General features: G+C 40.5%; 6 protein-coding genes across 19 annotated transcripts; 2 read left to right on the top strand and 4 right to left on the bottom strand.

The window, feature by feature from the left end:
- Window positions 1-25,738: 25,738 nt before the first annotated feature.
- usp18 (ubiquitin specific peptidase 18) lies at window positions 25,739-33,507 on the bottom strand. 3 transcript variants are annotated; one of them, XM_034289952.1, is made up of 11 exons: window positions 33,485-33,507; window positions 32,545-32,618; window positions 32,118-32,214; window positions 31,856-31,992; window positions 31,078-31,157; window positions 30,732-30,866; window positions 30,504-30,599; window positions 30,233-30,400; window positions 27,907-28,035; window positions 26,459-26,502; window positions 25,739-26,358 (listed from the first exon to the last, which is right to left on the bottom strand). In XM_034289952.1, the coding sequence occupies exons 2-11, from the start codon at window positions 32,606-32,608 to the stop codon at window positions 26,298-26,300; spliced, it is 1,011 nt and encodes a 336-aa protein (XP_034145843.1). In that variant the 5' UTR covers window positions 32,609-32,618; window positions 33,485-33,507; the 3' UTR covers window positions 25,739-26,297. The 3 variants fall into 3 exon arrangements, with proteins under 3 accessions (XP_034145843.1, XP_019898173.2, XP_019898172.2); XM_020042614.2 differs by lacking the exon at window positions 33,485-33,507 and adding an exon at window positions 33,410-33,428; XM_020042613.3 differs by lacking the exon at window positions 33,485-33,507 and adding an exon at window positions 32,803-33,326.
- A 498-nt stretch (window positions 33,508-34,005) lies between these two features.
- si:ch73-252i11.1 (WWE and TCCD_inducible_PARP_like domain-containing protein) lies at window positions 34,006-47,813 on the bottom strand. Of its 4 annotated transcripts, none has more exons than XM_010887097.4 (13): window positions 47,249-47,813; window positions 46,827-46,962; window positions 43,262-43,532; window positions 42,938-43,063; window positions 40,224-40,274; window positions 39,997-40,123; window positions 39,141-39,306; window positions 38,713-38,833; window positions 37,857-37,953; window positions 37,598-37,682; window positions 36,457-36,587; window positions 35,236-35,387; window positions 34,006-34,828 (listed from the first exon to the last, which is right to left on the bottom strand). In XM_010887097.4, the coding sequence occupies exons 1-13, from the start codon at window positions 47,518-47,520 to the stop codon at window positions 34,317-34,319; spliced, it is 2,247 nt and encodes a 748-aa protein (XP_010885399.2). In that variant the 5' UTR covers window positions 47,521-47,813; the 3' UTR covers window positions 34,006-34,316. The 4 variants fall into 4 exon arrangements, with proteins under 4 accessions (XP_010885399.2, XP_010885400.2, XP_010885401.2 ...); XM_010887098.4 differs by having other exon boundaries at window positions 39,141-39,303; XM_010887099.3 differs by lacking the exon at window positions 47,249-47,813 and adding an exon at window positions 44,463-44,519 and having other exon boundaries at window positions 46,827-46,887.
- Window positions 47,814-52,389: 4,576 nt separating this feature from the next.
- Window positions 52,390-54,502, bottom strand: LOC105020237 (poly [ADP-ribose] polymerase 12-like). Of its 2 annotated transcripts, none has more exon segments than NM_001303820.1 (3): window positions 52,390-53,164; window positions 53,628-53,763; window positions 54,178-54,502. In NM_001303820.1, coding segments are annotated over 3 exon segments (759 nt in total). In that variant the 5' UTR covers window positions 54,438-54,502; the 3' UTR covers window positions 52,390-52,801.
- Window positions 54,503-55,885: 1,383 nt separating this feature from the next.
- etv6 (ETS variant transcription factor 6) lies at window positions 55,886-80,784 on the top strand. Of its 4 annotated transcripts, none has more exons than XM_029116971.2 (8): window positions 55,886-56,004; window positions 60,956-61,085; window positions 72,412-72,576; window positions 74,415-74,549; window positions 79,068-79,667; window positions 79,808-79,950; window positions 80,054-80,154; window positions 80,255-80,784. In XM_029116971.2, exons 2-8 carry the CDS (start codon window positions 61,049-61,051, stop codon window positions 80,355-80,357), a joined length of 1,284 nt encoding a protein of 427 aa, XP_028972804.2. In that variant the 5' UTR covers window positions 55,886-56,004; window positions 60,956-61,048; the 3' UTR covers window positions 80,358-80,784. The 4 variants fall into 4 exon arrangements, with proteins under 4 accessions (XP_028972804.2, XP_028972805.2, XP_028972803.2 ...); XM_029116972.2 differs by having other exon boundaries at window positions 60,953-61,085; XM_029116970.2 differs by lacking the exon at window positions 55,886-56,004 and adding an exon at window positions 56,346-56,676.
- A 2,877-nt stretch (window positions 80,785-83,661) lies between these two features.
- tafa2 (TAFA chemokine like family member 2) lies at window positions 83,662-143,269 on the top strand. Its single transcript, XM_010887090.4, has 6 exons — window positions 83,662-84,225; window positions 123,232-123,332; window positions 129,606-129,758; window positions 131,972-132,096; window positions 132,991-133,047; window positions 141,284-143,269. Exons 2-5 carry the CDS (start codon window positions 123,233-123,235, stop codon window positions 133,018-133,020), a joined length of 408 nt encoding a protein of 135 aa, XP_010885392.2. The 5' UTR covers window positions 83,662-84,225; window position 123,232; the 3' UTR covers window positions 133,021-133,047; window positions 141,284-143,269.
- Window positions 143,270-243,802: 100,533 nt separating this feature from the next.
- LOC105020234 (monocarboxylate transporter 2) lies at window positions 243,803-267,735 on the bottom strand. 5 transcript variants are annotated; one of them, XM_010887083.5, is made up of 7 exons: window positions 267,485-267,735; window positions 256,620-256,762; window positions 256,022-256,094; window positions 254,848-255,099; window positions 249,154-249,297; window positions 247,823-248,629; window positions 243,803-247,322 (listed from the first exon to the last, which is right to left on the bottom strand). In XM_010887083.5, the coding sequence occupies exons 4-7, from the start codon at window positions 255,062-255,064 to the stop codon at window positions 247,057-247,059; spliced, it is 1,434 nt and encodes a 477-aa protein (XP_010885385.1). In that variant the 5' UTR covers window positions 255,065-255,099; window positions 256,022-256,094; window positions 256,620-256,762; window positions 267,485-267,735; the 3' UTR covers window positions 243,803-247,056. The 5 variants fall into 5 exon arrangements, with proteins under 5 accessions (XP_010885385.1, XP_010885384.1, XP_010885389.1 ...); XM_010887082.5 differs by lacking the exon at window positions 256,620-256,762; XM_010887087.4 differs by lacking the exons at window positions 256,620-256,762; window positions 267,485-267,735 and adding an exon at window positions 264,685-264,774.
- Window positions 267,736-268,093: the final 358 nt, after the last annotated feature.

Below are 268,093 nucleotides of genomic sequence, written 5' to 3'. Positions count from 1 at the left end.
TACCTTGTAGGCCTTCAATAATAGTATAGTGACAACCATGATTTTACAGTCAATTCAACCTTTTTTATTTAAAACTTTTTAAGGCACTGCTTCATGGCATCTCCCTGCTGACTCGAGACAGTCGATGTCGAGATATGCTTCCTCCGAAGCACATCAGATGCAGTTATGGTTCTTATCGCTCACTCAACCAAGAAGTCTTGACTATAATTATTTCACAGTGAAAGGAAGGCACTATCTGCCCACAATGCAATAGACATTGAAAAGACGTTTAAAAAATCCATCCATCCATCTTCTTCCGCTTATCCGGGGCCGGGTCGCGGGGGCAGCAGTCTAAGCAGAGATGCCCAGACTTCCCTCTCCCTAGACACTTCCTCTAGCTGTTCCGGGGGGACACCGAGGTGTTCCCAGGCCAGCCGGGAGACAGTCCCTCCAGCGTGTCCTAGGTTTTCCCCGGGGTCTCCTCCCGGTGGGACGGGCCCCGGAACACCTTCCCAGGAAGGCGTTCAGGAGGCATCCGGAACAGATGCCCAAGCCACCTCAGCTGACCCCTCTCGATGTGGAGGAGCAGCGGCTCTACTCTGAGCTCCTCCCGGGTGACCAAGCTTCTCACCCTATCTCTAAGGGATCGCCCAGCCACCCTGCGGAGAAAGGGTGCCTGTATCCGGCCGCCTGTATCCGGGATCTTGTCCTTTCAGTCATGACCCAAAGCTCATGACCATAGGTGAGAGAAGGAACGTAGATTGACCGATAAATTGAGAGCTTCGCCTTGCGGCTCATCTCTCTCTTCACCACGACAGACCGATACATCGACCACATTACTGCAGAAGCTGCACCGATCCGTCTGTCAATCTCCCGTTCCATCCTTCCCTCACTCGTGAACAAGACCCCTAGATACTTAAACTCCTCCACTTGAGGCAAGAACTCTCCAACAACCTGAAGTGAGCAAGCCACCCTTTTCCGACTGAGGACCATGGCCTCGGATTTGGAGGTACTGATTTTCATCCCAAACACTTCACACTTGGCTGCAAACCGTCCCAGTGCATGCTGAAGGTCCTGGATTGAAGGGTCCAACACAACAACATCATCCGCAAAGAGTAGAGACGGAATCGTGTGGTCCCCAAACCTGACACCCTCCGGCCCCTGGCTGCGCCTAGAAATTCTGTCAATAAAAATTACGAACAGAACCGGCGACAAAGGGCAGCCCTGCCGGAGTCCAACATGCACTGGGAACAAGTCTGACTTTCTGCCGGCAATGCAGACCAAGCTCCTGCTTCAGTCTTACAGGGACCTGACAGCCCTTAGCAAAGGACCCAGGACCCCATACTCCCGAAGCACCCTGCACAGGATGCCGTGAGGGACACGGTCGAATGCCTTCTCCAAATCCACAAAACACATGTGGATTGGTTGGGCAAACTCCCATGAACCCTCCATCACCCTGTAGAGGGTATAGAGCTGGTCCAGTGTTCCACGGCCCGGACGAAAACCACACTGTTCCTCCTGAATCCAAGGTTCTACTATCGGCCGTATTCTCCTCTCCAGTACCCTGGCATAGACTTTCCCGGGGAGGCTGAGAAGTGTGATCCCCCTGTAGTTGGAACACACCCTCCGGTCCCCCTTCTTAAAAAGAGGGACCACCACCCCAGTCTGCCATTCCAGAGGCACTGTCCCTGACCGCCACGCGATGCTCCAGAGGCATGTCAACATAGACAGCCCCACAACATCCAGAGAGTTGAGGTACTCAGGGCGGATCTCATCCACCCCGGTGCCTTGCCGCCAAGGAGTTTCTTGACTACCTCAGTGACTTCATCCTGGGTGATGGACGAGTCCACCTCTGAGCTCTCAGCCTCTGCTTCCTCAATGGAAGACGTGACGGCGGGATTGAGGAGATCCTTGAAGTACTCCTTCCACCGCCTGACGACATCCCCAGTTGAGGTCAACAGCTGCCCACCTCCACTGTAAACAGCGTTGGTAGGGCACTGTTTCCCTCTCCTGAGGCGCCGGACGGTTTGCCAGAATCTCTTCGAGGCCAGACGATAGTCCTTCTCCATGGCCTCACCAAACTCCTCCCAGGCCCGAGTTTTTGCCTCCACAACCACCCGGGCTGCAGTATGCTTGGCCTGCCGGTACCCGTCAGCTGCCTCAGGAGTCCTACAAGCCAACCAGGCCTGATAGGACTCCTTCTTCAGCTTGACGGCATCCCTTACTTCCAGTGTCCACCACCGGGTTCGGGGATTGCCGCCTCGACAGGCATCGGAGACCTTACGGCCACAGCTCCGAGCGGCTGCTTCGACAATGGAGGTGGAGAACATGGTCCACTCAGACTCAATATCTCCAGCCTCCCTCGGGATCCAGTCGAAGCTCTGCCGGAGGTGGGAGTTAAAGATCTCTCTGACAGGAGACTCGGCCAGACGTTCCCAGCAGACCCTTACAGTACACTTGGGTCTGCCGAGTCTGTCCAGCTTCCTCCCCCGCCATCGGATCCAACTCATCACCAGGTGGTGATCGGTTGACAGCTCCGCCCCTCTCTTTACCCGAGTGTCCAAGACATACGGCCGCAGGTCAGATGAAACGACAACAAAGTCGATCATCGACCTACGGCCTAGGGTGTCCTGGCGCCACGTGCACTGATGGACACCCTTATGCTTGAACATGGTGTTCGTTATGGACAAACTGTGACTAGCACAGAAGTCCAATAACTGAACACCGCTCGGGTTCAGATCAGGGGGGCCGTTCCTCCCAATCACGGCCCTCCAGGTGTCACTGTCGTCGCCTACGTGGGTCTTGAAGTCCCCCAGTAGAACGATGGAGTCCCCAGTCGGGGCACTTTCCAGCACCCCTCCCAGAGACTCCAAGAAGGTTGGGTACTCTGCACTGCCGTTCGGCCCGTAGGCACAAACAACAGTGAGAGACCTATCCCCGACCGTAGGCGCAGGGAAACGACCCTCTTGTTCACCGGGGTAAACTCCAACACATGGCGGCAGAGCTGGGGAGCTATAAGCAAACCCACACCAGCCCGCCGCCTCTCACCATGGGCAACTCCAGAGTGGTGAAGAGTCCATCCTCTCAAGGAGTGTGGTTCCAGAGCCCAAGCCGTGCGTAGATGTGATCCCGACTACCTCTAGTCGAAACCTCTCAACCTCACGCACAATCTCAGGCTCCTTCCCCGCCACATCCTAGAACTAGTTTCCGTGTCCAGGGATCGGGTTGTCGAGGCCCCCGCCTTCGACTGCCGCCCGAACCTCTACGCACTGACCCCTTATGGTCCCTCCCGCAGGTGGTGAACCCACGGGAAGGCGGCCCCACTTTGCTCCTTCGGACTGAGCCTGGCCGGACCCCGTGGGGAAAGGCCCAGCCACCAGGCACTCGCATACGAGCCCCAACAGTCCTCTAAATGTTTACTATAAAAAGGGTTTTTGCACCGCTCTTAGTCTGACCCATCGCCCAGGACCTGTTTGCCTTGGGAGACCCTACCAGGGGCATATAGCCCCAGACAACATAGCTCCTAGGGTCACTCGGGTACTCAAACCCCTCCACCACGTTAAGGTGGCAGTTCATGGAGGAGCATTTAAAAAATATCTTTCAAAATATTTAACTCCGTGGTTGGTCTTCTACCTCGATCGTGTTGACAAGTGCCCAAGCAGCAAGGAGTCATTAGAATGCGAGAAGGCGATGCAACTATAATGGATTACTAAACCCCAAACCCAAGCGACGCGTGCAAATTACACTGCCATTTTTGGGACACCTGGACTAACCGCTGAGCAGGATTCAACCCCTAGTCTCACTGTGAAGCAGTGACTTTACTGCTACTGCATTCAGGGGCCACATTTTAACCATCTTATTGATCCGACGATTTGATATAACTTCTGAATAGTGACAAACCATCTTCTTTCCAAACATGAATGGTGCAGCCCGTTCTGACCATGTGGACATTCCCTATGAAGTCAATTCAACCTTGACCTATATCTCTTGAAATGTGTATCCTAGAAACAAGATTTAAAAAATATGATTTCTCTATGACTCTCAGAGTAGCAGCACACCTGGTCTGAAGTTGAGTGGAACAGTTAATGATTATGAGCTACAATGTCTGACAAATGTATGACTATTTACATTCAGCAAACATTTGGCTCTAAGCTTTGAAGAGTTTATCAACCCAAGGATAAAAAGCATCTGAAAGAGGACAATCTCAGCAGCAAGTAGAGAATGGAACTGCAAAATTGACCCAGAACATAAGGTATCTTGTTCATTGCATTTGAAGTCGTAATTCATCTATTTGCTCATCAAGAGATTAGAATCTTGCAAAATAACTTGCAAACTTTTCCTATGTTCATGCACCAGCTCAACGTTTAGGACAATAACCTTTACGGTCCCAGGAGGAACAAAAAAAAAAACAGTTCAAAAAGCAACATTTTGCTGGGATAACTAGACACATTGTCTCTTTCACAATCATGACCCAAAAGCTGAATGAGATATGAAGTTTCATTGAGAAAAAAAAAACTCCAGCCACTTCTGATGGGTTGTTGTGGGAACGGAATGCACAAAGAGAGAGGGTGAATTCTCCCCACGGGAATGCCAAGGTTAGTCATGTTAGTTGTACTTCAAAGGGGACAAGCTAAAGGATTCTGTTTGGATTCCACTTTCACATCAAGCTGATGTGCAATTATTAGTCCCATGAGGGACATGTTGATGACCTCTCAACTCAGTTTGCATGATGGGGCTCTCAGATTTAGACCACATGGGACCCTGACTGCCACCCTCATACCAGGCAGCTATAATCTGGCCCTTAGGTGAAACTGAGGTGTCAGACAGATAAAGCTCCCTTTGCTCAGCACTGCTGTGTGCATGTGTCTAATGATAACACGTGTCAGCCACTATCACACACTCCAGGTCGCACAGAGGTAACAGAGACCGGCCAGAGCCCTGGGAAAACGTGGAGGAGCGTGAAATCACCTTGATCCAAAGATTCCTGCTGCATACCAGCTCACTGAACCCATTAGAGCAGGGGCTCCGAGACACCGGCCCCCAGATTGGAGCACAGGACGACACCAGAGTCAGAGGGAAAGACACATAGAAATAATAAGTGGTGGGCTGGACGATGATGCACAACATTTCAGCAATCCCTGAAATTGGTCTAAAGGTCGACATGATCTCATGCACATTGGATAGAAGGAAATCTCAGTTCCACAAGCAAGACATTTTAGTATATAAATACGGCAATAATGCGCCACATGCCTGGACAGAAAGAAATCAGGTCCCCTATGATGAACCAGTAAGGGGCACACAGCCTCTTTTGGTTGATTTGCAGCAGAGAAAAGCATTCCTGGTTGGGATGCTTGTGTGCGAAATGTCAGTGCTGAGAACCTCTGTCAGAATGGTACTGGACACAAGTCACTGTCCATCCGATACCGTTACACATCACCTGAACATGACTTGATGTAATAAAACCTTCTGCGGTTAAACGCAACGTCTTTTAAGTCAGGTAAATGTCAATCTGCTGGTATAAAGCATGTCCACAACACACTGAAGAGATTCATCTGAGTGAGGACATCTGTTAAAGACAAGCGGCACTGAATCGTTCTGAAAACTTTAAACATGTGAGCTAAAAACAAGAGTGACACGGGATATGAACGTTTGTTTTTGTTCATTTTCCTTTGCTTTGTGTGGAATTTGTTCAATACAGCCTGTTTGCATGCATGTGTGCACATATACAGGCATCCATGAAAAAACATACTGTACGGTACAGTATATTTATGTAGCATGGACTGTAGAATGGACTACACCAGTCTTGTGGTTAGGAGCATGTGACTTGGGGGTCTGTTGAGTTGGGCGATCTTGGGTAGATACCACGCCTCCTGACGCCAGCAAACCTAGAAACCATCTCTGATGATTATTATCATTGGTCCTGAAGGTTCGGAGTTTGACAACAAGAAAGTGACCTTTAATCTCTGTTATGGCTTTCACATGTCCTTCTGGTTTTCTGTCATTGCTCTAATAATTGCATTACAAATGTCGGATTTTGGACAAAATAAGCACAGCTTCAGTTTGTGAATGGGTTTAACACAGTCAATAGGTTAATGTCCACTTACCTACATTTGTATTTGAACAGTGAAGCTTTTAGTTTGTCTGTTTACATCATTTTGGATTTGAGATAATCATTGCATTATATGAGGTCATAGTGCAAAATGTAAACTTTTATTAGAGGGTCTTTTCACCCATAATGTATTATATCATTATAGAGTCACTTATTTTGTAAGTAAGAATATATATTTGTAATTGATTCTTGATTAATGTGGATAGTACCATACTTTTAATTAATAAAGAATGCATTGAATAATGATGAGTCAATAACAAATTGGGTCCAAATATGGGTCAATAAAATCAATATCATTTATGCGTCTGATGACAAAGCCAGACAGTGTTAGGGGGTCGTTTTTTCAATGAGATATTACATCATTCTGTTTTATTGAATAGGTAAAATAAAAGACACTTGCAGAATGAAACTTGCTGAAATATTTACACAATGTTTGAAAATACCTTTAATTAGCAGTTTTTATTGTAAATGTTTGCAATTGCAAAAGACCATCTCTGTCAGTGACAACCAAATAAATAGATAGGGGAGTGTATGTGTCAAGTAGGAATTGTCTTTAAGAAACTCTTGTTCCTTCTACAGATTTTCTGCATAGCAAAGTGAACCTATGAAAAAGCCAGTGAATCAGTGAGTTAAGAGGAAGGAAATGTCAGTCTCTCATGGCTCAGAAAAGAGACCATATAGAGCAAAAGTCATGTGTGTTGCCCTGACTCTGTAAAACAAGTTATCCCTTTCAAGTTGACTGCTATGTAGAGGTTTGATGGAAGATGATAAACCTACTGAAGAAGAAAACCTAGACAGGCACATAGCAGTATTCTCTCCAGACCTCCAGTTAAGAGATGTACTCCAGGGTCATTTTTTCAGCCACTAGAAATGGATGCTCACGAGCCAAAATGGCTATCCTTTTTCTGTTAACTGTATTGTCCATTTCAAATTATATTTTATATGATATTTTTCTATCCATATACATTCCATTCATGCAATATGATTTGCAAAAGATCCCATAGTTAATATATAGTAAACAACAATCAAACATTCAAATATAAAGCTCTCATTTAAACCCAACGTTTTTCGGAGACAATAAGTACTTTTGACTTAAACGCAGGTGTTTCTTCTTGACTTTAGACCTGGGTCAATGCCTCTATCCCCCATTTCACCCTCTTATTAACAACTCACGACGACATCCAACAGCTTGCATCTCTCACTTCAAACCAGCATCTCTTTGAGAACATAGGCCTACTTTGTTCCTTACATACACTCAGAAGTGAAGCAAAGAGAGAGGGAGCAATAAAAGAAGGGAGCACAAAGGGGAAGTCTGGATTAAGTCATGAGCAGCTAGCGACATAGGTTGGATTTTTACAGGGTGAGATCACATCCTCTCCTCAGAACAGAGAACAAAACTCATCCTCGAATGTCTGTCCAGAGGAACATTCTGACGCGCCTTAGACAGGGCCCATGTCTTTGTATGTACGTTTCTATGTAACACTGCAGTGTGATGTATGAGAAAGTGACGTTGTTCAGGTGAACTGATTCTGCATTATGTAACCAACTAGGCCCCCTGTAGAGCTCCAACTGCGGGATCGGCGGTCAGTTCCCCTCTCCTGTCCTGCTTACATCACAGACATTTCAAAGCATCGAAGAAGAGAAGCTCTCAGCCAATTGCCCTGTAGGCCAGCGGTCACCAGTGGATCAGTTCACTGGGATCAAAGATTAAGGAAAGGATGGACACAAACAAACAAAGAATTCCGGTGAGAGAGCGCCTGGCCTCGGAAGGTGCTTTCTGAATGGGAAGGATGCCGCATATCTGGAGACCGCTGATTGGTTGTTCTGGGCTGGGAGTTCTTGCAACCACCAGCTTCCTCTTTAAAAGCCTGAAAGACAAGAGTGACAATTCATCAGGGACAGGATATCCAACAGGAAGACGTGCCTCCGGGGCAGATAGACTAACAGAGCAGCTGGTCATTTGTCACAATATGAGTTCTGTCCAAATTAAAAATTGCTGTTGTTTAGTAGCCTGTCAGAAAATGGTGGGGTTATCAGAGACAATGTTAATTGATATGTTTATTTGAAGAGATCCTATAAATGCACATATTCAGGTGATCCCATTGCTACTATTTTTATATGCGCACGGTTTGGAGATAATTGAATTCATCATACCATTGTTAGCTTATAATAATTCCTGGAAGTCTACAGGTGGTGGCCAGCTCTTCTCAAAAGAAGGGAAACAAACATTTTAACTACTCTGAAACTGAGTGGTTGGCCATTCATAGTTTTACACAGCTATAATATCAAGCATCACACATGTATTTAGGAGATTCTATCCATTTCTTGATTCTATATCCTGAACAAAGATGCACAGAGACGCAATGTTGTATCGGACGCAACATGGCAACATTGAGCGCACATGCAGTGTTGTTGAGACAGACACAACATAGAATTCTTAATGCATCTCACAGACTCCAGCTATCCCAATTCTTTAAGATTTTCTATCTCGGTTTGAAACTGTTTTATAGGATTCTTACTTTTATGTTTTAATATTGGACTTCTACTAATATGAAATTATTATAGGAACCAATCCTTTTAAGGACCATTTCCCTTACAGGATTTTCCTAGGAAACAGGAATCCAATTGGATGGTTCCAAACCATAAAAAAAACTTAAAGGATGTTTTGACTAGGGATAGCCCCTACCACTTCCATTGTTTCACTAGCAGCGAATGCCAATGTAGGATGAAAGGTAAATAAATAAAAAACTATACAAATATTTAGTCTATTTGGTAAATCACTATTTGTCAATTAAATGTAGTTGCAATGATTCTTCTTATTTCTGTTAAACCAGAACTAAAGTCTTGCATAATTAGTCAGATACTTGAGTAAGTTCTGGGTTCATACGTAAGAGATTCTGATTTAAAAAAACATGTCTAATTGCATTTTGGTAAAGTGAGGGCAGGACTGGGCCCAGGAGGGGTTTGGCGAGGGGCCCCGGCTGCCACCCCTGAAGGGGTGTGAGGACGAGTCACTGCTGCCACCACTGGAGTGGTTTGAAGGGCAGCCTCCCTGCCGCCCCTGCTCCTGATCCTTACCCTGCTCTGGCGCCCTGTCCTGCCTCAGGGGAGGAGCCTCTCCCTGTCCCGGCTCCCCGTGCCTTGGGTGTGGATCGTCCGGTTCCGATGGCATAGTCTCTACCGCCAGACTGTGACAGGTAAGAGTTCATTGAAACATTTCAATGATTGTTGTTTTTTCTCTCCAGAGAGAAGGGAGGAAATTGGGCCCTAGCTCAAATGGCTTGAAAAAGGGTTTTAAGAACTGCTATAGGATGATGATCCGACTACTTATAATTGGCTGGCAGGGAAGGCCAGACTGCTGGGGGTAGGCCGGGCATGGCCCCGGGGCTTCAATTTCTGTTATGTTAAGGAATGGTGGGCCTCTTCTGCTTACACCAGTCACAAGGAGACTTCTGTGGGAGGTTTAGCTATCCCAGTTCATGTCTGAATTCATTTTATGGGTCTTATTGGTTGATTAGATTGTGAGTGGACACAAGATGAGAGCGCTGCCCTGTACCCACTGAACATTATGATGTCATCCTGCCACCCAAATTAGAAATTGCCTCCCGTCCCAATACAAAGAATTTTGCCAGCCAGGCCTGGGTGCAAATCTTTTGAAATGCTTTTTCTGTGCTTAGTGGAGTTTGCCTGGTTGACGGAAGGCAAAAGTACCAAGTGCAAACCCAGTTTCCATAACACTACAGGCTAGTGAAGCAAACTCTCTAAGAGTATTTATTGTGTAATTGCTGAGGTTTAAGCAATTCAAATACAGAAGAGGAAAATGGGCATTGGGCCAGTTGCAGAAATGTCAGAATCAGAATTGCAAAAGTACATTTAGAGAACATTAAAGTTGCTGCTAATAGTAAACATACAGAAACAGAGTACACAAGACTACAGAAAATCTACTTAAGGCAACACAAAGTTATAAAAAATATGTTAAATTGGAGCATATGGGATGAAGGAGTATGACTGGATCCTTTACATGAATTTACGGTTGATGTGTACATTTACATATTAACAGTTCCAACTAGATTATATCTATCTAGTTTATGGAAGATGCACAGATTTTTGGAATAGTTTGGTGGGGTCTTGATGGAGCAAGATCAATCCTGGTGATGTAATCACTGGTTTTAAATCTGGAAGTCGCTTAACCCTAATTGCTCATTAATATTGCTCTGGATAATACTGTCTGCAAAATGACTGAAATGTAAGTTGAATGTAAAAGAAAAAGCCACCCATATTTGTGAGGTTTGCCTGACTGATAATCAATTTACATCTTGGCAGTAGACAGTCTCAAAGCCCACTCTCACGGTGATGTTGTACTCAAGCATTTCCTCCAACAAGATTGCATAATCTTACATTCCAATTAGTGCATTAAAGATCCAAAGCAAACATCAGAAATTCCCCCATTATCGCGTTATCTGGAGGAAATGCCATGATCCAAATTAGAGTGGTGATGTTTGGTGACTCCTTCTGCTCCCCTTACCCCCCCCCCCCCATCCCCCCCCCCCCCCCACCCCCCCCCCCCCCCCCGTCTCGGGCACACAGCCTGACTTTGATCCTGTTGGCTCTCCTGGCCAGGAGGAGGAGAATGATGTGACCTCGGTGTGTCCAGTACTGCAGGGTGGTCTCTCTGTGATTGTTGTACCGTCAGGCTACTCAGTCAGGGCTCTGTGCCCACCAGGGCTCTCCTCCCTCGGAGGGTTTTCAAATACTGCTGATTTCACACCAAAATCATGTCATCTCAAAACCGTAAAATATGACACTCAAACATACATAAGGAACCAGCCCAGTATAGAGTGACCCATCCTGTGGAGAAATGTTTTTCTTCTTCCCTGCTTCTTCTCCAAATTACACTGAATAATGTTTGCGTTCTCCTATATTTCACTGCATACTGTACATCCATTCACAATTAGGATAACGCATTGCTTTATATAGAGGCCTTTTTTTCTGGCATCTGAAATCCTGGTCAACAGGCTGAATCTTTATTTAGCAACCTAGAGCAATAAGCACTTTCTTCACAGTGAAAACCAGTTGAAATCAAATTCTGGAGATCATCCAAGCATTAACTGAATAGGAAATGACACTGGTGTTTTGTCAGTGTATTGTACATAAGAGCCCCCGCTGAATAACTCAAATTATTATATGACACATATTAGCCTAATTTCACACATATGAGAAGAAAAACAATCTAAGTAAAGCTTTCCTACAAGGACTATTCAGTTCATCCTACTGGGCAGATATCGCCCAGAAAGACTTGTGCATCCCTCCTCCCTGAGGTCAAACGAGAGGAAGTCATCAATTCTTCCCACCGAAGCTCTGGGAAGAAAGGCCAGAGTCTTTTCCGCCTTTAAAAGTTATTATTCCAGTGACAGGACTAGAAGCCGGCCGCACCAGTCGGTCCACTTGTGTGAGAAGAGAGATGGCCAGGTTCACAGTGCTGCGGAGGCTAGGACTACCACTTCCCAGGACCGAGGCCACATCCCTGGGGATCACTCATCCAGTTCTGTCCCCTTACACTCCAGATCCTCAGTGTCCTTTGTAATGGGAAAACGGACCATCAGGCCATCCCACTGACCTATATTATGCACTGTTGGAAGTTCCATATCTATTTAATCCATCAGACATACAGCGCATTCAGATCATTGTGACCTTTTCATTTGAGACCAATCAAATGTTAAACAAGCAAAGATTCTTGTTTACTTAAAACAGAATATCTCAACAATTTTGTGTCGGACTCAAGCCATGTAAGTATATCACACTACTTGCTTCCTGGGGCTCATGAATGTGGCTGCGTTAATAACTCAGCCCAGCAGTTCAGCAGTGAGTGTTGGAATTCGGGGGATGGCAGGTTGCCTAGCAGTTAGAGCACCTGACCAGTAAACGAAAGGGAGCTTGATGGCATCCCCAAGCCGGAAAAGACAAAAAATCAGCTGTCCTGTCCCTAAGCTAGGCAGTTAACCCTAAATGCTCCCATGATTCCATGGGTCCTGCGGAGAGAGGGGCAAATTCGAGGGTGGGCTAAGGACTGTCCGGGGTCGATGGGAGGAGTGTTGGACAAGGTAGCCTTGTCTATTCACACTTTAGCGGGGACTTGTGGTGGGTCAGGCACCTGCAAGCTTAATCTCGGTTGTTATCTGGAGAATTTTCTCTCATCTACAGGTTACAGTAAATACTTCCTGGTTGAGCTATCTGTTTGGAAGACACGCAGTGATGCCCGTAGTGTAATTATATATGTGGAATGTCAAAGTAAAAAAGGCTCTTCAACTCTCGGTGTGGCCAGTTTTCTAGGAAAAACAGAGAAAGGGGCTGGGTTTTGTTTGGAATTGGATGACCTTGGGTTTCTGTGTTGCTGACCTAAAACAGGATGTAGATTCCCACTGTCACTGAGGAAATGAACGCTAAGGGAAGCTCTCTTTACGGTTCGCACTGGTAGACATATACTCCCAGGGAGAAGGAGCTCATTCAATGGAGGAAAGAAAATGTAATGACTGAGGACTTATTGTATTCTATCTGGAACTATGAACGTAATTGAGCAACTGAAGAAAAACATTAGGCAGTGAAACCAAACAAAATATAATGGAACTTTCTCATTCCATTCTCATTGAATTGATATATTGGTAGAGACCAAACTTTGTCAGGAATCTCTGCGATGCAATGTGGGAAGACTCATTATACATGCGGAGCGGTTTCAAGACATGACAGGGCTTTGAGGGTGCGTCTCTTTTCTACACACAGCTCGCTCAGAGATCACTGCTAATGTCTGTGTGACTGAATGTGTTTGCATTTTGGAGCTTTGGGGTTTAGATTGTGTCACTAAGCCCAAGTACTTCTGACTAGAATGACTATTTAGAGCCAGTGGAGATGACCGATTCCCATAAACACAGAGAACGCCCTCGACAATATGACCCGTACTGTCTTTGAGTGCACAAATTAAATCTGTGTCACTATGATGCTTGCATAGTGAGTGTCGCTTCCTCCTGATTCCCCAAACCCTCAAGCTCAAACCCAGGTGCTCTGCTTAGAGAGCCAAGGCGTGTCATCCTGCTTTCTGTGCTTAAACTGAAAATCAGACTGCAGACATGTACACTTTTGGGGCATTGTATTAAACAAACCAAACACTCAAACAGAATTGAAAATAGACTAATAAAATCTCTTTAACTCTGTCATACAAGCAAGGGGAGGAAGGTGATGACTCAATACACCCACCGGTTCTCCGGCGGTCATGCAAGCAGATCAAACAGTGGACAAACAGGCTCTGAGAGTCTACACTGTGACTTTCTTGCACTGTGACTTATTGGGTTATTAAGAGAAGAAAAACAACAGAGGTATCACTAGCCAGCAACAGCTGTGTCTGCTTCCTCAAGAGAGTGGTCCACGTATGGGAAACATGATACTGGCCTTTCCACTGTTTGTCAGCTAACCACAAGAACCAACATGACAGTTGGCAAATGATTATTTCAATATACATGAACTTAGAATAGCTATTGCCTGACATTATACATCAGGAACAATTCAAATCAAGGGGAGAGACACTGTCATTCAGTCAGAGGCACTTAATGTATGTCTTTGCATGTAACTGATAAGGTTTTTGTGTAAATTCTGAGGAAAGAGGAGTGATAAAACATTCCCTTGTGCTACAATCATTTTCTCCCTCATGCACTCTTGCTGCCTTGACAGCTAGCTCATCAGTTACGAAAGGATGTGCTGGAAAATGATGCATGGCAGTGAGATTCCATGGAAGAAAAGAAGCTTCAGCAGTGTTGTAAACTTATGTTCTCACAGTCAATAGGCTGTGTCATGAGATCACCTGCACAAGCTGCACTTCCTGTGGCAAGATGAATTGGCCATGTCAAAATGCTTAGTCATCAGAGAAACCCAAGTACACCAACAAAAGCAAAACTAGCAAGCCTTTTGCAACACAGTCCCCGGACAAGAAAATTATTCTCAGGCACCCGCTAATACAAAGTATCAGTATTTTTATATTAAGTCTTATTGCATCACTTCAACGGAACACTAAAATGATTTAATTATTGTGGCTTCATGATACATTCAATACTTATTGCAACAGCCACTCAGGGTGTAGCTCAGTCATAAAACATAAAGTGGTTCACGCCTTTAGTGAGTGGTGCATCTGGCAACGGCTACTAAATTTGCATGCTCCGCTCCTCGCCCACAGTCGCTGGGTTGCACTGGTCTTGACAGGAACAGTGAAGCTCACTTCTCACCACCTACGAGCTACAAGCGGTGCCAAGGCATTGACCTTCATTTACCACTCGGACTAGATTGCGTGATATAAACATAGGAGGCCAGCCCCACCAAACAGCCTGGCGAGTGGGCGTCAGACAGACGTGCTGCCGACCCGCTGGGCTCTCTGCCATCGCTAACTTATACTATCCCTCACATTACCGTGGCAGCGAACGTGTTCTCACAATTGTACTTCTTCAGATAACAATATCGATGTGGGGGCGGCTTATGCAACACTTCGCCTCTGATGTTGTCACCTTCGACAACCACATTGTAGGAAACATGCTGGGATGACGGTGCAGCTCTCTACAAACAAACAGCATGCATTGCAAGATCGAGGCAGACTTTGGCAATGAATCATCCTTGCCGTCCTGTTGATGGCTTACCAGTGTAAGGCCAAAAGCATGCTTTCATCGAGAAATGTATTGTAGCCAGTTTACCTCAGTTCAGTTCACCACATCAAATGGCTAGTTACAGAGCGAATGAGATTATCAGTAACCACAGGTTATTGTGCCACTACCATCATCTGGATCCCCATAACATAGATCTAATCTCATTTCTAGATGTGTGGCCTTCTAACCATTACCAAACGTGCTAAGGCTCAGAATAAGAGTGAATGAATGCCTCAGGGACCCATATCATGAACAGTTATAAAGACATGCTCCCTACACGCCATTGAAACTTTTGCAGAGTCATTGAAATGTGGATAAGGAGGTTTGATTTTAATATCCTATACCATTGTCGGCCCATTGGGCAGAAATCTGCTGCGCCCGACACGTGCAGAGCTACAATAGAACTTTAATGGAAAATTCTGTGGGACGCTGCGCTCATTGACATAAGCCTGGGTCTACATCAGCTTCCAAAAACACATGAAAATACTTTCTGCCATGTCATAACATCCAGAATAGGCACAGCTCTATCCCCTTCAATGTTGACAACAGCACTGCATTGTGAAGCAGATCAAACGGCTTGGCTGGCCTGGGGCACATTATCCCATTTCATTTTGGGTTAAGGCCCTTCATTCATTTCTGACATTTCCAGTCGGATCAACCCCCTCTCGGAGGCCTCTTGGCTCCTGCTCTCTCTGCCGAGGCCCCAGTCAATTCAGTCACTTTGGAAAAAGTCGGCAGTGCATCTGACTTGCATTGCCTAGCTCCAGCGTGTGTGTTCCGTTTGGCCCTGGTCGCTGGAGGAGGAGAGCACGCCAACTACCAGCAAATGGTCTCTCCCTCTCTCTTTGAGATGAACATTATGTCATACCCCGGTCTGCTATAACAGGCTGCAGATGAGAGGGGGTTTGGACTAAAGAGGGGCTGGGTCTCAAGCCAAATGAATTTGCTTCATACAGGCAAAGCAAAGGAGCTAAAGACTTAATACAATGAGTAGTAGAATGTAAAACAAAGGCCAATGGTAGAATTTAGTGAACCAGCAGTAGGAGAAAACGTGGCAGACTAGATGGGTTTTAATGTCATAGCTTTGAGACAGCAGAAAAAGACAGGTCTCCCAAATGGTGCTTCAGGTCTAATGGACCACACCCCTAAGACATGTCTAGAAGACAGTCTAGATGAGAGAAGAAAACCTGAGTGATAGTGTGTGCTCCCCTGGCCTCTTCAAGGACTCCAGAGGACTTTCCTTTTGTATGGAAAACCACACACAGTAACAGTGTCCTCAGATATCAAAGGAAGGATGAATTATTGCAACGCACGCCACTCAAGTGATGGCTGCTTTTGGTATCATCTCAGGGGAAATGTGCAGCCACATCAGAGGCAGTACCCCACCTCACCAAATGGACCCCTTCCTCTTTTTGTTTTCCCATGTGGTTCTTCCAGAACTCTTTGCAACCACACACTCCACATACAATCTCTACTAATACAATACACCCTATATAGATTCTCCAAGACAAGAAAAGGTGCCAGATCAGATCACCTTTAACAATTTCTGGGGGACAAATCAAGAGATTACGTTCAATGTTTCCAGGTGACATCAGACGAAGTCCCATGTCTCTGTTGATCCTTAGTGAACAAGCTTCTGTAGACACAGACACCGGGACACTCTTATGGGGGCTGAGTGACTTAAAAATATGTGGCTTCATGGTCTGTGGAGGACATGACAATACATTTAAACACATTTGACAAGAAAATGACATCAAAATTTATTTTCATGAGCATCTGGGCTCATTTTCTGTTGTGGGAGAGCAGAGAATAGCTTGTTGTTAGAAATTCCTCTCTAAATCTTCACAGGCCACAACCCAGATTCAGCTCAGAGGAGGTTTACAAGGTTGAGTAAGGTGAGATCAGACCTCAAGAAAACCACCGATATGAAAGAATACTATTGCATATGCACTAAATACTGTAGTATTACTGCTGTATACTATCTGCTATACACTGTTGTGTGGTTGTATGCAGTGTTTTCACTATGAACATGTTTGTGGACCATGGCTTAGATACACCCATGGTCACCTTGATCATGGAGATGATGTTCTGCAGAGCCACTCGTTTATGGGTAAATTAGAGGGCTGATGGCAGACACCTGGGGGGCCTCGGTTGAGAGTCAGTAAAGAGGGGGTGTTGTTGCCAATCCTCACAGCCTGAGGTCTGTCCATCAGAATGTCTAATATACAATTCAACAGCATTGTGTCCAGTCCCAATGCTCTGAGCTAAGTAGCATGTTAGGAAGGAACAGTAGTGTTGAATGCTGAATAGGAGCATGTTAGGAGGGAACAGTAGTGTTGAATGCTGAATTGGAGCATGTTAGGAGGGAACAGTAGTGTTGAATGCTGAATAGGAGCATGTTAGGAGGGAACAGTAGTGTTGAATGCTGAATTGGAGCATGTTAGGAGGGAACAGTAGTGTTGAATGATGAGTTGGAGCATTTTAGGAGGGAACAGTAGTGTTGAATGATGAATTGGAGCATGTTATGAGGGAACAGTAGTGTTGAATGATGAATAGGCAAATTCCATGGTCCAGTGGTCCTTGTAATCTGCTTTGAAGTGGGCCATGGCGAGCAGTTTTGAGTGGCAAAACAGTTTTGAGTGGCAGTAGTCATTAAGACATGTTACTGGACACCTAACCTCACTATCCGACATACACTGGACACCTAGCCTTACTATAAGAAAGACACTGGACACCTAGCCTCAATATCCAACAGACACTGGACACCTAGCCTTACTATAAGAAAGACACTGGACACCTAGCCTCACTATCCAACAGACACTGGACACCTAGCCTCACTATCCGACAGACACTGGACACCTAGCCTCACTATCCGACAGACACTGGACACCTAGCCTCAATATCCAACAGACACTGGACACCTAGCCTCAATATCCAACAGACACTGGACACCTAGCCTTACTATAAGACAGACACTGGACACCTAGCCTCACTATAAGACAGACACTGGACACCTAGCCTCACTACCAGACACTGGACACCTAGCCTCACTACCAGACACTGGACACCTAGCCTCTTTGACTTGTAGAAGAAATCTATTGGGAATCAAGTCTTCAACAAAGCCCACTCTAATGTTTTCTCTCGACAGGCTGGCTGGCTAAGTAAATGTTTACTTCAATGCTAGGTAAAGATTGTGTTTTTGTAGCTCAGTTGTGGACCGATCTGGTAATTGTGGCAACTCGCATGCTAGTCCGCAAGCAGGGCAGTGCTCCTAGGTTCAGTAAAAAATGTCTATAACGACAACTCAAAACCAATCCTAAAGCCCTAAAAAATGTTCCTGGACTGTAACAGTACCGTTAACAGCAGGCATGTTAGGTTCATTGACTAATATTTCTGAAGCCAAATCCTGATTCCACTATCAAATGTAACTGAATGACTCTATGCCACGGCTACATGGCTCAGCTTCTGGAGTAGCGATCCAGTTCTGTGAATAGGGAGCTGTAGCTATTAAACTGACAACTGAGTGTTGTGTTCTACAGAATACTACAAAATGATATTATAATCACAACATACAGTTGTGCTCAAACGTTTGCATACCCTTGAAGAACTGGCAATATATGTACCATTTGTAAAGAATACATGAGTGAGCAGGCAAAACGCATGTCTTTTATTTCTTTTGGGATTCATATTCAACTGTTGGTTATAACAGAATGGCACAATCATAAAACATAGCATGGCAACAAAGAAAAAAAATGTGTATACTGTGTATTTCCCCCTTTAGCATCAATGACAGTGTGCAGTCTTTTGTAATAGTTGTCTATGAGGCCCAGAATTCTTACAGGTGGTATAGCTGCCCATTCATCTTGGCAAAATGCCTCCAGGTCAGGCAACGTTTTTGGTCGTCTTGCATGAACCGCACGTTTGAGATCTCTCCAGAGTGGCTCGATGATATTAAGGTCAGGAGACTATGATGGCCACTCCAGAACCTTCACCTTTTTCTGCTGTAACCATGGGAAGGCTTGACCTTGTGCTTAGGAACATTGTCGTGCTGAAAAGTCCAAGAGCGTCCCATGCGCAGCTTTCGTGCAGAAGAATGCTAAATGTCTGCCAGTATTTTCTGATAACATCCTGCATTCATCTTGTCATCAATTTTCACAAGATTCCCCGTGGCTTTAGAGCTCACACACCCCCAAAACATCTGTGAGCCACCACCATGCTTCACAGATGGGATGGTATTCTGTTCACTACACCCCTCTCCAAACATAGCACTTAAGGTTGTGACCATAAAGCTCTATTTTGGTCTTGTCATTCCAAATTACAGTGTAACAGAAGCTGTGAGGTGTTGTCGGGCATATTCTAACCAGGCTTTTTTGTGGTATTGGCGCAGTAAAGGCAACTCTGGCAACTCAACCACGCAGCTCATTTTTGTTCAAGTATCGTTGTATTGTGCTCCTTGAAACAACCACACCATCTTTTTCCAGAGCAGCCTGTACTTCTCCTGAGATTACCTGTGGGTTTTTCTTTGTATCCCGAACAATTCTTCTGGCAGTTCTTCTGGCCGCTCCCCATGGCCCAGTATATAGCCTATTCTGTTCATCCACACGAGAGCTAACAAACTCGTTGACTATTTATACACAGACACTAATTGCAATTTAAAAAGCCACAGGTGTGGGTAGCTCACCTTTAATTACCATTTCCACCTGTGTGTGTCGCCTTGTGTGGCCAAGCATTCAAGGGTATGTAAACTTTTGATCAGGGCCATTTGGGTGATTTCTGTTATCATTATTATTTAAAAAGGAGCCAAACAACTATGTGACAATAAATGGCTTCATATGATCAGTATCCTTAAATAAAAGACAGATTTTATGCATGATCAGTATTGCATGATAATATTTTCAAAATCAATGCCAAAATGTCACAATTTCTGCCAGGATATGCAAACTTATGAGCACAACTGTAATCAATGGATGCTACAGTGTGCTTTATAGTATTATATAGTATATTACAATATTCTATAATAAGCACTCATGATGAGGGTTATTAAAGTGTGTAGTACAGTGTATTACAGTATACTAGAAAATTATAAAGTCCTACACATAAACAAAAGATACTACAGTATGGTATTCTACAGTATATTTCACTTTATTAAAAGTTGTCAGTTCTCCCTGAGCCCTGCCTTACCAGCAATGTTACACTTTCAACTTCAGCGAACATCTGCAAACACAACTACAAAGGATGATCTGAAACAATAGTCTACGCCTAAATGTGAAAAAAAGAACTGTGCTATTATGTAGCTGCTGGCCCCTTGCTCTCTATTGACCTCCACCCTGTAAGTCTGCAAGGCTGTGTGTGTCATAGTAACTGGTGAGCTATGCCATGGTTCACATTCCACTGCCTTCCATCTCCTGTCCTGCCCACATTTTCCCAATGAGAGTCTGCCTTTGTTTTCACATTTTTCCTCCAGATCCCTGCAACTTTCCCATGGCAGGAATGTGGACAGGTTGCCAACACCAACTACCTGGCATTATAGGGTCTTTGTCCGGAAATAGGAGCGGCAGAAGACGAGTACAGGACAAAGAGGTTTGACAGCTGATACCTGAGCTTGAAAGAGCCTCACAATCCTCAGCAAATGAAAAGTACATACGGCCTGGATCAATCTTTAAATATGGGAAAGGGGCATCGGCAGAGAAAGACAAGAAAAAAAAATGTGAGCAGGACATTTTCACTTTGAGACCCTCCACCCACACTTTCCGCCTGCACAAATCATTAACTTTCTACTGATGAGAAAACAGATTGTACCCATAGCACTCCAACAGTACAAGTATGCGTCCAAATTGCACCATATTCCCTTTATACTGTACTCATTTTAACCAGAGTCCCAAAGGGAACAGGCTACTTTGGGACACAACCGAAACGTGTCAGGGGCAGCAACAACAGGGTCTAAAACCCTGTGTTTGGAGTGATAAGGCAACCATTAAGTTAATTAAATTAATGTTCCTGCGTGCGGACAATACAGTGAGAATCGCCGAAGGATGCCAGAATGAGAAACCTACATTGAGTGTATATATCTATTCGAGGTGGTTTTAATATGCATGAAGATACACCCCCTAAACATATCCAGTAATCCCCACACAAACAGTCATTGGCTGATGTACTACGTAAAGTGATGTTAGGGCAGCATACAACTCTTCTGTTAGCACATTAAAGCAATTCCATTAGAGATGGAACAAGAGTCATTAGAGACACAGTAACAAATTGGAAGAAAGCAAGAACCTCTAAGTAGACTTGAAATGCCAGCCAAAATGAAAAGCCATGTGTGGGAATTATTAGATGCCAGTATACATGTTGGAGCAGGAGAATGGAAGCTTAACAACGGCATGCACAGGCAAAGCCAACTATCAGCTACCCTGTGTGAAGCCAACAGAGAGAGGACAGTTTCCCACCTGTAATCTGAGTCGGCCTATCTCACATACTGAGACTGATCCCTGATCTGGCCTGCAATCCCAGCCTGTCAACCATTAAAGATAGCGCACTAACAGAAGGGTAATGACAGAACTAAAATGAAAAGATAGAGACATCATACAATGTAAAGCATTAGCCATGTTGTGCTTTGTGTTCATTTTGACATTTCAACAGTATTATATAGTTTTAATGAATCTTTTCACGTTATTAAAAGGCAAATTCCTTTTGAAAATGCACTTACATTTTGTAAAATGTCACATAGTTCTGTGTATTTGGAAGGAAAAAACGTTTACAAAGAGTTTCGAGTTGTAGGACCTTGAAGTAAACCCTAAATCCCATTGATACAAATAGAAGTCATGCAGCAGACATTTGCCTTCACCTCATGTTTGTTATTATTTACATCCTTACTTCTCCATGGTCACCAGTGGACTGCAACCTCAATACAGAGTGCAACAGAATCGTTTCCTCGCTGAAACCCCATTAAATAACCACAGGACAGGCAACAGATCAAAATCTTGAGCTAGCGATTTAATGCTAGATAGGTTGACAATTATTAAAGTACAGGAGGAGTAGGCCTAGTTATGTTGGGGCTGGGTGGATGAAAGAGATGATGGTCGTTTTCACTGGACAAAATATGGATGAGCATGGATGTCATGTTAAATTAGGTTAAATCTGTAGTGAAGGAAACTAAACACCCACCACCACTGACAAGGATATAGTTACTGTTAAATCCTTAATAGCCCTATTTCCAAACCCAATGCTATCAAATGTCATTGTCCTCCAGTGTTTCAACATGTTAACTGCAAAAAAGGAAACAAAAACAAGATGGACATGTTTGTGAATGGAATCCCCTGCATAACAGCCATAGAGTATGTTTCTGCAGTAAATATTGCTCAAGAGGAAGGAAGGCTGGATGGATGATACCACTGTAATACACTTCTTTCACAGCTACTGAGCCATTTCTTAATGGAAGCCATGTTCGGATGTGACACTGCCATTTTGGCAAGACAGAGAATAATGGGTTTGGTTGGGATATGTCGTAAAGATTCACTTACATTCCCAAGGAGCCCTATCTGAGCTTCTGAAATTCAACATAAACAATCCACACAGATGGAACTCTGTAAAGGGTATTCAAATAGACCAAATCCTATTCCTATCCTATTTTATCCCAGAATCATCACTGTCATACAGTCACCTAGTAACTGATACACACATAAATAAGACCAAAATGTACAAACAAACCTTGCCAAGTACAAGAATATCAGATAATTAATTCCTAATACAGGAACTAATACCCACTGTAAATCCTCCAGAAACAACAATGGTTTACAAAGTGCCTTCCATAAGGTGTCGGAAGGGTAATGACAGCACAATGGACAGAAGACAGACTGGGAGGATCAACAAAATGGGTACAGACGCATAGCGTGTGCCACACATTGTATCAATAGGAGATCATGTGACAGCTCTGTTGACTTAAGTTAAGCAATGAAGCAACGTAACATGGTGATGGGGGTGGGTGTTTTTCTTTATGGCAGGTGTTCCCCACCAAGTGAAAATTCTGGCACAAGCCAGCAGTCCCGTATTCATAAAGACACATTCATGCGATGACACCTGGTTAGTGTTGGATTTATTGTAACTGGCCATCAATAATTAATGAAGAAGCATAAAAGAGAGAATGATACTGAGAGGAAAACAAAGGTTCATCATCTTACCCCAGGTTCAGAATTACTTTTGGACGCATTGTTCTATGACATTTGGACCCCATACTTAAATTCAATACTATTATTTTGACTATAAAAGTTGCAGTTTTCAAATATTAGCACACCTCTGTCCTATGTACAGTCTATGTATGATTAAATAGGGCTCTGTCATCTCGGTCTACATTGGTCATACATTCAAGAGAGGGAGGATAAAGAGATAGAAATGATACAGGTACGCATGCATAAGTAATGCACATGACGACTGTTCCGTACACACTATGCGCTGTACACCTCTTTTTTTTCATTCTTCTGACTGCCTCTTACAGTTTCAGCTAATGAAGGCCGTGCCTGTGCTGCTAAATGGTACAGGGATGACTAGGCACGGCCCCCGTGTAGAAATGTTCCACTTCGACAGTGAGAAGCAAGCTGCAGGCACGCAGGCATAACTGCAAAAGGCCCACAGTCTCTTTGCTGAGGTAGTAGGAACAGTTTGCTTTAACTATGTGTGATATTCCCCAGACAGACGGCCTTTACCAAGGGTAGTTGTACCTCGACAGTATGTTTTTGGAGGAATAGGCGGTATGGGGATAATATACTTCTTTCACCCGTTTCGGACTGCACAATCAACTGCTACGACGAGAGAAATTAGAAAGTAGGCAAATTACCAATCAGTTAATTTGAAAGAAGAAAATAGAGCAGAGTGGAATAGAAAAGAGGACTATAGAATAAACAAATGTTTAAATACATGTCATTTTCAATCACGGTATTAGTATTGAGAGTCTGTGGAGCAAGCTCACTTAAATAACTGGAAACATGATACCATACATTGTCAGCGGATGGCTGGAAAAACTCTCTTTTTAATGTTCAACATTATATTGGTAGTGAAACCGAAACAAACCTGACTACCGGTAAATAACCACTTGTGGCAATTGTTCTGAAACAAGGTGAATCACATGTTTCCAATCCATGTCAGATATTCTAAATACATTACCTTCTGGGGTTTCTCCCCAGGTACAGAAAACTTCAACTCAGCTCTTCAAGCCACACAGTGGTTTCAGAATGTGTGTGCTCCCCAGTGTTGTGGAATGTATGTGGAACCCATGGAATATAATCATCTCAGCCAAAATATGGTAATCACATTGCAGATTTTGGAAAAAACTAAATTATCACCTTTTGCCTTCCAATATGGTGTGAGTGTGATCATTTTGGACACTGAGTGTTTGGTGTGGTTTCCACATTAAAAACATCGAACCATGCTCCCCAGGCAAAAAGCACAACTTGATACTTGACCAACCAGCACTGGGTAACAAAGGCTGGTGGGTAACATTGTACATAGCACTATATTGGATCACTCTCTTCCTCCAGCCCACACAGTTTAGTTGTGTTATCTTATTTTGATTTTTTCCTTGACTAGCGGAAGTGTACCAAAGTGGGTGATATGGTTCGGTCAAGCAATATTGAAGCGCCATTCCGGTCAGCCTGTCAACTTGGGGACCGTGCCTACAGAATAAGCTCCTCCCCCTTTGTGCTCAGGCAGTACAGATGTTCACCTTATCTTGTACAAATAGTTTATGAGAGGATACTGACACCAGAGGATACTGACGCCTCTTTGTAACCGTTATTGTCATACAGTATTGCAATGAGTAAATTATATAGACACAGTTAATCAAGCAATGTTGGATAATGTACTATACTATACTGTACATGACCATAGCAATATACCACGATCGGCATCACTTCTACAATGAGGTTACTTTCGCATTCATGTCACCGCTCCTGCAACTACTGCACGAAACAAGGCCAACACTATATATGTATCTCTCTCTACAAATGCGGTAAGAAAGTGGAAAACCATAAGACAAGATTCTGTGAAACATGTCCTTGTACGGTGACATGTGTTGGATAACACACATTGGAGAACTCAGGGCTACAGGGGCCCTGCTCTGAGGCATTTTCCCATGTAAAATATGAGTCTCAAAGGTTTTTTTTTTTTTTTTTTTTTTTTAATCTAATACTTCTGATAGGTATTAAGGAGCCAAGGTGTCTGTCGCCGATTAGGACCGAATGGCCATGCTGGGTGTTAGATCTGCCTATGACTGCCCTGAGCTCAGTTGTGGGAAATGTTGGTCTTGTCTGGCCCATGTGGACCTCTGAGACCGTATTAGGGTGCTACATAATGAAAGTTATGTATATAACAACAGCTGTGTTAGCTTTTGGATCACTCCGATACTCTTCTACATTCACAGAGTATAAGCAGTGCTGTAATAGAAACACACAATTCTCAGGCATCTGACCTCTCAGGCAGCTCCATACTGCCATCTAACGAGACACCTGTCACGCATCTCTCCTAGACACCTCTATCAAGAATAGGTAACTAATGTGGCCGGTAAGAGGAATTATTGCGCTAGGTTAGGAAAAGGGCTAGGGCTAAGATTAGCTAAACTATTTAAAAGAAGTATAACACATCTAGTAACTGAGAGATGAGGTTCCTGTAGGTGGCAGTATAGAGGAGTCTGAGAGATGAGGTGCCTGTAGGTGGCAGTATAGAGGAGTCTGAGAGATGAGGTGCCCGTAGGTGGCAGTATAGAGGAGTCTGAGAGATGAGGTGCCTGTAGGTGGCAGTATAGAGGAGTCTGAGAGATGAGGTGCCTGGGAGATGAAGTCTCCATCTGGACCCCTCCATATCCTTTCTGTAGAGGGTTGTATTTTCTATTTTAAAAGAAATACTTTCCAACAGTCCTCATTGAAATGTGATCTTGTTTGCGGTGGAGCGTTTTAGAATAATACCCAAAACACATTGCAAGTGCCTTTTTACCCATAATATTTTTATTTTTGTAATTTAGTGTCCTGAACAACTGAATCAAATAACCACAGGTTACAGTAATAGCATGAAAATTGTTTTGACGCAATGGAACAAATAGTCCTCAGTGACAATTTTTTTTTACAACAAAGCATGCTACAGAAAGAAAAGGCAAAGGGTTAGATAGGTACCTAACCCATGAAGTACAATGCTATAACTATTTAAGGCTAAGGAAACTGTAACTTTAACTAATCCTGCAAAATACGTGGTAGAGACAGAGGGATGTGTCTTTGTCTCCCCCTTTTGGCTAATCTCAGCAACGTCTTATGAATTGCAATTTAAACTACGCAAGATAAAATAGATCTCAGAAATACATACAGACCACATCATAAATACTCAATAAATATATAACCCATATCCCATAATTAAACAGTTAAAACCATACATATAACTGAATTTGCTACATGAAGATAACCCCTCCAACAGTTCATTCACACAGCAGTCCGTGTCCACTGTGCTGGATCCTTGACTACGGCATCCAGTCTCTACTCTTCATTCGTTCAGCTCTATTAGCCTGAGGAGCAGTCCTTCAGGGTACGTCTGTAGAGCAACATATACGCCGTGCCATCTCTGTCAAGAAAAATAAACTAAATCCATCAATTGATTCAATTTACCACCGGAATAACAATTCTACAGAGAAGTAATTTAACAATTTGTATTGGATCTGTACCTTTGACTTCCTCCATAAGCATTCTGCACTTCCGCCCAGCTAACCTGTGTTGGTGTAAATGTTGTGTCACTTCAATAAAAAATGAAAGGTACAGCTGCGACCAAAAGTATTGCCACTCTTGCACTTAATAATGCATAATTTCTTGCAAAACACTGTTATAATCATTCCGCATCCACATGTGTTTCTTTGGTTTGCATTTCCATAAAAAAGATCTAAATAATTTACTAAATCTTAGCTAATTCCACAAAGAAATCCTAAAATGGCACAGACAATATGATTGACCCCTAAAGTAAAGTAGTTAGAAATAATTTGATTGAAAGCCAGGAATCTTTTTTTACTTTGGACTGTGTAGAGTTGCAGGTGGCTGCAACATGAAAATTGCTCACTCATACAATCTGGACAGAGAATGTAAAATGGACAACCCCAAGGCTACAAATCCATCTCCAGGGACTTTGATGTTCCTGTTTCCACTGTATGTACTGTTATTAAGAAGGGCCACTTGTGGCCTCCCCGGACAAGGCCGCAAGGGAAAACCTGATGAAAGATTGCAGCAAAGGATTGTTCAAATGATGGAGAAAGAACCTCAGTTAACTGCTACATAGATTCAGAGGTAGAACAGTTCCAACTCGCCCAATCTGTCGCCAACCTAATGAAATAAAGTGCTGTATGGAAGGTGACCTACTGCTGAGAGACACAAAAGGACAGACAGCAATTTACCACAACACCTGAATATACCACAATCCATCTTGGACTATATCCTTTGGACAGATGAACCAAAAGACAGAGATTTTTGGTCACACCGTCTCCATGTTTACAGAAACCTAAATAAAGCCTTCAAAGAATAGAACACCGTCCCCACAATGTTGAGGACATTCAGTGATGTTTTCGGGTTATTTTGCTGCCTGTGGCACTGGGTATCTAGAACATGTGCATAGCATAAAAAAAATCTGGAGAATATCAAGTCAGTTTGGAGTGAAATGATGAACCCAGTGTAAGAAACCTGTGTCTCTGTCAACGGGTCCGCCATGGGCCTTCCAGCAGGACAATGAAACTATACACACCTAAAAAGGCCCCAAGAAATGGTTCAAGACAAAATGCTGGACTGTTCTGAAGTGGACAGTAATGAGCCCATATCTAAATCCAATTGAAAACATGTGGAGCAAACAGCAAATCTTTGGAGAACTGGAGCAGTTTGCAAAAGAACAGTGGGCCAAACTGCCTGGAAGCTCAATCACAGATATAGGAATTGCATGATTGCAATTATTTTCTCCAAAGGCTACATATTCAGTTCTGATTCAAAAACAACAGTTATATTAACAGGGAAATATTTGAGGCAAATAATTTGGTAAATTTTAACTACATTTGAGTTATATGAAGAAAGTTCAAGATTGCCAATACTTCAGGCCATGACGGTATGTTCTGTATTATACAAACATGGTTACTCCCACCTGTTTTATATAATCATCATTTGCGTAGTACCAGCTCGTATCCTTCTGACGGATGTAGGCTGTGTAGTGTCCACATAGGGCACAACCAGAGTGCACTATGACTGCATACAAATTGTACTGGCTGTCACTCTGAAAGAAGAAACAATTACAGTTTGATCTTTCATAACAGTGTTGCAATTTCACTCCAACTTTGTGTGATACAAAATAAAAGTCTATTAGATTAGATTCAACTGTGTCATTGAACAGTGAAAGTGCAGTACAACGAAATGCAGTTTGTGTCTAACCAGAAGTGCAAATAGAGTGCAGAATAATTTATATATACTTTAAAGTATTAAGTATATGTATAAACAAGTGGAATGTATAGATGTGCAATTAATGCAAATGCATTACATATGGCAACTCTAAATGTGCAGTGGAAATTTTACAAATTTACAGAAAATGTACAGGTATTAAGTATAATGTATGTACAAGTGAGATAAATAGTTGTGTCAATTCTCAATGGCATTCTGAATTTGCAATCGAGGCAAACTGTAATATGGTAGCATCTGCAACTGAAATGCAAGGATACAGCAATGAGGTTCCCGAGGTAGACACGTGTATGTAGCAATTGAAAATGCAAGTACAGTGGCAGTTCTAAATGCGCAATGTGCAATGACGGCAGGTTTAAGCTTGCAAGTCGGCATGTGCAAATGAAATACAGGAATAGCAGCAATGACACGTGAAATTAAAAATGTTATCAGACTTGTAAGGCAGTGACAGAGTCCAGCAGTACAAATGGTGAGCATAGTTAATGATGGGAAGTTACCAAGTTCAGCAAGGTTACAGCAGATGGAGAAAAAAAAATGGTTCCTGAGCCTGCGGGTGTGAGAACAGAGAGACCTGTACCGCCTGCCTGATGGGAGGAGGCCAAACATCTTGTGGCATGTGTGTGAAGGGTCCCTGGTGATGCCCTGTGCAGACAACGCTTGCGCTGGAGGTCTACAATGGCTGGGAGCTGGGGACCCGTGATGTGCTGGGCGGTTTTCGCCACCCATTGCAGGGCCTTCCGGTCGGCTGTGGAGCAACCACCAAACCACACTGTGGCGCAGTTAGGTCATCCATAGGTCATGAAGTGCGTTGACCAGCCTAGAGAGGATGACTGTGTTAAATGCTGAGCTGAAGTCTAAGAACAGCATTTTCACATAGGTGTTGGTTTTGTCCAGGTGGGTCAGGGCAGGGTGTAAAGCTGCGGAGACGGCGTCCTCTGTAGACCTGTTTGACCAGTAGGCAAACTGGTAGGGATCCAGTTTTGAGGGTAGGCAGGACTTAAGGTGGGCCAGAACAAGTCTTTCGAAGCACTTCATGATCGTGGGGGAGAGTGCGACAGGTCGAAGGACATTCAGGCTAGACGCAGACAACTGCTTCAGCACCGGCACAATGGTTGCAGTCTTGAAGCAAGTGGGGACCACCGCCTGGGCCAGTGACAAGTTGAAAATGTCAGTGAAGACCTCTGCCAGCTCCCCAGCACATGCTCTGAGCACACGCCCGGGGGACGCCATCAGGACCAGCAGCCTTGCGTGCATTCACCCTGCTCAGTGCAGAGGACACTTGTGCAGTGGATAGGCTGAGGGGGGACGTCCAGGGGGGTTCAGCTTTAAGGGCTGGCTCTTTGCAGTCCCTGTCGAGGCAAGCGTAGAACCTTTTTAACTTTTTATCAGTGATGGAGAGATCGCTGGCTGTGGGGGTGGGGTCATTTGGCCGGTAGTCTGTGATGGCTTGGATGCCCTGTCACACACATTGAGGATCAAGGTTGTTGTTTAAATGCCCCTCGACCGGCAGTTTTGTGGTCATTTTTAGCCATCTTGAAGCCTCTTTTCAGTTTGGCCCTGGATGAGCTTTAGGTCACTGCATCACCAGATCTGAACACAGTGTCAAGTGCCTTTAGCGGTTGTTGGACCTCACTGTTCATGCAAGGCTTCTGGTTGTGGGGAAGGTCTACTATGGGTGGTAACGACGTTGGCGCAGGTGTTAATGTAGGTGTTAATGGAATAGGAACAATGAGAGGTGGTCAGACTGACTCAGTTGGGGGAGGGGAATGGCTTTGTAGACCTCTGGAATTATTATGTTCACCTGGTCCAGTGTATTGTCTCCTCTGGTGGGGCAGGAGACATTTTGATGGAATTGGGGAAAAACTGTTTTCAGATTTGAGTGATAGAAATTGCCTGCTAGAGTAAAGGCACCATCCGGCTGGGAAGTTTGCTGTAGGCCCATTATGTAGGCCCATGTGTTAGTTTTAATATGCATAATGTTGTGTATTCCAAGAAACAGATGGTATACATATGCCTACCTGGTGTACATAACTTTTTGAGAGTACCTCTGCTGTCAGAATGCCTGAAATGTTCAGGGTTTCTGGGAAAGATACTTGGCTGTGTAGTTTCTTTGTAAAACCTCCGGAGTTACGGACTCTTTTCAGGTGAAGACATAGGACCGGTGGCAGGGAGATGAGTTTAAAGCCCTGCACGAAAAGGGACAAAATGAAGTAATTCAGTGAATAGGAAAACCACAACAGAAATAAAACCATGTAACAATGTAAGTTGAGTTAGCAAAAAAGAACTAACATGTTTGGATGGCGTTTTCTCTCCACACCTCTCACAGTAGCATTCATCCTTGCCCCTCAACTCCTGCAGCTCAAAAAATAACCTTACACAGTCCTCCTGAAAAACAACTGAATATGTAAGACATAGAGACTCAATAAACCTTAAAGAAAACATCTTCAGGCTTTCAAATGGGTGATATAACATTCTGTTCCTTTGACCAGAAAACAATTAAAACAAAGGAATACTCACCAAAGAGTTCTGTGTCTCTCTTATGGTTAGAGGGAGGCAGAGAAAAAAGCTGGTCCCAGAGTAAATGTTGCTACATTTTGTACACTGGAGGTACGTCTCCACATCAACCTTATACAGGCACTGTATCTTTTGGGCCTAGAAATAGAGAACACAGAGAAAATATCTCATCATCTGTCAAACCATAAATGATCGACTTATGTCTTTAAAATGACCTTTCATCATCTCTCAAAAGATAAATTACAGTGTAATCATCTCTGAAAACGTAGAGCTAGACTTCTGTATATTGTTGGTGACCCTGTTATATTTTAGTTGATTTAATACAATGCCATGTAAATATAGTGCATACCAAAGTCTTGTCGTGCATCTGTTGTTGGATGAAGTTAAGAATAGAGAGGAATACCTCAACTGCATCCTGCTGAATATGGACTGAGAAACACTTGTACCTCAGTGAAAGTTGAAAACAATATTATACTTCTTATAACATACACATTTACACCCATGCTGCAGTGGTATCTGTGCACCACCGTCAACCAAGTCATTTCATTTAATATAGGTTTTCTGGGTGAGGAACAATCTAAAATCAGGTGGAAAATGTTTTAAATTCTCCTTTGTTATACAGTACCAGTCCAAAGTTTGGAAACACCTAGTCATTCAAAGCTATTTCTTTATTTCTACCATTTCACACATTGGTGATTACCTCAGGAAGCTGGTTGAGAGAATGCAAAGTGTGTGCAAAGCTGTCATTAAGGCAAAAGGTGTCAACTTTGAAGAATCTAAAACACAGATTATTTTGATTTGTCTGGTAATACACACTGACTAGCAAACACACACACACTCACACACCTGTCGACATACAAATCTGCATTGTACAAGTACTGTAGTAGTCATAGTTTTTTCAGTGTAAAGCCATAGTCCTGTACATACTGCACTGTTATTAGTCTGTTTCTTCAAGTAAAGTTTAAGTTCACAATTCTCTGACTTCCTACTATTGAGTTGTGATTGATGCTCAGAAGCAAACACATCCAAACAAATCTAACAACCTAAGAAGAAAAAAAAGATTATTTTAGCTGTGTACTATATTGACCAATGGCATTCTAGTGACAGGTAAGAACAACAGTACATACGGCTGATCTCATGCCTGTTCAGGCAGTGCAGGAAGTCCCAATGGTGAGTTCCATGGCCACTAAAGTCTCGCATGGTCACTAATGTCTTTCTCAGCTGCAGAGGGACACTTCCATTTTCCTTGTCAACTGGATTCCACCTAAGAACATAACATTCCCTGCACTCAATGTGTTTCCAGAAGCAGCCAGTTGGCTCACTAATAATGTCTTAATGTTGTATATTGATTACTAGTAACAAAGGATTGTAACCTGCCATCTGGCTTACCTGTCTAGTAGGTCTACCATTTCCCAGGTAGCGGAGAAGGACTGTAGCAGTGCATTCACACAGCAAGACAGGCCATAATTCCTTAATCCAACCAGGCCTGTGGGCAGTTAGGGTGTGCTTTCATCAACAATTAATTATACTTGAATCGGATTTTGACAGACTTTTTTTTAACAGAGCATTTTTGCAAATACTCCAAAACAAAATAGGCCATATTTTAGGCCATAGATGGTCTGATCACATGATTTTGTCAATAGGTCAATATGTAGAAATACAGTGTTAAGGGTTTCATTAACTTTCTCCCACTGTATTGTGGAGTAATATTGCTTAGGATTCTGTAGTGGCCAGTGTTGTTACACATTGGGTATTAAATACGTCAGGTGAACAGATTAAAATAACGAGCCCATTGGCTTATTTCAAGTAGATTTACCTTGTGTCCCACTCCTGAAACGCAAAATACAGCAGCGGATCCTTGACAAACTGCTTCCTTCCATCAGTGCTCTCCTGTAGGCACATCAATACGGATTTAAGAAGTCCTTTGAGTGAAACACAATCAGTAACTATTGTAATGACTGCAACAACACAACTGGAAAAACACAAAGGCTACATTCTTGGGTAGACTATATTGTGAATCCCAAACACACGCTGCATATAACGTATGGATTTCGAGCAAATCAACTTCACTTACTTCATCGATTTCATTGAATATCCACAAGCTACCGAAACCTGACACGAATGACTTTATGGCAACTTCACTTTCACTTTCGATTTCTGTCAAGCCTTATGTAAAAATGAAACTAAGTAAGCGACGCAAATATTTTTTAGGCTGAATGTATTTTTATGTTTCTGCACAGTCCTCAAATTTTCACTGTCCTCAAATGAATTTGATATGTCCCCACCAAACGCAGTCATTGGCAAAATAGGAAAATCATTCACATAAAATAAATGTAGGGCCGGTGTTGCGGTAAGTGGTGTCCGGATGGTGATATTTCCAGATACGACGTAGAATCCTTGGGCAGGAATGATCGTGTATGTGACGATCGATTCCTGTTGAAAATGCCGCAAACGTAAATAAATCGTTCAAATGTTCATTTTGGCATTCTTATTTGTGTCATGATCTCGGATACAGTGGTTGTGGTAGAGTGCAGTGCGCACAAATTAACTTGTGATAAAACACTTGCATCTACCATCGGTCATGTTTCATATACATATCCTTTCATTTACACCTACAAAAATCAAATCCTCAACATAGGCAACACAACAGGTGTGGTGTAATAAACACAAACTCAGTTTACCCATGTTAACACGGTGCACAAAGTAGTGATGCACAATTAGTGATGGTAATTTCCTCGAATGGCCATGCTACTTACCATCCGGGGGTTTGACTTTGCTCCTTGCTCAACAACGGTTTTTACTAAGTTGCGCCACTATCTTCAATCATCCATATTTTTTACGTAAAATATTCTTAGTTGCACTACATTCTTGATAGCCCATCATGGGAGTTTTTATTTCATAGCCCTAATGGGAGGATTAAAAAAACTATTATTCATAAAAGTCCCGGACTGCATCTTTAACTAAACAGCTGCAGTTAGTACAACCAAAACTCTTTTACTCACCCTGGATCTAAGATAGAATGTACATCTGTAAATAGGTACCTAATAGGTGTGTTCTGTGAATTGTTGTATTTTGGATATTCTCATATCCCATCATATTACATCCATTTAATACAAATGTCTGTCAGCTTTAAGTCGACTGTGTATTCTGACCTTATAGGTTTTCTTGCAGCACCATTACAACAAGTAACGTGAATAAAGGTGAATCTGCCACAGAAACGTTTGCATAACTTTTCTGCGTTACTCCAGCCAGGAAACGCTTTACACAATTTGGAAATTAACTGATTTATTTATGTAGCTTCCAAATATTTCAACATTTTAAAACTTGAAATAAAACATATGCATTTTTGAGTGTGCACAGAGTTTAATAAAGTGTTTCTGAAAATGTCTCAAAATATGCACAAAATTAAAAAATCCCCTACTTGATGAACATTAAACAGATGCACATTAACATATACTGTAAATGTACAATATCAAATTCAAAAGCTTAGACAGAATTCAACAGTGCAATTAAAGTGATCATAGTAAAGTCCATTCCAAGATTGCCTTTTTTTAAAGACATGGTGGTCAATATACCTAAAAGTCTGCTTCAGCTTATGACACAGGAGTTGTCAGGTTTAGGTGCTGGGGTAGGTGGGGGTGTTTGCCAAAATGCTGGTGTTGGCCTAGGTGCTGGTGTTGGCCTAGGTGCTGGGGTAGGTGGTGGTGTTTGCCAAAATGCTGGTGTTGGCCTAGGTGCTGGTGTTGGCCTAGGTGCTGGTGCAGGTCTCGGTGCTGGTGCTGATGCAGCCACTGATGCAGCCGCTGAAGAATAGTATGGCTGGTAGACTTGCACCAATGAGACATCTTCACTATAATGGATAAGGTACTCTGGGTACACCTGGTGCTTCTCAAATACCACAAAGATGGAGGGGTTTCTGACGTCATCCACACAGCTGTCGTAGAAGATGGTATCCCCTCCATCTTTTGAGGGGGGCCGGAGGTAACTGGAGTGTCCTTTGGTGTAATCTCCAACCAACACACGGCAGACAAACATGGACCTCCTATCTGATTGGCCAGTGTAGCTGTGGGAGTACTTGGCATCCCTGGCAAAATAACTACCTGAAATTGATGTTAGAGGGATTAAGGAGAGTTCAGTTACATACAGTCGTAATAGAAGTGGAAAAAGTAAGTACACCCACTGCAAATGTGTTCTTAAAAAAAACATATCTGGACACGATAGGTTTGAGCTTTTGGACTATATGTTTTCAATTGCTCTCTAGTCCTGAGACTGAGATGGCCACTGTAAAATTGTAAGATTTTGTGGTCCCGCAACCACTTCTGTGTTGATTTTGATAAATCTTTGGGATCAGTGAATGGTCCATCTACACTCATCTCTGTATTTTCAAGTATTGTAGAATTGTAGTGCTCTTTCAGCAAAAAACTCTGTAACAACGTTCCTGTCCAGTGAAGTACAAAATGCCTTGAAAAAGGCAGAAAAAAAATCATAATAGCATGAGCCAGCTCACCTTTCCCATAGGCGGTTCCGTTAAGACCACAGATCCGCCAGTCAAAGTTGTTAAGGCATATGGCATCGAGGTATTTGGAGTCAGTGCCGTGAAAAAGCTGTTTCTCTATCACATTCTGTCCTCTGCTGTTCTTTTTCATGAGATCCGTTTGCCTAGCAATCACAAAAATAAAATGGACAACAGCGCAGACCTGAGTTCAAATATTATTTGAAGTATTTAAATGTTTCAATATATATCAAAACTAGTATTTACTTAAAATGCACAGCTTGTTCTATCTGTTCCCACAGATGCTGTATTTGTTTGAGGCATGAAGACCGTGGACACCACAAAGGCCTCAGTGGACCAGGATTTGACTGACGTGGCAATATTTTCCACACCTCAATTGTCCAGTGTTAGCTTCTCCTTGTTTTTAGCTGATATGAGTGGAACCTGTTATTGTGATCTGTTGCAATACCCCACAGACGTAATGAGTGGAAAGGCATCTCCTGCCCCCTCAACCACATCCATTCCTCGTATCTTCAGACCAACACTGGAGGTGCTCTCCCATTCCTAACTTCTGTCATCAATGAGTCCCGGATCTCTGTCTCTGTCCCCTCTGACTTCAAGATGGCCAGGGATACAGCCTTCCTCTAGAAGCCAGCACTTGACACCGCTGACACCAAAATTGACAGACCAGTCTCCTTTTTATCTTAACTGTCCAAAACATTTGTTATCGCTAACCTTCTCTATCAACCTAACCAGTCAGGTTTTATGAAAGGTCACTCAACCAATGTCCCCTGTGTCAGTCTCTTTACACTGCCCAAGCTAACTGCCTCGTCTCTTATCTCATCCAAACCTGAACATCCAGATATAAGCTCTTCATTATGTACAATAATGATGGATCCCACTTCTCCCTGAAGCTAGCTAACCGGGGCTGGGTGTGTCTCTTCTCCTGTCCCTTTTTAAATTCCCCCTCTTCCCTCATGTACCCTGTTGGTCATTGTTTTTCATGTTCTGTGAGAGGTTCACTATAGCTAGTTCATGTTTTCATGAATTCAAAGTGTTATAATCAAGTGTATTTTTGTTTGTTAGATTATATATGGGACAGAAAGTTAAGAGAGAATGTTTGTTCAATGTGCAACTATTGTGGGAGCAGGACAGAAGCATGTATTGTGTATTCTATACCAATCAATAAGTGAAGTAATAATTAGCTGAAATTGTATGAAATCTTAAAGAACATACCACTGAAAAACTTCCCAAAGTGCTTTGTTTTGAATCCGTTCGATTTGGTGGATCTTGAAGCCCCTCATAGTGTCACAGAAAAGCCGTTTAATGTCCATAAACTCCAATGACACGCATGGAAGTTTGACTTTCTGATAGAGATGAGAGAGAGGGACATAGTCATTATACAACCAAAGCCGAACATTTTGTATTTTTATGTTTACAGGGACAGTGCACATTAATCAACATTTCAGTGAAAGTGACGGTTTTAGCCAGCCGGGCAGGTTATTAAAAACAACTAAAATAACAATTCAGACAAACATTGAGTACATGCCGAGCAATATATTACAAGCAACATGTAGCATGCAGACAGAGCAATTGCACAAGAAGCAACAAAGCACATAAAAACAACAGTGTTTACACACCTCTCAAGCTACTGACAACATGGAAAGCAGCAATACACAGCTAGGGATTATGTTCACAAGTCAGACTGGCCTTAATGTCAGGTTTGTTGTGAAGGTGTGATAGGTGGTGCAGTTGTGTGTGTCTGATAGCAGTGTGTTCCAGACATGGGAGCTCTAACAGAGACAGCAGATTGACTAAAGATGTGTTTCCTTAATGGAACTATACAGTCACCTCTCAAGGCCGACCTTGTGGATCTGCTGCCATGGGTTTGGATTTTATGTTTAACAAAAGAACTAAATGAAGAGGAAGCCAGGTCATTTAGGATCTTGGCTAAAAGACATACATCCGTGTATTGCACAAGATTTCCCCAACTCAGTTTTGCTATATCTACAGTCAAAGTATTTTGTATAAATCGGAAATTAGCTAGGTTGAATTTAGTTATTTGAGTTACCTTTTTCACCTGCTTTTTAAAAGAATGTTTGGAATCAAGTATGATGCCAAGGTACATAAAATCAGATACCATCTGGAGCTTCTCCCCTGACACATTGACATCTGGCTCTGCAGCATCAGTTGCCCTCTTTGTGAAGAACATACAGAATTTTTTTTTCCCACATTGAGATGCAAATATGAGTCACTGAGCCACTTTTAACCAGGACCATCACAGCAGTGAGTTCCTGTGCAGCAATGTATTTGCAGATTAGAGTCTCCCCCACAGGAAACAAAATAAACAAATAGACAAATAATATTTCTGCAATACCTTGTACCCTGTTTCAGGAATCTGTGCCTTGTCCCAGCGTTCTGGTAAAGCTCTGAAATTTTGGCGAATGTAGGGTGCCTTTTTGCTAAAATTTAAACAATTAAAAAAAACATTTGGTAGTCGAGTACACAAATAATATTTTACAGTCAGTCCTTTTATAAGAGAGTAGACTAACTGCCTAGTCGTGGAATGAACTATGCTCAGGAGTAATTTCAAAAGCAAGTTGATCTATATGAAAACATGAACATATTCCTATCACCTGGTTTTGATAGTTTGTGCATCACTTGAAGACACAAACTCAGGCCGTCTTCTTACAACCTTCTTGGTGCCGTACTGCTGGTTTGTTTGAATCATATCTGAAATGGAGCAAAGCTGTTGTAACTCTAGAGTTTGTTGTAATACAAAACTGGAAAAAGCTTTGGGTTTCATGTGACAATTGACAAGGCACCTTGGAGCTGTCATTATAATTGTACATCTACTGACTTAAGTCGCTAAGAATCCGTAAATCACCAGACATAATTGTCTTCTCCAAACCTGCTCAGCTGTGTTTGTGTGTATTTGTACAATGCAACAGTGAGGAAAAAACTGTCAAGTGTAGGGACTTTAAACAAACTTTTTGGTCCACAGCTACAGCATTGTAGTATACAGTGCCTTTTGGGGGCCCTAAGCAAAATTTGTTTTGGGGGGCCCCTGTCCCCTAGTGGTCTGGGGCTCACTAGCAGTCTGGCTGCTCATGTAGCCCATGCCTAGGACTGGCCCTGGTAGTATAGAAAAAAAACACTCATATATTACTAGCCAAAATATATTTTCTCAAATACACCATTAAACACATAATGATTCCCTGTGCTGTGTAATGTTTGTTAGAATATAAATGTATTACCGATAAGAGGTATCGGTAATGCTTGTCTGAATATGTCGTTTGATATACACTAGAGATGCTATGATTGCATGGATACACAGATGAGACCTCTTCTTTTTATCCAAGGAAAAAAGTACTTTACAGCAGCAAATTTATATTCACCTAATTAGATACAGAATTATGTTGCATTTAATGAAACTTGTTTGGTCTACCTAGTTTTAAGGCCGCTTGTGATATTTCTTGGATGTGTGTTCACCTGGGAAACTAAGTTTGTAGTTCTGAGATCCCGCGTTGAACTCCACTACTGCCTGGTTATCTTCCTGGAAACTCTGCTCAAGGTCTTCACTGGTGACAGTGGCTGATCTGTGTCCACCATTCTTTATGACAAGACAAATTATTAACCTGTTTTAGATTTGAAGACTGACTGGAATTTTCTATATTTCACCATAACCACTTCTAAATTAATTCCTGCATAATCGGCACACCAAATTGGTACATTATATAACAAAATATCATACAAATTACACAGACATGACTGGCCACAACATATCACACATAATGAGAAGTATACAATTGGAAGTATGTAGTACCTGTTTTGGCTCATTAGCACCCCTTTTACAGCTACTTACAGAAATTACAGAGCAACTCCAGAGCGCATTTTTAATACTATTTGTTGTCACTCACAGCTGATGCATATGGAATCCACATTCCATACTCGTCCTCCCAAAACCAGGTCCACTTTGTGGTTAGGATAAAGGTAGGCTGAAGCACAGAGGAGACCGTGGATAGACGTCGGACTTTGTTTGAGCCACAGGTCATTGTATCGAAACACACAGGCTGGACCCGACTGCTGAGAATGAAAAAAAAAAAATATCACCAATCCCACGTGGCTGTATATTACGCTTACGAGAAGCGCAAGGCATTAAAGGGACATTTCATTTTAAGGGACATTTCTTTTTACTTAGGTAATTTCTAATCACTTATTTACGTTTCCATTAATATGGTATTAACATGTCATATGTGTCAACAAAATTGTGAATTCCTCACACAATACAAACATTCATGTTTTGTTCCTGTCTTTCACTAGTAAAAACAGTCCATCTACACTTTGGTCTGTGTCCAGAATCCATAGCAATGTCTAGCTCTGCTTGTAATGAGGACTGTGGAATCAACAGAAGCTGTAATTGTTTCTCAATCAAGAATCTCCTGATAATCTCTAAAAACTAGCAGAACGACCAGATCTACTCTACCTGACCTTTGCGTGATTAAGCAATTGGCACAACACCATTGGCAAGAAAACTTCTACAAATAATGACAGTTCATTTTTAGATCAGACAACAGGCAAAAAGAATCAATGATGTCAAAAAAGAAAGTCACGGTGCATCAAAACCTAAGTCTGGAATAGCTACATCACTCATAATTACGTAGCAGGGACCCTGAAAAAACACCCCTAACAGTACGTTATGGAGGACCTGCTCTTTAATTCCTTATATTAGCAGCCATTAATAAAAATAAATTACATCTTTAACAAAGAGCACACCTGTATGTCTTTGCAGGGTTGCAGTAGTCCTTCTCAATCTCCTCGTTGTCTTTAAGAGCTGTCCAGATTTGTCCCACCCTCTCTTCCCATTGGTAGGGCATGGTACAGTGGACTTTAAAGCACTTATCTAATGTAAGAATAAAGAATATGATAAAGGGTTTAAGTTTTATGTTTTAGATAACTATTGATGGTTTCAAATGGTATACTTTCCAAAAAAGCTTTCTTACCACCATGTTTGCAACTGCCCTTGATGAAGTACATGCATATCTCAGTTTTTTCTGAAAAAGAGAAACCAAAATGTAATTTACCATGCAAATAAGAACAGCATTCTAATAGCTTGAGTATGTGTGTATGTGTATAATGTGTATATCATTGGATCTTTATCACCAGCTTATAACCATGTACTTACACAGCTGAGCATCTGAAATGGGGACTTTCACAGGCAGACTAATTTTCACTTTCGTGGCTTACAGATTTTCCTCCCATACATTTTTTTTTATATTTTGATGTGTCAAAACACTTGGCGATGGATGACTGAATGCATTATGAGAATGTGTGCCAGCTCATATCATATAAAGATCTTATACTGCAGAATGTCTCTGAAACACATTTTCATTTTCCCACTATACACTGAATTCACAGGGGCTAAATATTGAAATAGCTTTGTCTGACCAATTTTGTACACAGTTAAAAAAAACCGTTCTCTTTTCACTGAAAAGCAGATGATTTTAATACATTTTTCATTTTAATTTGCCTTTTCTACCATCCTCCAGGGATCACCGGGTAAACAACATTTTCACAAGACTAAGCACAACAATTGATGCTGTGGCTCCATTGAAAATAAGGGTAATTAAAAACAGAAACCTCCTTGGAGGAATGAAGAAACAAATACTTTTAAAAAGAAACTGTAGAAAGGCTGAACGGACAATGGAGAAAGTCTAAACTACAAGTCTCCCGTGACATTTTGAAGGAAAACATCACTATATATATAATAATGCAATTAAGAAAGCTAGATAATAATGCAAGGTTTATTTTTTCAACAACTGACAGTCTTGTACATCCGGTTCCTCTAATCTGGTGCCTCCACTCCTGACCTTATGCCCATCTCTAAATGGGAGGAGTTTGCTAGCTATTTCAATGGAAAGATCCAGTGAGCCATCACCTTAAGCAGAATACCAGATAAGGCTGACATTCTATCTTTAGTTTCTCTGATAGGACTCTTTTGTCCTAGTTGACATAGAGACGCTAGATAAGGTGGTGTCAAACCTCAAGTCACCTACGTGTTCTCTTGACCCTATTACCACATCCTCATCTTAAAAAATGTATAAATGAACAGCATAGATGAGGACATCCTAACAATTATCAACTATTCTCTTTTTCCAGGCACTTTTCTTACTGCTCTTAAAACTGACTTTAGTAAAATCGCTAACCTTGACCAGACTCTAACCTACCAACTACAGACCAGACTCTAACCTACTTTTTTTTCTGGAGAAGCCTGTTGTAATACAGTTGAATGATCATCTGAATGCCTGTTCTGTGCTTGAAAAATTCCAGTCTGTTTTCCGCACACAACATATTACAGACACAGCACTCGAGTTGCAAACAACCTCAGGATAAACATGGACAGTAAAAAGATGTCTACTCTCGTACCACTGGACCTAAGTGACACCACAATTCACAAAATTCTTCTAGACAGGCTTCAAAATGGGGTTGGACTATCTGGTTTTGTTTTAAACTGGTTTTTGACGTACCTCACTGGCAGAATTTTTTGTATTGCCCTTGGAGACCACAGATCAGAGACAATTAAGATTACATGTGGAGTTCCACAAGGTTCGATTTTGGGTCCTATACTGTTCAACCTTCCACTTGGTACCATAATTAGAAAGCATGGTATTCATTTTCCCAGCTATGCTGATGACACACAACTTTACATCTCTGTGTCCCCTGATGACTTCAGCCCCATTGACACATTGATTAAATGCATCGAAGACATTAACTTATAGATGGCAATTAAACAAGGAAAAAAACTGAGGTTTTGATATCTTGTGATTTTAGGCTGTGACCTGAACTTTAAGGACCATGTTAGACACGAAAACATATTTTTACCATTCAAGGAACAAAGCAAAGGTCAGTCTGTTTCTCTTCCAGGCAAACACTGAGAGACTGATTCATACATTTATCACCAGCAGACTCCAATATTGCAACTCACCACTGTCTGGCCTAACCCAAAGTGTATTGGCAAACTGCAACCAATACCAAACAGAGAGCACACATAACACCCATTTTAAAGACTCTTCATTGGCTACCTGTGAATTTTAGAATTGATTACAAAATGTCCCTATTGATTTTTAAAGCACTACATGGCCTTGCACCTAAATACTTGTCCGACATGGTTTTTATATACGTGCCCGGTTGGTCATCTGGTACTGGTCTTTTGGTTGTCCCAAGGGTCAGAACCCACACTTTTGGTGAAGGCTCTTTCAGCCACTATGGACCTGTCCTTTGGAACAGCTTGCCAGTTTATCTAAGGGACACAGATACTATTGACATTTTTAAAAAAGGTCTTAAGACCTGCCTTTTTAGCCTGGCATTCTAAAAGATTTTCTTCAACTTTCTTCAAATGTTCTTCAACTCTTAATATTAATATAATGTAGTCATTCATCCTCTTTGTTTTTAACGCTTATTTAGTTTTTTTTTTCATTTATATCTCTACTGTAAGTCAAACATTTTATCAAAGCATTATTAACTGTTTATATTCTGACTTACCTGTTAAGCACCTTGAAATGCATTTTGTAAGAAATGTGCAACATAAATGTTTGATGGATAAGGCATCATGTTAAATAGGGTTGATGTCCCATTCATATGTTATTCGAAAAAAATCCCTATTTAAACATGCACACTGATGCTCACACCACTGTACTTAATGCAGTATTGCCATTACCTGGACCAGATCTGTTGAACCCCTGGCTTGTGTTTGGAGTGGCAGCAGCCTGAGCAGCAGCGTCATGGTCAGACTCTTGTTGGCGTACGCCCCTGGGTCTATTCACACCATCTACATCATGACTACCTACAAAATATTTGGAAACTAGGTTTAGGTTCTATAGTATATAGCATTCAAGTAATAATTCATTCTGTGTTGTATTGGGCTCCTGAGGAAGTCGAGAACCTGCTCCATGACATGCTGACAGTGTTGGCATTACAGTGACTACTCTCTGGAACTCTGTAAGATTGGTTACTTGCATTAGCGATTACCAAATATCCTTACCTCTTGGTATTTGTCGCTTTTTTTGCTTGGTATGGCCTTGCTTTTGCAACCATTCAATGTTCATGTACACAGACTTCAGGGAGCAAATGAGCCTGCTTGGCACCCCTTTATCCTGCAGGGTTTTAAGTGGATGGGGCTCGTAGAAATCATGACATTTGGAGCAGTTGCAGCTTCTACTGAGAAAATTCTCACAGATATGGAGCCTCTTGCAGGTCTCTCCATCTACACATTTTCCATACTCTCCTGCACCATTGTTGTAGTTGTGGCACACCTAGCAGAGGGAAAATACTTGTGGGAGGATTGTATAAGGGAGGAAGGCAGCTACACTGTCACACACACAAATGACCATGCACTCACACAGAAAATAACAGTATCCTGGGAAAACTTTATTCATATGTGTAGACTATGGCACAGGTTTGGAGTAACAAAGCGTATCTCACAATTGTTAAATGTAATGAGGACTTGTGTAAAGCGTTTAAGCAATTTCATTATTGATGGCTTAATAAACCATGAGGAAGCAGTGAACTGGGTGGGACATCCCACTTATTTGGCTGGTCCCTCCTAATGATCCTGGAATCTTGTAATCAAGTGAGGTCAGTCAATAAAAAATAAATGCTACTCTTCAAGAAAAAAAAAGTAGTTCTTCAAAATGAAGATGGCCCAAGGGCTCTCACAGACAGCATGAAACAGATACACAGATGCCATGTCTATCCAAGTTGATACCTGGCACGACAGTACCATGCATTGCTGATAGTCAATATTATAGTTAATTAGAAAAAGATCATACATATATTTTTTTTTTGAAGGAGGCAAGTTCAGATAGACATTGTATAAGATTTTGTAAGTGTGTAACATTTTCCATTCTTCGCACCAAAACATGGTGTAGAGATAGAATATAAAATATTTTTATTCTATTGAGCATTTAAAAGTCTATCGAATTTGTTAGCGCATATTAGCATCTGGTAGCTTAATGTTAGCTTCTCAGTTGACTATCTAAAACAAGGCAGATGGTGAGCTCACAGGCTGTAAAATAGTGCAACAAATATTATTTTGTTTACAACAAGCTCCTCCACCTTTCATTTTTGAACTCACACCGCACATCCATGTATGTAAATATAAACTTATTTATGAAATATTACATGTATATATTGTAAAAAGTATTATTATAAAGTTGCCTAACATTTTTTTAGCTCCTTGTTACCTTTGTTGAGCCATCCGCTTCAATGTAAAAAGTCATAGTCTGGTCTTCTTGTTAGAGCTATAGTGGGTAAATGTACTGTAATTAGCTAATACATCAAATACAGGAGACACATTTCTGTGATCATATTAATCGGGGGGGGGGGGGGGGGCTTACAGCGGGGAGAACAAGTATTTGATACACTGCCGATTTTGTAGGTTTTCCAACTTACTAAGCATGTAGAAGTTTGTAATTTTTATCATAGGTACACTTCAACTGTGAGTGACGGAATCTAAAAAGAAAATCACATTGTATGATTTTTAAGTAATTAATTTGCATTTTATTGCATGACATAAGTATTTGATACATCGGAAAAGCAGAACTTAATATTTGGTACAGAAAATTGACATTTGCAATTACAGAGATCATACGTTTCCTGTAGTTCTTGACCAGGTTTGCACACGCTGCAGCAGGGATTTTGGCCCACTCCTCCAAACAGACTTTTTCCAGATCCTTCAGGTTTTCGGCGGCTGTCGCTGGGCAATACCGACTGGGTAGCTCACTCCAAAGATTTTCTATTGGGTTCAGGTCTGGAGACTGGCTAGGCCACTCCAGGACCTTGAGATGCTTCTTACGGAGCCACTCCTTAGTTGCCCTGGCTGTGTGTTTCGAGTAGTTGTCATGCTGGAAGACCCAGCCACAACCCATCTTCAACGCTCTTACTGAGGGAAGGAGGTTGTTGGCCAAGATATCGTGATACATGGCCCCATCCATCCTCCCCTCAATACAGTCGCCCTGTCCCCTTTTGCAGAAAAGAATCCCCAAAGAATGATGTTTCCACCTTCATGCTTCACGGTTGGGATGGTGTTCTTGGGTTTGTACTCATCCTTCTTCTTCCTCCAAACACAACGAGTGGAGTTTAGACCAAAAAGCTCTATTTTTGTCTCATCAGACCACATGACCTTCTCCCATTCCTCCTCTGGATCAACTTCAGACACGCCTGGACATGCGTTGGCTTGACCAGGGGGACCTTGAGTGCGCTGCAGGATTTGAATCCATGACAGTGTAGTGTGTTACTAATGGTTTTCTTTGAGACTGTGGTCCCAGCTCTCTTCAGGTAATTGACCAGGTCCTGCCATGTAGTATTGTAGTATTTTCTAATAATTGCGCCAACAGTTGTTGCCTTCTCACCAAGCTGCTTGCCTATTGTCCGGTAGCCCATCCCAGCCTTGTGCAGGTATACAATTTTATCCCTGATGTCCTTACACAGCTCTCTGGTCTTGGCCATTATGGAGAGGTTGGAGTCTGTTTGATTGAGTGTGTGGACAGGTGTCTTTTATACAGGTAACAAGTTCAAACAGGTGCAGTTAATACAGGTAATGAGTGGAGAACAGGAGGGCTTCTTAAAGAAAAACTAACAGGTCTGTGAGAGCCGGAATTCTTACTGGTTGGTAGGTGATCAAATACTTATGTCATGCAATAAAATGCAAATTAATTATAAAAAAATCATACAATGTGATTTTCTGGATTTTTAGATTCTGTCTCTCACAGTTGAAGTGTACCTATGATAAAAATTACAGCCCTCTACATGCTTTGTAAGTAGGAAAACCTGCAAAATCGGCAGTGTATCAAATACTTGTTCTCCCCACTGTACCTGCTTCTAATAAGTGGGGGCACATATTATTCTATACCCCCCTGCTCTTACACCCTTCACAGTTTCCATATATTAATAATATCTCTGGAATGAGGTTTGGATGTTCAACAAAGACGTATGTTGGGAAAACTGAAAGTGAACCTTGTGTTTTATTTTATTACATTGTAATACTGTGTATTTATAAAAACAAATAAGACATTGAGAAACAGTGTAATAATTCACATTGACTGACTATTGGTACTTGGTAATTGTATAATAACACGATATAATTATTTAATATATTATAAAAGTAGTCAACTTTCTTCCCGAAATAAGTTAGACTACAACTTTTACCCTGTCCGTTCCATTCTTCTGTTCAAGAGGAATTATCAGTCTTTTTCCCTATGGAGGGAGAAGTTTGTCTTTTCTATTGAGCCCACAGTTTTCCATATTTTTATAATATCTCTGGAATGAGGTTTGGATCTACAGCAAAAACGACTGTTAAGAAAAGGTAATGTACGTTTTGAATTGTATTTTTATTTTACTACTAAATTACTAAATTCCTGTGAAAACTGTGTATGTATACAAAACAAATAATATCAAAGGTACTATATGTTTTTAATAAAAACTCGTTAATAGTTTAATGAATAAAAGTAGACACACTTTTAGACAGTATATACACACTTTTAGACACCTTTCTCCTGTTATACAGGAATCATACACAGTTCCAATCGGAGAACCTGTAGCACACTTACTGGTGGTAAGAGGAAGTTGTCGTTCTGAAGAAGCAGAGTACATAGCTCAGCTCTGTTCAGTTCCTCCAGTCCATGTTCATTTAAGATTTTTCTGTTACCCACGGAGGTCAAATCATGGCTGAAGCGACATCCTCTTCTGTAGTGAATAAAAAATAGTACTTTAATGACCTTTAGTACAACGAAGAAGCATTTCAACAACAATAGCGTGTAACGATGACGTGTACCAATGCAATGCGTCATTGCACGCGTAACTAACAACTAAAGTTGGCAAAAATAGGCTATGGCTAGTAAAGCAAATACGTCCCAAAAGTTCCCCAGAGACCTTTTGACTATTAACAAGTTCTAGGCCTACACTAAAATCAGCAAACCAATTGTAAAAACAGTAACATAAAACTGGAAAGCAGTGAAGTTAGTGTACATGCCTTCTCTGAACAAACGGGCACTCTCCAAGGAGAAATCGTTTACAAAAATGTAAATTCCTGCATCCATGGCAATCTTGGGACCTGCAGAGTCGAACATCCGTCTTAGCGACAACTCTTTGCTCTCCGTTAAAATCAACTAAACAAAACATATCATGATTCAAAATCACGTCTTGCACAGACACGTTCATGTCATAGTAAAAATTGTTTTCTAGTTCACTGATATTCATCGACCCATTATTGGCGCAAATACGTTTTATAATGGTTGATTCCATAATTTCTAACGCGCTGACAACCAACGTTAAACCATTCCCATTATTTTAGCAAATGCGACGAGGAAATTCTGAGCGCCTGGGTCAGCTGGGCTGACGTTATTTCAGGTGAATCGAAAACGAAACTGTAGCCTCACTAGCGCTCTCCAACTAAAACAAATAAGGCGTTCAAATCAAACAATAAAATTGCAAGATCTTGCAAATGTTTTTAAATGCCGTATGTAGACTGGCATTGATCTTGAAAATGTTTTTAAATGCAGTATGTAGACTGGCATTGAAAAAGGCCAAGACATAAGTCTTCTGACCAATATTAAAAAAGAACTTCTGGGTCACAAAGAAGTGGAATATTTCAGAATAAAAGTCGCCGACGTATTAGGACAATACATAAAATGTTATTTATTATTTACTGGCACAAGGACAGGATTTTTAGCGCAGGGCCTGACTTTTTGACATTACTTTTGACAAATACACGTTTTGGTAAACGTTGGAAACCGAATCACATTAGTGACATATGCCGTTCATTTGTCTCCTTCATTTCCTCAAATTTTACACTCAAAAACGACGATTTGCACATAAGATGGACACGTATTCTACAAAGATTGTACACCCATAAGCCATAACATTATGACCACCTGCCTAATATTGTGTGGGTCCCCCTTTTGCCGCCATAACAGCCCTGCCCCATCAAGTATTCGACTCCACTAGACCTCTGAAAGTGTGCTGTGGTATCTGGCACCAAGATGTTAGCAGTCCTGTAAGTTGCGAGGTGGGGCCTCCATGGATCGGACCTGTTTGTCCAGCACATCCCAAAGATGTTCAATTGGATTGAGATCTGGGGAATTTGGAGGCCAAATCAAGACCTTGAACTCATTGTTGTGTTCCTCAAAACATTCCTGAACCATTTTTGCTTTGTGGCAGGGCGCACTACCTTGCTGAAAGAGACCAATGCTATCAGGGAATACCGTTGCCATGAAAGGGTGCAGATGGACTGCAACAATGCTTAGGTAGATGGTATAGGTCTCATGAATGGCAGGACCCAAGGATTCCCGCAGAACATGCTTTCTTCTCATAGTGCATCCTGGTGCCATGTGTTCTACAGGTAATCGACACACACGCACCTGGCCATCCACGCGATGTAAAAGGAAGCATTATTCATCAGACCAGGCCACCCTCCATTGCTCTGTGGTCCAGTTCTGATGCTCACATGCCCATTGTAAGCGCTTTCGGCAGTACAGGGGTCAGCATGGGCACCCTGACTGGTCTGCGGCTACGCAGCCCCATAAGCAAAAAAATGCGATGTACTATGTGTTCTGACACCTTTCTATCAGTACCAGTATTAACTTTTTCAGCAATTTAAGCTACAGTAGCTGGTCTGTTAGATCGGACCACACGGGCCAGCCTTCATTCCCCACGTACATCAATTAGCCTTGATTGCCCATGTCGGTTCACCACAGGTACTGACCACTGCAGACCGGGAACACCCCACAAGTGCTGCCGTTTTGGAGATTCTCTGGCCCAGTCATCTAGCCATCACAATTTGTCCCTTGTCAAAGTGGCTCAGATCCTTATGCTTGCCCATTTTTCCTGCTTCTAACACATCAACTTTGAGGATAGAATGTTCACTTGCTGCCTTACACTCACCTAAAGGATTATTAGGAACACCATACTAATACTGTGTTTGACCCCCTTTCGCCTTCAGAACAGCCTTAATTCTACGTGGTATTGATTCAACAAGGTGCTGAAAGCATTCCTTAGAAATGTTGGCCCATATTGATAGGATAGCATCTTGCAGTTGATGGAGATTTGTGGGATGCACATCCATGGCACAAAGCTCCCGTTCCACCACATCCCAAAGGTGCTCTATTGGGTTGAGATCTGGTGACTGTGGGGGCCATTTCAGTACAGTGAACTCATTGTCATGTTCAAGAAACCAATTTGAAGTGATTCGAGCTTTGTGACATGGTGCATTATCCTGCTGGAAGTAGCCATCAGAGGATGGGTACATGATGGTCATAAAGGGATGGACATGGTCAGAAACAATGCTCAGGTAGGCTGTGGCATTTAAACGATTCCCAATTGGCACTAAGGGGCCTAAAGTGTGCCAAGAAAACATCCCCCACACCAGTACACCACCACCACTAGCCTGCACAGTGGTAACAAGGCATGATGGATCCATGTTCTCATTCTGTTTACGCCAAATTCTGACTCTACCATCTGAATGTCTCAACAGAAATCGAGACTCATCAGACCAGGCAACATTCTTCCAGTCTTCAACTGTCCAATTTTGGTGAGCTCATGCAAATTGTAGCCTCTTTTTCCTTTTTGTAATGGAGATGAGTGGTACCCGGTGGGGTCTTCTGCTGTTGTAGCCCATCCGCCTCAAGGTTGTGCGTGTTGTGGCTTCACAAATGCTTTGCTGCATACCTCGGTTGTAACGAGTGGTTATTTCAGTCAAAGTTGCTCTTCTATCAGCTTGAATCAGTCGGCCCATTCTCCTCTGACCTCTAGCATCAACAAGGCATTTTCGCCCACAGGACTGCCGCATACTGGATGTTTTTCCCTTTTCACACCATTCTTTGTAAACCCTAGAAATGGTTGTGCGTGAAAATCCCAGTAACTGAGCAGATTGTGAAATACTCAGACCGGCCCGTCTGGCACCAACAACCATGCCACGCTCAAAATTGCTTAAATCACCTTTCGTTCCCATTCTGACATTCAGTTTGGAGTTCAGGAGATTGTCTTGATCAGGACCACACCCCTAAATGCATTGAAGCAACTGCTATGTGATTGGTTGATTAGATAATTGCATTAATGAGAAATTGAACAGGTGTTCCTAATAATCTTTTAGGTGAGTGTATATATCCCACCCACTGACAGGTGCCACGATAATGAGATTATCAATGTTATTCACTTCGCTTGTCAGTGGTCATAATGTTATGGCTGATCGAGGTATATCCGCACAGCAGAATCAATACATACACTCCATAGCAATAGTATGTGTACACCCTACCACCACACCTATTTGAACTTGCCACTCTTCTGGGGTGGCTTTCCGCAAGATTTTCAGCCAAAAGAGAATTTGTGAGGTCAGGCACTGATGTTGGATGAGAAGGCCTGGTTTACAATCGCTGTTCCAATTCATCCCAAACCTGTTCAGTGGGGTTGAGGTCAGGACTCTGTGGGGGCCACTCGAGTTCCTCCACAACAACCTCGTCGAACCATGTCTTCATGGACCCTGCTTTGTGCACAGGGGCACAGTCAAGCTGCATCAGGAAAGGCAACAAAGGTATGTTATTTTTATTTCTCGAAGATTACTTTCTATAATTTATTATCTATGAATATAGCATCTTCCTAAATTGCATATAATTTATGTTAGGATTTTATTTCATGTTCATTGGTCCCTGCCTTGCTGCTTCAGACTGCGTTCTGTAGTAGTAGGCCATAGGCTAAGCGTGAATGTGGGGCTAGCCCCTCTCTCACAATGCAATGTACATTGTACGTGTTCAAGTTGACGGTGCATACAGGCGCTGTATTGAGCAGCATAACAAACACGTGAAGGAAAACAGGTGGTACGTTCTAAGTCGGATCATAACATGTATTAAACTGTGTGGAAAATGTGAAACCACACTGCGAGGGCACGACGAGTTGGTGGACTCCCTGAATCCTGGAATATTCAGATGCCTTTTTCAGGACTATGAGTGAGGGCGATTCGAGACTTCAGAGGCACCCTCAGCCCATCTTCAAAGGGACATCTAGCACTGTACAAAACGAACTGTTAGACTGTATGTATGAAGTGTACAGGGAGGAGATTGTTGCCATACAGGCAGATGACACAACTGACGTCTCCTGTAAATCACAAATGGTGGTTGTATTGCAATTCTGACTCTACCTGACAATAGAGTGACAGAGAGGTTTTTGGGGTTTGTGGAAGTCAAAGTGTCAGAGAGGAACTTTTCCACCTTGAAGAGGGTAAAAACCTTTAATACCATGGGACAGCCGCGACTCAATGCATTGGCCATGTTGTCCATCGAAAGCCAGCTGATTCAGCAGCAACATGACTTCATTCCCAAAGTCATTGAAAAGTTTGCCCAGAGGAAGAAGCGCCATGCCACCTTTCTCTTCAAGTGAGCCCTCAGCCTTGGTGAGTGAAAGCATATTTTATCATCCTGCTTTTGTGGTGCTGGTTCATGCATTGGTCATATTTTTGTGCTGGATCGATTGATATAGATGGTGATGAGTGTCAGTGTGTCCATGCCTATCTATTAAGGTTGTTATCATAGAATGGATCTGTATCCCTAAAAAGTTGTCTTTCCGCTTTGTTGTGGCCTTCAGTGGTGTTGAGCTCACTGCTGTTCACGTATGGCCCTGCAGGCACATTGGTGCTGAGCTTGGTTGCATTCCTAATTTAGGTTTGTAAATGTGACAAGTGGTAATTTTACATGTGTGTGAGAGAGAAGGAGAGCAATTACACAAGAAGTTCTCTCTCTCCAGTATGTGTACTACAACACCTGGTAGAAGCAAGCTGCTCTGTAGTTAAAAGTGTTTTGTGGAGCCACGCTGTTTGTTGATGTGTTAAATAAACACATCAGTAGCAAGAGGGAGTTTTGTAGCTTTACTGGTATGTATCCTATATTTTGAAATGGTTTGTGCCCCACAAAATGTTTACATATAAAAATGCCACTGGTGATGTGTGATTCATCACTCTACAGCCGTGTTTCTCAACCCTGCATCCCGCCCTGCACGTTTGAGATCTCTCCTCTGCCCAAACATACCCGATGTAGCTCATCAAGGACTTGATAATGAGCTGATCATTTGAATAAGGTGTAACAAACATGTTATTAAAAGCAAGGAAGAAATATTAGTCTTAAGAGGCCGGGGTTAGGTCTATATTTATTGAACTTGCAAAGTTAGATTATTTTTCAGTTAGATGCAAATGCATGTGTCAACAAGCTTTCCTTCAAATTATGGATTGAAATATGTGATAATAAAATTGTACTACAGGTTCCCAAACATATTAAAGGTCTAGTACAATCAATACTAGACTGCCTATAACTGATACACTATAAATGTCCACATTGAAAATTTGTGAAAAATATGATAATGCCCCTTTAGGGCAAGAGCTATGTGGAAACAGGTGAGTTTACCAAAATACTATACAACAAAAGTTTTTTGTTTTTTATTCAGACAGCATTTCAGCCCCCAAAGAATTGTAAAACATAGACAGACTGCAATAACTTGGTTAAATATTATTCTAGAAGAAAACCAGTTAAGAACCATTGACTCATTACTTATTCAACATGCCAAAAGTGTTGCCATTACACTGACTACTCTCTGGGACTCTGTTCGACTGGTTACGTGTATAAGCGATTGCATTAACTTGAGCTTTTGCCTGCTTGCCCTGTTTTGCACGGTCTTGCTTTTGCAACCATTCAGCATTCATGTACACAGACTTCAGGGAGCCAATTAGCTTTACGGGAACACCTCTGTCTTGCAAGGATTGAAATGGGTGGGGTTCAAAGAAATCATGACATCTGGGACAGTTGCAGTTGTCCCTGAGGTATGTCTCGCAGATATGAAGCCTCTTGCATTTCTCACGTTCTTCACATTTTCCATACTCTCCCACATCATTGTTATAGTCATGGCACACCTAGCAGAGGGAAGATATTTGTATAAGGGTCAACACACATAAGCGCACACACAGGCATGCACAAAATCTTCATTATCATGGGAAAAGGAGTTAAAATCCCTGCACAATATGTTGAAGGTTTGGAGAAACACATTTTAATATAGTATCTCATGACTGCTACACATAATGCCTTGCAGGCCATTTACTGAACATGTTGGCGGTGATGAAACAACAAAGGACCATTTATTTTCAATAAAGGGAAGCAAAGTTTTATGGGACGGGATGAGCCATGAGTAATACACTTGAATAATAAAATGTACTTCAAAATGGAGATGGCTTAAAAGGCACAGCCAATGCTCCCACAGAAGCTATGAGACAGTAACAGGGATCCCAAGTCAATACCTAGCACCATCATGCTTTTGCTGTTAGTTAATAGAACCGTTACCTAGACAGAGCATACTTGAGCATAAGGCAGAATACTTACTGGTGGTAAGAGGAAGCGGTCATTCTGAAGAAGCAGAGTGCACAGCTCAGCTTTGTCCAGTTTCTCCAGTCCGTTTTCTTTTAGAATGATTCTGTTGTTCCCAGAGGTGAGTTCATGGCTGAAGCGACAACCTCCTCTGAAGTCAAATGTAAACAGTCCAATTAATTGACAACCTTGATGCATCCATTCATGTGCCCTCCATGTGTATTATAGCCGACAGTGAGGCTACACAGTATGATTTGTAAGTCTATTTATTACCGTTAACTAAATTGTGACATATTTAGCTTACAAACCGCACAACCTAAAAACATTTCAGCAACAGTGTTCCAATTCAATGCGTATTGCATGCGTAATTACAGAATAACAACAAATGTTGGCTGGGACCTACAGAAATAGACATGCATTAAAAATACAGGTTATTTTATTTGTCTCGATTACACATGGTTAAACACGTCTATGAAACAAACGTTCCCCAGAGACCTTTTGGCTACAACTTACTGATTTTTAAAAGAGTAATTTAAATTGTGAGGCAACAAGTTAGTGAACATGCCTTCTCTGAACAAAAGGGCACTCTCCAAACAGGAATCGTTTACAAAAGTGTAGATTTCTGCATCCATGGCAATCTTGTGATTTGCAGAGTCGAACAACAGTCTTAGCTACAACTCTTTGCTCTCCGTTAAAGACAACTAAACAAAACCTATCCAGGTTTAAAATTACATCTCGCACTGACACACCGCACATCGCTTCTATATCGTTCACGTTCATTGAGCCATTATTTGCGCAAATTAATTTCGTTACTGTTGATTCCATAATTTGCCCCACAACAACAGAAGTAGATCTATTCTATCCTGTTTGAAACTACGACACTTTCAGTGACTAAAAGGGTTGTGTAATTTCGGGTAAATTGAAACCGGAAGCCTGCTTTATTTCCTCCTAAAAAAAAATATTCAAAACAAATGTCAACACCATGCAAGTAACATGTTTGAAATAAGCATAGGCCCGGCATTTGAAACCAACGTATTGTTCCAAATCACATATTTTTTTGAAAAATATCTGATTTCAAAATAGCTGATTCAAAAACGAATAAACACAGATGTAGTAAACACACTTGCAAAGCTACCGGTCTAAACACAGCATTTGTATGATTGGAATGTAAATACGTCCTTCGACAGTATATTGTTCTAATAAAATTCATAAAAAAGTGTATACTGTCTTACTGAATTTAAAACTTAAATACCAACTATGTCCAATAGATGTCATAATCATCCTATTCAAAAACAATTTAAAGCCTACAGACAAGTCTTCTCACTCAAATCAAATCCCTTTCAGATTTTGAATGTTTTAACATATCATTGTTAACTATATAATAATTATCTTGTTGTAATCTTCATCCTTACACGTTTTCATTATTCTTTATAGTTTATATGAGTGACCTCTTTGTTCCATATATCTTGGACAAACACTAGGACAGAGAAACTGAAGTTACATTGGTGCAATGGTGGGATAGCCATTGTGTACTATGCCATCTATGTGCTGATCAAAACCACTCCCTTTCAAACTTGGAATTCTATGGTTAAATGAGGTATGATAGTGATTCTACTTATAGATTATGCACATATATACAGCATGTTACAGATCCAGCTCAAACTTGAATGTTTAAAATAAAATAGAACGAACTAGAAACGTAACCCTTACATTATCCACACAGTTCAACTGATAATGCTTAATCCTAACCTTACATTAAGACCCAAAAGCAAATGATTGTTCCCAATTTAGCTTTTGTGCCTGTTGAATATGTATATCAGTTTGTGGCTATAGAAGCTTGTGATGGTGGCCGGTGCCTGCAGATCAACCACTAATACATTTCCACTACCCTACTATAGCTGACGCTGGTCATAACTCCACAAATAAATACGTTTTTCTACAAGGCTAAACTGACAACGGAGAGAAGGGCAAACATCACCACAAGCAATTCGCAGCAATTAAGAATAGAGTGTAAGCGCGTTCACGCGATGAAGGTACGATTTCGGGAGGGGGTCAATTTTCGCTGCAACACCAGCTCCTTCATGAACTGGGATCAGGCTGGGCTTCAGTACTAGTACGCATGTTCCAATGGGCTCCTGAAACCGGAACAAAAAATATGTCATCCCCCGAGAATCGCCATACGACAGTTATACCGGGCGCCCATTTAGAAGAAATTCTCTAGGTCTCCGCACCTCAGAGAAATTGACACCTCTAACCACGACGCCATGACACATCTGGGAATCGCAGGATGGGGAGGGGTCTAGACAGGTTGCAATTTGAGCAAAGTCGTGTAATGTGAGCACGCTTTGGTCGCAGACTCCAGGATGACACGAGTACTGACCATTTGCATACTGTGAGTGTTTACAATAATTGTTGTGTTCTAAAAACAAAATGCATATATGTTTTGTGTTATTTATAAGCGTAATTGTCATTATCCAGATATCGGCTTCCCTTTAAGAGATAATATTCTGTCCGCAGGTTAAATCAGAGGGTGTCCCCTGAATAACATTTTCTCATTGGCTCACTGGATCTCGTAGGCGTCTCTTTCTAGTAATGATCCACTTGGAGACTTCCATCCCCAACAAATAACGCCTACAAGACTCGGGGAGCCAATGAGGGTATTATACGCAAGTGACACCTTTACATCCAGGATGCAGCCAAACCTTGTGCGACAAGGGGGCTGGGCTCAGTTGTGGGAATTCACGTCATTTCGTCGTTTACACATCCAAACCATTGAGCAGCACAACGGAGATGTCCGCCTTTTAGTCCAGTCTTCCAGGAAGAGAATTAACCAACGCGTCGCCGAAATGTAGATCGTAGCACCAACTGAAAACAAAGAACTTTCAAGCGCCTATGATAACTTCTTTATTGTGCTGCTCATAACCCTCCCAAAGTAAGGGAGTCGGGGTGTGGGTGTTTTTCTGCTTTATTTCAAAGAGGAGAACGGGAAAGCAAAGTGGGAAGAGGAGAACTTCCTTGAATTGAACGAGACATGTCCGATTCCCCGTTGCAGATAACAACCAAGGTATTTTAAATTAGTTCTGGGTGAGATTCGTTTAAGGCATTGATTCGCGTTTTTTTGACAACCGCAACGTTTGTTTTGGTAATCATCTGTTGCTGAAGGGAACGTTTCGCCTCACTGTAACAGCGCTCGTCTTTCCATGCTGCGCGCAAGTTTACCGACTTCGCAGCACACCTGAGCTACACGTTTTCATGGTGTATGACTTGTTTGAAAACCACCCAAAATGTCACGATTCATATTAATAATATTGTAGGTTAAATAGTGGTTATAGGTTATGACATTGCGTATTAAATGTGACTGATGATTTTACAGCATTTACATGCACAACAATTTATAATATAAATAATATATTTATATACTTACATGTGTTAAGGCCTCATTTAAAACTGTTGCAGAGCATTCGGCAAAACATGAATGATATTATCATGTTATTGCATTACATCAGCTGTCTGAATTTGGGTCTCATAATTTCAGGTGACAGGATGAGGAAATTATTTGGTATTGTTGGCATAAATAGGATTATAAGCCTATAAAGATACTGTGAAATGAAATTGTTTATTTAGGATAGGTTATATGCCCCTCTAAATACACTCTCAATGAGTGTATTATCTGGCTGGCCTGGATAGGTGTTTTGCACCAGGTGAAAGTAGATAACATTAGTTTTAAAACCTGACTGTCTCCCTGGCCTGCGTCTGATGCCTTGTTCAAAGCCAGCAGGCGAAATTGGCTCAAAACAGAAGTTACGTAATACGGAATCGGAGTCACAGAAGTAAATTTACACGTAGTTAGTAGGCTACTTGGTGGATTGTTACTGCTAGTTGTAGACGACCTATAGATACATAATACATACAATCCACAGTTTACACACAGCTTTATACATTTGTGTGGAACATACAAAAATGAGATGAGTATTTAATATACCTGGATTTACAGATGACGTACATGTTTACAGGATCAGTATAGTATATCTGGATGCAGAGGCATGAATGGAGTGCTAGAGTACAGTTATTTAGTTCCCTGTCTGGAGTTGGTTTGAGATGTTGAGCAGTCTTGTTTTAGTGTGGGACCAACAGCTGGTTCCTGAGGGCCACATTATTGGAAAACTAGCTGTTCAGGTGGCCGCTATTCTGGGGTTATGATTGTCTTGTTGCTCACCTACCAGTGGACCACTTTCTTTTTTAACGTGATGCCAGAGGGTTAGTTGAGGATCTTTCCCGCATTGCCTTCTTGCCCTGGGGTCATGTCGAATCTTGATGGTAGGCAGGTGGCATCCCATGGTCCTTTCTTAATACCCCACAACGTGTTTGCCCCTGCAGTGGCAGACCCCAACCAGACTGTGATGGAGGAGGTGCGGATAGATTATACTGTGTAAAGCCAGATCAGGATTGACAGGGAGATGTTTCGTTTTTTCAGCTGCCGCAACTAGTACATCCGCTCTATGTTATTTGGGGATTGCTGTAATGTTGTCCTCCCACCTGAGGCGGTGGGAGATGACGGTCCCTAGGAATTTCAATGATTCAGTGGAAGTTACAGCTGCACACTCAATCTCACAGGGATAATATGTTGTGATTCATTCATTAATAAACGAATCAGTAGGATTTAAAAAAAAAAATGTATTAAAGGTATTGCTTTTGATACACAAGGTGTGTTTCTGGATGATGCACCATGTCTGGTTCACAACTGAACTGAGCAGTGTAGATTCTGATTTAATTTGTGAAGGGTGCTCTTCCCTCTCCGTTTTTGCCCTGTGCTGTAAGGGGCCATAGTCGGGTTAAGCCAATGCCACTGTATCTCAGTAGAACTCCATCTCAGCCGTATCTGTACTTTAACCCCTTTTTGAATCAGTCCATAGTCTGTTATTGTTGGCTATATGCACCTAAATGCATTTAAAGAGAAGAAAATGTAAACACATTAGTTTCCTGTGTTTGAAATTTTTGCTCCTAATTATTGGGACAGTGAAGAATATATATATCTTTTGGGCTCTGTACGTCAAAAGTTTGGATTTTAAATCAAACATTACAGCATACTTTTTAGATTTATTGTGTGGGTGGTTTCACCGTTTGGATATAAAACCATTTACATTTAAGTAATTTAGCAGACGCTGTTATCTAGATCAACCTGTAGCAGTGGGCGCGCAAACAATGTCATTCTCTTACGGAATCAAACCCACACCCTAGCATTTCAAGCATCATGCTCTACCAACGGATCGACACAGGACTCATTTCTTTCACAGGACTCTTCCCCTGTTTCAGGGTATTCAACGTTTTCATACAGATCCTTAACATTTCCTAAGTAGGTTATTTGGTTGCATTCCATCTGCGACCCATTGACCCCACCAGACGCTGGGTATTTTATCTGGGGATGCTCTGCCAGGCTGGTAGCCATCTTTAGTTCTTTGGAGGTCTTTTTGCTTTACGTGTCTTCAGCACTTTAAAAATATGCTCAGTTGGATTTAAATGTAAGGATTGGCTTGGCTAATTAGAAACTTTTCATTATTTGGCGCTGAACAACCTATATGGTTGTGTCTTTCGGGACATTGTCCTGCTCTTTCAAATGAACTTCATAAAGCCCTTTTTACATCAGCAATTGTCACAAAGATACCCAGCCTGAAACACGAAAGCGCAAGCAACAAGAGTTAATTCACAGTGTATGACTGAGGGCCATGCAAACATTTTGGAAGCTTTTGCTTATACTTAGCGGACAGTTTGTTCCCATACACTTCAGAATTCATTCTGCTTTTGGCTTCAGCAAATACATCTTCAATGAAGACAAGTGAGCCAGTTCCAATGGCAGCATGTCCAAGTGTTAACACCTCCACCATATTTTGAAGATGAGGTGGTATGCTGTGGATCTTTGCCAGTAACTTACCTCTTCATGTCACTGGTAATTGTTATTCTTTGGCTGATCTGTCCACAATACCTTTTTTCCCCCAGAGCACTGTAGCCACTTTAGTTACTTTTTAGCAGACTATAACCTGGCCATCCTGTTTTGAGGCTAACTAGTGATCTGCCTTTTTCAGTTTTGCCTCTGTGGTCCTGCTGTTAAAGCCTTCTGCTGGTGCTGGTACATCCGTGCCTATTTCTTGGGGACTGTTGTTGATCTGCAGGATGGTGTGGGGATTTTGCTCCAGCAAAGTGTGCCTTGGCTCATGCTCGGTGGAGGGGGGCAGGAACACAACTGACTAACCAGAAATACCTGTCAATCCAATTCTCCCAGTAATATTTTGGTGCCCTGAAAATGGAGGGGTATGTATGAAATAAAATGTGAATCCAATGTGCACATACTGTAAAAATAAAAGCTGCTAATCTATATTTTTGCCTTATAAAATTCTTACTCTTGGAGTAGAGACAAAATATGCCCCAAAAATAACAAAAGATAATGCCCTTTCAATGTACGAGCTGTTTCTAAAAACAAATCGCCTGCAATTTCACCCTGTTTTGGTGGGATTCAGTTTTATTCTGCCTGGTGGCATCACCAGGTGATCAATTACTTAATAGAACAATAACAAAAAGTTCCAAACCACTCTGCCAATAAGTTCTAGTTTTCTTAATTCCCTCCAAAGACATTTCAAAGAAGAAATGTGTGTATTTTTTTGACAGTTTTTATTGGAAACCACCCCAGTAATGCATTTAATTGTTACACAGAAATTAGTTTACGTGATATTCAGATGAGACTGCCGCATTGCATCTTTAATAATTACTTAAGTGTAGAGCGGTCTGAAAAATATAAAGCTTATTGCTACATTTCCCACAGTGTTACTGTAGTCTTCTGAAAACCACCTTTCTCAGATTTACTGGTTGATTGAGTCACTATATCATACCATACTGTGGTTTACAAAACAAAAAAATTAATTAGCATAACACACTCAATAGCAGTAAATGTCCCATTACCTCACATGTTTTCTGTTGCTATCCAGTAGAAGACGAAGCGTCCGAAGTCAAACTCATTTTGTCAGCTACACAGTAAAATCAGATTTATGCAAATGCATGCAATTTCATGTTGTTGGGTTACATGTTGTGTAATTTAATGTGCAGTACTTGTAATTTCAAATACATGTGTAGTGATGTAGTGCTCAATCGGCATTCTCAAATAACCAAAATTGGATTGTAGTCACAAAAGCTGTGTAGCTACCTAAGTCAGTTTGATGAAGAACTGTGTATAATGGTGTTACATTGTAGTTTGTCCGGGCGTGGTGATTCTGGCTGTTGGGGTTCACGAGTGGTTTTCGTAAAGGTTTGTATCTAAGGCATGCTTTGTGTCTCTGTGCATCTATTCATAGCAGGAGAGAAGCTCATTCAGTCCTTCCTCGGCCAGTCCTCTGCCAAACTCCACTTCCTCCCCTGTCCATGCTCCCGCAGCCAGGCCAGCCAGCCGAATGGAAGACGAGCCTGCCAGGCTGCCCGTGCACCTGCGTGAGTCACACACACAGACACACACACACAAGCCACAAACACAACACACACATGTAAAACACGCAGATTTAAAGCCATTGGCTACTGTCACGTTTCGACTCCAGCACTCGCACCCTGCGGATGGGCCAGTCTTCTCACGTGTCCACCACCCTGGCACGCTGAAGCGGACCCTGGGTCAGGGACTCACACAAGACGTCTCTGCTGAACCATAACCGAGTCACTGTACTGGAACGCTATACAATAGACCACTGTGGGACGCGCCATAGCAGGACAGTGACCGCCGACACAACTCGGCACATGGCAGCACACAAGTGTACAGTACAATAACACCTCCAGGCACTGAAGGGCCACACACGACACAATAGAGACCAGCACGGAAGAATAGGCAAGTATAATGGAGGAGGATATAATAGGGATAAATGCATGAAAGGAAGTAGGAGGACATGAGATGGCTTTTCACATTCTTGGCATTTTCTCACGAGGCACTCACCTAAAATGTTTTTATGACAGTCTTGACAGAGTACCCACGTATGCTGAGCACTTGTTGGCTGTTTTGCCTTCACTCTGCATTCCAACTCATACCAAACCATCTCAATTTGGTTGAGGTTGAGTGATTTTGGAGGGCAGGACATCTGATGTTGCACCATCACTCTCCTTGGTCAAATAGCCGTCACACAGCCTGGAGATGTCTTTTGGGTCATTGTACTGTTGAGCAAATGATAGTCCCACTAAGCGCTAACCAGATGGGATGGTGGATCTCTGTAGAATACTTAAGTAGCCATGCTGGTTGAGTGTGTCTTGAATTCTAAATGTATCACAGACAATGTCACCAGTGAATAGCCCCCACACCATCACACCTCCTCCTCCTTATATCACAGGGGGAACCACACATGCAAAAAGAATCCATTCTTCCACTCTGCATCTCACAAATACACAGAGGTTGGAACCACAAAACTCATCAAACTAAAGGTCAGATTTCCACTGGTCTAATGTCCATTTTTCATGTTTTCTGGACCAAGCAAGTACATCTTCTTATTGGTGTCCTTCAGCAGTGGTTTCTATACTGCAATTTCACCATAAAGGCCTGAATCCTGCAGTCTCATCTGAACTGTTGATGAAATGTCTGTCACTTGAACTCTGTGAGGCCTTTAATTGGGCTGCAATTTGGGATGCGGTTAATTGCCGATTTCTGAGGCTGGTACCTCTAATGAACTTGTCCTCTTCAGTGGAGGTAACTCTGTGTCTTCTTTTCCTGTGGTGGTTCTCATGAGAGCCAGTTTTATCACAGCGCTTGATGGAATTTGAAGTTTTTACAGCGCTTGATGGAATTTGAAGTTTTCTTGACAATTGTTCTTGACAATTTTCCCGGGTTTGATTGACCTATGTAATGATGGACTGTCATATCCCTGCTTACTTCAGCTGTTCTTTCCATAATATGGAAAACTACAGTACAGACATAATTGTCTTCTGTATGCCAACCCCAACTTGTCAGCACAAAACTGATTGGTGATGATTCAAAATGTCACTTCATAGTTCTAATGTCTTCACTACAGAATTATTTTACAATGTAAAACAAAAATCCCCTTGAATTAGTAGGTGTGTCCAAATATGTTACTGTATATTGATTAGCTTTGCTGCTTAAATAACTGGGCACTGTTGAGGAAGAGTGGCAAGGAAGCATTTCATAATGATATTAGGTCTTTACTGGTCTGGCGGTATTAAAATTGATTGAATCCATGTTTTAATACCAATTATTAAAAGGAAGGAAGGAAAGGAGGAAGGAAGAGTAACAAGAGGAAGAGGGAACATGACAACCTTGTGCTGCCTTGTGGAGCTGACAGCAGGTCTCAACCGGCCACTGTCTGAGCCAACAGGCAGGGTTGGAGCACAGCCAGAATATAGACTGGGTGTAGGATTGAGTTGCCGGTCTTTTCTGTGTGAGAAACTATCACTATCAGGCACCTTTCTACATGTACTTCATGTATTTTAGGGGTTACAGAAAAGTGGGATTTCTCATTGAAGGGATTCAAAAAAGTATCCACATTTTGTAGTAGAAAATGGTCTGAGAGTAATTATCCTGATCGTTGGTTTGTTTTTAATTTGACAAATATATGGTGCAGTATCACAAAGTAGATCAGTACATTTACAGACTGTGGTAAAGTTAATATCTAAAATAAATTACCAGTAGTTCCTATGCACATGGACCATACAGAGGAAATTCCCCAGTTCCACTTCTCCTTTTGTGCTGTTGTTGGTCCATTTTGGCTGTTGTTTGAGGTTGTCTGTTAGGGCCGTTTATAATATCTGGGAGTGGTCAATGTGGTCTTCTGGACTGTGTCAACTTTTCCTTTGAAACGCGGATTATGCAAGATCCGCCCCCCCCCCCACCCCCCCCCCCCATTCCGCATGTTGTGGCGTCTGTCTTCAGCTCATACCGTTAAGTGGATACTATGCTTCACCTGTAGGCCTTCAGGACACAAACCCCTTCCTGACTATGATCAAGTATCTTTTTCTCCCTCAGACAACTTATGACACGTTTTCTCCCCTCCGTACACGTCACGCAGCTGGCTCCGACAGGCACATGTACTGGGAGAGACAAACTATCCATTAACCCCACGTTCAAAGGCAATTTGTCCAGGGGGAAGGGAAGGAAGAGAGGGGAAAAAAAGAAAGAAATAGGGAGAGAGGAAATTGCCGTGTGGGCAGAAATCCGCCTTCTCCATTTCCTGAGGAGGAAGTGGATTAGATCAGAGGGAGAGTTTCACAGCCTGCTCCTCGGAGTCAAAGAATGCTGCTCTCCTTTTCCGACCAGTAGAGTTAGAAATAACACCACTCTGAAATGCTTCTATCTACCTGTGTGTTTTGGGTTAATTTTTCTGAAGCTATATTTCTCCATTTGAATTGGCCCATTTGAACTTGAATCCTCCAATTTCCTGTGTGTTAGTTGTCTCGTTGTTGCCGAACTGTAGAACATTAGCGGGAAAACAGTGAAAATGGTGGTGAGCACAGCCATACAACGCTCAGTTCTGCTGTTTACACTAGATGTCAGCCCTTGAGATAAGTGGATGACTTTTCAACCCACAATCCATTACATGCGTTACAAAAATCTTTACCGAATTGTATTGCAATATGTCAGCTTCAAAGTAATTTGCCTAAAATATGTACTAATGTGTACCAGTCAGGCAGGCTCACTCAAACCTAAGATATTCACACCATTCACTGATTTGTGTTATTCACATGTATAGCCCACGGGCTGGACCATCAGTTGGATACGTCAGGCTACCTTGGGCTGACAACGTCTCATAGTGACCCTTTTACCATACATTTTCCCAATAGGATGTTACCTTATTAAAACCATGTCATTTTAAAACCAGTTATTTGCCCATATACACCAGTTAATTAAAATAATGAATGAACTGTCCACCAAACACATTTTTGAATTGTCTGGTCAACATAACCTTTACCCCTGTGGTAAGTTTCTTTTACCTGTAGAAATGGCTTTAAAAGGAAACGCTGATACATCCTTTTAAAGGTATGAAGATCTTATGATCTGCATTTGCAACATTTGATCTACAAACATTTGTATCCTTTTGACTATGTTCAGAAACTTGACACATACTGTGATGGCCATAAATCAACATATCTTTTCACTGAAAAACACATTCTCCTTTACCCTGACATTTTCAGAGTCTTGGAACATGTACTGTGAGACATGTGCTAATTGAAGTTAGCCCTGACTGATCCCTTTGGCTAATGGACTTCTAGAACCGTTGTCGTATCACGTTTTGTGGACAACTTCACAATTAAAGTGGGCATTACAGTATACATGCCTCCTGTTATAACCTATGATCCACAAATTGTACATAATACAGGCCGTTAGCGCCCCAAGCAATTGCCTGCCTTACCAGTTCACAAGCTACACGTCTGGTTCTGTGGATATGAGTCTGCAAGGTGTGTGTAGTCTGCAGCGCAATAATCATGTTTTGGAAATGATAGGAAAATGACCGGCATATCGTAACTCTGCAGTTCGCATGTGCGTATTGAACTGTAGGGGGCATACAGAACGGTTCGATAACATACCGTGTACCGTTGCATCCTTAGTATAGTGACACAAAGACATCCATTAACAGATCATAGGCTCTTATAACAGGCCCAACTAGGGCTTATGACAGGCCTAAATGTCTACTTTTATCCCAGTCTCTTACAAAATGTGTGGTTTCAAATATAAAAAAGTTCTTCCTAGAGATAAACTTACCAAAAAGTAAAAGGAAAAAAAGAATCACACTTATTGAACTTGAGTAATCTCTTGCTGGGTTAGAGACAAAGAAGCTGCTTCTTGGAAACGCGCGTCTTTGCTGTTTTTCTTCATACATCTTTCTCAATAGATTGTATTTGCTTTGCTCACAGCTGGTTTCTACTGTGTGTATGTGTGGGTGGTTGAGACTGTGTGACTCTATGTCTTTGTGCACAGGCATGTCGAAGTTGTGGTATGTAGGTGTGTGCTTGTGTATTTATCTATCTCTCTGTTTATATGTGTGTCTATATGCCACAAGTAATTGTGTGTATGCAGTCGTTGTGTGTGTGTGTGTGTGACCAGTGCCTTCCAGAGGGGAAATTTCCTCCCCCTGGAACCGTTCTCGTCCTCAGGAATTTCCTGAGTGGGCAGACGGCGCTTCCTGAATAAATGTTGTTGTTGTTTTTTTTTCCCTCGTTCCCTTTTCTCTCTCTGAAAGGGAAACTGTTCTCACATGCCAACAGCCAAGTGGAGAACAACCCCCTTCTCTTCCTGTTCCAAACACCCTCCACATGTCATCATGGATGGAGATGGGTGATGTTCCTTGATCCAAAGGAGATGTTCCTTGACCCAAAACAGACAGGGGAGCCGTGCTGTAATATTACCCATTCTCACTTAGCAATAGGCCTACTGCAGATAGCATTTTGACATGACGTTGCCTTTGGCATTGTGGTTTAATACTTCAGGATTAAGCAGTGAGGTCAGTGTGAGGACAACTATTCCCTTGAACTTGACTGGAACCTCTTTGGCTGTGGTGATGTACAGTAACCGCCAAAATAATGAGTAAGTGAAGGATACAGAGTGATTGTGGATGCTTCCACACAGGTGAGGAATTACCATCCCATCATGTTTAAGGCGTCATGTGTGGGCAGGCCCAGTTGCCCATCATTTCGGGTCCCATGGATTGAAGTAGAGATCTTTATTTGGTGTCCCATACCTAGGTGCTTTGGTTGCTTGTAGTGCCCTGAAATACAGTTTGTTTGCCATATAAATATCATATAACTAAGTTAACTATCTAAATATAAAATATATTTTTTCCCATCTCAGGGCTACAGCTATGGTTTGCTTACTTGCTGGCTGTATAGTTGGCTAGATTATATCAAGCTTGGTAACAGTAGGGATACCCAATCCCCTCCTGGGTCAAGTGTGAGTGGCTTTTTGAGATGGGAATTTAACTTTATGAGCTGAGTTATCAGTCGTGTTGCGTTTAGTATCTGTTAATTTCCGTTGTTAGTATGAACCTAGCAGTCGCTGTATGCATTTGCTGTAACCTTAAAAAAAATTGCACCTGACATTCACACTGCTGTTAGTACTGTTAACTGTAGTATAATACATGAATGTGTGCAGGTTTAGAATTCTGGAAATCAGTCCCTAGGTGAGTTACTTGCAAAGGAAGAGTCCCTATATTAAATCTTTAACATACTTCTCAAATGTATAAGAACACAGACACAACTGCAAATGAAACTAATTGAATGGTTACAAGTAGGATTTAGCCATGCTATCTAATCCACAAAACAACAGCAACCAATGGAATACAACTGTCCGATCCTCTGTGCTTATGAAACAAACTGTCTTTCTTGGCTTCGTTTGGTAGTGTTCTCTTATAATTATTTAGCAACATTACCGGTGTGAAAAGATGAAATAGTCTATTTCAACAATGTTATCTATGATGTTATTTATTGTTTGCAATGTAATTTATGAAGCAAAGATTGTTGACGTATATACGAAACTAAAAGTATTTCAAATTTTTCAGATGGAAATGTTGTAGCAAAAGTGTAGCAAAATGTCCTAAATGACAACTTTTTATACATTATTTCTCGACGTTAGTAAATGCCTATTTGAAACAATCCGTGAACCAAAGGATTACATTTTGTGAAAATCACTAAAACCCTGATATTTATTTTGTCTGGGTTTTCATGAGCAATAGCTGTTTGTTTGTTTTGACTGGATGAAGTCCAGTCCGACTGGACACGGAAACACGCACAAGCTCGATGTAGGGGAATACAAAAGACAAATTAACTTTCCAATCCGGTACAGTCTATAGTTTGCATATTGACATGGATTTTGCCCTTCCACGCCCTCTTGAGAGTGAAGTAACTCGAGAAATGGAGTTGAGGTGATAAAGAGAATGACAGGAACAGAGTGAGTGGGAACGGAGAGGAGTGAGGTGTGAGTAGAAGAAATGTGTTAAGTATCACACCCTCATGTTTGTCATTCCCAGAGTCAGAAGGTCATGGTCATTCTTCTTTCTTGTCTTTTCCTTCCGTCATTTTTCCTTCTCTTCCTCCTCCTCACTTCACTTCTTCCTCCTCTTCCCCCACTTCTCTCCCTCTCTGCATGAAGAAAAGCTATTTTAAGTCAGGAGTGACAGAGCGAGAGACGCCTCTTCGTTCATGAGGGAAAGCAAACATTTATGTTGAATAACTAGGGAGCGTTGATTCAGGAAACCAACTTGGACCAAAGTCCTTAGCCGGGGAAAGCATTTACAGAGTTCATTAGCATTTACAGTATATTCTCAGAAATTGTTATTTTTTCCAGGTGTAAACTGGTTACAGACATTCTGATCTCAAGGAAAGGACACAGTACTCTTCCCTGTCTTTCTAGGATAGGATTTGGGTGAGATGCGTGGGGGGGGGGGGGGGGGGGTTGTGAAGGGTAACAACGAAACAAGATACCAGTGATCTCATCCCTTCTCTCGTTCATTCATCCCAAGTGCTTACGAGTTGCCCCGGCAACAACATCCTCTGTCTTTGTGTATGAGTGGATGGCTGTGTGTGTGTGTGAGAGAGTGGATGTCTGTGTGTGTGTGTTCAGGGATCCACAAATCCAAGGAGTGAGAATTATGTGTCAGAGAGGAGTAGTAGCCCACGGTTTAGTCAAGGGCCTTTCAGTTGAATATGCCGCTCCTGCACAAAAACTGCCCACTAGAAAACCAGGTGGGTGTCCAACAGAGGAACGGATCGTGAAACGATTGCGACGCTGGCTGAAATTGATTCAGCGCTTCCACACGGTAATGGCAAATGCCTTGAACGTTAAGCAACTTACACATTTATAGGATTTGCAAAAGGGGAAACTTCTGTGAGCCCTCGAGGGACAGAGTGAGATGGGGCTAATCAAAGAGGCACTGTCAGTCCCTTTCCGCACACATTTCTCGGAGCTTTCTCGCTCCCTCTCCCCCTTCCTCTTTCTCTCTCGGCATGTGCTGTCTGTTAGTGTCTGCTGGCCTGTATTATATGTTTCTCTTCCTGTTGGACTTCTCTTTTTCAACTGTCTTTCCTCCTCATCTTAAACCCCTTCTTTTCTTCCTCTGGTTAATGCTAGCGCTTCCTGTGTCCTTGTCTTTCGATTTTTCTTGTCCTGCTTTTACTATCCCTTCCACCCACTTTCCCTCTACATATCTCTTCCTTTTCAACCCTTCTCTGTCATTGTTTTTGTTCTCATCCTCCGCAAAAACCCCATCACTCACTCAACCCCCCCCCCTCCATCCCTCTCTCTGCTCTCTCTCTCTCCGTTGCTGCTGACTCTTGATAAACCCCGCAGCGTCGTTCGCTAACCTTACCGCAGGAAGTTCCCTGTGCTGAAACGGAGCCCATGCTGGATCGCTTCCTGCCTAAGTGCGTTGTGGGACGCGTTTGTTTGGGCCCCTCTTCCTCCTACGAACCCCCCGCCCCTGTCCTCCTCCCCTTTTCCCTTCCTCCGCTGGGGCCTGTGCAGATGGTTGGGTCTGGCAGGCTGGGTCTCTGAGGAGTTTTGGCAGGACTGTTTCGTCACACTCTCTCCCTCTGGCCCTGGACAAAACATACCTCGGCAGTGAACTCACGATCAAGGCCTCCCTGTACACTGTACGCATCCTTGCGGTCACATGACTGAGGGGTCACTCATAAGAGACACAGCTGGTGGATGCTGTGCCTGTGGGAATTGTGGGATCTGTTTCCTTGTGGTGCTACTGGTCACTTATTGATGGCATTTGGGTTCTTCCCATGAGTGTCCACATTATTGTTCCATGTAAAATTCAGAACTAGTATTCGTTAAGATGCTTAATGCACAGAAATGTATTGAAATATATCTTAGTCCTCCTATTATTTCTTAAGACCGCTATCCAACATGTTACTGTTGTATGATTTATACCTTTTAATTATAAAGGCCTCTTGATCCCCAAATAGAAAATGCTTACTAACTTTATGAATGACCTCTCTAACAATCTGTAGGACTTTGTTACCCGAACAGCCATTGGTTGTTCGGGTAACAACACAAGGGAAATGGGAAGCTGACAACCTAAGAGAGGGTTCTTTTTGTATTGATTGTTTCCTATGAAAACTTGTTTGTTGGGCGGGGGGGGGGGGGGGAAGCGATCCCTCTAAAACTAGTCATAGGGTTCCGATTACTCGTGTGACAGTGACATTGTGCGCTCGGCTGGCCAAAGATAACAGTTGTTCCAATATAAGAGGAAGTGTTTGAGGCCTGGCGATAAGTGAGACGTAAGAAACGGACACTCTTTTTCTGTTATGTGCTTGATGGATGCTCCTCTGCTGGTTTTACTGTGTGACTGAGCACATACACACGCACCCATGTGTGAGAGTCCAAGAGGTGAGGACCAAGGATTCCGTAGGATTCTGTACATCTTTCCATAGATGGCAGCAGGGGTAGGTAACAGGAGGTCTGTGGACCAAACTGACCTGCAAGGATAAAATGTTTGCATCCCTGAAGATTTTTGTACTATGTACATTTCTTTTCCTACAAATACACAGCAATAGTTGTAGTTTTATTTAGGCAATATGTCCCTGAATATTCAAATTAATAATAGAATTAAACCATCAAAATATTACATAAATTGCATTATAGTTATACAGGATCCACCACGACTCTTCCTAGACCTGGTTGCTCATTCAAACTAAGTATCCAGGCAAGAAGGTTTTGGTCACGCCCCTGACCAAAGCCCTTAACCAAGGTCCTGATCAAGGCCCCAACCAAGGTCCTGATCAAGGCCCCAACCAAGGTCCTGATCAAGGCCCCGACCAAGGCCCCAACCAAGGTCCTGATCAAGGCCCCGACCAAGGTCCTGATCAAGGCCCCAACCAAGGCCCCAACCAAGGTCCTGATCAAGGCCCCAACCAAGGTCCTGATCAAGGCCCCAACCAAGGTCCTGATCAAGGCCCTTCTTGCCCGGTTACTTGATTTGGTCAGGGAGGAGACTAAGAACCCAGTGGCCACTCTATCAGACCTTCAAGAGTTTCTCTGCACAGATGGGAGAACCTGCCAGAAGGACAACCATTTCTGCAGCACTCTATCAATCAGGTATTTACAGAGTGGTTAGACAGAAGCCACTCCTGAGTAAAAAGCATATTAAATGCTGTCCAGAGGACTGAAAGGATGAGAAAAATAATGATCTGGTCCAAAATATTATGCCTGAATGCCGAGTGCTACAGTACATCTGGCAAAAACAAGTAAGCGCTCATCATTTGGCTAATACTGTCCCTATGGAAAAGATGGTGGTGGGAGTATGTGGGGATGCTCGGAAGCGGCAGGGATTGGGAGACTCTTCAGGATAGAAGGAAGGACGGAGCAAAATACAGAGAGGTCCTTGACGAAAACCTTATCCAGATTCTGCAGATTGGGGCGAAGAGTCAACATTCAGCTTGACATCGTCCCGAAGCACAAAGCCAAGACAATGCTAGAGTGGCTTCAGGACAAGTCAATGAATGTCCTTGAGTGGCCCAGCCAAAGCATGGACTTGAAAGCCACTGAAGACCTGTAGGGAGACCTGAAGATCACAGTTCATCCATTCTCTCCAACTGCTCTGACAGAGGTTGAGAGGATCTACAAGGAAGAATGACAAAAACTGTCCAAATCCAGGAGTGCAGAGCTCATAGAGGTATACTCAAGGAGAGTTCAGACATCTGCAAAGGCGATTCTGCAAAGTACTGAATAAAGGGTGTGAATGCTTATGAACCTGAGATATTTTCAATAAATGAGCGCAATTAAACATATTTCTTTGTCATTTGAGGGTATTGTTTGTACGTTGATGCCAATCATTTTTAAATTAAATATTAAATCTATAATGCACCAACATGAACAGAAAGGGAAGTTTTCTTTTTGAAAGGCACTGTATTTGTTAGACCACCAACTGCCAATTGGACTGCCTTGCTACAGACAGCACAGGAAACTGACATGCAACATTGCTTGCTATAAAAAAAAAAATTCACTGACTTTGATGACAATAGAGTACAATAGAGAAGGATGAGCTAGACTAGGAAAATGACACAACTTGGCTTCTTATATGCTCTATGATCCCATGACAAGCCTTTTCAGCTGATTTGAATAACATGCAATTTACTTTCTAGACATCTACTGCTAGACCCTCTCAATTCCCAAAGCCACTGGTACAATTGTTTTCTCTCTGAATGCTTTTGTGTGACTAATGAAAAGCCTTGTGATTTCATTACATCCATTTCCTACAAGAATGTATGGAATGCACCTCACGGTTTTATTTAACTACGTTTTTATTGTTTAGGTTACAAAGAACATGTTGATACATTTTTCAGGTCCAGGTTCAGGACACATTTTGTGATTACTGTTGATTCCTGGGATATTTCTCATAGCAGTCACTGATAGCTTTCGGCAATCCGTCAGCCTATCAGAAGTTCCCACAACAATAAAAGAAAAATTTTAGAGCGTGCCGGATGAACAATGTCAGAGCTGTTTCCTCATCCGTCATGTTATTTCCACTTATATACTATGCTCTGTAATTGACCGAGAAAAACCTGCGTGGTCTTGTTTTGCCAACTACATGTATACCCAGGTTTACTCATAAACACGGACAAACATGAACAAATACTAAATTCATGTTTGTAAGTACATGTCTGACACGTCCTCTCACTTCATATCCTTCTTCCTCCTTTATGCTATTCCTCTAATCAATCCCTCTTATTTTGCCCTCCTTCCTCCATTTCCCCTTTACTGCCACCTCTGTCTCCTTCCTTCCTCTACCCCTCTGCTTCTTCCTCAACCCCCCCCCACCACCACCATGTCCAGGCCTGCAGCCAGTGTTTTGGAACAGAGAGGACGTTGGCCAGTGGCTGCGTTGGGCTGAGAAGGAATTTGCACTGCGACCCATCACCAGCGGCAGTTTTCAGATGAACGGCAAGGCCCTGCTCCTCCTCACTAAGGAGGACTTCCGCTACCGCTCACCCCACTCCGGTACGCCCACCTCCCACAATCCTTATGACTTCAAAGGGGCACTGTGTTATTATAACAAATATTTCCCAAAACATGCTTTTGTTTAACAATAATATTGATGAGGGAATTACTTCTGAGAAATGGCACACTGAACTTAGGTTATAGTCATTTGTCCATGCAGACATTTTATTATTTGATAGAAATCTGTTTGTTTAGCTTACTTCTCCAAAATACAAAGTAAAATTTAAATCAATAACATATTCATCTCAAGTAAAGCAAGAGGAAGAACAATATGAGGCTATGCTGGCAGCAGCTGCCTAAGCAGAGTTGCTGTCGGTCTTTGTTGTTGGGTGGAGGAAGTAGGAGCCTGTTTGAGTAAACGGTCTATCAGGAAGTGCAAACCGACCTCAACCGTCACCTGGTAACACCAGGAATTTCCTCTGAAGCCCTGTGTTTAACAGCAGGGCCTGAAAGTGAGAACTGAAAGGTGTGTGTGCGTGTGTCTTCTGTGTGTGTGTCTGCATGTGTGCTTGTGTCTTCTGTGTGTGTGTGTGTCTTCTGTGTGTGTGTGTGTGTGTCTTCTGTGTGTGTGTGTGTGTCTTCTGTGTGTGTGTGTGTGTGTGTGTCTTCTGTGTGTGTGTGTGTGTGTGTGTGTGTGTCTTCTGTGTGTGTGTGTGTGTGTCTTCTGTGTGTGTCTTCTGTGTGTGTATGTGTGTGTCTTCTGTGTGTGTGTATGTGTGTGTGTATGTGTGTGTGTCTTCTGTGTGTGTGTGTGTCTTCTGTGTGTGTGTGTCTTCTGTGTGTCATGTGTGTGTGTGTGTGTGTGTGTCTTCTGTGTGTGTGTGTGTGTCTTCTGTGTGTGTGTGTGTGTCTTCTATGTGTGTGTGTGTGTCTTCTATGTGTGTGTGTGTCTTCTGTGTGTGTGTGTGTGTGTCTTCTGTTTGTGTATGTGTGTGTCTTCTGTGTGTGTGTATGTGTGTGTCTTCTGTATGTGTGTGTGTGTGTGTGTGTGTGTGTGTGTGTGTCTTCTGTGTGTGTGTGTCTTCTGTGTGTGTGTGTCTTCTGTTTGTCGTGTGTGTGTGTGTGTGTGTGTGTGTCTTCTGTGTGTGAATATGTGTGGGTCTTCTGTGTGTGTGTGTGTGTGTCTTCTGTGTGTGTGTGTGTGTGTGTGTGTGTGTGTATATGTCTTCTGTGTCTTCTGTGTGTGTGTCTTCTGTGTGTGATACTGTCTATGTGCTGGAGTGTACGTGTGCCTGCGGCATCTTCACTTCCTTTATAAGAACCATTTCCTTGAAGTTCTGACGGGAAGCCTCTCAATTTGAAGAGAGAAAAGTCCCTCTATTCTATTGATTCTCTCTGAGGGAAATGCTCTCTCGGACGCCCTCATAAACAGGTTATGAGTTAACTCTTTCAGGGTAGCTAAGTAGTGCCATTCTTTACAAATCAAAGCGTATATGCTATTATTTCCTCATCATCTGACACAATCAACTTAGCCTTTAGCCTTGACAACTAGAGTCTGGGAGCAGCTGCAAAGTGAGTCACATGGTGGTTTGTGACTAGACTTGCAATTAACATTCTATCATGTCCATGACAACCACAAGTAGGCTACTTGGTAGGAAAACAGATGAAAGGTACAGGCTGCAGGGTTAAAGCTCCTGGAAGGAGGAGACTAGCGAGTATAATCAATCCATCCTCGTTCTAGATGGGGGTAGGTAATGCAAAGTTAATTGAAGTAAAGATCTCTTTTCTTTACCGATCCTTTTGGATGCATTGATTGACGGCTGCTGCTATGTATATGCAATTGGAGGGGCTAACACGGAAATGTCTGACCTATAAACTCAAACCTGTGCGTCCTTCAGGCGATGTCCTGTACGAGCTGTTGCAGCACATCCTGAAGCAGAGAAAGCCCCTGGACTCCAACGCTTCCTCCTACTTTCCCGGCAACTCCTTTCACTCTCTGCCAGAGGGCGCTCTCCAGCACCACAAACTTGAAGGTCAGTGTAATCAATAGGGAACACTGTAGGGAAAGACTTTGTAACGGATTTACCTGATCTGTGTTGAGATGAGTCCAGTACATTTCACTCTTCCTACTGAACACTGCCTGATGATGTTCCACAACATCAAACCGAAGACTGCATTGAGAGGGGATTGCAGGAATGGGCTGCTTTGAATATGGGAGGGAATGCAGTGTTTATTATATAGTTCCGCACCACTTGTTAAAAACATAGCACCGTTTCACATTAGAAATCAAAAAAGTTTGTTATATTTTTTTATTGCTGTTGGACAGTGGTTAGTGGTTAGAGTGTAGGGCAAGTAACCGAGAGGTTGCTGGTTCCAATCCCCAATCTGACAAGTCAAATCTGTTGTTGTGCACTTAAATAAGTTGTTTACTCTACAGGCGCTAAGTCCTTCGGATATGCTCTTTCTTTTCCCAAAACCTGGTTGAAACATGGCCCAAAACTTTCCCTACAAGTGATTTTTTTATTTTATGTGAAGTTACATTCTAGTCAGCTTCTGTAAAATCAAATATTACAAAATATTTTTCAATATAGTCAAAGAGAGGGTGCATACACCCCCCCCCCCCCCTTTCATTACCCCTGTGGTAATCAAATCCACAGCCCTGGCATTGTAAGTGCCAAACTTGACCAACAGGGATACCCTGAAAAATTCAACATTTGTACCATGACTTGATGATTGCTGTCCATTGACGCCATCTAAGGAACTTGGTGGAACAAATCTAGGTAGAGACCTCTCCCAACACCTAAAATGACTGAGAAACCAATCATTTTCTCAGGAGGTATGAAACCTATCCAATTATGATATTTTTGTTTTGCATTTACTGAATAGAATTTAACCCTCCCCCAAAACAAATACACATAAAGGTGTGGAGTATTGTGTCTTGATAACTGTGACCAAAACCTCTAATTAAAGTGCATGGAACTCACTGAGTCACTGACAGGACAAAAGGTGAAAAGGTTTGTGGGGATTTAGACTTTACTGTGCATGAGACCATAAATGCTTCACACACCTGGATATTGTAATTGTTCTTTCCATTATTCTTTCCTAACCTCTTCAGGCTCTGGCAATGTTAGGGATCATCACTTGATAGCAATTTGAGCATAGGTAGGGAGGGGAAGCTTTCCTTGCTGCTTTGTGGGTAAGTGCCCTGGCATTGTGGCAGGGGCCAGTTTCAGCTGGAAGCCAGTGGAGTGGAGTGAAATGGGAGAACTTGGGAAGGTTGAACACCAGACAGGCCGTGGAATTGCAGGGGTTGTAGTAATCCAGACGTGAGATGACAAGTGCCTAGCTCAGGGCCTGTGCTGTCTCCTTGGTGAGGGAAGTTCATGTATGGATGTCGTAGAGCAAGAACTTGATCGGTCTTGATGTGGACTGGCCTTCCGGTGGGAGGAGAGGTTGAACCTGACGTGGTGGGCCGAGTTAAGGGGATAAAACTTTTAAGGTAATTTGTTTTGCTGACATTTGGATTTCTTAACATCACAAATATGTTTTCAAAATAAATAACGGCATATTCAGACAGAAAACTTTTTTTTGAAGAACTATGCACAGCTATGTACATACAATGACGTCTTGGTATTAGGTTCTGGGGTAACTCTGGGGTATCTCACTGCCATCAGATGATCATGTGTGAACAAATTTACAGTCATAAATAAAATGACTGCTTGAAGTCTGGAATGCATGGACATCACCAAACTCTGGGTTTCCTCCTTTGTGATGCTTTGCCAGGCCTTTTCTGCAGCTGTCTTCAGTAGTTGTTTGTTCGTGGGTCTTTCTGTCTTAAATGTATTCTTCAGCAAGTGAAATGTTCGATCGGGTTGAGATCAGGTGATTGACTCAGCCTTTGCTAGATATTCCACTTCTTTGCCTTAAAAAAAAATCCTGAGTTGCTTTCACAGACAATATATCCCTATACACTTGAGAATTAATCCGGCTATACACTTGAGAATTCATCCGATTTTTCTCCCCTACTGTCCATCAAATAAAATGAATTGATTAAATTTTTGCAAATAAAGGGAGGTGTCGATGGAGCATTTTCATTTGCTCTCGTGAAGTCTTCTCTTTATGGTAGGCTTGAATAATGATATGCGTACGTCCTGGAGTATTCTTCACTTGGCTGGATGTAGTGAAGGGGTTTTTCTTTACCATGGAAGGATCCTACGATCATCTACCACTGTTGTCTTCTATGGACGTCCAGGCCTTTTTGTGTTGCAGAGCTCACCAGTGTGTTCTTTTTTTCTCAGAATGTAAGAAACTGTTGATTTGGCCACTCCTAATGTTCCTGCTATCTCTGATGGATTATTATGAGCTGCCTAAGGATGGCCTGTTTCACTTGCATTGAGAGCTCCTTTGACCGCATGTTGCGGGTTCACAGCACGGCAGGACATGGTCAATGACCTGAAGTGAGCTGGGACTACAGTCTCAAAGAAAACCATTAGTAACACACTACGCCATCATGGATTAAAATCCTGCAGCGCACGCAAGGTCCCCCTGCTCAAGCCAGCGCATGTCCAGGCCCATCTGAAGTTTGCCAATGACCATCTGGATGATCCAGAGGAGGAATGGGAGAAGGTCATGTGGTCTGATGAGACAAAAATAGAGCTTTTTGGTCTAAACTCCACTCGCCGTGTTTGGAGGAAGAAGAAGGATCAGTACAACCCCAAGAACACCATCCCAACCGTGAAGCATGGAGGTGGAAACATCATTCTTTGGGGATTCTTTTCGGCAAAGGGGACAGGACAACTGCACCGTATTGAGGGGAGGATGGATGGGGCCATGTATCGCGAGATCTTGGTCAACAACCTCCTTCCCTCAGTAAGAGCATTGAAGATGGGTCGTGGCTGGGTCTTCCAGCATGACAACTACTCGAAACATACAGCCAGGGCAACTAAGGAGTTGCTCCATAAGAAGCATGTCAAGGTCCTGGTGTGGCCTAGCCAGTCTCCAGACCTGAACCCAATAGAAAATCTTTGGAGGGAGCTACCCAGTCGGTATTGCCCAGCGACAGCCCCGAAACCTGAAGGATCTGGAAAAAGTCTGTTTGGAGGAGTGGGCCAAAATCCCTGCTGCAGCGTGTGCAAACCTGGTCAAGAACTACACGAAACGTATGATCTCTGTAATTTCAAATGTCAATTTTCTGTACCAAATATTACGTTCAGATTTACGGATGTATCATATACTTATGTCATGCAATAAAATGCTAATTATTTACTTAATCATACAATGTGATTTTCTGGATTTTTCTTAATTTTTATTCCTTCACTATAATTTTTTTTATTCCTATGATAAAAATTACAGACTTCTACATGCTTTGTAAGTGGGAAAACCTGCAAAATCAGCAGTGTATCAAATACTTGTTCTCCCCACTGTATATTATAATTTAAAATGTTTATGTATATATAAGACCCAGGTTATATTCCAGAAGGATACCAATCCAGTAATGGATCTTAACACATCTCACCATGTGACATGCGTGAATACATGTGACATTTGTTTGGCATAAAACAAAAATACATGTGTTTTGTCTTTTTAATTAAAAAAATCAGATTTTGGTGGGATTTTATCTCTCACACAACTTAAGTGATTTGGTTAAACATATGTTTATAAAGTTGTAGAAATTCATACTTTTCTTCTTAATTTTTCTCATGTATTTTCCTTGTGAGGGTGTGTCTGCCTGAAGGATTTTACAATTCTGGTCTCGTCTTAGGGAATTTATTGTAATTCCCTACCACGAACTAAAGATATCCAACTGTTTCTGAGACGTTGCTCAACAATCTCAGACAGTAAACTCAATTTAATACATAAAATATTGAATTAAACATGATCAGCATAAATCACTCATGTGGCAATACAAGTCCTGGAAAGAATGTCAAGTATGCTGTAGATGAACCACACATGTGGTTCAATGGCAGAGATCCTTAATTAGACAGCTGTGTCTCTGTTTACTCTGTCCATCTCTTTCCCTGGCATGGGTTGAAGGAAATAGCTGTGACATAGCAGGAATTGAGCAGAGGGGGGGGGGGGGGGGGGGGGTTGTGGTTGGAGTATTGACAGAGAAACCTGTCGAACAAGGAAATGCTTCTATATTTAAACAACCTCTGGTCTAGGAGTTCCTTATCAACTATTTATGATCATGTCAGGGTTTATTGGAGAGGAAGTGATTGGGTTAGATGATTAAGATGCTTGTGACTTCCTTGTTGTTAATTTCAGTTTGCAGAAGCAAAGATGTTTATTGCTAATGATGCTAGCTATTCAAATATAAATACTGCAAGAACATATGAAAAGAAAAGGTGATGTTTCATATGAAATAACCAGGACCTTTTATTTATGTTTTTGACTTAGTGAGTTTTTTTGTATACGGTGTGTCAACATCCTACCAAGTAGGTGGCAGTCCAGAGCAATGTTATACCATCAGCGTACATGATGTATATGATAGGCTGTAGTGACATCTACTGGACATCATGCAAATACCTTTTGAAATGTGTCCTGCTTTGCAGAAACGGTACGGAGGACACCACGTGGTACAGAGCCCCTCCCCCAGCATCCACCCACCATTGAGCTCCGACACCGCTCCCGCTCCCCACACCAACCCGCTCTTCGCCGCTCTGCCCTAGATCCCAACCACCCACGCCCTGGCGCCGAGGACCACCTCCAGACATCCTCTCAGCTGCCCGACAGCAACCACCACTTGCCGGAAGACCTGTACCCTCTGTCGGTGTCCCCGGCTGCACCTAACGGGCGCTGCGCCACACCCCGCGAGGCCCCTTGCCCAGGCAGCCCGGGCTGCCAAGACCCTGCCCCGCCTCGCGTCATCCAGCTCATGCCCAGCGCTATCATGCACCCCTTGCTTCTCAGCCCGGGGCGGGGAGGTGCCGCTGTGGACTTCAGGCACGGTCGTGGGGGGCATCCGCCTCAGACCCCTCACGAGAACGGGCGTGAGGGGAAGGGCCACCTGACACACCAGCTGGCCCTGGTCCACCAGCAGCAGCAGCAGCACAAGCTGCATCAACAGGAGGATGCGCTCTACAGGAACCATCACGTTGTCATGCCCGTCTCGCCCCCGGAGGAGCAGGCCATGCCCATCGGTCGAATAGCAGGTAGCCGGGCGCTCGTGATCGCTTTAGATATAGCCTGACCAAAACACAAATACAAACCGCTCTAGGTTCACAGGTACTGTGCCTGCGGGTTTCTGTCTGAGATGTGTCACCCCCCAGTGTTTGTGTTTTCCGGTTGCCAGACTGCAGGCTGCTGTGGGACTACGTCTACCAACTCCTCTCAGACAGCCGGTATGAGAACTACATCCGCTGGGAGGACACAGAGACCAAAGTCTTCCGTATTATGGACCCCAACGGCCTGGCTCGTCTCTGGGGGAACCACAAGGTATATATCCAATCGCCACGAGTGATTTATTGTAAAAGGCTTTTAGTTCTTTTGCGGTCACGGTCGTATGCTAATGCCAATTGTTGTTCTTCGGTATTAACAGAACAGGACCAATATGACGTACGAGAAGATGTCGCGAGCACTGAGACACTACTATAAACTGAACATTATCAGAAAAGAGCCAGGACAGAGACTCTTATTCAGGTAATCTAGGGCTTTGCTTTAAAACGCTGAATTTTCATTTTGTTTCTTAAAATGGTATGAGTTTACGAAGGATTAAACACTGTGTGTTTCTTGTGCTCAGGTTCATGAAAACCCCAGATGAGATTATGAGTGGGCAAACTGACAGGCTGGAGCATATAGAGTCTGACACAGATGATCAAATCTACATTAAAGAGGAATGCTGAGACCTCTGGGAGCTCACTAAGGTCATGAACTTACTAGCCACTGATGCCTTTCAGAAGGCAGCTTGAACAATCCTTTCAAACTCCGAGCCTCCAGATGCTCACTCTATCCAAAACTCAGATGGACTCGAAGGTGAAGTCCCTGGACTGCCTTTAAAACTTTATACATTTGTATTTTCAATTGTTTTATTTCTTAATAAAAGACATTCAGTGGACCCCGGGCAAAAAGTATATCTCATGAGACTTTAAGGATTTAAAAACATTTTCTTCTGGATTTAAAAACATTGTCACAGAAAATCAAGTCATGACATACATTGTTGATTTCTCTCCCCTATTGTGCATTAAATGAAATTAATTGATTTAATTTTTGCAAATAAAGGGAGGTGTAGATGGAGCCTTTTCACCAGTGAATAAAACTTGTTGATCAATTTGTATGGCTGAGGTCTTTAAATGCATCTGACCCTTTTGCCTGAAGCATGTATAGCAATAACTCCTGAAGTGATTGAAATTACGCTATACCTTTATTTTAACATTTATTTTTGACTGCCAACTTCAAGTTTGGAACATTCTGAAACATTCCACATGGTGGCAATGCTGTGCCAGTTTTGACATTAAACCAGCTTAGATTATTGCACTATATTCCCAATCCATCTCTATTGAAGTTGGCAAGGAGTTGAGAGGTTTAATGTTGTAGATGTAAAAGGTTCACAGCATAGTGGATTAATTTGTTTTACACTAAACAGTGCAATTCTACCAGAGATGGCAACCGGAGTACATCGTTTCCCAGTAATGGTCCGCTTTGTGAGCTAAAAAGCAATCTTCACAGTGTATTTCATGAGGAACAAAATGCATAATCGTTTATGTCCAACTAACTGTTTCCTCTTTTAACTGCAAATGTTTTCGTTTATTCATTATGAGATTATATCTACTTCTTTCTATTCTAATAATTCGGAATGCTATTTTTACTGAACGAAGCAACTCTCCAGCCTTTGGTCACAGAGTTGATTTGACTGGTCATCCTTCAGCAGTGTCCTCTTAAAATTTGGATCAAGTAGAGGCAAGCTGAAGGTGGCTTGCTAGTAGGATTTACACTGCTCACTCACAATCAGTAAGAATGAATTTGGGTGGAACCTCTGCAGAAGTAGCTGGGGTTTAATACAGACCGGTTAAAAGTTAGTCTTTACTTTATGTAAAGTTGAAGCAACATTGTCTGGCCAATTACTGATTATAATCGATTTGGCGTTCCAAAGCTGCACAGAGTTTCTTCGTTCAGAAAAGATGGTTGAGAAAATGGTGGAAGCAAATGTAAGTAATTATAAATTAATCACTACGCTGTTATGTTCTTCATTTACATTTAGCTCAGTCTATCACTAAATTAACCTCTCAATTCCTTGTGAGGAATAAATGGACATGAACTATGCTAGTTAAAGATTAAAATGCAGCAGCATTGCTGCTATTGAGCCTATAGACAGTAAATTTTTTCAACTAAGTGCTGTCATTATCCTGTGTTAAAAGTGCTGAAGACTGCCTACCCACTTTGTCATCACTCCTTCCATTGGAAATGAATCGGAGGCCGTTTTTCCCTAGGTGCAGTTGTTGTCTTATGTATGAGTGTCAGTGCTTTCCTTCCATTGGAAATGAATAGGAGGCAGTGTTGTACGTAATGGTGCTGCTCTACAGTATCATGGGTGTAACACCAATATTCACCAGACGTGCCGCTTTTAAAATGGGTGCATTTTGCAATATCGAGCTTTTTTTCACACAAGACAATTAAACATATCAATAAAATAGATCTACTTATGTTAAAGTGGGTAAAGGCATTCATCTTTCAAGGTTAAATATTGCACTTCAGACCAATAATTATTTTATCAATAGGCTATAATGAGGGCCATGCACAAAATGCACATAAGCCATGTCTCGCTCGTTTTATTTTGCTTTGCTTTTTCAAGCGCTTTGTAATAATTTTGTATAATGACTCTGCTCTTCCTGAGCAGAGTCAGGAAGAAAGTGTTAAATGAGGGAGACGAGCAGGTCCTCCGGAGACAGGAAGGCAGCACAGCTCACCCATCTCTTGATCTCACCTGTACCATCTCTGCCATCCGACTGCGACTTTTACAAAGCTGCCGACCCAGTCTCCACTCACACCCTGTCCTTTTCGATGTTTGGCCTTTTACTGAAGGATTCCAGGTTTAAGAAGTCGTTACGCTCAGTCCTTGGTAGATCTTAAGATACTACGTGAAACCTCAGTGCGGGGATGGGTTATCTGATCCGTGAGGTTGATGGTTGTTTTTACTGATTGAGTTATCTTAATTGCTCATAATATATTGTGTACTTCAGCGATTTATGAGCCTCTGGTTGTATAAGTGGCGCTGTTGAGCCAAAAGGCCCGGGAAAATTGTGTACTTTGTCTTGTCCCCTTGCGCCCCGTGTCATGAAATCCAGTCACTTTCAAACGTGAGATTTCATGAGATTGTCATTCTACTGAGATATTAAGCACACATAAACAACATTTCACACATCCGGACCAAAATAGCAGGTTTAAAATGTTTTGTTAATTGCTAAAGTCGCAGACTCCATCTCTGAGTAATAACTTTGGCTGGCCTAATATGGCAAATTATCCATAAGCCCATGATACACGGCTAGTGGCTTATGTGGATATGATGATTATAGGGTTATACTTCTGTGCAAATATTATATATTTTTTTGCTGTTGTGGCATACCCTACTGTACCATATTAATGTGGATGTTTAAACTAAGTTGCTAGCTGCTCATTCTCAACTGATGACCGCATCTCATGAGACCCATATTTCCATACCCAACGACCATACGTTCCGTACATGGCAGACTGGATAACCAGCACAACTGCGTGATCTCCTTGGGCATACCAACAGGCGCAACCAACGGATGGGGTGGAGGAGGGGGGTGACAACCCTACCACGACTTAAAGGCAGCCTGGGTTTATTTTTTTTATTATAGCCGCGCAAAATAACTCTTAGCAGCATTGAGGGCAAATGGGCATGTGCTCGGGCACAGGTATAGGCTACCCCTATCTGTGCGCTTGCCTGGCTATGATGTAATGTGTATTATAACTTGTTCAAACATAATACCGATATGATGATGCAATTCAATGTCATAACTAGAAATTCACATAAATCGTATTTGCCTAAAGATAGGTTAGTGCGTAAAGAGATTGTCGTAGCACAGCCTCTTGATACGATTGACCAATTCATTAGGCTATTAGTATTTACATCAGCTGCAATTAGCTGTGTCGGTTGGCTTGTGTGTGCCCAGCATGATGGGTCGTTGTTCCAGTGTTTGCAAGTGTGATGAGCGCTGCAGTCGGAGTTGTATGATGATAAGTTGGTGCGCACGGCGTGCGTGCAGTCAGTCTCGGATCGAACTCGGTGGAATACAGACTGGTGCCGAGACTTCTGAGGTAGATGTCGGGACAATATAACTTTCATTTTGAGAGTTTATTTGGCATACTCCATTTATATTAGGTTACATTTTATTTTCTCACTTCAACGGGTGATCACACTGTTAAGACCGGAAACAATTAACGACAGTGCATCCACACTATACCAAGCACAAGGAGAGAACGTGAAAACACCTCAATCATTTGCTGTACTCTCGCAATCTGCAATCAAGAATTTGTTCCAAGAAAACGACCAGGGTTTCTTTTTCGTGGGGATTTAATTTAGGATATTCATTACTGTGTCAAGCCATTTTGGACACGTCCTGCACGAATCTGGACTGTGCTGATGTCGCCCGCGGACAAACGCACCGCTGGATTGTAGCAGTGCCGATGGATTGAAGGGCAACCTCAACACCTTTGGAGGGCGCGAGGTGCGTGGAGGGAGCTGTGCAGCAGGTATGAAAACACGCATGATTTTAGGTGACATTTCCATTTTAGGAGTTCTATAATTCTTGGCCAGTAAAACTTAAATATTTATTAAATAGTGTGCGCAGTCAAGCAATACATTTCTCGCTCGCTATCAAGTAATGTAGCTTGTAGGTGCTGAAATTCAAGTAGCGCTTAACTTGAATCGCATCAATATCCAATCTGGATAATAATGAGCGCGATAATGAGTGGGCTCGCTTTAATCTTGATGTTGATCATACTGGCTCACAGCATGAGTTTAATTGCCAGTCAATCGCCCTGATCTCGAGAAAGCGCACCTCGAGTGGTATGGGGACCTGCATTTATTATGCCAACTGCATCCGCTCATTATTTATTTTCTTCCCTTCATCTATTTTTTTCTATATATCAAATGATGAACCGCAGATATTACGCTGATTAGGCATTTCCCCCCCCAAAAATGATAATCTTTTTTATTATATATGTAATAGACAGTGAATGAATTAACGCGCAGGGGAGGTGTGTGCAAATTCCTAATATTGAATTCCCCATCTAATATGGATGGTTCTCTTAAACATTTCGAACCAAACACTCCATAATCCTTCAGATCACTTTATGATTCAGCTGTCCGGTAACGAGTCAATTGGTCATGGAACTGGGACCGTTAACCAGTGAAAACCGTGATCCTCACTTCTTTTACGCACAGAAGTCCATTGGTCTGCCGACAGAGAAACCATTGTTTATTCAGTGAGTTGCCATATAAAACAGAACTGCTGCTTCGAAACTGGTCCACTGTCAAAACCCAATTCTGAATAAGCTTGTAAATTAACATGCTAAATGCATCAGAAATGGGGGAGCGTGTCCTCTGGATAACCATGCAACATAATGGCAAGCTGTTCCACCTACACTGTGAAAAATCATACAGGAACTTATGGATTTGTATAGCCCAAAATAAATCCATGATTCAAATATAATAATGCATCTATAAACATGCTCTCTCTTGTGATATCTTACAGTGGAAAAACAAGATGTTGTCTAATCCTCAAAAACTTGGGGTTTCAATCAAATGTCTCAATATCTGTTTTTATCTTACACCATCCACATCAACTCTAAAGTACATTAAGTGTGATCTTGCATCACCAGTACTGTAAAGATCTAAGAGTCTTAATATGAAATAGACTTTAAAATGTAGTCTCAGCCTATACTGACAGTCAGTTATACCTTACACATATTAAAAAATTATGATAGGATTGATATATGATATGATACATTAGAAAATAAATTAACTAAACTGACAAATGCAGTCTAAAGAGCTTTATAGAATCTCAAAATAATCTTAAAATCTGTAAGCTGTTGTCAGGCTGCGACTTAAAAATGTATATGCTATTAAAATCTTTTCATCTCTCCTGTTCTATTCATCCTGTCTATGAGTCATATCACACACACGGACATTGTTCATGTGATGACATAAACATTTGTCACCTGCCCGAATCAAGAGTCGCTACTGCAATGCAATGAAAGTTACTGCATATTTGGCATCAGGAAGTCATACACACTTCAAAGATGGGAAGAATGAACATACACACAGGTACACTTCCACCGTTCTTTAACATTTATTGGGTAGTCCCTTAAACAGACAGAAGAGTGTGTGTTGATGGGAACAGACATGGCTCATACCAGACTGGCTGTGAAGGGGCATACAGTATCACAGAGGAATGTCCTCTCCAGCTGGGAGACCTGGTGCCAACTTTCTGCAGCTGTCTGGCCAGAGCCGGATAATCATTCTCTAGTGTCACATCCCTGGTGTGTGCACTGTGCCCTTTCACATTCTGGGCACTACCATTGATTACCAATGATATCATCTAGGCCTTTTACAGTGGTGACATGTCCCTAACCAAACAAAGAGTCAGAGGTTAGGCAGTTGAAATGAGCAAAAATAGCTTATTGGATATGGACCTTTTTATATGGGTTTGAACTCTGTGTTCTCCTGCTGCTATATTAACCCATAAACCAATGTTGTACAAATCCATCTGGAGCCATTCTGTAGTGTCTGGCTTGACATTTTACAAAGAGTTAATGAGGCATCCCAGTTCACTGAAACCAAGCGTTGTGAATGAATTGAAAACAAGTGCTCATGTTTTGGTTGTGTTATTTAGCAAAGCATTTTATTTGTTCACCCTTCCAGTATCACAAATCGATGTTTCCCAAAGGTACATAACCTAACAAGTCTTAGCGGAAATGTTATTAAATCAATGCGTTTGGGATTTAATCTACTAGTACATTTATTTTTCTCCTTGTCTACATAGCTAGAATGTTCTTCAAAATTAGGCTGGCAGAGCGACTATGACCTTTAGTAATTTTGTCCTGACTTTTAATTCAAATGTGAAATATACTTGGTAGCACATGAAGCCATTGGAATGCATAACACTTCATTGTACTCCGCAAAGATAGAACCTATACAGAGATGTTGACTGTTCTGGCTGCCATTTTCTTTGTTATCGAAACAAAACACTTCAGAGGAGGTCAGACACACTTGTGTTGCCTTGATAGCCCAGCTCTCATTCCTTTCTCAAGAAACCATCGTCGTTTTTGTAAAAAAATTGGTTGTTGATTGGCATCCGCTCTGCCTTTGTTTGATGTAAGTCGAAGCGAGGGCTTTTTTGCCTCTCTCTCTGCCTTTCTCATTCTTTTTGATCTCCCTTTTCCAATTGGAGTTTAAACAAATTCACCAGCCACAGCAGAATAAATAAGAGGAAAGTAGAAATGCCAAAATAACAGCAAATCCCCTCCCCTCACCCTTTCTTTTACCTAACAACCCACACATACACATGAACGCCCATATCCCACCTGCTCTAAACCAACGCCTTGTTTCATTGACCTTATTTTCACTCTCCTACTCTTTTTCGCTCTGTTGCTCTTCATCCACGCTTCCTTCTGTGGGCTCTGGTACTCTGGTGCCAGGCCCGGTTCTGATAGGTCATCTCAGGATCCATTTGCCAATGCCGTGTGGACGCGTTTGTTAGCATCCTGTCCAACTTAGTTAGTCCTTGTTGTGAGGCTGAAGGCTTTTTTCCCTTTTCCAATTGAACCCATTGTCTCTGGTGTTATGATGATGTTCTCGCCTTACTGCCCTGTGCCTCCCCCTCCATGTCTGTTTCTTTCACTCTTTCCCTCATTCTTTTATTCTACACCCTTCTCGTGTCTCTGGAGAGGTACATTGTATATTCATCATCAAATAATACTGAGTGAAGCACAGCTGTTTCGCACTCGGTTGTTCATCACATGCATCTGTAACGAACACTTTCAATTAGGCAGGATGAAAGAGGTTAGTAGCTATTGTAAAGTATATAGAAATTATATACACTCACCTAAAGGATTATTAGGAATACCTGTTCAATTTCTCATGAATGCAATTATCTAATCAACCAAACACATGGCAGTTGCTTCAATGCATTTAGGGTTGTGGTCTTGGTCAATACAATCTCCTGAACTCCAAACTGAATGTCAGAATGGGAAAGAAAGGTGATTTAAGCAATTTTGAGCGTGGCATGGTTGTTGGTGCCAGGCGGGCCGGTCTGAGTATTTCACAATCTGCTCAGTTACTGGGATTTTCACGCACAACCATTTCTAGGGTTTACAAAGAATGGTGTGAAAAGGGAAAAACATCCAGTATGCGGCAGTCCTGTGGGCGAAAATGCCTTGTTGATGCTAGAGGTCAGAGGAGAATGGGCCAACTGATTCAAGCTGATAGAAGAGCAACTTTGACTGAAATAACCACTCGTTACAACCGAGGTATGCAGCAAAGCATTTGTGAAGCCACAACACGCACAACCTTGAGGCTGATGGGCCACAACAGCAGAAGACCCCACCCGGTACCACTCATCTCCACTACAAATAGGAAAAAGAGGCTACAATTTGCATGAGCTCACAAAAATTGGACAGTTGAAGACTGGAAGAATGTTGCCTGGTCTGATGAGTCTCGATTTCTGTTGAGACATTCAGATGGTAGAGTCAGAATTTGGTGTAAACAGAATGAGAACATCATGCCTTGTTACCACTGTGCAGGCTGGTGGTGGTGGTGTAATGGTGTGGGGGATGTTTTCTTGACACACTTTAGGCCCCTCAGTGCCAATTGGGCATCGTTTAAATGCCACGGCCTACCTGAGCATTGTTTCTGACCATGTCCATCCCTTTTTGACCACCATGTACCCATCCTCTGATGGCTACTTCCAGCAGGATAATGCACCATGTCACAAAGCTCAAATCATTTTTGGGATGTGGTGGAACGGGAGCTTCGTGCCCTGGATGTGCATCCCACAAATCTCCATCAACTGCAAGATGCTATCCTATCAATATGGGCCAACATTTCTAAAGAATGCTTTCTGCACCTTGTTGAATCAATTCCACGTAGAACTAAGGCAGTTCTGAAGGCGAAAGGGGGTCAAACACAGTATTAGTATGGTGTTCTTAATAATCCTTTAGGTGAGTGTATATATATACAAGAGCCCTTTTTTTATACAAGAGCCCTTTTTGCCCATTGGTGCCTTCATGCTGTCGTCGTGACGCGTGTCAATCACTCAGACGGGCACGCCTCGTTGGTCGGCGTGATGCGCGTCGTGGAGGTTGACGGTCAATTCCACCGTGGGCATTTCTCCTGGGAGACCTTTTTCATTCCCTGCCTGTCAAAAAGGTTTGATAAAAAGCTAATATATTGTTTTAACAAGATAACTATATCATAATATTTCATATTTAATTAAAATGTTGTAAAATAAGAAAGATATTCCTAAAAACACATAAGCACAATTGAGTTGTTCAAGAATCCTTTTCCAATTCCAAGAAACTTTCCTCTCTACGCATCTAATTGTTTCAGAAGATGGCTGGCAGGCTTTGTTGTCCCAGAATTCTCCTTCTCTGGTGGGGTGGCATGGCCCTCGCATCTCCTGTCCTAAATCGCCCCCTTCTGCTCCCCCTCTTCCACCCCCTCCTTCATGGGCTGTCCTCCAATCATCTGTGATCCTGTTTCACGCCGTCGGTCTGCATCCACGTTTCCCCCGCCATGGCGGTTTTATCTCTCCTGCTGTGTCTTAGCAGGGCTCTGCGTGTGGCCCAGTGGCTTAAAACATGTGGCCATCATGCAGCTATTGCCAACAAGGCCTGGAGTCTCTAACACAAATACCAAGACACTATTCTGAGTAGAAAGAAAAAAAAATTCCACTGCCTTTTTTTGGTTTGGGTGGCAAATCTATTTCTACATGCATGTGTGACAACATCCAATTGCATTCAAAACTTTGTTAACCAGTTAGTCTGTGGCTCTTTAACATTGACATTGTTAACCCTTTGCGCTAAAGCCAAGGTTATAGAACCAGCAGGTTCACAAAAGGTGACATGACAACTTCCTGGCTGTCAATGCCTGACTAGAGATATAGACTAGGGCCATTGCAAAGGTCTCACACTGGATCTCTATCACTCACTCTTAAATCCCTCCTCCCTTGAATACAACTATGCAGGGAATTGAAAAGAGTTTAGTAGATGACTTGGCTCCTAATGAGAGACTTACCCTGTACTGAATATGATCCTTTAGACCTCCGCATTGATAATCTATAAACCTATTCCAGCAGACTTTCTAGAATCAAGATATTCTATACCTTAATGAGTCAAGGAACTCTGAAGCACCTCAAGGAGTCAAAGTTTGTGAAGGAACCATTGTTAGTTAATGGATAATATTTGCTCATTCTGTTATTTTGGGGGGAACTTGGAGGAACATTTAATGTTTAAATGTAGCAACGGGTTAGTGAAGGAACCCTGGAATAGGGTTGTGGTTTAGTAAGGGCAATGTTTTGGAGAAGAATGTCCTTTCTTCACAGGGTCCTCTCATTGAAAGTAGTCTAACGGCCCAGAGAAAAGCATGTTTCAGTTCCCTTCAAACAGCCGTTACAAAATTAATCTAACTTCCAATGAAACTGTGTGAAAGTGTATGCTTTTTGGAAACACGCCATTGTAAATGTAATTCCTGTTAACCTTATTTGATTTTCATAACATTTTAATGTTAAAACAGTGTTGTACCTTAGATGATGCTGAAAGAGGTCTATGAGGCCCTATTAAAATCCCAAGGTTGTTTTACTATGTGTAGTCAATGGTAATTAGTGTTATGTTGTTGGGCAACAAAAAGCTTCTGTTAAGGCATTTCATCTGAGAACTGCAAATACACTATATGGCCAAAAGTCGGTGGACACCCATACTAATTATTGACTTCAAGTGTTTCAGCCACACCCATTGCTCACAAGTGCGTAGAATCCAGCACATAGCCATGAAATCTCCATAGACAAACAATGGTCATACTGAAGAACTCGGTGACTTAAAATGTGGCATTGTCACGGGATGCCACCTTAGCCACAAGGCAGTTGTACGTATGCCTCACATCCACACATGCAATGCCAAGCGTCGGCTGGACTGGTGTAAAGTACGCTGCCACTGGACTCTGGAGCTGTGGAAACGTGTTCTCTGGAGTGATAAGTCATGATTCATTATCTGGGAGTGTGATGGACAAATCTAGATGTGGCATGACTGTGCCCCTGTGCACAAAGCAGGGTCCATAAAGACATGGTTCGACAAGATTGGTGTGGAGGAACTCGAGTGGCCCGCACAGAGTCCTGACCTCAACCCCACTGAACATGTTTGGGTTGAGTTGAAACGACGATTGCGAGCCAGGCCTTGTACAACAACAGTGCCTGAACTCACAAGTGCTCTTTTGGCTGAATGGGCACAAATTCCCACAGAGACACTCCAAAATCTTGTGGAAAGTCTTCCCAGAAGAGTGGTGGCAAGCTCATGTTGGTGTGAGGGTCGGGTGTCCACATACTTTTGGCCAAAGAGTGTATTTTCATGTTTCAAAGTTGATATTTAAGCATTTTGAATTAATGAGTTTTGCTTTGCATGGCTATCTTGAATGGAATGTTCCATGACTGAAATGTTCAGTCTTCTGTCTGAATATTTACAGTTTACAGTTGATGGATACTTACAGTTGGTGTATACATGCATTTTATTGATGCCTCAACATACAATACACAAAATAGCTAGGTAATTGACTACAGCTTATATGAAGCCCTTTGCATTCATACTGGGTTCATATGGTCCTGTATTCTTATATTAGTGTGCTCTTGTATTTATGGTTTTGCATTTGGCATACAGTCTCTAGAGTCCTTCTACTGTGCCTAGCCCTCTGGCAGTGTCCCTGCTTTTCTCCACTTATACACACACACACACACACACACACACACACGCATGTTAAAAACCATGCAGTCACACAAACAACAGTGTTGAATGGTGTCTAGAAGCATTTAAGAGGATTCAAGACTCGTTCTAAAGAAACAGACTTTTGTAAAGAAAAAAAAATCTTTGATTTAAAAAAATCTAAATCACCTTTTAAAGGCATAAAAAAGGAATAAATGAAATATCATAGCTACACAGTCGTTACATAGTTTTAGACAAACGATGTAAGAAAGTATTGGGAGAGATTTTTCAAGTTACGATTAATCTATCGACAAGTAATTAAAGTATGGTTATGCAAACTAAGTATTTTAAAAGTATTGGGTGAACACTTGTAACTTGTGTTTAAGTCATCATCATGTAATGGAATAGCCTTGACAAATTCTGATTTTAAAACAATACATTATCCCCTTCATTAATAACCGTTTAACTCTATCTCAAATGGAAAATGAGCGATAGTGTCTTGCTCAGCATTTTATATGCAATCTGCTTCTAACCCCTTCCATCTCTTATTCCAGTTGACAGCAATAGCAACATAATATCCACATGACAAGATTTTAAAATGTCATCACTTAATTTAATAGGTTGTCTAACTGCCTCTGTTTTTGGGGACTTATAAAATCAATATAATGGCTGAAATAATCTAAAAACAATTATGATTGAAGCACAGCCAATGGCATCTGTTTTGACTCAATTATCAGTGGTTCAGCCACACTTCTATCACTAGATCATTTTCTGATCCTTGACTGGATGGACAAGATTTTTATTTTATTATTTTATCCTGGATAATAACACATTTGAAAGGTTGTAGGTAACCAGAACATGTTCACATCAAGCCATTATAAATACAGTGGGATTTTCTGAAGGGACTGGAGAACCACCAAACGCAACAATATTGTCTTTTGTAGGTACAACACAGAGAATGTCAACAGCGTTTCCTATAACTATACAATGGTTTTGCTCAGCAAAAGCTGCTGAGACTACTGTAGACATTCATTCAAAAACCATTACAACAATATGTACATTTAGTACCATTGTTCTAAAAGATGTTTTCTATGTTTCACCTTTTGCATTTTGTAAAAAGAAAATCGGGATCCAACAAGCTGGAATTCACTTTTGCAGAAGTATCCTTGTGGGTGTTTTTGGTCCTCACAAGCACAGTAAAACAAGGACCCATGCACACACACCTGGCTTGATCTGGCATGCCTCATCCCTCAGGCTATTTAACCCCGATGCTGTAACCTAAAGACTTTACCCTCAGAGACTGTGGCTTTCAATCTGACCGCTTTACCTCTCTTATCTGGTGAATAGGCCATTTTAATTGCTTACAGGCAGTGTCCTATCAGGCAGCTGAGTCTAGTCAGGATGGAGATAAGGCCGACACGGAGTCAAGCGTAAGTAACAGGATAAGAAGACCACAGAAAAACAAGGAGCTTGAGTCCTCGAGGGAATTACTGTTCTCCAGAACACTGGAATATACGGAGACTCCATTTGATTAGACAAAACTAGTATACAACTCCTTTCCAGAAAGGTTGCGACGCTGCGTTAAATGCAAATAAAAACAGAGTCCAACGATGTGCAAATAATGTATCCCTATGTTTAATTGAAAATAGCACAAAGACAACATTTTATGGCTTTTGGAAAAATGCATGGCCGTGTCGAATTTGATGCGAGCAACACATTTCAAAAAGGTTGGGGCAGGGGCACTGTGTTGCATCACCTATTCTTTTAACAATGCTGTGTAAGTGTTTGCGAACTGAGGAGACCAATTGCAGAAGTTTGGAAAGTGAAATGTTTTTTCATTCTTGCTTGATATAGGATTTCAGCTGCTCAACAGTTTGGGGTCTCCTTTGTCATATTTTTCTTTCATAATGTGCCAAATGTTTTCAATGGGTGACAGGTCTGGACTGCAGGCATGCCAGTTTAGCACCCAGACTATTTTACTACGGAGCCAAGCTGTTGTAATAAGTACAGAATGTGGTTTGGCATTGTCTTGATGAAATAAGCAAGGCCTTCCCTGAAAAATATGTTTTTTGGATGGCAGCAAATGTTGCTCCAAAACCTGTATATATTGTTCCGCATTAATGGTACCTTCACAGATGTGCAAATCACCCATGCCATGTGCACTAATGCACCCCCATACCATCACGGATACTGGCTTTTGAAAAAGTGCGCTGCCAAGAAGCCGGATGGTCCCTCTCCTCTTTAGTCCAGAGGACGCGGCATCCATGATTCCCAAAACAAATTTCTCATTTTGATTCGTCAGACCACAGGACAGTTTTCCACTTTGCCTCAGTCAATCTTAAATGAGGCCCAGAGAAGGCAACAGCATTGGTTTATATAGCGTTTATATATGGTTTCTTCTTTGCATGGTAGATTTGAATTAGCGAATGCAGCGACATACTGTGTTCACACACAATGGTTGTCAGAAGTCTTCCTGAGCCCATGAAGTGATGTCCACTACAGAATCGTGTCTGTTTTTAATGCAGTGCCGTCTGAGGGCCCAAAGATCACAGCCATCCAATACTGTGTTTCAGCCTTGTCCCTTGCATAAAGAGATGTCTTAGGATTCTCTGAATCTTTTAAGGATATTTTGTACTGTAGATTATGAGATCCCCCCACTCTTTGCAATCTTATTTTGAGAAACGTTATTCTTAAATTGTTGCACTATTTGCAAGTATTTCACAGAGTGGTGAACCCCTCCCCATCCTCACTTCTGACAGACCCATCCTCTATGTAATGATATTTTCATACCCAATCATGTTAATGACCTGTTGCCAATTGACCTAATTATTTGTGTGATATTCTACCAGGCTTAGGTTTTTAGCATTACACATCTATTCCAGTCTTTTGTTGCCTCTGTCCCAAATTTTTGGAAACTTCTTGCTGGCATCATATTCAAAGTAGGCAAATATTTTTCAAGTAACAATAAATTGTCTAAGTTTCAACAATTAATATGTTGTCTTTGTACTATTTTCTATTGAATATAGGGTTTAAATTATTTGTACATCATTGCATTCAAATGACAATAAAACAGATGAAAAAAATCAGACAGAAAAAAGGACAACAAAATCCTCTTGTTTTTAATGAGGGTAGAGACAAAACTATAATTATGAAATGTGTGAATCTTTTTCTGAAAAGGTTAAGCGTGTTGCAATTTTAGGTTTGGATAGGGGTTACTTTTTAATATATTGTGTCACAATTACTAGTTACCTGTCTATATCTTTCATCAGTAATGTTAACGTACCCAGATTTGTGGAGCATTTTCTCCAGACACATTCCCTTTTTAACTTTTCAAATTCAGGACGTAGACCATAAACTGTGATTTAGACACGCCGGGCCTACAACAAAAAATGCATGTGAAAAATAAACATTTACTGTCAGGGAAAAAGGGTGGGGAAAAATGTTTTATCTTCCAGTTACATTTAAATCTTATACATGTCCGTCATTATCTTGTGTGTCACTCTTTTGGATCAGATGTAGTCGATGTGAATGGGTCCTCTGATTGTCAGATCAGAGTTTTATGAATACAGTTTGGCTTGAATTTATATCTCAGGTTCTGCAGGTCCTCTACCACAGGACATTTGACCTAATGTTGGGACAGATGTGAACTACAATCAACATAAAAAAGCTGGTCTGATTTGCAACATAAATTATGGCATTAGTAAAGCAATTTATCGCCCAAATAGTCATCCAATTTGCTTTCTGACTGACATTAACCTAACCGTCAACAACTGGTTAGATAAAACATTTTTTGTTAGAAATGAACCGGGGCAACAAACTCGCTATTTCATTATTTTGCAAAATAATGTTCAGCCCAGAACTGGCTGACAGACAGCATGTAGTAACTTTATTTGAGCAGTGCAGCACCCATACAAAATAAAAAAATCTCACAATTTTTCTCACAAAAGTGATTACACCCCTCACACTTTAGTAAATATTTGAGTATATCAACACTGAAGAAATGACACTTTGCTACAATGTAAAGTAGTGAGTGTACAGCTTGTATAACAGTGTACATTTGCTGTCCCCTCAAAATAACTCAACACAGCCATTAATGTCTAAACCGCTGGCAACAACAGTGAGTACACCCCTACGTAAAAATGTCCAAATTGGGCCCAATTAGCCATTTTCCCTCCCCGGTGTCATGTGACTTTTTAGTGTTACAAGGTCTCAGGTGTGAATGGGAAGCAGGTGTGTTAAATTTGGTGTCATCACTCTCATACTCCCTCATACTGGTCACTGGAAGTTCAACATGGCACCTCATGGCAAAAATAATTGTTACTCTACATAAAGATGCCATAGGCTATAAGAAGATTGTCAAGACCCTGAAACCGAGCTGCGGCACGGTGGCCAAGACCATAAAGCGGTTTAACAGGACAGGTTCCACTCAGAACAGCCCTCGCCATGGTCGATCAAAGAAGTTGAGTGCACGTGCTCAACGTCACATCCAGAGGTTGTCTTTGGGAAATAGACGTAGGGTTGGGTATCGTTTGAATTTGAACGATTCCGATTCCTTGTTTCGATTCCGGTTCCTAACGATTCTCGATTCCGATTCTTTTAAGAGGCAGGGTCAAAAAAGTTTAAGATATTTTAAATGAGCTAGCTAACCAATGGTCTTTCTGAAGGAAATAGTCTGACCTTCTCCATACATTTTAATTCTATGAACTTTTTACTTTTTATGAACTTTACTATGAATTTCTCACAGGGCTGTTTTCAACTAAAATATAAATATCAAATCTATGAACTTGAATATAAATATTATAAATTCTGAATATATTTTCACAGGGGTACACATTCCTCAAGTGAGCTTTATTTTTGAAAACCTCATGAAAACACATATACACATGAGTGTATGATGCTGCAGGAACTTAAACATGTTACCGTGCTCTCACTGAGGGGCTAACCTGGTGCAGAATAGCAAATAAACAATAAGAAACAACTTGTAAAACCCAGTCCAGATTAGCAGCAGGTACAGTATAAAATCAGAAACAGTTCTTGATTAGGAAAATGATCATATCTGCCTTCTCAGGTCCGGATGTGAGCGTTCTGGACAGATAGTATCTCCTGCTGTGGAGAAAACAGGTTCGCTGGGTGTAGAAGAAGCTTGAACACATAAATAGGAGAAAGCGAGATTTTGATTATACTTCAAGAGTTTACCAACACCATATTTTTCCTCTGTTGACCTCTTACCCAACTTTACTACACCCGGATTTATGGACATAATTAACAGAACTGCTCACCCCTAAACACCCGACGCTAAGTATCATTAAAATGCCTTATCATTGTAATTATTGTAGCTACAACACAGAGGAGAATTATCATTCGGAGGGGAATGATCGGCAGGCATGTTCTACCGGTGGCCTTGAAAAACTAAAAATTAGACTAAAGAATCAGCCGACGATCGTACACTGTTTACCGGGGGGCAGAGCCACCGACGTAGCCGCAAATCTGGGGCTGGTGCTAGCGAAGTCTAAAACTGGCAAGTATAGAGAGTGAGGAGATATTGTTATTCACGTTGGAACCAACGACGTTAAGATGAAACAGTCAGAGGTTACGAAGTTCTGTTTAGAAAAGCGAAACCACACTTTGGTGGACGCTTCTTCGTTGGTGTTCAGCGGTTTCTTCTTCCGGTCGGCGGACTGTGAATCGAAACTAGGAATCGAATTTTTAACTTTTGAACGATACCGGGAAAATCGCAAAGCTAGTCCCGGTTCCCATCAATACTCGATACTCGATACCCAAGCCTACGTATGAGTACTGCAAACTTTGCTGCAGAGGTTGAAGGGGTGGGGGATCAGCCTGTCAGTGCTCAGACCATACGCAGCACACATCATCAAATTGGTCTGCATGGCTGTCGTCCCAGAAGGAAGCCTCTTCTAAAGATGATGCATAAGAAAGCCCGCAAACAGTTTGGTGAAGACAAGCAGACAAAGGACATGGATTACTGGAACCATGTCCTGTGGTCTGATGAGACCAAGATAAACGTATTTGGTTCAGATGGTGTCAAGCGTGTGTGGCGACAACCAGGTGAGTACAAAGACAAGTATTACAGTCACGCATGGTTGTGACACTGTGGAGTGTCATGGTCTGGGGCTGCATGAGTGCTGCCGGCACTGGAGAGCTACAGTTCATTGAGGGAACCATGAATGCCAACATGTACTGTGACATACTGAAGTACAGCATGATCCCCTCCCTTCGGAGACTGGGCCGCAGGGCAGTATTCCAACATTATAACGGCCCCAAACACATCTCCAAGACAACCACTGCCTCTAACATCCACCATCTCCGTGATGTCGTCATGTAGGAGTGGAAGAGGACTCCAGTGCCAAGCTGTGAAGCTCTGGTGAACTCCATGCCCAAGAGGGTTAAGGCAGTGCTGGAAAATAGTAGTGACCACAAAAAATGTTGACTCTTTGGACATTTTCATATAGGTGTGTAGTCGTTAATGGCTGTGTGTTGTGTTATTTTGAGGGGACAGCAAATTTACATTGTTATACAAGCTGTACACTCACTACTTTACATTGAAGCAAAGTGTAATTTCTTCAGTGTTGTCACATGAAAAGCTATATTCAACTATTTTAAAAAATGTGAGGGGTATGCTCACTTTTGTGTGGCTTGACATAAGGAATGCAACAGCTGAAACCCATGTCTTGCATACGTCTGTGCGTGATGGTTCTTGAAGCACTGACTCCAGCTGCAGTCCACTCTTTTTGAATGGGTTTTGTTTCACAATCCTCTCCAGGGTGCAGTTATCCCTATTGCTTGTACACTTTTTTCTACCACATCTTTTCCTTCCCTTCGCCTCTCTGTTAATGTGCTTGGACACAGAGCTCTGTGAACAGCCAGCCTCTTTAACTATGACCTTTTATGTCTTGCCCTCCTTGTGCAAGGTGTCAATGGTCATCTTTTGGACAGCTGTCAAGTCAGCAGTCTTCCCCATGATTGTGTTGCCTACAGAACTAGACTGAGAGACCATTTTAAGGCCTTTGCAGGTGTTTTGGGTTAATTAGCTGATTAAAGTGTGGCACCAGGAGTCTTCATTATTGAACCTTTTCACAATATTCAAGTTTTCGGGGAGATACTGAATTTGGGATTTTCATTAGTTGTCAGTTATAATCATCACAATTAAAGGAAATAAACATTTGAAATATATCAGTCTGTATGTAATGAATGAATATAATATACAAGTTTCACTTTTTGAATGGAATTACTGAAATAAATCAACTTTTTGATGATATTCAAATTTTATGACCAGCACCTGTACTTGTATTCCACTTCGCAATTGTATTAGACCCATTTTTTGGAATAAGAAGTTGGTTAGTGAGAATTCCAGAACAATGTTGTTACTAAGCAATTTGAGAAATGTTGTCCTATGTTGTATCTAAACTTTTATGTGATGCATGTTTACTATGCTATAATACAGTATGATTAGCCTGGCTCATTAGCTCTCTACATCATGCCCCTCAGCTTGCTCCTAGCGCCATTGTAAGCGGATAGTACTGTATAGCTTTAACTAGAGGTGCACCATGGGACGACATGGGTCTCACTTGTGTAGTTGAATCACCTACTGTGCTCGTAGAAAGGACGTTTGTGCCTCCGGTGGGGGAGGTTGTTACATAAACATTGCATAGTGAACAGCCTGCATTTTGTAAGGCTAGGTTGGACAATTTCTCTGGATAGGTTTGACAATGTCAGTATCGCCAATTGGTCTAATTGGGTCCTTTATTTTAGCGAGGGCTTCTGGTTAGAATATTGGTCAGAGCTGCCATGATGTAGTATGTGGAGTTTTCTTTTTTTAATCCTTTACTCTCCAACCCTGGTTATGCTGACCACTTTGCAACACATGCTAAGTCAACACGCACTCTGTGTAGATGTCAACCTGGATCCTCACATATTCTGTATGTGACTACTGCACCGGCCAAGGGGGCCCAAACCAGCATGGGGGCTTCACTTTTATTTGCATTCTACTGGGGTGGCTGTTCCAGAGATTATTCCGCAGGATAGAGAAGGAGGCCAGGAAATGTAAGAGAAAGTGGCAGAGGTAGAGGAGGTGGTGAAATAAACTCTGAGGAGTTCAAAGCCTCGTCTTTACCCCTGTAGCTTGCTGTCAACCCAGGCACACTGCTTGAATGTCAGAGTATGCGAGATATGGGAGAAAGAGAAAGAAGTCCAATCAAACCAGTATGCTTGTCCAAAACAGACCATACTCTATGATTCTAAACAAGCTATATGTAAAATACTGCATTCTGGATAAAAACACAACATTTGTTTGCAAAATATTATGACAGTTTTCCTCAAGAAGACCCAAAGTCACCTGTCTGGATTCCTAAAATTAAACACTGTGTGAAAAACTGTAAAACTATTGTATGAATTAAAATTACAATACAATACAATACAATATTCTAAATTAAAGATATGTTAAACAACTTCAGATGGGTGAAAAAGAAACACCAGTTCAAGAGTTCAAGATGGCAAAAGGAATTTTGGATCAAGATGGCAAGAAGAACCAATCAAATTTACTTTGAAAAATGTTCATTATTGGGGAACAGATGGCAGGAGCTTCAGTCACAAAGACCCCTCACTAGACTGGCATACTGGCTATTGTTTCTATAGGAACAGTGTCTAAAGTAATTGTATATCTGCATTCAGGGAAAGACATCAGTAAATAGGGAAAGAAATTGTGGTCAGAATGACACTTTCAATGACTGTGATGCTTGTAAGAAAAAAAAGAGGAAGTCTTTCCCAGGTGATTGAGAATGTCAGTGCAGGACATGATCAGAATGTGTCAGCAAGAAATTCTGGTTTGCGGTGCGTAAACCCCTCATTACAAAGACAAATGCACATTTGATAGTTGGTGCAAAAATCACAGACACTGGTCGACAAAGATGCGTAAAAAAGCGATATGGTCAGATGGGAACATCCACCATATTCTCTACAAGTGGGCCAGTGCATGTGTCCCATGCACCCAGAGAACGCTACTGGCCAGAATGCCTGACCCCTATAGAGGCATGGTCAGGAGGCGTTGTTATGCTGTGGGGAACTTTCCTAGCATGGTTTGGGTCCACTTGTCCGTTTGGATCTTGTATGGGCCGGCGTTTGCTATCCAGTATTTATATAGACAGACATTTGGGCAGACATTTTGTATGTTTATGACAGCACCACGGTTAACCGTATTAAGGTCATAAACTTATAAATTGCTATGTTGGTGACTGCATTTATATTTAATTTATTTAATTTTACTTGTGAGGCACCTGTCAGATTTTTGCCTATGTCAGTGGACTCACTCATTATGGAAGCAGGCCTGTCAGAGTTGATCATTTCAGGCCAGTGGTGCAAAAAGTTTTAAAAACCTTGTCATCACACAGCTAAAGAGCGGTCTTTTGCTGTCCCTCAACGTTTCTAAAGGTCCTAAATGACATCATATCTGCCGTAGACAAAAAGCATTATTTGACTGCTGATTTTATTGATTTGGATAACCCATTTCATTTAATTAACAATCTGATCCTCATCAGCAGACTCAGCAACCTACTGTAGAGTTATCAGAGAGGTGTTTAGCCTGGTTGGAAAACTATTTGTCGGACCGTGTACAATGCATCAATACTGAGGGTCTGCTGTCCACATCTCTGACGGTATCTATGGGTGTCCCTTACGGTGTCCCTTAGGTGGTCTGAGAGATTTGTAGGGCATTGACATTTGTTTCACACATAATTTGGGGGTTTATATTTTGTGAACCAATATCCACACATTATTACGTAACTCTATGGATTGAAGCATGAGTGAATATAGTTGTGTTTTGTTATGTCTCCTCAGCAATGTTCCTATCAGCAGATATATTGAATTTTTTTGTCAATATTTTTCCTGCTAAAAGACTACACTTCTACTGCCTTTAGTCCCTGCTATGCAATAGTCCCCTCCTCTCAATTCCACGGGTTCTTTAAAACACTTGGCTTAAACACTTGAATGCTGCTCGCTAGCTAACTTTACAATATGCAGCACAATGGCTTGTGCTTATGATCTGAAGGATACATTTTTGAAATAGATCTTACATCATGATATTGAACATTACAGGTTTGAACTGGAGTAAGCTACTGTACAACATATTTGAAAGACAGTGGTAGCAAGGTTTTACATGTACAAATAAAGATTTAAGAATACATTTACTGATTATATTTTGGATACAGCAGTTTAACAAATAATGTAATTCTATTTTGCTTCTTGCTAAACAGTAACTAGTACAATTTAGTGGTAATACATTTTGAGAGCATGCATAGTTAGCTATTTCTACAGGTAAATGTTCAGATTTTTGGCTAATTGTAGCTGGATATAACATGAAGGTATAGCTTAGTATGTTTAGAAATGGCTAGTTAAAACCGCAATTGATTTGAGTCTCACTTATTTAAAAACCATGGTATTGGAAATTAAAGGTGCCTTATGCAGCATTTTCCATATAAAAATATCAGATAATAACCCTTATATATCATCAGCTAACATTAAAAAAGAGTACCTGGCAGAGTGTCAGGACTGACATTATCCCCACTGCCTTGGTTGCAAGTAAAACGTAGAAGGCTGGAACGTTCATTGGCGTGTACATCCGTGAAAGTATTTGAGGTGAGGGCCAATGACAGGCTTTGTGTGCAGATACACTGAAAGTTACAAACACACCCACTATTTCTAAAGAAGCAAGGCAGACACAGGGATGGCATTCATCAGATGGCAGCAGATGAAGTTTGAGAAATTGATGAAGAGCAATGCAGAGTTGGCCACCTTTCTATTGGACGGGTGATGTAACATTACATATCTCATTTATCAAGTTAGCTAGCTGGCTAGTCAACAAAAGCTATCTGTATTGCTGCTATATTGTTATTTCACTGGATATTGAAATGTGGCTTATATATAGGCTACCAATGATAAGACAGAACATTTTTTTGACAGAACTAACATTTGTGGTGTTCTCTGCAAAAGACAAAGAAAAAATAACATGCTTGGTTGTTGTTAGACCAAAAATAATGGATAAGCAACTATTGCGCGGAAGAAACAATTACATTGCCTTTTTAGATAGATTTAGCTAGATTTAACTTGCATATGGCACATTTATTTATTGAGATCTGTCCCTAGCAATCCAATGACTACTATTTTTAAACATGATTACTTTGCTGTTATTGCCAGAAATGGTGATGTCCTTCATAGAACAACCGGATTTAGAATAAACTTGAGAAAGTTGCTGGCCATGGCACGAAGCAAACGAAACGCGAAAGAGCATTTTCTTCTTTGGATTGTAATTACAGACAAGCACAGAACACCACGTTGGTGTGATCAAGGTTGGTATATGAAATATAACAATTGATTAAAAAAACTGTATTTTCCATCGTCTAAAAATGATAGTTTTCTCCAATAACCATTTTATTAGGGAGGTGGTATGCACTTTTTTATGAATACTGTAACTTGTGGTATTTTATGGACAGACTGATACGGAGGAAGTTGAATCTATAGCGAAATTCTAATTTGCTTGTTCGAAACAGGGTGTAGGAGATCTTGACAAATCATTGCTAACATTAGTGAATGCTAGTTGGTATACATTAAGTAGTAGGTAAAATGCCTATTTAAGCTTGCCAGTTTCATCTTATTACTTAAAAATTAACTAGATGAGCTTCTATCTGATAATTGCACCTGCTGAATTCCTCAAAACTGTATGTCTGTAATGTCCCACTGTATTTAGTGTAATTGAATGTTCATTTCTTCTTGTGTAACTTCTTACTGTTGAACTGTGTACATTGGTGTCAAATGCACTTCCCTGGACTTCCTTCTAATAAACATTTACTGCACAGAAAATTGCTTTAAATAATCAGGCAAATTAAGACATATGTTTCCCCTTTATGTCTTTATATTGTCACATGGAAATATGTGGCAAATTATTATACATGACTTTGTAACATTTTCAGTTAATTACAAGAAATGCTCACTGGTACCCTAGTTTATTGAAAGACCCGTATTCATTGGCACCTCACAAGAATTCATCAGTGATGTCCTACTCATAGAAATAAGTAATTCGGAGGTTTGCTCAGGTTTGAGGGGAAGAAGTTGTTCTGAGGTAGAGTAATGAGCTCCAGGAGACAGTGTCGGCAAGCTTCCAGTCAGCACGGGCAGCCAATTATTCGCCAGCACCTGTCTAACTTGGTCGCAGCTGTACAGAACAGTGAAGCAGTCAGACCGTGCGCACCAGTCCCTCCCGACCTGGCTACGAGCATTGAGCAGTTCCTTCAGTTTCTCTGCCTGGTTATAATCGCCATCAACAATCAGCTCTCCTTTTGGGTGTCAGCGTCCATCACATTTTTCATGCCTCTTCTCTACCTACCCCCTTGTAGTTACTCTTTGTTTTTCTCAGATGTCAACTCAGACTGTGGACACGTGCTACCTTCGATAAACTGTGTTTGATTCTTAAATACTATGCACACAATAGAAGTTACATCTGGCTGAATAGAAGTAGAAAATAATGCAAAATAATACAACCTGTTAACATCTGAGTATCTAATAGTTCTGGGAATTGTTTTTCCAGATTTACATACACTCACTGTTACACACCACATAAATGCCCATTATCATTTCCACCTATAATAAATAATGCATTTAAATAACATACATTTCAGAATAGTAGATGTGGATGGTGTTTGTGTGTCACATGGTCTGAATAAGAAAAAGGAAAACGTATTACTTAAATGCTGAATTTGATATTTTAGCATTCATTGTCATACATTACTTTTCTCCACACAAAAAGAGCCCTGGCCACCATGTTCCTAATCATTTAAATCCACATGCAATCTCACTCAGCCATCTTAGCCAGGCCTGGCCATCCATTAGCTACTTCATTTCAGCAAAAAGCTGCAGCCCTATTAGTTCTGCCATGCTCGGCTACATTTCCATATCGTTCCATTTCAGCGTTTGCAACTCAGAAAATGGGAAAAGTTTCAGATTAATTCCAACTAATCCTCCATTTTTCTATTGCTTTTAATTACTTGCTCTGACTTCTGACACTGAATGGTTTCCAGCAAAAACTTGACTGGCTCCCATATTTAAGAAATGTTTGCTTATGTTTTTGCTTCACTCTTTATTGCTCTCTATTACTCCCTTTCTTTCTCTCTCTCTCTCTCTCTCTCTCTCTGTCTCTCACCCATTTTATTTCTCTCACAGTGTGTATGTCCCTGTGTGTCTGTGTGTGTGGTCTGTAAAGCAGAAAATAGGCTGGTAAGATCCTCTAACATTTGTCTGAAGAGAGTACTAAACACCTCAGAACAAAGTGTTGGCAGTCATAGCATACATCACCTACCGTCAGCCATACTAAATTACTTTAAGCCTGAAGGTGGCTGTGCTACATTAACAGTATTTATCAGGATCTCTTATTTAGAGCAACTTATGTTAAGCACTGCATACATTTTCAAATTTGTATTCTTATCGGTACATTACAAGAGCTGTGCTCTTATCGAATGAACTACTAGCGCTTTTCTGCTTAATATGTCCCTGTGTGTTACTAGTAGGCTGCAAATGTTTGTTAGGTAACTAGCTAGCTGTGCTAATGTTGCTATTGTTTTATGAAGCACTTTTCTGTACAATGACCACTGAAATATGCATAAATAACATGTCCAAAATAATAATTGATGTTCCCTAATCCCATGCATTTCTTTAAAACACTAGTTTATATCAGCTAAATATTTAGCATATAATTTGCTAGCACAATGTAGCTTGCTATATTGCTAAATAAACTGCCCTAACTCTTATCTACACAGACAACTGCTTCGTTGAAACTACCTAATTCAATGGGCAAATGTTTTGTCAGAACTTGCTACAGTAACTAGGCCTGCAGGAAGTGTTGCATTAATTTTGTCTGTGCACCTGGCTAGCTACAGTACTATCCCTTAGCCTGTAACTGCCTAATTTAGGAAGGAAGTGGATGTCAACAGAACAAAAATGCCTGTATTTTTTTCTTTCTGTTCTTTCCCCGCTAGTGTACACTGATCTATGAGTGTGCTAACAGATTTTACATGTTAAATTAACGCAAATCTTTGGTAGGAGCTTGGCTGAGTCACTTTGTTCTGGTAAATCCTTATTTCAAATGACTAATAAAATAGACTGACCATTTCTCATTCAACTATTACATTTAGGTTTTCAAACAGCTGGTCTAGACTGTGGACAGATTGTTGTCCAACTGATCTACTTAAAGATCTCTAAACCTTACATTCGAGCTATGTAAGGATCTTCTGTCAATGTCTGTTGATGGTAACAGAAATGATGGGCGCTCCGGGCATAGTACTGCAATGCATTGTCAGACAGCTGTTAAAAGGACACAATTATAATGTGCCCAGTCATCTATGTAGAATCTATGCACACCTTTTTCATAGTGAGTTATCAGGAAGGTGGAACAAGGTGATGAGAAGGTGTGTGTGACTTTTCTGAGCCAGGGTGTGATAGCCCCTTGAAAGCCTTCCTGAAAAGCACACTAGTCACAGTAACCATCCAAGCAGAGTAGCCATTTATGCCCCACACATTTAAAGCAGGTCCCAACGAAACACGTCAATGAAAGTAATTTAATACCACAAATTAGCCTGTCACTTAGGCCGGATTATAATCCCCTTGGGAGCGGGAGCTAAAATAACTTTTGCCTCGTTGTTCCTGGATGTGAAAAGACAGGAGCACTGAACAAGAAAAAGGGGGAGGAAAGGGCGCAATTTCATTTTAAGGCTTCTGAACTCACACCTCCGCCCAGTTGCGCTCTGTGTAATTAAATCATTTTTTTTGTTACCACCCCCCAGTCCCGTCCCCCCTCCCTATTCCAATAATGCGTAATGCCTGCCCATTCTGTTTACACGCATCCCGATTCACTTCTGGACTTGGAGGGGCCGCCCTAATCAAAGTCAATGCCTGGCTGGCCCTGAGCCGTCCTATGTGTATGTAGCTGTGCTGACATGTTGACACAAATGAAAGAAAGATAAAGGAGACGTGTAGCTGATATATGGCCCACTGTGGCATACCTTGTCATACGCTGCACATTCGTGTTGGTTGGTGGCACTGACATACAAATGATCACTGAAGACAGGTGTTGGAGCCTGGTTTTGATAAGCTGTCAGGTTCAAACACTTGCATGTGCGTACACCACTCTAGATGTCCACTGAGGGAACAGGACATCATTGAGGGTGACACTGGCTGAATTGGTCAGCCCATCATAGAGGGGTTTGACTGCATACACACACACATACAGTACATATCCATGCAGGACACACACGGTTAGGTTTTATTCTTGGGTGATGCTAACCTCGGCTCTCTACCCTTTCAGCCTTGAAAATAAATCTCCTCCCTCTTCGATAAGGAAAAGAAGTAGCCTTTTTAAATATAGCTCCAAAAGGTCACTGTCATGCCTGTCCTGCCTCCCCTCCCGCACCCACGTTTGGTTTCCCCCATCTAGTGGTTGCCACCGGCCAAACACCCCTGTTCAGTACTCCTCTGATCACCGACCAAACGCCCCATATCATGGAATCCTGGATTAACAATTACATTACCAATTACACAGACCTTGTTTCCATTGCCCTATCACTGAGTTTATTGTACACTCACCTAAAGGATTATTAGGAACCCCATACTAATACTGTGTTTGACCCCCTTTCGCCTTCAGAACTGCCTTAATTCTACGTGGCATTGATTCAAAAAGGTGCTGAAAGCATTCTTTAGAAATGTTGGCCCATATTGATAGGATAGCATCTTGCAGTTGATGGAGATTTGTGGGATGCACATCCCGGGCACGAAGCTCCCGTTCCACAACATCCCAAAGATGCTCTATTAGGTTGAGATCTGGTGACTGTGGGGGCCATTTCAGTACAGTGAACTCATTGTCATGTTCAAGAAACCAATTTGAAATGATTCGAGCTTTGTGACATGGTGCATTATCCTGCTGGAAGTAACCATCAGAGGATGGGTACATGGTGGTCATAAAGGGATGGACATGGACAGAAACAATGCTCAGGTAGGCCGTGGCATTTAAACGATGCCCAATTGGCACTAAGGGGCCTAAAGTGTGCCAAGAAAACATCCCCCACACCATTACACCACCACCACCAGCCTGCACAGTGGTAACAAGGCATGATGGATCCATGTTCTCATTCTGTTTACGCCAAATTCTGACTCTACCATCTGAATGTCTCAACAGAAATCGAGACTCATCAGACCAGGCAACATTCTTCCAGTCTTCAACTGTCCAATTTTGGTGAGCTCGTGCAAATTGTAGCCCCTTTTTCCTATTTGTAGTGGAGATGAGTGGTACCAGGTGGGGTCTTCTGCTGTTGTAGCCCATCCGCCTCAAGGTTGTGCGTGTTGTGGCTTCACAAATGCTTTGCTGCATACCTCGGTTGTAACGAGTGGTTATTTCAGTCAAAGTTGCTCTTCTATCAGCTTGAATCAGTCGGCCCATTCTCCTCTGACCTCTAGCATCAACAAGGCATTTTCGCCCACAGGACTGCCGAATACTGGATGTTTTTCCCTTTTCACACCATTCTTTGTAAACCCTAGAAATGGTTGTGCGTGAAAATCCCAGTAACTGAGCAGATTGTGAAATACTCAGACCGGACCGTCTGGCACCAACAACCATGACACGCTCAAAATTGCTTAAATCACCTTTATTTCCCATTCTGACATTCAGTTTGGAGTTCAGGAGATTGTTTTGACCAGGACCACACCCCTAAATGCACTGAAGCAACTGCCATGTGATTGGTTGATTAGATAATTGCATTAATGAGAAATTGAACAGGTGTTCCTAATAATGCTTTAGGTGAGTGTATATACCCCTTTTTACTCCCCAGTATTTGTCAATATTTGTCTGATTCCCAAGTAGAGTTGTGTGGTTTTCATGTTGGGTTTCCAGTTTGGTTTTCTTAAGTGAGCCTTATGCTCTTGAGTTTTGTTATCAAGTCAGCTTTTTGCTCAACTTGTGTGCAGGTCAGTTGACCTTTTTCGTGCTGTCAACTCAAGTAAAGTTTGCTGGTCCTTGCCTGCTTCCAGACTCCATTATTAAAATTTCTAACAGTCTCTTCACTTGAAGGCAGGCATAAACGGGAGCTACTCTTTTGATTAGCATTTCCAAATGCTATATTGTGCTACGGTATAGTGAAGACAGAAACCCTTCCATATACTTATGTGATCTTGATGAATGTTAATGCCATGTTAACATAGTCACAGATCGCATCTATTTTTGCAGCAACACATTTTGTATTCCAAATGACATACTGTAAAATTGCTCCTCACAGTTCTTCGAGATGCTTGACAATGTGGCAGGCAGGGTGCTTTAAAACACCTGCTGTGTAAATCCATTTGAATTACATGATCATTTTAGTAATATAGCAAACACTTTTATCCATATGCATTTATTTTTAGGTGGCCAGGTGTGACAGCCACATATCACAATTGTTATAAGTACGTTTCCTTGTCAATATGTTTATCAGCAAAATGAATGCTGTTCGGGAAGATTTTTTGTGGAAGCGGATAAGACAAAAGGGTTTAATTTAAGATATTCCTTGAAGAGGTAAAGTTTCAGATGTTTTTAGAAAACTGGCAGGAACTCAGTGAGAAGCTGGTTTCACCACTGGGGAGCTGGGAGCTTGTCAACTATTAGCAGAGGAGTCATGGCTTTTTCTGGAGGGAGAGCAGCTCCATCTTGTTCAGCTTGAGGCAGTGGGCCTGACATGCAAGCAGGATTATATATGCCAGGCATGCAGAGATGCACAACACCTGGATGTCAGAAGGGTGAGGAATTAGAAATGTATGAGAACACCGTATGCATACTGTAGCTATTTGAGCAGAGACATTGAGAGAATGACTGAGCCAAGTGACTTCGTTTTGGAGATAGAGAGGTGCCTGGAACTGAGCCTTGTGGGACAACAGCCGAGCATGTGGTGCAGAGAATCATCTCCAAGCCACCAGGTAGGGGAAGCTCTCATTCTCTGCCCTCTTCTTTGCAAGCAGTTGCTAATCAAAAGATAGATTAAAAAAAGTTTAATATCATCAAGCAACTTCCAACTTTCTTTTATCAATAGGACATTGGAACTCTGAAAATTAAGTATAAGCTCATACGCAAAATATTTTCACAATTTCACTGTGGAAATACCATAAAAAGGATGATTGCCATATTATCCAAAATTTCTAAGATTTCCACCACACCATAATTCCACATGACAGGCCTGCTGCTTACCACCTGCATTTAAAAACTTGTGAAGCATATGCAGTACATTGGGCGATGTGATGCAAACAGTAACAATTATGATATTTATTTTTTTACTTGTTCTAAAAAGTTACTTTCTGACCACTTCTTCCATTGGAAAATGTATGGAAAGTGTTTGTTAAAATCAAAAATCAATAAATGCTAATCAGTTTAGCCTGCTGTTAAGATTTTGTTAATCTCTAATCCCTTGCTGGGTTTGTACTACTACACTGCTCAAAAGATTATGGGAACACATAATCATCACAGTATAACACCAATTCAATTAAACTTCAGGGATATCAATCTGTCCAGTTAGGAAGCATAAGTGATTGTGAATCAATGTCACCTGTTTTGGTGCAAATGAAAATGACATCAGTTGCACTGGAGAGGCAAAAGCAAGACAACTCCCAAAAATTGAAGAGTTTTGCAAGTTATCCTTCCTGACTGATTCTTTTCTAGTTTTGCTAGTGTCCTTGTCACTACTGGTAGCATGAGGAGGTACCTGCAGCCCATTCAGGTTGGAACCGGTAGTTCAGCTCCTCCAGGATGGCACTTCCACACCTGCCTTCGCAAGAAGGTTTGCTGTGTCTCCCATTACAGTCTCAAGAGCACGGAGGAGATACCAGGAGATGGGCCATTACATGAGGAGAGCTGGACAGGGCCATAGAAGGTCCAGCATAACCGGTTCGGCGGTGGGTCAGTGATGGTCCGGGGAGGCAAATACTTGGAGCTGAATCCAATTGAAAACCTCTGGGACGTTATGTAGCGGTGCATCCGTGGCCGCCAAGTAGAACCACAGTCTGCCCCAGGAGCCCACTGTTGTTTACTTAGATTTTCGTTGTGAGTTTGAATTTAGCCCTCAATCGGTTGGTGATTTTGGTTTCCTTACCATTGTTATGTCATTTTGTTCTCAACGAATTACACAATGTACGTTAAAGATTTTGATCTTTAATGTATTTCGTTCATCGAGACCCAATGTGTGATTAACGTGTTCACATACTTTTTTTGTGCTGTGTATTTCTTACATGCTGTATTTCTTACATGCAGGAAATGGATTACTTCAGAAGCAAACATATGCAGTATTAACTTTTTGGTATGCATTAATTTCCCAAACCGAACAACAGTGTACTGTAAAAAAATATATATATTTCCCTTTTTTCCTTGGAAATTATGTATTACAACCTCAATTAAAAAGTTGATCAGACTTTTATTGGCCAACAGGTTGAACAGTCAGTCTCACTGTTTAATTAAAGGCATTACATAATCACCTGTCTCTTCGTGTCTGTCCTTGGTATAGAAATTACAAGTTTAATCAGGCTTCCTAAAAATAGATTGCTCCCTCGCTCTGACACCTCACTCTTCACCTTTTCTTTCTCATCAAAGAGGAGCTCAGTGCTCCCAAGAACAGCTTAGACACTCTATTCATGTTTCCTCTCACTTATTGGCTTCCGTTAATCCGAGATGAGAATTTTTGGTTTCCAATCACACGAAGGATAGTTGCTGTGAGGCTGAGAATATTGAGCCTGAATGTGGGATGCAGCCCCTAAGGGAGTACACAGCGTCATTGTTTAACAGTACACCATTTCTACTTTAATGTTGTTTTAGTCGTGCTAGATTGAGTCTTCGATAACAACAGTTTTGAAGGATGTTAAACAGCCTCCACTGCAGTCAGAAAAGATGACCTGATTTCGGACTGGATAAGGAGGGTGCAATCCGGACAATATTGGATACCGCTAGCTTTACTGATTAATTGCTTCCTGAATGTCTCAGTGAGCAGTGGCTGATGACCTTACTGGCCACTCTGTCTAGACTGTTCACTGAGAAGGCAAACCAACGGATGTAGCAGCTGAAATGCAATGATCTCAGAGTCAATGCTGTCCCGTCTCTACACATCAACCTAGGAGTCCATTCTCACCTCCTCCATGGCCGTCTGGGTAGGGCGTGCACTCACCTGCTGCTGAGGTAAACTGAAATGCATTGGCTGCCCTCAGCCTTCCATTGGGGGCTTGGGAGAGTGCATACAAACACATTGCAGACAGCTTCCACCCCAGTCACCCATTTAAAAAAAAAAAATCCTCTGGCAGACGGTGAAAAGAACAGGTCAAACATTACCAAAATAAATCCCACTATCCAGACATCTGTCCCAACAAGACTAGGAAAACCATGCTAACCACATAAAGCCACATCCAAACTGTTGAATGAACTGCATGATACTACACCCATGATGCTTACGCTAACATAGAATTGTATGTTTTCTGTCCCTACATGTCACCATCCATCATTACAGCATCCAATTCTTGGATTACTGTAAATGCACTGAGTGAAAAAAGGTGACTGATCTATGTTCTCAGATCTCTACGGCATGGAATCAAAGATTCAACATTTATAATTGTCTGGAATGGACAGAGGGCGTGGCCATAGGAACATGTTTTGAGTAGGGGGTGCGGATAATGGTTGGTGGAATTTAACATTTATCAAACCCAGTGGAGACGCGTGTCCATTGGCTTTAATATTGTGCGTCAACCTCGAGCACCGCTGGATGACCCAAATGGATTTCATTAGGAGTTTTCACCACTGATCAACACCAAGTCCATAATTGTTTTTGTTTTACGCCACTCCAGTTGGGCTTTAATGGTATGTTTGGGGTCATTGTACTGCTGGAAGGTAAATCTTCTGCAAGGTCTCTTGCAGACTTCAACAGTTTTTCTTCCAAGGTTTGTCTGTACTTTGATGCATCCATTTTGCCCTCTATCACAGGCCCTGATTCAGAGAAGCATCCCCTTAACATGATGCTGCCACCATTCTATGAGAGAGTGTTCTCAGAATGATGTGCAGTGTTAGGCTTGTGCCAAATATAGCACTTAGCTTTGATGCTAAAATGCTCTATTTTGATCTAATCAGATCTTTCTTTTTGCCACTCTTCCATAAGGCCACTTTTGTGAAGCACGCGGGCTATTTTTGCAGAATGTACAGTGTCTCTCAGCTCAGCTGTGGAAGACTGTAACTCCATTAGGGTTGCCATAGTGCCCTTTTTGCCCAGAAACCAATTATGAATTGTTTTAGACAGATTCACCATTCTCTACATTTCTTAATAAAGGACTTCACTGTGCTCTGCGGGATACCCAATGCCTATGTTCTTATGTCGTACCCCTGATTGGTGCTATTGAAAATAATTGTGTAACATTGGTTTCTTGCTCTTTATGATATAATTTTCTTAGGAATTGTCCAAAACGACTGTGGGACCTCAGATACATATATTTAAACTGAAATCTTGTAAAACTCTGCATTCAGCAAATTACTAACTTCTAAAATCAACTTGGTGTGTCACAGCAAAGACGTTGAATACTGCGATTCTCTTGCAATTTATTTACTTTGAAATGATGGACATTATTTTCGTCAGAGGAAAGGAATACCTAATCAAATCCATTTTGATTTCATGTTATTACAGTAATTATGGAAACCTTGGTGGTGGTTAAACCGCTGCAGAAAACACACTGTGCCATCAGCAATTGAAGAAAAGGTGCATGAAAAGCTGACAGACATTCTGGACAGTTTTTACAAGTATGGCGTTAAATAATTAAAATAAATCTGAACCATGGACTATTGCTTACCTTGGCCCATAAACCCTTTTTAGGGTGAGGAAACAAATAACATCAAGTTGAAACAAAACGTGATATGATCCTTTAAGATAACAGGTCCTTGGGGCCTTAGGTGTCCATGGGTCTGAGCCGTTGATATACTGCTGCAGCATAAGCCTGTCCAAAAACCATAAAATGCCTGAATATATATCTTTCAAAAAAGATAACGGGTCCCATTATATTTCCTTCCGTTTCAGGCTCTATTGATTAAAATGCAGGGGTTATGGGTTTGTGAAAGGTCAAAAAGTCAGAATGTTTTATGTTTTGCTACTGCCTCTCAGGCAGATACTGGGGAAAACAGCCATTAACCTAGGTGATTTTATCAAAGTGTACGCAGTGTTTTGGTGTATAATGCTAGCATAAGGCATGTGTTCTCATAAGAAAAGGGACTTCCCCAAAAACATTGTTACATGTGTAATGGAAACGGCAGCTGTTGGACAAATACATTACAGATTGCCAGCATTTTCATTTATTTGAAAGGCAGGGCTGACTCCAGTCGTAAAGACGCATTGTGAAACTTGCAAATAACACACTTTTTCTAAACCTCCTATTTTCAGCTGAATGATTAATGTGTTGTTTATATGTGCATACTCTATGAGTAGAATCACTGTCATACCTCAGTTAGCCATGAAATTCCAATCACACATTTCATTTCCACACATTTCTTTTGTCCTTGACATGGGGGGGCCCAAACTACATCTTGTTGAGGGCCGAAAAATGCCTAGGGCCAGCAATGTGGACAGGGTGGATTTGCCTTTTCTATTTTTAATGTGTATGGATGTCATCACCTAAATGAGAAGCTCCTGTTCCACATTTAATTATAAATTGTACTGGTTGCTAAATCTATTTTCTCAACTATCAAAATAATGTTTCTTTGCAGGATAAAGATTGTCCTGACTTTCAAGAATGCCTGAATTGCTTAGCATTGCTTTTCTGGTTGGCTGGATGCAAGTTTTCACCATCCAATTATTTCTGATCTACAGGAGTGAAAGTATCACCCTGGCACAGACGTGGCAATATGCTGGCACATGATAATTATTAGAGTATGGCAAATATTATTCCTGCCTTCTATCCATGCTGGCTTTATGCTACAACACAAAACAGATACTGTATGTTATAGGGCATAGAGGCTGTTAACAATTTATTATTGCACAATTTGATTTGGAAATGTTGTTACATTTTAATACATTCTGAAATGTTTTAAGTTGGATGCCATTTCTTTCAATAGTTTTTTTGCTAAAATATAATATAATGGAACTGCACCAGTGGCAGGTAATTGTCATGTCTGTTGTCTACTGTATGTGGACCAATAACTAACATATTTAAGGTCATAGCTATTTGCCACACACACACCCTAAGACACACATGGCCTCACACACCACAGGCATACAGAAACACACATACACAATCCTTGACAATTTGCGTCAGTGACCATGATTGAACCATTCAAGTTGCTCTCTGCTTTCTGCCTGTTGTCAAGTGCCAGAGGTTGTCATTTGCACAGTTAACACCTATTTACCCTGAGGCCCAAAGGCTTAATGTGATGCCACTCAGGAATCCATGGCCATGTCCCAAACGACACCTTATTCATACAGTGGCACACTTCTTTTCATTGAGCGCTTTGGGTGTCATTTCGGATGCAGCCTTCATGCATACCCAATACCCATGGACCTAACATGGACCTGCTCTCTATCCTTCACTCAATTAGCGTCGTCTTGTGGGGTTAGGTTGTAAGAGGATGAAGCGTTGCTTTAAAAAATATTGCACATTCATAATTCAATAAGCTGCCAAAAGATGTCAAAAGCCATAAAGATTATTGCACTTCTGAAAAAAGAATGGCAAATGAGAGATGAGAGGAACATGGCTGCGTACATTTAAGGAGTACGTCAGACAGTATGCAGCCTTCTATTGTCAATAATAATAACTTACGCTACTCAGAGATGTTATCATAAATAAATGGCATGAAAGCTCAAATAAAGATCGAATTTTTTTCTATGAAACCACTACATCTTCTGACTCATACTGAAAAGCCCTCATATTCAAAGTGATAATATGTAGTGAGATAAAAAGACTAAAACATTCAATCTTTGAGACTGGTGGAGACCAGTGTATCTGAAATGCATAGGGAGTGACTTATGCAATAATCTATCTCTATGATTTTATAATATCCTAAAAGGTCAGTTAGCGCAGACAGCACAAGCCTGGGTACTACAGATACTGGATATAAATAACACTCATTTCATCAGGTCCTTATTAGTACATGCTGATGATGTGCTTTTCCTCTTTGGATGTGACAAAGGTCATCCACAACAATATAATCACTACTTCGTCCTCAGAAATTTGCTGTGCCCAATGCCCCAGTGAGACCTAAGCTAAAACTCTTTGTTTTCGTCTAGCCTTAAGGCCAAAACGCGCATTCATTGTCAATTTCAACTGTTGAAACCAGCTCACAGTTTTTTGCAAGTGCAGTGATTGATTATGTACCTGTCTAATATAAGCTCGCTTGTGTTCAGATATGATAGATGGAAATATGTGAGATGTCTCCTTAAAATGAGATCAACAACAACACATTTTAGGCAGGGATATGTATGACCAACCCCAAGTTTTAGCAATAAAGTGGTTAGTCATTATGTCATCCACTTTTACAGTGGAAAAGCAGATCATCTCCCTGATGCATACTGCTTATATGCTCATGGATCAAGATGATTGTGCTTTTTTTGTTGCCTGTAAACGTACATTTTGGTGACTGTAAAGCCATATTTAGAAATAAAAAACAATGATTTCTTATGTTTTCTTTTATTATAACCCATGCATAGCCTTCCCTTCTCACAGCAAAGGTTGTTTTTATTTTCAGTTTCTGACCAATGCCACCGCCAGTAACTTATCCTTTGATTTAGGGTTTGGCTCAGGACTTTCAAAACACTGAGCAGACATTATTTTTGTTATCAATTTATTGTAAGAAAGACCTAGATTATTTGTCGTAGATCTCCTGCATTTTCCCACAATAAGAGAGATGACAACTTTGATGAACTCTGAGAACATGTGTGTTACAAAGGCTGGTTCAGCAACAAAGAATCCTGTCTTTTATGTATGTATGCAAAAGAACAAGTTAGATTTTTTGGTATTATCCAACAGTTGTATTATGAGACCGTAATACTGTACACAGGAGGGGGAGGGGGGAAAAGTGAACAACAGACGGAGATATCCAATCCACTGAAAGCATTGGTGTCTCCAAACTTCTGATGGTGCCAAGGCGAATTGGAAAGAAAATAGATTTAATGCTTTGAATCCCCAGAAACCCAATTACATTTATTTTCTATTTTTATTTCATTTGTCTGTTTCCTCTGCCCTTGTATGTTGACTCACATTTAAGTGTTTCACCAATGGATTTTTAGGACATTCAGGGCTATAAGTAGATCAGAAAGAAAATTTGGGATAAACAGTTGCATTCAGTTTTATTGAGGCAAGTCAATAGAAAATTAGGTGAGCCAAACAACAACTGGAATTTTTTTCCAAATAAAACATATCTTTTTTTGTTCAGTCTGAAAATAATATCCAACTAATTGGTGACCACTGTGTGGACTTCAGTTAATGACAGCGACTAGGTATGTGTGCTTGATGCAGTATTTTAGACAGTATGCCCTCGTTCATCCTGTGATCTTTTACTATAGAAGAGCTCCTTAGCTTGTAACGACTCCCCTGGGGTTTGTGAGCATCGTAGAGCCAAAGCAGGCACGGCCCCAGCTCAGCCCCTGTTAATCTCAAACACTATCTATCGACGCAGAAAAAAGCAACTTGAGTCTGCAGCATAGTCACAATATTTGCAAAAGGGTTCTTGGAACGTGTTATGTTAAATATCAGACTAGTAGCTCTATGCCTGTCTGAGACATACAGATTAAAAATGTGGACAGGCAGGTCTGATCAAAGGATGAAAAAATATTTGAATGTTGAAGCCATTCGGCTGGCTGCTTTATTTATATGATTGGTAAACCTCTCAAATGGTTTCACATCTCAGAGTGTCATTATGGTTGGTCATTATTATGGCTGCCACTCAGCTTTGGTGAATCCCAATACTCCTGTTTACACTTTGAAGTGGATTTCTTTGAGGGGGTCAAACTCATTTAAGGTCATACCTGACAACGTCCAGGCCTTTTCATGTCAAAGTTAGGAGGTTGATATTTTGAGGGTTAGCCAATCTGGCTAACACAGCTGAAGATACACATTTAACCAGAGAATATGTTGTGACAGGGTTTAGTTAGGTTTGCAGAAAGTGTTGAACCAAAATGGGTAACCCCCCGAGTTTTGTGTGACAGAGTGGGAAAGGCTTTCCTTTTCCCCCATACTGTCAACGGAGAACATCTGTGTAGCGGAGATTCTTGTTCTGTGACAGTGAAATCGGCCTGCTGCAGCTGTCCGAGGTGACAGTCCCTGTCACGGTCGAAAAGGAGAGAGGAAGAGCGAGAGAGAGAGAGAGAGAAAGAGAGAGAGGAAGGGAGAGAGAATGGAGAGAGATAATCCCTGTATCAAATCCGGCTCCAGAGACAGAGAGAGGAAAGTCTAGGTTTTTGCAGAATTTAACGATTTCACTGGCTTTGCTGTCCGAACACTCTCCCCATCCACAGCTTTGTTTGTCTCCCACGCCACCCTGTTATTCTGAAATGCGTTATTACATGTGGCTGACAGAGAGCGATCTGACTCTTGGTGTTTACTAGTCGGAGACACGCCGGCGCCGCCCCGTTTGGTGGGGAATAAGACAGCCCAAAATGTTGACACACAGGGAACGTTACCCGCGGTCCCTACATTGCTTAGAAAGTTAGTGTTAGTGTCGCCTGACGGAATAAGAGGCTAGGTGCCCGGGTTCCTTGAGCTTAATTATGGCTTTGCAAATCAAGTAAGTGTGTGTAGTCTGGATAAGGTTCAAGAAGTGCTGTAGAAACAGTTCTAATCGTGCATGGGCTGTAAGATAGCTGGGCAGCCCCGGAAGCCCTTGTTTAGAATAATAGCTACATCATTGCAGTATCATCTCTTCTGTGGTTTCTGCCTTTCCTAATAATACAGACTTTCATCCACTTTTGTAAATATGTATGTCTTCCTTTCCTCTCCTCAAAGACGTTTGCGGTCTGTATGGGTACAGTATATAGGCCAAGGTGATGGAGTTTTATTCACATTATGAAAACTATTATAAATTCACATTGGCCCTTCAAGGCTGGGATATGAGTGACATATATGTTACACCGCAAAATATTTTTAGGTTTAACAAATAGGACAGAATGATTTGACATGTATCCCATTGATACAGTCTGTCTTAGCAAGGGAGTACAGATTTCTCTGCTATCTACAGTACTCTCCTTGGCAAGTATGTTCTTGGATTTCAACCCAAATCTTAAATTATTTAATCTCAAGCTTCAGAAAAAGTAAACCAGCTGTACTATCCATCCCTGATGAAGGTTCTAAAACTGAAGCTTGACTGTCTCAACCGCTCATCTTTGCTCTTTTATCTACCTGAATATTTTAACTTGCAAATACTGACTCCAGGTGAGTGATCTCTGTTGGCCTGTCTGTAAGCACAAAAGGCAAGCAGGGTTGTTTGCATAAGGATATGGTTCTAACCACAATAATTTCTACCCACAAACCTTTTTCAAAAAGTTAAGTTTAGGCTACGGTTAAGATTCGGCATCATAGTACTGAGGTTAGGATTAATGTTTAGGATAAGGTTACAAAAACGGAACAATTCCCCAAACCAAAAATCTCTAAACTCTCACAGGAATCAAACTTGCAACCATCGGACTGAAACAACCGCCCACCATCCCCGATCATAACACCCTGGCAAACAGCCAGTCTATTTTACTATGAATACGTTTATAACAGCCCCTAGCGGACGGTTTCTGATGGTAAGTAAACAGCACTTATATGTTTTACTAAACGTAAGCGTGAGTCCTTCAGGACCAGTAGCACTGGGATATGTTGGTATATGTTTAGACTGAATGTAATTGCGTTTTCCAAAATTGAAACACACGCACAAAATTGCAATGACGTGTTGAAATTGATCATTATGTCATTTCAGATATGAAAAGGTAATAGGCCACACAAAAACTTTTCAATAAAGGTACTTCAAGTATCCCCTTTCCAATTTTTGTGTACAGTTACAATTTGTCTTCCTCCTCTCTCCCTGAGAACCACTGACACATTGAGTCAACCATTCTCATTTTCCACAAGGCCAAAAGTTAATATTTCACAAGACACCAGCGCTTGCCATATAAAATGGCGTAGCACAACAGCATATATAATATCCTCTTGAATGTTGATTTTAAGTTAATGGCCATATTAAATATCTTTATGAGGGGTCCATGAATAGTACATAGAAATAATGCCTTATTCTCTCATAAAGTTCGGATTTGTAATTTTTTTGGGGTATTTATTATTTATTTATGATTTACATGTACTTGTTTCAGAAAGAGAATATGATTGATCGTTGCCCATTGGTGGCCACTTTAAATATGCATAAAGTAGGGCAGTGGTTTTATTTATCAACAGCTGATTTGGCAGAAGTTCTTTCACTTTCAACAAGGCCACACAGAAATGGACCTCCAATTGTTGGAAGGTGTGCAGCACTTGTCGGTACTTTACATTTAAGTTAATTGTGCCCCTCAAAATTATTGGGACACTGAAGCATGTTTTCTTCTTTTGGTGATACTCCAAAAGTTTAGATTTTGAATCAAAACATGACTATGAGATTATATTTCAGACATGCAGGTAGTGTTTGAGAGTGTTTGTGTACATATTGGTTCCAACAGTTATCAGTGACCACACTTTATACATCTGATTTCAGGATGCAGAGAGTATTGGGACAATGGGCTAGACAGGTGTTACTCAGCAGTCAGATTAATTCTGTCACATCATTTATGCAGACAGCTGTCAATGCCTAGTCTTGATCCTAGGCTTTGTGTTTGCCTTTGAAGTCTGCTATTGTTGTCTGTCAACACGTGGACCAAAGGGGTGTCAGTACAAGTCAAGTAAACCATTATTAAAAATCTGAATAACAAACATAGCCAAAACCTTACCAAAAACAATAATTTGGAATGTAATTAAAAGAGGAAAACACTTGTGAGCTACAGTAAGCAATTGCAAATAATCTGGAAGGCTATTATTCATTTACTGTAAAGATCTTCCTTGGCCTTCCAGGTCATTTGAAATGGCTTTGCTCAAAAGTGTAATCCTTTTTGGAAAGAAATAAAATGATTGACAGATCAGCAACACTATCCAGGATGTACAGTATCAGGGCTAGGGCTAGTGAACATGGATGTCTTGTTCTGGGTTAAGTCTCAGGTCCTCACAAGGATAGAAATAAAATATGTGTGTGTGTGTTTGTGGGAAGGTGAGTGGATGGGGGAGGTGTAATGTGATCATTTGAATTTTCATGTTCAAAATGATGACCAACTATCAGTAATCAGTGTCAGTTCAGAATTAACTTTTTTTTTTTTGTGGAACAACATTATATGAATGTGTACTTAATGGATGAAAATTAACATCAATAGAATGGCTATATTTAATTAATGCCTGATTTAGTCTACCGTGCATTTATTAGGTATAAAGGCAATGAAACTTTTGGAAAAAATAGGAGCTTTGGTCCTCTGAATTTTTTGAAATGACAATGTACTTTGTATACTGCGTGTTCCCTTTTTTTGTCAGTTACCTGTAGATCTGCTGTTCATGCACTATTTGTGTGGTGGTCGTGCCATAGCCAATTCGCTCTCTTCTCTCCAAGGTCAAGTCAAGTCTTTTCAAAGCCTGCTCATTGGTCTGTAGCTATTCAATAGGTTTCAGAGAAAGAAATAGTCAATAAAATTGGAAGGGTATATTAATAAAATGATCAGAGTTCACAGAGTTCAACAGAAATGTTGCGCTTCATTCAGTTTTAAACTAATCGACTTTGTACTGTCAAAATAAAATAATATCCTACGCACAGTGAACCACAGACCTTACTGCTTCACAGACATAAAGGGATAAAAGTCAAACTCCAGATTAATCTGAACACACATTTTAATGGGAAAAGTCAATGGGAAATCAGAAACCACTGACATGGCACGAGTGACAGGACCAATACGGTGTTCTTTAAATTAACAGTTTTAATAGAGGTATTGTTGTCCAGATCAGCACACAGCCATAGATCAGGAACCTAATGTTAATTATACAGTCTTTTTCTGTGTATTTATTACTGTTTGGTTTGTTTTTGCTCTCCTCTAAACTTTTATGTGTGATATTTGTGTTTTATGCCTACAGCAATCAACGGCATACATTATGCATAGTTCCTCTGGGCCTATTCTCTGACAAAAAGCCATGCATTAAACATGAAGTTGTATTTGAATATAACACATAACTGGATGCTCACACTTTGACACTTTTTAATGAGAAAGTAAGTATGAATCTCCTTTCTGTCTGGAACTACAGTACAATTAATGTAGTATTTTTATACAATATCAATGTGGAATATATAGGTAACTCAAATCCCACTGATATAAACACAGTGCCCCCAGAAAAGCATACAGAGCGGAGCAGCTAAATTTTTAATTATTTTCAGCGAACAAGATGTAAAATGTGGTTGTTGACTGGAAAGAGGCTGATCATGCTGAGTGTTTGTGTTGTTCATGACGGTACTGCATGTGTGACATTATTGACACATTGAGTTATTGTAATGTTGTCATGGGAGTTGTGGAATGTACCGTACCATTTTAGAAAGATTGTCTTGAAGAATGTAAAGTTATGTCTCTCACATGGCACTGTGGCCGCTCAATGTGATATTATGACGTCAGGTCTTTATCTGTCTCATCGATCGGCCATGTTTTAATCACTACTCCGCACTCGAAAAACCGGCTCCCGTTTCATGACTGCAAAAATAAAATTAACTACATGAATAATTTGATAACCCCTGTGAGAGATACGCAATCTATATGTCAATGATCAAGGCTGAGAAAGACAGGGGGTGGTAAAATAAAAGGCGTAAATGAAGCGTGTAACTGTGTCTGCTGTATCGCATCCGATACCTCGCCTCTTCCAGTAATTATTATACCACTTGTGTCTTGCATTTGAAATTTGATCATTTCCTGTCAAGGAGAACAACTCATGCCAGATGGTTTATTTATTCTGCCCCCATCTCAACCACACTTCATTAGGGAGGGAAGTGTGCCAGGCCCGGGGTAACGCTGTCATCTCCTCCTCGTGTGGAGCCATAGTCTATAGGCCCTCGGCTCTGCCGAAGTGGTGAGGGCCTGTGTGTAGGGGTGGCAGTCATCCTCACCTCCTGCTCTTAGTGACCCTTCGGCTTTTTCATAGAGAGGGGGAGGACAGAAGCCAGAGTGATAATTGGGAGATATGGTAGAGAGGGAACTAAATCAAGTGATAGTGAAGATGAAGGGCCAGGGAGAAAAAGAGAAGGACGTGGGGTAAAGAACGGAAAGGGTTGGAAAAGGAAAAGGGCGAATTGTGGGCTTCCCCTCTGCCAGCTTGCCATGTGTCTAATAATTAGAGGCTCCTTTCCTACAACACTGGTGAAGACAAGGAGGATTGGTTGCTGGTCCTTCGTTTGGAAGAAAATGTAAAAAGGCGATTCAGTATGTAAACCACAAGATCCCACTAGTTAAATTGCTTCCTCTTTTTGGCACTATTCGAGAATAACATGGCAAAAATGAGCCTGATGGTGTGCTTTAACCTGTCCCATTTTAACAGATCAAAGAAATCTTAGACATGCGCAGAGGAAGTGATTCGTATTTTTAAAAATCTTAACGGCTTCAAGTGTAAGATGCTGAAATACATATATAATATAAACCAAGTTTAACCCTGACTATCTCACCTCACTTTTCGCCTCTGTTTTGTTTCTCCCAGGATGAGTGAAAGATACACACAGCAAGGAAGCAAATGGGTTCTTCTAATAGTCTGTGTGGTGACTCTTCTGGAGTTGGCCATACTGACAGAAAGTCACAGAGGTAAGAACCGTGCAGTACACCATCTCTTGCTACATGTCATAGAGTACAGGAAGTAGAATGTAAACTGACAACATCCTCAGAAAACACCTGCATTCTCATTGTTCTCCTTCACATTTATTTTGTGTATATATCTATACTACTCCTGCTATAGTTTAGATGATGTCTAATCTCTCAGCACTCACATCAGAACATCATTCTTTACAGCCAGTTTCTGAAAGTTGTGTGTTAAGCGTTGTAGGTGATTATAAACCAGGTGTTCCTTTGTTACAGGATTGTGTGAAAGGACTTTGAAGTTCTGAGGTGTGAAAGTCTGTTCCGCTGTTTAATTCTACATTATGAGTATTGCCAAGCTGGGACATACAGTAGAATATCACTAATACCCGTTTAGGTCCATTGTAACATCTCACTGATATAATAGGTGGTCAACGCACGTTTCATTGTCATTCATTTTCACACTAAGAGCCTCACTGAAAATACACTGCCCCAGATAATTGGCAAGGTGATTCCGTGGATGTGTCAGGTGGCCATTCTTGGAAATGACAGAAAATGTTTAACTTTCTTTTGTCTGTCAAACAATTAGAGTGAGGCATGGGCCTCCAGCATGTGGCTTTTGATTGGCAGCAAGCCTTACTCAAGGCACTCATAATTTCTGCTGGAATTGGATCAGAATAATCTCGCACACGTTCAATTTCAATCTGATAGCTTCAGCAGGCCCCTAATTTCCCTTGGGAGTTATTTCTGTTGCTGTAAACCTGTTATCATTCCAAGGATGAAATGAACCCAGAACACGTTTAAATTCAGGAAAATAAATGTATTCCTGGAGAACACAAGAAAAAAGAAATTATACCATGGGAACAAATAACCACCTTAAGTAAATCTTTGTTGGTTTTGGTAAACAAAAAAATGTGCTTGTATAATGCACTTTGGGTCCTATTTAAGTGCTGTCAATACTTTTTTTTTTATATTACTGGCTTCTGTCAGCAAAAAGCTGCATAATTTTAGTATCTTCAAAACCCTTCCCTCTTTTCTGCCAGTTGCTCTGACGTGTCGGCTTTAATTTGCTGAGATGTGCAGGAAGAGTGATTTGTTTCGCTTTGACATGTCAATCAGTGATAACACAAACACAGGACAACAGAAGTGCTTTCTCTTGTTTACCTGGTTTTTGCCATTGTGTTTGGTTGTTTACACAGCCATGATGCAATACTGGTGAGACAAAACGAGAGCTCTTGAGCCTATGTGCACTCCTACCCGAAATATATCCTTGAAATAAGATGTCCAAGGACCTTTACAATCATTATCTTTAAAATGGCCCAATGTCCAACTCAGTGGAGAAATGGTCCTGATATATCATAAATCTTTCCCCTAGTACTTCAAGAATTGATCCAGTGGGAAAACACTGGGGATTGGCACTGAGACCAAATATTTTGCTTTAGTTGGTCCAATGTTTTGTCCAATTACTGTGTCATAGACAATTAGCACATGGCTATACAGTTTCAAGAGAAACATGGTCTTCCTGTGAAGGTTTGAAACCTGTTCAGTCTATGTCTCTCACCCCCCATTAGGCGAAAGAAACCCAAAAGAATGAGTATCCTATTATGTCTGTAGATTCATTTCATCTTCTTTGTCGATTTCCAGTGTTTGTTGGGAAATCAGTTGGCTGGTAGCAGTGCAAATGGATTGCCAATAAAGGAAACATTGTTCTTTTCCTCAAGAGCACAGTTTCCGACCATTTGGGAGTCCTATCTTTCGCCGTGGGGGGGGGGGGGTAAACGAAATAGCTCAATCAATACTTCTTGGTCGGGAATAGATCAGCAATTATATTGCCCTCTGAAAATACATTTTTATTTAACTTCCTAATCTGATTTGTGCCTTGAGTATTTCTCTAGACTGTTTGCTTCCCTGGAGCCCTGAAAAATTAAGAGTTTGAATAATAGAAATCGTATAGAGAGAGGATGTGTTCACAACCATTTTGCGTGATCAATATTTGTTTGCAACGGGCAGTCCGAATATCTATCTATAGACCTAGCGTTATGGGTGTTCGATGCTAAACAGAAGGAGCACAAAAAGCAATTAGTGCCACGGGCTTTCTTCACCTTTATGTACAGTGAACACTATATCACTACAAAATTCTCTAAATACAATTAATAAAGATAAATCAATAATCTTCATATCCTTTAATGTACATTCTGTGACACAGGCTCTTCCAGAAGACTCTCAAACAACGAAGTGAATATAATCATGAACTGTAGTGTTGGTACCTATTTCCTGACAGGGATCCAGAGAATCAATTTGTAGTCAGTGCATAGCAATTACATGGGTCACCAGTTCTTCATCACCTTGGAATAAGCTTTTCACCAACGCAAAAAGCCACTCTTTTCCCTTGACCGGACCGGCTTGTGAGGAAAAGTCAATGCTCTGGCTTTTCAGAACAACACTAATTACAAAAAGAAATGTCTTTCATATATATATTTATTCTACAAGTAACACGTGTCAGCCTTCCTCTACGTTTATACGATTGCCACTACATCATTTCAGTGTACGAGCAGGGACGTGGAAGGCAACTAAATGAGCACTAACAGAACTCGTATGTTATAAAAACTTCACTGTCTACTTTCTTGTGGTCCTTTGTAGGGCTGCATCCAATGTTCATTAACCACTACATTCAGCGGAGAACATTTGGGCACAGATGATAGATGAAAGCCACGGCAGTAGTAGTCGTTTTAGAGCGATGCAGAGAATGACGCTGGCTACAGCTGGGTTGTGGTTTTGATCCCCACAGGGACACGGAATAAAAACAATGTGTACACTCACTGCAGTTGCTCTGGATGTGTGTCTACCGAATTGCTTAAATGTAAAATGCTAATTTATTATACATGTTTTTTTGATGTGGGATTCCTCCACATTGTCTCCCTGTGGATTTGATGATTTTATTGTAGCTTCAGTACAAATGCCTAATTAATTTTAAAAAGTAAATATAATAAAAAATGCTTGCCTGAAGATGTTTCCATAACAAGACATGCAATTGAAATCTAATTCAAACTGTGAATGCGGATCCACCTTTTCTTAAACCTTTAAAGAGTTTTTCACTAAAGTTCCTGAAGCTTCTGCACATGTGGACCACATTCTGCACATGTGTTTAATCGCTATATACCCACTTTCCATAGTTGCTGCTTGTCCTCCCCCATAGATTTTCTTAGATGTCTGATGGTGAATTTCCCCCTTCACATTTCTCCTTTTACCCATACAGTTCTGATTTGATCCACCTGATAATGTAGCTCACCTCTCTGCTTCCTATTTCTAAACATTAAGAATAAAATGGCCAAAATAAAACCCTGCAATTATTTGAAAGGGCATTTCAAAATAAATACAACCTAATTTAGGTTGCACTGTAGTCTGTAGTGTCTGTTGTAAGAACATGAAGAAAGGGGAAGTGTACATATTGTATTTGGGAGTAACAAACAATACATTTGTGATTATGTAATCCTATATTTATGCTGCTATAGTGAAACTTACATGAATCAAAACTAAAACTATTTTGAATGCCCTCCTTACGTCTGTTTGGCACATTTTTGAAATGATGAGGTACAAATACAATTGCTGCTGATTGGGGCAATGACCATGAAAGTACCTGCCAGAAGACCATGTATAATGGATTGAACATCTACAGTCAATTATAAATGTATTTTATTTTAAGTTTCTACGTCACATTTTAGCCCAGATCGAGGTCGAGGGATGTTATGCTGTAGGTCTATAGTAAAACTCCTTCTGTGGTCAAGGGTGCATTCATTCTACCAAACAAAAGGATTTAGTTACAAAACAATCTTTCGGCTTTTCTCCATTTTGCTCCCTTAGCTTCTATAAAGAAAAACAATGTTTGCAACTGAAAAGTGTTGTTTTTGACAAAATAAATATACCCCAGATGCACACTGGTTTTTACTCGGATTATAGGGCCTTGCCTGTTGCATGGTGTCCAATCACCTACTTCTGGGTATTGTGCTGTCACTTTTGGACTGGAGTTCTGAAGGTCTATCAACTTGTAATAAGCTCGATACAGGCCAGTTAACTGACAACCTATGGTGCAGGTACTCCCTTTTCCCTGTCTCTCCTGTGGTGATAATGAAATGTGAATGGTCTGCTTGATTACTAAGTATATACAAATTTGCATTGTAGTGAATACGAAGTTGTATTTTTGAGTTTCTGTCTTACTCGGGTGATAGGAAGAAGGTGATGTCAGTGTAAATGTGTCAACATATGCTGTTGTTGTCTACAGTGAAACCAAAATGTTTCTGTTTGAAATGTGTTTTTTTATTGCCTGGTAATGGTTTGATAATGTATTTTTTGCCCTTTTCAACACTTCCTGCATGCATTTTTGATGTGTTGCGTGTATGGTTTCATGCAATTTGTTACTCCCCATCTAACCTAACATGGCAGGTGTTCAAAGAATTTTCTGAAACTAGCTACCCCACTTATTTCTTCACTTTAAGAAAAAAACAGGTCGAGGGATGTTCTCTTCAGCACTGTTCAACCAATCCAGGAAATGTTGAGGAGGATGTGTTGCCTTGTTAACTTCCAAAATCACATCACAGGCTCTCTTTTTCCATTTTCCCTGAAAAGTGGAGCATCCGATTGTCACAGATGGCTGGAACGGTGCTCTCTATCAAACATATTGAATTTAGATTTAACAGTGGTCTGCCACTATTTCTCATACCAATGTGAAAAATCTAAAATAATTTTCTAAACAAATATGTATTTGTCCCAAGTGAGGTTTTCTCATGTTGTCTCATATTGGTTGTCATATTATTGCAAATTAGTCTTTGGAATGGCGTGTCTGCTGGCCTGTTTGCAATGACTAAATAAAGAACAGTAAATCGCCAATTAGACCTATCTGTTTTGAATTGTGATAAATAGCTCCTTAAGTAGCTTGTTTAAATGTACTACCTTTTTAGAGTCCTACACCAGACAAATAAGTTTGCTGACTGGTTACAGGATTCACATTTTGATATTGTCATAAATTAATTTAGAATTAGCAATCACAAGGTTAATTTGCGTATTCATCTGAATTATAATAACAAGAATTGAATGTACTTATATAGCGCCTTTCTACCAACTGTGCTTCACTCACATCTGCCACCACTACTGTGTGGTACCCATCCGTTACCGAAATGTAACACACGAGGTAGAGAAGCAAATAGAGCCAAGTGCCAGTTAGGAAATGGGGGGTGATTAGGCAGACATGATGGAAATATAGCCAGGTTTGGAATTTATCACCTGGAGTACTCTTAGTATAGCTTTTTTGTGACCACAGAAGCGTCTGGACACCTGTTAATAACCCACACCAAAGATGGCAGCTTATGCAGGGCAATGTCCCCTGCACTGTGTTGGGGCACTGGGATTTGATTGTAAGAAGGAAGAGTGGCCCTTACAGTCCCTCCAACACCACTTCCAGCAGCATCTGGTCCCCCATCCATTAAATGGCCAGGACATATCTTGCATAGTTTCAGAGGCAAGCCAGCAGTACGACGCAGTGTCACTCAGACTTCCATACTAGCATATAATGCTGGAGTACAGCAATCAGTGGGCAGGTTGCACAGCACTCTTAATTTGTTGTTTACCAAAGGAGCAATTACTGCCTCTGCAGAAGGAAGGACTCCTCGTGAAAATGTCACATGTAATTAAAAGAGAAGAGGAGCTGCACAGTCCCTAAATAATTCAGACAATGTAGCGTGAGCTGGAGATTGGTTCGAAATACTGCAGCAACTGCACTTTTCACTGCACCTCCACTCCTAGGAAGTTCAGAGAAACTCCTGAGATACGGATGTCTCAGTTGTTTTTGAACGTCAGAATAGCCTACTAATTCCACTGCAGATGTGAATTTACAAATAGTTTTGAAGTTTGATACATTTGGATAGTCTGTAATAGCTCCAGGGCTGCAGTAACTACAGAATAATTAGGTGGTCTCTTTAAAGGTGAAGGCATCCAGTGTTTACAATGTGTGAGCAGAATGTGTGAGCAGAAAGTTAACCCTACGATGGTCATATGGTATGCATACAATATCATCCATTTAAAAGGAACCCTTGATTAAGACACACAGCATAGGTAATACATTTTAATTTGTGTCAATGTCTCTTAGGTGTTTTACTTTGATAATAAGCTGTCTACTCTGAGTTATCAGGCACTGTATTGTACGGTTGCAATACTTTAGTTATGAAGAGTTTTTTTGTAAGTTATCGATTGGCTAAATTCAGCTTTCGATCTGTTTTGTGTTTTCTACAGTGCATCATGTCAGAACCGGCACTTGTGAGGTTGTGGCATTGCATCGGTGCTGCAACAAGAACAAAATAGAAGAACGCTCCCAAACAGTGAAATGTTCCTGCTTCCCTGGACAAGTGGCTGGGACAACTAGAGCTGCCCCGTCCTGTGTAGATGGTACGTTCCAGCTGAATTTTTAATGTGCTATCGATGTGTCATTTTTTTTGCTGATGGTCTGTTCCACTCTGACTAATCTGGAGAGGTTTTGCTGAGATCATCATGAAATCTTTATATGTTGAGCTTGCACCATCGTCCTTACTGAAAAAGAAATCTTGTTAATTTTGTAACGCTTCAGACCACAAGATGCTTAGTCGTGCCGTTCCCAGAGGCCCCATCATTAAAAGGTTTTGCTTTACTTAGTAACACTTTACAAATCACTTTACAGTGTTACATTGTAATTGTTACATGTTTAGAAAAAGTATTCACCAGATGTGCGCTATATAGTCATATCCTCGAGGGAAATTGGTGTCCGTCTTTCTGTTTTTCAACACATCACTCCTTAAAATTAGGTTAGTCTAGTGCATTATGACAGCACAGTAGACTATCTTTGCTAGTCTTGCGGTTTTGTAGTCTACTCTTGCAGTTTCTATTTACAGTTCTGTATAAACATGTGGGCCAATAAGAATGAGGTGAGGATGCACATGCCAACTACCTATAGGTCACTGAAGTAGATGCAGTGAATCGCAGCAAACTTTCAGTGAGTTACCTTAGAACTCCCAGAAATGTGTTGTTTTTTCCCTCCAGAACTCAGTGTCATGCCTTCACCGCCACGTTGGGCGAAAGGTGGATTCACCTCACTTTGATACCGTACGACTTAATCCTCAAATTACTGCCAGATCAGGGGTATAAGTGACAGCTTCTTGTTTTGGAGCAAATCTCATTTGCGGCAAGCAGGGAAGGTGCTACCATGAAATAAGTGTGAAATTAGAAACACCTTTTATTCTTTTGTGCTGTGCGAAGGGTGCCAATACTACTCACAGCTTTCATATACAAATAAAAGGATTCCTTAAATGATCTCTTCCACACTGGCCTTAACTGTTTTCTGTCTTCTTAAAAGGTTTTCAGTACATAAGATAAGATGATCAAAAAATCATTTTATAATGTTCTATCAAAGAATATATCAGTACATTCGATATGCATGACAGCTGTAAATATTGGAGTGATTCAAAGTTACAAGTAAAAATAAACGTACTTGATTTAAATATCTTTGAAAGTGGTACATTTGGTTCTTCTGGAGCACAGAGCTGACTATTGCATGTTTTCATTCTTTGCGTTATATCAGGCACGTGACATCCACATTAAATGTTTAGCTTGGCTACACTTGAACAAGCTACACTGCAAAGTCAACTCAGTTTTACATATCCACAAAACCACTTATAAATCCACAAGGCTGAAGTTATGTCTGTCCACAGAACATAAACACAACCCTCTCAGTTTTGCTTAACTCATATTAAACATGCTGCATTACTTGCTGCTAGTTTCACATTCCAAACGTTGATTAATTTTCCAAACCTGTTCCCGTGTCTGCACAGTGACTACAGTGATAAACAGCGCTGTTTATCAGAATATGCAATATGTTGGGAAAACTGATTCATCATCATCCAATAAAGCTTTCAATCCATATACAGTATTAGGCTTCTTAGCGTAGGTCTGCCATAGGGATGTAACTTTTCTACTTTAAAATCAATTGAAAATGCTCAACATATGTACACGGCAATCCCTATGTAAAACCCTCACAATTGTGATGAGGCACTAGAAGTTGACTACCGAATTACGGAGGGCTATGGCAATAAGGCAAACAGCCTTGTCAGCTCCAGAACATCACACAGCTGCTGTCAGACCACCAACAAGGCAGAAAGGGCTGCTTCAATTTGGACATGAAAAATAGGAGTTCACACGTCAAGTCTGGCGCCAGACGCCTTTGACCTATTCTATGACATTTGAAATTCTCAGCAAATTAAAACGCTGTGCCGATGGCCCCCAATTTAAAGTGCTCCATGGGCGATCTACGAACAATTATCAGAACTTTAATTATTATTTTTGATTTACATGCATGGATTACCTGTGCTCTCAACTCAGTTTGAGCCTGATCACCATCTCAAAGGCTTGTTGCATGTTTGAAATGAAGCCTGTTGAAATAATTTAGTTTGAACAAATAACCCAGCGTATGGTTTATAGGTAGCGTTATACAATTACTGACACCTCTGAGGTGCTTAACACAATACGGCAGTTGTAATGCTGTTGTAATTATGTCTGATACCAAAACAAATCCTGACTCACTGTTTATTTCAATGTAAAATAACTTAATGGTGTGTTGGCTTCTCCCTTAGCATCTATAGTGGAGCAGAAGTGGTGGTGTCAGATGCATCCATGTCTTGATGGGGAGGAGTGTAAAGTTTTGCCAGATCTAAAGGGATGGAGTTGCGCCACGGGGAACAAGATAAAGACTACAAAGGTAAGAATGATAGTAATCAACGACCACACACAACAGCCATCCGACAAGCCATCTACCATGGGGAGAACAAGTTTGATACACTGCCGATTCTGCAGGTTTTCCCACTTACAAAGCATATTGAAGTCTGTCATTTTGATCATAGGTGTGAGTGACGGAGTCTAAAACATAAATCCAGAAAATCACATTGTATGATTAATTTGCGTTTTATTGCATTTGTATCAAATACTTGTTCTCCCCACTGTAGTTCAGTTTCAGCAGTGCAGGCTACCAAAAATGTAATGGAGGGGGTCATGCTGTCGTAGTTATCTGGTCCACACAGTATAGCCAATTATAGTTAACTTCAGTTTTAAAGGCAAATCCTGTATATTGCTCAACTTACAATTGGACAAGGTCAAAACGTTTTGTCTGAAATTGCAGCACACTACCGTGCCATTGCTAAAACTGTTGAATGTTTTCCGTCACTACTAAGGCCCTGGGGGCCTATATCCAAGGGCCTGACATGTCCCCTTAGCACTTTCAGAGCCATTTTGAGGACTGAAACGTGCAAATTACTCACTCCAATTACTTGCTTTTAACTCCGTAACCTGATGCCAGTATCCTTTCTTGGGTTATGACGACCCCTAGACTTGAGTTCTGCCTCCTTCCATGTACTTAATTATTTAAACTGGCCACACCACACCTGTCTGGAGCCTGTCATTATCGATTCTGGGAGTAGTCGGTACCTCAAAATGGAACGGGGCCTTTTGATGGCCAGTTCTGCTGCAATGGTATTGATGGATTGATCAAGCATGTTAACCTCACTCACGTGTTAATTTCTTCTGGTATGAAATCAAAAAACTTATCTCCTTACGACCTCTTTTTCCCCTGTCTTTGTTAACATGGATTGGTGTAAAGATCTCATCGGACAAGGATCAGCTCTGGTAAACTTTGATGCCATTGAACTGAAGCAAGGTGATGTAATCTTTTTAGATATATTATAGCCCACCTTTATTATCAGATTATTCTGTGTTCCTGTTTAATTGTTTCCTGATTTTAGGGGGGGGAAGAATACTGAAATATCCTATTGAAGTATAAGTGCTGTTACATACGTTACATTTTACTTACGTAGAAGTACAACTATTGGTAAAAAAATTGCTATTGCTAATTTTAAATAGGTTTTTAATTTGGTTGCTTTTAAAATTTTGATATGGTTAATGAGCTAATTTCTCTATAATTAACTGAACATTGTTTAACGTGATCTTTTCCTTGCCTTGAATTGGGTCAGGAAAAGAGTAAATTGCTGTTCAGTAGGAACTCTGTGCCTTATTGACTTACCCCAGTCAAACACTCCCTCTTTCATTAACTCAAGTGCTGTGACATTAATAACATTTTACTTAAGTTAAAGTACAATTACTGACTTTGAAAAATACTCAAAGTTCCAAGACATGGAAAAGCTATGGAATTAAAACATTATAACAATAGTATTTACATTACTCCTCAGAATTCACTCCATACACGTAATACATTTGACCAGTACATTTTAAATATTATTTATGAATGTATTTGACATTTTGCTAGATGAATACTCAGTATGTGTCGCCTCATTTTCAAGAGTGTAGAGAAAACCACAACAATGTAGTAATAATAATCTCCTACTGTGTCAACTAATCATTCAAACAAACCCTCATCTGTTTTGGTGACTTATGCATCATTTATGGTTTAATTCTGAAGAGAACAACATATTTCAGATACATCTATTAGCAGCAGGGGTCATTCAGAAAAAATACTAAAAAGTATTTTAGCAAAATAACAGTTAATTTCATATTTAGTCAAACAAAAATACAACCCCATTTCCAAAAAAGTTGTGACGCTGCCTAAAATGTAAATTAAAAACAGAATGCAATAAAGTTCCAATAATTTAAACCCTATATTAAATAAAAAATAATACAAAGACAACATATCAAATGTTGAAACTGAGACATCAGAAGTGAGGATGTGAAGGACTGCGCGGGAAATAGTACAACAATTTAATAATAACGTTTCTCAGCATAAAACTGCAAATGGTTTAGGGAGTTTTGGGGATATCATCATCTTTGGTACATAATATCATTAAAAGATTCTGAGAATCTCTGTATGCAAGGCCAAAAACCAATATTGGATGGCGGCACTGCATTTACAACAGACACAATTCTGTAGTGGAAATCACTGCATGGGCTTAGTGAAAACCATTGTCTGTGTATGTCGCTGCATCCACTAAGGCAAGTTAAAACTCTACCATGCAGAGAAGACACCATATATAAACAAGATCCACAACCACTGTTGCCTTCTCTGGGCCTGAGGTCATTTAAGTGGAAAACTGTCCTGTGGTCTGACGAATCAAAATGTGAAATCGTTTTTGGGAATCATGGACTTATTAGGAGAGGGAGCATCCGGCATGTATCAGCTCAGAGTGCAATAGCCAGCATCCGAGATGGTATGGGGGTGCATTAGTGCATATGGTATGGGTGACTTTCACATCTCTGATGGCACCATAAATGCTGAACAATAAATATAGGTTTTGGAGCAACGTATGCTGCCATCCAGACATCTTTTTCAGGGAAGGCTTTTTCAGCAAGACAATGCCAAACTATATTCTGCATGTATTACAACAGCATGGCTGCAGTAAAAGAGTCTGGGTGCTAAACTGGAGCCTGCCTGCAGCCCATTGAAAACATTTGGCACATTATGAAATGGAAATTGCTACTAAGCAAGCAAGAATGGGAATACATTTCACTTTCAAAACTACAGCAATTGGTCTCTTAAGTTCCCAAATGCTTCTAGAGTATTGTTAAAATAAGGTGATACAACACAGTGGTAAATATGGCCCTGTCCCAACTTTTTTTTAAAGGTGTTGCGGGCATCAAATTGTTAATAGGCATGTTTTTCCCCCCCAAAAAACAATAATATTTCTCAGTTTCAACATTTGATATGTTGTGTTTGTAAAAACCCGATTCCAAAAAAGTTGGGACACTGTACTAATTGTGAGTAAAAAAGGAATGGAATAATTTACAAATCTCATAAACTTATATTTAATTCACAATAGAATATAGATAACATATTGAATGTTGAAAGTGAGACATTTTGTAATGTCATGCCAAATATTGGCTTATTTTGGAATTCAGGAGAGCTACACATTCCAAAAAAGTTGGGACAGGTAGCAATAAGAGGCCGGAAAAGTCAAATGTACAGATAAGGAACAGCTGGAGGACAAATTTGCAACTTATTTTGTAAATTGGCAACATGATTGGGTATAAAAAGAGCCTCTCAGAGTGGCAGTGTCTCTCAGAAGTCAAGATGGGCAAAGGATCACCAATTCCCCCAATGCTGCGGTGAAAAATAGTGGAGCAATATCAGAAAGGAGTTTCTCAGAGAAAAATTGAAAAGAGTTTGAAGTTATCATCATCTACAGTGCATAATATCATCCAAAGATTCAGAGAATCTGGAACAATCTCTGTGCGTAAGGGTAAAGGCCGGAAAACCATACTGGATGCCAGTGATCTTCGGGGCCTCTGACGTCACTGCATCACATACAGGAATGATGCTGTAATGGAAATCACAACATGGGCTCAGGAATACTTCCAGAAAACATTGTCGGTGAACACAATCCACCGTGCCATTTGCCGTTGCCGGCTAAAACTCTATAGGTCTAAATTTGAAGTTCATTTTGGAAAACTGGGACGCCATGTCATCCGGACTAAAGAGGACAAGGACAACCCAAGTTGTTATCAGCGCTCAGTTCAGAAGCCTGCACCTCTGATGGTATGGGGCTGCATGAGTGCGTGTGGCATGGGCAGCCTACACATCTGGAAAGGCACCATCAATGCTGACAGTTATATCCAAGTTCTAGAACAAAATATGCTCCCATCCAGACGTCGTCTCTTGCATTTTCCAACATGACAATTTTCCATCAATTACAATGTCTGCATGGCTGCATAGAAGAAGGATCCGGGTACTGAAATGGCCAGACTGCAGTCCAGATCTATCACCCATAGAAAACATTTGGCGCATCATAAAGAGGAAGGTGTGACAAAGAAGACCTAAGACAGTTGAGCAACTAGAAGCCTGTATTAGACAAGAATAGGACAACATCTCATCTTCATCCGCTTATCCGGTATCAGGTCGCGGGGGCAGCAGCTCCAGCAGAGGACCCCAAACTTCCCTTTCCCGAGCCACATTTGCCAGCTCTGACTGGGGGATCCTGAGGCATTCCCAGGCCAGTGTCAAAATACTATCTCTCCACCTAGTCCTGGGCCTGCCCCGAGGTCTCCTCCCAGCTGGACGTGCCTGGAACACCTCCCTAGGGAGACGTCCTGGGGGCATCCTTACCAGATGCCCGAACCACCTCAACTGGCTTCTTTCGACGCTAAGGAGCAGCGGCTCTACTCCGAGTTCCTCACGGATGGCTGAGCTTCTCACCCTATCCAACATTCCTATTCATAAACCTGAGCAACTTGTCTCCTCAGTCCCCAGACGTTTGCAGTCTGTTATAAAAAGAAGAGGGGATGCCACACAGTGGTAAACATGGCCTTGTCCCAACTTTTTTGAGATGTGTTGATGCCATGAAATTTAAAATCAACTTATTTTTCCCTTAAAGTGATACATTTTCTCAGTTTAAACATTTGGTATGTAATCTATGATGTATTCTGAATAAAATATTGAAATTTGAAACTTCCACATCATTGCATTCTGTTTTTATTCACAATTGTACAGTGTCTTTTTTGGAATCGGGTTTGTACTATTTTCAAATAAATATAGGGATGAGTGATTTGCTCATCATTTCATTCTGTTTTTATTTGTATTTTATGCAGTGTCCCAACATTTTGGGAAACAGGGTTCTACTAAATTATCCACATTTTTTCATTTACACACTAATATTCTTCTCTGCCAAAGGCAAAACATTTTGAGAATGCAGAGGAATCACTGGGAACATGATTACCTAACCTAACATGGAAAAAAACTATTATAATTCTTCCATAAATAATGAGCCAAGCCAGACAGGTGGTATCTTATGTATCTTTCTTTTTACACTGCTTTATGGCAACGTGGATTCATAGATTCAACATAGATTAATTTATACGACTAGGCCTAACTTTGCTTAATGTTTTAATTCAGTTTAACACAATGTATAGGATTTATATATATATATATACTCACCTAAAGGATTATTAGGAACACCATACTAATACTGTGTTTAACCCCCTTTCGCCTTCAGAACTGCCTTAATTCTACGTGGCATTGATTCAACAAGGGGCTGAAAGCATTCTTTAGAAATGTTGGCCCATATTGATAGGATAGCATCTTGCAGTTGATGGAGATTTGTGGGATGCACATCCAGGGCACGAAGCTCCCGTTCCATCACATCCCAAAGGTGCTCTATTGGGTTGAGATCTGGTGACTGTGGGGGCCATTTCAGTACAGTGAACTCATTGTCATGTTCAAGAAACCAATTTGAAATGATTTGAGCTTTGTGACCTGGTGCATTTTCCTGCTGGAATTAGCCATCAGAGGATGGGTACATCGTGGTCATAAAGGGATGGACATGGTCAGAAACAATGCTCAGGTAGGCTGTGGCATTTAAACGATGCCCAATTGGCACTAAGGGGCCTAAAGTGTGCCAAGAAAACATCCCCCACACCATTACACCCCCACCACCAGCCTGCACAGTGGTAACAAGGCATGATCCATGTTCTCATTCTGTTTACGCCAAATCCTGACTCTACCATCTGAATGTCTCAACAGAAATCGAGACTCATCAGACCAGGCAACATTCTTTCAGTCTTCAACTGTCCAAATTTGGTGAGCTCGTGCAAATTGTAGTTTTTTTTCCTATTTGTAGTGGAGATGAGTGGTACCTGATGGGGTCTTCTGCTGTTGTAGCCCATCCGCCTCAAGGTTGTGTGTGTTGTGGCTTCAAAAATGCTTTGACTGAAATAACCACTCGTTACAACCGAGGTATGCAGCAAAGTTGCTCTTCTATCAGCTTGAATCAGTCGGCCCATTCTCCTCTGACCTCTAGCATCAACAATGCATTTTCGCCCACAGGACTGCCGCATACTGGATGTTTTTCCCTTTTCACACCATTCTTTGTAAACCCTAGAAATGGTTGTGCGTGAAAATCTCAATAACTGAGCAGATTGTGAAATACTCAGACCGGACCGTCTGGCACCAACAACCATGCCACGCTCAAAATTGCTTAAATAAAATTTCTTTCCCATTCTGACATTCAGTTTGGGGTTCAGGAGATTTTCTTGACCAGGACCACACCCCTAAATGCATTGAAGCAACTGCCATGTGTTTGGTTGATTAGATAATTGCATTAATGAGAAATTGAACAGGTGTTCCTAATAATCCTTTAGTTGAGTGTGTGTATATATATATATATATATATATATTTACTGGTCAGCCATACCATTATGACCACTGACAAGAGAAGTGAATAACACTAATAATCTCGTTAACTTGGCATCTATGAGTGGGTGGGATATATTAGGCACCAAGTGAAGATTCTGTCCTCAAAGTTGATGTGTTGGAAGCAGGAAAGGATCTGAGTGACTTTGACAAGGGCCAAATTGAGCATCTCCAAAACGGCAGCCCTTGTGGTGTGTTCCTGGTCTGTAGTGGTCATTACCTCTCAAAAGTGGTGCAAGGAATGAAAAGCAGTGAACCAGCAACAGGGTCATGGGCGTCCAAGGCTTATTGATGCACATGGGGAGTGAAGGCTGGCTCGTGTGGTCCGATCCAACAGACGAGCTACTGTAGCTTAAATTGCTGAACAAGTTAATGCTGATACAGATAGAAATGTGTCAGAACACACAGTGTATCGCATTTTTTTGCGTATGGGTCTGCATAGCCGCAGACCAGTCAGCGTGCCCATGCTGACATCTGATCACTGCCGAAAGCGCCTACAGTACAATGGGCATCTGAGCATCAGAACTGGACCACGGAGCAATGGAAGAAGGTGGCCTGGTCTGATGAACGGCGTTTCTTTTTACATCATGTGGATGGCCAGGTGCGTCTGTGTCACATACCTAGAGAACACATGGCCCCAGGATGCACTAACCTTGGGTCCTGCCATTCATGTGGATGTTACTTTGACACTTACCACCTACCTAAGCATTGTTGCAGACCATGTGCACCCTTTCATGGCAACATATTCTCTGATTGCATTGGCCTCTCTCAGTAGGATAACACACCCCGCCACAAAGCAGAAATGTTTCAGGAATGGTTTGAGGAACACAACAATGAGTTCAAGACGTTGACTTGGCCTCCAAATTCCCCAGATTTCAATCCAATCGAGCATCTCTAGGATGTGCTGAACAAACAGATCCGATCCATGGGGGCCCAAAATCGCAACTTACAGGACATAAACGATCGGCTACTAACGTCTCGGTGCCAGATACCACAGCACACCTTCAGAGTTCTAGTGGATTCCATGCCTCGACGGGTCAGGGCTGTTTTGACGGCAAAAGGGGGACCTACACAATATTAGGCAGTTGGTCATCATGTTATGGCTGATTGGTGTGTATATATTTGTGTGTATAAAGTGGAGGATGCCTACTAGATTCCCCACTATATGTTCTATTTCAAAACGTATCCCTTCGCTTACGTTCAATTCTGGTGTACACTGATTGTGTTTGGTGTGACACTGAAATGCCATAGGGAAATAATGCTTAGTTTGATAACCCACATTTCTATAGTGAGAGTATCTAGCAGATCTGCTAGCCAGAGTTGATGATAAATGCAACTATGGACCAGGATTTGAAGCCCTGCTGCAATAACGAACCTGAACTGCGTGAGATGGTGACATTAATAACTGCTGGTCAAAATGACCCGGAACATCTTGAATGTCACTTTTTTTGTACCATGGTCTTTGGGTGTGTACAGTATTTGAAGCTAATATGTAGGAGACTACAGTAGATAAAGGGTCATTAGGATTTTCCTTTCATATGTATTTTTATGATGTTGAAGGTAAGTTTAATGTATTTCTTTCATAGAAAAATAATAAAGTATATTTCAACACCATCAAATAATTGATCAGTTAAAATACTAAAAATAAATTAATAGTAAAAAATCTTTAGTAGCAAAGATTTTGCTTGACAGTTCCAGTGGTAGCTTCTCACTCCCTTTTAGAACAGACTAGGATGTAAACAGGCTGCTGGAATCAATAGTGGAACGTTGTTATGAAAGGGTTATAGGTGTTACAAGGCACGTTTCTTGAACCCTTTCTGGAATGTACTTTAGCTGGAGCTGAGGAGCTGTCAGTCAGAGCGGGAGGTTCATGACAGCAATTTAATCTTGTGGATGGTCCGAAGAACTGAGAGTATCTGACAGCATCAAACTAGGAGAGGGAGAAAACTTCAGTCTGCAGGTTAAGGCAAACTCAATACGCACACATCCTTTATCAAAGTAAACACACCATCCCTGGCAGGATAGGCCAGCATCTGGAAGGTGAAATAGTAAACATTTGAAAGACAATAAGCCTGAGCCACAAGACACTGTTTCAATGTAGTTCAGAGTTTTGCCTCCCCAATACAAAGAATTTCCCATTGCAGATGGGGAATAAAATGTAGTTAGGAAAGCAAATGTTTATCGTGGGAAAAGCAGTTTTTCTTTTAGAATCTTGTTTTAGTAATATGCTTATCATTATCACTTCTGTGGGCAAAATCAACTGTGACCTGTGCAGTCAGTGTGACAGAGGTAATTTCTGTGGGTGGAAACACTAATGAGTTTGCTTTGTTTGTTGACCACTGCATGCGTAGACACTAATATATCCTGATAGCTTTTTCGCTCACTTTGCTGCATTTTCTCATTAAAACGAGCAAAGAAAACCAACAGCCTAATTCCTATAACATTAGGTGGTGAGAATTAGTAATTTCATAATGTCAGCTTATGAACCGTAAAGATGTTGATGTAAAAGGCCTCTTTTTGTCGGATTTCTGATTACTTCGCACCAAATGACCTCAAATTATTCTAGAAGAAATGTATTATGTAGTCACTGGGAGCCAAATATGAGAACACAGGTAGCCAATAAAGATATTATTCTGTTCAATGACCTACATTTCAATGTTACTTACATTAACAACTAAGTGACATTATCGCACACATTCTGTGTGGAATGTAATGTACATCATGGCGGCCTGATTTTAATGGATGTGTGTTTGTGTTACAGGTGGGTCGGTTAACATCACTGGGCCTCTACCTGTGGAATAACAAAGGACAAAAACATTGCAGCAAACCTTTTTTGTAAATAGAGACTGCCTCTTTTGGAGACTATACTATGAATCTACTAAAAGACTTACAGTACAAGCACAGGGTAATAAAGGACATCTGGAGGGGAAAAGAAGAATGCTCTCTACTAAATGATGGCTTAGTAAAGGTTTACTTTGTTTTGAAATGCCCCGAAATCACAAAATTATACATTGGGATGTATTTCTATTCTCTAACATTGTTCTACTTGTAGTGGCTAACAATGGTGGATTTTGCCTATACATTATTTATAAAGTGAACATTTTCTTTTAGAGGAATCATTTTTCCCTCTGAATGCATTGTGGATCACTACTGTACAAGTTATTAACCTTGCAAAAACAGAGTATCAACATATGAAGAATTTATCTAATGAATAGTAAGGACAAGAAAATGCTAAGAACAGAAAATATATAAGGGTGAACCTTACTGTACTGTTCTGATCATTAATCAAAAGTTTTTTTTTCAAGGGGGCACCAAAAGAGTCACACAAACTGGAATTGTTGTCTGTACAACATCATTGGATACTTATTATTTTTGATGGGTCAGCACACTGGGAACATGGCATATTCAAATGAGAGTTGCAAAGCAACCATTGGCAGGTGAGAGAATGTGATGTATCAAAGGACACTTACAGTACTTGTATACTACCGATAGTACAGACTACAATGTAGTATTTATAGCACCGAGACAGAAATATGAAGATCATGTTTGATTTGCATGTTTTAGTCCAAGGGCATCATCTTTCAATACATCTACTGTAGACACTCAAAAATGTACACAAAAACATTGCAGGATTTTGGCAATTAGGCACTTTATCTGCATTCTAAGAAACTGATTATATTTTGGATACAATTGTAGTCCTGATTGAAGGATTAGTTTAGCTAAATTTAACTATCTTAGCACAAAGAACAAAAGTCTACACCAACAGATAGCATATGTTCCTATAGACTTGCAGTCACTGCGGTAATGCTAATTAGAAATGTAACAAATACTAGATAACAATTGCTTTAAACCGGAGGCAGATACATCGAAATTATATCCACATGTTAATTTGACATATTAAGCCACATTGCCAAAATCCTGAACTCTCCCTCACAATGAAAGCGGTGTGCAAATGGTGTTTACTCCTTTTGTGTTTAACATTTGCTTATGTTCTTTTGCAAATCACTCTGTCAACTGCTATCTGATCCAGTTAGTACGTCTTTGTTGCACAATGCTGGGCCTCAGATTTGATTGTCCATGTATAGTTTATGTAAATTTATGCAAGCTAATTATGCCTTCATATTAGCGATAGTCCTTGGGCTGGGTGAGGGCCAGTTTAGATGGGTTTTTCTCAACTCCACAATGTAGCCTATATCACACCAATGAAGTAGAGTGAAGACCAGGGTGCCTGGACTATCTCCGACTACATTGAGTCACCGTCAGTCTATACTTCTAAAAATGTGAATTCTTAAACCCATTCTTCTGTTTGTCCTCTGTAGCTGCGTGCCTTTCTTTGATTTTTTTAAAAATCCATACTTTCTAATAAATCAGCAATCAAATACAACCACCAAATGTTTCCTCGTATAGGAAATGTCTGAGTTTCAGCGGTTAACCGTGATCTTCAACCTAACTTCCCTCTTTACTTGAAGTTGGAACTCTACTGAGGCAATTGTTTTATGCCTACTAATTTAGGTTGTTTGTTAACTGACAGAAATTCGATGTAGTCAGAAGCCCATAGTTGCAACCCAACTCCACCAACATCTACGTGTTCTGGACTTAAAAAACGTCTGTGTTAAGAGACTTTTAAAAATGAATTCATTTTGGGTTTTGTTGTTATTTGCTGATTCTCAACAGGTATTGCTGAAGCCTCCTTCGTCTGTGTAAGTAACATCTTTGAATAATAAACTTTGGTTGTGTCTTCACTTAATTATTGTTATGTGACCCTTAAACCCAGTCATAGAAGGATGGACTCGGATAGACGCCTTTTAGCTATGCTTTACAAAGTGTGCGCTACAATATTTAGACTTTAAAATATGATGATGATGATTATGCAGCAGTCCTTACATTTTTTATTTCTGTTTAATAGAGGATTAACAGTCCTTGCCACAACACATTTACAAAGAAAATTAGTGTGTATGTACATATTGTATGTACTATAGGTTACTTTCTAAAAGTAATCTGTTAAAGTTGTCAGTAATCTGTTAAAAATTGTAGTCAATAGCAACTTTTGGAGTACCGAAGCTCAGGAATGTAATCTGATAACCAGTTAGCAAATTTTCAGTGCTGAATTGAATGTCATTGTGAAAGCAAGAAATTATCTACATTTGTTTCACAAACATCCTTTCTAAATTTCTGAGGAATCCAAAAAGTAATCTCCAGGTATAACTGTAACCTGATTACAATATTTGAGCTGGTAACTCATTACAGTAAAATTGTTATTTGTTACAGATTACATGTAATGCAATACTCCCTAATCCTGCAAATACACACACAGAAACTGTATACAAAATATGAACGTTCTTGTGAGCAATGATAAAAGTGTAGCAAATCATTTGTTATTTTTAAACGACTCATTCATTTATTTGCTCTTTTTACTGACTCATAAATCCTTTTTTTTTGTGACTCCTTCCATTTAATTGTTTTTTTGAATGGTTGACAGCAATTAGGTCTACCGGAGAAACATCACTGGCAGGATTCATATGCTGTCCTCCGGCTCAGTGCTCCAACAACACATACACAGAGAAAAATAGATCAAATTGAAGGTAGCATTAGAGAAAAAAATACTTTAGAAGTGATGACTGGACATAGTGCAAGAATGAATGCAATTAATATGTGAATATTGACTGTCATAATACACACTGTTTTGTAGAAGCAAAACATATAGAGCTTCTGCTGTTCACAAACAATATGGCCTTATCACCATCAATGCAGTTAAGCAAAATCGAAGCAAGATCTTGTTTGAAATGTATACTACCCTTTTATTTGCCTAACAATCACATGCACATTGCCTGTAGCACACGTTCACAAATCTCAGTCATAAATGACAGCAGTAATGTAAATGAAGGTCTTGTAGAATCATGAATCTTTCAAATGTTCAGTTCATTGTTTGGCAGTGGGGGTCCTTTGTGAACAGAGCATTACTGACTCCAGTATTACTCATTTTGAATGAAATATTCTGTCTTTCCAGTGAACAACCCAAAAAGAGTCAGTAAAAAGAGTCAAACTACCCAACAATAGTACACTATCAAAGTCAATGAGTAAAGATGTCAGTGAAAAGAGTCAAACTTTACAACACTACCACAATATCAAAGTCAATGTCAGCACCACTCAAGCAGACGTTGTGCTGTACTCAAATGCATAAGCTTACCTTTTGAAACGCTTCCCTCTCAGGAATTTCATTGTTTGCCTTTCATGGGCAGACAAACATTGATGTCACCAGTGTAAATACATCACACTGTGAGAGGAGCTAATGAAATCTAGGGGTTATTGAGTTCCAAGAACAAAACAGCCAGGAGAGAAAGTACCCTGATAAAATCGCGACTGAAAAGTCAAGAATAACACTAAAAAAATGAACGGTGTACTTGCATAATCTTAACCTAACAATAATAATTTCCTTTAAGCTGTTAGACAGTGCATATCCAGACTAGTTATTCCGTGTACACTATTGCGTTGGTACAGTACTACCAAAAAGTCTTCACTTACATTGTGATTTGTATTGAAAGAAATACCTCAGTCTTAAAACAATACAATTTCTTCAGATGATGGCAATATGGATTCAATACTGCGCTGTAGCATACAATATTTTCCTACTCTTTACATTTCCATGGACACCTTTTACGACTTGTATGACTGACTCATCTTCCATTAGCCTCAATGTCCTCCCACCAAGGCTTCTGTGCGTTCCACGGCTTCTGATGATCTCAAACAGCACCACTGAATGACAACTTCCCATGCCTGTGAAGAAGACAAGCATTGCTGCCCCGAGCATCTCAGTTCGTCAGGTTTGATGGAGTCCTCTTAGATGAGGATGTGCTGCCTTCAAACACAGAGCTTCACCTTCGATTACAAAGAACGCACTCTCAGAACACATGCTTTCCATCATCAAGAAGCATTGACACCCACAAGCCTCAGTGCGTCAAAGAGGGTTGACATTTTAACAATTCTCACAGATTTTCAGTCACTTTCTGACACTCTTTCTGACAGTCTGAATGCTGTAATGGGAAAGGTGAGGTGGGTGGAATGTGGTGGAGCTTAGAATAAAACAGTGCTCTGCAAGACGAAATAAATCTGTCAGCTGATTCAAGTGAGGTATGCAAACAAAGCATGCAATTCTTTTTCTATTTCCTTTTTCCAATGCTGCTATTACAAGAGCACATCAAAGGACACCCTTTCCTCTCGCCATGTGCTGTATAGTTTCATAATCTAATGTAGGTTTTGTAATTAAATGCTCTGCCAGGGGAATGGAGCTTGTCGATTCTCTGGGAAAGGAAAATTTCATTAAAGAAGCTCAGTGTGTAAACCATTGGTGATGCTATCACTGGCTTTGTACTTCATTTCATTTAATAGTTTTGCATAACAAAAGGACTTGTCAGGCTTACAAGTTGAAAAAAAAAGTATAGATATTAAATGAATCGCTCTAATCATTTTGAGACAGGGAGTGTTGATACAGGGGTTTTCCCTGAACTTTCCGCAGGCTGGAAGATAAAATATGCTTGAGCAACAATATTTTTTTACTTGGAAAAGTGACTGTAGATTGTTTGGCTGATAATTATATATCAAAAAAGTTAATTTAATCAGACAATTCCTATTTCCTTCAGTACACAATTCATAATAGGTCATTTCACATTAGATTCAGAGACGTTTATTGTCATGAACAAGCCATAGGACATCATGCCTGGTAGATTGCTTGTCTCTACCAACAGCTCTGGGATTGTCAGTGCACTTGCATTGAAATGCTGATGTAAATTCAGCTTATGCATTTTAAAATCCACACACACTCTCTCTCTCTCTCTCTCACACACACACACACACACACACACCTATATGAGTCATCTTAAAGCATTTTCTCTCTCTCAGATCTTCAGTATTTTTAAATGTTAACTGTCTGGACCAATATACAATAAATGCAGGATGTAAAGTCATCCACACACGCGTAGGGTGGCTTGGGGTTAAACGCCTCTCTGGGTTAAACACCCCCCACCTGTAATTCTCAACCAAACCACCAAATGAAGGCACATTTTATTTCCACACAATGAAAATAAAATGGGTAAAATACAATACTTTGGGGCAAAATGCCCCGGGGGTATTTAACTCCTGAGAATATATAGGTACAATTATTTTTAAAAATGTGCTGAAATATAACAAAAGATATAGCGTAATATAAATAGTTTTTAGTTTAATAGCTAGTTTACTGAGCATATATTAACATCTAATATAATAGGCCTACCAATTGGTACTGATATTGAATGAATTGCTCAATACTATTGATATGCTTTTAATTTAATACATTCACACGGGTAACAAAACATATTTTAAAATGTAAAAAGTTATTTGAAATTGTAATACATTTTATACATAGCCTTCTGCCTTTGGATATTGGAATGTGTAACATCATAGTTAAAAATGGTTTTGCTAAATTGTATAGATTACATAGATAGAAGGATTCTGTTTTTGTTAGCTAAACAGCCATAGTCGACAGGGATTTGTTTCATCACACTCCATCATCTCCCACAGGCTCTGCGGAGCTCACTAAGGTCATCAGGTGAGGTAGCCTGCCATCATATGCATTGACATATGTGACTTCCTGGAGGAATTCAATCACAGGGTTAAATGCTGAATAGAGGTCATCAACACTACATCTGCTTTGCATAGCCAATGAGAGACTGACTTCAAAACAACACTTAAATACAATTTTGAGTTGGGTCGTTGGAGATACAGTATGCTTGTTGACCTAGACTCGAGGGACAGCTGAAAGCTAGTGGCTAAGGCAGTGCTCATGTGCGGCTTTTCCAGACATAATAATCTAAGAGTGAAAAGCATTATTAATCACTGGAGAAAGAATTACATGAATAACCATTCCAGTCTCTTGAAGGTCCTGGATAATGGTGTCCTTTCGTTGCATCCTTGCATAGTCTGCGGTGATAGAGGGAAAACTAAATCGAGAGTGACGTCATGATCCACAGGGTGGAACAGCTTTCTTCTCCCGAAGGTATTAATGCCGGATTCTGTCTGTTTTGCAGATTTTCCTCTAGAGTACACTGAAATTCAAATGTGCATGGTTCTTCATCCTCAAGTCTTGATGTATTGTGTTAGCAAGTAATCACGTACCTGCCAAAGTTTGTTTGAAAAAAATAACCCTTTGGGGGAGGGACAGGGCCAGAGCGGCACTCCTCCAGTGATTTAGTCTTTTACAGCCTGTGACATTGGGATTTATGTGCAATAATTGCCATTTGTTGTGGATCCCAAATCGTGTCATATATATCGAGCTACATATAGTGGCCACCAATCCCAAATTATTTTCATTTCTATGGCTTGTAATTGTAAGTTTGCTTGGTTGACACCTAAGAACTAAGTCAGTGCTAGAAAATAATGACAATGAGGCATTAATTGCTTGCTTATATTATGCATATTATGGTAAAGTTTAGACTTACATCACAGTACATCCATTATACAGCATTAACACAGTCAATTGAACTAAACATAATTGAAGTAAAAACACATTCGCAGGAATCAATATAAATTATCGACGCTACTATAAATGCTATACTTTAATGTGGCTTTCCTCTTAACAGTGAGTTAAGAGGTTAACAGGGTTGGAAAGTAGTTTATAAATTACATACATGATGTATATGAATCAAATTAGCCGAATAACATAAAATTAGTATGTATGTAGCCGAACTACATACAAATAGTTGCTAAACATACAGTATGTGTAAGACCTTTTGCAAGACGACAATGTTTTTGTCAGAATATATCTCCTGTTCAGCTTCTTACATATAAAACCAGTTTCACCACCAATTTAAACGTAATCCATTATGGACATACTGCTGGCCTATCTTATTTAGCCTGTGGGTACTACTGTACTTTAGTATTTGTAACTATTTGAAAGAAAGTGGTTACTTTACAACTTCCATTATGTAACTGATGATATGGCCTGTAGATCGTTATTTGGCACAGTTTAATTTTCAACAAATAGACGTTGTATGGGAGTGTTACTGCAAAGTACTGCACTGTTGAAGTGAGACAATCCAGTCTAGCATAGACAATATGAGTTAAAGGGAACTTCCAAATGAGTAAGCTTTTGTGTGAAATTGCACAGGGTTATTTTCCAGTTCATAGCTCGCTACTCATTTCCCTTTACAACATTTAACATTTTAGTAATTTAGCTGACACTCTTATCCAAAGTGACTTACATTAATTATTGATTGCATACATTTAGTACTCGTATTACCTAACACATTTTTGTCACAGTGCTCAAGAGAGGAGATGAATGAACCAATTGAAAATTAGGGTGATGATTAGGTGGCCATGATGATAACGGCCAGATTGAACACTCAGCCAGGCCTCCAGGTTTAACATCCCTACACTTATGACAACTGCCATATGATCTGTAGTGACCACAAAGAGTCAAGGCACACATCTGACTAACCATCTGAAATACATCAAGCTGGGGGCAGTGGAATTTGACCCTAAACCAAAGGGAAGAGTTGCTTTCATCCTGAAACCAACCAAGACCAACACTTCTTAGTTTCAGAGGAGGATCAGCCGTGGGATGCGTTGCTACACTGCTGGCAAAACAAGAAATATACAGTGTAAGACTAATAATCATATGATACTTCGTTGCCAAATAAAAAAGTGACTATTCTGATAACTTTCCAATAAAAATGCTTATGTCTCACCCTTTCAAGAATGATTGTTGAATGAAAACGTTTTTTTTTGTCAATTTCTGGGCTGACCTGAGTTGTCAGGATGAGTTGTCAGGAGTTGTCAGGATGTCACAGATCTCCAGTACTGTACATTGAAATGATCAGGTCACCCAACATAAAAACACGGTGACTTTGATTTAATTAACAGGAACACATTCATATTACAGTTGGTGTTCATGTGAACACAATTGTTTACACTTGTTTCCATTGGGAAGATATATTAAAGAGCAGAAAGGACAAATAAATTCATGAAGGTACCTGACCTTAAATAATGATTATATATTGAGACTATTTTACTTCACACAACTGTCAGCATAACATAACCTCCATGGTCTTTCATGGGGAAAATACAGATCCCACACAACAAAAGAAAGAAATTAAAGAAGTGCATGGAGTGATAAATGGATAAATAGCATGATAAATCGGCAGTCGGCAGCCTGTAAGAAAGCTACATTCTGAATTGGAATTAGGAGATAGAGGAAGATCAGGAATTAACAGAGCAGAGGTTTTTTAAATACAATGTTGCAACATAGTGACGCGTGTCCTGTCCATCGCTGCACAACGAGAACAGTGACAACAAGACACTAATTAAGACCATGAAGGATCATGGTGGGCCAGCGCATCTCCCTAAACTCACCAGAACATCCTTCATATAACACAGTGAGGGAATACACTGGTAAGACACAGCTGAGGAGATTAATCCCAGAGATAGATTAAACACTTTTTTTCTCTCTCTCACATGCCTTGGAGTAAAAGCACTGCATTGGCTGTGCTCTTCATTTCATCAGTGCACTCTAATCAAATGCCTTGGGAGATTTGCAAAGATATTATCCGCTCAGGCTGTTAAAACTGTACTATCATAAATGTAAGTTAGGGTTGTTAAACATGAGAACCTGTTATGGTCATATTGGAGACTCTCCAGTTGTCATGAGAAGATATATTGTCCTTGCAATAGAAGTAAAAACTGTATGTGTTGGAATATAATAGTAGAATATAAAGTTCAACAGATCCTATATTGTAAATTGAAATTACTGAATTTTTAAAATGTTCAAATTATAGGATGTTTATTGGCTCTGGTGTAGATTCTATTCAAATCAGGGAAAGGGTCCAATCAAAGGTTTTTGCTTTCAGAGTATCCCCACTAATTAAAGTCATTGTAGTTCATTTTATGCTTTTGTTCTGGATACAGAACCTTGTAATTGATGGACCAGTCAGTAATTTCTTTACTGGAATAATTACATCTAGTGCCAATAGAAACCTATGTAACAGGTCTTTTTATAATACAGAATACAAAGGAACTTTAAAATTAATTATGACTAAACCCTGGTTGAACAAAAAAAAAAGAGAACATTTGTGAAGAAATGTGTTTTATTATTAAAATTGTATTAAAATATATAATAATGATCAAGATATTAAGAAGCATCTCATTATCCTGCAGCGAGCACTGAAAATAAAATGTGAACAATGAAAAGAATATATTAAACAAACCCATCTTTGTATTGTCAGTTATGCGTCTGAAATTCCCCACTATATTATTTGGATAGAAAATGGGATTACAACTGTGTGAAAGGGTTGGTAAATTAGGTGTTGGCTCACAGTTCAACCAACACTAAATCAATAAAGCACACAAATGGGTGACACCAGTGTTTCAGACGAGCTGGTGACCCTTCCCTATCAATGTCATCAAGCATACTATACACCTGTGTGAGAACTTGCCTAATGGAGCAGACACCGACATGGCCACTGCTGCCATGGTGATTTCCAGTGCTATTGTATCACCCATTGTTGATTTATGAATGTATCATTTGAGAGAACCCTACGCTTCCCCCAAACCAAGACGCCACAATTGTGGTGAAAGAAAATTGACAATAATAAAATTATAAACAAGTTAAATAGCAGGGTTTTCCATGAAAGAAGGATATTTCAATAACTGTCAAATGTCTGGTGGAACATCACAAAAAGCATGATGTGTCTTTGTTAGGTTTGTCAGGTTCTTTGTTTTCTGTCTGTTTCTTTATCTGCATAACAAAAGCATGTTATGCTGTTAATTGTTTTATAAAGGCCTGCTGGGAGAGTTTTTTTTGATGAAGCTGTCACTTAACAGTCATGTTGAATCATTGTAAAATAATTTTTATACAACTGATATAGTGATATAGACACTCACCTAAAGGATTATTAGGAACACCATACTAATACTGTGTTTGACCCCCTTTCACCTTCAGAACTGCCTTAATTCTACGTGGCATTGATTCAACAAGCATTCTTTAGAAATGTTGGCCCATATTGATAGGATAGCATCTTGCAGTTGATGGAGATTTGTGGGATGCACATCCAGGGCACAAAGCTCCCGTTCCACCACATTCCAAAGATGCTCTATTGGGTTGAGATCTGGTGACTGTGGGGGCCATTTCAGTACAGTGACCTCATTGTCATGTTCAAGAAACCAATTTGAAATGATTCGAGCTTTGTGTGCATTATCCTGCTGGAAGTAGCCATCAGATGGGTACATGGTGGTCATAAAGGGATGGACACAATGCTCAATGCATTTAAACGATGCCCAATTGGCACTAAGGGGCCTAAAGTGTGCCAAGAAAACATCCCCCACACCATTACACCACCACCAAAAGCCTGCACATTGGTAACAAAGCATGATGGATCCATGTTCTCATTTTGTTTACACCAAATTCTGACTCTACCATCTGAAGGTCTCAACAGAAATCGAGACTCATCAGACCAGGCAACATTCTTCCAGTCTTCAACTGTCCAATTTTGGTGAGCTCGTGCAAATTGTAGCCTCTTTTTCCTATTTGTAGTGGTGATTAGTGCTACCTGGCGGGGTCTTCTGCTGTTGTAGCCCATCCGCCTCAAGATTGTGCGTGTTGTGGCTTCACAAATGCTTTGCTGCATACCTCGGTTGTAACGAGTGGTTATTTCAGTCAAAGTTGTTCTTCTATCAGCTTGAATCAGTCGGCCCATTCTCCTCTGACCTCTAGCATCAACAAGGCATTTTCGCCCACAGGACTGCCGCATACTGGATGTTTTTCCCTTTTCACACCATTCTTTGTAAACCCTAGAAATGGTTGTGCGTGAAAATCCCAGTAACTGAGCAGATTGTGAAATACTCAGACAGGCCCGTCTGGCACCAACAACCATGCCACGCTCAAAATTGCTTAAATCACCTTTCTTTCCCATTCTGACATTCAGTTTGGAGTTCAGGAGATTGTCTTGACCAGAACCACACCCCTAAATGCATTGAAGCAACTGCCATGTGATTGGTTGATTAGATAATTGCATTAATGAGAAATTGAACAGGTGTTCCTAATAATCCTTTAGGTGAGTGTATATATATACACTCCATTTAGCCTCCATTTATCATGAGCTGAACTCAAAGATATAAGACTTTCTCTATGTACACAAAAGGCCTATTTCTCGAAAATATTGTTCACAAATCTGTCAATAATCATGTCTAATCAGCATCTTGATATGCCACACCTGTGAGGTGGATGGATTATCTTGGCAAAGGAGAAGTGCTCACTGACAGAGATTTAGACAGATTTGTGAAATTTCTTTGAGAGAAATAGGCCTTTAGTGTAGTCTTAGATATTTGAGTTCAGCTCATGATAAATGGGGGCAAAAACAAAAGCGTTGCGTTTATAATTTTTCTCTGTGTATATCAAATTCCAAAGGTATTTGGACAGTTTAACACTTTTTGGGCTCTGTATTACAGCTCTTAGTATTTGCAATGATACACAAACTATGGGGTTAAACTGCAGCTTTTATTTGAAAATAATGTATTCATACTGGATGAATATTGGATTCAAAAAATGATGTTATAGCATGCAAAAGTATTCGGCTACAATTGGCTACACAGCTGTTAATTAGTGAGCAGGTATGTCGCATTGTTTGCATCCTTAGTGCATGCATCTTGATGCTAAGCTTTGCGTTTGGAGTCAGTTTCTGGTCTGACAACAATGTTTGTATTACAGTGTCAGTGTTAGCCAAGATAGCCATCATACAACAGATAACAACCAAAATATTTAACAGAGACATAACCAAAACATTAGACGTTCCAAAATATACTGGTACATTAAGAAGAAACAAAGCACTGGCATTTGATATAGCAGACCAGGGAAGACCCTTAGAGAAAGACCAATAAATGATTTCCATGATGGAACGGCAAAAAATAACAGCGTTCTTACAGATCAGGAACACTGTCAACGAGGTTGGATTGGACTTGAAAACTATCATTCTTCAACAGCTGAACTACAGAGGATGGACTGCAATGTGCAAAAACTGGAACTAGCAGTAGCAGTAGCAGGATGAATTCCGAAGTGTGCAGAAGCATCTTATCTGCTCAACGAGAAGCATCAAAACTAATTTGACAGCGTTTCATTATGCAGCAGGACATTGATCCCAAACTCACAGTTTTTCAGGGCCAAAAATTGCACCCGCTCTGAATCCAATTTACATAAATACCAATAAAAAACTTTAATATACTTTGATTAGATACATTTTAACTCCACTGAGTCTATACCCATTTGAGGCACCTTTGGCTGCAATTTCTTGTTTCTGTGATTTCTCTACTTGGTTTGTGCAATTTTTTTCTATTATTCTTTTAAAAGTTCTTTCGGCTCTGTTATGATACTAAGGATCATGGGTAGAAAGCAATTTTCAATTCTTGGGGTCCCGATGGATTGGTGGCAAACGGGAAGATGACTGTGATTTGAGGCATGAGTTTGACTGCATATGAAATGCTTGAAGAATGCACATGCTCTTTTTCTAGCACAACTAGCACTGTAATAATGGAAACCATACGGTTGCAAGTAAGTCAATGTAAATTCAATTAGTTCTGCACTAACTTATGGTTACCCATATAAAAAATTGGCCATCCTCCCGTGACCCAATTATCCTCAAACAGTGTGTGATTTTTAATGTATTCTCATAAATCAGCAACCTAATATACCCAGGGCGCACTTCAGGACTCTCTCTGGTACTCCGGTTCTTTTCCAATGAAAAATACTTGTGTAAACTCATCTGGAAATCAAGGCTAGTTTAATTTGAACTCATTATATCAATGTCATCACTAACCAATTATATAACAATACATAGTGATACAAATGTATTATAAAACTTGTTGTTTGGATCCAGGAAGCTGATTAATTAATAGCAGGATGTTCTACACAACAATCCCCAGATTATATATGTAATACCAGTTAAGTTTAATTTGATTTATCAATGCGCCTCCACTGTCCCACAGCCCAGGCATATATAATCTTTCTCCCCTTGCTATTAGTCTAGTTGTCAGCAGCTGGCATTTGTGATCTGTAAAACATGCAGATGTTTTGTTTTGTAATCATCATCCTAACTGTGCCATATAAACTTGAAGACACTGACAGTTTCTCTGATCAAAGCAAAATCATTATTCAACCCAAATCAATGTTTATTCCATGCTGCTATTTACCTTTAATTTTTACTTTTTGGATAATGCAAACTTATGCCACCTGGTTTTCGACTAGCCTACTGCGCGTTCCACAATCTGGTGCACGGTCTATAAGTTCTACAGCACTCTGTAGCTCTTTAACGCACTGCCCTACGCTGTAGAGAGAGAACAGGTCAAACAGTAATAAAAAGGACCAAGTCATGCTGGGAGCTCCCTAGCTCTCATTTGCGCCACTGCTAACTCAGTTAGCAACAGGTTATATTTGTTGGATCTTGAAAGTGCTTCTGTGCAAAAAAAATTATATCACAAATTACATTTGTAAAATAATGTATAGTTACAGTAAATCAATTTAAATCCTGATAGTTTTTTTTGACAGTTATGTTTTCTCTATAATGTTTCTACTAACTTTTTACGACATTGAACCACCTGCCTCTGTGATCAGTCAAATGACAAAATCCCAGGACATGACCCATTCCCAAAACGTTACTCTAAGGTATTTAAAAAAAAAAGCATGATATGTTAGACTACGATGTAACCCTGGCATTTGACAACCTCATTGTTAAGGCTGTGAGGGCCCTGGCTCATCTACCCCAGTCTTTATCGAGATAAACCCTCCACTGACAGTGACCTGAGATGAAAGTGGGAGATGCAAAGCCGACACGAGTTCAGATGAAGTTCTTGGCTGGTCTGCGTCTGATTTGCCCCCACCCACCCACCCACTCACACCCACCTAAACCTCTCCCCATCTCTACACCGATGCAGTGAGATTGCATGGGAAGGAAGGAGATTGAGGGGAGGAAAGGAGGGAGAGAAAAGTTCCTGCGCTTTCATTACAACTTTCTGGTTGATCCCATAAGGGGGCCTTGGAAGGTGCAAAAGACACTGGGATTGACGTCTCTAATCTCACTGGCTCCTTCAGTCTTGGCAGAACTCTGCCTCGCCTTTTGTTCTCTGCCTCTCATTTTGCCCAGCCTTTTTTATTTCTACAACTCTATTTGGGCTCAGGTCTTATTTGAGGAAGGGCGGGGGCCATGGGGGAAGAGTTGGTGGAGAACTCGGGAGAACCATGGAAGCAGAACAGCAATCGGCGTTGTGGCTGGAGCTCTCGGTTCAGCGCCCTCAAGAGGGATGAGCTGGTAAGTCGTCCTCTGTCTGACTCAGGCGAACAATTGGACCTGGCTGGCTGAGGTGACCCTATCACAGAAGCTTTAGAGAATCCAGATGAAAAGGACTTTGATCAGCTGTTTTCTATTGATCTAGAGCTGACTGTGACTAGGCATAGCACTTTCATGTCCCAATAAGCTTAATGGGCTTCTCATCCTTGTCTCCTTTGCTATACTCCAAATCTATAAGGAGTGGATAGGCAAAAACAACATGGCAGCAATGACCTAGTCCAAGTTTATTTTCATCTACCCTGCTCAGAGCAGTGGTTAATATAAAATACAGAAATTAAGTAAGGATGGAAAGGATGGAAGAGTGCTTCTTAATTATGTTCTCATTAAAATAGATGTATAGGCGTACCTTCTATAAAGGAATCACCTTTCCTCTTTGTATAATAAGACAGTGAGTCATTAACATTATTTGGTTAAGTTCCCTATTCTATAATACATGCTACATTCATCACGGATAGGGGATGCACACACACAAAGTTTCAACACCCCCTCCCTTTTTCTGTCTTTCACTAAGCCTACTTTCCATCATGAGTGGATGCAGCCTACTGATTTATTGTAAGCTCTGCTACTCGATTACAGATCCCTTCATTAGAGTGGGCCCTCCTTTGTTTTGTAGACAGGAGCGTCAGAGAGAGGCTGAGCTGAAGTTGGCACTGGACATCTGTATGAATATATTAGACCCTCTCATTTCCATGACTCCCGCCTGGCCTCCCAACCTAACAAGTCTATTCATAGTTTCCTGGGCATCTCCAAGACAATGTGATGAAAAGACTGGAGCAGTCTGCGCTGGTTTGAAGGCAGGCAGCAGATGAATGTTGCAATCTTGAGGAGCAGGTGCCATAGCAAATTTAAGAGCCTCTATCATCTTTGAATCTATGGCTTACTCTGCAAAAACATGAGACAACTCTGGTCTTTCCCTCCCAAACATTTAAGAGAGAGAGGGAGCGAGAGACAGAGCGTAATGCAGTCAGATTTTTGCTCTAGGCGAAAAGAAGCCCTTCTCTCCACTGAGAGAGAATTCGGATCTCAACTGGAAGTGTTGATGCAGTGGAGCTTGTGTGTAATCTTGGCTGATTGTGCAAGGCAAGGGAACTCTCTGGCCAAAGTTGCAGATGGTGTTCAGAGCCTTTGGCAGTTTACAGTCTCAGAGCTTCCATTAGCTTTCAGTGCTAAAGGTGCTTGTGTTGTAATTAAAACTGGTAGTAGACACCAACAGCTTGACATGATAATAGTGAGGCATTCCAATTCACTCATATCCAGGCCTTGGTTTTTTCTCAAAAACCTAGTTTCCTTTTATTGCTTAAAGGTATTTTGTAAAGCCCTTTTCACATCACCAGTTGTCACAATGTGATTTTACAGATAACCAGCCTCAAGCCACAAAAGGCCAGAAACAACAAGAGTTGATGCACAGTGGCCAGGAAAAACTCAGTGGTAGGGTTAAAAGTTAGGAAGAAACCTAGAGAGGAACCTGACTTTGGGGGTTGGCTGGTCCTCTCCAGGCTGTGCCAGAAGATCTGGATGATGTCAACATGCAGAAGTGATTGCAAAAATTGTTATTTAGGCACAGTCAAATTCTTGTACAACCTCTTCTACAACCTCTTGGTCTCACAGACCTGTTAGTTTTTCTTTAAGAAGCCCTCCTGTTCTCCACTCATTACCTGTATTAACTGCACCTGTTTGAACTTGTTACCTGTACAAAAGACACCTGTCCACACACTCAATCAAACAGACTCCAACCTCTCCACAATGGCCAAGACCAGAGAGCTGTGTAAGGACATCAGGGATAAAATTGTAGACCTGCACAAGGCTGGGAGGGGCTACAGGACAATAGGCAAGCAGTTTGGTGAGAAAGCAACAACTGTTGGTGCAATTATTAGAAAATTGCAGAAATTCAAAATGACGGTCAATCTCCATCGGTCTGCAAGATCTCACCTTGTTTGTGGGGCATCAATGATCATGAGGAAGGTGAGGGATCAGCCCAGAACTACACGGCAGGACCTGGTCAATGACCTGAAGAGAGCTGGGACCACAGTCTCAAAGAAAACCATTAGTAACACACTGTGCCATCATGGATTAAAATCCTGCAGCGCATGCAATGTCCCCCTGCTCAAGCCAGCGAATGTCCAGGCCCGTCTGAAGTTTGCCAATGACTATTTTGATGATCCAGAGGAGGAATGGGAGAAGGTCATGTTGTCTGATGAGACAAAAATAGAGCTTTTTGGTCTAAACTCCACTCGCCGTGTTTGGAGGAAGAAGAAGGATGAGTACAACCCCAAGACCACCATCCCAACAGTGAAGCATGGAGGTGGAAACATCATTCTTTGGGGATGCTTTTCTGCAAAGGGGACAGGATGACTGCAGCGTATTGAGGGGAGGATGGATGGGACCATGTATCACGAGATCTTGGCCAACAACCTCCTTCCCTCAGTAAGAGCATTGAAGAGAGGTCATGGCTGGGTCTTCCAGCATGACAACGACCCGAAACACACAGCCAGGGCAACTAAGGAGTGGCTCTGTAAGAAGCATCTCAAGGTCCTGGAGTGGCCTAGCCAGTCTCCAGACCTGAACCCAATAGAAAATCTTTGGAGGGAGCTGAAAGTCCGTATTGCCCAGTGACAGCCCCAAAACCTGGAGGATCTGGAGAAGGTCTGTATGGAGGAGTGGGACAAAATCCCTGCTGCAGTGTGTGCAAACCTGGTCAAGAACTATAGGAAACATATGATCTCTGTAATTGCAAACAAAGGTTTCTGTTCCAAATATTAATTCGGATGCATCAAATACTTATGTCATGCAATTAAATGCAAATTAATTACTTAAAAATCATACAATGTTATTTTCTGGATTTTTGTTTTAGATTCCGTCACTCACAGTTGAAGAGTACCTATGATAGCAATTACACTTCTACATGCTTTGTAAGTGGGAAAACCTGCAGAATCGGCAGTGTATCAAATACTTGTTTTCCCCACTGTAGATGAAAACACATAAGGGGAATACAAGTCCTAATGTTGGACTATAAATTGCTAATGTGTTGTCTGAAATAAAAAATCCAGTATCAAAATATTACAATTAAATATTGACAATACAGAAATGTCAACCTGAGATGAGCTCTAAACAGCTGATTAACTCCCTGAGCCTTCTGTACACACAACCACAATCATGGGGAAGACTGCTGACTTGACAGTCCAGAAAACACTCATTTACACTCTCCACGAGGAGGGTAAGCCAAAGAAGGTCATTGCTGAAAGGGCTGTCTGTTCGCAGAGTGCTGTATCAAATCATATTCATGTATGTAAGTTGACTGTAAGGGAAAAGTGTGATAGGATAATGTACACAAGCAATAGGGATGACCGCAGCCTTGAGATGATTGTCAAGCAAACCCAATTTAAGAACTTGGGGGGTATTCACAAGGAGTGGACTGAGTCAGTGCATCAAGAGCCACCACGCACAGACGTGTCCAGGAAATGAGCTACAAGTGCTGTATTCCTAGTGTCAAGCCACACCTGAACCAGAGACAACGTCAGAAATGAAAAAGCATTGGACCGTTGCTCAGTGGTCCAAAGTCCTCTCTTCAGATCAAAGTAAATTTTGCATTTAATTTTGAAATTAAGCTCCCTGAGTCTGGAGGAAGAGTGGAGAGGCACAGAATCCAAGTTGCCTGAAGTCCAATGTGAAGTTTCCACAGTCAGTGATGATTTGGGGTGCTGATGTCATCTGCTCGTGTTGGTCCACTGTGTTTTATCAAGTCCAGAGTCAATGCAGCCATCTACAAGGACATTTTAGAGCACTTCGTGCTTCCATCTGCTGACAGTCATCAAGATTGAAACAAAAAAGGCTTCATAACTGGAGGTAAATTTTGGCTTACTAGTTATTGCACTTTTTTATGTACCATACCATACCATCTTCTTCCGCTTATCCGGGGCCGGGTCGCGGGGGCAGCAGTCTAAGCAGAGATGCCCAGACTTCCCTCGCCCCAGACACTTCCTCCACTTTTTTATGTTTTTAATTGAACCATTACAACATTTTTACAATGGATTCACAAATAATTGAATAACTTTTAATAAGATAATTACAATTACCCCTTTAGGAACTCTGTTAAGAAATTTACAAATATGACATTATATTATTCTCAACTTAAATAGCGTCCCATTATATAAAAAAACAATGTGATCTATCTCGGTTAGTTATAACGATCTGGGATATTACTGACATCATGTTGCCCTATCATATAACCTACTAGCTTTTCATTAAATAAACACGGAGGCGCTGCATGGTAAAACAGTTACTGACATTATTCCCTCAAAATTTTACAGTATATTACGCATTGGCCTGGAGGAATAGATTTTGTTGTACTCGATTTTGAATATGATGAATGTGATGGTATAAAATATGCTATGACTGATAGGAATGCTATATTGTGACAATTCCCCTATGGTCCTGAAGAGCTGCATGCCTCCAGGGTTCCCAGAGTCCCTTTAATCATTAACAGCTTCAGTGCCAGGGACAGGAAGTAAAGAAAGTTCAAAGCTGGCTGATGATAACATGGTCTGGAAAATGCTTCCCCCTCATTTAAAAACCATCACTGCTGAAGAAACCGGATCTTGAATGGTCCTGATATCCAGTGATGAATTAGCAACAAAGTAATTTTCAATGCAAAAACTGCCATACGGAAGAGGAATACTCTTCTCCGCACAAACTTCCCTAGGGCTCTGTGTGGCGGGGAACCGGGGAATTAGTGGGATGGCGGAGGGAGTCAGTTTTTCCAGCATTCATGGCTCTGCTTCTCCACCCACTCTCCTTTCTTTTACAGAAGAACAAAATCACAGCGGAGGGTTGTTTTGTGGCCAAGCAGCTCCTCCTAATTAAACAATAACAAGTATCCGCTGTGTGTCGGGGAGAGATCAAATTATCCGTAGCCTGGCAAAGGGAAATAATCAGTGAGCCTAAGCATATCAGACGGGACCCCAGTTCATTACCAACAAGACAGTGTCTTTTTATTCAGGGTGGGGGGGTGTAGAATTGCAGCTCAGGCAGATACTGTACATAGGCCTTGCCATCCGGAGGACACTGAATCCTCCACTGAGATTCCAGAGGTGCTGATTGTCAAATGTATACATTAACCCGAAAATGGGAGGCACTCTTCTAGCTTCAGTTATTTCTTGGAGACTCTTTTGCATTGCCATGGTTGCCCGGTCTTTTCCCATTGGGAGTCGTTGATATGTGTCTCTCGTTCAAGTTCTTTTGGAAACTGCTTTTTTTTTCAGAGAAGAATAGAGAAAAATTTTTCGATAATTACATATGAGTAGGTTAGAGTCACCAACAACACTGCCAAATTCCAAATATCCATTCCATACTGGATACTCCTACAGTAAATGGGCATCTCTAACAAGTGCGTGACTACAGTGTACTGACAATTCTCAAAAGTAAAGCACATCTCTTTTCCACAAATGTCGATGTTTCAATGCTGGTATCCACTGAATCAACGGTGTACATGTACTTTGGGTACAAAGCTTTCAAAGATGCTGTTCAAACAGTGTAATCAAATGGAATGAAGACTGTGCTATGTAGTTCCCTTGGTCCTGATCTATAGACACTTCTACCAGAATGCTAAACAATAACTGTTTAAATTATGTGGAAATAGAGAAAGCAACCATGTTGGAGCCAGACAGTGAGGTAAAGTTCATCACAGATTCCCGCCGACAGCTTTGCAAATGTGATTTATGTTCTCCACCACAGCACGGACTCCCAATCTTTAATTACCGTGCAAATTACTTGCTGCTGTAATTCATCAGTACACAACCACCATTACCTCGTTTCCATACCTCTTTAATGAATAATTGCTTTCTTGGAAAACTGGCATCTCTCCTTGTAATGGCGGAGGCCTTGGACTCGATTGGCACCAATCCCCAGCACCCGTTCACATATTCGACTAGAGCCCAGATTGCTACCAGGACTAATGAAATGTAAGATTTAAAGATGAATTGGCTTTAATTGCACAGACCTTTACGTTGTGTCGCAGGGAATCATGCATTGTAATGGGGAGGTCTGCAAACTATATTGCTCTACATGGGAAGGCATTTACTGAAGGCAGACACAGCGAAATTAGATTAAAAAGCACAGTGGTTCCATTTTTGTAAAAGCTTAAGACAGTGTGAAGTGAACCCATGCACAGGTGTACTGTACAATGTGTGTTTATCTCAATATTTTTTGAGTCTACTTTTAAGGCTAGTGTGGGCTTTCAACAGTTCAGCATAACGGGTGTTGAGGACAATGACACAGGTTGACAGACTGGTTCCAGCTAAACAGGAGTTATTAACTATTGACTATTTAATCATATTCAAAGTAAGGCAACAGTTACAATGTCGCCCCATTTTGTTACGGAACACATTTCAAGGCGAATGAATGGTCCAATAGAGCTCTATTTTGTTTAAAACTTTTTAAAACTCACTATGTGAACTACCCCAACTAGAATTATCTGGTCCTCATTTACTCTTGAAAACCGACATATTTCACGCAAGACACACGCCACCAGCATGATCGTAGTTTCTTATACAATCAGCTAGTCTGTTGGTCCCTTCATTTGCATCTCAAGAGGAGCTGAGTCAGCTGCTTGAAGAAATGGCCCTTCCAATCAATTAGCAGAACGCTAAATAGTTTCTCAGCACTAATCAGTTGGGCAGAAATCCACATTAGTAGAGAGTTTGATGTGTTAATAAGTGATATTTACAGCAGGACGGGACAGATCAATTTTCTTTCACTAGGACCTTGGTCACAGTCTATAGCTCTTGAATTCAAATTTGGACATTGAAGCAAGTTCCATTGTTTTTTCATTCTTCCCCTTTAATGAAGGAATGATTTAGACCAGGTGGGTGCAATTCATTATCAGTTACACTCCCCCCACCCACCCACACACATACATATATATATATTTTCTATCCTCTCCCAATTTCTTGGTGTCAAATTATGAAGGCCTTTTTTCATGAGGTAGTTTGGTCAACCAGGATGAATTTGCCATAACTGATGCCCGATAGGAAATCCATCAGTCTAGATTATGTTCTGCAGGATACAGATGCTCTCAAAGATTTTTACACCTCATGGACATTTCGTTGGGTTACAACATGAAATCAAAATGATAATTTTTGCTGCTAATCAACACAAAAAATTCCATAATTTCAAAGTGAAAAAAACATCTACATTTATTACAAACAGAAAACAGAAACTATTATAGCATAGTATTCACTTCCTTGGCCATGACACACTCGAATGAGCTATGGTGCAACTTAATTGTCTTTACAAGTCAGGTAATTAAATAAAAGGAGTCCACCTGTATGCAATTAATATTTCAGGTTAGATATATACAGCTCCGGAGAAAATTAAGAGAAAACTGCAGCTTTTTCTTTCCTTTCCAAAAAAGTTTAAAATGAAAGTTTTGAGTGAGGAACAGAAGGGTTAAAGAGACCACTGCAAATTGAACGCTTCTGTTCCTTTCATTTTAAACTTTTTTGGAAAGGAAAGAAAAAGCTGCAGTGTTCCCTTAATTTTTTCCAGAGCCGCATGTGTATGCACAGCAAAATGTGCACTTCTATTGAATTTAATCAACATTTGAACTAAGGCAGGTGTAATTAGTATCACCAAAGTATGAAAAATCTGTATCATTGCTTTGTCTGTAGAGCCTTATCTGAAAACGAATCAACTCACTTGAGTTACGAATTAGATTTTGCTTGGAAGATCTGAGGTCAAGTTGTCATCTCTTTTAATACATCCAATGATATGCTTTTTATATTTAAAATTTCTGCGCTAATTTGAATGTGTACAGTTCATTAACTATCATTCCCTGATTCAACAAGCAACTGTTCAGATAATTAACTTCAGTGCTAAATTAGAGACAGATCCTGTCTGAACATGATCCAGTACTTCTCAGATTTGTCTCAGGGTGTTACGGGACCTATTTTCCATCACACACTATTTGTCATTTGTCATTTTCCATCCCTATGGGTGGATCAATCTCTCAATGGTGCCCCAATGTGTTCCGTGGCCTGCCAACTTTCAAACTAGCAACTGTTTAACCTTACCTCTTCCACCGTGACTACAAAGTCTTAGATTTCAGAGTGTGATGCAAAAGGAAATGGGTTATGCATTATTGTTTCTTATGCTGAAGTCTGGAAATACATTTCTTGCAGTCACTGACAGCCCAGAAGGAAGTGAAGATCCGTATCTACTGCTAAGTAGCTAGCTGACTAGTAACGGTAGACATGGTTGAGAGCCAATGAGCTCACGAGTAGTATGTTAATTTCCTGCCTCCTCCAATATCGCGGCCCTTTCAGACTTTTATGATTGTCAAAATATGTGGTGTTTTACAATTTCCTATGGAAATTGTGTGTTGGTATAGCTAGCTAAATGTCTGATGGGTCAATTATAACTAAGAAACATTAATATTTATAAAGTTATCCCAATGCCCATTGTGTTTGGCTTAGTGTCTTTCGAGAAGAGACCAGGCTACAGCAAAAAAAATTTTTAACATCCTTTTTTAGGAGCCTGATAGAAATTGATTATTGTTTATTGAACTCAAGTGTAACTAAAATGGCTGTGCATTCGTTTAAAAAGTACAGAGGACCACAAGGTTTGGGTGAAAAAGAAACAGTCGAATGACAACTTGACACTGGGACAATAATCTGGTCCAGAATACCATTCCCCATATCACAACACCATCTCTATCAAAGTAACCCACACAATCTTAATCAAACGTATTGCTCCGGCTTTGTCTTGGCTGAGGGGAGCGAGTTGCAAAACCAACTGTTTCTTAGAGGTCAAAGAATCAGCCCTACAGACTGGTTGAATGGATGTTATAAACACCCATAAACAGACAGAATACACATGGTGGGGTTACTGATCTCCTGCTCAACACTTGCAATTTCTTAGTTCAGCACGGATAATAGCGCACGGTGGAACCTTTTTTGGGTACTCCACTGATAACCCATTAGGCTAATTTACCCTAGGCACCTTTCAAATGACAAGATTTGGCACAACGTTTTCATCAACCAGAATGTTGCCTAAAATGAATGAGACCACCTACACAGGTAGGATGGGCCTCGCTCCAGAGACTACGGAACCATAAGCTTGATCACACTTGATGCAAAAAAAAACGTCTGTTCAACCCATCTCCAGGCCTTGAATTAGCACACTGTCGTTAGCTGCTGAAGTGCCAGACAAAGGTAACACCCTCAAAAATGAGTGTGGAGTCCCAGTGTCTAGCAGTATGTTCACGGACTGTGTAACAGTATCACCACTCAGCAGAGACACAAATCCATCTGAAACAAAATATTCATACACATCTGATCTAAACATATGTTTTAAAGATAAAGCAGTCCCAACCACAGACAAGTCTTTTTTCTGTACTCTGGTTTTTCTCAACTTGGACACAGAAAACATGTGGCCTTTTAGCTTACAGCAGTAATGACAAATGGGTGAATATGATGAACCAGCACTAATAAGGTGATCCAGCAAAAAAAATCTACTGATTTTAACACTGCTTGTGTTGTGAGCATATCTTGCCAAATGTTCATGGGTTTGAGTAGTTATAGAGGGAAATACCTGTGGGCTACGATAGGGTCCAGGGAAACTGTGGTGTGCTGAAAACCAGATGGACAACTTCTGGGCTGCACCATCTTCTGAATCTTTTGGTGTGTGTTTTTGTTTGATCATTTGTATTTTAAAAATGTTTTACTGTATGGTTTGATGGTGTGCCTACACTTTTTGAACCAATGTATTTTGAAACCATGCCTTTATAAAAAAAAAAAGTAAACATTTTCTTCTTGGTGTTTGGTCTCCGTTTCACTCTGCCTGCTAAAACCAGATCCTGGAGAAGCTGTCTTATTACATGGCTAAACATAAAACACTATGTAATATTCCTTATCGACTAGTATTACATCAGGCCATCCTTGTGGATAATGTCAATGCAGTGAATCCACAGTTCTGTGAGTCTATATTTAGATTAGATTAGATTCAACTTTATTGTCAATGAACAAGTACAACAGTACAACGAAATGCAGTAGATATTTTTGTGGTTTTGAACATGGCACATTGGGAAAATGTGAGTTTACAGAATAAGATTCTGATGTAATATATTTTCTTTGTTTGGATTGGAGTGTTTATAACATCCTTACAAAAATGTGCTTAATGCATGGTTTTCATCCATTAATGTGCAACTAGTTTTCTCTGTAACAGAATACATTATTTAAAAAATGGTTTAGGATCCTCCTACAAGGCACATAAATATAAACATGGCAAACCTCCTCTTTATGGCACATTCATTCTACCATCTTATGTACACATGCCTTCCCCACTAACACACATGAACAAAACAAAGACAAACAAACATCACTTACTGGTATAATACAGAATTTGTGTTAGCTTACTGTTTTTCTGTGGATTACTGGTGTTTACAAGAGTTTGCTAGGGAATTTCATCATTCATAAACACACAGCCTTCTGAAGCTGTTGTATACACATACAGTAATTATTCCCACATTAGTTTTTTTTGGTTTCTACTGTCCCTGTCACAGAATGCACCTTATGAGAGAATATATATCTTAATGAGTTGCCTGCACCTATGTACTGAAAGTTTGGCCCACTCTTTTTGTGCAGGAGTTCTCACAGATTTTAAGTGTGCCTTCCATCTGCTGTCTACAACAACGCTTTTCATATGGGGTTGGACTCATTGGTGGGCACTATAGAACTGTTTATAATGTTGTCTTTAATCATTCTTGGGTGCAGTTTGAAGTGTGTTTGAGGTCATTGTCCTGCAGGAAGACCCATGACCTTTGATAGAGACCAGCTTTCTGATATTGGGTTTGACATTGTGCTTTTTTTAATTCTGCAAATAGAAATGTGCTTTACCAAAATTTTCCAATTTGGTCTCATCTGTCCACAAGAGATTATCCCAAAAGTATTGTGGCATGGTCAGGTGTGACGCCAAAAATGGAGAATGAGTCCCTTTCTCTATACCAACAAATTAGACAAGTTATTTTCATATTGCAGGCACATACAAAGTAAAAGAGAATAACTAGCTTGAAAGTGAAGTACTTCTACATGGTAACAACAATCTTGTAAATCATTCAGACTTTTGGATTTTGTGCGACTGTAAACAAAATATATACAAGGATACCAAAATATTTTTTTAATCTTTTGAAGAATTTCAACAGTTGTCTGGAAGAAATGTTCCCTAAAATTGTCTTTCCTAAAGCTAAGACCTCTAGCACTCACATCTGTCATCATGAATACCTTTGATTATTTTACCTTGTTTGTTTTAATAAATGAAAGAGCAAGTTGTAAAATGCCCCTAAATGTGCATGCAGACATTATAAAGAAAACCACATCCTTCACTCTGCCACAAACCCAGGGACATCACCCATGCATATTTTTCAATGCTAGCATAGTAGCTAAACTCAAGTTTATTTGTCAAATGCACCTAACAACACAGCGTCATCCTGCACACTGAAATTCTTGTGACATGGCACCCGACAACAGCGTGTATGCCTTGCACGAAGGGGAGATGGCAGCCGATGGTGCGCTCCACAGACTTTACCCCCCTCTGGAGGGACTAGCGGTCTGTAGCGGAGCAGCTGCCTACCAGACAGTAATGCAGCCTGAGAGGATGCATTCAGTGGTGCACCTGTAGAAGTTGTTGAGAGTTTTTACAAACATGCCACATTTCTTGAGTCTCCTCAGGAAATATAATGGTTTTCGGGCAGTTTTCACTGCCGAGTTCGCATGTCTGGACCAAGTTCATCAAGAGGTCATCTTTGATGAACACCCCGAAAACGTGAATTCGGAGACTCTCTCCACTTCAGCTCCATTGATGTGTATGGGGGTTGACCCCCCCCCCCCCCCCCCCCCCCCCCGCGCCGGTTCCTGAAGTCTACGATCACAAGATTGTTGTCCAGGCACCATGTAGCCAGGTTCTTTACCTCTCTCTGTAAGCAGTCTCATCATTGTTCAGTCTCCCCCTGTCTCTGTCTGTAGTCCCCTCCTGCTTCAGTGAGACCACCACCGTCCCTGTACCGAATAAATCTTCCATCACCTGCCTGAACGACTACCGCCCTGTAGCACTGACCTCCATCATCATGAAGTGCTTCGAACGGCTGGTCGGAACACTCATCTGCTTTACCCTTCCTGACACCTTGGACCCTCTTCAATTTGCATACCGCCCCAATAGACCTATGGACGATGCCATTGCCCTGACGACGCACACACCGCCCTCTCCAGTCTGGAAAAAGGCAACACATACGTGAGGATGCTGTTCATGGACTACAGTTCTGCAGACAGGGAAAGGTTGAATATGGAGGTGAAAACCTCCTCTAGTTGGTCGGATCACCTCCTGAGGAAAGGCCTGGAATGCCATCTGGATCTGGTGACTTCTGAGGGTTCACTTTTTTTAAAACTCTCCTCATGTCAGCTGTGGTTAGAGACAGAGTGTAGTCGCCCTGATCCTCAGCAAGCCTCACCGAAGGAGCCAGAGCGAGCATTGTTGCTAAATTGCTAAACTGCCAATATTGCAACCGTTTAAAGTGATGAGAATTGACAAACAAACCCACTGGACCTGTATATTTATGATCATAAAACTGTGAGTCATGAGTGGGTATTTCACAGCACTTCCAAGGTCACTATAACTTTACTATGACACGGTGGTGAACAAAAGAAACAAGAATCAAAGTGAAGATCTTAATATATTTGAGATTCACACAGTAACTCAACAACACTTCTTACAAGTGTGTAAGAGCCAGCATGATTACCCTAACTCAATGACTTCAAAAGAAATGCTTTTTACAAGCCAAATAATCAAAACAAAGGATCCCAGACAAGTTGATGGGTAGCATAGTCTGTACCGCTGGGGAAGGGTTTTTGAAGTGTAGCATTTGCCAGGGCTAACTGGTTGAAAGGCTGTCCACCAGCAATTTTTTATTGCCTCCAGGGGCTGTTAGCTTGGGTCATTCGTCACAGCGGCTTACAGCTGTCTTTGCACACTTGGTTCCTGAGTCCGCACTAAGCCGGGGAACCATGCTGACCACACTGGACTCACTCAGATGATCCAATCTGAATGTGCGGCCAGGGGGAGGGTGGCCGCATCCACAGCGGGATCTGATCACACCTGCCCCCCCATGGCCCCACATTAATGACTGTCTGAACTCCCAGCATGGGAAAGGGAGGCGGTGTGGCGGCCTGTTCCTGTGCTTGTTTGTTTTTCCTATAGTACAGTACTTGAGGCTCTAGGTTATATAATGCCAATAATTAGCGTGTTCTTAGCCAAGAATGTTGTGAAGAGATTGAGAACAGAGTTTATTGGAAGCGGGTTTTAATTAGTTCTTCATCTTGTGCAAATATGGAGTGACTGTGGACCGCAGTCGGGGGGATTTGGGCAGCACATGATAAGCCCATTGTGGCCTTCGTATTCCGCCAGTGTTTGATTTTATTTAGCATATTCTTGGACAGGTCATCTGTTTTCGCAGTTCTATATTGAAAGTCAAGTTGTTGAAGTTATTTTTATAGATGTACTTCATACTAGTAAATAATGTATCACCGCAATAACCTTTATTTCCCAAAAAATAAAGCAAGAGTATACAAACAAAATACCAAATGTGGGTAACACATCTATCCTTCATGTGCAACTGAACTAAACATGCCTCGATGCCAGTCATGACTCATTTTAAATCACAGGTTAACTAGGAGTCAGGATCTCTCGACATTGATTTTCTACGAACTAGAAACACAAAACGTGGGAATACAAAAAGCAGAAAATACTGGAGGGATAGCTAACCGGACCTGCATAAAGGTAAAGTGATGTATTGCTCCCAGACTCTCTGTTCAGCTGAGACCCGGGATGGGCATGGCCCTCAGAGAGACCCAGTCTTGCATCTCCTGATTATTTTTCACCTTGTTTACGGTTGCACTCCTACGCGGTGCTCCCATCAGCCCTCCCTCCGTCTCCTTCCCTGCATGGGCCCGTCTCATTACGTCCATCTCAAGGAGTCACTCAGCGGAAAGAGGAAGCAAGGGAGGGGATTGAACGGGGAGGGGGGGTGGGGGGGGGGGGTGGGGAGGGGACAGGTGATACAAGGACAGGTAGGGAAAGATCCAAAAAGATTTAAAGTGTTCAAATCAATAGTTGAGGGTTTTCAGCGATGAGGAATTGAGGACGTCTGCTTCTCAGACTGGGTGAGGTGAAACGTTTACAATTTTCAAACTGCTATCAGTGTTATATTGAAATAACCCCTCTGAACCCACAAGCAGATTGGATGGGGATATAACAAAAGAGAATTTGTAACACTAAGACCCCAATATACTGTAAGTCATGATTAGCATTTTGACAAGTGTAGCAGTGATTACATTTTGAGCCTACTGTAATGCTTTTTTTAAACTGAGGTTTAGAAGCAGATGGGCTGTCTTATACACAAGACTGAAATGACAACCAGGCCGGGGATGACTAGCCTGTATTCCCTCAAAGACAAGGTGCATGTGGATGTCAGCATACTCAGAAATGTTAAATGGTAACGTGAATATTTAAAAAAACATATATGAGCTGGTTAAAGGTAAAGTGTATCAATCTGAGGGTAGTGAAAACTATTTGTAAAAGTGAAAACAATTGGGTCTGCACTATGATCTGTTACTGGTGAGACTAAAGATGCAGTAAAAACAGGTGTTGTGCAGAGGTACAAAGCTCAGTGACTGCTGCACTGGATGATTTGCCATGTCCTCTGGGTACATGTGGCTCTTCAAGTGGCACCTAATGCCATACCAACGTGTTCTGTATATATGTAAATATACATAGAGTATGGAGTGATAAGCAAATGTTTTTATCATGAAAATGATACTACAATATTAATTTGATTGAAAAAAGTTGATTGACTGTTTTCTTCCTGTTAAATTACACACACCTAGCCTATAGCTGTCTAAATACACAGGTGTGTCTAAGTGTGCATGAATCAATGTGCTTAGAGGGAGATAAATTACAGGTAAATAATAGCAATCTGTCCCAGTGCTGTCTGCCCAACACCTGTGTGTGTCACAATGAGAGGGATTCATTTTTCAACATTACTAGCTTGCATGACAGCTGAAATAGTGTGTATAGAATAGATAAGCATAGGAAAATGCCTTTTTTTTATGGAAGTACTAATGTAAGACACTTGTCAACTGTTAAAATAGCTCTCCCTTTAAAAAAAAAAATAGAAATATGTTCTAAAATAACTTATTCAGTGGTTGATAGGGATTTTGGTTTCTCTATACACAACAGCACACATGGACTGTATTCAGTACTCACATGGACTGCATTCAGTACTCACATGGACTGCATTCAGTACTCGAATGGACTGTATTCAGTACTCACATAGACTGTATTCAGTTCTCACACGGACTGTATTCAGTACTCGAATGGACTGCATTCAGTACTCGAATGGATTCACATGCCAAGACAAATCAAGGTGTTGCAAAACATTAAAAGGGCAGTATATTGGGAAATTCATTTCAGATGGGGCCACAGTCTCCCTGGACAAATAATTTTAAGCTGCAATAATTGACTACTTCCTTGCTAGTTTGTGACAGGTCACTAGGTTCAGTTTGGTCTTTATCAGTCCCATTTCTATTTTTACATTGCATTCGTTTATGACAAGGAATATGGGTCAGTCTGGATTATATGCTGAGGTATCTTTTAGACCCAAAGAATGCTCCTTCTAATTTTTCTAGCGTCTTGTTTTCAGTATGCTTCCTCGTTTTGATTGCACGCTTCCCAATCACAATGGTGTGAGCATGTATTAGCATGACATTTTGTGGCAACGGGGGGAGGCGGTTGCTTCTCTCCTCGGGGGGGTCAAACACACAGCATTTTTCCTGGATGAAAACTCAGTGTAGTCCTAAAAGGGTGAGCCTTTTTATCGTAAAAGATCAACCTCTGGCACGGACAACCATAATGGGAGTCTCTTCCACTCGGGTAAGGCTACATATAACTACAACGTATCACTCGCTACTGCCACTGTGTAATATTAATGCTTTACTCCCGTTGTTTTAGTGTTCCGATTGAATCCTGTTTGACGGTGTATTAGAGCAAACCCGCTCGTTCTAAACCTGCAGCGGCAACCGAAAGGATGAAGCGTTTGGCTGGGCTTTAGCAGAACCTCATCCCTTGGACCATGCCTCAGGATTTCCTGGCCTGATGACCTCTAGCTGTACCTGTCCAAAATCCTCCTGGTGGTTTTGAAGATCCAGTTTCTGTCTGATGTCTCGCTGCCCACACAGTGCTCCTGTATGTACTGACCCTCTGGTCATCTTAACATGCACAGATATTGACATGGCCCTGAAAGGTCACATCCTCTTATAATCTTCACCCACCACTGCTTTAAGAGGACTGGCCGCCCCTCCGACCCTGCTAAACAGCTTAAACCTAGTCGATGTGCGTCGGTTTCTTGTTGTTGCTTGCTCTTTGGCGTTTTAGGCTGGATATCTGTATGGCCATTCTTTTACATCTGCTGATGTCAAAAGGGCTTTATAAAAATAATTGGATTCCGACATTACATGCACGTACAGAACCACACAGGCTGCTCGATCAGAAGTACCATTCCTGTATCATATCAGAGCCAGATGTGTATCGAATTGTGCATGAAAAGAGAGAGTTCCAACAAATGGTATATGAGCCCCATCAAGATGAAGTCTGGTTCTTGGTGTACTTTAGGCTGCACTAGGAGCACTCTGTTATGATTCTGTTATGAATGTTATCACCATTTTGGAAATATGTAACTAACTATCATGATATTGTTTATTTGTTAATGGATCAATAGGTTATGTAGCCCAACTATGCCATTGCATATTGTCATAAGCAATGTATATGTGTGTGTGTGTGCGTGTGTGTGTGTAAACCTGTCCATTTGTTTGCCATACGGTTTAGGGACATCATAAGGTTGTAGATGAAACCCTAATTGATCTAAAAAATGTAGCTCAGTTCATATTCTAACCATAATTATATGTATTTTCTTCAATTGCATAGTAAGTGAGTACACATTCAAGACCATCTCCTACAGCTTTCAAGTGTAGCAGCACCCCGCCTAGCTTAGTTTAATATGTGGCCAAGGAATTTGGAAATGCCTGGTGGATGGCTACATGCCTGTCCCATCCCAGGAGGACTGCAACAGCATCACTGAAGGCATCCGTCACCCGTGAAACCTCCATAACTGCCTCGGAGCCATCGATGGAAAGCAGGTCATCATTCAAGTGTTTGCCAACCCTGGATCCTTGTTCTGTAACTACAAGGGCACATGCTCTTGGCAGCGTTCCACATGCCTTTATTGGAATTGAAGGCTGTCGCTGGCTACGGAAAAACCAGCCATGGTGACACCTTGGCCAACTCTGCCTTTGGCCAAGCCGTGAGAGATGGCAACCGGGATCTCCCTGAAGATTAACTTGTAAGTAACAGAGCAATGTGCTCTATTACGTCTTCGTGGGAGATTAGGCCTCTTACCAAATGTTTCGCTTCCCTGGCGCCATCCCAAGACCAAAGAGGACGTACAGCCACAGTCACTGGTGGTCAAGGTTGACTGGGGAGTGCTTCTGTGTACTCTCTTCCCAGTGGGAAATTCACCGGCTCACTGCTCGCCCTGCGTCGACCACACGTCTGCTGCTCTGGAGAGAGTTGCCAGGGTGGGGACCGTCAACACAGCACAAGAGGCCATGCCTGTGAAGGACACCATCACCTACTACCTCTCCACAGAGGATGGCGTTCCCTGGCAACACCTGGTGGTGTAGTCTGGTGCTCTACAAAAACAACTGCCCTTTTAAGGGCTATTACGTGAAAAATAAAACAGCAACCCTGTAACGTCTGCACAGGTCTTCCTTTTTTTTCTCGCGTGTAACATTTTGAAATACACTGTGAACCTATCGTGAGGCGCTTTCAATGAAGTCTATATACCATAGTCATGCATTTTCTCAAGGCCCACCAGAAATGCATGTCCTAATTTTCACGTGGGCTGTCGACTTAGCTTGTTTGCCAATTAAATGCTCTAGCCCAAAATGAGAAGTGACATTCCTTTGTGTCTTTCTTCCATAGGTGGAGATTAAAAGGACTTTGTAAAAATGTGTGCATAGAGACGGTGCGTCTACCTCTTGAGGATTTACACGAACCCTCCCTTTATGGAGACAGGAATTAGTGGAAAGAAAGAGAACCCGTCAAAAGCATTTGAGGAAAGAGCCCAGAAAAATTATACATTTTTGGACAGTTTCAGGTCCAGCTTTTTCCCCCAAAGTAGTATTGCAAGGTACATTTAAATGAAATGTACCTTGTTGTTTGTCATTCTTCCTGAAAATAAAAAAAGATATACTTTTCCATTTCTGAGATTAAGCATTAAGTGGATTTTGTGTAGCCTCACAACACTGACATATAAAGAAATGTGTCAAGGACATGATAGTTACCGCATTCAAAGTAAAAAAATGGGCCATAGAATATTGACGCAAAGAGAAATGTGTCAAGGAAGTGAATACATTGAATTTGATAATCATTTTCTTTCCCCCGCCCTCCTTCCCTCTCCTCCCTCCCTTCTTTTTCTCTGTCACCTGCTACTCTTCCAGTTTATCTGTTCCCTCCTCCTCCTTGTCATCACTCTGTTCTTCACTACCACCACCTCTACCTTCTAATCCATAGTTCTCCTCTCACCCAACTGGTTCCATCCCTCTTCCTTCCTTCAAGCTCTCTCTTTCCAACTCTCACATTCTCCCTTCTTTCTATTGCCCTTATCCCTCACTTTCCTCCTGATCTCTCTCTTTTATCCCTCCTCCATCTTCTCCTCCTCCTTTCCCCTCTTCTGTCTTTCCCTTTTGTCTTCAAACTACAGAGGACATTCCTGTGATGAAATTCTCAAATAGTGAGTGAAAACAAATGCCTTGTAATCTTGTAACTTAGACGTTTCTAGTTCCTACAGTTGGAGTTTTACAAATTATTTGGTATTTTGATTTGCAATATAATGCACAGGGAGTCTCTATCTTCAACAGAAAGTAAGAGTTAAGTGATCATCAATCAAATCCAGGGGGTTTGTTTCACTAAGTGCAAGATGGTTGCAGATCCTCCAATCTCCAATAGATGTAACAAAATGCTCTTAGTCTAATCTACTGTATGTATGTGTCCTTCTGAGAAAAGCACATGCCTGATTTCTGAATCATTCTCTGTATCTTTTGTGTTTGTCTCAAAAAATAAACATTAAGAGATTTTTTTTAACCCTTTGACAACACCCTGAAGACCAAATTAAGTTACTTCCTCTTCAACAGCAGACTTAAGATATAAAATAAAATTACTCATAACTATGAATTACTAATGTATGATGTATGAAAATGTATGGACATATGGACACTAACAGTATTTAAATACAACACTGTTTCCAAAAAAGTTGTGACACTGCGTAAACTGTAAATAAAAACAGAATGCAATGAAGTGCACATCATTTAAACCCTATATCCAAGAGAAAATAGTACAAAGACAACATATTGAATGTTGAAACTGGGACATTTTATTGATTATTCTAAATATATACGAATTAGAATTTGATGCCAGCAACACGTTTCAAAAAAGTGAAACAAGTAAGGAAATGTTATGCTTACGTAATACTAAAAACCTAAACCTAGTGGAATATCACACAACTAATTAGGTCAATTGGCAACAGGTCAGTAACATGCTTGGGTATTAAAAGATCATTCTAGAGAGGATGGGTCTGTCAGAAGTGAAGATGGGGAGGGATTCACCGCTGCCGTGTTCTCTGGGCCCAAGCTCATTTAAGTGATTTAAAACATTTGAAATTATTGAAATCATGGATGCCGCATCCTCTTAATTAAAGAGGAGAGGGACCATCCCGCTTGTTATCAGCACACAGTTTAAAATCCAGCGTTCGTGATGGTATGGGGGTGCATTAGCGCACATGGCATGGGTGACTTGCACATCTGTGAAGAGCAACATATGCTACCATCCTGACAACATCTTTTTTAGGGAAGGCCTTGCTTATTTCTACAAGATAATGCCAAACCACATTCTGCATGTATTACAACAGCATGGCTCCCTAATAAAAGAGTCTGGGTGCTAAACTGGCCTGCCTGCAGTCCAGACCTGTCACCCATTGAAAACATTTGGCACATTCTGAAAAAAATATGACAAAGGAGACCCCGAACTGATGAGCAGATGAAATCCTTTTATCAAGCAAGAATGGGAATACATTAAACTTTCAAAACTACAGCAATTGGTCTCCTGAGTTCCCCAATGCTTACAGAGTATTGTTAAAAGAAGAGGTGATGCAACACAGTGGTAAACATGCCCCTGTCCCAACTTTTTGAAACATATTGCTGACATCAAATTCTAAATGGGCATGTATTTTTCCAAAAATAATAATATTTCTCAGTTTCAACATTTTATATAATGTCTTTGTAGTATTTTCAATAAAATATAGGGATATTTGCTCATAATGGCCTTCTGTCTTTATTTGCATTTTACGCAGTGTCCCAACTTTTTGGGAAACGGGTTGCATGTATAAGCATTAACAGTTCTAAAGAATATAAATAAAGAATCTTCCTGAGGATAATCTAGAAACCTTCCGGTTACCACAGGAAGCTGTGGATATGTCTGTCTGGGAGTAGATATGCCTGCCTGCAGGCAACTCTTTGTTTTCAAGTAGTCTGACTGTCTGTCTTGCTGTTTATTTCTGTCTCTGTGAGTGGATATGTTTGTCTCCCTCCCTGTATTTTCTGGCTGGACCCTGTCTAACTGTATGTCTGTCTTCCACTCTTTCTATCTGTCTGTCCAAATCTCACCCACACTGAATGCAATGTATTGATTTATGTGTCAATGCACTTTGTGTATACCCTGTCTGTGGTGTTGGTGAGAGCAGACAAAGAGCGCAGTTGGAAGAGGTGGAGGGAGACAGAGGAAGGAGTATGTGAGATGAGAGGGGAGGAGTGAGAGAGAGGGGAAAGGGTTCAAAAGGGATGGAATGAGAAAGGGGCAAGCAATAAGAGAACTAGAAAGAGGAAGGATAAAATGAAAGATGAGAAGAAAGCAGAGTTAACAAGTCTATGTGTCAATATTCTGTCTGTGGCTGGAGGAGGAGGATGAAGACGAGAGATGAGTTAGAGGAGAAAGAATGGGAGGAGACGAAAGAGTAAGAGAAAGAGGAGCGTGAGTTGGCGAGGATAGATGGGGGAAGGGCGAAGAAGGGAGGGGAAAGAGAAAAGGATATGGTGAACGAGCGAAGGAAAGGGACCAGGGATTGAGGTGGAGAGAGGCAGAATGAGAGAGGTCGAAGAGCGAGGGGTACGGAGATGGCCTGAAATACGGGGGAGGGCGGATGAGAGAGGAGGGGGGTTTAATTGGGGAAAAGAGAAAAAAGGAGGCAAATCAGAGAGATTAGAGAATAAAAAGAGAGACAAAATATATTGTGAGCTAATCTTGCCTCCATTGAGTGAAATGTTTTTAGTTGGGCTAAGTGTAATTTCACCTACACTTTTCTAAAGGCATCGGCATTTTGAACATAACAACAATGCATTCATAGTTGCATCTTTAGGTTTCTTTTATCAAATTCATACAGGATTTGACAACTTTAAATGACATGTTGGCAAATCTCTATGTAAATCATTTACCCCATATCTTCTCAAAACCCTCGCTATCTTCTTCCAACACCATGACTCATACATTTTCATCTACAGTACTTGTGATAGTTACATTGTAATTAACTTGGTAACTTAAAATAAGTATATTTAGTTATTAGAACAATAGGTAAAAATAACTCAATATAATTATGAAACAATTAGTTTCATGCTCAGATGACAAACAAGCAAACATATGAGAACAGGTGAACAGCGAGCTACACTAGTTGTTCAACTTCCATATGTCTTTATTGGAATCGAATAAAGGGGTAACTTTTACTGACAAAACTGAAATTGATAATGCACAGTCCTTGTGTTCTGTTTGAAGCTTAGGCTTCATATTTCACCCTATTAATACAACACAGCTTATGATATCCATCCACAATCCACCCCAACACAGAAAAATTGTTCCAGGTTAGTTTTTTCCCCACTACATTTAGAATGATTAGCTCTTCACTTTTCCTGTTTCTGGAACAGAACAAATTAAGCTGAAAAAAGTGTTTCTTTCCTCTGAATCCACACACATCTCTTATCAAACTTATGCTGGAATGTGATTTTCTGAATCTAAACTGTTCATCATGCTAGCTTGTTCTATGCAGAAGTGATGTCTCACTTTGGGAAACTATTTGGGTTACTAGTGGAACGGCTGTGACTATGACTATCACCATTGAAAGCCGAGTTATGGAAGTAACTTTATACACTAAGCTTATCGTCTTAATATATTATCACATTCATGTTCATATCATTATAATAAAACCCAACAACACGTGTCATAACCTGTAATAATGTTGTTATAACACTGTCATGAAAAACATACCACTCAAGGCAAACCATTCCATTACCCCATCCTTGTAAATATTATGTTAACCCATGAACTGTCATATTGGTATGTGTGTAATAGTGTACTCATTGATTTTTGACATACCACAATGGCTGGGGGGAGTGCAGGAACGGACAGCATCCTGTTCACACATTACATTTTACATGATTACAGGGTATAGTTGTGTAATTAGTATGTAGATTTGTTTAATTAGTATGTACAGTTCTTTAGTTATTTTGCACATTTATGTCATTATTATGATGTACACTGTTGCAGTTATTATTTAAAACAATAACTGCAAAGGTGTACAACAGAGCAAGTATTGTACAACCACATCTGACATTCATTTACAATACAATAACAATATACATTCCTGGATGAACATACTATTTTGAAGTACAGTATGGTGTAATGCATTGGTTTGTCTTGTTAGAAAGGTTCTGTGGATTATGACAATTATGACACGTTTAAATCCATCCATATAATATTTGTCTACATTGATTTGCTATGACAACATCCTGACAGTTTCTGATATGTTGTGACATGTATTGTTTGGTGTCATAACACATTCCAAAGCCATGCTACATGTAATGGGTTGCTGGTTTGGAAATTGCAGGCTACTTATTGAACATCTATCATTGGAAAATGCATGACTCCCGGGGTGTGTTTTTACCCTTGGATAATTCCAGTCTGTCATAACGTGGAGGAAAGAAAGAACATAATCAAGCTGAGTGTAAACATATCTGCAGGTGCACCAGATGTTTCTACCCATGATTCATTGACTCATGCTGGTTACGAGTGATGCAAGCAGAGACACCTGCTGCACTGAACGTTTGATTATCCCAATATTGTACTCTTGGGCAAAACTTCCACAGATACATTTTCACTCCAAGAACACTTATTTCCACGCTAACATTTTTCTTAGGAAATTAATTCACCGCTGCATATTTGGATCCATTAAATATTAACAGTATTTTAATATTTCAGGGCAAATAATGAGGGCTTTTGACCTCTGTATTTAAATTTAATCATTACATGAAGAATTTATTAGAGGTATTTTCCCCATGTCTCCTTCTAATTTACAGAGAAACTTTGAAGAGTGATGAAGAAGCTGCCATTCCATAATAAATGAACACAATTCCTCAAAGATTAATTAAGGAAATTAGTCTGAAAGAAAAATGCTTATTGGAGACATTTTCTCTCCAGAAATTAGACAATGTCTCATCCACTGGCAAGTCCATTTTATTTGAAACATTTAAAAATATACATTTGCCTAATCTAACAGCTTGGAAATCAGCCCGAGTGAAAAGGTGTGATATGAGTGTGTGCTGATTCCGCATGCGCCAGCATTTGTCTGTGGGTGTGTGTGTGTGTGTTGGTTTGTGGAGAAAGTGATGTAAAAGATCAGGCACAAAGCACCTGACAGTTTCATCAGAGAGGAACATACACAGGCACACATACACAGGCTGAAGGTCTGCCACATCGTAATGGTTGACCCACGCTACCATTTGTCTAAATCAGGGTGTGTGCGTTTAGCAATCAGCCGCAGGTAAAAAGGCATTTGGCTGGCTGTCATACCCAGTCACCTTCATCCACGCCTGTATCACCCGGTGCCCGTCAGGGGGCTGGACGCAGCCCAGCTTAGGTAGCACAATAACTCTTATCATCAAGAGCAGCGGTGAGCCAGATAGACACATTATTACTCTGAGACACATTCCATCCCAGGTATGGAGGGAGGAAGAGAGGGTTAGAAATGTGGGGGAGAAGAGAGGGAAGGAGAAAGGGAAGAATGGCAGGTAGATTCGAAGAGGGGGAGAGAAAGACTCTCCAAAGCGTTCATCTCTTCTGGCAAAGACATGTCCATAGACTTCATCCATGTACAGGCAGGATATTATTTGAGAGGCTGTTGCTCGCAATTACCCGAATATTTTCTTACAACTCTAAATACATATTTTGGAGACTTTAAATTAATGTGAGTTCTGTGAACATTTGTCACCATAAGGGAATGGTTTTGTGTTTTCGTTACAGCAGTGTGTATTCATAGAAACCAAGGCCAACAGATGGCATCTACTTGTTAATTCAGAGACTTGAAGATTAAACCCGTTTTGCAATTCTCTAACAATCAAATTTATCAAGCAAATGTATTTATAAAGCCCTTTTTACAACAGCTTTTTACAACGGCAGTTGTCACAAAGTGCTTTTACAGAGACACCTCGAGGAGCAGACAACAGTAGTGTTGAATTTCAGTGATAATTGTGTGACGCCTCATATTTCTACCCCACTAAAGTAGGAATTCATGGATGACTACTGAAGAGTTGCGAATTACACAGTTGAAAACATTTATATCAATGTAAAATATAAGAAATGTGCTCCTTAACAATTACTAGTTGTGCCTAAAATCATAATACATATAATTGAGTATTTATTTTACCTCAATAATCTTTTTTTTGAGTAAAATCAAACTGATAAATGAAAGTTACATTACTTCATAGCCTTTTTTGCTTGTTTTTACCAAAGGGACAAGTAATGCAGAGCACAGTGCTTGTTTGTTAATTACAACATGCTTTTTGGACTTCAACAAACAACTGCACTCCAATTGTGGGATGAAACATGCATGTATTTAAAAAAAAATAATTAAGCAGTCTGTGAATGTTTTCTTCTTTGTTCTGTCATCATACCCTTTGATAGACTGAAAAACAATAAAAGGAGCAAAACACAACTATCACAACAGAGGTCGTAGTAAGTATCTCTTTTTGGCTTGGATTCCCCAGTTATTTTAGCAATGCTCAAATCCTTATATTAAATTGGGGCATACTACACTGATTATGTAGGTATTTACCCTATAAAATAAGTACAGTTTACCTTACATTAATAATGCTAAGACTCCTTTTGTACAGCTGCTTTATTCCATGACCAAATTGTTGAAAAGATTAATCTGTAACAGGTGTTGTCGAGGTGCGTGTGTCGGAATAAGGGAGCCAAACGCAGGGAGGTAGTTTCAATGCTGTTTCTTTTCTTATTTGAAACAATGGCACGCGTAAAACAAGAGCGCCCAGGCGCAAAATAAACGTGCAAACAGCTTACAACCAGTAACACCAAACATAGAACAATACCACACAAAGACGCCCAGAAACAAGGGAACTAATATAGGCAACCTAATGAGGGAATGGACACCAGGTGCGTGCAATTACAAGACATGACAGTGCCGTGGGAGGAGGAGTGGCGTGACTAGAAGGCCGGCAATGACGCACGCCGAATACCAAGCTGGGTTGTAGGACGCGTGTCTTCCACACCTGTCCTCGTTACAGTACCCCCCCCCTCGACGCGCGGCTCCGGCAGCATGCCCACGCCGGCCCTGGGGCCGACCCGGAGGACGCCGCGCAGGTCGATCAGGGCACTGACGATGGAAGTCAGCGAGGAGCTCCGAATCAAGAACATCCACCGCCGGCACCCAGCAACACTCCTCCGGGCCGTACCCCTCCCACTCCACCAGGTACTGCAGGCCCCTCCTACTGCGCCTCGAATCGAGGATGGAATGGACAGAGTACGCCGGGCCCCCCTCGATGTCCAGAGGGGGCAGAGGGACCTCCTGCACCTCAGACTGCTGGATGGGACCAGCCACCACTGGCCTGAGGAGAGACACATGGAATGAGGTGTTAATCCTGTAATCAGGGGGAAGTTGTAATTTATAGGTTACCTCGTTCACTCTCCCCAGGACTTTGAATTGTCCCACAAACCACGGGCCCAGCTTCCGGCAGGGCAGGTGGAGAGGGAGGTTCCGGGTCGAGAGCCAAACCCAGTCGCCCACAGCGTAGACCGGAGGACGCCGTGCAGTCTAAATATATTGGGAAATCAGGGGGATAGGATACGAATACCGGACCGTCAGTTTGTTTAACGCCCTGTAGTCAATGCATGGACGCAAACCCCCATCCTTCTTCCTCACGAAAAAGAAACTTGAGGAGGCAAGGTGGAACGCCGGATCTGCCCCTGGTAACGCTGGTAGAACGTCTGATGAATGTTTTATACTAACATTGTGTAACAGTCAATAAGATTACACAATTATTGTGCTTGCCACAATGTAACAAATGTTTTAGGTTGGCTGAGTATTCTCTGTGGTTGGAACAAATGTATGGGGGACCCAAACAAAGACTCATCCGCATGAGAACTGAATCTGAGGGAATGATAGTGAATATTGATCTGGTGGAGGTAAACAATATTTACCCCGCACACTTATACATTTCTCACCGGCAATCAGATACTGTGCAAATTGTCTTTCGTCGATTTGCAATTATATAGGTGAATGATTTCCTGGGAAGGCAGCTCTATTGATAAAATGTATTTCAGCTGATGTGTTGTTTAGCTGTTTAAGGCATATGTGGCAGGAGGTACAGGGCAGTTTTACACTGAAATGTACTCTTTTCAGTAATGTGATGTAGAGTGGAGAAGCATAGACAGTAAGTCAGATTGCCAAAGACTTTCCTTTTGTTTTGGAATCTAATCAAAAGGCAGTACAAATTCACATTATTTTTAAATAGTGATTGAATGGCATAATATGAATGATGACTGAATGCAAATGTGATTTGATATCCACCTTACCTATTCCTTATTTCCATCTATTTTACCAGATGACTTGGATTTTACCTAGCCTTTGAAATCTAAAAATACACTTTTAACAGTCTGACAGTTTTACCAATGGAGTCTTCTCATCTCAATCCCTCACACATCTATCTCTCTTCTCTGCTCCCCCCACTGACACCACGGCCACCTCAGCTCACTAATGGAGTAAAGAGGCAGGATTAAATATCTTCAGAGACTAGGTGTGGGTGACCGTTGATGGGGCAGCTTCAAGCCCCCTATTTCCTGGGAGATGACTTGAAAGCGTGCGTCCATGTAAGGGACAGAATGTCCCTCTGACGGCACCCAATGTCCCCAACGGCCCTCGACCACTCACTGCCCTGCGTTAGCCCAAGCACCTGGCCACTGCTGGGAGAAGAGCCAGTGAGTCAGACACTGCTCTTTTTATGCACTTGATGGAGCGCAGCCAGAAATATGGACAAAGCATTAATCATGATTTTCAATTTACCACTGATTTCATGAATCTCTGAGAAGCCTGTGATACCTCTGGGTTTGTGATTTCAGATTTTGAAGTGCCACCACATTCATGTCCTGGTTGGTTGGGTTGCATAAACAACGTGAAAATGATGCACAAATAACATGGTTGGGTTAAAAGTAGGGTAAATATGATATCCTGACACTATCATTATCATTTAGCAATTTCCAATTCAAAGTTGAAAAATGTTTTGCTGCAGAATTATGACAATTAAGGTATTGACTGGGAATGATCAACTTAAGGGTTATATTTTAAAGTCTTAAAACAATATTTTAAAGTCTTAAAACAATATGTTAAAGTCTTAAAACAAAAAGCTGGTGGCTAACACAGGAGATAAACACGCAACCCTCAGAATTGAAGTCGGCTGCTTATGCAACACACATACACAACAGATGAGCAGACTTGCTTGTCTACAAGGTAATCGACACTGTCGTTGCCCCTTGTGGAAAGTATAGCTTATACATTCTGCCAGCTCCGAATATAATCCGGTACCAGCAACATCACCACGTCCTGCGAAGTTTGCTGTGAGATCGGTCTGAAAGTGGTTTCAGTGTATTTGCCCTTAAAAACAGGTTCTACTTAGCTAACAGGATGGCTATACATGGACCATTTAGCAATTTCATTTTCAAGTTTAAGGGCCCACGATTAAGGTATACAAAAAATAAAACATTATTTCCAATTACAGTGAAATGGTGCATGGAAGACCATTGTAAAACACATACTTAATATTGTTTAAGAGAATAACTGGGATTGATTGTGTTCCAGTCAATGAACTGTTGCCAATAGTGGGGTTTGTATGCAGAAAATATGACGGCAACTTAAATGCTTTACAGGTGGAAGCCTATGGTAAGGAAATCTTATCCTTGTTACAGCAGTGTTTTCATGTCTGCAAACTGGGAGGTTCTACAGCACAGGGGTTGAAACTGTAGAGGCTCCTTGTAAAAAGAAGCCCTTAACCAGGGTTCCACACTCATTTTCAGGCTGTTGTTTGTTTGTGCCAGAATTCCATAACCTAGAGAAGACATATAGTTCCTTGCAAAAATATTTAAACTCCTGACAATTCTAATTTCCATTGCATTGACATTTTGTTTCTGTTTAATATTTTATTTTGAAACACTGACACAAAAAAATGTATAAGGCATTGGTTTTATATTTAGAAATATTTAATATAATAAATAAAATGAAATATTTTGCATTCATAAGTATTCAACCCCTGTGCTGTGGAAGCTCCAGATAAAAGTTTCTCCAATTAGGACATTGTAACCTTAACATGGCCTCCACATTTTCGGATAACTCCAATACTGAAAGATCATTGGTCACACTGTGAATCTAAAGGAAACACCAAATAGCATTCTTTAGAAGTAAATACAAAGTCACTGATTAGGAAGAATATACAAAAATAATATCGAAGTGTTTGGATATCCCAGCAAGTGCAGTTGGATCAATAATCAGGAAGACAAAGCTGCATTAAAATCCAAGCACTACCAAGAAAAAGCAGTCTCTCAAAATTCAGATCTTATTCAAGAAGGAGACTTGTGAGATAAGCTAAAGAGAGACTAAAAGAGAGTTCAGTGGTTGGGAGTGATGGTGCAATAGTCAACCATATAAAAACAGCTCTACGCGAAACTGGACGGTTTTGGAAGGTGACTAGAAATAAGCTGTTACTCAAATTGTGTAATCTGAAAACATGATGGTGTCTTGGCTGCGATGTTGGAAAAGGTTTTGTTGTCTGTTGAGATCTAGATAGTGCTTTTGGGCCAAAAATGCTATGTGTGGTGCAAACCTAAACCTAGACTCACTAGGCTACTGCTGGAAAATATTATGCTACTGAAGATAGTATAGGATTAATCTTTTTTATTCAGTTCCATAACATTTAATATAGAAAATGTGTTCCTGTCATCATTTCTCACACATATGCTGACTATCATGTACGCTTGCTGGATACCCAAAGTTTTCTTTCTGTCTGATTAAAGAGATGAAGTCCCGACAGTCTTGGCTTTATTAAAGAAACTTTATGAATGGACATTGAAAGAATTAGCTAACTCATACAAATACCCACCCACCTCAAAACAGCAGTCATCAATCAAAGCCACCTGCAGGACATTTCATTCAGAAACATAAGCAAATCACATTTCTCCTCTCCCAAAAACATATTAAAACTTCCTAGCCCTTTGCCAAGTCCTTTCTAAAGTATATGACAATGCTAAATCAGTGTAGCCTATCAAATTAATTGGAATTAAACCTTTGAGGCGAGAATATGTAAGAGAAAAGGCTACAATAGTATTGTAGCTTAAGATAAAATCATCACAAATATGTAAACACACAACCATTTTAGTAAAATAATTGTTATGATGACACTACTACACCTATACAGTATAATTTAGCTATCTAGTGGGGTTGTGAATTGTTGCCAAAACCACACCTAAGTCCTGTGTCCATGCACTCTGTGAAGTTTCATGCCTGTGAACAGCTCTTAGCCGTGGTACATTGGATATACACCATACACTCTTGAGCCATACGTGCATTTTGTGCAAAAATCCCTCTGACAGCTTTAAAGCTGCACAAGGTAGGGTTTTATAATAAAGAAAAAAAGTTCTGTCCCCATTAAACATGTTGTGTAAGGTAATGAGGCACAGAGCTAAAGAGTTTTTAACAACACAGACAGTGTTAGTGGAATATCAATTTATAATTTTTGGAGCGTGACCCTACTTTCCAGCCAATTCTGTTCCAGCAATCCAGTTCCAGCAAATTGCCTTTGGCTGTTTTGCGAAAGTGCTTTTTACCTGGATGATATACACTCACCTAAAGGATTATTAAGAACACCTGTTCAATTTCTCATTAATGCAATTATCTAATCAACCAATCACATTGCAGTTGCTTCAATGCATTCAGGGGTGTGGTCCTGGTCAAGACAATCTCCTGAACTGCAAACTGAATGTCAGAATGGGAAAGAAAGGTGATTTAAGCAATTTTGAGCGTGGCATGGTTGTTGGTGCCAGACGGGCCGGTCTGAGTATTTCACAATCTGCTCAGTTACTGGGATTTTCACGCACAACCATTTCTAGGGTTTACAAAGAATGGTGTGAAAAGGGAAAAATATCCAGTATTCGGCAGTCCTGTGGGCGAAAATGCCTTGTTGATGCTAGAGGTCAGAGGAGAATGAGCCAACTGATTCAAGCTGATAAAAGAGCAACTTTGACTGAAATAACCACTTGTTACAAGCGAGGTATGCAGCAAAGCATTTGTGAAGTCACAACACGCACAACCTTGAGGCGGATGGGCTACAACAGCAGAAGACCCCACCGGGTACCACTCATCTTCACTACAAATAGGAAAAAGAGGCAACAATTTGCACGAGCTCACCAAAATTGGACAGTTGAAGACTGGAAGAATGTTGCCTGGTCTGATGAGTCTTGATTTCTGTTGAGACATTCAGATGGTAAAGTCAGAATTTGGCGTAAACAGAATGAGAACATGGATCCATCATGCCTTGTTACCACTGTGCAGGCTGGTGGTGTAATGGTGTGGGGGATGTTTTCTTGGCACACTTTAGGCCCCTTAGTGCCAATTGGGCATCATTTAAATGCCACGGCCTACCTGAGCATTGTTTCTGACCATGTCCATCCCTTTATGACCACCATGTACCCATCCTCTGATGGCTACTTCCAGCAAGATAATGCACCATGTCACAAAGCTCGAATCATTTCAAATGTGTTTCTTGAACATGACAATGAGTTCACTGTACTGAAATGGCCCCCAAAGTCACCAGATCTCATCTTTGGGATGTGGTGGAACGGGAGCTTCGTGCCCTGGATGTGCATCCCACAAATCTCCATCAACTGCAAGATGCTATCCTATCAATATGGGCCAACATTTCTAAAGAATGCTTTCAGCACCTTGTTGAATCAATGCCAAGTAGAATTAAGGCAGTTCTGAAGGCGAAAGGGGGTCAAACACAGTATTAGTATGGTGTTCCTAATAATCCTTTAGGTGAGTTTATATAGCATATGTACATGGTGGGGGGCGAAGTTTGCTTACTTTAAGAAGCTGTAATGCTATAAGCTAGAGACCCAAACTGCATATTCCTCCTTTCTTCTACTACTGCATAAACTACGAAAACTGCAAAGAAGTTATAGAAGACATAAAAAGAAGACCTTCTTTTTTTGGGGGTTGTTGCGCCATAGTGGAAGGTTGCACTGACAATGGCTCTGCATTCACAATGCAGTTTTTTGCTTATTACTGTTTATATGAATTTTATTTTTGTACATGCTGCATTATCGCTCATACAGTATGTTTGACTAGCACTTTTGGAAGTTCGTTCATTACTGAATATGGACTTTTTCTCTACTTAACGGAGCACTTGCTATGATCCCTCTGTCCTGCTGCCAATTTGTTTACCAACACATTGACGGAGGAGAAAAAAAGAGAGGCAAACGTGTCTGTATGCAGATCACGAACAAGATACTGCAATCCACCATTACCAAGCATTTTACCTGCAAATGTTCAACTACACGCACATATTAACTTCCAGTGGGACATTGAGAACTGATGTGTGCTGCCATTTGTTGAGACCTGGCTAGACCCTGTGGTGCCTGACTCGGGCATTACCCCAGCTGGTTTTTCCATCTACTGGCAGGACAGAATTTCGGAGTCAGAGGTGTCTGCATTATGGTTAACTCTCTCTGGGGACCAGATGTTGCAGTACCTTCAACGATAATTCAGCTCCACTATAATCACAGCAGTCTATATACCCCCACAGGTGGATAAAACGCGTGCACTGGAAGACCTACAGTGGGGAGAACAAGTTTTTGATACACTGCCGATTTTGCAGGTTTTCCCACTTACAAAGCATGTAAATCCAGAAAATCACATTGTATGATTTTTAAGTAATTAATTAGCTTGTTATTGCATGACATGAGTATTTGATGCATCAGAAAAGCAGAACTTAATATTTGGAACAGAAACAGAGATCATATGTTTCCTGTAGTTCTTGACCAGGTTTGCACACACTGCAGCAGGGATTTTGGCCCATGCCTCCATACAGACCTTCTCCAGATCCTTCAGGTTTCGGGGCTGTCGCTGGACAATACGGACTTTCAGCTCCCTCCAAAAATGTTTTATTGGGTTCAGGTCTGAAGACTGGCTAGGCCACTCCAGGACCTTGAGATGCTTCTTACTGAGCCACTCCTTAGTTGCCCTGGCTGTGTGTTTCGGGTCATTGTCATGCTGGAAGATCCAGCCACGACCCATCTTCAATGCTCTTACTGAGGGAAGGAGGTTGTTGGCCAAGATCTCGCAATACATACTTCAGACGAGCCTGGAAATGCGCTGGCTTGAGAAGGGGTACCTTGCGTGCGCTGCAGGATTTTAATCCATGACGGCGTAGTGTGTTACTAATGGTTTTCTTTGAGACTGTGGTCCCAGCTCTTGACCATTGCTATTCAAAGTTATGCCGAAATAGCACAAGAACATTAACATTCCTACTCGTGATGATCAGACTCTTGACCATTGCTATTTACTGCCCCACCCGGCATTTGGTAACGCAGATCACACCTCCATTCTTCTCCCATCCTATAGACAACGACTAAAACAGGAAGATCAGTTTATTCTTGCAGTTCAATGCTGGAATGACGAATCCATTACCCCTCTTCAGGACTGCTTTGAAACAACAGATTGGCAGGTGTTCTGTGTTGCAGCCGATGGGGACATTGATGAATACACAGACTCTGTCTCAGCATATATATCCAAGTGCTTCAATGATGTGGTCCTGAGGGTCAATATGAGGACTTTCCCCAACCAAAAGCCCAGGGTTTATGGTAATGTTCTTTCTAAGCTCAGAGCACGGTCCTCTACCTATAGTTCTGGGGACCTGGAGGCTTTGAGAAGGTCCAGATATGACCTACGGAAGGCCATCAGAGATGCAAAAAGAGACTACAGGGATAAGTTGGAGTCTAACTACCACAGCTCTGACCCCGGATGCATGTGATGTGGACAAGGACACGTCACAGACTACAAAGGGAGAAATAGCAATGATGACCAGCCTGCCGCTTCTCCCCCCGACAAGCTTGACCTTCTTTACACCTTCTGTGTTTGAGGGACAAAACCATTCCTTCTGGAAGGCTTGCTGAGGACCAGGATGACAGCACTCTGTCCCTAGCCACGGCCAACGTGAGGAGAGTCACCAGGGCTAGATGCCATTCCAGTCTGTGTGCTCAGGAGGTGCGCCGAACAGCTAGCAGGGGTTTTCACCTAAATATTCAACCTCTCCTTTACTCAGTCAGCAGTCCCCACCTGCTTCAAGCAGACCACCATTGTTCCTGTACCAAAGAAACTTTCCTGCATGACAACCGCCCTGTAGCACTGACCTCCATCATCAAGAAGTCTTTCGAGCGGCTGATCAGAACCCACATCTGCCCCACCCTTCCTTACACCTTGGACCCCTTTCAATTTGAATACTGCCCCAATTGATCTACGGACTATAACATCGCCCTGACGACACACAACGCCTTCTCCCACCTGGAAAAAGGCAACACATCCATCAGGACTGTGGACTACAGCTCTGTATTCAACACTATTGTGCCCACCAAACTTGTTCCTAAGCTCAGGACCTTGGGACCTCCCTTTGTAGTTGGATCCTGGACTTCCTGACGGGCAGACCCCCGGACTTCCTGACGGGCAGACCAGAGGAAGCGGCAGAGGAGGGACCACGCCCCCTTTTATAGGTGCTCCGCTGCTGATCGCAAGGCCCTCCAGAGGGTGGTGAAGTCTGCAGAGCATGTCACCGGCTTACGTCTTCCCTCTATGCAGGGCATCTATCATACACAATTCCTGATTACAATAATATTTATAATATTTCATATGTCTGTCCTTATTTTCCATATATCCCATTCTACACTCTTTGGAATTGCCAGTTTACATTGTTATGCATATCTTTGCTATATTTTTGCTTTAGATTTTTCTTAATGCTTACTGCGTAGATTTCGTGTGTCATGTCACAATAATTTAATTATTCAGAATGATGCTATGTTATTCGGTGTATTTGATAAATAAAAAGACTTTGACTAGCTTTCTATAGCTAGCAACCAGTAAACCTAAGCTGACGTTAGCAAGTCTATGATGAACATGGAACTCTGAGTTATCACTTTTTTTGGAACAGGTAATTCTATTTTTAATATTATTATTCAGAATGTTATTCTCTATCGGGCATTGGTGTGAAACCACTTTCTGACCAGTGAGTAATTGCAAAATGCTGTTATTGGTTTTCTTTCTGAAAAAATCCTACATAATGCAGCTTTAAGTCACTAGAACATACCAAATTATTTTACCTGTAATTTCAACAAAAATTTAAGATGCATGTAATGTCTGGGAGTTGAATACTTATACAAACAACATACTTCCATTTAATTATACAAATTATTTTCAACATAAAACCAATGTCAATTTACAATAGGCTAACTGATTTTACGTGTCAGTGTTATATAATTGAAAAATCTAATATAATTAAATTGCAATGTACCATTTGCATTTCAGTACAATAAGTTGGTCAGGACTCTAAATAGCTTTGGCTGGGCACTGAATTTAGTTTATATATTTTACTACATTCCTTATTTAAATGCCAAGCTGAACAGGAAAATTATTTAATTAATTTTTACTGCCTCCAGCCACTTATCTAGTGGAATAAAAACTAGGCTACAGCTTAGAGTGCTTGAAGCTTACTGTCATCAGTAGGTATCAAAGGCATTTTGAAACATATAAAGAGTTAAGACAAGGATTTTATGATACAAAGGTTGTCAAATGTACTTAACTGTTATGTATACCTAAAGAAATTCAGATTTGAAATTGTTTGTGGGTATCAGCTTTGTTTGAACGCCATTTTGGCTGTAATGATCTCTAAATTTCAAAGAATCAACTCATCATACCGTTGATATAGCAACAGGCTATAATAGCTTAGCGAATCCAAAATGCCTGTCTGTTTGGGGGCTTGGCGGGTACTGCTGATGAGTACATTTTCAGTAGATGAAGAATTGTTTGTCGACACAAATGCATAATGATTCCCACAGAGATGAACAAACAAAAAAGACAAACAGACAAAAAAAGGAACATTTCTAAGGTATTTTATTGTCTCTACCTGAAGGACTTTGCAAATGTTTATTGAGCATCAGCAAGTCCCCTTGTTTTGCTTATTCGGACGTTGCCCTCGTCTGAGACTCCATTTGCTGCCCTGAGACACCGCTGGGAGATGAAAAATAGCCCTCAGTGCGGTACGTCTCGCTTTGTTCAGGTCACATAGCAACGGGACCCTCCAACCTCTAGAGGACAGTCACCCGGGAATTCTGGGAAGCTCGGTTGTCAGTTCTGGCAGCCACTCAGGCGTGGACTATCAACCGGGGGGAGTGGGGGGGGGGGGGGGGTGGCATTGCACACATCGTAAAAACTACTGCTGTACACAGTTCCAAAAACCTTTCTATAACTGCGTCAACTATCCCTTGTGAGCATGGTCCTAGACATGGTATTATTTCCATGCAGATACTGCACACCCTACAGGGTTCACCCTCCAGGGGTTAACAGGAGAATAAAGGATCAACGGCTATGGTAGAGGTGGTGTCATGGGATGCAATTAATCTCAATCAAAATGTTCCTTTTAGGTGTAATTAGAAATGACCTCAACACCGGGAGATGGGAGAGCAAGGGCTACAGCAATGGGGATTGTGTGGAATTCTGTATACTAAGACAGGAGCCAATTTGTCTTTCATATAAGGATGTAATATTGATTGGGTTGCAGGCAAACAGATCATTCAGTATCTTACATGTTTTTGTTTTTTTAAAGACAGTACCAAATATAACGGCAACAAACACTGGCAATATAATACGTATATGCAATACATTCAGTTCAATGTAATATTATTTCTTCTTTTTTTTAAATTGATAGCTGTAATGCCTACTACTAAGCATACACACTTCTGTTCTTAAAAGACCTAGCTACTGTATATTGCCTATGTGGTCAGAATACAGCAGTTCAGGTATTGATCCTGAAATCTTGATTTCTTTGATCGACAATAAATCAAGACCTTTAACCTTGTGAGTACTGGCTAGGCAGTCAGTCTGGATGGTATTTGGTTGAACTCCTCAATGGCATATTCAAATTCTCCATGTCTCACATCCTGATCCCCACATGCTTTGAGATTTTCAAAATTCCCTGTACATAAAAAACATAGCCAACTGCCTAAATGATTATTGTCCTGTAGAACTCACCTTTGTCATCAAGGTGAACAATTCAAGGACTATATTGTTAAAAAAAAAAATGTCTGTATTATTATTGGCACTGCTGCATTAGTACTTAGTACCCTCTTCTCTTGACAAGATAACAGGGCTGAGTCTGCTACAGTGTTTAATGAGATGGGAAAACAGCCACTCGGATAACATTGCAAGGGACACAGACCATTCTTCCATGCAGAATCTCTCTAGATCCATCGGTCCTCTGTCTAAATATGTTGAGTTCCATAATTTAAATGGATTAAAAATGCAGTTTCCTCTGTCAGTCAAGAAAGGAAACTTAGGGTCAAGGGTCAATCCCTGTATTGCCCTGAAGTGACGTCTGTCGGGAAATATCATTCTACCCTTGTTATTTACAGACATACAGTCAAGAAGGGCACAGGAGCAATGTAAAATGTCCCCCCAAGTTGGGCGTCGGGTTCGCTTTTGGGTTTAGGCATTATTTCATGGGTCTGGATTGGGTTTGAGCTGATCCGTTATGGATGAGGCGTTTGTGTGTATGCGTGTGTGAGTGTAGTTTCACAAGTCTGGATATGGGTGTGTAAGCATAAGTGAGCTTTGGTATGTGTGTATGTATATGGATGGAGATAGTCATAGCGTTTAGGTGACTGGAGGTCAAGCACGGGAGGAACTTGCCTGAAATTACACAGCATTGTGGAATTGCTGTCCTATAGGATTCAAGGGGGGAAACATGGTGTCCGCTATCAGTTTGTTCAGCATGTTTAATTGTGCAGAAGGTACCTCCTCCGACAGTCCCTCATGCAGAGCTGGGAATGTGGCCAGTGAAGAGGGCTGGCTAGCCAAAGGATGGATAAGATCTCAGCTTTGGAATTGTGACAACCTAAGACAGGCACAGCCACGCATCTCGCCCCATCATATGCACTTGATGTTACTATCCAAACATTTTATTTAGGCTTGAACTGTTTTTTAAATTGTGATACACATAATTGTAGGTACACACACACACACACAGACACACACACAAACACACTGTTATGATTAAGGAAGACGATGAATATGATGAAATATATTAATGAATAGGAACGCTGCTCTGCAAGCTTGTGATGGCAGAGGGAACTAGGGTACAGTCTTATTTATGCAGACTTATTTCCCCCCTTGAGTCTGGCACACCACCAATTCACAGCCTAATATATTTGTCCAACATTTTCTTTTTAAATCGGCCCCTCCTTATCAAACTCATTACTACACCTTATAGTCAACAGTGAATAATTGGATTGAGGCCCAATGTAAATACATGTAGTTATACTGAAATGTAGGGGCCTAAAAAAATTGATATTAGGAAATTAATCGATACAATTAATAGATACAGAGTAGATTTTATATATATATATATATATATATATATATATATATATATATATATATATATATATATATATATATATATAGATGAAATACATATTGCTGGTTACTTATCAGCTATTTACAGACAACTAAAAATGACAGATTTCTCTAGCTACCTATCAAGCTTGTCTTCTTTATCAGCAGTCTGACTACTTTTACACAATTACATCCTCACTGCATCTATGAAATACGAATAAAAGAGGTTTTATAAAACTAAAATCACTAGTTCGTAACACCAAAATCACTAGTTCGTAACATACAGAATCTTTGTTTTAGATTTTTTTTTTTTAGTTAAGTACATTTATTCCTCGTGTAAAAAAAACTAAAAAATACAGAAGACATGACCTCGGTGTCCCCCACTGTAGATACGGGCCTGATGAGAACTGCAAAGGCTTCATTTTGTTGTAAGAGATGTTTTTATGTGCATCTGGAGAAATGTTTAGGATCATTGTTTTGTGAGAATATCCTACGACGACCCAGTTTTAGCGTCTTGGCAGAGGCAGGAAGATATTGGTCCAATAATCTATATCCAAATTAATTATTTGAAACATATTTAATGCCCAAATAGTAAGCATTTATTTTCTTTAACAATTTTTATTTCAAGTTTAGATTTTGCTCATTTTATAGGCTGCGTGCAAATTCAAGCTGTTTTTGCTCGCTGGATTATTGCATCCTACCAAATCATTATCATATTAAAAGGATGTTTTACATAGCTACCTTTTTATTTATTAATATATTTGTAAAGTAAGAAAACAACTGACAGTCTTTGCACTACAGCTCCAAAAGAAAGTAAGAGTTGTCACATTTCTCTAGACATCCCTCACCAGTCGGCTTTGCGGCAAATTAAGTGGCAGCACCGAAATACGAATTAAGGATTGCTCAATAGACACAAACGTTCAAGATACTGCACTGGCAGCGTAGGCTGTAGGTCAAAGTTTTGGTGGAGACCCTTAATTGCTTGGGGCCCCCTCGCCCCATGGGGCTACCAGAGCCTCCAATAGTACAACAGCAGTGATCAATACTGTCTTTGTTAAGACTAATCAGTGGCAAAAACAAGCTCTTGTTTTATTTGATGGAGAGCACCGATTACAGAGCAAGGACGTGGAGCAGCTCTGAAGCTCTGGTTCCCAAACAGGGTTGCTAACACCCCTGGGTTTACTTGACCCATCCACAGGGTGTCCTTCGGAAGACTCATGAGAACATATAGGCTTACTGGTAAAATGCACAATGGGCCAGGAGTACAGAGAGAAATTAAACTGGTACACTCACAGAAAAAGGCCTACTTGTTTCAAATTCTGACGGCTTACTTTCTGATAAGGCCCTTTATCCTTGTGAGCCAAACGTTCCAGATTGGCTCATTGCGGGGTCATGCTCCAGGCTTTGATCATTGTGTCAAAAGATATACTGTATCTCTCACTTGCACTACCAAAGGTAGACAGTGTGACACTGCAATCCAGAGGCTGCTTCTCCAGCAATTAATAGGGCGTTCTACATCATTAGTCTCAGTGAACATTAATAAAACAGAGTGTTTGAGTGGGTTGTGAAAGGTGATTTACATGCAAAAGAGGCCTGGGTTCCCAAGTAATCCATCTCATAAACCTGACTTTGGGCTTAATGTTTGATTCATAATCGCCTGGTAATGACTTTCCCGTCAAAATGGAATTACGTCAGAGTCAGATTTTATCCACACTTGGTGCGATGATACCCTAACAAAGGCTGGAGGGGGTATTCTTATGTACCACACAATGGCTCACAGATTAAAGGAAATTACAACCATGTGTAAATTACATTAAATTCTAAGTAACAATTTAATATGAAATCATAGTTTAAAGAATGACTTTTAGGTTAAATGGGAACAACAGCAACATAATCACCACATTCAAATGGCTGAGTTCATTTCATTCTCAACTGGCCTCAGATAAATAACCCCCAATCACAAGCACAATATGAGGTGCACATGTGCAGCAGGTCATTTATGTTGGGAGGTACACTGTGCTGTTCGTTTTAATGGGCTTGAATCAGTTGTCACTCCTTGGTTTCTCAATGTGATTTTCAGGTAGGAAGACGGTGATCATGTGACTGTTGCCCCATAGCAATTCTCAAAGTCTGCATATGTGCAGGCATATTTGCCTATAAACAGGTGTGTAGACTTTGACACGCATACACACACACGCACAGACATGACCTGCAGGATGCACCAAGCATATTTTTTCTCATTCTCTCTCACACACATAGGGACAGACATAACACATACACAGACCAACCCACGAGCACACATATTTCCCTGTAGCTCCAGGGGCCTCCTGTGAAAGTCATTACATGTTACTGTGTGACAAGTCCCAAATTGTCACCCCAACACGATGTTGTCAGGTTTCACTGCTTATGAGTTATTCGCTGTGGTGCAGCTACTTGACAGGAGGCGGCAAGGAGACTGCAATAAGCAACACAAGCCTCTCCATGGCATCATGCCTCAGATAAATGAGTTGCGTGTTGCATATTAATTTCTTTAAAGATGAAAAGCATGACATCACACAGACAAATTGGATATGCAAAGATCAATGAAAACATTACATGAAACACTAGTAAGGTCAAGCCCTTGATTAAATACTAATGATACGAATGCCCTTCTTCCCTCCTCTACCTGCTATTTTACCTTTAAGTGGACCCTACTGCAATGTTGTAGATTATGAACCTGCAGGACTGTGTCACTGTCATGATGTTTGTGGAGAACAATGTTGTGTTGGCCAAGAGTTTGCAGTCTTAATGATGATAAAAATATCCTAGAGTGGACAGAGGAAGAGCAGCTCTGTCTTGTCAAGGTTGAGCTTGAAAAGTCCGCAAGGGAACCTATAAATGTACAATGCCGCATGGGCGTAAGAGCATTATTTCATGTATTTTCCTTCTGACCAAACCGCTGGTTCCAAGGAAAATATTAATGCTTTTTCCTCTAATTTTGGCTTAGAATGCATGAGCCGAAAATGAACTGTACAATATTGTTTCAGGACGTTGAAACTTGTGGCTAAGTTGACCTTACCACCAGTGAATGATCACAATTAAATCTACAAAGAAATCATTCATTGGCCATCAAATCAACATTTTGTAATGTCCATGTCAGTGTCCTAATGAATGCCATTACAAACCTTTGATTTAAATTTGATTACTGCCTAACCCAACATTTATAGTATATGACCAATATACAATTATACATATTTCTTTTAATGATTTCCTTCAATCAAATATACATTGATTGTAAAGAGTAGGGACTATTCTGCTTTTACTGAACAATGTGGACAATTTGGTATTGACTTAATAGTCCTACTGTATAATGCTGGTTACTGAATTCAGGTCAGTGAGATAACACAATTCAGCTGTTTTGTCTTGAATTACATGTGGCGACATGGCCATACAATTTGTAATACACCATACCACTTGCCATGGTGCAAATGTAATCTATATTTACCTGCGTCTGGCTTCTATATTTACCTGCGTCTGGCTTGTAGCAGAGTTCTTCTGGTGTGAAAAAAGTTTGTAGCAGTGGTTGTTTGGTCGTCTAAAGTAGCAGCTGTTGAAAGTCTGTTGTTATGGTAGCAGCTGGTTGCTGTGGCAGTGGCAATGTTCCCAATCAGGACATGGAGCCGCCGTCGGCTATGTTCTGCTTCTAAAGGTAGTGTAACATGATGGAGGATGGAGTTCCTTTATCAAAGTCCTCACACATGGATTTCCAAAGAGGAGTATGAAGAATAAACAGTTATTTAAACTTCTTGATCTGATTTCAACTGGACTGGTCCTCAGAGGGGAGGGTCCAGCCCCCTCTCGGTACCTACACTCTTCTAGTTGTCATTCTCTGCCCGGGCCTGGCAGCCTGGCCCGATGTCAGGCCTTTGACTCTGAGAATTGAGCCAGGCTTTGACGGGCTGGGCTTGCAACACAGTGATTTCTTTAAGAAATGCAACAGTAAATAATAATACCAACTGGCTCTCTCTATTAAGTGCCAGAAGCCCATGCTGTTAGAAAAGCCAGAATTCCCAGCAACATCCTTATGGTGTTAAAGTTGCTGTTCTTTACGGACAGACATTTTCACTTTACCAAGTTTCCATGCTGTTTTTCACATTAAATGTTTTTCACATAAAATGTGAAAAATACACAAGGCTAAAGATACAAGGCACTCGTTGACGGATGCCGCTTATTAAACACATTGTAGGTGTCAAGGCTTTGGTGCCATTGTGGCGTAATTTGTCAGCTCACTGGAAAGCAGCAGATGCATAGCGTCTGCGTAATTACCCACTAACTATAACTATGCTAATGACAATTTCCTGTTATTATTATTTCTATTATTATTATTATGGTTATTGTTATAATTCAAATAACAGGCTTACAATAATGAGATCAGAGGCTTATGAAGCGTTGTGCATATTATGCATATCAGCAAGTTGCAGTCATTTTGTTACTTCATATTTACTCCTCTAGCCATTAAGAGGGGTAAAAAAAAAACTAAATAATATGAAAATAAATCCTTGAGTCTGTTCTAACAAAATACACTTAACAGGTTTATTGCAAGACAGGTCACAAGGAGCATAGCACAAATTAAAACAGTCCATAGACCGATGTGATGTATAAATAATTATAAAAAATATTAATTCCTGGTTTCCACAACTACAATATCATTATTTTCCTTTTTATTATCTGTCTTTTTTTCGGGCCCGGCCAATTTAGTTTCAGTGAAAATGGACTGGGCCTCGGCTCAGGCCTCATCTAAGTTGGTTTGGGCTAGACCGAGATAACATTTTCAGGCCCGATACACCCTTCTCCCTTGACGGAATCTGACTTGTGGAAAACCATAGATTTCTGACACTACATGGCCCTTAACTAGTCTCATGGACTCAAATGTCTTTGAGAGAGAATGAAAGAGGATGGTTTATTTAGTGACCAAAAAAAACCTTTGTCCAGAGATGCTGTCCAGCGATGCGTCTCCATTTCTCACGTAAAAACTGCAGCTCTTCAACAAATGAGGCTCTTTCAGTCATTAATCTGGGGATCCTCTTATCCCTTTTCTTGTCATAAATCATATATCATGAAAATGTCTTCAATGGCTATTAATCGTGCTTATATAATGAGAGGGAGACAGATTGGTGAGCCACATGGCTGTAAGCATTGTCCCAAAACCCACATTGCTAGTAAAGTGGACAGTCACAATTTGCAGAATAGTTTTCATTGCTAAAATATTAGCATTTCTGTTATTTGCTTGGGTTAGCCAAAATTGACATTTGTGCAACCGTTTACCGAACATATTTGTCATGTACATGAAAGTAAAAATAAAAAGTAAAATAAAAAATTTTAAGTTTCTCTTCAGAACCTTTGTAAGGTCTGAAGTGGAACTCTTACATGTTGGTTTTCCAAAGCTGTTTGTGATAATGTTGTGATTAAAATGTGAATTATATAAAAACTGCATCAGACCACTCATACAAAAGTTGGTATGTCATTAGGTAATTTTTTGTCCTTCTGCTTCTTACATCTTTACTAAACACTGAATAAATACAGTGGGGAGAACAAGTATTTGATACACTGCCAATTTTGCAGGTTTTCCCACTTACAAAGCATGTAGAAGTCTGTAATTTTTTATAATAGGTACTCTTCAACTGTGAGTGACTGAATCAAAAAACCACACCTAAGTGCTACGTCCATGCACTCTGTGAAGTTTCATGCATGTGATTGGATATACACCATTCACTCATAAGGCCATATGTGCATTTGGTGCAAAAATCCCTCTGACAGCTTCAAAGCTGCACAAGGTAGGGTTTTACAGTAAAGAAAAAAAGTTCTGTCCCCATTCAACATGTTGTGTAAGCTAAAGAGGCAAACAGCTAAAGAGTTTTTTAACAACACAGAGAGCTCAGTGTTAGTGGAATATAAATTTATAATGTTTGGAGCATGACCCTACTTTCCAACTAATTCTGTTCCAGCAATCCTGTTACAGCCAATTGCCTTTGGCTGAGGCGGGCCTTCCTCCATGGCCTATTTTGCGAATGTGCATTTTACCTGGATGATATACACTCACCTAAAGGATTATTAGGAACACCATACTAATACTGTGTTTGACCCCCTTTCACCTTCAGAACTGCCTTAATTCTACGTGGCATTGATTCAACAAGGTGCTGAAAGCATTCTTTAGAAATGTTGGCCCATACTGATAGGATAGCATCTTGCAGTTGATGGAGATTTGTGGGATTCACATCCAGGGCACGAAGCTCCCGTTCCACCACATCTCAAACATGCTCTATTGGGTTGAGATCTGGTGACTGTGGGGGCCATTTCAGTACAGTGAACTCATTGTCATGTTCAAGAAACCAATTTGAAATGATTCGAGCTTTGTGACATGGTGCATTATCCTGCTGGAAGTAGCCATCAGAGGATGGGTACATGGTGGTCATAAAGGGATGGACATGGTCAGAAACAATGCTCAGGTAGGCTGTGGCATTTAAACGATGCCCAATTGGCACTAAGGGGCCTAAAGTGTGCCAAGAAAACATCCCCCTCACCATTACACCACCACCACCAGCCTGCACAGTGGTAACAAGGCATGATGGATCCATGTTCTCATTCTGTTTACACCAAATTCTGACTTTACCATCTGAATGTCTCAACAGAAATCAAGACTCATCAGACCAGGCAACATTCTTCCAGTCTTCAACTGTCCAATTTTGGTGAGCTCGTGCAAATTGTAGCCTCTTTTTCCTATTTGTAGTGGAGATTAGTGCTGCCTGGTGGGGTCTTCTGCTGTTGTAGCCCATTCGCCTCAAGGTTGTGCGTGTTGTGGCTTCACAAATGCTTTGCTGCATACCTCGGTTGTAACGAGTGGTTATTTCAGTCAAAGTTGCTCTTCTATCAGCTTGAATCAGTCGGCCCATTCTCCTCTGATCTTTAGCATCAACAAGGCATTTTTGCCCACAGGAGTGCCTCATACTGGATGTTTTTCCTTTTTCACACCATTCTTTGTAAACCCTAGAAATGGTTGTGCGTGAAAATCCCAGTAACTGAGCAGATTGTGAAATACTAAGACCGGCCCATCTGGCACCAACCACCATGCCATGCTCAAAATTGCTTAAATCACCTTTCTTTCCCATTCTGACATTCAGTTTGGAGTTCAGGAGATTGTCTTGACCAGGACCACACCCCTAAATGCATTGAAGCAACTGCCATGTGATTGGTTAATTAGATAATTGCATTAATGAGAAATTGAACAGGTGTTCCTAATAATCCTTTAGGTGAGTATACATAGCATAATTACATGGTGGGGGGCGAAGTTCGCTTACTTTAAGAAGCTGTAATGCTATAAGCTAGAAACCAAAACTGCATATTCCTCCTTTGTCTACTACTGCATAAACTACGAAAACTGCAAAGAAGTGATAGAAGACATAAAAAGAAGACTTTCATTATTTATTTTTTGGGCTATTGTGTTGTAGAGGTAGGTTGCACTGACAATGGCTCTGCATTCACAAAGCAGTTTTTTGCTTATTACTGTTTATATTGATTTTATTTTTGTACATGCTGCAATATCGCTCATACAGTATGTTTGACTAGCACTTTTGGAAGTTCATTCATTACTGAATATGGACTTTTTCTCTACTTACTGGAGCACTTGCTGTGATCCCTCTGTCCTGCTGCCAATTTGTTTACCAACACATTGACGGAGGAGAAAAAGGAGAGGCAAACGTGTCTGTATCCTATGCAGATCACAAACAAGATACTGCAATCCACCATTACCGATAATTTTACTTGCAAATGTTGCAAAACTTGTTAAACTACACGCACAGATGAACTTCCAGTGGGACATTGAGAACTGATTCGTGCTGCTGTTTGTTGAGAACTGGCTAGACCCTGTGGTGCCTGACTCAGCCATTACCCCAGCTGGTTTTTCCACCTACCGGCAGGACAGAATTTTGGAGTCAGGTAAACGTATAGGCAGAGGTGTCTGCATTATGGTTAACTCTCTCTGGGGAACGGACGTTGCAGTACTTTCAACAAGAATTCAGCTCCGCTATAATCACAGCAGTCTATATACCCCCACAGGTGGATAAAACGCGTGCACTGGAAGACCTACAGTGGGGAGAACAAGTATTTGATACACTGCCAATTTGCAGGTTTTCCCACTTACAAGGCATGTAGAAGTCTGTAATTTTCATCATAGGTACTCTTCAACTGTGAGTGACGGATTCTAAAACAAAAATCGAGAAAATCACAATGTATGATTTTTAAATAATTAATTTGCATTTTATTTTATGACATACAGTAAGTATTTGATACAACAGAAAAGCAGAACTTAATATTTGGTACAGAAACCTTTGTTTGCAATTACTGAGATCATATGTTTCCTGTAGTTCTTGACCAGGTTTGCACACACTGTAGCAGAGATTTTGACCCACTCCTCCATACAGACCTTTTCCAGATCCTTCAGGTTTTGGAGCTGTCGCTGGGCAATACGGACTTTCAGCTCCCTCCAAAGATTTTCTATTGGGTTCAGGTCTGGAGACTGGCTATGCCACTCCAGGACCTTGAGATGCTTCTTACGGAGCCACTCCTTAGTTGCCCTGGCTGTGTGTTTCGGGTCGTTGTCATGCTGGAAGACCCAGCCACGACCCATCTTCAGTGCTCTTACTGAGGGAAGGAGGTTGTTGGCCAAGATCTCGTGATACATGGCCCCATCCATCCTCTCTTCAATACGGTGCAGTCGTCCGGTCCCCTTTGCAGAAAAGCATCCCCAAAGAATGATGTTTCCACCTCCATGCTTCATGTTTGGGATGGCGTTCTTGGCAAGTGGAGTTTAGACCAAAAAACTCTATTTTTGTCTCATCAGACCACATGACCTTCTCCCATTCCTCCTCTGGATCACCCAGGTGGTCATTGGCAAACTTCAGATGGGCCTGGACATGCGCTGGCTTGAGCAGGAGGACCTTGCGTGCGCTGCAGGATTTTATTCCATGAAGGCATAGTGTGTTACTAATGGTTTTCTTTGAGATTATGGTCCCAGCTCTCTTCAGGTCATTGACCAGGTCCTGCCGTGTAGTTCTGGGCTGATCCCTCACCTTCCTCATGATCATTGATGCCCCATGAGGTGAGATCTTGCATGGAGCCCCAGACCGAGGGAGATTGACCGTCATCTTGAACTTCTTCATATTTCTAATAATTGCGCCAACAGTTGTTGCCTTCTCACCAAGCTGCTTGCATATTGTCCTGTAGCCAATCTCAGCCTTGTGCACGTCTACAATTTTATCCCTGATGTCCTTACACAGCTCTCTGGTCTTGGCTATTTTGGAGAGGTTGAAGTCTGTTTGACTGAGTGTGTGGACAGGTGTTTTTTATATAGGTAACGAGTTCAAACAGGTGCAGTTAATAAAGGTAATGAGTGGAGAACAGGAGGGCTTCTTGAAGAAAAACTAACTGTCTGTGAGAGCCAAAATTCTTACAGGTTGGTAGGTGATCAAATACTTATGTCATGCAATAAAATGCTAATTAATTATTTAAATATCATACAATGTGATTTTCTGGATTTAATTTTAGATTCATTCTCTCACAGTTGAAGTGTACCTATGATAAAAAATTACAGACATCTACATGCTTTGTAAGTAGGAAAACCTGCAAAATCGGCAGTGTATTTCAGTTTCCAAGGTGTTACGCTGCTATATTATTGTGCTGGGGGACATGAGGGATGTACTACTAACTTTTCTCAGTTTCCTCCAATTTTAAATTTTAGAAGGAGATGAGGTCCTGGTCCACACCTGCGGATTACCTGGTTTGGGGGGACCGTTGCTGTTCCTGTCCTTGTCCACCTGGTCATACTTCTGACCTAGTCTAAAATCGAATATACTCTGGATTTAGCCAAGAGAAATGTATTTATTATTCCAATTGGACTCTTAATATCTCACCCGGCACAGCCAGAAGAGGACTGGTCACCCCTCTGAGCCTGGGTCCTCTCTAGGTTTCTTCCTAAAATTCGACCTTCTTAGGGAGTTTTTCCTAGCCACTGAAATTCAACACTGCTGTTGTTTGCTCCTTGGGGTTTAAGGCCGGGTGTCTCTGTAAAGCACTTTGTGACAACTGCTGTTGTAAAAAGCGCTTTATAAATAAATTTTGATTGATTGATTGATTGATTGAGTGTATCAAATACTTGTTCTACCCACTGTATCTATTTGTTTATCTGTCCGCTTGAGATGGCTGCATTAAAATAGCAATAGGTAACATAGCATTGGCCTACATACTGAAAATAAATAATAATAAAATAAATTTCGACATCATTAAATTTGAACAAAGTATTGTTCAAATAAATAAAATGTTGCTAATGACAGGCTATATCCGTAATATCTTCTGCAATGTATTGTAGTTCATGTGACGTAAAAAAGGGTCAAGTTTATTGTTATTATTAGTATTATTGTCATAGGGTAAGCATTAAAATAAGCTTTAACAATATATGAAACCATCGATTAACATAAATGTTCAGGAGTTGATACGTTTTCAGTGTTATTGTGGAAGCATTACATAGGTAAGAGAGAAATCTGTGCTGTCTATTATCCACACTACACAAAAGGTTACCATATTTGACTCGATGCTTCATTGCCAGAAATTTCCCCAATGGCATGACAGTAGCAACAGTAGGTATGTCATATCCAAACGATATAGGGATCAAATACCGTGCCAGCGAGCCAAGGCGACCCGCGGGAAGCATGTGCTACAGCTACCCCCAGCCGCCTCTTGAAAGGCGACACAATTCCGATAAATGTATTCCTGTCAACATTGCTGCGATGCGTTTTTAATACAGCCCCAAGAGGATTCAGGACACAAACAGGCAGAGTCAAACTCCATTTCTCTCTGCAAAAAGAGAAGTGTGACAAGTGCCTTATGCAGGTCAGGGACAGTCAGGGATCTGTGGCCCAGACAGTCCATAAGACACTAGTCCAATAGAGCTGAGGATGTCATGTGATGTGCACCACCAGTTTGGTGAAGTGGTTAGTATAGGTTTATATAAAATGACCAAGTAGCATTTTTGTGGCAAGGCATTGGGAGTATGGTGGGCTAACAATTAATCTGCAGGTGTTTTTTGCAGTGAGTTTTGAGTAATTATACATTTTTACCTTATTTGTATTCAAACTTTTGGTGATATCCAGTTTAAATTTTAGGCCTTGACTATCATAGCAACTGCCAAAGGACATCGGAACAGTTAACATTGAGATATGTGTCCTCTGAAGCTTATGAATCTGTTCACTCAACCAAGACATTTTGACTGGAATTATTGGCTGCTGATAAGGCTTTTTTCAAACGTTTGTTTCTGGAATAAAGGTTCCAAAGCTTCTGCTCATGTGAGGATGCAAATTCTGCGCAAATTCTGTCTTTAATTTCTTGTTCACAATTCATACTATTCACATTTCTTAGGATAATTCTTCAAGTGTCTTCATACTAACCCATTTATTATTAAGCAGTTTAATTGGAGCCTTTGCATTTACATCTTCAAGTTAAACCATGTGGTTTCAAACTAATCTGCATTTTGTTTTGATTTTAAGGAATACTTGAGTAACCATATAGAGTGGGGAGAACAAGTATTTGATACACTGCCGATTTTGCAGGTCTTCCCACTTACAAAGAATGAAGAAGCCTGTCATTTTTATCATAGGTACTCTTCAACTGTGAGTGACAGAATCTAAAACAAAATCCAGAAAATCACATTGTATGATTTTTAAATAATTAATTTGCATTTTATTTTATGACATACAGTAAGTATTTGATATTTCAGAAAAGCAGAACTTAATATTTGGAACAGAAACCTTTGTTTGCAATTACAGAGATCATACGTTTCCTGTAGTTCTTGACCAGGTTTGCACACACTGCAGCAGGGATTTTGGCCCACTCCTCCATACAGACCTTCTCCAGATCCTTCAGGTTTCGGGGCTGTCACTGGGCAATACGGACTTTCAGCTCCCTCCAAAGATTTTCTATTGGGTTCAGGTCTGGAGACTGGCTATGCCACTCCAGGACCTTGAGATGCTTCTTACGGAGCCACTCCTTAGTCGTCCAGGCTGTGTGTTTCGGATCGTTGTCATGCTGGAAGACCTAGCCACGACCCATCTTCAATGCTCTTACTGAGGGAAGGAGGATGTTGGCCAAGATCTTGTGATACATGGCCCCATCCATCCTCTCCTCAATACGGTGCAGTCGTCCTGTCCGCTTTGCAGAAAAGCATCCCCAAAGAATGATGTTTCCACCTCCATGCTTCACGGTTGGGATGGTGTTCTTGTGGTTGTACTCATTCTTCTTTTTCCTCCAAACACGGCGAGTGGAGTTTAGACCACATGACCTTCTCCCATTCCTCCTCTGGATCATCCAGATGGTCATTGGCCAACTTCAGACAGGCCTGGACATGCGCTGGCTTGAGCAGGGGGTCTTTGCGTGCGCTGTAGGATTTTAATCCATGATGGCGTAGTGTGTTACTAATGGTTTTCTTTGAGACTGCAGTCCCAGCTCTCTTCAGGTCATTGACCAGGTCCTGCCATGTAGTTCTGGGCCGATCCCTTACCTTCCTCATGATCATTGATGCCCCATGAGGTGAGATCTTGCATGGAGCCCCAGACCGTCATCTTGAACTTCTTCCATTTTCTAATAATTGTGCCAACAGTTGTTGCCTTCTCACCAAGCTGCTTGCCTATTGTCCTGTAGCCCATCCTTGTGCAGGTCTCCAATTGTGTCCCTGATGTCCTTACACAGCTCTCTGGTGTTGGAGTCTATTTGATTGAGTGTGTAGACAGGTGTCTTTTATACAGGTAACAAGTTCAAACAGGTGCAGTTAATACAGGTAATGAGTGGAGAACAGGAGGGCTTCTTGAAGAAAAACTAACAGGTCTGTGAGAGCCAGAATTCTTACTGGTTGGTGGGTGATTAAATACTTATGTCATGCAATAAAATGTAAATTAATAATTTAAAAATCATACAATGTGATTTTCTGGATTTTAGTTTTTTAGATTCCGTCTCTCCCAGTTGAAGTGTGCCTATAATAAAAATTATAGACCTCTACATGCTTTGTAAGTAAGAAAACCTGCAAAATCGGCAGTGTATCAAATACTTGTTCTCCCCACTGAAGCCTAAATGTATAATTTGCTTATTAAAACTTATTAGTCTTGGCCACATGAGTGGGAAATGTGTTGGTCTGTTTTTTCTTACAGTAAATATAATAATAAAAGTTTGAGGTCAAATCCATTATATTCCCTTTCAGTTTTGGAATCACAAAAATTCACATTGAGTTTAATGTTTTGACACTTTTCAGTTAAGAAAAGCTGACATTTGGACAATGGGAATTTGGTTCAGATTTAAAATTTACTGGAATTTAAATGTACACTACCCGTACTCTGATGCTATGCTACTATTTTGTATTTGGTATATTAAATCTAAGAGTATCAAGAAAAAAGTGATATGCTCTTGTGCTGTAGATTCAGCTTTTTTCAAACTTTATAACCAGCACCATACACCAAAGTAGCCGGCACCATACACCAAAATTAAAAATAAACTGCAGCACAGAAAAATCACCATTGGGTCTTTCTTTCAGTCAAAATGTTTTAAGAGCTAATTTATTCAAAAACAGTAAATGCGCCTAAAAAATCATACTCAAATGTTTTTTGGATACAGTACAATAAACTACAAGTGTTAAAGGTCTTGTCAATAATACTTATTATACAGTTGTGCTCAAAAGTTTGCATACCCTTGCAGAATTGGTAATATATGTACCATTTGTAAAGTGAGCAGCCAAAACACATGTCTTTTATTTCTTATGGGATTCATATTCAACTCTAACCCATAACAGAATAGCAAAATCATAAAACAAAACATGGCAAAAAAAAAACTGACCCCTGTTCAAAAGTCTGCACATCCCTAGTTCTTAATACTGTGAATTGCCCCCTTTAGCTTCAATGACAACGTGCAGACTTTTGTAATAGTTGTTTATGAGGCCCTGAATTCTTGCAGGTTGTATAGCTGCCCATTCATCTTGGCAAAATGCCTCCAGTTCATGCAAAGTCTTTGGTCGTCTTGCATGAACCGCACGTTTGAGATCTCCCCAGAATGGCTCGATTATATTAAGGTCAGGAGACTGTGATGGTCACTCCAGAACCTTCACCTTTTTCTGCTGTAACCACTGGAGGGTCAACTTGGCCAGCATTGTCATGCTGGAAAGTCCAAGAGTGTCCCATGCGCAGCTTTCGTGCACAAGAATGCACATTGTCTGTCAGTAATTTCTGATAACATGCTGCATTCATCTTGCCATCAATTTTCACAAGTTTCCCTGTGCATTTAGAGCTCACTCACCCACAAAACACCAGTGACTCACCACCATGCTCCACAGTGGGGATGGTATTCTGTTCACTATAGGCCTTGATGACCTGGTTGTCACCATTAAGCTCTATTTTGGTCTTGTCACTCCAAATTACAGTATGCCAGAAGCTGTGAGGCGTGTCAAGGTGTTGTCGGGCATATTATAACTGAGGTTTTTTGTGGCATTGGCGCAGTAAAGGCTTCTTTCTGGCAACTCGACCATGCAGCTCATTTTTGTTCAAGTATCGTCGTATTGTGCTCCTTGAAACAACCACACCATCTTTTTCCAGAGCAGCCTGTATTTCTCCTGAGGTTACCTGTGGGTTTTTCTTTGTATCCCGAACAATACTTCTGGCAGTTTTGGCTGAAATCTTTCTTGGTCTACCTGACCTTGGCTTGGTATCAGGAGATCCCTGAATTTTCCACTTCATAATAAGTGATTGAACAGTACTGACTGGCATTTGCAAGGTTTGGATCATTTGTATATCCTTTTCCATCTTTATAATGTTCCATTACCTTGTTACGCAGGTCTTTTGACAGTTTTTTTTCTGCTCCCTATGTATTACCAGACATGTTCAGTATCATGGCACCAGGCATGGCACCAGATCATTCTCTAGATTGTCAGAATGAGGCAGAGCGCTGACCAGACATTTGTTTGCAGAACTGTTGAGGTAAGAACTGGTCAACTCTAAACTCTGAACTGTTGTCTTCACCTAACCACCCTCAACACCTGTGTGGTTACATTCCAGTATGTAATAAAGGAACTTATAGGGCATTGGTAAGGCAATGTTGAGTTAATATCACATGCCAAAAACATAAAATCAGACCACACCTGATCTCTCATAGACAGAATATGTATACATAAATGGTACAGTAGTTTTTTCATGATACATTGTGATATATAAGCAGCATTAGCGCTGGTGCCTTGGACAGATACCAAACTTGCAGGTGTTAGCATCTTTTGAATATCGGAGGATGTGGAAGATTTGGCCCATAAACTTGCTGACTAGCATATAGTATCCTTAAATTAACTTTTTTTGAAGAGAGAGGATGTAGCTGGTACACATATACAAAACAAATCAACTCTTTGACCAATCATGCAAGACTTAAGTTCTGGGATAACTTAGATTGTACTTCACCACACCTTAGTACCACTCATTTCTGTGGGTGTGCACCTACTTTCAAGTTAGCTATAATTATACCTGACTCCAGCTTCCCAAGCCAAAGCATTTGCATGAGGCATTTTTCAGAGAGGGAAAGATCAATCTGGATTTGAGGTGTGATACCAGATATATTGGAGATTAGCCCAGCTTGCCAAGATTGGGTCTAGGCCAGTAGAATCATTTAGTGCACATAGTGGTGCCCCTGCAGTGACAGTAATCTCCCTAGAGTGCTTTCCGTTATTGTAAAACATGTCCAGTCCATATTCATAATAATTCCCATTAGTCTCTAGCCCAATTTTCCTTTACATCCATCTTGCTCGTTTATTTTTCTTCACTTTAACTAATTCTCTATTAGCACTTGTGGAATGCTGACGAGATCTGAGTGGTTATTCAGAGGTAGAATGGCTACTCAGTGTGAAGGGTTGTGAATCATTGGGGGAACAGAATACATATTGTGATGACACTGAAAACAATTGTACATATGTAATACAACTGGTGAAATTGTTTAATTGGATTAAATGTGAAGTGATTGTTTGTGTGCATAACCACAAGACCTCTCCTGTGATTTTATTTCTAATGTATTTTTCAGGGGAATGCCAGCCGATCCATTGCAAACCATCTAACCAGGTGATTTCACCAGGTGAAAATCATGCAAAGTGTACACCCAACAGAGCTTTTATAATGCATAACTAAACAAATGCTCAATGGAAATAAAACAGTGCTAAAATGTCAAATGCTTCCCCAAAAATTCTATGTACATCTTGAGATGAGTCTGTTCTGGTAATTTCTTCAAAGCCTTTTGCTTTGTGGTTGTTAAAGATCATTTTGACTCTAGGCTCTCGTGAATATTGGTTATAGGTGCCACCCTTGTACAAGATCATCCTTTGAGTTATTGTACTCACCAGGTATCTTTAGTCATAGCAAAGGGACTCTTTGTTGCATCAGATCTGAAGGGAAACATTGTCTTGCACACTTCCAAGAGGATGAAAAACCTGAGGTACATAGTACCTCTGTCTTTCACCCACTCATGGGCTTTTGCTCTCTTATAGACACTCTCTCTTTCTCGCTCTTTTTAGGACAGATGGCACACATAGCACACATGGGCACATGCACACATGCCAAAACAGGAAACACGTTATTTAATAATGCTGAAATATTGTTTCAGGTCTTTGTAAGGAAATAAATGTCTCAATGAAATGGATTCTCAATTCAGAGAGCGCTGACATTTGAAACCACTTATGGAAGCTGACATTTAAATGAATCCCAATCAATTAATCTAAGCCTACGCACTAAACTAATCTGATTAACCCTAAAATCGGAGTGCTTTGTAGATCACGGACTCCGGATGTGAACCGGCATCACGAGCGACCCCTAAGACTGCACAATTGGATTAACTCTTTATAAATCTGCATTCACCTTTCATTTTCCACCCCAACTGTCCTTCAGCCTCTCAATAGCTTTGATTGAATACAGACACTTACCCTTTGTCTTTTGTGAAATGTAATGAACATCATTTGGAGGTCATGTCTTGCTAGTTAATATTATTTTGTTTTGTTATTCATCTGATAGGTTGAGCACCTTGCCACTAAAAGATGTAAGGGCCAATTTAAACTACGATGGTTTCATTGAAATAAACAACATTTTAGCAAAGATTTTCATCAGCTATAAAATACATTTAATGGGAGAAAATGATGTGGGAAATGTATTTCACTGTTTCACTGTCAATATAATCACTGGTCAATCTGCATTCTAGACATGTCAGGAGTGACTTGAGATGTCAAAGGAAGATTGCTGCTTACATAATTAACTTCAGAGGCATTTGGTAAAGGATATCCTAAACATGTCGGCCTACAGAATTATTGAATGTCAATAATTTTGCCTCCCTGTCAGCATCATTTCGTATTACATTGCAGCAGCTTTGTAGGAGGCAACTACTTTGTGAAAACCCATGTTAGCTAGCCTAGCTAGTTACTAACATAGTAACAGAAACTACTTAGTTAGCTTTCGGTGAAACATATTCAATGTTATGTGTGCTGTACTGGTTAGCAGCATTCCTATTGCCTTTTATAAAATATTTATTTGGCTTGCTCAGCTACCTCGTTTGCTAACAGGCTACCTTTCATGACTGTCTAACTTTAATGTTGGTCATAAGGTCCACAAAACACTAAGGTCGTCAAAATTAGCATATCCAATGACACTATTTGACGCGTCAAATAAGCTTTTAATATCACATGTCAAATAATAAAAGAATATAGAATGTTGTGTTCCAATCAATTTGGGATAGTTTACATTAGCTTTAGCATGTTAGTAGCCAGAAGAAGAGATGGCAGTCATTTTATAATAACAAATTAAACAAGAAAGCTAGTCCAACTATCTAGCCCTGGTGTCCAAAGTAACTGATAATATTTTGACAGTGCAAGGTGCTGTATGCACGTTAAATGACTTCCGCAGAGCTTTGTTAGCATGATACTGTACATCCTGTTGCAAGTGTAAATAGAACAAGTTTATTTACATACATAAATGTTATTTGAATTAAAATGTTGCAATTGTTGTTCATGTGAATAGGTCCTAACTCACAGCCTATGTGTCAGATGAGACAGAATTTAAATGTGTCATGGAAGAGAGACACAGTGTAGTAATTTATGCAAGACACTGTCTGTTTGAACAGATCAGATCCTCAAAGAATAGGTCCTGACACTATCAAAGCATGTAACCTTTTTGATAAATGTTATACTTTAAGTAATATACTTGCTATGTACTACTCTGATCTTTAAGCTGGGATCAAGGACTGAAATGGCTCTATTTTCCATTTGTAAATGGCTCTATTTTCCATTTTTACTGACTACTGTGTGTTGACCATTTCATCATGTTAATGCCAGCAATTGGCTATTTTACTGTTTGATTGATTTCTAATTTACCTGTTTTATATCAACTCAATTTCGCTCTGCTAGGAGGGATGTTTGTTTCAAGTAGTGCAGGTAAAGATATTCAAGACCAGCCATAAGCTGGTTTTAGCTAAATGCAGTTGATTATGGAATGAATTTGGACAATTCAACCTACAGTATATCCAGCCATGATGCACAAGGCCCATATGCTCATGGAACAACTGTAATTTGCTTTTGGTTCCTGTAAATTCTGTATCTTGAAACATAAAGAACTATAATTGTTTTCCTTATTTGATTTTTAAGCATTAGAATCCCCATCCACTAAATATAATCAGTTTTTTTCTCATTGCCAAATAGCCTAGTCATGACTGTTGATAAAGGGTTTGGCTCGTGAAATGGCTTGGGAATAAACCTTAATCACCAAAGCTTTATGAAACGATCAACACTGAGCAGACATCCCTTTTTTATTCAGGCTATTTTATTTGCATACTATATGAAAGCCTGGTCCCATTTTGGGAATGCATAAAATACTTGCCATTTATCAATCCTGTATGTCCAACATGAAATGAAAGATGAGGTAATGCTGATGACTTGTATTTAGAATGTTATTTTCTTTTTCCAATTTCTTGATTTATATTCTACCTTAGTATGTATTATAAACATTCATTGCCCAAGTAAGAACATCTCTGAAACTTCTTGAGTATGAAGGTGATCTGAATGGTGATTTAATGTTTATAAAATGTGCCTATATTTGGGCTGTGTAAGAGTAAGTGTCCATTCTCCCTTTATTTATGAAAGTGGTTATGTGAATGAAACACTCAATAGTCTGCATTGTTTAAATATTATGCGCCCATGGGAACCATGGTGTCTGTTTGTATATTTGCACATAGCCTATTAAAATGAGTTGTTGTTTTCCTTAGAATGTGATTCAAATTATTTGCTCTGTTTTTAGGCCATTCAGTAATGATTTAGGCCTCAATGATAACATTTACCATGTCCATGCTCAGCCAATGCCTATCTTAGTGTGATGTATACTGTATGTATACATTTTCATATGGAAATCATGTCATTAGTTACAACAATGCAGACATGTTCAAGGTAACAAAGTACTTATCAAAATGGGATTAGTTTATACATTTACAACTCTTATGTTCAACTAAACTCAGCCCTTTTACATGTTTGGTTTTCTCAGCTTTGATAAGTCTGTTGTTCCTTCCCTGGTGATCAGTACAGAGACTTGTTGCCATCACTGATGAGACCAACCAGAGCAGTAGTATTATGTACATTTAAGTAGTGTGGCAGATGCTTTTGTTGGAGGCACAGTTATTGATGTAGAGTAAAGGACAGGTGAAAACACTCCTCCTTGTGTTGCTCCTGTGTTGAGGGTAAGTGTCCTAAATCTTGTTAAAGCATGTGGTAACATCTGTTATGTTAGTCAATGTAGAATTTGGGTATTTCCTTTCAACCCTAGCAGTTGCAATGTGGTCACACAGGCAATCAGAGCAATGTACACCCCAGCCAAAATGACTGAGCAGAATTCATTGGGTGAATAGTAAGGTTTGCTGTTGATGAAAATAGATGCCAGGTCAAGAGTGCAGGATCTAGTCATTATAGGAATGTCCTTGCACCAACCCTGGCTGACATAAAAATGCACTCCGCCACCTTTGGATTTATTGCGTAGTTACATGGTACAGCTAAAGGTCTGTTAATTCCAGACTTATATTATATTAATAATTATAATATATGTTTTTATATTTATTGAAACAATTGAAAATAATAAATAAAATAATAAAATGAATATTTTAATGAAAACTTTATTTTGTTGATCAAGTTGATTCATGCAAATTAATTCATACAAATTCTTCAACTAGAAGATATACAGTTAGGTCCAGAAATATTTGGCTATGTATGTCACCACAATGGATTTGAAAAAGAAACAATCGAAATGTAATTGAAGTGTAGACTTTCAGCTTTAATTCAAGGGGTTGAACAAAAATATTGTATAAAACGTTTAGGAATTGCAAGCATTTTCATAAACAGTCCACTTATTTCAGGGGCTCAAATGTAATTAGACAAATTAACACAATCATAAATGTAATGTTAATTCTTAATACTTTGTCGAGAATCCTTTGCAGGCAATGACTGATTGAACTCTGGAACATATGGACATCATCAAACAATGGGATTCCTCCTTTGTGATGCTTTGCCAGGCCTTCACTGCCGCTGTCTTCAGTTGTTGTTTGTTGGTGGGTCTTTCTGCCTTAAGTTTTGTCTTCCGCAAGTGAAATGCATGTTCATTCGGGATGAGATCAGGTGATTGGCTCTGCCATTGCAGAATATTCCACTTCTTTGCCTTAAAAAACTCATGGGTTGCTTTAGCAGTATGTTTTGTGTCCTTGTCCATCTGTAAAGTGAAGTGCCATCCAATCAACTTCACTAAATTTGGCTGAATCTGAGCTGACAAAATATCCCTATACACTTCAAAATTCATCTGGCTGCATCTGTCTTCTGTCACATCATCAATAAACAATAGTGACCCAGGGGAAGCCGGCTGGATGTAGTGAAGGGGTATTTCTTTACCATGGACAGGATCCTACGATCATCCACCACTGTTGTCTTCCATGGACGTCCAGACTTTATTGTGCTCCAGAGCTCACCAATGTGTTCTATTTTTCTCAGAATGTACCAAACTCTTGATTTGGCCACTCGTAATGTTCCTGCTATCTCTCTGATGGAATGTTTATAAAAAAATGTGCTGCCTAAAGATGGCCTGTTTTACTTGCATTGAGCGTTCTTTTGACCGCATGTTGTGTGTTCACTACCACAGCTTCCAAATGTGAATGCCGCACCTGGAATCAAATCCTGATCTTTTACCTGCTTAACGAAGGAATAGCCCATACTTGTCCATGGAACAGCTTTTTAGTCAATTGTCCAATTACTTTTGGTCCCTTAAAAAAGAGGGGGCTACATATTAAAGAGCTGTAATTCCTAAACCCTTTCTCCAATTTGGATGTGAATACCCTGAAATTAAAGCTGAGAAACTGCACCTTAAGTCCACATGCATTATTTAACCAAAACTTGAATATATTATGGTAAACAGCTCAAATAACAAAACTTGAGTCAGTGTTGTAACAGCAGTTTCATCGATCAGAACATTTAAAGGAGTAAGTGCCGAGACAACTCAATCAAAGAAAATAGCTACATACCAGACAATAGAAAAGCAGACATTTCTCAAATGCACCTTAGTTCAAAATGTCCATAACAGTGTCCAATTATTTCCGTCCCCAACTGTAGTCCCTACAAATTCTGGTTGTTTGCAGCAGTTCGTTGTTTTGTCTTGTGTGCACAGTGTGCCCTGTTTGCAGGCACACAGCTGCCCCTGCTGTACCAAACTACATGCCGGCAAAGTGAACTGTGGAATTCTTATAGATCACAGTGATATTTTTATATATATTAATCTGTTTTTCACTCTAATTTTATGATATCCAATTTGTTATTAAGGCCCTTCAGCTCCCAGTGGAATCGGGACAGTCAGTGTTATGTGTTATGTGTCTTCTGAAGCTCATCTGACACTTTTTTTGGTGCTTTTCTATCGCTTCCATCAATGTTGTAGTCTATAGTGCTATGTCTTGAAATTTGATAACAGCATTTGATAGCACACAGTGCATCTTCCAATTGTAATGATTACCTAAATCCTTTCTAAAAGCCTACCTAATTCTCTATATATTAAAAGCCCACGCTGTGTTAATGTTGAAGCTTTGTGTTAATGTTGAAACAATAATAATTAACATGCATAATACTACAAACTACAGAGCAATGCATAATACTACAAACTTAGCAAATACCTGTGGTACGTCGCTCAGTATTCAATTATTTATATTATACATTCAATATAATAGAAATACAGTGAATAGTTGAAGGATTTGAACATTTCTATAATAGTTTATAATCTAACTCTCTTATGAAGCTGCTACATTTATAAGGACTGATCTTTTATCAAATTTGGTGCTGTCGTGGGTATAACACAACATCCTAAAGCTCTATACAGAATCAAATAGATTGGTTCACTTTGCAAATTCTTATACTTTCATACTGCTCTCCATCACATGATTACCATCCAAGATTCATTCTCTAAATTGGTCCTATTCCCAGAACACATTCAGTTTGCTGTTAAAGGCTGAGCCTGATACTATTCTCCCAAAGCCTGAGATATAAATATACATCTATTCTGTTTGTGATTCCGCAGAGTAAACTGTAGATACACAATATACTGTACATAAACATATAATAGACTAAATGTCACAATTCAAAGCGCTGCACTGTAGGCTGATGGTCATTACAGACTAATACAAGGCAATATTGTAATAATTGTTGAAGAGCTTATCCATATTCCCAGATCTTGAGTTGAGAATTGACTCAATGTTGCAGTGAGCACTGCAATATTGTTTCCTCACTTAATTTCTTTCCAATCCTTTGCCCCAACATTTGTTTTCATAAAAATCTTATTGTCTTTCTCTTAAAAAATGCACTAAAGAAAAGGCATGAACAATCCAGAATTTTTTCTTCCATTTACAGGAGCAGAATTCAGTTGCTTAATTAGGTTTGGATAGATTGGTTTTATACTTCAAAGCAGTTATTAATTCCTTTGGTGTTTGGGTTTACATGTTTATGTTCAGAATTTTTTCCTCTCTTTTCAGAGAATGTGTTTCAAATCCAGTTCTTTTCCCTTCATGTCTCAATTCAACAAAATAATTTGCTGACAAATGCTTTACACAGAATATTTACATATAAATTAAACCTATCTATTTCCAGACACAAAATTATTTTTATGAGTCTATAACTTTGACATATGACAGTAATAATGACACTACTGTTGTAAAATAATGACAATGGAACTTCATTTACAGACAGATATTGTTATCAATATTCTGTGGAGACATCTGCATCCATCTTGCACACCACCCCCATGTCTTCCGGAATAATTTATAACTAATAGATAAGTTCTGAGCAGAAAATGCACTTGTTCCCGTTTGGAGAGCATCATATTGATCCGGCTTTGGCAGGCTTACCTGGAAAAAAGGGACTGAATGCTTTTTCTGCCTGCAAGCACCGAGATTCAAGGCTGTCTCTTGTGTCTGTCTTCCCAGTCCCTGGGAAGGGGAAAATCGACCTCATTCATAACATCCTTGTGTGTGCTTAATACCTTGAAACACTAAGATATGAGGAAAATTCTAAATAATTGTTTGGCCAACATCAGTAAGTTTTGAAAGTATGCATTATTATTTTTTTTTTTTACTATTTTCTTATTAATTTAGTTGCTGGCCCAGTACAGAGCACTTGATACGCAATGCTTCCACTCTGACCGACAGGCAGCATAGAAAAGACCCATGTTTAGAAATGATTCTTGAATGCATGGTGAATGCAATAATTAACTGATTAATCATTGTGGGGTTAGACATAGCTTTCTAACACATGCACTGCTTTGCTCCTCAACAAAGTGGAACTTGAAAACAAATCACTCGTTTGTGATCACAGTTGGTAAATTATGTGGTACTTATCACCCTTGTAGTAGTCAGTTCATTCCAGCAAGAACTTTTCAATTAATTGTTTGTGGTTAGGAGGTCCAGCATGCTCTTGGTGTTACTGCCTAAATGTACCTAAATGAATGAAAAGATCCTTGTTGGTAGAACGAGTTGTAGATTGACCACACTATGTCTTATGAAATGGGCATGAGAAACTTAACACAACACAGATGTGCTGACTAACTCTGAAAGAAGGACCATAGACAGGACGTGTTGCCTGTTACTGATGGGCCCCACACATCCTGTCCATACATTCTGTCCGTACCTCCTGTTAGGAGTTGCCCATGTGACTGACATAGGCTATATGGATAGGTCCATTGACCATAGGTTGGAACATACCATACAAGGGTCTGTTGTAGGATAAACCTTTCTTATTGGAGGGTATTGGATGTGTAATGGTTGGTTATGACCACTGGCCACCTCCTATGTATTCTGGCATATAAGACAGTGTTGCCTCGGTAATTATGGAAGAGATAGAAATGAGAAATGGAAGGACAACATCATAGACTCATGCTGAATAAAGATGGCTCTCCCCTGACTTCTGGTTGCATTTATTTTGTTCATGGCTCAAACTTGGACAGAATCTAACAGTCTCATGAAACAAAGGAAGGGGAGATTTAAAGATGTCATTCTCTAGCCTCATCCATGCAGGTCATCCTCTATCTTCAATCAACAGAGTTGTAGCTAACCTGCCCCCTCTGAAGATATTTTAAGCAATTACTGATTTATTTCATTTTTTGTTTTCTAAACTGTCTTAGCTCATACTGTGGAGCTGACAACACAACTGTGATTTATAAAATCACATTCACTTCACCAAAGTAATTTCTTAGAGAGCTGAATGTCTGTTTTCACACCTGTATTTGATTGATTAATTAGGTCACTAATTAGGGGCTGCCCTCCCCAGGTTGTCAAGTTCTAAATTGGATACCAATTGAAAGGAAAAACCCAAAACATCCAGACACTGGGCCTTCAATGTGATTAGTTTAACACGCCTACTCTAAATGGTTGCATTTGCTAATCCTAAGGTTTTGGCAATGTTTGATTCTTCCTTGGCTTTTATTGAAACCTTTTAGGTCATCGTGTTGATAGACACCAATTGTACACTACAAATGCAATCACAAATTCTAGAACCTAGACACAAAGTAAGGATGTAACAGAACAGATCTGACTAACACCTGTCAAGCCAGTTGGTGCCCTCAGACATGGACATGTAAAAGTGAAATCAGTATGCACACAGACCCTCAAATAATAGTTGAGAATGTATCCTTTAACCTAATAATAATTGTTTAATTTCAAATCCCAAAACTTTGCTTACTGTCCAAGTTTTTTCTTGGTTTACTAGCTAGCCATGACGAGGGGTGGGTAGCACATAAGAACATTGGTGTTTATTATAATTATCCTTCAATTGGCCACCCCTCAGATTCTTTGTAACTAATGATTGTGACTAATTAATTAATTCATTGATTTGACTGATTGAACACATTATCACAAGTTTTCATGAAATAGACAAATATGGTGTATTACAAAATTGTATGTACAGGACACAACCATTTTAGATAAACACTTTAAATGACACATACATTTTTTTTTGTTGTATCTTCAAAGACATCTGGGTATAGGGAATTTTTTAGATGGGCTATTCCCTGCAAGAAGATATTGTGTTGGGTATGGTTAGGCTTAGGTACTGGTTAAAATATGGGTAAGAGTAAGATTTCAGAGTCCAAATGAGCAATGAGTGTTCATTTGGCCTCTTGAGCAGCTTAGCATCCCCTCAGGGCTGTGTATTTGAATATACTCGAAACAGTTTCTCCCGCGCGATTGCATTGAGCATTTCAATGGATAAAAAAAGTGTCATCATAAGAAAGTAGTACACAAAGCAGGTTAATAAACATCTAAAGGCACATCCTGCTGTTTTGATAAGCAAGACGGGATCGCTTAAACCACTATAACCACAATGACTCACAACAACACAGTTTATTTCCATTGTGCCCTGGGGTGCTGGTCCAAGCTCTTCTCTGTCCTGGCCCCTTAAAGCTAGTACAGCAGAGTCCCTGCCCATTTTCAGGAAACTTCTGAAACCAATATAAAGAGTATCTAAAATAACTCTACAGTGAATGTCCCGGAGGGCTGACAGTGTCTACCTGATGGTGCATTAAGCTGATTTCAACAGTCTACACAATAACAAAAATATGTATCCAGGATCTTCCCAGTGAGGCCAACAGCTCTGGACACTTCCATCACTGCCTCTGACACTTTTTTGTTTTGCCTGCATCTTTTCTTTCCATTGTGCGTGTCGAAGGCACAGAGTGGTCTCTGTTAAGGGACCAGTCTTGAAAACTGACGCTGGTCTGAGACGCTCAATGGATACGGCCTGTAGTTTTTGATGCCAGTAGATTGAACTGTTGGCTTCTTGAGGAGAGGAATAATCTTAAAGTCAGAGGAAATGCAGCCTGTGAGTAATGAGAGAACGTCTTCAGAGATTATCAGGAGATGGGAAGAAGGTATCAGGTTCTTGGGGGCAAGTGGGCATCACTAGTTGAAAGATTTCATCTGAAGGGAGCAAGAGAAAAGAGCTTCCAATATTATTTGTGTTCTGGGGCTGAGTGTGTCCAAGGGTGTTTTAGTGGGCAGAGTTAACCAGATGACTTTAAGCAAAATTGGACTTCTGTGTTTCAGGGATTGGTGAGGACTTTTTAACACTTATGTTGTTTTGTTTGTTTTCCACTCAACCCCAAGGAGTGCTTTTCTTTTTTGATACCTTATTATTAATGGTAAATATTTTTAATATGTTGTGCTATCACCCGGTTCGAATGTTATCATTGGATTGAATGGTCGTTATCAGTGGTTATCAACCTCATAGATATGGGTCAGAAGGGGCCTGCTAGCTTACTGGTAGGCTCAGAAGGCTGTCATCATCCATTCGCATGGTTAATCACGGATAAATACACAAAAAGGACAACTTAAATAGATCCAATCCCAGACGAAATTCAGGTCGCTGCTACAAGTAAGACCATTAAAATGGGTTAGGGTTAGGGTAAGTCTACAGGTAAGACCATTAAAATGGGTTAAGTGTAGGGTAAGTCTACAGGTTAGACCATTAAAATGGGAGCCTTTAAACTGTAATGATTTCGTCAATACTAAATTATCTAAATACTAAATTAACCATGCAAATGGATGATAACAGCCATCTGAGCCTACCAGTAGGCTAGCAGGCCCCTTCTGACCCATATCTATGAGGCTGATAACCACTTATAACGCACATTCAATCCAATGATAACATTCAAACCGCCTGGTGCTATTTATTTATTTTGAAAATAAGATTTTCTAGAAAATATTTAGCAGCCAATATATTTGCATTTTGAAATACTTTCAGGTGTTTTAGGATTCAAAATACAAACTGCTAAATTACCCATGCAATAAACATTGTAAAACATTTGTTGATATTTGGTTAGTGAATTTCAGGAATGAAAGGAACGGACTTGTAGGGGTTAAAGTTTTCAAAGTCTTTTTTATACACAGACAAGGCAAACACTTGAAAATGTGGACCTTGTATGCTGATTCATATGAAGTATTTTTTATCCAACATTCATTTATATTTTCAAGGTGGAACCAAGGTAACAGCACAAGCAATTGTTTGAAATAATGAATATGTGGCATAGTCTATCAACATTTTCTGGCTCACTGTTCAAGGTAGAAAACAACAATTTAAAAATGTGGACGTGCGTGCACCAATCATCAATTAGTCAATTATCAATAGGAATTTACAAACGATATCACCTTCATCTTTCAGAACAACGTGTTTACCTGAAGTGCTATCAATTAGTTATGCATCATCACATGCTAAATTCTGATCTGAAAGGATATCGTCCTCTGCAAGGTAAAAGAAAAAAGTGGCAAAAAGTACAGAGGGTTGCTGTGTCAACGGGAAAAGTGATCATTTTGTGGGCTGTCATTCAGATGTAATCCACAAGGCCCTCATAAAGGCCTTTATTCCCATTGGTTAATGAAACAGTAAGCTGACCCCTGGGGTGGGCTGCCGTGTCTACTGATTGCAATTTGACATGACTGCAAATGTGCCGCAAGATTGCCCCCACTGCGGCTCAAGGATATGATTAGGTCTGGTGTAATAAGGAAAAAAATTACAGGACCACTTCGCTTCAACTACACATCCGGGGCCACTAGCATGCAAATTGGAATGCACCTTCACAGCTCTCCTATTACCACAACACATCTGTGCTCTCCATTCCAGGCCACTCAGTGAAAAGGTTAATGCATTTTCACAATTAACCATGTACCAGGTTTTTTTTCAAACCAAGTTAAACATCCCTATCCTTCCTTCTTGATTAGAAAATGTATAGGTTAACTTTTTGTACCATCTGTTAGGGCATTTGCTCCCTCATGCATCGCTGAGTATTTTCTGATAATGCATATCAATTGTGTTTTGCTTTGTTGCTGACACCTTGTAAATACTTCTAGCAAAAAAAAAAATAATCTGATTGGAGACAATTTCACTCGTGACTGCAACCGTTTCTGTCATTGTTATCTGGAGAGGACAGCGATTGATTAAACTTTTTTTGTTATTTTGTTTTGGCCTTTTATGACTAACGATGCTGTAGAAATGTTTCAGGATCTGTGGTGCCAATGCCAAATTGATTTCCCTTTGTATAAATGGACGAGTGCATAGCCTCCCTATGTTGAGGGTTTACATGTGAATTCAGCCTCTGTAGCATTGATTTTTGTAAAGCTTTGCCACAAAGAATACATTTAAGGAATTAATGAAAGCAGGTAGGCCTACGAGTAGCTCATATGGTTTAGCAATTATTTCTCTATTGCGTATGAACTGCATTTCAAGATTGCATGTACATTTTGAACATAGTATATGCACTTTCAGTTGACTGCAACTTTGTGTAAGTACAGTTGGGCTATAACAATATAGATACATACACACAAAGAGTTTAATGATTGTTCATGCAGGTAGAACAGCAGAGAAAGACTCAGAGAATACATATTTATACATTGCATTAGATTTTACAGTTCCATTTCATATCACTCTGTTCACACTGATCATTTATTATAATGTACTTGTGTCTTGTCAAAATGTATCCTGGAAAATGGTTGTTGTATTTTTGGGGGGAGGTGATACTGACCAATATCATTAACTCAATTCCTGCCATTCAACCCTTCGAAACACTTTCTTAAAGGGGGTTCCTTTCATCAAGCAATGTAGGTTGGATATGTGGTTATATAACTCCCTTGCTTGTGCATTTCCTGGATAAGGCCGCAATGGGAAATCATTTGTTTCCTCTTTGCAATCCACCCTGCTTTGGGACCTTCAGATATCCAGCAAAGGCAATCGTTAAGACCTTTTTTCTGCTGCCATTAAGGTCTAATATATCACTTGTGCAGTCAAATGTACTTGACAGACAGCTTCTTGAACTTGAACTGGGTCATCTGGTGACAGATCACGTGGTCTGTTTGTTCAGTTTCCTCATTTGCAATGGCATCACTCTGAAGTCGGTTATTATAAATCACTGTGTTTGCGTTCATCATGTATCTTGTCAGTGCCACTGTGCCAGGAAAAGGCAAGGTGTGTCTGTGTGCGTGCGTGTGTGTGTGTGCGCGTGTGTGTGTGCATGTGTGCGTGTGCGTGAATGCAATGAAAAGAAAAGACTGAGAGAGATCAATGAAGGAAACCAAAAGGGATGGTGTATTAGGTTATAAGAGAAGGAAAGGGTGTGCTTACTGTCTCAATGTATGCTTAAGAGTGACAACAACCCTGATGTACTGGATTCTTAGTAATACTGTATGTGAATGGAGTGAAGGTTAGACCTTTAAGGTGATGTGGCAGGTAATAACAGGTGTATGTGTGTGTGTGTGTGTGTGTGTGTGTGTGTGTGTGTGTGTGTGTGTGTACTGAGTCACATGGTAGGCTGAGAGATTAAGCCCTTTACTTGGCCCTTCGGCCCTCATCACCTTGGCTGGTTGCTGTGTATGAGCTTTAATGTGACAGAGCGATAATGAGGATCTTCCCATCCTAGAGAAAGAGCAAGACAGAGCAAAAGAGTTAGCTAGAGTGGGGTGGCATTACAGAAACAGGAAGAGTATGTGTGTCTGTGTGTGTATGAGAGCAAAAAAGAGAGATTGGGTGGGGGGGGGTTAGCAAATCCCAAAGAAAGATCTGGGGGGGCCCTGGCAACAGCATCCACACATGCACACATGAGATGAGGAAGAGTGTTACACTGCTAAAACGACACATCTTTGTTCCTATTTAATAGTCCAATTGGTATTTCAGTAGTTGTGCTATAATCAAGACTGGCCACATCACCTGAACTGAGCGTGTTAAGATAACAATGCCAAGCCTAGAAATATACTGTTTTTTCCAGTGTCACAATGAAAAATGAGAGGGGGGATATTTGGTCTTTTATAATCAATGAAAGCAGCCACGTTCCCGGCGGTGCATTTTCCCGCAACATCTAGATGGAAAAAGAGAAGCATCACCTGTGGAGTGAGCTAAACAGGAGTGTCCACAAATGAGGACCAAGGACACTGAAGGATATGTAGAGATTTTGTATGGATTCATGTTACAGATCGGTTGTTGTGTTCTCCCAACCATCAAACCCTATGGGAGAAGGTTCAGAGCTTTTATCTTTACAAGTGTAAGGGTGCACAAAGTACTAAATGCAGGGGTGCCAATATTCATGACATTGGAAAAGCATTTTGGGGGACCACCTCATGAAGCTGGTTGAGAGAATGCCAAGAGTGCACAAAGCTGGCACAAAGGCAAAGGGTGGCTACTTTGAAGAATCTAAAATATAAATGTGTTTTGATATGTTTAACACTTTTTGGGTTACTACATAATTCCTTCAGTCTTGTCTTCAGCAATCTTTGTCTGAATTGTCTACAAAACCTTTTTCTACAGTTCTGCAGGATATTTTATTTACTTTTTAGGCAATCCTGTTGTTGAGGTTAACTTGTGTTTTTGGACATTGCAATTCTGTCTCTGCAGTTTGACTGGTGAAGTCTTTGCAGACAGCAATGACTGCAACATCCACGCCTACCTCCTGGAGTGTTCATGATCTGTCAGTCAGCTTTTGTTTTTTCTCTATTATTGCAAGCAATCTTTAGTGATCCACTGAAGAGGTCTTCTTGGCCTACCAGGTCGTTTTGTCATGGTTGAGCTCACCGCTGCTTGTGTTTTTTTTTACCACTACATCCCTGGAAATAACGGGTTCAACTGTATTGTGGTCGATACTACAACAGTGGACTCATCAATGGACTCAGGTTTCAAAAGTAGTGGGCCCAGTGATGGCTGCTGGGAGTCATTGCTTTTTTGTATCATTTGTCCCTTTCCATTCATCAAAGTTTGGATGCTGGAATTATTTATATGAAAAATAGGCCTATGAATAGGAATGGGCCTATGAAGCCCACATAATATAACAAAGATTATATTACGTATGCAATGGTTTTCATTCCAGGATTAGACCCGTGTCATTTTTTTTGTAATGCATTTATATTGGGTAAACAATTTCCTTTCAATTACCTTTCTTATGCAAGGAATTGGCAAGAGCTCATTGGGTATGAATCACCTTTATTCAATATGTTCATCATTGGGCAGGTTGTGCCACTTGAAATTTTCATTACACTATAGCCTATAATATCCTTCTTCTTAGCCTAGGGCTAAAGCTATTGGTTGCCTTCAAGACAGGCTTATTTTAATTAATCGCACTTTTTCAAGTGCCGGCACAGTTCTGAGGCTGCCCTGTTCTGATATTTTTCCACTAATGAGCCTTTTGACCATGCAGATTTTGCCCGCAATGGAGCAAAACATCAGAATGAATGCTGCTAAAACAGACTGATAGTAGAGCCATTTATATATTTTGTGTATTTTTAAAAATATTCTGGTAATGTCTCATGTAGCGTAACTTGACACATGCATTTATGAAATGCATACATGGGGTACCCTATATGGCATGTTTACACTAAGTCCCTTAAATGTGTATTCAGTGTGAAAAGAAACACTTCTAAGACACTATAGAAAAATGTATTGTATGCTATGCTTCACTGTAAAGGTTGCACAATGCTGTCATTTTATAGTAAGTAGATACACTCACCTAAAGGATTATTAGGAACACCTGTTCAATTTCTCATTAATGCAATTATCTAATCAACCAATCACATGGCAGTTGCTTCAATGCATTTAGGGGTGTGGTCCTGGTCAAGACAATCTCCTGAACTCCAAACTGAATGTCAGAATGGGAAAGAAAGGTGATTTAAGCAATTTTGAGCGTGGCATGGTTGTTGGTGCCAGACGGGCCGGTCTGAGTATTTCACAATCTGCTCAGTTACTGGGATTTTCACGCACAACCATTTCTAGGGTTTACAAAGAATGGTGTGAAAAGGGAAAAACATCCAGTATGCGGCAGTCGTGTGGGCGAAAATGCCTTGTTGATGCTAGAGGTCAGAGGAGAATGGGCCGACTGATTCAAGCTGATAGAAGAGCAACTTTGACTGAAATAACCACTCGTTACAACCGAGGTATGCAGCATAGCATTTGTGAAGCCACAACACACACAACCTTGAGGCGGATGGGCTACAACAGCAGAAGACCCCATCGGGTACCACTCATCTCCACTACAAATAGGAAAAAGAGGCTACAATTTGCACGAGCTCACCAAAATTGGACAGTTGAAGACTGAAAGAATGTTGCCTGGTCTGATGAGTCTCGATTTCTGTTGAGACATACAGATGGTAGAGTCAGGATTTGGCGTAAACAGAATGAGAACATGGATCCATCATGCCTTGTTACCAATGTGCAGGCTGGTGGTGGTGGTGTAATGGTGTGGGGGATGTTTTCTTGGCACACTTTAGGCCAATTGGGCATTGTTTAAATGCCACGGCCTACCTGAGCATTGTTTCTGACCATTTCCATCCCTTTATGACCACCATGTACCCATCCTCTGATGGCTACTTCCAGCAGGATAATGCACCATGTCACAAAGCTCGAATCATTTCAATTGGTTTCTTGAACATGACAATGAGTTCACTGTACTGAAATGGCCCCCACAGTCACAAGATCTCAACCCAATAGAGCATCTTTGGGATGTGGTGGAACGGGAGCTTCGTGCCCTGGATGTGCATCACACAAATCTCCATCAACTGCAAGATGCTATCCTATCAATATGGGCCAACATTTCTAAAGAATGCTTTCAGCACCTTGTTGAATCAATGCCACGTAGAATTAAGGCAGTTCTGAAGGCGAAAGGGGGTCAAACACAGTATTAGTATGGTGTTCCTAATAATCATTTAGGTGAGTGTATATGTGTCATACGAATTTCAGCTATCATGCAATTTTCATTTTGGTGTATCCCCAGAATTTTGAATGTTTTGTTGGTGTGTTCAACATTGAAGCAGGTCTTGGTTGACGGTAAGTTGAAATTTCAAATGAATAAATTAACAGCATCCAAAGCACTCTTCGGATCAGGTTTGTACTTTCTCAGTTTCTGTGGAAAAGGATTTCTGTGCAGCGCAGGTATTATGGTCATGCAGTTTGGAAAGGTATCAACCAATCAGTGAAGTGTCAATCTTTCTTTCACAAACACTTTCTCATGTTACAACATGCAGAAAACTTAAACCCATTAATGGACATTTTGAACATTGCAGCCCCATTACAAAGCTGAAGTCACAAGGAGTGCTCTTCAGATTTAGTTACCGCAGCTTTGTAGCTTCTGACCTTGTAGTGTCACAACAAAGTACATTATTCAAAAGGCATTGTCTTCCTCTTCAATAGCCAAATGGTAATGCTAAACGGTAATTGAAAGAATTGAGCAGAAGTATTCAGTTTCTTCTGTCTGTTCTCTGTTGATCATCTATCGCTAAAGCACTAATTTCTCTGTTGTAAAATAACTTACACTCTGTATATAACAAAAATGTTTACAAAGCTGATGACCGAGAATTTCCTGTAAAATATAATAATATATAAAATAATAACATTTCTGTATATAACTTTAGTAAAAATTTAACATTAATAATCTGAATAGGTATTAAAAAGCCTTTACCATCATTTCAAAAAAACTAACAATTGTAATCTTTCTGTAATTGTACTAAAATTCCATTTCCAATCATGTTTCATCAGTTTACTGAAGTATGAAATATGTGGGTACATTTTTGGGGGCTTAAGAAGCATGGTCATTAGTCTCTCTGGTCCAGATGGGCCAAAGCACAGGGAAAGAAAGTGTTCAGGTGACAGGGTTTTTGGTCATTACTGAGCTGTGATGCCCAACTGTGTTTTAGGAGAAGGCAGGGTTGGGAGGATTTGGTGATGATCGTTTCTGCATGATTCCTTGGTCCGCTGTCATTTACAGTCAACAATATTTTGCCTGCTCTACTTGCAACTATTTGTATCAGCTTGTTGAGTATTTCCAAGAAGTGGTCGTTTTTTTTTGTAAAATATACATGGCTTCTAGTGTTTCTTAAACACAAATATATTATGTACATATTTTACAATTTACAGCATGCCGATATATATATATTTTTTAATCCAATATAATGTTTCAGTCACTTCCCTTGTGATAATTTTTTTGGTTTAAGATAATTTAAGAAAATTGCAAGCAACACATAATGATGCTTTTGCATCTGTCAGTGAAAAGACTAACAGTGAAAACTGTCTAATCATTGATGGTTTTGATATATCATCAAACAAGTATACAACACTGTGTAAAATCATCTGCAAATGCCGGCAATTCCCTGTGGTAGATTATTGGGAGAATTTAAAATATTTAAAAAATTTACTCAATTAAATTAACAGCGTGTAAGACCTCAATGGAGTGCAGGTTGCAGCCTATTACCCACTCTACAGACAGTACAATGTGTTTCAATTTACCTCTGCAGTGGCAGACGACAACTCTAAACAGACAATGATGGAGTAGGTGAGGTTGGACTCTAAGATTGATGCGTAAAACCAGAATCAGGAATGACTGGGAGATTTTTCAGAAAACGCAAGTAGTACATCCACATGTGTGCCTGCTTGTGATGTTGAGATCATGGGAGATGACGGTCCCTAGGAATTTGAATTATTTAGCTCACAGCTGAGGAGTCCCTGTTCGACAAAAGTTATATTGTTAGTTTTCATAAGTTGTAAGTTGCTGGAATATTGTTTTCTATTACTAGCACAGTTTGGTAACTTTTCTTATTTGGCATATAGAAACTAAAGGCCAAAAGTGAATGGGTCAAAATGAATTCCTGCTAGAACCAGTCTCTTAAATGTACATATCCTCAACCGCTTGACCTGAAGTTTTCAGTTTTCACAAAGTAAACACCCCATATGTCGAAAAAGTATTACAACAATTGAACTGCCTTGGTTTTAGCCTGTAATGTGCAAATATCCCTTGAACACTCATGCAGGCACGCAGTTTTTGGACCATTTCTGAAGAAACAGGAGTGAGCGATAAAAGCTAGAGTATTACACTTTGGTGTTGCAACCAGAAAATCTAAGAACTGGCTTGGACAATTGGCTTTTCAGAAAAAGAGGTGTAGAGGAGAATGCATAACCTCTGATTAGGTAAAAACGCATTACAAGGGGTTTTGACCAAAACTAATTACAACGATTTCTAGAATAAGTCACCTTCTTTGTCTGATTGCTTCGCGGACCCTTCGATAAAATCTATTTTCATGGTTTCAATTGCATCCCTTAGTTAAGAAAGCCCCTCTCCAAGTAATGGCAGCCCTTGTCTCCCCATTGACGGATGTCTAATTTAGCAATCAGGGAGGTGGGATGTGGGGGTGTGAGGTATTGCGCCAAGGCAGCAAATATGAAAAATTGATACTTCAGCAGACAGGACAAAATGAGAGATGAAATTAAGTTGCCACAAGTGTGAGCGCGCGCGTGTGTGGTGTGTTTGTGTGTGCATGTGACAGAGTATCCTTCTGTCTAACACCGTTCACGCTCTACATAACCTTGACAGGTTTTTTCCTCGCTATCCTTGAGTGGAGGGACAAAGGAGTTATAGATCTATATTTGGAGGCACACACACACACACAACACAACATTCAGTTTGTTTGATATACTATACACGTTGAAGTCTCACTGGAAAATTGCTGTGGGTCATAGCACAATGTTTGGGATTGGTTGAAGTTCGGAGCTAAACTAAAATCTGCCTGCCCTCACATCTTTACCAATTCAGATTAATCGCGCAAATCCGTTTGATTTGAGGTACACAAAACGCACCCCACCGTCATGAGCTGTCCAGTCTTTACCAATGTAGCATCTTTCTGACAGGGTTGTTAGCGATACGTTCATATGACAATTTCCAACAAGTACAGCAAGAATACTGTGAGACTGCTGTGATCACAAGGTGACCACAGAACATATAAACTTACTGAATTAGAATGTGCGACTGTTTTTTGGTTATCAGTCATGTGCTCCCAAATGGCACTGCATTTTAAGACACATCCTTGCCAAACAACTGGATCATTACCCGGGGGTCCTTCAGAGGGTGGGGCAAATTGGCCCCAGGACCATGCAGGGAAGATAGGTAACATGTTGGACAGGGTTACCTTGTCTCGTCATCTTCTATTAACTCTATGTGGCGGTTTGGGCGCGTGTAAGCTCAATTGTGGTTGTTTGTCAGGGATTGCAGTCACCTCCAAGCGCTCCGCTACATGTTGTAAATTATAAACCGCTTGGTTTATGTCCTGAATGTTAGTTGATAACCGAGGTGTATGAGACCATATACCATAGAAACATGATTATATTACTTTTTACCTCCTTAATGGCATTGGTAACTGTTTTATATTGCACCTCGCAGGTTTGTGGTATAATGCCAATACAAAACGGCTAACCACTGTCTCCAGGCACTCCCCAATTCATTCTGCTTTAGAACTGCTCTAGTTAGCACTGTTGGCAGCATGGCCAACAGTGCTAACTAAAGCAGTTAGCACTGTTTGCCGTGCTGTATTGCCCATATACCAAACCCGCTATGCCTTATTTGAATTCTGAACAATCAGCCTACATTTTGTTTGAAGTGCAATACATTAACATTGCTGCTGTATTGTATAACATACTGTGTGCTGGAAAACCTTGATAGAGCGATAGAGTATGGGTAGGTAAGGCATTGTGGTGCTGCAGACCACTCCATACTTCACACTTGAAACAGCTTTGATGATTATGACTTTGCTTTTCTAATTAACAGTAATATACACACACAAATTGTCAATAATAACCAGAGATGTCTTACAAAGTATGTATTTCAGAATTCATCAGCATCGTCGCAGTTTGTACAGATTAAAAACGTTTGTAGATTAATTTGGCTTGAAGAATAATTATCCACTACCTACAGTATGTTTCATTTATGTAAATGTGTTCATGCATGGGTACTATTTTCAAACACCCTCTGTTTGGAATACAAATTGGCAAAGCAGACTAATATATTCCTATGTGTGAGGAAATGGTTTCCAAAGACAATGTACAGATAAGCAGTAAATGTTCAGATTTCATGAATTTCTCTACCTTTTCCTTAAAACTTCTATTTCTAGAAACCAAAATGATAAAAAAAAATGTTTTAATACTGACTGGTGTGCAAGTCAAAGTTTTGTGAACTCAACGCATCCTGATGAAAAGATGGACATAGAGCAGAGATGTTGTCATCATACGCTCACTGGAGGTCAGGATCAAACACGTCAGTATTTAAATATAGAAAATTGCTGATGGGCAGTGCTGGTGGGCAGTGCTGGTGGGCAGTGCTGATGGGCAGTGCTGGTGGGCAGTGCTGATGGGCAGTGCTGGTGGGCAGTGCTGATGGGCAGTGTTGGTGGACAGTGCTGGTGGGCAGTGCTGATGGACAGTGCTGATGGGTAATGCTGATGGGCAGTGCTGATGGGCAGTGCTGGTGGGCAGTTCTGATGGGCAGTGCTGGTGGGCAGTGCTGATGGGCAGTGTTGGTGCGCAGTGCTGGTGGGCAGTGCTGATGGACAGTGCTGATGGGCAATGCTGATGGGCAGTGCTGGTGGCCAGTGCTGGTGAGCAGTGCTGGTGGCCAGTGCTGGTGAGCAGTGCTAATGGACAGTGTTGGTGGGCAGTGATGGTGGGCAGTGCTGATGGACAGTGTTGGTGGGCAGTGCTGGCAGGCAATGCTGGCGGGCAGTGCTGATGGGCTGTGCTGGTGTACAGTGCTGGTGGACAGTGCTGGTGGACATTCTTCATGTGGTATTGCACCCATTTGTCCCACAACAAACTTCACACATTATTTTAGTCTTGATCATATGCACTCTAAATTGATTAAAAACTGACAAATGGCAATTGATTATCAGGTTCAGTGTCAGTTGGTTATACATGTTTCTGTTATTTGTATTTGGTACCTGAATAACTGAGCACATGAAAATGGAAGAACTGGACTTCTTAGTCATATGGAAGTGCGTTCAGAATACATACAACAAGCATTAGCTATTCTGTGTTCATAATATCCTATAAATCATGGTCCTTGTTATAATCATATGTTATTAGCTGGTCCATTATCATTCATTAGCAAATGCATAATTTATGACGCATAAGCTGAGTGTAAGCCTATACGATATCACTTACACATGGATAATATATTTATTTTGACCTTGAATGATTGCAAATTTACAATATAAGCATGCCCCTTCTATAAGAAATAAAAGCTAATCTAGCATGAATACCTCAAGGATATCAGAGGAATGAATCTGCTTTGAAATACAGTGAGCCATTTGTCTTACACGGCTGCATAAAACAGTCTTGTGTAGGCCTGGGTAACATTGAGATTTCCTCTGAAATACGCATACGAATATGATTGGCAAATACAACATATCTAAATGCTTGTAAAAGCAGAAATAGGGAAAGGAAAGAATAAGATAACATTTACCCTGACATTTAGCACTGTGCTTGGCAGAGTCATTGAATTGAATAATAAGAGGACATGACCTATTTAGCTGATCAATGCAACACACTGATGGCAAAATGTGCCTCTGAATATTTCACATGAGATGTCTGCCCGGATTTGAAATGACAAGCGCAGACAAAGGGAAAACAGGGAAACCCTAGTGTACCCCCAAACGTAACATCATCTGTTCACCAAAAGTCAACAAATCACTCACCGTGATAACAAATAAAATGGAATTTGGAAAGTACAACGCAAAAAGGTATTTCCAACCTGTAGTCCCAAGTCTGAACCTTTTCAAGTGGAAGTCAGACTTTTCTCGTGGAATAGTGTTGAGGCCTCTGCTCTGCTCACTCTTGGGAGGCCCGTTTGTTATTTTGGCCTGTGGACACGTCAAGTTCTACCTCAACAAGGAGGAGGAGAAAGAGAGGCTTTTCAAACAGCATACATTAAATGCCTTCTTTTTACTCTCTTCCCCTTCTGTATTTGCCTCTCCTTTGGGTCTGTCTCATGGCCTGGGGCATTGGCACTAACAAGAGTCCCTGCTATGGTATACAGGTCACACCAGATTTACCTCACTGTCAGTTAAGCTCCCCTCCAAGGAGAGGCTATCAACACATTGGTCACAGTGTAAGAGAAGGCCGAGTGTTCAGATAACCAGCTTCACAACAGAAAACCTGTGTCTTCCCTTATTTCACGGCAAAATACTTGTGGAAACCTTTGGTAAATAGAGGATAAATATATTTGTTTCAGGAGGATTCAAATATATATTCCAAATAGACACAAATTGGTCAGATATGTATTTCCAGACAACAAATGGTTTACTGTAGCGTATACCTGTATATATCCTTCCAGGTATCTCTACATCTATACATTGTTTTTACACTGCTGAAAATAGAAGTTCAGGTCCCTTTGAATGCATCATGCGCACCATAGCCAGCCAACGCTTAGTGAGGAATTTAGGAGGAGTGTTGCTTGGGAGTGCATGGAAATTCTCAAGGGAAGTCATATTAACAGAGGGTGAGCTCCTAGAAGACGAGCACAGTGAATCCATGAAAATAACCACCAGAACCAGGGAGATGCTGTAGCTATGGTACCGGAGTACAGGTAAAACATGGATCATTGATACCTTGTAATAGTTCTTAGCAGATTCAATGGATGGGGTTTGGGGGGGGGGTGGTACATGGCATTTGTTTCACAAATGTCACAATCATAGCACTGATATTATAATTTTATGCTTGTCATTACAATGATCTCCAAGTGCCTTCGCTGAGGTTTACAAATACATTTCAGGGATCCTTTTGGATCCTTTGAATATGATGTGCGAACAATACTAATATAAGACTCTGGATGTTGATTAGATTTGTTTTAGAAATGCTAAAATGCTATAATTTTGAAACAATGCCAGGGAAACTAAGCATGGCTTCTAGTCATACTTTGTCCATAGACTACTTACAGGGTAAGGACACCAATGTACCATTTTGTAATCCCTTTAAGCTATGATAAGGCATTATGACTATGACGATTGTATCACAGGTATTGCTACATGGTGGTTTAAACTCAACTTGTTTTGACCAAATGCAACATGTTAACTTTTCTTTGCTTCTGCTACTACAATATCCCAAGTCAAAACAGACATAGAAATGTGTAGCCTATAAATAATGACCTAGTCCTTATTTCTGCTTTTCAGAGATATCAAACAGAAACATAAGCTACATTTCAATTTTAGGGATTTAGTAAACAATCTTATCCAGAAGGAGTTAGAGCAGAGAGTAGATACAGTATGTTCTCATATCTTTCCATACTGGTACACTGTGGGAATCTAACCCACAACCCTGGTATTACAAGCACTATGCTTTACAAATGGAGCCACACAGGACTTGATAAAACATTTTTATCTATGTGTAACAGGGTTGACATGTTATACTCTATATTGTTTTCCATCCCAAAACAGCAGAAAATTTAACAGTTTTACACTATGATTTGACAATATGTTTGTTTCTTTTGAGTGTCTTTTCAAGGATTATTTTAACTCCAGTTTGAAAGGACTAACCCATTGATTCACTCATCCTACTAAATGAATAATTATAACAAACAACTGTAAAATAGCATAACTGGGGCTTACAAACATGGATACATATTGGGATAAAGTGGGGTCAAATCATCACATAAGTTGGACAAAAATTATGTTTAACCCTTTTAAGAAACCTTTATTCATGTCAAAAATCAAATTTGTGGATTTTTCTATATTAAAGGGCATTTTATATAAAGTAACAGGCTTATAAAATGTACCCTATTAGAAGAATGACAGATCTACTGTGTGGACACTGGTCATATTGCAACACTCTAATAAGATGTGATGATAGTGAGTTAATGATGTACCCTGGTGTTTTTTTTTTTAACTTAAGCCTGATGATATAGTGTTAGTTTAAGTGTTACAGCCTTGTGTGTTATCAAGTTTTCACCAGAGGGCAAATGTTGCAGAACACAGTTAGTGTACGCAAGGACGTAATTGCAATGCTGCTGTTATCCCAAACCTTCTACTGGATAATTAGCAGTTAGTTACTGTTTAATTACTCCCATGTAAGCATAGAGTGTCTACTCTGCACTTTCACCTCATTTTACGTTTGTGTCTGAAATTGTTCCCTATTCCCTACGCGGTCCACTTTGTTTGACCAAGGCTAATAAAACTTGGCCATGAGTGATATACACTGTGATACATAGTGAAAAGTAGTGCACTATAGTTAATAGGGATTCATTCAGGATGCAGCCAGGGTTTCATTCCAGCTCCATCCAGTAGTCAACAGATCTGTAACACCTAGAGAGGTGACTGCGGACAGAGGAATAACCTTTCTAGCTAATGTCACGGGGCCAGAGCCAGAACACACTGCTAGATTAATCCTGGGCAACCCGGCCCTGTGAACAGGACATCCTTAAGTGTAGCCACCTGCTGTGTGATCGGCTGGCAGGAAGCCCTTCTGGGTTACCTCATCAGAAAAACACACCAGGGTTTACTGCCTTTTGCCTTTCTGTTAGACGTCCAAAAAAATCCATTCTCATGTGCTATGTTTCCGTTTGAAGACTACATGGAATATCTCGAAAGTTTCTCCCCAATGTCATTTGTAGCTCGTACTGTAACTCATATTGCGGAATGTTAAATGTTGATCTGCCTCAGCTCCAAATCTCTCCTCGACCAACCTCTGGCCTATATTGAGTACTTACTCTCCGAAATAAAAATCAGTATGTCACAACTTCCTTAAGTTTAACAGTGATCAAAAGGAACTTGGCACCAAATCCTTCCGCACCCAAGCTGATAACCACACCTCCACTACTGACAACATCCCTGTCTCTCCATCCCCATACAGCACGCAACCTTAGCATCATACCAGTCTACCCCCTCACCAGTGACCACCAAGTTTTGTCACATCCTCGTTCTTTCACCTCTGCAACATTGCTTTGAGTTTGGTCCGCCTGAAACTCTCATTCAGTCATTCATTTCCTCACATTTCGATTACTACAACTCACTCCTCGCCAGTATCAACTCAAGCACCCAACATCAGCTCCACTGGTTTAACACTCACTCTCTTGAACCACAGCAGGCTGGCTAGTCATTTGTTTTTTTAAACCTCCATTGTTTTCCCTTTGAGATGGATTTGCAACACATTGTTTAGCTCAATCAATTAAAACGACTATCTTATCAATTAGCCAATTAGCCAGTTAGCCAGTTGGCCAGTTAGCCAGTTGGCCAGTTTCAAGTTTCCAATCCAGTGGTTTTGATGACATGGAGCATGACGTACATGACAGTACCCCAGTTTCCAGGGACCGTTTATGGCTCTGAAAATCCTGTCACCGATTTTTAGCTTTTTAGCTAACATATCTTTTTGGGTGTTTTGGGTGTTTAAAGCATTCTGAATACACCTGACCTTTGATTTTAGGTTATTTAAATGTTACAATCAATGGTAAATCAGTGAAGTCCTCAGATATGAAACATTTACTTTACAAAATAGATTAAAAAATTTTTTTTTTACTTTGTAACAATTCAACCCCTGGTTACAACAGGGTTTTTTCTCTCCATGTGTCTAGATAATTAGAAGAGCAGACCTCTCTAAGAAGCATATCTGCATATCAGCAAAAAACACTAAAAAATGCATGCACTTACTCTGGATAACAGTATTTGCTAAATTAGTTAAATATAAATGTACAGTAATTGAATTTGTCAAGGTTATCTCATAGCTTTTGTGATAATAATACTGTTCTTTGGGTAGCATGCATTATACATTTAAGTGAATAAAATAGTGTAGAATTACAAATTACCCAGTACAAACAATGGAGAGGTTGGTTTTTCCTTTCTCTTTGGATGGTACAGAAATGTCACAAAAAGTGCTGGGATTTGCAGCATATTAGTTTGAACGTCAGCAGTTTGATTGTAATTAAATACCAGAAATGTACTGAGGTGTCCCAGTTTTATTCAAGTTTTGCAGCCGGTGAATAATCAGTGCACAGTTGAGTTGAAGGACATAATTAATTATATGGAAACATGAATAAAAAATATATATGTGTCATCTATCTGTGTTATGAGAGTATTTTTCTGTTGCCTCGTCTGAATAATTTATTTCCCAAATGTGCTGTTCTTCTCCAAATAATGATACAAATATAACCCTATCATTTCTGTAGAGTGTTTAACCTTTCAAAAAATATTTAAGTACATTCTTTGATTGACTATTTCTTATAGCAAGTAAAAATGATCCTCAATGCAACAGTTTGACAAGTTAAAATATGTTCATATTTGAAGAACATCTCTCCCAAAGTTATCTTTTGAATTCCATTTTACTGTACCTCTGACACTGTAATTATTCTGTTTTGTAAGTGATCAATTTCACACCATTAGTTTCTCATCATAGGGGCTATTTATAGCAATTCACTCTGCTTATTACAATTCATACTGTCTTTCCAAACAAACATTGGACTCAGATGAGAGCTTCAACTTTTGCTGAATGAACCTACAAGCTGTATAAACAAGAGAACAGTGCCCCCTATGTGCAGGCTTGACTTTCTACCTTAGGCCTACGTTGAATGATTTCAGTGAGTGACATTTCTGTCTGCAATTAATCAATCCTATACATACTATTACATTTCATTTGAATTTATTCAATAACAAATCAGTCACTTTTATTGAGACAAATGTTGTCATTTTATGCATGCCTTGAAATGTCTTAAAGGCCCAGTGCAGCCAAATACAAATACGTATGAGGTCTAAATAATTTGTGTAAACGTTAATAATGGGCTTTTTTGTATAACAGCAGTTTACAAAAAAGCTGCCTGAAATATCTGTCTGTTCAGGAGGGAAGGACTTAATGGAGGCTTGAAACCAAAAGTCAATAACCAGTTGTGATACTCTATTTTAAAGTAAACATTATTTTTGGTGCAAACAGGTAGACTCACAAATAGATCTATGCATTTCCAGGGATCTTTTTGAAAATAATTTTTTTCATTATAATAATAATTATTATTATTTGCTTAGGGATTTTTCAGGGATTTTGCAAGCACTAGAGGGCTATCACATGGCTCCAAATATCTATATATATTTATACTGAGCTGCACGGTGCTGGGCTGTGAGCACAGGTCCCACTAGAGGACGTCAGGCCCTCATGCCACCCTCATGGAGTCTGTTTATAACAGTTTGGTCCAAAACATGCACACAAGTTGCCTGCTGGAGGTCATTTTGTAGGGCTCTGGCAGTGCTCCTCTTCTTTCTCCTCATACAAAGGAGCAGATACTAGTCCTGCTGCTGGTTTGATGACCTTCTACGGCCCTGTCCAGCTCGTCCGTCTCCTGGTATCTCCTCCATGCTCTTGAGACAGTACGGGAAGACACAGCAAACCTTCTTGTGATGGCACATATGGATGTGCCATCATGGAGGAGCTGGACTCCCTGTGCAACCTGAATGGGCTGCAGGTACCACCTCATGCTACCAGTAGTGACAAGGACACTAAAAAAATTCCAAATTAGGGAAGAATCAGTCAGGAAGGATTTGAAGAGAGCAATTGTCTGTGGCCACCACCTGCAAAACCATTCCCTTTTTGGGGGTTGTCTTGCTGTTGCTTCTCCAGTGCACCTGATGTCACTTTCATTTGCGCCAAAACAGGTGACATTGATTCACAATTGCTTATCATTCCTAACTGGACAGATTGATATCCCTGAAGTTTAATTGACTTGGTGTTATACTGTACGTGTTCCTTAAAAATTTTTGAGCAGTGTATATATGTATATGTATGTATGTGTGTGTGTGAGGGTGTGTGTGTGTGTGTGTGTGTGTGTGTGCATGTGTGGTGTGATCAGAATTGTAGACTTTAAAAGTTAGCCTCCAGAACAGGATTGAGATTAATAAAATGATCCAAATGATCGACCAACAGCAGAATAAAATGTTTCTAGTAACAAATCAGAACCTGGTACCACAGAGTAGACAGATCAGCAGGAATAGGCCATGGATGCCCCCAGGCATTTTCACCAGTTCTAAAAGCTTCCACTGTCAAAACGGATCGCCGGGGAGCACACAACACAAAAGTTAAATGAAGGTTAAATGGAAGCACTTCAAAGTGGGAGATCCTCCACAGGAAAAATAACTGAAAAGGTTAATGTGTGTCTTGTTGAGACAGCTGAACAGCTTGTAGCTTGTGGGTATGGCAAGTCTGTTGGTCCAGTTTGGGTCAACAACCTCAGGCTATGACAGTACAGGTGCAATTTACCCAGTAACAATATTAAATAGCAGACCAGGGTTTTATGCGGATGCCTGGCGGAAGCCAGCAGTTTTTATCCAAATCCCTCTTGTTGATACTGAATCTACATCAATGCCTCAACACCTGTGATGGTAACTCAGCTTTTGGCATTAAGTGTTAGTCACACAGCCTGCTGCTTGCAATATTGAACTGTCACTGTCTTAATATCAGTGTATTTTCTTTTTATTATTAATGAGCAGATGGATCCTTTTAATGCACTTGCTATTTATCTCAAGTTACTAGCAGAACCATTCCACCAAGTACATGCAAAAAAAGAAGGGAATATGACACTGAAGTAAATTGAACATTTGCTGGTAAATCAAGTGTTTTGCTTGGGAGTAGAGACTCATTTGTCTGTCATTACATTTGTGGAGTGGAGTCATTGTCAATGTCTGCTCACATATGAAAGATACGAAAGTTCAAAAGAGGTTAATACAGCTGACAAGTTTCTGTACTTACAAAACAAGCCGGAACTGTTATTACTAATATTAATTACATTTGTGAAGGGGCATTATATCCTGCCAAAGGTGGGCTACTGGTAGCCTAACTGTTATAATCGAGCAAGTTAGAGAAATATGTTTTGTCGAACTCTCCTTGAGTAAGATACTTTGCCCTAATTGAGCCAGGGTTACGGTCAACAATGTCTAACAGGAAGATACGGATTAAAAACGGATTTAAAACATATAACTATTTTAAATGTACCCACTAATATAAGCTTCCCATCTGACCTTTAGTGCCTCAACGTTTCATCACAACATTGCCTAGAAAATAGGTTCTGCATCTACTTGGAAATACAATGCGACAATCCTTTGCAACTACATGAGGACAAAATGAAGCCGCAGGAGGAAAGTGTAGAACAGAGTATCTGCAGCTTACTAGGGAATAGAGTTTGACACAGTTTTGAAGGTCAATTCCTTCTGCATTCAAACCCCATACAATTCTCTCGGGGTCCCCTGCCCTGCTAATACGCCTATCACAGGAAACTAGAGGCTCATTGTTCTCTCTTCTCCTGTTGACCCTTACCGCCCCATTAAAATCTAGCCTGGAACCCAGCCTGAGGGTCTTTAGCCATCATTGGCATGCATGTCTTGCTAAACAGCATTGCATACCAACGAGAGGGTTTGTGCCGAGTTGGATGAGACTGGGGCTTGAATCCTCAAGTGTCAGGGTATGTTATTATTTTACATATTCAAATTATTTCTAGTCAAAGGGACACCCGTGTTCATCCAACTTTGAACACTTGTGCATGTGTACAGTTTTGCCTCATGCTGTTACAGTGTGAACCTAAATGGATGAGAAGTTTAGTATTCCACACCAATGTTCTTATATTGCTATTTACTTGTGGATCTAGTTGATTTTGTGGGGTCTACCTTGAAATACCTGTTTAATATTCATTCCTGCTCTGAAATTAACATTTCAATTAAAATCAGGTACTGGATTATTGACACAATTGAACAGTAATTAAACTTCACATTTTTATCTTGTGATTTAACAACACTACGATTTATGTACTGGGAGATGTTTGCTCTTTGAAATTAGATTGCTGCAATTGCAGTTTTATATTTTGGGTACACAAATCCATATAATTAGCATATTTCCCTCTGAAGCAGTACATTAAACTTTCCTATCAATTACTTTGTTGGTCAGTTAAGGTATATGCCATTAGAGATTATTCAGATTCCTTCACTTTCTCCACATTTTATTGGGTTAGGGAGTTAATTTGTAATACATTACAATCTACACACAATACCCCATAATGACAAGTTTTTTAGAATTATCTCACATACATAATTTTACTTAGATGCATCCTGGGTCCTTTGATCATCCTTGAGATGATCTTTGTTGGAAGGCACAAATTCAAGAAATTTTACATGATTTAGTAAGGCAGTCTTACACTTTGCATTGATTTTAAATGCAATATCAAAGCCATGAAGTCCAAGGAATTTTGCCTAGGCCTATAATTGTGCAATGGTATATATCTGGGGAAGGTTATAACAAAATTACTAAAGCATTTTATGTTCCCAAGAGCCAAGCTAAGTAACAGGAAGGGTCTTGGTCAGGGAGTTGGTTGCTTAAGAGTTTTACTGCAGAGATGGGAAAACCTGTCAGAAGAAAAAGCATGTCTGCAACACTCCATCAATCAGACCTTTATAGTGGAGTGGCTAGACATGAGGAGAAATCATATTAAAGACCAAAATCTAACTATTAGACCTGAATGCCAAGCTCATACCATACCTACATTGAAGCTTGGTGGTGGTAGTGTCATGTTAAGCTTCTCAGCTTCAAACACTTGGAGACTGGTTAAGATTTAAGAAAAGAAGAATATTACAAATCTGGATCAAGAAAACCGGAGGTCTGGATCAAGAAAACCGAAAAATCAAGAAAGCCAAACTCCAGACATGAACCCAAATTGAATATCTGTGGGAATACCTGAAGATCACAGTTCACAGAGGATCCATACCCAATCTGACAGAGCTTGAGAAAATATGGAAGTAAGAATGAGACATGCATCCCAAATCCAGATGTGCAAAACTGGTACAGGTATGCCAAAGACTCAAAGCTGTGATTGCTGCCAAAGTTGAATAAAAGTAAAGTAGAATAAAATAGTGTACATTATTATTTTCAACAAATTGGGAGATATATAAAAAAAAAAACATATTTTCACTTTGTCATCATGGGGTGTAGTGTGTAGATTTTCAGGCAAATATTCAGCTCCTAAAATGGCACGATTTGTGTATCACTGGCTTGGTTCCTGATAACAAAATCCAAGGGTAGGTTCTCAAATTGTGCAGAATATATCTGTGGAAGATTGGAATGATTTGTACTTTAATTTCGCCAAATTACTTTCATGAAATATATAACTCTTGCAAATACTGTCATATAGTAGATGATTTTCATGTGAAATGCAGTGTTTCATTGGTTGCATAAACATATAAACAATGCTGTTGTGGATTTAGACACATTTTTGTGATTTTATATAGTCAATTGAATATAGTCAATTAAATCTTAATTCTAGTAAAATCCTTACTTGCATTGTGAATGGATTTTGCTAATCCACTGCTCATTGGGGTCAAATAAGGCACTGTAACTTGATCATTGATCATATTACTTCAATGCTGTAATGTTAATGTCAGCGTTAGCCTCATAGTACGCCAGTGCCCTTCTGTATATATAAATAATCTGAAGTTCATTAAGGTTTTCTTTTAATCCCCTATGTTAATATCTGTAAATGTATCAGTAGTAAATGATTAATACTAATAGATGTTTTTTCCATGCCAACAATGTCCATTGCTCCATTAAGCTGTGCTTTTTGAAAAAGAGCTTTTTAGCACTTTTAGTTAATGATGAATTTATAAATACAGCATCTTGTCACTGGTCGTGTATGAGTCATAATTAAGGTACAGTGTAGCCTGTGGATTAATCAGATAAGGATTATTTTCCTTCCAATACAATTAATGTCATGTTATGACACAACCTAAGTCGATTATATTATGTACACAGATTCAGCAAATCTACAGGATTCCTCCATTAAAAACATAAACTCTAACGAGAGTCACAGTCTTATCCCAGTAGTCAACATTTTCATTAGCTAGAATACAAACATGTTTTAATGCTAAAAACATCAAAAGCAACCAACATTTTTTAAAATAGGAACATTTATTGAAAGTTCTTCTGATGTAACAGAGCCTGAATATCTGCTTTTATTTACACCTATTTCGCATTTGTATTCTGTTCTGATTATCCTGAAGAGATTAATATTTACCAAAAGGTTTATCAAAAAGTTCAGTTTTGCAGTCATACGACAATATAATGCATAATCCTTCATACAGAGGAGCAAAGAATATTTGATAAGGCTAATGGTGCATAATTGTTATTCAGTTGACCCTAATAAAAATATATTAATAATAGTTGTCTGTAACATGTTAACTTCCTTTTGGTCTTTAAATACAGCAATATACGACTAACTTCATTACGATACATTTAAAGTAAAATAAAATACACATATTACATTATATCACATTGTCTTAACTTTGTTATGTACAGAATGACCTGAATAGACTCATGGTAGGTGTGCAATGCGAATAGAGAAGTATTTTATTTCTTATACAGTATCAGTCATAATTGTGGCACAAATCAAAGTTAAAGCCTCTTGAGTCTATTGTGTTGAGTTGGAATAAAGAGTAGACTACCAGTGAAAGAATTGCAATCATATTCGTTATGTTTCTGTCACAATAACATAACAGGATACATTGTATTGAAAGGAAATAAACAGTTAAATACGTGGTTGGTAATTATAACAACAGCAGAACACATAACACAGTTTAGCTAATTCCAACTGTCTGTCATGACAATAAGCACACTAAGCTTTTCTTGATTTACAAATATCATGTGATTACACAAAACACATACTCAAATCATACTCATTCTACACATGGTTGAAAATGGAAACAAACATGATTTTACTCAATACCAGTCGCAACTCCCTTCAAACAGCTTTAGCACAGATGCACTTTCAGTGTTTATTAAGTATTATCGACCGGGTGGTTTGAATCCTGAATGGTGATTGGCTGATAGGAATGCTGTATGTAACCAATAGGGTTTCTAGGGGTGTGGTATATCGCCAGTATACCGCGTCTAAGAGTTGTTCTTATGCTCAAAGCATCACAGAATGCCTAGACACAGTGCTTAGCTGTGGTATATTTGCGATATATCAAACCCCCCCCCCCAGATTACTTATTGCTCTTATTAACTGGTAACCAACGCAATTAGAGCCGTAAAAAGTGATAAGATGTCATACCCATGGTATACGTTCTCATATCACACACCTTGCGCTTTGTGGTTTCAAAATCTACATTTTGAAATGATGACAGGCTGTGAAAATTACTACACTTACTTTTGAAACTACCCTTATTTCATAAAAATTAAAAGACACCAGATATAATTCTATTACAAAAATTCTAAAGGGAAAAATATATTCTCACGATACAGCCACCACTGAGAATGTGTCATTCTAACAGGCCAGCTAGTGATGGTTAAATTTGGTCTAAGACCAGTAGGGGTCAGTGGTATTTGATATACACAAATTATTGCACGGTCCCTCCTTTAAGAACTGCTAGTCCACGAGGCAGACCCGATGTTCTAGTCCATGAGCCAGACCCAAACATTATGTCTGCCTTGTGGACTAGCAGTTCTTATACAGTAGGAGGAACTGTGCAATCATTTATGTATGTTACCACTCTCAATGTCAATGACTTTTACAAAGAAACCATAATAACATTTGAACTTAAAAAAAATAATAATAATAACTTTAGACAAACATTATACGTTTCACATAACGGTATGGTTTAGAAACAGCCAAAGTTGGTCTATTAAAATGTTGGAACCGTCGTCATGGAATTCCATAGGGCAGCTCTGTTTTCTGGATGAAAGAGGCACCAACGATGCACACACACATCTACATTTTCTCATATCTACAGAAAGTGTGTCTGGCGGATTGCTGTGAATCTAGCCATCCTATGGGAAAAAATAATTGGATGGAAGATTAAAAAAGAATCATAACTCAAAGCTACAATTGGGAGCCCTGAAGAAGGAATAGGAAAAACACCCCAAGTGAGTCCTACTGCCCCACCTGGTTCATGGACTAGTGCAAACTGACCCGTGCTGTCAGTGACTGGATATAGCCCTGAAGCCCACAAGCAAGAAAAGCAGGACTAAGTGTGACACAATGTTATCCGGCCCACAGTCAAGTCAAAATGTACTACACACAACAAAATCATGATATAAAATATACTTCCCATGTAGGAAATGTTAGTAGGCTGCACAAAGATTGGGATGTTAAGCAAACTAAAGCAATCTTACAATGCATTGATCTGTTTTCATATGTTTATGTGTTGAGCTAATTAACCAACATACAACATGACTTCTTGATACATGATAGGAATTACATACAATTCTTGATTTTCTCACTGGAATAATATTGTACCAGTGGAGATCTATTGCACAATAAAACACATTGCATACAACATACATCATTTGTTAAGTGTGTTAATCGCTTGAACATTAGTTTTGCTCAAATTATTATTCAACATACTGATTATTTTTACATACGTTTTGGAATTTAATTTTGACTAATTTCTGTGTTGCAATGAAAGCGATATTTAGTGATGCCCTACTTTGAATTGTGAATCAGTACAGTAGATAGTTTTTTTAACACTGTTTATTCATTTGGTAAAACAAATTGCCGACAACATTCTTCAAGCAAACAGTATGCATAGAATGACCTTCACTGCAGTTAGAGTTGAACAGAGTACAGTTGAAAATAATAAGGTCACTCAAGAAGCTGGTTAACTTTTTACAAAATGCATGTTAGTTTATTACATTTAAAAGAAAAAGTATATGTTATAGACACTTTCATAAGGCAATGTATCATTGGTGAAACAGCTACTCTCAGAAATGACCATTGAATACCCAAAGGAATATCCCTGTATATATTTACGTACATCAATACAATGGCTTGGTATAGGTATTGCTTATGGGTTCTGTATTTGGTATGAACGAGTAATTTGCACATTTCTAGATGATTTGGTCTTGAATATCAAGCATTCTTAATGTTCCTGAAAATAAATACAAAAGTATATTCAAACGTATTAAAATCGATTTAATTGCATTTGTTTAATTGTTGGTTTGGATAAAGTAGTGCAGTATATACTGACTCCATGTGCAATGTGCAGTAATTCATAATACAGTGTTCTTTTTTCCTATTTGAAGCATGGCAGCATGTGCAGGTTTAGCTAACAAATACAAAGGACACAGTGAGCTTAACAGCAGTATAATATACAGGCACCAGAATCACTAAGACAAACCCATCGTTGTCTGTTCATGTAGTACATGTTAATATGTCTCTTGCCATTAAACCACTACTGACAGATTCTGTGTACTTGTACGCCAACTCCCGACACAGGAAGCCGGTAAAAACATACCTGTTTTGATTGGACCGTTGATTCGGGGTGCTGGTTTGGTAGGTATAGTGGCCCAGGCTATTTGAGGGGCCTTGTGGCCTCCTAACTTGCATGCCGAATGCCCTCAGACTATTCTGATGTTTAAGTAGTAGTCACCGCCGTTACCCTCTTCATGGAGCACTCTGCCCCGCAGCACTCCTGGGACGTAGTCGTCCGTGTTACTTTGGCAGTGAGTTTCTCTGAAGCAGAGGGGCCTCAGCGGAGGGGTCCTACGTGGAGCTCAGCCTGCAGTTTGAAACCGGCAGAGGGAGGTGTGAGGGCGGCAGTGGAGGGGTGGGTGGTTGGTGGGACGGACCCGGGCTAGATGTTGGTTTCCCTCTGCATGGCGTCCCCATCTTTGGGGCTGTCTACCAGGTCCTGTGAGGCCTGGGCCTCCCAGTCGGGATCCTTCTGGTCCGGGTCTTCCGTCTCAGTTCGTTTGTACATCTCCTCTTGCTTTCGCTCCTTTGCCAGGAGTCGGTAGTTGACGAAGTTGCCAATGAACAGCCAAATACTGGCTAGGATGACCACAGCACCACAGCAGAAATACATGTACTTGTAGTTTTTCGTGATGTCCACCAATTTACCTGTAAATAAGAACATAGAAATGATTTTGACTGACTGATTTCTAAGATCTGTCATGTTGCTTTTTTCAGTATTTTCAAATACAGCTCCGGAAAAAATTAAGAGACCACTGCACCTGTTCCTCACTCAGAACTTTCCTTTTCAACTTTTTTAGAAAGGATAGAAAAAGGTGCAGTGGTCTCTTAATTTTTTCCAGAGATTTTCACGTTTTCAGTTATTTCTATCTGAAAGAGGACATTTTGAAATAAATTAACAAACAAACAGTCAACAAGCAATAATCACAGAATGAGCTTTCCTTTTAGGTTATTGTAATTACACACAAATATGCACATATTATAGCAATTCTTAAACTGATAGACATTATCACTTTGATAAATTAATGATTATGAAGCAATGGCATTTCTTTAAAAATGTAATTGAGGGACTTAAAAGTATTAATTTCACAGCTTCAAAAGAAAACAGTGCATCCACATTTTCTGAAGTTGAGGTTTCGGTGGCATACCTGCAAGCGGTGGACCAATGAGGACAGGGCAGCACTCCACGATGGTGGTGAGTCCCACAGCGCTGGAGAACCTCTGGGCCCCCACAAGGTCCATCAGTGTCTCAAACAGCACTGAGCTGACCATGCCGAATGCAAAACCAAAGAAGATGGCGTACACCACCAGGCCGGTGTAGCTCTCCACCAGGGGGCAGAGGCAGTGGCACACCCCGTTGTAAAGCACGGCAAAGCTGAAAAAGTACTGGATCCTGGGTCGAATCCACTTAGAGTTGGCCAGGAGTCCCATGGAGGGCCGGGCGAACATGTCCACAAAGGCCAGGATGGAGAGCAGGAAGGCGGCCGAGTACTCGTCCACGCCTAGGTCTTTGGCGTAGGCTGTCAGGAACACAATGGGCGCAAAAAAGCCCAAGAACATAATGACATTGCCCGACAGGTAGATTAGGAAACCGCGATGTTTGAAAAGCGACAGGTCAATGAACTTGTTGACAGTCCCCAAGCAAGTTGCCTTCTCCTTCTTGGTGATGGTTTTCACAACAACTATCTCCTCGTCCTTCTTGATCTTGCCTGGTGGTGGCCCCAAGGGCCTCATGAGGGAACCAGCCACGCAGCAGTTGAGCAGTATGCCCCCCAGGATAAGGAAGCTGCCCCGCCAGCCGAAGGAATTAAACAGGTATTGGTTGAAAGGGGCAAGGCTGCTCAGGAACACTGGGCTGCCTGCCATGGCAAGACCGTTAGCAATGGGACGCTTCTTGAAGAAGTACTTGCCAATCATAGTCAAAGCTGGCTGGAGGTTAAAGGCTAGGCCCAGGCCTTTGTGAGGAAAGATGGTTAAAAGGATTTAGAGTATTGAAAATAATAATTCAGGCATATTCATGTGACAGTGAGCATTTGGTATACATTGAAAACAATCTATTGTCATTTGTTCGAAGTAGGTAGGCTGTGGTTATTTATATGAATCTAGCCTGACTACTGTTTTATCTGTACTGCAAGGCCGGAACTCTAAACGGGAGGCTTTTCTGAACTATCCAAACCTTTCTTATCAATTTCAAACCATACTTCAATCAGAGAGAAATATAAAAGAATATGTCTAAAACAATTTAACAATAGAAAAGTATACATTGGTCATGGATTAAGTCTCTTTTTTAACAATGTCTGGTCACAAAGGATAAATAAAATTAGGTTAAGATGCACTTGCTATAGTGTTTTACTATGACTTTTATGGTTCACATACAACATGGAATATTCAAAGAAAAGCATATAATAGTCACTTAAAGAGGTTCACGCTACAATTAAATTAATTCTGAATGGGACTGAATGTATTTCAACCGACTTACCGCCGATCAAGCCAATGCAAACATAAAGCTCCACCACACTGTTGCAGAAGGAGGCGGATATCAACCCGACAGAAGACAGTAATCCCCCCATGATCATTACGGGTCTGCAGCCATATGTGTTCACCAGAATACTGCTTATGGGGCCTGGAAAATAAACAAATAAGATACTAGAAACATGTTCTTTTATCCATGCCAAACATTCAGCCTTTTATGGACTACTGTAATATAGGGTAGTGATTACTCAACGATTTAAGCTTGTTAGTGTTGAAAGACTGTGTGAATCTCCTGCTCTCTGGAAATAGAAGTACTAAGATACTGGCAAACATCACATGATATCATGGTGTGTGATGCAGCAAGGAGAGAAGTATAATGTTTACCTTAAAGTAATAGTTTACTTAGAGCTATAATTTAGTATTGTGTTCATTAGTCATTATTCCAATAACTGTAATAAAAAATTTAAAAAAGGATCAGCAGTCAGGTTTTCAAGAAATAGCCCTACAATGTACGTATAAAGCAAAGCATTTTCTCAGTAGTCAAACAAAATCCTATCTTATTTTCCAGGTTTGCTATAGTCAGTAATAAATGCAAAGTTGGATTAACAAGACCAGTGACAGAGTTTGCAAGTGAGAGCTTGGACATAAGTCAGCATATAGACAACAGGTGGTACTGAGCACTGAGCTGAGGGCCTAACTGAGCTGAGAGTTAGTCAAGCGGAACGAGTCAGAATCGATCAGCCCCGTCAAGCATCATTGACACACTGGGTAAAGGTTTAAACTGAGCTGTAGTTGGACACGCAATGGGCCTCTGTTTCATAAGCTCTCATAGCACACCTGCCACACTTATGTAAAAGAAAGAATAATATGACATCAAGTTAAGAAATTGGTCTTCTTCAGATGATGAACGCGCATGACCTGATTTGAATTGGTCTGGTTTGTGCTCTGCCCCATACAAAGCATCACCAGATGTATTTACTAAAGGTTGTAAGCGCCACGCTCCACTAAAGAGATTTTTCTTTATGTAAAAAGTAGCACAGACTGACAACACATACTTTCTAGTGATCAGGCCTTGGTCCCATAAACCGTTTATCCATGAACATGCGTTCTTTTTTATTCTCATTTGTGTTGAGTGGGACCTACAGTACCATGTATCACTCAACATTTCCAGTTCCTCATTACCTTCAATAAAGGCTTGGCTTGTCTCACAATGTCTTCTTAACGTCATAAAACACATGACCACATGCAGAACAGATTGTTAGCAGATTTTGCTAAGAAGTGGGTGGAGCCGTGTTATTGAACCCTGTGAATGGTCATTGATAGTGCATCTGACGGGTCTAAACAATGCCTTTATAATTTGACCTGTATCAAATGTTCTAAATGTTATTGTTGAGGAAAACTTTATACCGTGTATTTCTAAGTAATGTTAACTTTGACCTCTGGTCTCCATTTATTGACTCCGTAATCTCATGCCACAATTTCCACTTTCATGGAACTGATTTTAAACTAAAGAAAGCTTTAATTGAATAAGAAATGATCAAAGAGGAATGAAAGACGGGTCCTTTTTTTATAATAATCCCATTAGCAAGCCAAAGATGTACCATATCTGTGCCGTACTTGGGGAGCAGTGCTATTTGAAAAGCAGGTTGGGGAAGAAGTCACCTGACTTAATTTGCTATGCGTGATTATTTATTTTTTTCCAACCTTGTGGAGACTAGCCATCCTCTTTTGCATACAGAGCACTTATGATTAATCTCCTGAGCCTGGTGGTGAAACTTGCATATGCCAAGTGGTGGGAGCCCTTGAGCTTTCATATTACCTAATTTCAAAAAGGTTTAAAACCTCACTGTAAGACACATTGTGATATTAAATACTGCGTATTCATGTAGATGGCCAGTAGCCCAATCCTGTCTGCTTTTAAACAGGATGTGCTATAAATATAATGAGGTACAGTAATATTGGTACCCGTCACTATCCACTACATTGGAGACAAGTGTGCACTTGCATAATACTGTATATTATTTTTAGCAATCTAATCGTATAAGGACTACCTTTTGAATGTGTTCTCTGCCAACAATTGAAATATTGCTAATATTCTATGGTTGAGTGCTTTCCTGGTGCTTGTAAGTAAAATTTCATTGGTGTAAACAACTGGACAATTTAGCTTACCAACAAAAAATATTATGGTTATATTAAGGACCTTAAGCATAAATAAGGAAGTTTGTAATTTATATGAATAGAACTCAAAGGTAGAAAGCCAACTATGCAGGAGAGTGGTTCTTTCAATCCAAACTTCACTCACTCTTGTTACAGAAGCACAAATATAAATACGGGTTGAGATAAGTATATATATTTTCAGATCTATTTTCAGCTAGTGTTAATCTAGTGTTAAAGTGGTAATTTCAGGAATCGTTGTTAGAGATGTTTAAGACTAGGCAAAAGCACTGTTGGATACAGTATTTATTTTAAGAGCAGCGTAGCGTATATACAACCATGACACACAAAGCCCATATATGCATGGAATAAGAGTAATGTGCTTTTGGTACCTGTAAAATTGGTATTTTACCAGCATAAAATATGTCATAAAAACCAAGCATAGCCTCCCCTCTTCTCAACGAAGGCTGTTTTTGTGATTCCAGTCAAAATTGCTAATACAGTCATGGCAAAAAATATTGTTTTCTTTCTAGAAAACCGTTAATTCAAAAATATTTTTGATCCACTTATTTATTTTTATGGTTTGCAAAATGGCCTGGACAATAATTCAAGTACTTTGGAATTGAGCTCACCTGTGGTAAATTGCAAGTCCTTAAAATAGTTTTGACCATGAGTATTTAGGGTTTGGGTCATAACACTACTTGGACTTAAATGTTAAGTATTTAAGTTTAATCAAAAGTTGGAGAAGAGCAAAACAGTGAGTGGACCTCCCCATTTTAATCTAGGCTATATTATCAGGAGGCATTAGAGGTCCATACTGTATGTTCAACAAGAAACTAGATATGAGATGATCCTGACTTTCATCCTATTTAGAAATAGTTTTCCGTAACAATTGCTTGTTATTCGTTTCATATGATCAGACCCAGATCCTGGCTCTCATCAGATCCTAGGTCTCTGGGCTTTGATGATAAAAGCTGATTTAAAAACAATGTAATGCAGCATCATCCCTGTCATCATTGGTTGTAAAAACATAAGACACCTCCTGCAAGCAATTACTCTTCTGCTTGCCCTAAGATTTCCCATTACGTTTGGGTCGGTAAAATAGAGGCCTCCTTGTTCCTTAAGAATGCATACCGAAACTGTAATGACACAGTTCAGCTGGTGATATTTTGTCCAGAAAATTTGGTTATTGTACAAACTCATGTGCTTGGCTGCAAGGAGGTTCGGCTGTGCTTGACTGTCAACAGAGGCTGTAACGGAACAGTACGTAGCCATGAGGCCTAGCATAGACCAAGGTCAGCTCTCCCTCTGTGTGGATTAGTGACATTAATTCAGCACTGACACACGCACGCAGCCTCCAGATTAGCACGTCACGGCGGAGCGACAACCAGCCAGGATATAATGGACATGGGAGGGAAGAAAGACCGGCACACCAGCACGGTGCAGTAGGCTACATATGTATAACTTAAGCAACTTGTTCCATAATATTGTTTGGGCTCTTTGTAATAGTTTAGTACCAATTGCAATACACACCATTACAACATTTTGGTACATGTTAATAGTTTAGTAGATGTTCTCATGAACAGTTTCTTAACAGTAATGAGTGCATACATTTTGGAAAGGTACCGTGTAGGAATCAATCTGAAACACTGCCGTCGCAAGCACCACGCTCCACTAAACTGAGCCACACGAGACACCTCTGGGAAAATAGACATGTGACATCCAGGACTCATCAGTTTTCTGCATTTGTGTCTCATTTTTAGAATGTATGGGGAATCATAAAGAGGGGAGCGACTGACCACATAGGATTTCAAGGTTAAGATCAACTGGGTGTACTGCAGGCAATGTTTTCAGAAAGCATGTAGGGTAGAACTTTGTGGTCAATACACGTGGATAAATCCCTTTTTAGAGGAACACAATCATAGTAATAACCGCACGAAAGTGACAAGCTGATTTTTTCATTTTGTCAAATGAAATACTTTAAATAGCTTTAATTTGATAGCCTGCATATGCGCATGTTGGTGTAACACAACCATTAGTCTTTGTGATGTCTTTCGTGCATCTGCTTAGCTAGCGAACGCCGCCATTACATGGCCTACAATGTGACATGGGACCTCTGTGGGAGCAGCACTTTCTGCCTATCTTCACCCCGTACCATCTTTGCTGCTGTCTTATCAGTTGGGTACTTTATGGATGACCTCTGAACTCATGGTGTAGGTTGCAGTTGATTCAACGGCACAGGTTGGAGATGGTGTGAAAATAACAGGTGCGTCGTTAAACAGCCAATCTCCTGTCTCTTCCAAGGGGATGAACAAACCCTATAATCAGCACTTAGATTGGGGTAAATATTTGTTGATGCATGATTTTATTTCACCATATTATTCACCTCCTGTTCAACATTGGGATGAAAAGGTTTGTCGCTCCTAACCAGATACTGCATAGGCACATAATACCTGTTCTCCACAATGCCAGTTTTCCATTCTGAAAATGAAGAATGCATTAAACACTGAAAGGACAATAGCTTTATCAGCCCACAGCTGGTGACAACACATAAGACAGGGAGCAGGTGTTTAATGAGTAGCTGATGAAGCTCTGTTCTCCACTTTGCTTAGAGATCAATATGAATGAATTACACTAAACATTTTAATCAGGGGCAAGTGCCTTTGCCACGTATATGGAATGGTTTTGGGTGTCTGGCTCTCCATGGTGATCACTGTCCCTGTCATCACAACAAGGATCTAGGACACAAACACATTTGACAGCAAGAACTAGAAATGACAGAATGGCATCAGCAAACAGATGGTCAGCGTGGGGCACTGTCATGCAAGTTGTGTACTACGTAAACTAATAGAGAGGAGTAGAAATCATACGGAGAGGGAGAACGTGTGATGCATGTTTACTTTAATAAGCTGATGCAAATAAGCTCTTTTATGCAAATCCAGCGTCATTGATTCCCATAGGACAAGGAGACAGAATCGGCATCAACCATACTGCTTGTTTTCACACTATTCATTCGACCAGGAAATCAGCGGTATTTGCGTATGGGACGGCACTTCCTCCACTTCTGCCTTCCTCAACCTCGGTTCAGCTAGCTGATGCACAACCCACCTGAGGAATTTTTCTAGAGCGCAATAAGTGGAAGAAATCCCTACCTAGCTAGTGAAACTGGGCCGATGTTGACTGCCCCTGGGACATCTGGGCCACATGTCTATAGGTCCAGCTACAATCCTCAGATCAAAACAAATGACTCATTTAATTAGTTCCTATCAAAAACTGGTGTTATTTCTTTCTAAAAATAAATCCAGTTGGAACCTTATTCATTGTCCAGCTGTGCTTAGAGGTGGCAGAATGATATGTAAATTAAGTCAAGGTCAGACATATCTGTTGATACCTCCGTCACACCTCCATTTTGCTGATCTCCACATAAACATGTAGCTTGTTTAAACTGACTTGAATCCGTGCGTCAATTCAAGGTCAGAACACATAGTGGGGAAATTGCTAGTTGGACAACAGCATATTAAACAGCAGCGTTTTGTTTTGTTCTTACCTCCAGCATACATGACAGCCAACATGATGGAGGAGATCCACGCTATCTGGCTGTAGGAGCAGTCAAAAACCTTCTGGATGTCCTTGAAGTAGACAGTGATGGCCTTGGGGAAGGCGTAGGAAAAGCCAATGGAGATAAAGGATCCTATCACCACGGCCCAGCCCCAGCCCCCATCTGGGGGGGTTACAGCTGGGGGGCCTGTGGCAGGAGGTGGCATCTCTGGCCTGGCTGGCTCTCAGGGCTCTGTGTTTACTGGATGGGGAGGAAGGAGAGGGTAGTATTGTGAAATGATGAAGAGTAAAATGCACATCTGACTACGTAACATTATCTGTGGTCCCTCTCATTTGGCCCGACACCTCAAGGCTACAGTGGTTCTTTCTGGAGAAAAGTGATGTGAATTGTAGCTTACACCGATACCACATTGACAATGGTACCTTTTAAGTCTGCGGCATACAGCTAATCTGGAAAATCAGTTTCTAACAGATTGAGTGCATGTCCTTTTTGTCATTGAAATTCTTTGAACGCGTGGTCAGATGACCTGATCTCCGCTCCTGAATGAGTGCACACACACCAACAGAGAGTTAATGACCCTTGTTGAGTCTCTACCGTGTGCCAGACCAGCCCTTGCCCCACCCACTCTTCACCTTGAGCCTGGCCCCTTCCACTCCTCCCCCTACGGCCATTCTCCTTACAGAAGGTAATAGAGTCATGGCAACAAGGTTGTGAGGAGAGTTGGTGACTTTTTTTTTTGACAAAGCACAGCCAACCACATAGTACTTCCACCAAAAAAAGACACTATGCCCACCTTGTAAATTGTTTGAAATGTCAGGAGCAGACATTACTTTATTTCAGCCATACAATGTATAACCATTGATGATTCATATTCAAGTTTGGCTTTGTACTGTAGTTTATGGACAACTTCCAAACATTATCTAAAATGAAACTAATCCCATATAGATACATTGTCATAACACAACCATGAAACTCTTGAAGAAAACAAATATGTTTATTAAGGCATTTCAGCATCACAAGTAAAGGCTTATTGAAATAGGATTATCACAGTTTAACAAAACATGCTCAGCCGTAACTATGGACAATGCAGGGGTATGACATGGCATTGATTATGTGGGTATGAAGACTGAAAGTGTATACATCTGGACTGGAGTGGACATACGCTGTGGTGTGTTTGTCCTCTGGGGGTTGGGTGAGGGGGGTTTCCAGTTATTGTTGCTCCATCCAGATAAGATCTGTGTGGGGAGATTATCATGTTAAGTCAAATGACTTGCAAACACAAATTGAAGAACAGACTTGAGTCCTATCCAGTGTAATGAGTTAGTTTAAGTCCAAGGCAGATGGAAAGGGTGGAAATGGAAGAGGTTTTCCAAATGAGCCTCCTGGCACAGGGAAAATGTGTCCGAGAGGGCCATCCAGCCCTCATCCTTGCATGCATTGTCAAATGCACTTCATTGGGTTTGCAGATCTGAGGGCCCACGAGAGAACACACATTGGGGAGAGTTCTGAAACTGCTCTGGGTGTAGGAAGCGTTTTGCACTAATAGCTTGCCTAAAAGTACCCCAGAGATTCAATACCTAAGAGAAGCCTTACAACTGCTACGTCTGGGAACAGGTTTGCTCAATTGGCGTTCTTGCAAGTTCACTAAAGAAAGCACACCAGAGAGAAACATTTCCAATGCAATGAATGAGATGCAAGTTTCTCTCAGTTAGCAAACTTGATAGCTCAGAAAACTAAACATAATTGGTGGCGTGCCATACCCCTGCTCTGAATGTAGGAAGCTTCTTTCTCCCGTCGAGAATCTGAAGGTGCACCTGAGAGTATACATACTCTAGGGTGAAACCTTCCCAGTGTGGTTTCTGTTGTAAATGTTTTATTCAATTAGGAAACTTGAAAGTTCATGCTGAAAGACAAAAAAGGAAAGATTCAAATTGTGTCTAATTAAGCAATATGGCATTATGGCATATTGTGTATGGCCAGTATACCATGGCTGAGCTGTTCATAGGCGCCTGTACACAGCACTTAGCTGAGATGCCTTAATGCTGCTATGAAACAGTAACTAATGCAATTAGAGCAATCAAATATGATGTCATACCCATGGTATGCCGTATACGGATTTGAACCACCAGATTTATTATAAGGAATAAGTGCACAGAAAATACATAAATGGAAAATAAAGGAAATAGATCATTGGGTTATCTGAATTAGGAAACCTTAATCATGCTAATACAAAAAGAGAAGGGGTGTTATATCCCTTTAAATACTTGCATTAAGCATCACCATTTACCTTTTAATGATTATGGGCTGGAATATTCAGACAACGTACTACATCATCTAATATCACCATAATAACACAGCATATTCAAATTTGCATGACAACCTCTACATGTAACAAAAAATATTTAAAAAAATAATGGAGTATAGGGAACATGGCTTTTTATTGAACAATATTTAACTAATTCTTGCCTTACATGAACAAACACTTCACTTGACCCCTCCCGTCTACATCTAGCAGTGACTATGCAAACAGCTACTTCACTGAGTGGAACTGTGCTTATTACGGCTGAGTGGTGTGGATGTTTCATCAAGATGAATACACTAACTGAATACACTAACAGTAACTCTGGACTAGACCATCAGCTGAAAGACCTAGATGGTAAATGTTGTCCGATCTTTAACAAGTTTTATTGAAAAGCAAACAGCACCTCAACATTCATTTTTCTCAAGCTTCTCCTTTCTCCTCATAACATTATCACAGGCTCTGTGTAGAGTGTTTGTCCTCTGTTTGAAATGTACCGGCTAGCTGAAACCTAGGGATGGGCAGATGCTTTCACAGCCAGAGATAACCTACCACAGTACCGCCCAAAAGGGATGTGTCCCGTCTAAGCCAATCACAAGACACGGCAGTTAACTGTCCTTACCCATTGTTGAAACGGAGTGAACAGTAAGCCAACCCTAGGCTTTCCATGTCCTATTCAAAAATCGCCTGTTACCTTAAACTTCAGGGAAGGCTATATAAACAGTGGAATGTAGATGCAGGACACCTGCCAATAAAACAACGACAAACGAACCAGATCATGTAGCACAATGTGCGGGTGGCCTACGTGCCAGTGCGTGTGTGCATATTGTGCGCGTGTGTGTTGACAGTGGGGCAGGGCTGCATTTTCTTTTGTAAACCACAAGGCTCCTTCCTCCAAGGTCGAAACGATGGGATAGCTTGGCAGGCTGCCGAAAGTCTGCTCTCTGACAGCCATGGCTGAGGTAAAATGATCCTGTGCTGACTGAGGGGACCTGTGTTTCACTTCTGGACTTGTGTGTGTGTGTTCTGTTTCACGTGAGCTAGCTACATTCAGTAACAATAGCACCTGATCCAGGCCAGGCCAAGGTGTGTTCCTTGCATGACTGCCTATAGGCCACATGACAAGCAAACATGGCGTTTTTGCGTGTATGGCTACACACAACAGGATTATGTGGGATAGAGTGTGAAGAGCGATGGAAATGGATATGCAACCCACTCTGAGTTATCTTGGATCAACTTTTTCCAAAACCATTTAGGTAGATATAAAGCCACTTAGAGGCTGGCTGCAGTTTTGAGCTGTTTGACTGACTTTGGTAATTGTGTTTGTTTTAGAAAGACCCGCTACTAAAACTGTTATGGTCATAGAGGGGATAGTTAGTCATTAATAAAAAAAAAACATTTACGGTGGCTCCATTTGACCTACGCTACCGTTCAAAAGTTTAGGGTCACTTAGAAATGTCCTATTCAAAATGAGTTTGAATATTAAATAGAGCAAAATAAATAGGAAATATAGTAATTGACAAGGTTAGAAATAATTATATTGGATTGAAATAAGAATTGTGTCCTTCAAACTTCAAACTGCTTTCATCAAAGATTCCTCCATTTGCAGCAATGACAGCCTTGCAGACCTTTGGCATTCTAGTTTGTTTAGATAATCTGAAGAGATTTCACCCCACGCGTCCTGAAGTACCTCCTACAAGTTAGATTGGCTTGATGGGCACTTCTCACGTACCATACGGTCAAGCTGCTCCCTGTTCAATAGTTCAATAGGGTTGAGATCCGGTGACTGTGCTGGCCACTCCATTATAGACAAAATACCAGCAGACTGCTTCTTCCCTAAATAGATCTTGCATAGTTTTGAGCTGTGCTTTGGGTCATTGTCCTGTTGTAGGAGGAAATTGGCACCAATCAAGCGCCGTCCACAGGGTATGGCATGGCATAATAAAATAGAGTGATAACCTTCCTTCTTCAAGATCACTTTAACCCTGTATAAATCTTCCACTTTACCACCATCAAAGCACCCCCAGACCATTACAATCCCTCCACCATACTTGATAGATGCTGTAAAGCACTCCTCCAGCATCTTTTCATTTTGGTCTATGTCTGATGTGGTCTTCATCTTTGTGATCCTAACACCTAAAACTTAGATTTGTCTGTCCATAACACTTTTTTCCTATCTTCCTCTGTCCAGTTTCTGTGTTGTTTTGCTCATCTTAATCTTTTCTTTTTATTGAACAGTCTGAAAGATGTCTTTTTCTTTGCAACACTGCCTAGAATTCGCCTCTTCACTGTTGACATTGAGACTGGTGCTTTGCAGGTACTATTTAATGAAGCTGTCAGTTGAGGACTTGTGGGGCATCTGTTTCACAAACTAGACACTCTAATGTTTTTGTCCTCTTGTTCAGTTGTGCACCAGGGCCTCCCACTCATATTTCTATTCTGGTTAGAGCCAGGATGCGCTGTTTTGTGGAGTAGTACATCTTCAGTTTTATGACATCTTCATGTCTTCACTGTATTTCAGATCAATTTGTTGTAATTTTAATGGACAAAACATTTTTCTTTCTAAAACAAGAATATTTCTAAGCGACCCCAAACTTTTGAATGGTAGTGTACATGTGTAAATGAAAAACAAACTATGCCAATGTTTCTTAAGTGTCTTTGCACTGGTTTATGAATGGCATCCAGGTACTACAATGTCACTAATGTCACTGAGCAGTTGTCTGATTTGTAGCAGTTATAGGACACAGTTACAGGCCACAGGCATAGGCCACAGCTATAAGCCAAAGCTATAAGCCACAGGTGCAGGCCTAAAGTATAGGCAACATCTACAGAACACAGCTACAGGCCACAAGTGTAGGCAACATCTACAGAACACAGCTACAGGCCACAGCTATAGGCCCCACAAATCTTGAGTCATCTTAAATTAAACTAACAAGATTCAAGCCAAATATTTCATTATTATTGTCATCGTATACTTCCTGGTTATGGTGCTTGAATATCCTTAGGGATAGGCAGTTGGAAGCGATGAGAAGAAAATAGATATGACAAACAATGAGAATATGAGTGCTCTAAAACCAGTTTGTCAGCAAGAAGCTGTTTCATTAACCATTGCCATATTTGTAGCCAAACTGCAAATGCACAGACTAAAGAGGTTCTTCTGATACAACACGATTTCCATAATAGTTTGACTTGATGCCTCTTTCTTTTTTTTATTATACCACTACGTTTATGTTTCCCCAAAACATTAATTCCGGCTACTGAAGTAGAAAACTTCCATGACCAAGACATGCTTGGAGGATTAAGGTCATAGTGGCCAAGGAAAACGGACATGGGTTTATCAAATTGTACCTAGCATAATAAGAATGTTTTCCTCACTTTACTACCACAACATAATGAGACCTGTTAATGTAGTAGGCTGAACAACAAAGCCAACTCTTCCAACATAAATTTAAACAAACTTAATCTCTGAATGCATTACCATTGAGGACTTAACATGTCAAAAGTGTAAGCCAGGGTGGTATTGAATCAGGGTGCAGCATTTTCAATGACAGGCACCTTCAGGAGTTGACCTTAACTTTGTTAGCATACCTTTTTGAGGACATTTCTTCTTTTTCCACAGTTATGTATGAATACAAGTACCTAAATGTTTTTCTTAGTTCAGAGTCTTGATTCAACCACTAATATAACAGTACACAACCTGTGTGATAAACTAGCAGAACATTTTGATGCCGTTTTTGGCTAGCAATACTCACTACTTTAAGACAAGCATGGGGACTCATTTTAACATGTCAATTAATGTCAGATTGGTTTAGTTAATCTCTGTTTTGATGTTTGGCTAGAATAAGCCTGGAAAATGTTTGCTAAATAGAGATTAGCAAATGATCATTATTCTACTGACATTTTGATATCATGTTATTGCTATATATAGCCGTGAAATGAGGACCTTGTTGTAGTCTTAAAGACCAGAAGTCAACAGAAGGCAGGCAGGTAGTATAGATGTAGGTACATTTATTTACACAGCACAGGTGATGTCTGTGAAAAACGCAGCCTCCCCATTCAGCAACCTAACAGAAGGAGTCACTAAGACGGCCCAGTAAAAGAGGCATCTTTGTGTATACACACATCTCAGCTCTGTAAGACTAGTTGTCAGGGGTCTTTTTTGTGTGAAAATAATCAGTAGGTGTTTGACAGCCTTTTTGTGGTAGTTTCTGTGTCCTGTACACCTTGTTAGTAGTGGTTAGAGAAGCGGACATGTGTACAATAGGTCCCAAGTTTGTATCTCCTCACAGGCGAAGCGAACTACGCATTATTAATTATTCTGTATAGATTAAACTTCGCTGGCTAAAACCTCCAGTGCCTACATTATAGTAAGACTGAAATAAGACAGTTTACGGTTATTTTGCGACTGTTTCGGGTGGATTTTCGAAGCACGCATTCGTGCATGCGTTTTGGGTCAGGATAGACACGTTATAGTGAGCCTAAAACTGTATACGGTTATACTGTGACTGTTTCTGGCATGGAAACATTCATCTTCAGTCTCTTGAGCAATTGCTCAATTCTTATGATTATTCCTATGAAGTTAGTAGATACTAGTAAGCCTATTACTGGCTAATAAGCTGTTTAAACTGCCAGTGGCAAAAGCTAAAAGTTCATAGATGCTATTTGTGGTGGAGGTAAACTTAATAAGAAACATCAATTAGTTATCTTTGCCTTTATTGATAGTTATTGTATCAATGTCATTCACGAATTAAAGAAAAAAGTATGTTGTTAAGCCATTAAAGACAAAAATACGCTCTTATGCCATGAAATGAAATAGCTTTGGCAGACTCGCTAGCAATTGCTCAATTCCTATGACTAGTCCAGTAAGTTAGTAGATACTAGTAAGCCTATAGGTGGCAAAAGCTAACAGTTCATAGACACTATTTGTGGTGGAGGAAAACTTAGTAAGAAACGTTAGTCAGTTTAACTGTATCAATATCATTCACGAATGGCCAATTAACTGTTAAAACGGCCAGTGGCATGAGATAGACACAAGTGGCTGTACTGACACCCCTAGAACTTAGAGCTCTGTGGTGTAGTGGTTAGCGACACATCCTTTCACATGGGCAACGCGGGTTTGAATATCAAGAGGGCAATACTTTATATTGCGGGCAGGCTGAACTAGGATTGCCTGTTTTCTTATTTTTAAATGAATGGATTTATTGAAGTGAACATTTAAAACAACTTGATGTAAAGTGTTACCAGATTCAGTACATTTCACTCCTACGTTTTGTTAAAATGCCTGGGTGGTGAATAATTTTTATCCAAGGGGAGGTGCCCACAACTTCACCACACACACATAGCAGGTTAAGACATGTCTAATTAGTTTTAATACCTTTTATAAAATAGGCATTGAGCAGTGCCTGCGCCTAGTCGGTGGGTGCAATTCATTTCGATCATTCACCTGCCACGTAGTTGGCACTTTTACAATTTGGAAGCTTTCTATAACTCTTTTGCATCAGAGGGTGACCTATATTAGTTATTATATAGCTAAGTGGAGATTTCTTTAAGTGGAGATGGCAGTAGTTCCAGTGGCAAAAATCACCCTATTAATCAATGCAAAGAATTTTCTGCACAGTCCACACCTAAATAATGTTACAGGAAAACTGCTACAAATTCTGTGTGGAGGATTCTTCGGCATTCTTGTGGGACAGTCTAAGTATAAAGTAGTCATCCACAGGTATAGTTTGCACTGGCATGGATGGGGCCATCTAATTGGTATCTTCCTTAGGGTTTTGTGATTTGAGGCCAGTATGGAGGTACTCATCAAGCAACAGGAGTAGGGCGGTGCCATACAGTTAGGTTAGAAGATTGCTGTCTAGGCTGGACAAGCATTCATTGTCACACTACAAAAAGTAGTGACACTACCATTGGTGGAAACATGAATTTATCCTCTAATAATGCAAAAATTAATTATTTGGGAGATTTTGTTTCCACGAGTGTGAAACAAAATACATTTTTTATACAGATTTTAAGTGTAGCTACAGGAATTTGGCACAAAAAAAATTGTGCACCAAAATATTAGCATGTGGTGCAGACATGCCATGTTTTCATGCAAACCTCTGATTCATGGTATGTCCTATCATTTTGACAATATATTCCTAGTTTTTCCTAGTAATATCGGCTACGGTTATCACTGACTGCTAAGAATGTGTAAATTCAGCTTTATTCTTAAAAATCTTTATCGTTTGTTATTTGGAGCTGATTGTTATAGGCCCTATGACGACACTGTACGTGTTTGTACTTACACATACTAGAGTACCTCTCAAATGTCTTGCTAAAGAACTTTAACCTATCCACGTGAGCTGGTTTTCATTGATTGGATTGCACTCTGTGAACATGCGTAAGTAACAGCATAAATTCTCACCCTGTCACGACACCACAATGTATCTAGTGTAATAGTTCCGCCACGTGAACATCAAACAGTCCATCCATAACTGGAGAAAATCATTTTAAAAGAACGTTTGACCGAACATGAACTCTCTCATGACTTTTAATAAGCTACGGTCGAGAAGACTGCTCACAGAGGATTATAGTCTGAGCTCCCTCCATGTTTACTACTACAGCACATGGGATTGGAACACTGGACGCAGCGCCTAAACCCTGTTGCTACTAAAGGCCTCTTGTGATAGGAAAAGGGCATACGGACTTATGGTATGGTATGCAACCTAATTTATAGCAGACAGGAGTGAACATATTATACAATATACTTCAAAGACATTTGTGTGCCTGGTACTGTACTTTAGGAAATTGTTTCATACTGGTCCTTGCATGCACATCAAGAGCAACAATACTGCACAACGGTAACAGCATAACATATTGTAGCACTTCTGTAATGTATACACGCACAACATTAATCACAGCAGTAGCTTTGTAATGTCAACACCCAAACATGTTTGGAAGTAACTGTAACACCCAAGGGCCAAAACCTCTGCGGCCTCAATAGTATTGAAGGCTTTGAAACATTGCCTTTCAAGAATGGGATTGCAATGAAGACAAAGGACCTGTGTGTAATCTGGAGGTCACTGCTGGATTTCGTAACATGCTACAAACACTACTGTAAATTCACAAAAAACATCTACGGCACAAAATTTAAAAACATTAGGGCAATGATTTGCCTCGATAAACAAGGATATTAAATGGTTTATTACAGTCGTAAAGAATTATTATTATCGTATTGCTAAATAAATAAGTATAGTGGTTGTCAAACCACAGCCACTCTACTTAAAATACATATTTTGTTTATGTAAAGGCTAAAATAAAGACAGACCTTTTTCACCTTTAATACAATCTTGTAACCAACAATTATGGATAATTTCTCAAAACTATACATTAAAAAAATTATGGAAATGCCTTGGATGCATAAGTGCACACCACAAAAAGTAATACTTGTGTGGAAGCACCTTTGTTTGGATAACAGCAGTAAATCTGTCTGATTAGGTCTCTATTAACACAGCACGTCTGTATTATGTAATTTTATCACCTACTTTTCGTTGCAAAACAGTTCAGGCTCAGTAAAACTGCCGAGCACCTCCTGTACACAGCCCTCTTTAGGTCAGTCATCAGATTTTCAACAAGACTGAGACTTGGGCTATGACTGTGTGGGTGAAAGAAAACTGCTGACCCACACACAAATACTGCCTAGGGTGTTTTTATGAAGATGTGATATTAAAATGGAATCCCAAAGAACTTGATATCACAGAATTTGGAAATAAATAAAACGGAATTGGCCAAACAATAGTGCAGGATTGTCTGACAGGAACTATGTACTCCCTGCATATGTCAACCGTTGTGTGTATTATACACAAGGTGGAAAGTAGAATGTGCAAAAATTGCTGTTCCAAATGTGTAAAGCTGGTAGAAACTTATCCAAACAGACTGTAATTGCACCCAGAGGTGCCTCTACCAAATATTCCCTAAAAGGGCTGAATACTTATGCAATCAATTAATTTCTGTTTTGTATTTGTTAACCATTTATTAATAAATATAAAAGTCGCATTTTGTCGATTACGTTTTTCACATTATGGAGTTTTTGTGTGTTCATCAGTGGCCAAATCCATTCACAATAAAAAGTCCAAGGTGAATAAATACTTTTGTTAGTCACTGTACATATCAATCATTTGTAGGATTATTGCACTGTGGCTGTATGCATACTTCTGTGATTTTATCAATATTAAGGCGGGGTTTGCTCTCTTCCTAGGTTCATGCAAGAATGGCTGAAAAACCTGTTCATTTATGACACTGACATCCATTTCAGCAGATAACACATTACTCTAGTAGATGCAATCGATAGTATATAGACAAAGTGAAATCGAAATCGAACTTAAATCATATTTAAAAAGCATAGCTACGTGTTTTACATAATTGCTAGCTATATATCTCAATAGGTACTGTAGATTCTAAGTCTATAATATCCATATAGGCATTACATGAATGCCACAGCTATTGAAAGGAATGATGTTACTTGCCATCTTGTACCTGATAAAACTGTCCAAATGCCATTAGTAAATACATATATTTATATTTGAACCCATTTGAATATGTGTGGTTTAATATTACCATGTAATATCACTTGCAAATAATTAAGGACAGCTATGATTACGCATGTTTAAAATGCCCCTTTAAATGTGAACACAGTTACAACACCCATGATAAAGTGTGTGCACACATGGATTTGACAGTTTTAATTTTGTATTATTTCTCCAAAATATTATCCAATTGTTTTCCATTTAAATATTGTTGGTTCTGAGATTCTATTAAAGATTCTGTTATTTTGACATTGTGGAAATATCATTAAAAAGACTGCAAAAGCAGATCAGGGTATTGACTGCTGGGCCTTTACACATATTAAAGGACAATTAGTAAAATGCGGAATATAAGATGCATGTCACTGCTTGTGTTAGTCATACTAAAACAAGAGGATAAACCACCCCCCTTGTGAGATTGATTTCCCCTCTATGAAATGTATTTCTCTCTGTGGGGTTTAGACGTCAAATGCATGAGAAAGGACTGTGGACATGAGTCAGCAAAGCTCAAAAGCATGTATTATTTACTACTATAGGGGACTAGAGCAGTAGTTAGTCCACATGCTTCAATTGAGATTTGAATTGTTTATACAAACCCATCTGGTCCATTCTCTGGAGCACAAGCTCAATCCATTTCTGTTAACTTGAAGTGGAGGGAGTAGTCCCTACTTGGTTGGTGATCTGCAATGTCAAAAGTACTCAATCCTACAGAGCAAGAACCAACCTACTCCTTCTCAAATAGACCTACAAAAGTAATAAACTGGGAGGAAAACTAAAACTCCTGAGATACATACCTAATTCATAATCAATGTGCAGTTATTGCACATCCCATTTCATGAATCATTATTCTTTGGATCATTGTCTCCACATCTTTCTACAATGCAAGCCATATAGTGTCCCATTCAACAATTCCATTACCAAGCAGTCCTATTTCACCATTCCATTACCCAGCAGACAAACTTATCAAGTCTTTTCAAGTCAATTTAAGGGGAAAAATAGATCAAAATGTCACTGAGGGGTGATGTTTAAAGCTAACCAGCTGACACAGAGAGTGGAACATCCTTTAGTTCTGCCAATCCTGCTTACGGAAAAACCTCCTGATCAAATCCTTAGATAATAATAGACTGGTGGGATATATGCTGTGTCTGTCTTTATATCCACCCATTTATGTATTGTAGCTGTATCATGAAAATGAATCGAGACGCATAAACTGAACAGAGATGTGACATTTAATTCATTATCAGGGATGACTCAAAACTATGATGCAATATAAGCGCGTGTAGATCTTCATCCATGTGATCAAATATTCATTGTGCTTGCGGTCGCAGCTTTGCTGATACAAACCGGATGGAACCAGACAAATATATTCTATACGTCAGGCCTACATAATAATAATAAAATATCCAGACTATTCTCAATAGCATCTATTTCAGATTAATAATCTATTATAGTCATCATTCTTGAAATAATGGGTTGAGTAGGTAACTGCGGCTAGTCTACATTACAAATTTAAGTGGCTGCCACATTGATTATGCCCCATATATTGGTATTTAAATCTGACAGAAAATGTATGTTCATCTTTACTGTTTGTTTTATAAAGCACGAGCGTCATAAATATTTGCCTCGTTAGACAAGAAGCTGTCTAAATACCAAAGCAGTGTTTAATTGTAGGAGGAAAAAAATGCGCCTGGACGCACTGGCAGCTGATAGGAGTTATAAACATTATTCTATCTCTCATATCTTTCAGTAAATCGCGTATTACCTTTGCGAATACAGGCGCGGTCTATCCCCAAATGCGGTTGTTGGTCGCTGACCTTGTCAGTGTTGCGGGAAGATGGGGTTGTATTCTATTTGAATTCGCATACCGAAAAGCTAATCTGACGTAGCAAGTAACGTTGAAAGTGGGCGGTCCTGCTGCTACTTTTGCTATTCTGGACCACGTAGCATAGAGCGCCTGAGACAAGTGTCCGGCCAACCAGAGCTTTAAGTTTAAAGCGAGCTGGTTTGAGTTCCAGTGAATTCATCCCGGCATACGAGTAGAAGGAAAATTATGCGTTTGAATGAAGCTTTTCATTCTTATAGAAACCAAGAGTGGTAAAGCTTCATGTGCCTCCACAGGAGAACACTACTTGCGTTGTGCGCCCATTCAACATTTCAAAACAAGCTTTAAGTAGGTCAACCGATTTATCCCAGGGATTAATTTAAACAGTCACGTAAAGCCTTCCATATCATGAGAGAGTAGTGTATAAGGCTTGTTCTGTAATAGTAAATCATTCCTTAGGCCAAAACAGAGGGTACAGGACCTGGGACAGCCCAGTAGTAAAGTAACTAAGTATTAGGAATATCAGTCAAAATACCCTGGTGGACCATG

This window comes from Esox lucius, chromosome 23, assembly GCF_011004845.1.
Source record: "Esox lucius isolate fEsoLuc1 chromosome 23, fEsoLuc1.pri, whole genome shotgun sequence".
Taxonomy (NCBI): domain Eukaryota; kingdom Metazoa; phylum Chordata; class Actinopteri; order Esociformes; family Esocidae; genus Esox; species Esox lucius.
This window is presented reverse-complemented; position numbering and strand designations above follow the sequence as displayed.

Excerpts from the sequence above, each read along its gene's own strand:
- LOC105020237 (XM_010887096.3), bottom strand. The coding sequence starts at position 54,244 with ATGGATGCAGAAATCTACACTTTTGTAAACGATTCCTGTTTGGAGAGT. Across the intron at positions 53,764-54,125 it reads AATTACTCTTTTAAAAATCA|AGGAGGTTGTCGCTTCAGCC; the intron begins GTAAGTTGTAGC and ends ATTTGACTTCAG. Across the intron at positions 53,165-53,627 it reads ACCGCTTCCTCTTACCACCA|GTGTGCCATGACTATAACAA; the intron begins GTAAGTATTCTG and ends TCCCTCTGCTAG.
- LOC105020234 (XM_010887083.5), bottom strand. The coding sequence starts at position 255,064 with ATGCCACCTCCTGCCACAGGCCCCCCAGCTGTAACCCCCCCAGATGGG. Across the intron at positions 249,298-254,847 it reads GGCTGTCATGTATGCTGGAG|GCCCCATAAGCAGTATTCTG; the intron begins GTAAGAACAAAA and ends TTTATTTTCCAG. Across the intron at positions 248,630-249,153 it reads TTGCATTGGCTTGATCGGCG|GCCTGGGCCTAGCCTTTAAC; the intron begins GTAAGTCGGTTG and ends TTCCTCACAAAG.
- tafa2 (XM_010887090.4), top strand. The coding sequence starts at position 123,233 with ATGAGTGAAAGATACACACAGCAAGGAAGCAAATGGGTTCTTCTAATA. Across the intron at positions 129,759-131,971 it reads TGCCCCGTCCTGTGTAGATG|CATCTATAGTGGAGCAGAAG; the intron begins GTACGTTCCAGC and ends CTTCTCCCTTAG. Across the intron at positions 132,097-132,990 it reads ACAAGATAAAGACTACAAAG|ATCTCATCGGACAAGGATCA; the intron begins GTAAGAATGATA and ends ATTGGTGTAAAG.
- si:ch73-252i11.1 (XM_010887097.4), bottom strand. The coding sequence starts at position 47,520 with ATGGAATCAACCATTATAAAACGTATTTGCGCCAATAATGGGTCGATG. Across the intron at positions 46,963-47,248 it reads TGCCCGTTTGTTCAGAGAAG|AAGAGGATGTCGCTTCAGCC; the intron begins GCATGTACACTA and ends TATTCACTACAG. Across the intron at positions 36,588-37,597 it reads TTCCTGAAACAGGGTACAAG|AAAGTCAAACTTCCATGCGT; the intron begins GTATTGCAGAAA and ends CATCTCTATCAG.
- etv6 (XM_029116969.2), top strand. The coding sequence starts at position 56,644 with ATGTCCGATTCCCCGTTGCAGATAACAACCAAG. Across the intron at positions 61,086-72,411 it reads CAGGCTGCCCGTGCACCTGC|GCCTGCAGCCAGTGTTTTGG; the intron begins GTGAGTCACACA and ends CACCATGTCCAG. Across the intron at positions 79,951-80,053 it reads GTCTCTGGGGGAACCACAAG|AACAGGACCAATATGACGTA; the intron begins GTATATATCCAA and ends CGGTATTAACAG.
- usp18 (XM_020042613.3), bottom strand. Across the intron at positions 32,215-32,544 it reads TTTCAGGAGTGGGACACAAG|GCCTGGTTGGATTAAGGAAT; the intron begins GTAAATCTACTT and ends AACTGCCCACAG. Across the intron at positions 26,503-27,906 it reads ATGATGATTATATAAAACAG|GTTAGCTGGGCGGAAGTGCA; the intron begins GTGGGAGTAACC and ends ACACCAACACAG.